General features: G+C 37.5%; 12 protein-coding genes and 1 long non-coding RNA gene across 18 annotated transcripts in view; 6 read left to right on the top strand and 7 right to left on the bottom strand.

Annotated features, from left to right (window-relative positions):
- Window positions 1-3,002: 3,002 nt before the first annotated feature.
- LOC137404967 (germ cell-less protein-like 1) lies at window positions 3,003-19,154 on the top strand. Its single transcript, XM_068091195.1, has 13 exons — window positions 3,003-3,235; window positions 3,484-3,607; window positions 4,517-4,613; window positions 5,857-6,001; window positions 6,152-6,283; window positions 6,411-6,495; window positions 7,096-7,192; window positions 7,673-7,819; window positions 7,982-8,051; window positions 11,672-11,753; window positions 14,749-14,810; window positions 15,877-16,042; window positions 18,593-19,154. The coding sequence occupies exons 1-13, from the start codon at window positions 3,078-3,080 to the stop codon at window positions 18,908-18,910; spliced, it is 1,683 nt and encodes a 560-aa protein (XP_067947296.1). The 5' UTR covers window positions 3,003-3,077; the 3' UTR covers window positions 18,911-19,154.
- Window positions 19,155-27,263: 8,109 nt separating this feature from the next.
- Window positions 27,264-34,687, top strand: LOC137385870 (sushi, von Willebrand factor type A, EGF and pentraxin domain-containing protein 1-like). Its single transcript, XM_068072449.1, has 5 exons — window positions 27,264-27,525; window positions 28,039-28,277; window positions 28,839-29,112; window positions 32,041-32,232; window positions 34,383-34,687. Exons 1-5 carry the CDS (start codon window positions 27,264-27,266, stop codon window positions 34,685-34,687), a joined length of 1,272 nt encoding a protein of 423 aa, XP_067928550.1.
- A 194-nt stretch (window positions 34,688-34,881) lies between these two features.
- LOC137385869 (sushi, von Willebrand factor type A, EGF and pentraxin domain-containing protein 1-like) lies at window positions 34,882-48,670 on the top strand. Its single transcript, XM_068072448.1, has 11 exons — window positions 34,882-35,026; window positions 35,657-35,815; window positions 36,396-36,491; window positions 38,108-38,269; window positions 38,411-38,538; window positions 39,190-39,491; window positions 39,586-39,743; window positions 40,370-40,565; window positions 42,168-42,340; window positions 47,934-48,173; window positions 48,627-48,670. Exons 1-11 carry the CDS (start codon window positions 34,882-34,884, stop codon window positions 48,668-48,670), a joined length of 1,803 nt encoding a protein of 600 aa, XP_067928549.1.
- A 50,371-nt stretch (window positions 48,671-99,041) lies between these two features.
- LOC137385419 (epidermal growth factor receptor-like) lies at window positions 99,042-135,763 on the bottom strand. The gene is made up of 24 exons (XM_068071873.1): window positions 135,634-135,763; window positions 132,809-132,926; window positions 121,928-122,299; window positions 120,268-120,414; window positions 118,697-118,896; window positions 118,414-118,555; window positions 118,023-118,257; window positions 117,636-117,647; window positions 116,977-117,144; window positions 116,064-116,257; window positions 115,586-115,812; window positions 115,314-115,453; window positions 114,822-115,020; window positions 114,406-114,672; window positions 113,681-113,790; window positions 112,186-112,355; window positions 111,945-112,069; window positions 110,316-110,600; window positions 106,805-106,960; window positions 105,890-106,112; window positions 105,194-105,388; window positions 103,968-104,153; window positions 102,363-102,500; window positions 99,042-99,895 (listed from the first exon to the last, which is right to left on the bottom strand). The coding sequence occupies exons 2-24, from the start codon at window positions 132,882-132,884 to the stop codon at window positions 99,633-99,635; spliced, it is 4,230 nt and encodes a 1,409-aa protein (XP_067927974.1). The 5' UTR covers window positions 132,885-132,926; window positions 135,634-135,763; the 3' UTR covers window positions 99,042-99,632.
- Window positions 135,764-138,197: 2,434 nt separating this feature from the next.
- On the top strand, window positions 138,198-140,012 carry LOC137404087 (uncharacterized). Its single transcript, XM_068090246.1, has 2 exons — window positions 138,198-138,292; window positions 138,995-140,012. The coding sequence occupies exon 2, from the start codon at window positions 139,011-139,013 to the stop codon at window positions 139,659-139,661; it is 651 nt and encodes a 216-aa protein (XP_067946347.1). The 5' UTR covers window positions 138,198-138,292; window positions 138,995-139,010; the 3' UTR covers window positions 139,662-140,012.
- A 1,737-nt stretch (window positions 140,013-141,749) lies between these two features.
- LOC137407648 (uncharacterized) lies at window positions 141,750-150,248 on the bottom strand. Of its 2 annotated transcripts, XM_068094086.1 has the most exons (10): window positions 150,123-150,248; window positions 149,496-149,631; window positions 147,536-147,631; window positions 146,551-146,694; window positions 146,053-146,209; window positions 145,743-145,948; window positions 144,565-144,722; window positions 144,197-144,374; window positions 143,925-144,032; window positions 141,750-142,515 (listed from the first exon to the last, which is right to left on the bottom strand). In XM_068094086.1, the coding sequence occupies exons 3-10, from the start codon at window positions 147,561-147,563 to the stop codon at window positions 141,863-141,865; spliced, it is 1,632 nt and encodes a 543-aa protein (XP_067950187.1). In that variant the 5' UTR covers window positions 147,564-147,631; window positions 149,496-149,631; window positions 150,123-150,248; the 3' UTR covers window positions 141,750-141,862. The 2 variants fall into 2 exon arrangements, with proteins under 2 accessions (XP_067950187.1, XP_067950188.1); XM_068094087.1 differs by lacking the exons at window positions 149,496-149,631; window positions 150,123-150,248 and adding an exon at window positions 148,812-148,891.
- A 4,613-nt stretch (window positions 150,249-154,861) lies between these two features.
- On the bottom strand, window positions 154,862-157,742 carry LOC137410607 (uncharacterized). The gene is made up of 4 exons (XR_010981229.1): window positions 157,714-157,742; window positions 157,018-157,214; window positions 155,457-155,616; window positions 154,862-155,286 (listed from the first exon to the last, which is right to left on the bottom strand). It is a non-coding gene; the product is annotated as an uncharacterized lncRNA (long non-coding RNA).
- A 3,356-nt stretch (window positions 157,743-161,098) lies between these two features.
- LOC137406262 (uncharacterized) lies at window positions 161,099-168,673 on the bottom strand. The gene is made up of 5 exons (XM_068092802.1): window positions 168,120-168,673; window positions 167,438-167,560; window positions 165,719-165,805; window positions 164,227-164,406; window positions 161,099-161,610 (listed from the first exon to the last, which is right to left on the bottom strand). The coding sequence occupies exons 1-5, from the start codon at window positions 168,211-168,213 to the stop codon at window positions 161,489-161,491; spliced, it is 606 nt and encodes a 201-aa protein (XP_067948903.1). The 5' UTR covers window positions 168,214-168,673; the 3' UTR covers window positions 161,099-161,488.
- A 798-nt stretch (window positions 168,674-169,471) lies between these two features.
- Window positions 169,472-182,131, top strand: LOC137393168 (coiled-coil domain-containing protein 112-like). Of its 2 annotated transcripts, none has more exons than XM_068079606.1 (13): window positions 169,472-169,503; window positions 171,549-171,632; window positions 172,254-172,366; window positions 173,190-173,279; window positions 173,676-173,751; window positions 173,856-174,036; window positions 176,235-176,321; window positions 176,406-176,555; window positions 177,473-177,601; window positions 177,729-177,842; window positions 178,091-178,318; window positions 178,467-178,588; window positions 182,009-182,131. In XM_068079606.1, the coding sequence occupies exons 2-13, from the start codon at window positions 171,562-171,564 to the stop codon at window positions 182,037-182,039; spliced, it is 1,392 nt and encodes a 463-aa protein (XP_067935707.1). In that variant the 5' UTR covers window positions 169,472-169,503; window positions 171,549-171,561; the 3' UTR covers window positions 182,040-182,131. The 2 variants fall into 2 exon arrangements, with proteins under 2 accessions (XP_067935707.1, XP_067935712.1); XM_068079611.1 differs by lacking the exon at window positions 169,472-169,503 and adding an exon at window positions 169,940-170,082.
- A 259-nt stretch (window positions 182,132-182,390) lies between these two features.
- LOC137393180 (LIM domain only protein 3-like) lies at window positions 182,391-186,497 on the bottom strand. Its single transcript, XM_068079622.1, has 5 exons — window positions 186,368-186,497; window positions 184,507-184,609; window positions 183,893-184,044; window positions 183,217-183,342; window positions 182,391-182,659 (listed from the first exon to the last, which is right to left on the bottom strand). Exons 2-5 carry the CDS (start codon window positions 184,585-184,587, stop codon window positions 182,398-182,400), a joined length of 621 nt encoding a protein of 206 aa, XP_067935723.1. The 5' UTR covers window positions 184,588-184,609; window positions 186,368-186,497; the 3' UTR covers window positions 182,391-182,397.
- A 1,769-nt stretch (window positions 186,498-188,266) lies between these two features.
- LOC137385860 (dynein beta chain, ciliary-like) lies at window positions 188,267-227,975 on the bottom strand. The gene is made up of 62 exons (XM_068072438.1): window positions 227,609-227,975; window positions 226,033-226,223; window positions 225,300-225,501; window positions 225,034-225,189; window positions 224,784-224,924; window positions 224,352-224,588; window positions 224,133-224,255; window positions 222,512-222,673; window positions 221,618-221,800; window positions 221,175-221,326; window positions 220,808-220,934; window positions 220,333-220,588; window positions 219,921-220,168; window positions 219,627-219,815; window positions 219,152-219,362; window positions 218,818-219,008; window positions 218,288-218,457; window positions 217,852-218,056; window positions 212,181-212,471; window positions 211,607-211,780; window positions 210,513-210,746; window positions 209,798-210,061; window positions 209,523-209,654; window positions 209,046-209,264; window positions 208,582-208,863; window positions 208,153-208,392; window positions 207,726-208,043; window positions 207,327-207,540; window positions 206,686-206,966; window positions 206,357-206,578; window positions 206,080-206,227; window positions 205,829-205,992; window positions 205,547-205,695; window positions 205,248-205,419; window positions 203,023-203,307; window positions 202,541-202,846; window positions 202,158-202,403; window positions 201,842-202,003; window positions 201,451-201,673; window positions 201,084-201,281; window positions 200,631-200,806; window positions 199,908-200,487; window positions 199,395-199,549; window positions 199,140-199,253; window positions 198,898-199,041; window positions 198,114-198,283; window positions 197,428-197,643; window positions 196,674-196,878; window positions 195,894-196,064; window positions 195,508-195,762; window positions 195,170-195,392; window positions 194,741-194,961; window positions 194,453-194,623; window positions 193,794-194,151; window positions 193,349-193,584; window positions 192,671-192,808; window positions 192,359-192,554; window positions 191,138-191,343; window positions 189,954-190,202; window positions 189,539-189,721; window positions 189,109-189,351; window positions 188,267-188,985 (listed from the first exon to the last, which is right to left on the bottom strand). The coding sequence occupies exons 1-62, from the start codon at window positions 227,963-227,965 to the stop codon at window positions 188,611-188,613; spliced, it is 13,410 nt and encodes a 4,469-aa protein (XP_067928539.1). The 5' UTR covers window positions 227,966-227,975; the 3' UTR covers window positions 188,267-188,610.
- A 202-nt stretch (window positions 227,976-228,177) lies between these two features.
- On the top strand, window positions 228,178-254,959 carry LOC137403788 (protein BANP-like). 4 transcript variants are annotated; one of them, XM_068089836.1, is made up of 10 exons: window positions 228,178-228,214; window positions 228,616-228,739; window positions 236,098-236,207; window positions 236,321-236,448; window positions 237,695-237,819; window positions 240,143-240,382; window positions 240,524-240,729; window positions 241,384-241,521; window positions 254,279-254,398; window positions 254,526-254,959. In XM_068089836.1, exons 2-10 carry the CDS (start codon window positions 228,634-228,636, stop codon window positions 254,580-254,582), a joined length of 1,230 nt encoding a protein of 409 aa, XP_067945937.1. In that variant the 5' UTR covers window positions 228,178-228,214; window positions 228,616-228,633; the 3' UTR covers window positions 254,583-254,959. The 4 variants fall into 4 exon arrangements, with proteins under 4 accessions (XP_067945937.1, XP_067945954.1, XP_067945964.1 ...); XM_068089853.1 differs by lacking the exon at window positions 228,178-228,214 and adding an exon at window positions 228,278-228,406; XM_068089863.1 differs by lacking the exon at window positions 228,178-228,214 and adding an exon at window positions 228,283-228,373.
- Window positions 254,960-261,593: 6,634 nt separating this feature from the next.
- LOC137386447 (NADH dehydrogenase [ubiquinone] 1 alpha subcomplex subunit 11-like) overlaps window positions 261,594-263,171 on the bottom strand; it is an 8,928-nt gene continuing 7,350 nt past the window's right edge. The window contains exon 4 of the mRNA XM_068072841.1: window positions 261,594-262,010. Coding sequence (XP_067928942.1) covers window positions 261,757-262,010 — 254 coding nt within the window. The 3' untranslated portion in view covers window positions 261,594-261,756. The remainder of the gene's footprint in view (window positions 262,011-263,171) is intronic.

The following is a 263,171-nucleotide window of genomic DNA, read 5'->3' as shown; positions in this document are numbered from 1 at the left end:
AACTTGTTTTGGGCGATTGTTATCAAACGCCCTTTCTATATTTTTTTTACTCAGTAAGATACTAAGCCTTTTTCCCCGAATTGATTTTTATGCTTTTATGTGAACAAAAGAACTTGCTATTGGTCTTTATTCGTTTTTCTATCCAATTAAATACTTTCTAATGTAAAAGAACATATGTGTGAACTTGAATAACTACATTTTAGACATGTATATTTGTATTTCAACTTGTTTTGGGCAATCGTTGTCGATGCCCTTTCTATGTGCCTTTTTTACTTAGTAAGATCCAAGCATTGATTTTTGTGAACACAAAAAAAACATTTTATAATCATGGCTTCGTCTTCCCAACGACCTGCTAGATCAACTCGAAAGGGCCCAGTTTGTTTTGGCAGATTCTATAGCTGATGACTCAGACAATGACTCAAATTTTTCTTATGTCAATCTAATGGACTTTGATATAAGTGATGAGTTTAGTGATGACGATGCTTCTGTTGTTGGGCCAAGGGATGGTGGAGGAGATGCAATCAATAATGATGGGGTGTGGACTGTAATTAGAAACCTTAGCAATGACAAATGCCCCAATGTCAATGATTTTACCAGTCCCATTGGGCCAGTATTTGCTCCACCAAAGTCAACTGCAGTGGATTACTTTGAGAGATTTTTTGCTCCAACTGAGCAGGGGGGTGTTTCTTTGTGGAAACATCTACTCATTGAAACCAACAAGTATAAAGAGTACTATACAAGAAAAAACCAGGTTCTCAAGCAGCACTCCAAGGTAGACAAGCGGAAAGATGTAACAGTAGAACAAATGAAAGCATTCATTGGCACTATCTTGAACATGGGTATAAATAGAAAGAAGACTATTGAATCCTACTGGGACAGCACCAACTGAAGTCAGAATGCCCCACCATTCAAAGAAACATTTACACAGGATACTTTCAAACTGATCTTGCGTTTCTTTCATGTCAGTGACAGTGACCAAGAGCCAGAGAAAGGAACACCGGAATATGATCAGCTCTACAAGTTCAGACCAGTACTAGAGCATCTAAACAAAGCTTGGCAAAAAGAGTTTAATCTGGGGCACGTTCTCTCAATCGACGAATCTATAGTAGGTTTTAAGGGGAGGCATCCTTTGGTGAATTACATACGCATCAAGAAACACCATCAATGGGGGCCGAAGGAATACAACTTGTGTGACTCTGTAACCGGCTACTGTTCACAGACTATGTATCATACCAGGGGAATGACAAAAGGTGTCTCTGGTCAGCCATTTTCTGTATGTGAAGCACTCATGGAGCCTCATATGAGCAATAACGACCATCTCATAGTAGATAACTACTGCACAAGTGTAGACCTTTGTGAGAAGTTTCTGACCAATGGCACATACGTCACAGGAACTGTAAGAGCAGGCCGTGTGAAACTTCCCAACGAGATGAAAGTGAAAATGAAGAACAAAGGAGAGATATTGGCTAGTAGAAAAGGCAATCTTCTTGCAGTCACTTGGGTGGACAGAAAGCAGGTCAGATTGTTGTCCACTTGCTCAACAGCAAACATGGTAGAGAAAGAGGTATACAATGCAACCAGATGTTCCACAGGTAGTAGTAGACTACAATTCTGAAATGGAGGGCGTAGATCAATCTGATCAGATGACAGATCAATATTCTGGGGAGTTTCGCATAGTAAAGCTGGGCAAAAAAGTAGTCCTACACCTCGTTGACAGAACTGCTACCAATGCTTATATCTGCTACACGGCTAATTCCAACATTGTAGGAAAGAAGATGGACCATCACCGCTTTCTTATTCAGTTAGTCGAAGGGTTGATTGGAGATTACCGTGAGCCTAGAGAACATGTAGGACGCCCTAGCTGCTCTCCAGCTGCAAGGAAAACTGCCAGGCATTTCTTTGAAGTCATTCCAGATGGTAATAGAAAAAAATGTACTGTATGTGCTAAACCAAGAGGCCAAGGTTACAAAGGTTCTATAATTGGTAGTTGGTGCCAAGATTGTGGAGTCAGATTGTGCAAAGGTGCTTGCTTCAACTCTTACCACAAATAGACAGTATGGACTATAGACCACAAATAGACTGTATGGACTATGGATATGTGCTATGGACTAAGTCTAAACAGTGGCTAATATGTATTACAAAGTGTGGTTCTACTTGTAAAATGCTTTATTTGTAATATAAATACAGAATATGTTTTATTCAACAATATAACATTATCGCAACAACAATCAAATTTTTCAATTTTTTTTTAATTTACATGTGTAAGGGTAGTTTAAATAGCTCAAACAGGCATAAAGGGTGTAAAACTGTTTGTAAAATGCCTTGTTATATGATACAAACCTATCATTACAACCATAGTGTAGCAAAAAATATTATTTCAATAAAATTTCAAAATTGTCATTTTTTTTTATTAATTCACCCAGCTTATCAAAAATAGGCTCAAAAACTTACCTGCAAAAGGGTTAACATGGGCTCTGGTTATTTACCAAAATTTGAGTTTTTAGGCTGAGTTATTTCGAAAAGACATTTTCATGCTACAACACTTAAGCATTGCTGCCACGAACAGCTTGCATTGTTTTTTCGTAGGTAAATCAGACACGCTAATTCCGATTTTGTACTCAAAATAAAGATTGGTCAACTAACTTTTCAAGTCATTTTTGTTTTTGAAGGCTTTTTTACGGCGATTTAATATCGGTGTCGCAATCGACACAACAAGCCCCACCCATAAATATGTGACGTAGCCTAGCTTTTTAGGGACGAAAGTTGAGGACGTTTAGTCCGATCTAGAATTATAGAGATGGGTGTCTTAAAACCCATTATTCTCTAAATTCAGCCTTCAAATTAATTTCAGTCCTTTCTGAAAGGTCGATAAGCTATTTAACATTGAATGTAGCTTGTTACCGGGTGTTTAATAGGCTGAACGCCGAGAAAAATGAACTTGAAAAAAGCGCGATTTTATCACAAGCTAGCGTTATCGCACTTTTTTTATTTCATTCAGCATACAAGCAGATATGTAAGATCAAAAATGGATATGGAAACAGATTTGATCGGCTTTCCCTGTTCACTGAGTTAGCTTCATGATGGGATCATATGTGAGCGCTATTTGGAGACAAAGGGATACAAAAGATGATTTAGGGAGTTCTGCACCAACAAGGTCAGAGGGAGGCAGGAAAAGAAGCCATGAGAATGAAGAGTTAATAAATGCAGAAAATGCCCTACTACACACACCTAAAAAGTAAAGCATTCAAATTATGATATTTTAGTTATTTTTATGTAGCTAATAAAATTTATCATTACTTTTCATATACGTATTGGGACTGCCTTTCAGGTCATTAGACTTGCTGCCTAGCAGCATTCCTCTCAGTCCTATAACATGACATTGCAGGTAAAGCAACCTCGAGCAGATAGTATTTGGATATTTTATTGCTCGTTAGCGCTTCATATCTTGGTGGTACCTTTTGCACTGCTTGTGACTGTACGTAGGAAGAAGCTCAGGTCTACTACTGACTACATCTATCAGGTCTTGTTTATTGACGGAGAGAACAGTGATGTCACTATCTCAGCTCTTAACCGCGAGTGGAAGTTGCATAAGCTATACTTGAAGCAGGTATGCATCCTGCCTATAGAGTTCCATTTCATTTCTTTAACTATTTTCACTTTATACTTTGGCATATTACAGTTTAGGCTTAAATGTAATTTTCAAATCATTCTGCTGGCTAATTGAAATATGAGTATATTGTTAGCTTGGAATCTAAAAAGTTACCTGAAGCGATTTTATAGTAATGTTTCACAGAGGAGGTGACATTAAAAGACTAATTAATGAGATGGTTTGGGAATAGAACCGGGTATGATGTTTTCTTTATGTAAACAATACTTGCTTTAGAGTTAAAACATTTGTGATACATTAGGCTGCCTCATTTTTCATGCACTGCTGCCTAGAATGTGATTGTTTTTTCAACTTTTGAGTTTGTCATTTTGTTTCTTTAACGATTATTTTCACAAAAAGTTTTCAGCTCATAAGAAACACTGAAACTTGAATGCAGGAAACCAATTGATGCCTCTATTATATGATTGGTACTATAATTATAGCTTACTATAGTTACCGGAATTTTCCATTGGCAATGTGCCAGATAATAGCAAGTGGCGGGCAATTTTCATTACTTTTCATTGTTTATAAGTTGTTTTGTAATACTATTTTCCATTGGCAATGTGCCAGGCTAATAGCAAGTGGGAGGCAACTCTCATCACTTCTCATTGTTTATAAGCTGATTTTTAATACCGTTTTCCGTTGACAATGTGCCAGGCTAATAGCGAGTGGTAGGCAACTCTCGTCACTTCTCACTTATTATAAGCTGATTTTTAATACCTGGGCAACGCTGGGAGGCACAGCTAGTTATACCTACTTATAGAATACTACTATCTACTTACTACTCACTACTCTGTCTTATTGAACTTTTTTTCTTAGTAAATTGTTGGTGAATAATCTTTAGTTAAGTATCTTGATATAAATTGGTAGTGTGGATACTTTGAGAGCATGTTTCGAGGGACGTGGAAGGAGTCGAAGGCAACTGCTATTACTCTTGATATTCCTGACAGAAATATTGATGCAGATGGTAAGTTGCCCTATTAGGTAATTGCGCTTCATCTCCCATTTTGTACTGGCACATGCAGCAAAGATCCCAGAGACAACCCGTACCAAGATAATGGCTCTTCTGGTAGCTTATTTAATCTTTAGGGTAGGTGGGAGAGTGTGAGTAGGTGTCATAATCGTGATAGCATAAAGTTCTGCTCCAACCTACCTTCTTTTTGCCAACTGTCACATAACATTTGGTGAGCAATTTATTGGTGGTTAAGGATTAAAAAGTAGACAGGTATAAAATGCTGCCCTCGTTCTTACAGTTAATGGTTGACTTGCAACAAAATTCACATTTCAGTTATTTGATATGAAAACATTCACCATGTCTTACTCTGTTGTGTTGTAGGTGCAAAATATGTGGGAATGTGATTACAAGCTCTTAAAAGCTCAAAAACGAACAGTTAATCGCAGCCACACGAGACCGCCGTAGTTTGGATTCTCTTTCCAAAATGGCTCAATTGTGACGTAGCTGTGTTAGATGGTTTCTGTTTACACTTTTATGCAACCTCATTCGTCGAAATGTTTCACAAATATACTTCACGCATTCAATAAAACCATGTCTATTGTTTTTACGCGTCTGTTTTATTGTCATTTTAATGCTGTCACTTTTAGCAGTGATATATCTTATAACTTACCGTAAAAACTCGTTTAATTTTTTAGCCTTAGCTTGAAGGAGTACATATCATTGTCTGATAATCATGACGAGTCTGTTGGTCACATGTGATAATCGAAAAGTGCTGCAGAAATTATTTGCGAAGTATTGGGTCACATGATCAGATTACGACTTGGCGACTAGACCAAACCGAAACAAAACTGTAAAGTAGCGAGCATCTATATTTGATACGGGGTTAAACCACTTCGGGATGAGACCCGAAGTGTTTGTCATAAACTAGTGCTACGATAAGTTTTATATTGAGCTTTTTATTGCCCTTTCAATTCACGGGAGAACATCACGTGACAAGACGATAACCAAATTTCATGACTACGTCAGAGAAATAAAGAGATTCCAATCTACGGCGGCTTTTCGTTTTTGAGCTTTTAAGAGCTTGTAATCACATTTCCACATATGTGGCACTAACAACATAACAGAGTAAGACATGGTGAATCTTTTGATACCAAATAACTCTAAAGTGAATTCTGTTGCAAGTCAACCTTTAAGAATTTTGACAAGTAAATTTTAGATAAAGTTCTTAATAGAGTTGTTCATTAACATTTTGTAGCGCTGGCCGTTGCGTTTGGCTGCCTGTACAGAGATGATCTGACCATCGAGCCGATACAAGTAGTGCCTGTTGTCGCTGCTGCCTGTCTCCTTCAGCTTGACGGTCTCATGCAGCAGTGTGCTGCCATTATGCGAGAAACCATTTCGTGAGTTCCATTTGCTGCATGCAAAAAAACTCTTACCCTAGCATTCTTCTCTGTTAACCAGATTATATACCACTTTTTTATCATGGTTGTTTACAAGTAGCATTGATTGTATCAAGTGCAGTAGTTTGCTATAAAGCCATATGCTCGCAGGTCTAAGACCGTGTGCGGCTACTATGACTGCTCTCTCTTGTACGGGCTCGGAGCTGTAAAGGATGCCTGCTTTGAGTGGCTTGAGAACAATATCATGGCCAAACAGTCTAAAGACCTTCTCAAGGATATCAAGTAAGTTTAGCCGTCAGCTTTGGGGCCTGCTGACTCATCCTTTTCCCTTCCTATTCGCTCTTCTTTTTTGTTGCAGCTCTACACTCTTGCATAACTTCATTGGGTTTGTCATTCAATTTGGTTGTAGGTCAACTCTCATGCAGGACCTCATCAAGTCACCAAACCTGTTTGTGATGCAGGTGGAGATGGATGTGTACAATTTGCTTAAGAGGGTATGCTTTTGGGCGTCATATTATTAACAAACTGATACATTAGTAGTGAAGTTAGTTCTTTGCTTTCTGCCAATTGTGCAATAAGACCTGATTTGATGACCTGTTTATGAAATATTCTTGAGATTACAATTTAATCATTAGAGGTGCTAAAAAGCATCGCAGTTTTATAGCTGTTAACTGAAATCAACAGGCTATTAACAGCATTGCCTGGTTCCAAGAGAGGTACCTTACGTTTCGTGGGATATTAGTAACTGCCAACGACACTCAGAGCATAGATACCCATGTAGGCCACCCACGCTTAGTGCGTTACTGATAGCTGCCGATAACACCTGAGGCATGGGCTCCCATGTAGGCCACATGTCCTGAGTGCTACTGACAGATGCCCATGGTCAGTGCAAAAGTTGAAAACTGTTCAACACTGACAAAGATTCACAAAACAACTTGCAGCACTTGCTGCGCAAAATTGCTGCGGAGGTTTCGCAGCCGGTATGAACATCCGGCTTTAACAAGAGCATTGTCTGGTCAAGCCGATCTAAAGCTATGACCTATAAACTATGATAAATATGTCAAGGAAGCCTTCACCTTAGCTGTTGGTTTCAGTGGCTCTTCATACAAGTGATGCCCTGGTGGACTGGCAGCTACAAGTCTGGTATCACCAAACAAGCTGAAATACATTTTAAAGATTTAACATCACAAGGTGTGTGATTCTTTTTTGTCATTTCTATTATCTATGATAAGCCTGACACTCAGCAAGCTCCCTATATCATGCTATTACAATGTCTCATCCTTGATATCTATCACTTGAATGTTTGCATCGCTCTTGTTTTAATACTCGAGACCTGCTATAAGAGTCATTTGTCGTACCTTCATTCCTCCAGTTGCAACCAGATATATTTTATTTGAATTTACTAAAGTTAAAAACAAATATTCAATTAAGAATATTTGTGTGAACTGCCAAATATTAATGTTAAACCATAGTTGTGTTGGACATAGGATTTAACTAGCATCGGTTTGTGACCTATGGCTGGATAGTTTCTGCATCACTGAAGGGGGACCTGAGCCATCCCGACTCAATTGGCTTAGACTTATGTACTCATTGGCCAGATCATTCAGTACGTGATGAAAGTGGTAAAGTACAAGGTTATCCTGGGGATTATGGTTGCTGGTATTCTTTTAGAATTTGGGACTGGCAGTCACGGCTCATTTCTGGAGACCTGCTTGGGAAAGATTTATAAGAAGGTGTTTGCAGAGCTTCGATTTCAGCATATTATCATTGATCTCTCCTCAACGAACCTCTTGTTCAAGGACAGAATAGTTCCTAGAGGTAATCGTGGACAGGCAAATAGCTAAAATTGTTTTATTGTCGTGAATAAATACAGTCGGCTCATCCTGCCTTTTAGATTGCATCACTATTACAATTACATGTGAATAGTGCTGGAGTAGTCTAGTCTATGTACTAACCTACTACCAACATATTATGTTTCAGAGTGGCTTATGCCGTTCTTCAGAATACAATGGCTGACAATGCTAAATATGGAGCAAGGTGAAGATTTGGGGTAAGTTTTTGTATTTTCTTATGTACAGCATGCAATATATTGTGTATTAGTTAACAATATATATTGAATAAGAGTTTATAGCTTCTGACATGGTATGACACTGTTGATGAATTACAGGTCATTTCTGGTAAGAATACTGTTTCTTCTTTACAATATTATCTGTACTTATTGCGTGATCAACAGGTCTTTAGTCTCTCCCTTATATACAGTGTATGTCTCTTCAGTCTCTCTCTTATATACAGTGTATGTCTCTTCAGTCTCTTCCTTATATACAGTGTATTTCTCTTCAGTCTCTCCCTTATATACAGTGTATTTCTCTTCAGTCTCTCCCTTATATACAGTGTATTTCTCTTCAGTCTCTCCCTTATATACAGTGTATTTCTCTTCAGTCTCTCCCTTATATACAGTGTATTTCTCTTCAGTCTCTCCCTTATATACAGTGTATTTCTCTTCAGTCTCTCCCTTATATACAGTGTATTTCTCTTCAGTCTCTCCCTTATATACAGTGTATTTCTCTTCAGTCTCTCCCTTATATACAGTGTATTTCTCTTCAGTCTCTTCCTTATATACAGTGTATTTCTTTTCAGTCTCTCCCTTATATACAGTGTATTTCTCTTCAGTCTCTCCCTTATATACAGTGTATTTCTTTTCAGTCTCTCCCTTATATACAGTGTATTTCTCTTCAGTCTCTCTCTTATATACAGTGTATTTCTCTTCAGTCTCTCCCTTATATAGAGTGTATTTCTCTTCAGTCTCTCCCTTATATACAGTGTATTTCTCTTCAGTCTCTCCCTTATATACAGTGTATTTCTCTTCAGTCTCTCCCTTATATACAGTGTATTTCTCTTCAGTCTCTCCCTTATATACAGTGTATTTCTCTTCAGTCTCTCCCTTATATACAGTGTATTTCTCTTCAGTCTCTTCCTTATATACAGTGTATTTCTTTTCAGTCTCTCCCTTATATACAGTGTATTTCTCTTCAGTCTCTCCCTTATATACAGTGTATTTCTTTTCAGTCTCTCCCTTATATACAGTGTATTTCTCTTCAGTCTCTCTCTTATATACAGTGTATTTCTCTTCAGTCTCTCCCTTATATAGAGTGTATTTCTCTTCAGTCTCTCCCTTATATACAGTGTATTTCTCTTCAGTCTCTCCCTTATATACAGTGTATTTCTCTTCAGTCTCTTCCTTATATACAGTGTATTTCTTTTCAGTCTCTCCCTTATATACAGTGTATTTCTCTTCAGTCTCTCCCTTATATACAGTGTATTTCTTTTCAGTCTCTCCCTTATATACAGTGTATTTCTCTTCAGTCTCTCTCTTATATACAGTGTATTTCTCTTCAGTCTCTCCCTTATATAGAGTGTATTTCTCTTCAGTCTCTCCCTTATATACAGTGTATTTCTCTTCAGTCTCTCCCTTATATACAGTGTATTTCTCTTCAGTCTCTCCCTTATATACAGTGTATTTCTCTTCAGTCTCTCCCTTATATACAGTGTATTTCTTTTCAGTCTCTCCCTTATATAGAGTGTATTTCTCTTCAGTCTCTCCTTATATACAGTGTATTTCTCTTCAGTCTCTCCCTTATATACAGTGTATTTCTCTTCAGTCTCTCCCTTATATACAGTGTATTTCTCTTCAGTCTCTCCCTTATATACAGTGTATTTCTCTTCAGTCTCTCCCTTATATACAGTGTATTTCTCTTCAGTCTCTCCCTTATATAGAGTGTATTTCTCTTCAGTCTCTTCCTTATATACAGTGTATTTCTCTTCAGTCTCTCCCTTATATACAGTGTATTTCTCTTCAGTCTCTCCCTTATATACAGTGTATTTCTCTTCAGTCTCTCCCTTATATACAGTGTATTTCTCTTCAGTCTCTCCCTTATATACAGTGTATTTCTCTTCAGTCTCTCCCTTATATACAGTGTATTTCTCTTCAGTCTCTCCCTTATATAGAGTGTATTTCTCTTCAGTCTCTCCCTTATATACAGTGTATTTCTCTTCAGTCTCTCCCTTATATACAGTGTATTTCTCTTCAGTCTCTCCCTTATATACAGTGTATTTCTCTTCAGTCTCTCCCTTATATACAGTGTATTTCTCTTCAGTCTCTCCCTTATATACAGTGTATTTCTCTTCAGTCTCTCCCTTATATACAGTGTATTTCTCTTCAGTCTCTCCCTTATATACAGTGTATTTCTCTTCAGTCTCTCCCTTATATACAGTGTATTTCTTTTCAGTCTCTCCCTTATATACAGTGTATTTCTCTTCAGTCTCTCTCTTATATACAGTGTATTTCTCTTCAGTCTCTCCCTTATATAGAGTGTATTTCTCTTCAGTCTCTCCCTTATATACAGTGTATTTCTCTTCAGTCTCTCCCTTATATACAGTGTATTTCTCTTCAGTCTCTCCCTTATATACAGTGTATTTCTCTTCAGTCTCTCCCTTATATACAGTGTATTTCTCTTCAGTCTCTCCCTTATATACAGTGTATTTCTCTTCAGTCTCTCCCTTATATACAGTGTATTTCTCTTCAGTCTCTCCCTTATATAGAGTGTATTTCTCTTCAGTCTCTTCCTTATATACAGTGTATTTCTCTTCAGTCTCTCCCTTATATACAGTGTATTTCTCTTCAGTCTCTCCCTTATATACAGTGTATTTCTCTTCAGTCTCTCCCTTATATACAGTGTATTTCTCTTCAGTCTCTCCCTTATATACAGTGTATTTCTCTTCAGTCTCTCCCTTATATACAGTGTATTTCTCTTCAGTCTCTCCCTTATATACAGTGTATTTCTCTTCAGTCTCTCCCTTATATACAGTGTATTTCTCTTCAGTCTCTCCCTTATATACAGTGTATTTCTCTTCAGTCTCTTCCTTATATACAGTGTATTTCTTTTCAGTCTCTCCCTTATATACAGTGTATTTCTCTTCAGTCTCTCCCTTATATACAGTGTATTTCTTTTCAGTCTCTCCCTTATATACAGTGTATTTCTCTTCAGTCTCTCTCTTATATACAGTGTATTTCTCTTCAGTCTCTCCCTTATATAGAGTGTATTTCTCTTCAGTCTCTCCCTTATATACAGTGTATTTCTCTTCAGTCTCTCCCTTATATACAGTGTATTTCTCTTCAGTCTCTCCCTTATATACAGTGTATTTCTCTTCAGTCTCTCCCTTATATACAGTGTATTTCTCTTCAGTCTCTCCCTTATATACAGTGTATTTCTCTTCAGTCTCTCCCTTATATACAGTGTATTTCTCTTCAGTCTCTCCCTTATATACAGTGTATTTCTCTTCAGTCTCTCCCTTATATACCGTGTATTTCTTTTCAGTCTCTCCCTTATATACAGTGTATTTCTCTTCAGTCTCTCTCTTATATACAGTGTATTTCTCTTCAGTCTCTCCCTTATATAGAGTGTATTTCTCTTCAGTCTCTCCCTTATATACAGTGTATTTCTCTTCAGTCTCTCCCTTATATACAGTGTATTTCTCTTCAGTCTCTCCCTTATATACAGTGTATTTCTCTTCAGTCTCTCCCTTATATACAGTGTATTTCTCTTCAGTCTCTCCCTTATATAGAGTGTATTTCTCTTCAGTCTCTCCCTTATATACAGTGTATTTCTTTAGGCCAAAACAAGGAGATGTCAATGAGGATGTATTTCTCAAATCTTCACTGCGATGCGCTAGAATCCTTCACAGGGATGTAGAGGTTTGTAGCTATTAGTTGACCTGGAACTTGTGATGGTATTAAAAAGTTTCTCTTTCAACTGCTGCATGTTTGATGAAATCAATGATATAAAACGCCCTCAGGATAAGCGAGGGCGATCATATGGGCGGGGTTTAACGATCGATCTCTGTTGGCATGAACCTGAGCATAAAATATGCTAAATAAAAAAACCTGGAAAATTTACAAAGATTAGGAACAATAGCGGTTATTTTACTGATTTGTTGGTTTCATTTTGTTTTCAAATAAATGTAGTTGCCCAATATTGTCACCGTTATGATCAGTCAGTTGCCATTCACAGGCATTCGTGATATTAATAGTCGCCATCGTGAAATGGCCCAAATTAGGTTTTAGATTTTGAGTATGAAAACTACATTGCACAGCTTGGCCTGCTGTCCCACCTTATAGGCCAGGTCCAACAATGTGACTATAATAAATTGTCATTTTATATTAGGGGTGGCAAAATATTAGTCAAAAACTAGCAAAAAAAGGACATTGTTTGGGTGATTTCAGGTAAATTATAGTTAACTTTAAGCATATATTACGACCCTTACCAATTTCAAAATTTTTAAAAATAAGTAATTTGAAATGTTTTATTTTCCATGGATCTATTTTTTGGTTAGGTATTACCCCTGCACTGTAGAAATTCAAGGTTGGCTATTGTGAACGGCAGCGGGGTTTACTGACGGAATGAGCTAATGACACAATAACAGCGAGTTGTGTTTTTCAAAACCAACAAGGCAACGCGACCGCCCCGCAAGATCTGTCTTAGCCCTAAAACCCAGACTAGGACAGTCCCAACAGAGCTCGATCATTAAACCCCGCCCATATGATAGCCGTCGCCTATTCTTGTGGGGGTTTTATATCATTGATGACACAATGTAACATAACAAGTATTTATCTGTGTTGCTGGATATATTAAGTCAGATGTTTTTTTGAGCTTACAATATTACATGCTTTCTATGACTAAAAGTTTATAAATCTAATAAGAGAGCTGCCTTAGTAAAATATAAAGTTGCGATATTTTTCAGTCATTACATATATTTGTACATCAATTTGCTTTTAATTCAACTGGCTATGTCTCTCATTCTATGTTGACGTTCTTTGAAGTAATAACTGTAGAGGCATTGCCTTGTCAAGGTTGCTTTTGTAAATGGTGTACTTTTTCATTTTTAAAATTTTTCATATGTTGAAACATTTTGTTATAGGAAATATTTTTTCTCTGATGTCCATATTTACTGCTTTACAGCGCTATGGCTGAGTTTTTACACAATCATGTCGATCTCTCATGGTCCACTTTCTTCCTGCAGCAAAACTTTTTTTAGCCTGTCTTTAGCCTGTCTTGTCAAACTGTTGTTTTTGTGGAGTTGTCCCCAATTGAGCGGAGTGAGCAAAACAACTGCTGTTTTGCTCGCCCAGCTCGCCGGAATTGTCGCAAAAACAACAGTTTGTCAAGACAGGCTAAACTAATCATTTATTCGATCAATCCTTCAAATTGGGAAAGGACATGACCACTGAGTGATCGCCAGTCAGCAATTACGCAACACAGTTTAATTGGCATTTTCCAGATGTTGCTAAGTTGTTTGCTTTTTCGTTTTAAAGCTTTTGCTTTGTAGTCTCTATAGCATTTGAGAAGTGCGCAAAGGTGGAGGCTTTCCCAAAATAAAGCTGAACTGGGTCTTCTTTCCCAGTTCAGCTTTAAGGTTCGTGTCAGTCTGAAGCCAGGGTTTGAGCTTACGATAAAAGATCGCTTTGTGCGAGTTTGGAACTCCTGAAATTCGGCTTAGCTTTCCAGCGCTCAAACATGTGTGCTCATCACACACCTTCTGAATATTTGTGGACATACTTATTCTCTGTACTTTATCGTTGCACCTGGTGATCTCTTATAGCACACTAGACTGCCAGGTTACTAGTTCATATAATTTATGGAAACAAATCATCTCAAAACATGATTACTTCCATGCTAGTAAGATTTGATTAAGTCTAAACCAACCACTCCGATGCGTAGTTTTTTTTGCAAAAGCTTATAAACTTACAGGCTATCCATGTTGAAACAAAATGCTGTTCACAGCAAGATGTGGACAGTTTATATTAGTTATGCTCCATTTGTAACAGTCCAGAATTTTATAGAAACTAGGCTATGCTAGAGGTTTGTCATTTAGTCTAATATTTATATTTAGGCAACTAGTGGAGCAAACAACTTCAATACTAGTAGCACGAGGAAATTCGCATTCTGAGATACTAAGTAGCTAGACTCAGTCACTCTTTCAGGTTCCAAAATACAAACTGATAAACTGTATAATGACGGTGTAACTTACTGTGTGACAGCCAAATTTGTGTTCATTTTACTCAATTTTACTGATGTCCATTGATAGAGGTAATCGATATAAAAAGTCTGTAAAGGTGCTTGCAAATGTTTTATAATGAGTTACTGGCTTTTGATCATTCCTTCCTTTTCATATCTGCGACAAAACCAGCTCTGAAAAGCTAATATGGCACCATGCAAACACCATGCAGACACCATGCAGGCACCATGCAGGCACCATGCAGACATGCTAAAGGCTGTTCACACTGTCTCGCTGTATGTCGGGGTTGTTCTCTCGCTGATTATCTGTCGATTATGTGCACCGTAGACCGATGACATTGCCGAGGCAATGTTTATATGTCGGAAAACATTGCAGCTGTTGAGCTGTTCCGATATTTTGCCGTGCATCCATGACAGTCGGTGCAATGTGCACCACTTAATTGCGCCGAATTTCTATTGATAAATCCTTCAAATTGATCAATAAAAAATTTTGATGTAATTTGTATCGATCTTTGCTGGTGTTATGCCGGTACAGGGCTACTTTTTACCAACTTTCTAATGTATCGACCTTTTGTCTATCATATTTTCCATTGACAATGGCTTACAGTATTTTGTGCACTGTTGATATTTGTAATTGCATTAAACTAAATTTGTATTACATATATTTAATTTTAGCACCAGTGGCGATGGATTGGATTCAACTATGGAATAGATCTGGTGATCATGTATATCGACAGGTATTTCTTTGTAGCCATAATTCCTTGTACCCAATTGTCACCTAGAACAATAAAGAACATGTTTACCCGATGGACTAGTACCATATCTAACCAAGTAGCTGTGAGAGGGTATTGCAATATCTCAAAAATGATGTAGCTGAGTATTGTACCATATAGATGTGTACAAAGACAGACTTGTAGCTGATTATTGTACCAGGTAGATGTGTACATATACAGACTCGTAGCTGAGTATTGTACCAGGTAGATGTGTACATATACAGACTCGTAGCTGAGTATTGTACCAGGTAGATGTGTACATAGACAGACTTGTAGCTGAGTATTGTACCATATAGATGTGTACATATACAGACTTGTAGCTGAGTATTGTACCAGGTAGATGTGTACATATACAGACTTGTAGCTGAATATTGTACCAGGTAGATGTGTACATAGACAGACTTGTAGCTGAGTATTGTACCAGGTAGATGTGTACATATACAGACTCGTAGCTGAGTATTGTACCAGGTAGATGTGTACATATACAGACTCGTAGCTGAGTATTGTACCACGTAGATGTGTACATATACAGACTTGTAGCTGAGTATTGTACCATATAGATGTGTACAAAGACAGACTTGTAGCTGATTATTGTACCAGGTAGATGTGTACATATACAGACTTGTAGCTGAGTATTGTACCAGGTAGATGTGTACATATACGGACTTGTAGCTGAGTATTGTACCAGGTAGATGTGTACATAGACAGACTTGTAGCTGAGTATTGTACCAGGTAGATGTGTACAAAGACAGACTTGTAGCTGAGTATTGTACCAGGTAGATATGTACATAGACAGCCTTTTAGCTGAGTATTGTACCAGGTAGAAGTGTACATGGACAGACTTTCTATTTGTCTGTCTTTAAAAAAGATTTTGTTCAGCAAAGGCTGCTGTCAATCAGTTATACAGAGAAAGTGTTCAGCTTATCCTAACACCAGCTACTATCTACTGTTGACCGCATACGCAGAAGATGAACACGTGCAACACAATTATTTCCTGTTCCATTTCTTGCAGTTTGTCTTACTGTTTTAGAACTATTATTATAAAGCGAAACTGTGGAAACCAAAGTCGTCTTCTATCTAATCAGAGTAGAAGGTATGTCATGGCGAGAGTGACTGTCAGCTCCCTTAATGACCTTGGACAAGTGACTTACACAAAGACAGGAGACATTGTCTCTCATGATTTGGTTAGAGATGGGGTAAGTCATCATGGTCAGGGCGTCAGTGTATTCTGTCGGCATGTTGGTGCTATGTTGGTGTCGTGCTATTGGCATGAAGAAACTGTGCTATCAGTATGAAGGAGTCGTGCTATTGGTATGAAGGAGCTGTGTTATTTGTATGAAGGAGCTGTGCTATTGGTATGAAGGAGCAGTGTTATTGGTATGAAGGAGCTGTGTTATTGGTATGAAGGAGCTGTGCTATTGGTATGAAGGAGCAGTGTTATTGGTATGAAGGAGCTGTGTTATTGGTATGAAGGAGCTGTGCTATTGGTATGAAGGAGCTGTGTTATTGGTATGAAGGAGCTGTGTTATTGGTATGAAGGAGCTGTGTTATTGGTATGAAGGAGTTGTGTTATTGGTATGAAGGAGTTGTGTTATTGGTATGAAGGAGCTGTGTTATTGGTATGAAGGAGTTGTGTTATTGGTATGAAGGAGCAGTGTTATTGGTATGAAGGAGCTGTGCTATTTGTATGAAGGAGCTGTGTTATTGGTATGAAGGAGCTGTGTTATTGGTATGAAGGAGTTGGGTTATTGGTATGAAGGAGCTGTGTTATTGGTATGAAGGAGCTGTGTTATTGGTATGAAGGAGCTGTGTTATTGGTATGAAGGAGTTGTGTTATTGGTATGAAGGAGTTGTGTTATTGGTATGTAGGAGTTGTGTTGTTAGTATGAAGGAGCTGTGTTATTTGTATGAAGGAGCTGTGCTATTGGTATGAAGGAGCAGTGCTATTGGTATGAAGGAGCTGTGTTATTGGTATAAAGGAGCTGTGCTATTGGTATGAAGGAGCTGTGTTATTTGTATGAAGGAGTTGTGCTATTGGTATGAAGGAGCAGTGTTATTGGTATGAAGGAGCAGTGTTATTGGTATGAAGGAGCTGTGTTATTGGTATGAAGGAGCTGTGCTATTGGTATGAAGGAGCTGTGTTATTGGTATGAAGGAGCTGTGTTATTGGTATGAAGGAGTTGTGTTATTGGTATGAAGGAGTTGTGTTATTGGTATGAAGGAGCTGTGTTATTGGTATGAAGGAGTTGTGTTATTGGTATGTAGGAGTTGTGTTGTTAGTATGAAGGAGCTGTGTTATTTGTATGAAGGAGCTGTGCTATTGGTATGAAGGAGTTGTGTTATTGGTATGAAGGAGCTGTGTTATTGGAATGAAGGAGTTGTGTTATTGGTATGAAGGAGCTGTGCTATTGGTATGAAGGAGCTGTGTTATTGGAATGAAGGAGTTGTGTTATTGGTATGAAGGAGCTGTGCTATTGGTATGAAGGAGCTGTGTTATTGGAATGAAGGAGCTGTGCTATTGGTATGAAGGAGTTGTGTTATTGGTATGAAGGAGTTGTGCTATTGGTATGAAGGAGTTGTGTTATTGGTATGAAGGAGTTGTGTTATTGGTATGAAGGAGCTGTGTTATTGGTATGAAGGAGCTGTGCTATTGGTATGAAGGAGCTGTGTTATTGGAATGAAGGAGCTGTGCTATTGGTATGAAGGAGCTGTGTTATTGGAATGAAGGAGCTGTGTTATTGGAATGAAGGAGCTGTGGTATTGGTATGAAGGAGCTGTGCTATTGGTATGAAGGAGCTGTGTTATTGGAATGAAGGAGCTGTGCTATTGGTATGAAGGAGCTGTGTTATTGGTATGTAGGAGTTGTGTTATTGGTATGAAGGAGATGTGTTATTTGTATGAAGGAGCAGTGCTATTGGTATGAAGGAGCTGTGTTATTGGTATGAATGAGCTGTGTTATTGGTGTGAAGGAGTTGTGTTTTTGGTATGAAGGAGCTGTGTTATCAGTATGATAGAGCTGTGCAGCCGGCTTGCAATTCTCAGCTATTAAGATATAGTTGGCAAGTATTTGTTTATAAACTAAAAGGAAAGCTTTTCTCTGAACAGGAAAACTTTTAGTCAATCCCAACATTCTAGACCGTATCTTGTTCGGTGTCTATATCTTGGATGAGCTTGCTTCCTGAGATGAGCTTGCTTCCTGAGATGAGTTCCCCTGTGAATTATGGTCATTCTACAGACAATTATGTAGCAGCTACACGTTATCTAGCTTTTTGTTTTCTGCATTTCTTCCATAATTTACAAGGTGGATATTTTGTTCCCCCCCCCCATTTCTTCTGTCAACAAGTTAAACAAATGAATGCAGTAACTCTTCTCTCACTTTCTTTCTGTACTCGGTCGGTTAGCTAGTGAAATACATCTGTACTCTATTGGTTAGCTAGTGAAATGCATCTGTACTTTGTCGGTTAGCTTGTCAAATGCATCCGTACTCTGTTGGTTAGCTAGTGAAATGCATTTGTACTCTGTTGGTTCGCATGTGAAATACATCTGTACTCTGTTGGTTAGCTTGTGAAATGCATCTGTACTCTGTTGGTTAGCTAGTGAAATGCATCTGTACTCTGTTGGTTAGCTAGTGAAATGCATCCGTACTCTGTTGGTTAGCTAGTGTAATGCATCCGTACTCTATCGGTTAGCTAGTGAAATGCATCCGTACCCTATCGGTTAGCTATTGAAATGCAACATTTTTGCAGGAAGTGCAGGGCATGTCAATAGACAGAACGGCTGAGCTGCCACTGAGAATAGCCCTCAATATCCTCTATTACACTCCCAGAGCTGATGTGCGACCGCCAAAACTTCTCCGAATCCCTTTACGACTAGACTCGTGTCGCTTCTGCAAAAAGAAGACGACTTCCACAGCCGTTGTACCTACATGTACAGTGAGCTCTGAGGGGTCCAACCCTGACCTCTGCCCCATGCAACATCATGCGGATAATACTGCAGATTCGTCTTCTCATTCCTCTGTAAATACAAGTAATCCTAGTGATGACAATCTATTTGAGGTGGAGTGAAATGGTGTTTTATGAATGGGAGAAATCTCTTACCATTGCAGCACTCAGTTCTACTTACTATATTTTCTTGTACAGTTATCGCGTATTTCTAGTTTTTATTTCTGTACACACCCTCCTGATCCATCTACATGTACATCATTGTAAATATGGATCTATTTATTATTAACGTTGATTGCAAAATTTTACCACGTGAGGTATTCAAGGGATAAATTTATCGCAGAAATAAACCAGGAAAGTATGCTCATATTTTTTGTATACCTTTATGAACACATTGAGATAATAGTGTAGATTTCTTCTTATTTCATCATCACAGTTGTGCTCATGGCAGTATCTTCCTTCCACAGTTAAATTCTCATCCATTTTTTTACCCTAGATAATGTTTTTGTTCATGTCTCTGCGTGTTGTACCTGTCTCTGCCTTTCACACTTGTCTCTCATCTAATCTCTTTCATGTGTGTATTATTTATGAGAAGATTAGATTAGTTGACACCTTAACATTTTTGCGTCACAAACTGCGGGTGACCGCGTACGAACAAGTGAGTTTGAAGCTTTGAATTCTAAGGCAACACATTTCTGATGTTGGCCAGCATGCATGTATGCGCATGGGCAAGCCCCTCATCGCGATGAAATGGAAGAAATGCAAGTTTACTGCACTCTTTAATATCTTTTGAAGTAGCCTCAACTGGGGCACCTTTTCTTCAAATTTACAAAATTACTGAATCTGTATGCCTGTTCCTTTGTGCAAATGAAAAATACATGAATATATACAATTATCTAGCAGTTGGTAGCCTGAGTGACTGCTTACTCCTGACTGATTGTCTCTTAGCCTTAGCACCTGATTGGTGTGGTTGTGACAGATTGGAATAGCCAAATTAGCTAATAAATTTAGTTCTGAATCAATATTATTTGTACATTAGCTTTGGAGATTTTTTATCTGCAGTTTATTATGTATATGTATATTCATATCTGTGTTGTCTCAAGTTCGTTCATTGAGTGTTGCAACAACTCTATGTACTGTTTAAAATATACTAAGATTGAACCTGTTGCACCTCCACGCTCGTGGTTCACACCAGAAGCTGCCTGCTGTGACTCTACTGCAGTGACATACCTTAAGCCTTTAAAATCTGATTCTCCAATATTTGTAGCATAGCGGAATGAACAATAGGTTGTGGTATGGGAAGGATTTCGGGGCGTCCCCATACCGTCCCGCAACTCAGCATAAGCAGAGTCTTTTTAAATAATAAGCTTTAGCTGCCACATTGATTCAGGCTGAACATTATTATGATTGGCTTGCTGTCTGTCTGAAATCGGTAATGATTTCATCTTAGCGATGCATGCTTAGGTTGAGCAGTATGTTAGAGAATAGGTGACCCAGTTCTCAGTATCTACCACTTCCGGAACTGTCAGATTAACCTGAAGGAATGCATTTTGCAACACATCCAGTCTTTCAGAGCCAAGTAGCCATTTCACTTGCCCAATGTGCGAAGGACAGAGGTGGATCTTTAACGTGCCCATGTTGTCAATGTGGTACACGGGCCTCCAAGTTATGGTCTAGATCCGAAAGACCCAGCAATGAAGGGTTGAAAGCTAGCTGAGAGCTTTTCGTCAGATCAGCATTAAGCAGGACACGCACCACCAACTCCATGGTTGACAGTCAAAGGTGCTACCGCTAGGCCTCCCTGACACCCAAATTATTATGTAACCTGATTATAAACAAAAGTTATTTTTGTGGTTACAAACTATCAGCTACATGTATTTATTAATTGCATGATTACATGTAGGTGCAGCAAACTTGGGCTAATTTTGGATGGGCAGTTTGTGTATGATAGAGGTGTTTACACAGACTTTATTTTAAGATATTTGGGGAGTATATTTGTTTTTATATAATCTTGATATACCATTGTCAACTGAATTATTATTCACATAAAACAAACAGTTATTATATTAATATATATTATTTATATTTATATATTTATTATATATATATTATAAATATAAATGATTTTGATGTCATGCAGCATTTTGGTGTCCTGTTTTTGGGTAGATTGTAGTAGTTATCATTTCTATGCAAAGTTTATTCATAAAATACAAAACAAGTATTAATCCTGTTAACCCGTATGTGATAGAACTAGGAAGGAAGCGTATGTAATTCGGAGATAAATGCCTACAATATTGGCAATATTGAATGTAAAATATGTTTCACATTGGTAGTTGTTCACTTGTGAAAGATGTGTGAAGCAAATGGAAATATTTGACGAAGCATTGGTCCTTTCTCTGTTAAGATCATGGCTAAACAGAATAATTGCTATTACCATGTGTTTGTGATATATGTAATGGTATCCTCACCAAAAGATGCTAAATACAGGTGTTCGACTATCCACGCATCAAGATAGACAGTGCAATGGCTGTGTGCTTTTGAAAGATGCTATGCTGTAGTAAAATCAGCCTCTTGTGTGCCTCTGATCAGCACTCTATTCTATATCATAACCAACAACATAAATCAATGGGCTATTCACCATGGTTATATATTTACCATGAATATATGTATAATAAGTTTGTAACATAAAACTGTGCAACCTCATGTCCTATGAGTTGGGTTTAACTTTAAAACAAAGTCGAAAATTCCATTTAGAGCCAAAATTAAATTTAATTAGAAGACAGCATGCATTCAACCTTTTGACCTTGTTTAAGGTGGCGAATAGTCTTACCTAATGTCACCTGTTTTGGATTTGGAGCCATTCAGTTGTAGTAAACTTATAGGCATTGAAGTTAGTCGTCTGTCTTACCGCTTTTCTTGTAACTGTGTCTCCGCTATTGCTTCATTTCTAACCACTGAATTTATTCAATAGCTAACCGACAGTTCTTATAAATCTTAGCATCTCTAGATATCCAAGCGTCTCTTTACTATGGAGCCAGGTTGAAGTTCAGCAATAAAAATGAGTGTGTCATCAATAGTTGTCCTCATCTTGCTGGTGAATGCGATGGCTGTTAACTCTCTTCAGTTCAACAACCTGCAGGAAGTGAATGAAATGAGTTACAGACTGAGGGAGCTCACCAGCGAGACAACAATACGTCGAGAGATAGCGATCCTACTGCTGCCATGCCCAGCGCTGCTCGCTGATAGGCATTTAGAAGAATTTTTAATAAAACTGTTGAAACATGCCAATGTGGATTATGAGTTGACAAGAGTATCCATGTGGTAAGAATGCTCTCTACATTTGGGTGGTTAGCTACACATATAATAGTTGGTTGTAATTAATAGCAACCGCTAGTATCTTCCTGTTTTTATCCAATATGCTTGGGTTTTCTAGATTTGATTACATCCTATAATGGGTAGACTCGCCTACTCTAGGTCAGCTCAGGAATTTATTCTTCACTCACTACGAGCATTTTAGTCTGTTCGACTATGAGGTGTATGTGAAGCAACACCTACTAGTATTTCAGTCTGTTCGACTATGAGGTGTATGTGAAGCAACACCTTCTAGTATTTTAGTCTGTTCGACTATGAGGTGTATGTGAAGCAACACCTTCTAGTATTTTAGTCTGTTCGACTATGAGGTGTATGTGAAGCAACACCTTCTAGTATTTTAGTCTGTTCGACTATGAGGTGTATGTGAAGCAACACTTCTAGTATTTTAGTCTGTTCGACTATGAGGTGTATGTGAAGCAACACTTCTAGTATTTTAGTCTGTTCGACTATGAGGTGTATGTGAAGCAACACCTGACCATGAACAAGAAGGTCACAAGAGAACTGTTGAGGTTTTAGTTACTGCTTCATTTCTGTACAATTGCTTGAAATTTTATAAAACTCACCTATTTTTACTAATGAATATGGATTTATTTTGCATGCAAGCCTTGCTTTCTAATCTGATGAAACATGTCTCTACATTGTGGTAACACATTTGATGACTTGATTGCGCAGGCATTAAAATGAATTGAATGTAACTGTGTAGTCATCAGCTATCATTGCTCTGATAGTAGGCTCATATCAGAGCAATGTCTCTCACCAACCTTATTCATATCATTGAAGGGTTGGTGAGCATTTAATAGAAGACCAGATAGAAATAGAAGACTCCTCCAAAACCTACTGCACTCTGGTAAAAAAACTGCAAGAGGCTCTCAAAAGAAATGTAAATGTGCCTTCCCGTTTTGATGCAGCAAACTTGCTTAATGTAATTCAGGTAAGTGCAATCACACACGCTGATGGTACAGGGTCATCTCGATATTCTCTGCCAGTTGAGACAAATGGTTAGTCTTCCATACCCGATGCCTTAGACGCTAGTTCAACTTAGGACTATCTAATTTGTATATATTTCCAGGTGCCGTATCTTTTATAATAAAGCTTCTGACAATTTGGGCTCCGATTATAGTAGATATAAAGTACAATTCAATAGGCATATCATATCTGTTTATCAGTCAACATAAACACTGGGCTCACTTTACAAACACTCATGTTAACACGATAACCTGGCAGAAAGCTGTCCATTATATTATGAAATATTAATATATGAAACTAATATTTGATACCTTTCTTTTGTCTAAAATAGAACGTCCTGATGAGGTATGGTCCGTATAACCCTTCTCATAAGTACCTCGTGCTTGTCGACTGCGGAGCTCCACTGAAATTGCCAGAAAGGCTGGCATTACTGGACAAACTAGGATCAGTGCTAACTATCAGCCTATCAGAATACTCTCATAAGTATTCTCCTCAGCCTCGTCAGCTGCTTCCCAACCGAAGAGCGCAGCCACGGCAACGATTTCCACCACAGTCGCCAAGGAGAACAAGAAACTATCGCAGAAGACCTCCTCTTCCTCCAGTTCAGTCATCTTCAGATATTGAGCCATCTAATGACAAACCTGGTCCTTTTATTCTCTCTCATGTCAGCCAGCTAACACAACTCTCAGCTAAAGCCTTCTACGCTGGTGGGTACTGCCAGTTCTGAGCATTCGATTATCATTATAGCTAAAAAGGCCAAAACAAAATTCAAAGTATGCATAATTTGTAAAGAATAAAACTTAAGAGATAAGTAAACATATCATCTGTTGCTACTTCATGAGGTTTAGCAACTAGGTTTCCATACAGCAATGGTGTAGCGACACCTGGGTACGCCAGTGCCGAACACTACGCTTGGCCGACAAACAGATCATATTTCCACAGGGCGCTATTATAGTGGAGCGATGGTTGTGCGACCCATATGTCTGCGTTTGAAGCAACGGGAATGCAATACCTACACATTTGTATGTGCACACACAAGTGCAACGCCTTTGGTCATTAGACCATTTCTATGGCGCAAGTATGGCACATAAAACAGGTGTGTCGCTTGCAAATACTGACATTGAATCATGAGAGAATGAGAGCGACACCACTGTTTCTATAATGGCATTGCAGTACCATATGGGAGTGTATCGCTACGCTATCGCTGTATGGAAACTCCGTAATAATCCAGGTGTCCGTTAATTGTGAAGTGCTTAGTCTGTGCCAATTTATTCTTGTACCATCTAACCAGTTTGGAGTCCATGACACATCTCTGTAGATTTATAAAAACTGGACTGTCTCATTATTCTGCTTCCACTAGCCAATACTATCAATCGATTTTATGTTAGATGTTTTTAATGATATTGCAGATTTACAAGGACCTCTATACTCAATAGCCGACTGTAGATGCATGAGGCAGTTTAGTCGGTGCATATGTGACAGGCAGACTGGTGTTCAGGGCTGCATGTGTCAGCCTGGATTTTACAAAGAACACCGCAGTCATCAGTGTCTACGTATGTTTCCTTTTTAATTTCCTGTATAAGGCTGGTGATCTGTGGAGTGATCAGTGTGGTGGTTGGTGTTGTAATCCGTGAAGTGATCCGTGTGGTGACCCGTGTGGTGATCTGTGTGGTGATCTGTGTGGTGATCTGTGGAGTTATCTATGGAGTCATCCGTGGAGTGATCCATGGAGTAATGCGTGGAGTGATCTATGGAGTGATCCGTGGAATGATCCCGTGGTGGTGCAAGTGGCTGCGCAGGTGGCGGATGCAAGTGGTCATACAGAAGGTTATACAGATAGTCATACAGATGGTCATACAGATGGTCATGCAGATAGTCATACAGGTTGTCATGCAGGTGGCCATGCAGATGGTCATGTAGGTGGTCATGTCACAAACAGGTTGAAATGGACATGGAGATTTACACAATAGTGATTATAATTTCTCTGATGTGAATGTTTCCAGAGTGTCCAGAAAACACCTATGGTAGCTGGTACAGTGATGAAGACAAAGAAAGCTCTTGCAGAGCCTGTCCTGATATGCATCATATATCTCCTGCTGGAAGTTCTTTGCTAAATCAGTGTGTCTGTAAGCCTGGTTATATTTCAACACCAGAAAACTCATGTAATCAGGTTTGTGTCAACACAAAGTCTCTCGCATGTGTATCCTGGAATCTCAAAGAGGCTAGCCATGTGGCAGTCAAAAACACGCTTTTGGAGAGCAAATAGTTTTACTGATGTCATCAAAGTTTGTTTAGTGGCTACACTTTACAGTTTACAGGATGCCAAAACAACCCTAGAAAATCAACATCAACAAGCTATTTTTATCCTACCATCATGTGATTCCATTTCTTGAATCATGATTGAATTAACTATTTCTGAATAAATTAAAGGTATGTCGCATTTGCTTAATAGCTCTACTAGGCAATCAGATTCGGTAGTTTGGTTGCGAATAACCAAATAAAATGGAGCATGAGGTAAGCTGTGTGGTTTGAAGTTTCAGAGTTTTGACTGCATCAGCTCAGCTCTAAAAGGATGTGTACTGCCATCAAACATTTCCGTTAGACTGCCATGTGGCCACCTCTTACTGTCTCAAATCACACAGTTTCTTATTCAAGTCGATCTAAAAATTCACTTCTGATTTACTACTTTTGTTTGTATTTCTCTGCACTACCTAAGATGAGTCTTTTGGCAGATCCAGCTTAATATGTGCAGTTGTTGGCACCTCACTGTCAACATGTCATGACTGCTGTTGCTAAGGTGTGCTATATGTGGGCATCAATATCATGGTTTAGTAAACAATCGCTCAGAAACTGTTTCAATTTATGTTTACAAATGTATAGTTGTTTATGTTCATATGTTTACAAATGTATAGTTGTTTATGTTCATATGTTTACAAATGTATAGTTGTTTATGTTCATAATTATGTTTACAAAAGTTGGATTGTTGGCTACATGTCTCGTTGAATATTGTAGGTAAATTGTCCGCAGCTGACAGCCCCTATAAACGGAAGCATTGTGGGTGGCTCATGCAGCACCACAGTAAATGCTGCTTGCGGTTTCAAGTGTGACACAGGCTATTCTAGATCAGGAAGTGGGGTGCGAATTTGTGGCAGTCGCGGAGATTGGAGTGGATTGGATGCTCAATGTCAATGTACGTTTACTGCCGGAAGAACATTAGTTAAACCTGTCCAAATCCTATGAAAGTGTTACTTATTATAATCCGGGTGGAGAACATTAGTTAAACCTGTCCAAGTCCTATGAAAGTCTTACTTATTATAATCTGGATGACCAAGAAAAACCATGACTAGCTTCAGTCGGTGCTTTCATGCATGCTCATGTATAGCTTATTGGTTGGTACTTTCAGTGCGCCTGTGTGAGAAATTATCTGCCCCTGCCCAAGGTTTCATGAGGTGTACCTCTGAAAGTTTTAGCTATGGAACAAGATGTGAATTTACTTGCAATCAAGGTAGAGTACACGGGATCACTGTTTACATTATATGTGTATATGATTTTCTACAACCAGTATTTGGCTGTTTTATCTTTCAAACTTTTTCAACAATCTGTAAGTTGTGATCATATACAAACTGCGTGTCATCAGCACTGCTGAAGTCTGGTTAGACAATAGTTTATCCGCGCTTGAAGATGTGAGCATCCCATCCGCAAAAACACAAAATATTGACAAAAGAAGTTACTGACTTCCTTATTACAAGTCTGTTTCCTTTGAGATATATCATTTGGTTGATGACTAGAATAGAGAAATAAGTCACAGGGCAATTACCTACCTAGACCACTTACCTACCATTACCTACCTAAACAATTTACCTACAATTACCTACCAAGACAACTTACCTACAATTCAAAGTTAGAGTCTTATTCAGCTAAACAACATGTCTTGCAGCATTAGCTTGTGTTCAGTAAAGGATTCCATAGACCCCTCAATACTTCGTATGTAGTTAGTTTGTTCAGAAGTTCTATCATCCACTGTCACTTCTTGGACAATTTTTGGTGTTTAGAACCATTTAAGTATTAGATTGGTCTTGGTCAGCTCTAATAATCTGATCTTTTTTATGACTGCATATGTATTACAGGTTATAATATCATGGGAACATCGACTAGGAGTTGTCTATCAGTTGGTCACTGGAGTGGAATTCAAGTTTACTGTCAAGACGTGACATGCCCAGCTTTATTACCGGTATTGAATGGTAACATGAAGCCCACAGCTTGTACTGGAGCAGAGCAAGAACATGGGACTATTTGTGAAATTACTTGCGATGATGGGTACGATCTGGAAGGACCCATCTTTAAACAGTGCTCCAATGCAGGAGTTTGGACTTCTGCTGAAGTCAAGTGGAGTTGTACTGGTGAGTATTTTAGTAATCAGTAATATTGGCTGCCTTTGCTCTACTACTCCTTTTGTACTACTCCACTCCATTACTCCTGCTTTAATACACTTATATACATAAAACTCAGAATCCGTCGATCGGTGTGTCCAACTATAGCTATTAAAATCTAGTAATGAAATACCTGCTTTTTGCTGGATTTGATCGTGAAACCTCCCGTCCACCAGGCGATAACCTAACCACATTAAGCTACATGAGATGCAATGAATTGAATAAAATACGCATAGCACTCTGTGTTACGCAACGTCACAAACGCTTGCTCTCACGACTCTTATTAGTAAGTTTAGCAATCCGGATACTAGCTTACTAAAATTAATCGTAGGCAACGTATCAGGCTAATGGCAAGTGGCAGACAACTACATTATCTGCCACTGCTTATAAGCTGTTTTTAATGCCCATGCAACGCTGGGCATTCGGCTAGTTTTAAGATATTCTGCCAAGTAGAGACACTAACAACATTCAGTTTATCCGCAGACAATACAGCACCCGAGCTGGAATGCCCTGATAACATCACACTCCAAGCCAACACCAAGAACTATATGACAGCTATTTCTACGCTCCGCTCTCCAAAGGTCCGAGACAGCTCACCCATATTGTCTGTAATACAGGTGCCTGGACAGCTAGTGCCTATGTTTCCTGTAGGAGAGCATCTTATCACATTCAGGGTGAAGGATGTTTGGGCCAATGAGGCTCAGTGCTCCTTTTATGTTCAAGTGAGTTCTCAGGCATTCTAGGTCCTCAGGCTAGGTAACACGCTAAGATATCTCAATCAAATTTTGTGGCTGAATATTTTTTGCATGGTTGTTTCTAGCAACAAAACTTGCAGATCTCCTACTACCTGTCATGCAAAACTCTACTCTCAAACATTAATTAAAAGTGGTTTCCGATAAAAAAAGAAGTTTTTTAATTAAGGATTGTTAAAAGCCTACAGTAGATGAGCAATGATTTTAAAAAGCTTTTTCATATTTTCATGACTTTTAGCTGACCAAAGTTTTCAGTTTTAAAAAGTTAATAACTAAAATGCGAGTCAGGTCTCCATGAGTAAGGGTTTTTGCTGAGTGTCATATTGCACACAAATGTAGATATGCTCTGGAGTGTTATCATGGCTAGCGCAACATCATGTCAGCCATACATGGTCTGTGGTAATTAATTGGTAGGATCAGTGTACTAATGACCTTGACCTAAATCGAAACTGTTAACCAATTATTTACTTGGAAGTATCAAGTAGCTTGTCATGTAGTACTGCACCCGACAATTGAAGTAATGACCTTTAGATAGTGGATCAGACCAGACCAGTTGTGGAAAGCTGTGTGCCTCCGCCTCCTGCCGTGTCCACACTTCTCGCGAAGGTCAACATAACAGAGCCTGAGTTTTCTGATAACTCTGTTGAGCAGTATGTCAATCGTCCCTCAAACCAAGCTGACCTGATCATATCTATAAGCCATACATTTAGTCACTCGTGGAGATATGGAGTTACTTCTGTCGAAGTGACAGCCAGCGATTTGGCCAATAACACTGCAAGCTGCGCATTCAATGTCACAGTATTGGGTGAGTAGTAATAACTGATATGGCATCAGGTGACAATTATACAACTTGACTAGACAGGGTAGGTACTTCCGCTAATGTTTACTGTAACTTTGACTAATTCAGTTTGTTTTGTGTGGAAATAACTGTTTGTTGGGCTATTAATACAAAATGAAAAAAAAACATATTTTTGTGGTGTCTTAGCTTTTTCTCTAACTTGGGCTCTGATTGTAGAGATTTTGCTCTCATCTGTCACAGTATACATATGTGTGTTTATAGTTGTGACTTGATCATCTCTCCTGGATTACCTAATGCATATGTTCATTTTGGTAATCAATTCTGGTGCTTCATATGGTGCCAAATAGTAGATAAACAACTACAGTAGCGATGGAGAGACGCTGCTAGCCAAACATCTTACAGTTTCATAGCAATGAGGTTTATATCTCAACTCAGTGATTATCACATCAAGTTCTGACTTTCTATAACAGGAAAGCAATGTTTTTTACAACTTTAGTAGTTCCTTTCTTTTATGTTTATGTGACTTTATTTTTGCTTTTGGGTTTATCACACTTACAAGAGTCAACCACTCACGGTTTTACGCTTAGCTCCAATATTGACCGTCTTTTCATGTCTCATGCAATAATTCTCAGCTGTACTTTTCTAATATGGACTCAATTGTTTTAGTTTCTCTGACTTTGTCAACCAGGTGAAGTACCCTTGTTTAAACATATCATATTCTAATGGAAAGGTTTTGGTATGATGATAAATATTGATTTTTTTTTAGATAATTTTCAGTTGGAGGTAATATATTAATAAATAAAAGTACTGCTACTATCATCATAGATTATAGACTTCAGTTTTCAGAGTTGGGCTATGTAATAGGTCTAATCAGGTTGCTCACCTGACAACTTGCCTCATCATGCTCTGACAACTTGTCTAGTCATGCCCTGACAACTTGCCTCGTCATATCCTGACAACTTGCCTAGTCATGCCCTGACAACTTGCCTCGTCATGCCCTGACAACTTGTCTAGCCATGCCTTGACAACTTGTTTAGTCATACCCTGACAACTTGCCTCGTCATATCCTGACAACTTGCCTAGTCATGCCCTGACAACTTGCCTCGTCATGCCCTGACAACTTGTCTAGCCATGCCTTGACAACTTGTTTAGTCATACCCTGACAACTTGTCTAGTCATGTGCTGACAACTTGTTTCGTCATGCCTTGACAACTTGTCTAGTCATACCCTGACAACCTGTCTAGTCATACCCTAACAACTTGCCTCTTCATGCCCTGACAACTTGTCTAGTCATGCCCTGACAACTTGCCTCGTCATATCCTGACAACTTGCCTAGTCATGCCCTGACAACTTGCCTCGTCATGCCCTGACAACTTGTCTAGCCATGCCTTGACAACTTGTTTAGTCATACCCTGACAACTTGCCTCGTCATATCCTGACAACTTGCCTAGTCATGCCCTGACAACTTGCCTCGTCATGCCCTGACAACTTGTCTAGCCATGCCTTGACAACTTGTTTAGTCATACCCTGACAACTTGTCTAGTCATGTGCTGACAACTTGTTTCGTCATGCATTGACAACTTGTCTAGTCATACCCTGACAACCTGTCTAGTCATACCCTAACAACTTGCCTCTTCATGCCCTGACAACTTGTCTAGTCATGCCCTGACAACTTGCCTCGTCATGCCCTGACAACCTGCTTAGTCATATCCTGACAACTTGCCTAGTCATGCCCTGACAACTTGTCTAGTCGTGCCTTGACAACTTGTTTAGTCATACCCTGACAACTTGTCTAGTCATGCCTTGACAACTTGTCTCGTCATACCCTGACAACTTGTGTAGTCATGTGCTGACAAATTCTTTAGTCATACTCTGACAACTTGTCTAGTCATGCCCTGACAACTTGCCTAGCCATACCCTGACAACTTGTCTATTCATGCCCTGACAACTTGTCTAGTCAAGTCGGGTGACTATTAGAGCATCTCTAGATGATGACTGTTTTTCCTATCAGTATATGTTAATAATTCTTTATTCATTTGCTTTAGTATCTCATTGAGTTTAGGATAAATAGACTTAATTCATGTGAAGGGTTAGTTGTTTTGTATAAACAGAGATGAAAGTTTTATGGAGCCTAAGACAAGTTGAGCTGATTGGAAAGATACACTACAAATCTATATATTTTACCAACACTACTACTGACCTGTCACATTGGAGCTGTTCTGTATAGGTAATACTGTGTATGTGTAGCTGTTTATTTACTAATGAGAACAGTTGTTAGTTCAGTATGTAAAGAAATCATACTGTATTTAGAGTAGAAATTACTTGTAAACAAATGGAAAAACTATTTCTGATAACCTATTATATATCCTTCATGATCAATGCTGATAAGTTGATAAATTGTTATATTTCCTTCATAATCAATAAACTACTATCTTGTTAGCATTCTTTAATAATCATTGTTGTCAGCATCTTTTAAGTAGATCATGTAAAATCTTTTAAGTAGATACTGACAACAATCCGTCAGTGTCTGAGATCTGTCAGTATCTCTTAAGTAGATGCTGACAACAATCTGTCAGTGTCTGAGATCTGTCAGTATCTCTTAAGTAGATGCTGACAACAATCTGTCAGTGTCTGAGATCTGTCAGTATCTCTTAAGTAGATGCTGACAACAATCTGTCAGTGTCTGAGATCTGTCAGTATCTCTTAAGTAGATGCTGACAACAATCTGTCAGTGTCTGAGATCTGTCAGTATCTCTTAAGTAGATGCTGATCAGCAGTAACTCATCGCTGTAGCTCATCGTTGTAGCTTACTACACAAAGAGTGTGCTGACGGTGCTTCAAGACCAACAGTTGTTTTGTAGGTTTTCATCGTTGCTCATAAAGTACTATGTGAGAATTCTAGAATGTGTTTTATCTAGAATGTGTTAATTGTAGAGTTGAAGGAGCTCTGCGATGCAGCAGCTAATCTGCAAGTTAGCAGGTTGTCTTGCGAAAAAACTAATGATACATGGGCTGAGTGCATGATTCAATGTGGGAAAGACCAACTGCTGGCATATGAGATGGAAAGTGAGCCGATCATCTGTGATAAAGGACAGATAACTCCACAATATATTCCCGAGTGCTCAGGTTGGTAATAAAACAACACGGAAACTGATGTTTTGTTGATTTTGCCTCTAAAAGCTAAAACAGATTAATTGCTAATGAGCCTATGGGTTATGTAAAAATTTTAATCAACAAATGGTTTTGAGTAGTACAATTAAAAAGTGATGCTGTCAAAATGTTACTTAGAAAAACATAAAATAATCGTTGATGAATAATGACAAAATAGTTTTTATCATGCTGAGTTTAGAGGTATAGTTTTTACTGTGTTCAGAATACATACCTCTTACTGAGCTTTGAACTATATTTTTACCATGCTTGTAAAAAGTTGCGCTACACTCTGAGGTGCACCTTCTACCTTGTTTACTATGTGAAACCTACTAGCAAGGAAAGTGAACTGAAGATTGAAAACGTTTTGCTGAGGGAAAAAATTGACCAAACTCTTCACTGATATGCAATGTTAGCTTTAAAGTATGGTACCTGAGTAGTTCTACTAGTACCTGAGTAGTTCTACTGATACCTGAGTAGTTCTATTAGTACCTGAGTAGTTCTACTAGTACCTGAGTAGTTCTACTAGTACCTGAGTAGTTCTACTAGTACCTGAGTAATTCTACCGGTACCTGAGTAGTTCTACTAGCACCTGAGTAGTTCTACTGGTACCTGAGTAGTTTTACTAGTACCTGAGTAGTTCTATTGGTACCTGAGTAGTTCTACTGGTACCTGAGTAGTTCTACTGGTACCTGAGCAGTTCTACAAGTACCTGAGTAGTTCTACTATTACCTGAGTAGTTCTACTATCACCTGAGTAGTTCTACTGATACCTGAGTAGTTCTATTAGTACCTGAGTAGTTCGACTAGTACCTGAGTAGTTCTACTAGTACCTGAGTAGTTCTACTAGTACCTGAGTAATTCTACTGGTACCTGAGTAGTTCTACTAGCACCTGAGTAGTTCTACTGGTACCTGAGTAGTTTTACTAGTACCTGAGTAGTTCTATTGGTACCTGAGTAGTTCTACTGGTACCTGAGTAGTTCTACTGGTACCTGAGCAGTTCTACAAGTACCCGAGTAGTTCTACTATTACCTGAGTAGTTCTACTATCACCTGAGTAGTTCTACTAGTACCTGAGTAGTTCTACTGGTACTTGAGTAGTTCTACTGGTACCTGAGCAGTTCTACTGGTACTTGAGTAGTTTTACTGGTACCTGAGTAGTTCTACTAGCACCCGAGTAGTTCTACTATTACCTGAGTAGTTCTACTGGTACTTGAGTAGTTCTACTAGTACCTGAGGAGTTCTATTAGCACCTGAGTAGTTTTACTAGTACCTGAGTAGTTCTACTAGTACCTGAGTAATTCTACTGGTGCCTGAGTAGTTCTACTGGTACCTGAGTAGTTCTACTGGTACTTGAGTAGTTCGACTAGTACCTGAGGAGTTCTATTAGCACCTGAGTAGTTTAGACTTAGTTCCACTCTCTTGATTTGTGTGGTTATGGTTAATTCTATAAATCTTTAAATTACATTTTACCCCAATAGTTTAAATCAGTTCTGCAGTTGGGCCAACACTTTATGGTATAAATATATATCAATAACTAGATAAATAGATACAGTAGGTAGATAAATATATAGATAGGTAGATAGATAGATACAGTAGATAGATAAATATATAGATAGGTAGATGGATAGATAAGTAGATAGATAAATATATAGATAGGTAGATGGATAAATAAGTAGATAGATAGGCAGATAAGTAGATAAATAAATAGATAGATGGATATATCGATGGTTTGTTCAATCGTTAGATCAATAGATAAATCAACTAATAGTTAAGTAAAAAGGAAAAAATATATAAAGAAAATAATTTTGAACCAAAACTCACTTGATCAGTGATGGTATGTCAGCTAATTTATATAGTTGTAGGCTCATGCATGTTATTGTTCGTCGCTGCCTCATGACAGCGTAGTCATTAAACACTCATCAAGGTTTTCTGTGAGCACTATCACAATACGCTTATGAGGAAATGTATGGTTGTGTTTGTGTTTACCGAAGTATGTCAGATATGTGAAGAATATAAAGGATATACTTCTAGTACTTGTGAAACACTGAGAGTGGACAATGCTGAATACATGGCCATATTGCAATCGAGGATCAAGTTTATGAGAGATTCTCATTGCTCTGCTTGCAGACAGCCTCTTTCCAGTGTACAAGTTGCTGCTTTCTGGTAACACATCGATAAGTGATTCATGTGAGGAGTATTCCCTCGTGACCTCATCTGTAGATGTAGTGGGTCTTCAACTGTCTCTGCATCTGCAGACACTCTGTAGTGAACTGCTCAATTGCAGCAGCGTGCTTACCCAGCAGTCTTGTGTCCCATATCGGAGTGGCAGTGCCATAATACTGATCTATCGTGTTTCTATTCAACTGATTGACTCTGACGGTGGCCAGGAGGCACAGTCCTTCCTTAAGGTAGACTTTACAAAAAATTGTTAAATTACTGTATTTCTTCTAAACTTGTGAACAGCAATTGGTGTTATCTTGTTACCTTTTGGACTATAATATAACTTATTGCTTAGCTTGCATGTGCAAAGGATTCTTACTATCTGTTGCTGACCTCTCATTCTATTGGTCAGCATATTTCACTTGAAAGCTTGAAGTAAATTGCAAATATCTTTTGGTAGGATGTGATGTCATTCTTTGAAGCATTCTTGCTGGATGGCTTGTTTGTCGGTTACTCACTTCCAGACGGTTTTTTGGCTGATTTGATATTTCGTGTCATTGAACGACAAGCAATCTGCGATGCGGGACAAGTCCTCATTGGTTCTATGTGCTGTAAGTCCTGCTTGAGTTATGTGTTCAGTAGACAACTAGATTCAACACATACTGTAAGGCATGTTCTACACTTGGAAATGATAGTGCGAAGCAAATGAACAGGCGATGAGTAAAATAGACTAGTACGTGTAACAAGGCTCATTAGGTGATCGTTCATGAGCTGAGAAAAATAGAATATATTGATATTGTGAGATTAACTATGTTAGCATTGATGCATGCATTTACATGTACATACATATATGCAGAGACCGGTATTTAATGTATATTAAATACATATAGACACACATCTGCGCATCTATGTAGCGCTACATGTTTATACATCCATCCTCTACTCTGCACTGACTTTAAAAAAAAACAAACACATGATGGTATATGATGTTAAATTCTTTATAATCCTGATGGAGCTAACGACACCGAAATCATAGAGGTATGCATAGATCTCACACACTCAATAGCATCACAGACTTAGATCTATGTTCTGCATTAATTATACAACTGCTCTTCTTCAACCCTCTTTGCAGTCAGTTTTTCTTTGTACTTCTAGTTTGATTCTCCAATAGTTAGAAAGGAACATCCCAAGAATTGATGAAATACCACATTAAGTGATAGCCTGTAGTCATATGTTTATAGTCATGTGTCCACGAGGAACATTTCTTAATGAGACCAAGAACTGCGAGTTGTGTCCAGTAGGCTATTACCAAGACATGCCTGGAAGAGAGACGTGTGTACGCTGCGCTGCAGGAAGCAATACTCACAGCACCGGGGCAAAGGATAGCCATGAGTGTTTCAGTGAGTTTCCTATATCTCACCAGCATATTAGTATTTAGTGTGTCATATTGAGAAGGTTGTGTGTTATACTGTAGGCAGCCCTTAAAGTTGTAGCATTCAAACTTGTTCAACTACATACTACCAACTCTTTCAATATCTTGCATCATCATTTTTTATGAAAGTCATTAACAGGCAACATATTCAAAACAATCTCCGAAAATTAATTTTTGCCATCTTTTCTGAGTCTATGGCCTCTATTTATGTCTATGAAAAATCATAGACTTTTTAAGTCTATGTTTTTTATAACTCTATAACATCTTATCTATTTATTGGTCTATTGATTTATTGATCTTGATTTATTGATTTATTGATTTACTGATTTACTGATATATTGATTTATTGATTTATTGATCTATGTATAATTTTGTTTTTTAAAAACCAATTTACTCTCTTCAAAGTCTGTGTTTGCTTGTCTGTGATCTCTTTTCATTCTAAGTGTATGTATGTTTTCTAAGTTTGTTCCCTACTTTTAATGTCTATGTTATTTCTACACTGCAAAGAGTTTTTCCTCTCACTATCCTGACAATCTGAATGTTTATAGAGTTGTGCGAGGCAGGAAGCTACTCACCGACAGGATTGGATGACCCTAGAAAACCATGTAGAAGTTGTGAGAGGGGTTACTATCAGCCGAGGAGAGGTAAAACTAAATGTAATCGATGCTACAGGAGATATACAACCCTCTATATGGCCACCACTGCAGCCTCTCATTGTACAGGTAACAGCAGCTCTCTACATATGCCCCAAGGCTATTCTGTAGCTATGGGGTCGACACCAGAGCCCACCAACAGACTAAACAGATCAAACAGATCTGCTACGAAAGCTGAGCTCCTATATCTTGATGACTTTTTGTATATTTAAAGCGATTCCATTTTCAATGCTTTCATATCAGTGAATTTAACTGCAGATTACAACTTTGCAGCTCTATGTATCAGTGGCTACGTGTCACGGACAGGCTTGGCTCCATGCGTACCTTGCCCAAGAGATTCATATCAGTCAGAAATGGGTAAAACATATTGTCTACCCTGCTCAAATTCTCTCACCACCCTTGAGTCTGGCGCCAATAATGTGAACCTATGTCAAAACATTGGTTAGTATACTATGAGTCTCTTTGTGTCTCGCCCACTATTCTGGTCCATTGTATATCACATTGACATAGCAAGCATATCTACTTGCAAACTAAAACTATGGGCCTGTTTGTTTATAATTTTATATACTTGGTTACAAGAAACACCAATAGATTTTTAAAATAACTAAAAGGGTTTTATACCTGCTGATTGATATTTACTTTTGTGAACACACAGCACATGACTCTTTATTTCATAAGATGTAATAAATAGCACAAAGCTGATTACACCAAGTTAGAGCTTGCAACTATTATTCCTATTCTTTAAATGTTTATTGTACACTCTGTCATCATATACACTCTGTCATCATATACACTCTGGTATCATATACACTCTGGTATCATATACACTCTGGTATCATATACACTCTGTCATCATATACACTCTGGTATCATATACACTCTGGTATCATATACACTCTGGTATCATATACACTCTGTCATCATATACACTCTGTCATCATATACACTCTGGTATCATATACACTCTGGTATCATATACACTCTGTCATCATATACACTCTGTCATCATATACACTCTGGTATCATATACACTCTGGTATCATATACACTCTGGTATCATATACACTCTGTCATCATATACACTCTGGTATCATATACACTCTGGTATCATATACACTCTGGTATCATATACACTCTGGTATCATACACACTCTGGTATCATATACACTCTGTCATCATATACACTCTGTCATCATATACACTTTGGTATCATATACACTCTGTCATCATATACACTCTGTCATCATATACACTCTGGTATCATATACACTCTGTCATCATATACACTCTGTCATCATATACACTTTGGTATCATATACACTCTGTCATCATATACACTCTGTCATCATACACACTCTGGTATCATATACACTCTGTCATCATATACACTCTGATATCATATACACTCTGTCATCATATACACTCTGGTATCATATACACTCTGTCATCATATACACTCTGTCATCATGTCTACTATGTTATCACATACACTCTGTCATCATGTCCACTATGTCATCACATAGAGTAGACTTTCATAAGGCTATAATATAAGGTAGATTTATATGTTTATGTCATATTCATTTATCAGCCATGCTTTCCTGTTGAAGAAAATGATCCACAACAAGAAGTAGCCTCTAACATAAAGTACTCATCACCCATCCATGATATCCTGCCGTACAGCGAATGCTTCCATCAGCCTTGTCTCCAATTGTCTACCTGCCATGACCTACCTCATGGATTTTTTTGCGAGTGTCAGCTTGGATTCACAGGTAGATTTTACTGGTCACATGAAAGTGCTGACACAACACAAACTGCAGCCAGTGTATTTAACTTTAGTCACATAGCTTTTGAGTTTGCTGTTGAAACAACTGTAGATAACCAGAGTAATGGGTCTTAAATAACTTTTACAGGTACATTCTGTGAGCAGGAGATCAATGAGTGTCACAGCTTTCCTTGTCGCAATAATGGACGGTGCTCAGATCAGATAGACAACTACATATGTATCTGTGCATTTGGCTGGACTGGGAGAAACTGCGAGGTAAACTTCCAAAGATACATAACTGTCGACTATTAACTCAGCACTACTGGCTGCTGTAAAAATTAGGGACTAGTTATATTTAACTGTGTACAACTTTCTTGACTAGCTCACATAGGCACAGCGCAGTGAAACTTTTTAAATAAACTAGTATCTATAACAATGAACAGTGTCTTCAGATTACAAGAAACAGTATAATAACTCCGAGACTGGAGGTAAAGCTATTCTGACAAACTGGTTCTGTAATGAGCCTACTAGTAAATACAGTGTTTTGTTCATGATGCTTTTTCATTACGTAAAGCAATGGCTGCACACTCTGACTGAACAAGTGACTAGCGAGGCAAAGGCTGTAGCGTCTCAACAGAAACGTTAAATGGCAAATATGTTACTTTACATGCCTTACTATGACTTCACCTGCGTTACTATGCACTGTGAATGCCTATAACAAGTCTTTATTCATAGAAGGCTGGCAACTGGTTTTATCTAATGTAGTCTGTCATTTCTTCTTCTTTTACAGAACTCTATAGTTTCTTTGCATTTTAAGTTTCTCCAAACTTACCTTCTCTTAGCTTGGTGAAGCGATAAACAGCACATGGGTGTTGATTATTAATGACTTTAATAGCAATCATGCTATAGTCAGTGCCTACTTTACAGATCGAGGTTGAAGAGTGCGTATCTCAACCGTGCCTCAACGGCGGCTCATGTTTAGATCATTTTGGAGGCTACGAATGTCAATGTCAGCCAGGCTACTCCGGTGTAAACTGTCAACTTGAAATAGATGAATGCTTTTTTTTGCCTTGTGCAAACAACTCTACATGTATAGATCTGGTAGGAGGATTCAGATGCGATTGCCTGCCCGGTTATCACGGTAGGCTGTGTGAGCTGGACATTGATGAATGTCGGAGTGCACCATGTCTGAATGGAGCCAGCTGCAGCAATTCTTGGGGATCATTTAGGTTGGTCTTCATGTTGACTCTTTTCCTGCAGTTAACATTTCTGCAGCAGTTGATATCTATGTCTATATTTAACATAAGTGACTATTTGATTTAGGTGTGAATGCTTGTCAGGGTTCAGGGGCTCACTCTGTGATGTTAACATTAACGATTGCCTCTCTAATCCATGTCAAAATGATGGGGTCTGCGAGGACCGGACTGAAGGCTATATCTGCATCTGCCAGAGCGGATATGGTGGTCAGAATTGTGACAAAGGTAGTTCACCATCTTTTCTTTTTATCCTTTATTGTCTTTTCCTAACATAAGATGCTAGCATATGTGAGTGGCAAGTCTTTGAATACATGGGAGTTGTCTACCCACCTAAACAAGTTACAGAAAGCGGGTAAAAGCCAAAGACTATGAACTGTAATGAATTGTAGATTGATTGTCCTCCTTCAGATTTGATCTGTGGTTGTTGTTGCTGAAGATAAGGTACCGAAGGAGGTGGGTTTTGCAGTGGCTCAAAATAGACTTCTGCATATTGACAAGTGACTAGGTGATTTGGCTGGCAGATGACACCAATTAGGGCAGCATGAGGAAAAACAAATGATTTAGGTGTTAGCTGACTCTCATGACAGGAGACAGATACCTCAAATAATGCGTGAATTTGGTGACAGGTGACAAGTGATAGGTGACAGCTGATGTTTGTTATTAGAAATGATTGAAAGTTTTTTACTGGTCACCAGCAAATGACTATCTTACGCTATATATTTTATCCTACACAAAAAAATATAATTTTAGCAAAATCATACTGAAAATAAAAATCTTATTTTTAAACAGCAAGTATGTTCATGTGGAAATTTAATACATCACTTTATCAATATATTTAAATCATTTTACAGTCTTGACATCGGATTATATTTTAACATTTGATGGAGAAGCCAACTCTTACTCTCGAGTCACAGTACCAAATAATGCTTACACATCCTTTTCTGTGTCATTTTGGCTGAAGTCTACGAGAAGCTCTAACTCAGACACACCGTTCTCCTATGCCAACTATGAGCATGCCAACGCCTTTACTCTCTCTGACTGCAGTCGGTAAAGTTGCTATATTGCACACTCCTAGTAGCTTTTATAGCACCAATTTTATAGCTAATCCTGTAGCTTGTGTTGATAGTAGTTGCTATAGCTTATATTCATAGTAGTTGCTATAGCTTATATCCTTTGGAGTTGCTATAGCTTATATTTCTAGTAGTTGTTATAGCTAATATTCATAGTAGTTGCTATAGCTTATATTTATAGCTGTTGCTGTAGCTTATGTTTATAGTTATTATCATAGTTTCTGTTTGTAATGCTGCTATATTATATTCTCACAATCTCTGTAATAGCGCACAAGATATATATCAATAAATTTCTGTGGAAGATTTTTCAAACCGTCAATAAAATGGAGCGCAGCCTATGAATTTATATACGAGTAAGTTAAGCTTGTCTAAATCTATATAAATCTTATTGTTTGTCTTTTTGTCAAACCGTGTGTCCAGTTATAGCAATTACAATCTAGCAATGAAAAATCCGCACAGCACTGAATGTGATTTTGGACCTACAGATCTAGCGGTGGCACACTTAACTGTTAAGCTACACGGAATACAATGGATTTATTAGGCGAATAGTCATTACATTGGTTAATATAGTCACACTTAGAGCGCTTGCTTGCAGTTAATAGCTAGCATTCTTAACCTTTACACGTAACGATTGTTAAGCTGGCCCAAAACACGAGTATTGTTTTAGTAAAGCTTTTCAGGTAAGTTACGCAAATTAATTAATTCGGGCATTTGACTAGTAATATATAAAATAATGTATATAATAAAATAATATGTATATGCATGTATATATATATATATATTACTAGTAGTATTATATAACAATATTTGATAATTACTGATTAGTGACTCAATTGTAGTAATTTCCATATAAAATAAACTATTTTTGTGCTGTTTTTTAACTCCAGACTTCTATAAACCAAGTAAACAGATCTAAACCTGTAATCTTTACTTTTAATTTTACTCGCATATAAAATCTTACATGATTTTCAATTGGTTGAATTCGTAGTCAGTTGAAAATGGTAACTAAAATGTTTGCTTACTTTTTTATTTTGTTTTTATTTTGTTTTCTCATTATTTCACTGTCTTCCCTCTCCCCGTCTCTTATTCTCTCTCATAGATATTCTGGTATCAGCTCACTGATTGGGTAACTGGTTCACTTAGCTAGTGCCAGACTCACTTATATGACACAAGAAGAATAAATCATTGAGAATATGCCAGTAATAATGATAAACCTGATAACATGTTGAATGTGATATCTAGGTCTGATTGTAGTTAAACTCAAGTTGCTAGAGCAAGAAAATGGATAACCAGACACTTATTCTAAAAATTAATAATTTCTTTTTTTTTAGGTAAACATTGTTTAGCCCGAGTATTTTAAAATTGTTTTGTAGTTGTATGCAGAACTGACATAAATATAGCGGCATTATAACATCAATGAATAAGCATTATATTTATTATAGCATTATATATATTATATATTATACAGGATAATGAAGAGGTCTATTGTGTTATAGGGGTTAAACTCAATCTCCAAGGAGCATAGTCTACCTAACAAGGGTTCGAGTATATGAATTCTGTATACTAGAATATTCCATAGGTTGCTTCTGTATGTCAACGATGACCTAGTGCCTACTGACATATCGCTAGATGACCAGCTCTGGCATCACACGGCTGTTACTTGGACTAACCAGCAGGGTATGTGGCAGGTGTTTGTTGATGGACTCTCAGTAAGAACAGGGTCATCTATCCAGGTAGACCAGAGCATATCAGGTAAGCGGGTTGTTACACTCGTCGAGCAGTTTTGTCTCACCCACCTGTAGTGTATTGTCAAGTACAAGCTGTAGTTGTCCAGATAAGAGTCGCCCGCTCAGAGTAAAGCAATTCTGTAAAGTAATTAATTAAAGGTTTACACACGATGATCTTTGCAAACACATTCTGCACTAGAACAAGCCTGGCAACATTTCTGCCATAAATTGATATCTGTAAAAGAACTTTGTCACAGCCTTTGTTCAACGTTTACCCACTACCTCTAAAGTATGCATGTTGCTCTCTATGTTACTCACTCGATCAGTATGATGCGACTCCCGTGAAATTGACTTTCATGAGAGTTGTTATCTCATGGCTAACATTTCATGAGCACAACTCCAACTCCCATCCAGAAGAGTAAACTATTTTAAAGGTTGACTTGCAACAAAATTCACATTACCGTTATTTGATATCAAAAGATTCACCATGTCTTACTCTGTTGTGTTGTAGGTGCAAAATATGTGGAAATGTGATTACAAGCTCTTAAAAGCTCAAAAACGAACAGAAAATCGCAGCCACACAAGACCGCCGTAGTTTGGATTCCCTTTCCAAAACCCTCAAATGTGATGTAGTTGTGAGAGATGGTTTCTGTTTACACTTTCTTGCAACCTTATTCGTCGAAATATTTTCACAAATATACTTCACGCATTCAATAAAACTATGTCTATTGTTCTTACGCGTCTGTTTTATCGTCATCGTAATGTTGTCACTTTTAGCACTGATATCTTATAACTTACCGTAAAAAATCATTAAACTTTTTAACCTTAGCTCGAAGGAGTACATATCATTGTCTGATAATCATGACAAGCCTGTTGGTCACCTGTGATAATCGAAAAGTGCTGCAGAAATTATTTGCAAAGTATTGGGTCACATGATCAGATTACGACTTGACGATTGAATAATACCGAAACAAAACTGTAAAGTAGCGAGCATCTATATTTGATATGAGGTCTTCGGTAAAACCCGAAGTGTTTGTCATAAACTAGTACTACGATAAGTTTTATATTGAGCTTTTTATTGGCCTTTCAATTCATGTGAGAACATACGTGACAAGACGATAACCAAATTTCGTGGTTACGTCATCGAAATAAAGAGATTCCAATCTACGGCGGCTGTTTGTTTTTGAGCTTTTAAGATCTTGTAATCACCTTTCCACATATTTTGCACCTACAACACAACAGAGTAAGACATGGTGAATCTTTTAATACCAAATAACTGTAAAGTGAATTTTGTTGCAAGTCAACCTTTAAACTACATGTATTCCACCTATCTTGAGTAAATACAAGTACAACAGTACTATTCTTCAGATTACATATAGTTCTGTCAAAAAGGAACTTGCTCTGAATGAATCAAGGGGTGCTTTAGCTCATAATTTATAGATAAGAAAACCTTGGTGTGAAAGCTTGACAAAAATGAATACTAGATGAACTAGAGTTGTCCTACCTCTGCACTTGTTTAACAGGATTAGGCAAACATTATTATATTTTCATACACATATTTAGATAGGAGCTAGTAATTCTTAGAACTCAGCATATAAATCTGTAAATGTTGATCAGTTAATGGCACAACCACCGACAGCAAGTCAGCATACCAATGTGAACTCAGTTCAGGCCCTCTGTAATCATCACACTTTGGTTTGTTTACCGCGGTTTACCGACAGAATGGTTTAAGATACCAGAAAGTTCAGAGCAGTTTCAGCTTTTCAAATGCAAGCTTAGACTTCTATGAGTGTAAGTCATCGGTATGCCGAGTGAGGCTAAAGGAGTTTCCATACATCTTAAGCACAGACAAATCACCAGCTTGTAATGCCCCGCTCACCATCAAGGAGTATTCAATGCTAATCTTCTTTACTATAATAAGAGTCGTATCATTTGGTAGCCCAGAACTACAATTGCAGGTCAAGAAAAAAATTTCTCCTAGTGGGATTCAAGCTCACGACTTTGAGCTTGGTGTACCAACAGCCTCACAGCTGCTCCAATCAACTACCCTTTCCATTTCCAAAATAATTATGCTTATTGACACACATGACAATCTTTCACAGCACAGTGAACTGCCAGGGTAATAATCATAATCAAAGATGTTTATAAGGCTTTAAAAATGACTCGATTCAATTCTCATCATAAAATAAACAATTCAATTCCCAACTCTTTTGCATCATAGGCAGTGTAAGAATCGATTGAGTTCACAATTTATTGCAAAACAAATTACAAAACAGCCCAATTCAATTCTCAATTCTTTAGCTATCTTAACTTTAATGAGTCGGCTCAATTAAATTCAATTCTTTCAAATAGACAAAAGCAATTCTCTAATAATTCTTACTTGAAATTGACCTATGGCAATATATCAAAATAACAATAGACCACAATTACTAACTTATCTATACGCATAAGCTCAGTTTCTTACTACTTACTCCTACTAAACATCAACTATCTCACTACAAATGAAATTTACATTGATTCATAGTAAATGCATTTCATTGCTCGTTTGATCAGCATTTTCACATAGGCACTTGTATAGGCACTAAGAGAGAGAGTGAGTTAAGACACTAAGGGAGAGAATGAGTTAAGGCACTAAGGGAGAGAGTGAGTTAAGGTACTAAGGGAGAGAGTGAGTTAAGGCATTAAGAGAGAGAGAGTGAGTTAAGGCACTAAGGGAGAGAATGAGTTAAGGCACTAAGGGAGAGAGTGAGTTAAGGCACTAAGGGAGAGAGTGAGTTAAGGCACTAAGGGAGAGAGTGAGTTAAGGCACTAAGGGAGAGAGTGAGTTAAGGTACTAAGGGAGAGAGGGAGTTAAGGCACTAAGGGAGAGAGTGAGTTAAGGCACTAAGGGAGAGAGTGAGTTAAGGCACTAAGGGAGAGAGTGAGTTAAGGCACTAAGGGAGAGAGTGAGTTAAGGTACTAAGGGAGAGAGTGAGTTAAGGCACTAAGGAAGAGAGTGAGTTAAGGCACTAAGGGAGAGAGTGAGTTAAGGCACTAAGGGAGAGAGTGAGTTAAGGCACTAAGGGAGAGAGTGAGTTAAGGCACTAAGGGAGAGAATGAGTTAAGGCACTAAGGGAGAGAGTGAGTTAAGGCACTAAGGGAGAGAGTGAGTTAAGGCACTAAGGGAGAGAGTGAGTTAAGGCACTAAGGGAGAGAGTGAGTTAAGGCACTAAGGGAGAGAGTGAGTTAAGGTACTAAGGGAGAGAGGGAGTTAAGGCACTAAGGGAGAGAATGAGTTAAGGCATTAAGAGAGAGAGAGTGAGTTAAGGCACTAAGGGAGAGAATGAGTTAAGGCACTAAGGGAGAGAGTGAGTTAAGGCACTAAGGGAGAGAGTGAGTTAAGGCACTAAGGGAGAGAGTGAGTTAAGGCACTAAGGGAGAGAGTGAGTTAAGGTACTAAGGGAGAGAGGGAGTTAAGGCACTAAGGGAGAGAGTGAGTTAAGGCACTAAGGGAGAGAGTGAGTTAAGGCACTAAGGGAGAGAGTGAGTTAAGGCACTAAGGGAGAGAGTGAGTTAAGGTACTAAGGGAGAGAGTGAGTTAAGGCACTAAGGAAGAGAGTGAGTTAAGGCACTAAGGGAGAGAGTGAGTTAAGGCACTAAGGGAGAGAGTGAGTTAAGGTACTAAGGGAGAGAATGAGTTAAGGCATTAAGAGAGAGAGAGTGAGTTAAGGTACTAAGGGAGAGAGTGAGTTAAGGCACTAAGGGAGAGAGTGAGTTAAGGCACTAAGGGAGAGAGTGAGTTAAGGCACTAAGGGAGAGAGTGAGTTAAGGCACTAAGGGAGAGAGTGAGTTAAGGTACTAAGGGAGAGAGGGAGTTAAGGCACTAAGGGAGAGAGTGAGTTAAGGCACTAAGGGAGAGAGTGAGTTAAGGCACTAAGGGAGAGAGTGAGTTAAGGCACTAAGGGAGAGAGTGAGTTAAGGTACTAAGGGAGAGAGTGAGTTAAGGCACTAAGGAAGAGAGTGAGTTAAGGCACTAAGGGAGAGAGTGAGTTAAGGCACTAAGGGAGAGAGTGAGTTAAGGCACTAAGGGAGAGAGTGAGTTAAGGCACTAAGGGAGAGAGTGAGTTAAGGCACTAAGGGAGAGAGGGAGTTAAGGCACTAAGGGAGAGAGTGAGTTAAGGTACTAAGGGAGAGAGTGAGTTAAGGCACTAAGGGAGAGAGTGAGTTAAGCCACTAAGGGAGAGAATGAGTTAAGGCACTAAGGGAGAGAGTGAGTTAAGGTACTAAGGGAGAGAATGAGTTAAGGCACTAAGGGAGAGAGTGAGTTAAGGCACTAAGGGAGAGAGTGAGTTAAGGTACTAAGGGAGAGAATGAGTTAAGGCATTAAGAGAGAGAGAGTGAGTTAAGGCACTAAGGGAAAGAGTGAGTGAAGGCACTAAGGGAGAGAGTGAGTTAAGGCACTAAGGGAGAGAGTGAGTTAAGGTACTAAGGGAGAGAATGAGTTAAGGCATTAAGGGAGAGAGTGAGTTAAGGCACTAAGGGAAAGAGTGAGTGAAGGCACTAAGGGAGAGAGTGAGTTAAGGTACTAAGGGAGAGAATGAGTTAAGGCACTAAGGGAGAGAATGAGTTAAGGCACTAAGGAAGAGAATGAGTTAAGGCGAGTATTCGATATTCATAAACACAAAACAATAAATATAAGCATGACAATATAAGCATAAAAAATAGACAGACATGTACTTTTCTGGATGACTAGCATGTATTTATACATAACAGAATTATTGCACCACAATAAAAACGCCAAAAATAAACTTATTGTCAGTGCGCAGGCAAACTATAGGGCTATAATATATTGCCGCGTAGTACATTTTATTAACCAATAAAATATATGCAGTGATATCAAGATCTTGTGGGAACATGTGTGGCTAGCAACATTGGACTGCGTTGAGATCTTCGTTTTGGCAACAAATACTAATACAAACCAGCAGCACTATGAACAATATGATAACAGACCTGTGATGCCATAGTATTCAGAGACAGCACTATGAACAATATGATAACAGACCTGTGATGCCGTAGTACTCAAGGAAAGCACTATGAACAATATGATAACAGATCTGTGATGTCATAGTATTCAGAGAAAGCACTATGAACAATATGATAACAGACCTGTGATGCCGTAAAATTAAAAAAAAGGACTATGAACAATATGATAACAGACCTGTGATGTCGTAGTATTCAAGGACAGCACTATCAACAATATGATAACAGACCTGTGATGCCATAGTATTCAGGAAAAGCACTATGAACAATACGATAACAGACCTGTGATGCCGTAGTATTCAAGGACAGCACTATGAACAATATAATAACAGACCTGTGATGCCGTAGTATTCAAGGAAAAGAAGCTTTGAACGTCTGAAGACTGGAGGTCTCCAAATTTAAACCCTCCAAACAATTAGTCAGAAATCTGTTAGTCAAAGTTTAAGGCAGTTGACAAATATTAAACAATCCCATTGTCAAGCCAGCTCATTCTTAGAGTAGACGCTTCTTATGTGTTATTGTTATGAGCAGCGGTGATTTCTAGTACTGTATAGTGTTGCCAAGTTTCTTACACGATATATTGCATTAACTCTTGTTAGGTGGAGGAATGTTTGTCATTGGTCAGGAGCAAGATGACTTGAGTGGCACGTACAGTTCTGCAGAATCCTTCATGGGGCAGATAACGCTCCTTTACGTCTGGGATCGAATCCTAGAGGCAGAAGAGGTATACGCGATGTACACAAGCTGTGAAAATGTCCCGGACAGCCTTGTGTTCTGGCCCAGCTTCCAATACGCTATAGTTGATACACTGATGGTGGAAAACTCAACCTTCTGTTCAGGTTAGAGTTTTGAGTCCTCCAAACTTTCTCTTATGTGATTTTCCTCTTTCTAAAGTTTTGAGTACACAGAGTCATTATTTACAGTGTACAGCTGTAGACAAGCAGTTTTGGAAGAGCCACTTTATTGCTGCTGACTTCTGAAAATCTACCTTCGGTTTGTGTTTGACAGTTTCTCTGCTACATATAGCCTGTGATCATTTTTTTTTCAATAACTCACAGTGTAATTGATTGCATGAGTTTTTCCATCATCGCTATGCCGTCATCAGACCATTTAAACTCGTATGTTGTTAGAGTAATATTATACAGTATATCTTGAGGTACATGATACTGTTAGCTTTCCAAAGACTTTCCTTGTCATCTGACTGCACCGCTCAATCAGTTTTCTGCCTCAAAAACACTTTCTTAGCTCCTGTTAGTGTATCTCAGTAACAAGTGCTGACTCGCTGTTTTTAGTCACCAGCTCGGCAGCAAAGAAGAGAGCTGTTGTTAATGAATGAGAGCTGTTGTGACTTGGTAACAGAAGTTCAGTCATGTTGGCAGTCAGTTGTAAGAAGGGTAGCATTAAGAGAAAATGTTTGATTTAAACAGCCTTGCTCCAAGATACATACATAATCATCCTCTACAGACCTGACTACTGTCAGCACCTTCGGATGACATTCTTGTATAGAATGGAATGCAGCTCTAAATGTCTGTAAGGTCTATCATGGAAAAGCACTAAGTCTTGATTATTTGACATGAGCTGGAACCAATAAATGGCATATTCTTGAAAATGAACCTAGTCAAGTAGTGAAAATCCCAGAGCCATGATACAGCTTAACAATTTGAGTGTTTAAAAGTTAAGTGTTAAAACTCGCTCTAAAGGAATTTGGCAGCGTGCCTTTATGCTGAAGCAAGTTCTCATCTTTTGTTTAATGTAGCAGTTTTAGGTTTGCATATAATGTAATATTCCTTATATACATAAGTTACATCTGCCTGCAGTTTTATTAGACTAGCCTGTACTTTACACTGCTTTATGTTAATATTGATCCCTTTTATACAAGAGACCGTAAATACTGCATCTATTGTACATGTATGTATATATATATATAAAAAAAAAATGGTTTACTCACCCCGGATACTCCGTATGGGTGGTAAATTCTGCTCTAACTCGGGTCTTCTACCAGAGACCTGGGAGTTTGAGCACTCGCCTCAAGATCTTAGCTGTTCCCAATAGCGCACTTTTCTGCAACTCACCTGAGCTGATTGTTGTTGGTAGTTGGGCAAGCCACATTTTATGCGCCGGTGTTATTGCGCCCAGTGCCCCAATGACTACTGGGATTACAGTTGTTCTTACATTCCAGCATTTATCAATCTCTTCTCAAAGAGGGAGATATTTCTCTACCTTTTCTTCACATATATATATATATATAAATTGTTTCTTCACCCCGGATACTCCGTATGGGTGGTAATTTCTGCTCTAACTCGGGTCTCCTACCAGAGACCTGGGAGTTGAGCACTCGCCTCAAGATCTTAGCTGTTCCCAATAGCGCACTTTTCTGCAACTCACCTGAGTTGATTGCTGTTGGTATTTGGGCAAGCCACATTTTATGCGCCGGTGTTATTGCGCCCAGTGCCCCAATGACTACTGGGATTACAGTTGTTCTTACATTCCAGCATTTATCAATCTCTTCTCAAAGAGGGAGATATTTCTCTACCTTTTCTTTTTCTTTGCTGGCTATATTGTAGTCATTGGGTATTGCTATATCTATAATAGTAGCCCTCTTGTTCTCCCTGTCCACCACTACTATATCTGGTTGGTTTGCTAGGACATGCTTGTCAGTCCGGATGTAGAAGTCCCAGAGGATCTTAGCGCGGTCATTTTCATTGACCATACCAGAAGCTTCCCACCAGTGTTGTGGTTTATTAAGGCCATACTCGTCACATAGACTTCTATACACAACCCCTGCGATATGATTATGCCGCTCAGTGTATGCGTTTCCTGCTAGCTGCTTGCATCCACTGATGATGTGTTGGATGGTCTCAGATGCATCTTTGCACAGTCTGCATCTAGGATCGTCTCTAGTGTGATAGATTTTTGTTTGGAGTTGCTTTGTTGGGAGCACTTGCTCCTGGGCTGCCATGATTAGCGACTCTGTATTGGTTGTTAGGTTTCCATTGTTCAGCCACATATATGTCTAGTGAAGATCGCCAACCTTAGATATTTGTCGGTGGCAAGCACCATAAAGTGGTTTTGTGTGCCAGTCAATTTCCTCTTCATCAGGGCGTAGGTCCATTGTAAGAGCAGCCGATTGAAATTCAGCTAGCAACTTATCTGAAGTGGCCATGGAGGCTGCATATGCTTTGATGCTTTGTTCCTCCTCTTTCACTGTCTGCTGTACACTTTTGAGTCCCCTACCGCCATCTTTCCTATCGAGATACAATCTAGTAGTATCAGATTTTGGGTGGAGTGCTCCATGCATGGTCAGCAGTTTACAAGTTGCTATATCTGTTTCCTTGATGGCTTCCTCAGTCCACTTTATTATGCCTGCTCGATATCTTATTACTGGCAGTGCGTAGGTATATATTGCCATGACTTGGTTCTTGGCATTGAGCTGGCTCCATAGGACCTGCCGAAGGCGTTTCTTGTATTCAGTAATGGTTTGGTGTCGTACCTCGGTTTTGTGGTTGATGTTGCTTTGCATAATCCCTAAGTACTTGTACCCTTCTTCTATATCTTTGATGGTACCATTTGGCATTCTTAGGCCATCTGTGAGCATAGAATGGTCTTTCTTAAGAATTAGCCTTCCACATTTCTCAATACCGAAGGTCATTCCGATGTCCTTGCTGTATACCTGAGTGAGGTGGATTAGCGAATCAATATCCCTTTCTTTGTTAGCATTCTCTACTAATTTATACAGTTGGCCACAGTTCCATTTTATGTTGATCACTGTGGTTTTAGTTCTACTTACGATTAAAAAAATATACATGTATATATACGCAGTATATATATATATATACACTATATCCTATATACACAGTATATATACACTATATATACACTGTATATATAGTGTATATATACACAGTATATATACACTATATATACACTGTATATATAAACTATATATACATTGTATATATATGCGCAGTATATATATATACATGTATATATATATACATGTATATATGTGTATATATGTATGTATATATACACATATATATATATATATATATGTGTATATACATGTATATATGCACTATATATACACTGTATATATAGTGCATATATACACAGTATATATACACTATATATACACTGTATATATAAATTATATATACATTGTATATATATACACCATATATGCACTGTATATATACACTATATATACATTGTATATATACACACTATATACACACACTGTATATACACACTATATATATACACACTGTATATATATACACTGTATGTATATACACACTGTATATATTCACTGTATATGTAGACATAAAAACCACGGTGCTCAACATAGAATGTAACAGTATAAATTAGTAGAGAATTAGATAGAATACTTATCTTGATTAGCTACTGGCAGTTTTTGTGCTTGCGCAGTCATCAGGCTAAAGATCTCAACTCTAGATCTCAACTCAACTCTGTAAATCTCAAGATTGGTTATGACTCTACTGGCGACAGACTCCTCCATTGATAACGTGCAATAACTCTGGTGCTAAAAACTTTATATTTATATACTGTATATATGTCTGTATATGTATTATCATATATCAGTCTGTCTGTAAGGTGTGTATGTATTGTCATATATCAGGCTGTTTGTAAGGTGTATATGTATTGTCATATATCAGTCTGTCTGCAAGGTGTGTATGTATTGTCATATATCAGTCTGTCTGTAAGGTGTGTATGTATTGTCATATATCAGTCTGTCTGTAAGGTGTATATGTATTGTCATATATCAGTCTGTCTGTAAGGAGTGTATGTATTGTCATATATCAGTCTGTCTGTAAGGTGTATATGTATTGTCATATATCAGTCTGTCTGCAAGGTGTATATGTATTGTCATATATCAGTTTGTCTGTAAGGTGTGTATGTATTGTCATATATCAGTCTGTCTGTAAGGTGTATATGTATTGTCATATATCAGTCTGTCTGCAAGGTGTATATGTATTGTCATATATCAGTCTGTCTGTAAGTTGTGCATGTATTATTATAATTAATATTATTATTAACCGAGCAGGTGGTTGTTACAAGCACCTGCTCAACAACGCTAACTATCTCTCTTTATGACTCATAGCCTGCCCTCAATTGGAGGAGATCGCTCATGGTCAGGTGAGATGGTCAGATCTAGAGACAGCAGGAGTAGCTATATACAACTGTGACCTAGGCTACAACCTTGAGGGAACGAGTACTAGGTCCTGCTTAGTAACTGGGGAGTGGTCAGACAAACAGCCCTCGTGTATAGGTGTGTGTTTGTAATTGCAGAACCGGTGCTATACTGTAGCCTTGTATTTCCTTTTCTGGTTCGGCCTAATGAATAATGTTGGAGTGAAACAGAGTATCAATATTGCAGCATTATATGGGTTGAATGTACCTAAATATTTTATTGAACAACTTGAATTTTGTTCCTTTTCTTCGATTTTCTTACATATATATATATATATATATATATATATATATATATATATATATAAACTACTGTAGAAGAATGCCTGGCGTTGTCCGGGTAATAATAGTTTTTGCAGAAAAACTTATTTTTAATTTACATATAACAACGTTTACCATTCTAACTTTCAAACTGCATATCATTAGAAAAGTGTTTTGTGCAGGTGAAATAAATTAAGAGAAAAAATAAAACAACTGTAAAGGTTTTCAAACTTTGTCAAACAACTGTAACTTTCAAACTTCATATCATGAGGAAAATGTTTTGTGCAGGTTTTGTGCATAAATTAAAAAAAAATAAAACAACTATAAAAGTGTTTAAATGTAAATGTGAAATAATTAGCAAGTAATAGCTAAATTAAGTCTGTTTTGCTACGATTACAATAAAAGATGATTCGGTAATGATACAATTAATACGAACTGAGAAAACAAAATAGAAATTCTGAATATGTAGAATTAATAATAAAAATTCTTGCATAGAAGTGTGCGTATAAAAAAGGTTACTGGTCCACCAGAAGCTATCCATCAAAACTTTGAATACGACAATACTGGTACCTCTTGACACTTGTACAAATGTAAAAATGAGAATTCGTACCCTCTTTGTCTGACCAAACGGTGAGAGAATGACGAGGCTCTTCCTACTTTGATAATACAATTGTCCGTGTGAAAAGAATTGGCCTTGATGGCGGATATAGCAATTGTACCTTACGAAAAACCAAAAATAGAAGTTCAAGGAAACACGAAAAAGCATTGTGTTTTGTAGAAGTAATAGAATTCTTAGCTTTCAAATACGACGATACTGGTACCTCTCGATACTGGTACAAATGTAAAAATGAGATATCGTACTATCTCTGTCTTACTAAATGGTGCGAGAATGTCGATGCTCTTCCTACGGAAATAATACAATTGTCTGTGTAAAATGAATGGGCCTTGACTGCAGATATAGCAGTTGTCTGCAGTCAAACAAGGCCTTTCAAAAAAACCGAAAATAGAAGTTAAAGAAAACACAAAAAAGCATCATGTTTTATAGAATTAATAAATTTCATAGAATTTTAAATAATGTCATTTAGCGGTTGCATATGGTATACCGTATATGATAGTTCTTTTTATCAATAGGCAAAGGCTACCTTGTGTGGCTTTACCAATTGTTGAGAACCTCCAACACATTAACACATTGACCGGTAGTTACGACACTGCCCAGTACAAGCGATCTTACTACTGCTTTGTGTAAAAGTGTAAAAGCTATAATTCTGAGAACACCAAGTTATTATTTGTTTAAGATCACTTATGCCTTCGCACAGAAAGTAGCTGTAGACACGGAAGATGCAGGATTTAAATTAATCTATCAATGTGTTTAATTGATCAATATGGTGTGCAATGAAGCTTTTGAAGTCTGTAATAGTGAGCTATTGCATATTTCAGCTGTATAAAGACATATTTCTTTCTATTAACCTAATGCTACACAATATCTCCTCACTTACACAGACTCATAGCTCTTTCATGACAATGACCCTCTTATGTTTTATTTACTAGTGATAGACTGTGGTCCTCCTCCGCGATTTGATGATCAACTTACTGTCAGCAATGAAGGTAGCTTCTATAATAATCGCACAATATATAGCTGTGTTCCAGGCTACACCGGATATGAAGAGTTTGCCTGCGCTGTTGATGGCCACTGGCTAGGAACTAGTCCAACATGCATAAGTAAGAGAATTGGTTTAATCACACCTCAATTAATAAACAAAACCTATCTAGTAGATGTTAACCTTTTGCTGTTCTAACAACAAAATAACTATTTTAGAAGTTGTCTGTCCACTGTCCAACATTAGCTTTCCGCTAATTATATCAACTGATGGGATGGATAGCACAAGTTTGAGCGCATCACTTTTAGAAGGAAACACTACAGAAATGTCACAGGACTCTTTGGGATACGGTGATACATTGACACTTACCTGTGCAAAGGGGTACGTCATCAAATGCAAGCGCTGCAAGACTTTGAAACTCTTTATATTCTTATCAAGAATGCGAGCTGTACCATTATGAGTTATAAGTTTGAATCAGCAGAAGGTTTAATAGACATACACATAACTGCTAGATAGCCTACATGTAAGTGCTCTGCTATTCTATTATAAACTGTTTTAGATTTGGCCTTCTTTTAAAACTCAAGCTAAGACTAAGGCTAAGCGCAAGAGTCATCTAGACTTAAACTAATGTTTTTTCTCTTCATGTAATATTGTTGTTAATAAACTGTTGTTGGTGCTGATGTGTGATATCAGTGTCGTATTTCCATCTCATCATATCTTTGTTGAAGGTGGTCATGGGTTTGACATCTCTCTGTAGGTACTTGCTTGTGGGAACAAGTGAGCTGATTTGTACCGGAACTGGCATCTGGCACACATCTATTCCTCTTTGTGAAAAGATCAGCCAGTGCAAAAAGAACCCTCCTAGAATTCATGGTGCCACAGTTACCACGAGCAATGTAAGTCTCTTCACAGTCACTTTTGTATTATAAACTGGTCTCCATTGTCAATGACAATAATAATCAGACATATGCTGACTCTAAAAACAAAAAAGCTAGTTGAAACAAATTTGTTTTGTAACTTACTCATGTTATCTTGCTTGTGTGAAATGTTTGCAGATACTAAATATAGTAGGATAAGTGGACACATACAGACAGGCTGATACAATCGAATAGAGCTCAATAGATTTGACTTACTAAGTGTGAACTAGTTATGATCATGTACTCATGTGGTTTATCCACTGAGATGCTTTATATGCTGTGAAGACAATAGTCTAACTCACCAGTCTAAAATAGAAGATTAGTTAATATTCAAAGCAACACTAACTTCTAGTTTTAGAAGATAAGGTAGTTTTAGTCAACAATTACGCAAGACCAGTTTGTGCATGCTGATTCATAGAGCAGAGCATAAACTGACTTACTGCCCCACATTATTTGCTCTAGCATAGATATTAGTTATTAGGAGTCGTTCTCACTCGATTGAAACATCAGGTATTGATTTGTTAATAGTTCAAGACTAATTCATGATTTCCAACTCAAGCATGAAAAATAACAAAGTAACAAAAGTATATGCAATAACAATATAGTAACTAACTTATTAGCATCAGTGTATTTATTGTGTTTCATCATCATTTTCTTTATTAGGCAGCTTAATACTCTAGCATGTTATTAGTTCATATACTAGTAGATACACTAGCATGTTACTAGTTCGTATACTAGTAGATACACTAGCATGTTACCAGTTCATATACTAGTAGATACACTAGCATGTTACTAGTTCATATACTAGGAGATACACTAGCATATTACTAGTTCATATACTAGTATATACACTAGCATGTCACTAGTTCATATACTGGTAGATACCTTAGCATGTTACTAGTTCATATACTAGTAGATACACTAGCATGTTACTAGTTCATATACTGGTAGATACACTAGCATATTACTAGTTCATATACTAGTAGATACACTAGCATGTTACTAGTTCATATACTGGTAGATACACTAGCATATTACTAGTTCATATACTAGTATATACACTAGCATGTTACTAGTTCATATACTGGTAGATACCTTAGCATGTTACTAGTTCGTATACTAGTAGATACACTAGCATGTTACTAGTTCGTATACTAGTAGATACACTAGCATGTTACTAGTTCATATACTAGTAGATACACTAGCATGTTACTAGTTCATATACTAGTAGATACACTAGCATGTTAGTAGTTCATATACTAGTAGATACACCAACTTATACGCTAGTCAATTTTACTACTAGTGTTCCATTTCCTTGAATCTCTGGTATCTCCTTTTCAGAACACCGGTATACTAGTAGCTGAATACACTTGCTCACTTGGTTGGTCTGCAACTGGTAACTCAACTTTAGTCTGTCTTGGTAATGACTGGCTTGATGTAGACTTCATCTGCATCAAAAAGCTGTGTCCAATGCTCACCATCCCACACAGCATCATAGTCTCTAGTTCTCAAGCACTCGGAGCCCACGAATATGGAGATGTGGCTAACGTCTCGTGCCAACTAGGTTAGCTGGATTAACAAATCTTTATAATATGCATGGGAAATTTTTTACGAATTTAGGCTTAAACACGTATGATCAGCACCTAGTCTGACCATACAGATACTTAGTCTAAGTTTAAGTCAGTTAGCTAGACTGGAGGATGGTTCCGTTCCATTTGGAGATTTGTTCTTAGCAATCCACAACTCAGAATTCTATGAATAAAATGTGTAAATAGAATGAGAAATGAACTAAAGTTATCATTATTTGTAAGTTCAGTCAGTCATGTGCAGTGTACAGCTGCATCTAAAAACTCTCTCATTCTTTTGGAGTCAGTTGTTTTATCAATGATTGTCTTGTGGTTTGGTTTTGTTGCTAACTTCTATACAATTTTGTTCTCAGTAGATTCATGCTATGTATCTAGATCTACCTTTTACAAGTTGTTCGCTGCGCTATTGTGTTGCAGTCTGGGTCTACTTTGGTTCCTGTTGTCATTGCAAAGCTGCGAAGATAGTAGCTGTCTCAATATTATGATCAACCTTGTGCTCATGTCCTAACCGTCTTAGACCTTTCTCTATTTGAATATCAGTCATAGATCAGATCCTTACTCATCTTAAGATTTCCGTGTCCTTGACCATATCTTTCCAAGTGAGATTTATGATGCTGCGGAGTTGCCTTCTCATGAAAGTATGGAGTCACTTCATTTGAGTGGAGTACATGTCCAGTTCACAGCACCATACAGCAAGGGTTGTCAAGACAATAGCTCACTAGACATTACATACTTATTGAATGGAAACATGCTGAGTTTTTTGCAGAAGATTTTGCAGCTTCCAATAGAAGCACTTGTCTTTCCATGTTTATCAATCTTAGCACTGCTAGATACAGTACTACCCAGGTATCTGAAATCTGTACAGTGAAAAAGTTGCTTGTTAGCTATAAGAATGACTGTAGGTTCTGAGGATAGATGGGGAGGTTTTATATTTATCTTTACTGTGCATTGTAATGCTGCCTGCTCTGTCAAAACAGTCTATAAGCAGTTGAGGAGTCTCCAGTGTATAATCAGTCTTTAGCTGAGGGGCCAGTCAGAGTACCGGCATTCTTGGCCAACATTTCTCTGACAAAAAATTTAGTTCTACAGGATTTAGCTCTGTGGTCAGACAATTAAAAAAGTGAACATTGTGTATTGTATGGATGTAGGCTTTCATTGATATCTTTAAAAGCGATCTCCAGCACGACATCAAACGATAGCGAGACAGAGCACTGTCACTGCAAATCTATTCGAAGTCTAATTTGCCTGAACTACTGGAGTATGCATTCTGTTATGTAAAGATTTCACGAGGTTTATCTTTTGTTGATACTATCAAACTTTTGGACATTCTAGACATTGTCCCATAACTGATGAAGGCTGAACACTATATCTATTGTAGCACACCCCTCACAAAAATCTCACTCTAGCTCAGGCATTACATATAGGGATACCACATTACCGACCATGTAGAGTAGTATACTAGACATGATCTCTCCAGTAATAGATATTAGAGTTCCACCTCAAAGTTTTCATTCTTTAAGATCACCTTTTTTAAAATATAAGTGTGATGATGGTACCTGTCTAATCCTGTCACATTTTTTTTTCAATATGTTCCTAATCAGTTTACATGGTATCTCTTATAGCTTCTGACCGCCATATTTCTATTTTGCTAAAAGCTTACTTTGTTTTTTTTTGTCATGTTGAGTGCAGCAGGGAATTCAGTTTTATTAAGTAGTTTATCCAGGCAGCCCATAACTAGCCCCTACTTAAAGGGTATAAATGCTCAGTTCTGCTAGGATGTGCAGGAGGCCTTGAAGTACTCAACAAATTGCTCCAGAATCTGGTTCTTGTTCAGCAGGAATGTCTCTTTTTTAATTGTTGATACCTGAAATGTTCCTCGCTTCAGGGAGCTAAATGTTTTTTTAAGACTCTGGTAAACTTTTTTCATATCGAAGCAATCAGCAGCAGACTTGTAATATTCTTGTTTTTTCTCTTAGCACTTCTTGCAATATTTCTCTCTTTTCAAGCAGTGGGTTCTGCGTCCCACGATCCTCTGTACAATAATATTGGCGAGTCCTGGAAAGTTTTCCTTACAGCTCATACGCTGTATCAAATGTCCAACTCTTTAAAGTCTCCTCATCAATTCGCTTTCTTACCTCATTTTCATATACCTTTTTATTTATCTTCTCCTTAAACTCTTTTTTTGGAGTTTTATAGTTTTTCTGTTCAGCAACACTTAGTTTCTTTAGTTTTTTTGTCTGGTTTTTTCATAATTTTGTTAGACTATGGTTAAGATTGCTGAACGAACCATGTTATTGTCTGTAAAGCCCTAAGAACTGCCCTCCAAAACATCTCTTCAGCTCACCTGTTTTGCTAGTACATAGTCAAGTAAATGCCTAAACCTTGAATGCATCTATGAATGCATCTATGGTGTTTTATAATGATCTCCGTGTTTGAAGATAGTTCCAATGATGATAAGATTGTGCTCTGAGCAGAATGTGAGTAAAAATCACCTTTGAAGTTAAGCTCTCCTACTCTTCGATATCCAATCTTTCTTTGCCAACTCTTGTGATCACATCCAACTTGGGCATTAAAGTCACTTGCAATGACCAACTTATCTGTACTAGAAATGGTTTTCATCACGTATCTCAACTAGTTGTAGAAGCTCTCTTTGATTTGTTCAGAATTTATCATAGTAGACGCAAAGGTACTTATGGTTGACATGTAGAACGATTGACATTGAGTCATATCCTACTGCTCGCTATGCCAAGCTATGTCATTTCTGATGGCAAAGTCAATTCCATCCTCGCTTCATTCACGAAACCTTCGCAACTCCTAAAGAATGTGTAGCTGCTGTCCGCTAAGCTTTCTAAAAGCACTAGGCAGGCCTCACATAGAGCAGCAGCATTGGTCTCATACCTGACATAGAGCAGCAACATTGGTCTCATACCTCACATAGAGCAACAGCATTGGTCTCATACCTCACATAGAGCAGCAGCATTGGTCTCATACCTCACACAGAGCAGCAGCATTGGTCTCATACCTGACATAGAGCAGCAGCATTGGTCTCATACCTCACACAGAGCAGCAGCATTGGTCTCATACCTCACATAGAGCATCAGCATTGGTCTCATACCTCACATAGAGCATCAGCATTGGTCTCATACCTAACATAGAGCATCAGCATTGGTCTCATACCTGACATAGAGCATCAGCATTGGTCTCATACCTCACATAGAGCAGCAGCATTGGTCTCATACCTCACATAGAGCAGCGAAATTGGTCTCATACCTGACATAGAGCATCAGCATTGGTCTCATACCTGACATAGAGCAGCAGCATTGGTCTCATACCTCACATAGAGCAGCAGCATTGGTCTCATACCTCACATAGAGCATCAGCATTAGTCTCATACCTCACATAGAGCAGCAATATTGGTCTCATACCTCACATAGAGCAGCAATATTGGTCTCATACCTCACATAGAGCAGCAGCATTGGTCTCATACCTCTCATAGAGCAGCAGCATTGGTCTCATACCACACATAGAGCAGCAGCATTGGTCTCATACCTCACATAGAGCAGCAATATTGGTCTCATACCTCACATAGAGCAGCAATATTGGTCTCATACCTCACATAGAGCAGCAGCATTGGTCTCATACCTCTCATAGAGCAGCAGCATTGGTCTCATACCACACATAGAGCAGCAGCATTGGTCTCATACCACACATAGAGCAGCAGCATTGGTCTCATACCTCACATAGAGCAGCAGCATTGGTCTCATACCACACATAGAGCAGCAATATTGGTCTCATACCACACATAGAGCAGCAATATTGGTCTCATACCTCACATAGAGCAGCAATATTGGTCTTATACCTCATATAGAGCAGCAGCATTGGTCTCATACCTCTCATAGAGCAGCAGCATTGGTCTCATACCACACATAGAGCAGCAATATTGGTCTCATACCTCACATAGAGCAGCAATATTGGTCTCATACCTCACATAGAGCAGCAATATTGGTCTCATACCACACATAGAGCAGCAATATTGGTCTCATACCACACATAGAGCAGCAACATAACTCTTAGTTCTTTCATAACTCTCATAATCGTCTAGTTCTGTTGCTGCCAGCGCAGTTTGTTGCTCAGGTTGATTTGAGCATTCTCTGTCTAGAAGTGTTTTCGAATTTTATTCTGCAATTTTTAAGGTGATCTTGCTCCTAAATTACTTTTTACTGGGTTCCAGAGCATCCCAGCTTAAACTTTTTTAAGCCTGATGATGTTCCCCCTAGGGGTGGGTGATGTTTCAGCTGATATAAAGTACTTATCTAAGCCATTTCCATAAAACTACATGCAAAATGGTTTGAAAAACTCCAACTTTTGCATTACCAGAATTCCTCTCTCAGTAGTACAGAGATGTACTCCAATTATAGGCAGAGAGAGATTCAGACAAAGTGGCATCTTTGTTTTTCAACGAGTAGGCAAGTAGTTTTCCTTGAGGCTGAGGATATGCCTCTCTCACTCTTTTATGTTATATTAGGTTGTCTTCTGCTTGTTATCAGGCTGAAAACTTATGGATGTCTGCAGTATCCTTCCTCGTCTTGCTTTAGCTAGTATAAAACTCTAATCATGCAGCAGTCTAGCAGTTGAAAACTGGAGCTCGCACATACTGATACACTCAGCAGTCCAAGATAAACTACGGTTACCAGTTTAGTCAAGATTCTTCTCATTCAGAGCACCTTTTCGTCTAAGCTGTTTGTGTGTTGCTATGCATAAGAAGGTCATATCAAGTTGGTTGCTTGTGTCTGTCGGCTACATTGAGTTTACTTTTGGGAAGCATTGCATTAGGCTGCTACAGGCAAACATCTCAGAAGAGGTGCAGGCTTATTCCTTTCTCCTGCCAACCTCACAGATATGTCGGTAAAATTTTAGACAAAGAGGAAGTACTAGATATCTTTAGGCGAGTCAAGAGTGTATGTTCATATACTTTCTAGACAGACATTAGTCAATATACATAATTAAAATATAACAGCTTATAGCTTTTATGTCTAGCGAAGTGAGCTATGAATATTTTGTGTGTTTTAATGAAATAACTACCAACACTTTGATACTTTAACTATCTCTTCAAACTTGTTCACAGTAATATGTTTATTATTAATTAATTTTTGTTGTGGAATATGTAGAGTGTATATTTATCAACTCAATGTATTAGTTGCTTCAGTCAGGAGTATCTAACAGTACCATATAAGGCAGCCTCTAAACAAAGGTTGCATAATAGGCACTAGTGGTAAGTAATTAAACAAATGCAGCCTATGTGTACATCTAAGTTGGCTATTCATCTACAATGTAGCTGTGTTATGATGATATAACTTATTTTGGGAGATTAAATGACATATCTTATTACAGGCCATGAACTTCGAGGAGCCTCTTTTCTTCGCTGTACTGCAAGTGGACTATGGAATGATTCCATTCCGAGGTGTGATCCTGTAGTTTGTGATCTTCCATCAAGTGTGCAATTCAGGTCTGCCAACTATAGTAATGATCAATTAGTCTATGGAACTAAGGCCAATTTCTCATGTGACACAGGCTATGAAGTTATAGGTAGGCATCACAATTCTGATGTGGCTCTCTTTTTCTCTGTATGCTACTTTTATTCTTTTTTGTTGTTGTCTTCTCTCTCTCACCGTCCTCTCGTCCACCTTTCTTATCATCTTTCTCTATTACTATAGTGGCTCCTATTTTGGCTAAGATCAGACTAACTGTATATGGTTACATGACATTGCATCTATCGGGTTAGTCATGATGCAATAGACTAACCCAATAGATGTAACCTGATAGATGTAACCTAATAGGTATAACCTAATAGATGTAACCTGATAGATGTAACCTGATACATGTAACCTAATTGATATTTTGTTTCATGGCCAAAATTTAAAACATGCACTAACTGGACACCCGTTTCATTTTTATAAAGTATGAAAAATTCCACTAGGACTTCATAAAGGTATGTATGAAGTTATATTCTAGGCCTCTTACATTTTGCCATCTCATAGAAATTCCCATGCCTTTACAGCGGTTTATGTTTAAACACACTGAATTACAGGAGAACGGCATTTGTTATGCTTGAAAACTGGTCTCTGGAGCAGCGCATTTCCTCTTTGTCATATAGTCAAATGCCCGAGACCTCCTGATATTGTAAACTCGACTGTGAATATTTCATCAGTCTTCTACAAAGGCCAAGCTACATACTTCTGTGATGAAGGTATGTATTTTTTACATTGCGGTGTATGCCTACTAATTCTTTTAAAGGGGTTTCAGAAAACAAATGACTGACAGTAGTAACGGCTAATTTTCTAGGAAGAAGGTTTCCCAAGTTTCCAGGATTCCAGCCATATTAAATGTTTGGTCCAAAATTAGCCAATGAAGATGCTTGTGGCAAAATAGTAGCAGAGATTTAAAGGACAGGCGATTGTTTCTGGTATATCTTCCAAATTACTAATAACAGTAGCATAGATATAAACATCACTAGACATGATGCTGGTAGTACAGTACTAGCATAGAGTAATGACGAGATCACTCTATGTATATATGATGCTGTGCCATTCAGTGAAAGAATATGCTTCATTCCTTTCTTATGACACATTTCAATAACCTTTCCTGCACAATGCCAGGCAAGGTGACTCCAATGAAACCTCCTCTACAAGTGATTAATGACACATGAAAGTAAGTTAACAATTTTAACCATAAGATTGTTTCATTGTTTTCAGCAGCTATCTTCAGCTTGCTTTGAGGATAATTGTATCACAAGAACATAACAAGAGCATATCAAGGATATAACAAAAACATAACAAGAACATAACAAGAACATAACAAAAACATAACAAGAACATAACAAGAACATAGCAAAAACATAACAAGAACATATCAAAAACATAACAAGAACATATCAAAAACATAACAAGAACATATCAAAAACAACAAAAACATAACAAGAACATATCAAAAACATAACAAGAACATATCAAAAACATAACAAGAACATAACAAGAACATATCAAAAACATAACAAGAACATATCAAAAACATAACAAGAACATAACAAAAACATAACAAGAACATAACGAGAACGTAACAAAAACATAACAAGAACATAATTATTTTTGCAGTCTTAAAAGTGTTCAATGAAGCAGACACGTTTCAGCCAAATGGAATTTTTCAACCTCACCATACCTTTACTCTTTTTTATCAATTATATACCTATTTTTCATGTTATTCTAACACCTAACAAATCAACCTCTCATAATATTCAATTGACCTCTAGAAGAAGTTTACCTAATCCAAGACTTCGCCATTAGCTCAGTTTTCTTCCTAAATGTTGATAGGTTTGAACTCAAATTAGATGCTCACTACCTGTAGTTATCTGCACTCTAGCCAAGAGATGCAACAATAAAAAGTCATTAGAAATTATGTGATCATTTTTTAGGCTTCATTATGTCTGGTGAAGGCAGCATACGCTGTGAAGGCAATGGTGAGTGGACTGAGAGTGAGTTCTCTTGTTCCATGGTCAGCTGTGGCCAGCCTCCACTCATACCGAATGCTCACATAAATGGTAAGTATAACTATTTAAGCAGGACTTACATTTTTTTATAAAAAGCCTTACAACATGTAACCTTTGGATTTGTCTTCTCAACCTCTCTTCAATAAATTCATTATGCGTGTTTTCGCTTGATTTTTTAGCTCCTTGACAAATTATTTTGCACCTTACTCTACTTTTAATAAATTTCTAATTTATTTGACTGTTTTTTATGGCATTAATGTTGAATTAATGTTGAATTAACATTCAATTTCTAAGTTCATTATTATTATTATATTGGTTTTCCTGGCATTTTAGCGTTAGAAAAAACATATGGCAGTACAGCAAACTACACGTGTCACCCAGGCTATGTGTTGCTTAACATCAGCAAAATCTACCAACAAGCACGGTGCATTCAAAATGGTACTTGGTTCCCATCTAACCTAGAATCCTGTACAAAGCTGCAGTGTTCACCACGATTCACCATTGCCAATGGTTAGTGCAGATTGCCCGATGCTAACATATATATTTTGTCATCACATGGTGAATGACGGCTCAACTACCTTTCCAGTTTTTGCATTTTATTTTTATGTTGTTACACAAAACTGGTGTTTTGGGTACATGCAACCTTTGACCTTTGCAACCTTTGGCCTTCCACTTACAACTTGTTTGTTGAACTAGAGTATTGTTATCTCTATAGTTTATTATTACCTTATTACTTGCAGGTTACGTCTCTAGCAACAGCTCAAGCTATGGAAATGTTCAGCACTATTACTGTAGCACAGGCTACTATATATCAGGCTCTAATGTTTCTGAATGTCTTGCTGATGGTATGTGGAGCTCAGAGATACCTGTGTGTAAACAGATTACATGCAACGTGCCAAGCGCTATAGAAAATGGTCATGTTATATATTCTGGTGTCGAGTATGATGCTCTTGCTGTATATTCTTGTGACATAGGATATAAGCTTGTTGGAGCCGCTAATGTGACATGCATTTCAAATGTGACCTGGAGTTATCCACCTCCAGTATGCCAAATTTTAAACTGCTCCGAGCTAGTTGTTCCAGAACATGGCAAAATAAAAAGTGAAGGGCTAAAATATGGCTCAAGGGCAACCTTTTCTTGCATGACTGGCTTTAGACTGCTTGGAGAGTCGACTGTGTATTGCGCCACTAATGGATCATGGAGCTCTGCACCACCAGTTTGTCAGCAAACAGAATGTGATACGCCGAGTACTGCCATAAACCACGGTCAAGTCAATATGAGTAGCAATGTTTATGGTTCGGTGGCATCTATTATCTGTGAGACGGGCTATCATGCAGACAACACAGAATTGTTCTGTGGAGAGGAAGGTTATTGGACATGTCAAAACAGCAGTCATCACTTTAAATGCGGTGAAATTAACTGCTTGCTAATAGATTGTGGTTCTCCGATGGTGGATGAGCATATGGTAGCATTGATAGCTAATGGTACATTGTATGGCTCTGTGGTTCACTACAGCTGCAAACATGGCTACAGATTGAATGGGACAAGCCTGACCAGGTGTCTCAAAAATGGCAGCTGGTCAAAAGCGACTCCAACTTGTCATATTATCATTTGTCCAAATCTAAAATCTGTGGATAACAATTTGCAAATAGCAAAGAAATCAAGCTCATTTCTACATGATGTCACAAATTTTTCGTGTTCAAAAGGATTTCAGCTAATTGGAGCAAATCAGTCTCGATGCTTGGAGAACTCTAGCTGGAGTCATCCTGTGCCAAGCTGCTATCCCATATTTTGCAAAGAGCCTGAGGAAATCGATTATGGTTTAGTTAGCTATACAGGTCTATATTATCTCTCCAGTAGCATATACAGCTGCCAAACTGGGTAAGTTTAGAAATTATGATAATGTAAAATGTGGTCATAAATATTTACAAGCAGTGCGCTAGTTCTCTTAAATGATGACATGTATTTCAAAATCAAAAGTTTTACTTTCCTAATTGACTCAGACAACCTCCTTCAGCAATAAAATGTAGGTGACTGTCGAGTCAAATAGAAAGAATAAATTTAAAAAGTTTGAGGGAGTTACCTGATTTTGCTATTAGAAATTTTGATACACCATTGAAGCGTCAAAATATTACAATTATACAAAGAAAGCTATGTGCATGTATATTTGCTAAAACTTGATCGTACTAGATGTTTACAGACTGTTAAAAAGAATTATACATTGATGAGCATGAAATCATAGTTTTAAAAAGGCTCTGTAGGGATTACAAGAAAACACAACTTCACACTTGGGCTTGTTATGTATAACAAACTAACAATATATGCACAAAATGTAGGTAGATACGTGTGTGTGGGTGGGTGTGTGTGGATGGGTGTGGGTGGGTGTGTGCAAGTGTGCGCGTTTGTGCGCGTGCGTGCGTGTGTGTGTGCATGTGGGTGTAAATGTGTGTGGGTGTGGTTATAAGAATTTTGAAGTTTGTGTTGAGTTTACAAATGCTTGTGGAATACAAAAATTTGTGTCAGATTTTTAGATTTGGGCTGTGTAAAAGACAAAGTTTTATTACAGACACAAACTTTGTTAAAAAGACTTAAATATGATGCATAGATTTGTATTGAATGCATAGATATCTAAACTGATCAGGTGCACAAGTTCCTATTAGATATGTGGGTCTGTGATAGACATTTGTTAAATACATGAACATATACTGAATTATAGCCCTATAAACATACTATTGTTACAGAAACACAAATGATATATATATATATATATAATTTAATTATTTATCTTTCATATCACATATCTATAAAAATTATTTAATATCTGTTACAGCATTGCTGGGAAAATAGCCAAAATTATTAATTATTAAAATAGGTACAAACTGGTAGGTCCTTCTACACAGAGATGCAATGAAAATGGAGAATGGTCAGGATACACCCCTTCATGTCAGCTTGTCTACTGCTCAACACCCGAATCTAATGTCAATGGCAGAGTGGAGTTTGATAGTTTATCATATCGATCTACTATTAAGTTTTCCTGTATACTTGGGTAAATATAGAATTATATTAAAAACACACAATCTATTTTTATCATGATAAATAGTCAATAAAATACATTTTTTTAAATGTATTCATGGGAAACTAACATGCCATAATACAATGACAGTGTAATGTTTTATCCTCAGGTACACTCTGATCGGACCTTCTACACAGAGATGTAATGGCGATGGAGAATGGTCTGAATACACTCCTTCATGTCAGCCTGTCAACTGTTCAACACCTGAATCTATTGTTAATGGAAGAGTGCAATTTGATAGTCTATCATATCGATCTACTATTAAGTTTTTCTGTATACCTGGGTAAATAAATAATTTTATTATAAAGCACCCAAAGTATCTTTTATCAGATTAAATAACCATTGAAATAAATATTACCAAAATATAATCATGGTTAACCAACACACCACATATCGACCATACAAAAATGTAATATGATTCTACATATTAAGGTACTATTTGATCGGACCTTCTACACAAAGATGTGATGAAAATGGAGAATGGTCAGGATCTGCACCTTCATGTCAGCCTGTCAACTGTTCAACGCCTAAATCCATTGTCAATGGCAGAGTGGAATTTGATAGTCTATTATATCAATCTACCATAAAGTTTTCCTGTATACCTGGGTAAATAAAGAATTTTATTATAAAGCACACAATATACTTTTATTGTAATAAATAATTATTAAAATAAATTTTATCAAAATAGATTCATTGGCAGCTAACATGCCATAATATGATGACTGTTTAATGTTATATCCTCAGGTACACTCTGATTGGTCATTCTACACAAAGATGTGATGAAAATGGAGAATGGTCAGGATCTGCACCTTCATGTCAGCCTGTCAACTGTTCAACACCTGAATCTATTGTCAATGGAAGAGTGGAGTTTGATAGTCTATTATATCAATCTACTATAAAGTTTTCATGTATACCTGGGTATGTAAAGAGTTTTATTATAAAGCACACAATATATTTTTATTGTAATAAATAATTATTAAAATAAATTTTATCAAAATAGATTCATTGGCAACTAACATGCCATAATATGATGACTGTTTAATGTTATATCCTCAGGTACACTCTGATTGGTCCTTCTACACAGAGATGTGATGAAAATGGAGAATGGTCAGAAGCTGCACCTTCATGTCAGCCTGTCAACTGTTCAACACCTGAATCTATTGCTAATGGAAAAGTGGAATTTGATAGTCTATCATATCAATCCACTGTAAAGTTTTCCTGTATACCTGGGTACGTAGAGGACTATATTAAAAAGCACATGATCTATCTTTTACTCTGATAAATAATTGTTATTGTAAATTTTTCCATAATATAATCATGAGCAATTAATACCCTATAATATAATGGCAATATAACGTTATATCCTCAGGTACTATTTGATCGGACCTTCTACACAGAGATGCAAAGAAAATGGAGAATGGTCAGAATCTGCACCTTCATGTCAGCCTGTCAACTGTTCAACACCTCAATCTATTGTCAATGGAAGAGTGAAATTTGATAGTCTATTATATCAATCTATTATAAACTTTTCCTGTATTCCTGGGTACGTAGAGGACTATATTACCAAACACACAATGCATCTTTTACCATAATAAACAATTGTTATTGTAAATTTTTCTATAACATAATTATGAGCGATTAATACTCTATAATATAATGACAATATAACGTTATATCCTCAGGTAATTACCCTAGGACACTTATGTATTTGCCTCATCTAACTTTCGCGTTTTCGCGGAGTCATCCTCTCACGAAAATTTCATGTGCGAAACTAAACTATCATAACAAACGAGCAAAAACGCGAAATTAAATAGTTTTGTTCATTAATAGTCAGGCCTGTATTCCCTGGTTGCAAGTTGGGGTGGCTAATGTTATGAACACCTAGGGTGTGAAGGGGGGCGGTGTAAGCCACCAACAGGAATCTCTCATGTAGGGCCTCAACCGGGCCTCTCGTGTGAAGTTTTAAAAAATTTTATCGGAAAGTACCAACATTTTTCTATTTTTTGAGATTTGTTTTGTTTTAGGTGATGTGACTGACAAGACGTTTTTAAATTAAAATAGGCAAAAATTGACCACAGTTAAAACGCTCAGAAAAAAGACATACTTTTCTTTTAAGCGTTTTAACAAAGATCAATTTTACGGATTTTATTTTAAGTTCATTTGGAGGTTTTTACGCTTTCGAAGGGACATGGCCAAGCGGGTGTTTGGTAAAACTTGATCTTTTGCAAACCTTTATAAAAGTCGTTAACAAAAATATTTTGCCGCTGATGATGATGATAATAATGACGCCTAAAAAGTACTTAAAGTTGATGTTTGTCTCTATGGCTTGGAATGAAGTGATATTCTACAGCGACAAAAACTGTGTCTATGGCCGTTGGGCAAATAACTTTTTGAATAAATGATGTTGAGGTTGAGTTATCTGAAGCAATTTATCATTGCGTTGGAACTGACCAAAACAAGTCCACTCGAGTTAACCTTGTATTTGAGATGAAATGTTACATTTTATCCGAGGGCGAGTTATCTGAGTTGAACTGTACTTAGCCGTGAAAAATTCCCGAAAAGTTGGGGCGGCTCAGCCGGCCAGCCGCCCCAGAGAATACGGGTCTGTTGATAGTCCAAGAAACAAATAGCAGCAAGCGATCAAATTGCATTATTGACCTTGCTCACACCATTCTACCTGCGGTTCACAATTACAAACTAGTCGCAAATTGAAACTTTTTTTTATCGGTGAACTGAACCTGAGCAATCTAATTATGTTTGTTCCGCTGCATTTATTTTCACATCACTATATTTTCGCACTCATCAGAGCTGCGAAATTAAGTTGCTCCAAAAATTTACTCTGTATACTACTCACGAAGCTGAATACTAGTAAAATATAAGTGTCCTAAGGTATCTGATTGGACCTTCTACAAATGGATGTAATGAGAATGGAGAATGGTCAAGATATGCTCCTTCATGTCAGCCTGTCAACTGTTCAACACCTGAATCTATTGTCAATGGAAGATTGAAATTTGATAGTCTATCTTACCAATCTACTATAAAGTGTTTCTGTATACCTGAGTGAATAAAGAATTATATTAAAAACACACAATGCAGCTTTTACCACAATAAATAGTTATTAAACAATTGGTGTCAAATTATAGTCATGAGCAACTAACACGCCACATACCATTAATATACCGATCTGTGATATGATGGTACTTCTTCAGGTACTATCTGATTGGACTTTCTACACAGAGATGCAACGAAAATGTAGAATGGTCAGGATCTGCACCTTCATGTCAGCCTATCAACTGTTCAACACCTGAATCTATTGTTAATGGCCGAGTGGAATTTGATAGTCTATTATATCAATCTACTATAAAGTTTTCCTGTATACCTGGGTGTGTAAAGAGTTTTATTATAAAGCACACAATACATTTCTCTTGTAATAAATAATTGTTAGAACAAAATTTTATCAAAATAGATTCATTGGCAGCTAACATGCCATAATATGATGACTGTTTAATGTTATATCCTCAGGTACACTCTGATTGGCCCTTCTACACAGAGATGTAATGAAAATGGAGAATGGTCAGGATCTGCACCTTCATGTCAGCCTGTCAACTGTTCAACACCTGAATCTATTGTTAATGGAAGAGTGGAATTTGATAGTCTATCATATCAATCTACTATAAAGTTTTCCTGTATACCTGGGTATGTAAAGAGTTTTATTATAAAGCACACATTATATTTCTATTGTAATAAATAATTGTTAGAATGAAATTAATCAAAACAGATTCATTGGCAACTAACATGCCATAATATGATGACAATCAAATGTTATATCCTCAGGTACGCTCTGATTGGACCGTCTACGCAGAAATGTAATGAATATGGAGATTGGTCTGAATACACTCCTTCGTGTCAGCCTGTCAACTGCTCAACACCTGAATCTATTGTTAATGGAAAAGTGGAATTTGTTAGTCTATCATATCAATCTACTGTAAAGTTTTCCTGTATATCTGGGTACGTAGAGGACTATATTAAAAAGCGCACAATATATCTTTTACTCTGATAAATAATTGCTATTGTAAATTTTTCCATAACGTAATCATAAGAAATTAATAGCTTATAATATAATGACAATATAATGTTATATCTTCAGGTACTATCTGATCGGACCTTCTACACAGAGATGTAATGAAAATGGAGAATGGTCAGAATCTGCACCTTCATGTCAGCCTGTCAACTGTTCAACACCTGAATCTATTGCTAATGGAAAAGTGGAGTTTGATAGTCTATTATATCAATCTACTATAAAGTTTTCCTGTATACCTGGGTATGTAAAGAGTTTTATTATAAAGCACACAATTTTATTTCTTTTGTAATAAATAATTATTAGAATAAATTTTATCAAAATAGATTCATTGGCAACTAACATGCCATAATATGATGACTGTTTAATGTTATATCCTCAGGTACACTCTGATTGGTCCTTCTACACAGAGATGTGATGAAAATGGAGAATGGTCAGGATCTGCACCTTCATGTCAGCCTGTCAACTGTTCAACACCTGAATCTATTGTTAATGGAAGAGTGGAGTTTGATAGTCTATTATATCAATCTACTATAAAGTTTTCATGTATACCTGGGTATGTAAAGAGTTTTATTATAAAGCACACAATATGTTTCTATTGTAATAAATAATTGTTAGAATAAATTTTATCAAAATAGATTCATTGGCAGCTAACATGCCATAATATGATGACAATCTAATGTTATATCCTCAGGTACACTCTGATTGGACCGTCTACACAGAGATGTGATGAAAATGGAGAATGGTCAGAATCTGCACCTTCATGTCAGCCTGTCAACTGTTCAACACCTGAATCTATTGCTAATGGAAAAGTGGAGTTTGATAGTCTATTATATCAATCTACTATAAAGTTTTCCTGTATACCTGGGTATGTAAAGAGTTTTATTATAAAGCACACAATATATTTTTATTGTAATAAATAATTATTAAAATAAATTTTATCAAAATAGATTCATTGGCAACTAACATGCCATAATATGATGACTGTTTAATGTTATATCCTCAGGTACACTCTGATTGGTCCTTCTACACAGAGATGTGATGAAAATGGAGAATGGTCAGGATCTGCACCTTCATGTCAGCCTGTCAACTGTTCAACACCTGAATCTATTGTTAATGGAAGAGTGGAATTTGATAGTCTATCATATCAATCTACTATAAAGTTTTCATGTACACCTGGGTATGTAAAGAGTTTTATTATAAAGCACACATTATATTTCTATTGTAATAAATAATTGTTAGAATGAAATTAATCAAAACAGATTCATTGACAACTAACATGCCATAATATGATGACAATCAAATGTTATATCCTAAGGTACGCTCTGATTGGACCGTCTACGCAGAAATGTAATAAATATGGAGATTGGTCTGAATACACTCCTTCATGTCAGCCTGTCAACTGCTCAACACCTGAATCTATTGTTAATGGAAAAGTGGAATTTGATAGTCTATCATATCAATCCACTGTAAAATTTTTCCTGTATACCTGGGTACATAGAGGACTATATTAAAAAGCGCACAATCTATCTTTTACTCTGATAAATAATTGCTATTGTAAATTTTTCCATAACATAATCATAAGCAATTAATAGCTTATAATATAATGACAATATAATGTTATATCTTCAGGTACTATCTGATCGGACCTTCTACACAGAGATGTAATGAAAATGGAGAATGGTCAGGATCTGCACCTTTGTGTCAGCCTGTCAACTGTTCAACACCTGAATCTATTGCTAATGGAAGAGTGGAGTTTGATAGTATATCATATCAATCTACTATAAAGTTTTCCTGTATACCTGGGTATGTAAAGAGTTTTATTATAAAGCACACAATATGTTTCTATTGTAATAAATAATTGTTAGAATAAATTTTATCAAAATAGATTCATTGGCAGCTAACATGCCATAATATGATGACTGTTTAATGTTATATCCTCAGGTACACTCTGATTGATCCTTCTACACAAAGATGTGATGAAAATGGAGAATGGTCAGGATCTGCACCTTCATGTCAGCCTGTCAACTGTTCAACACCTGAATCTATTGCTAATGGAAGAGTGGAGTTTGATAGTCTATCATATCAATCCACTGTAAAGTTTTCCTGTATACCTGGGTACATAGAGGACTATATTAAAAAGCGCACAATCTATCTTTTACTCTGATAAATAATTGCTATTGTAAATTTTTCCATAACGTAATCATAAGCAATTAATAGCTTATAATATAATGACAATATAATGTTATATCTTCAGGTACTATCTGATCGGACCTTCTACACAGAGATGTAATGAAAATGGAGAATGGTCAGGATCTGCACCTTTGTGTCAGCCTGTCAACTGTTCAACACCTGAATCTATTGCTAATGGAAAAGTGGAGTTTGATAGTCTGTCATATCAATCTACTATAAAGTTTTCCTGTATACCTGGGTATGTAAAGAGTTTTATTATAAAGCACACAATATATTTTTATTGTAATAAATAATTATTAAAATAAATTTTATCAAAATAGATTCATTGGCAGCTAACATGCCATAATATGATGACTGTTTAATGTTATATCCTCAGGTACACTCTGATTGGTCCTTCTACGCAGAGGTGTAAAGATAGTGGAGAATGGTCAAGATCTGCACCTTCATGTCAGCCTGTCAACTGTTCAACACCTGAATCTATTGCTAATGGAAGAGTGGAGTTTGATAGTCTGTCATATCAATCTACTATAAAGTTTTCCTGTATACCTGGGTATGTAAAGAGTTTTATTATAAAGCACACAATATATTTTTATTGTAATAAATAATTATTAAAATAAATTTTATCAAAATAGATTCATTGGCAGCTAACATGGTATAATATGATGACTATTTAATGTTATATCCTCAGGTACACTCTGATTGGACCTTCTACACAGAGATGTGATGAAAATGGAGAATGGTCAGGATCTGCACCTTCATGTCAGCCTGTCAACTGTTCAACACCTGAATCTATTGTTAATGGAAGAGTGGAATTTGATAGTCTATCATATCAATCTACTATAAAGATTTCCTGTATACCTGGGTATGTAAAGAGTTTTATTATAAAGCACACATTATATTTCTATTGTAATAAATAATTGTTAGAATGAAATTAATCAAAACAGATTCATTGGCAACTAGCATGCCATAATATGATGACAATCAAATGTTATATCCTCAGGTACGCTCTGATTGGACCGTCTACGCAGAAATGTAATGAATATGGAGATTGGTCTGAATACACTCCTTCATGTCAGCCTGTCAACTGCTCAACACCTGAATCTATTGTTAATGGAAAAGTGGAATTTGTTAGTCTATCATATCAATCCACTGTAAAGTTTTCCTGTATATCTGGGTACGTAGAGGACTATATTAAAAAGCGCACAATATATCTTTTACTCTGATAAATAATTGCTATTGTAAACTTTTCCATAACGTAATCATAAGCAATTAACAGCTTATAATATAATGACAATATAATGTTATATCTTCAGGTACTATCTTATCGGACCTTCCACACAGAGATGTAATGAAAATGGAGAATGGTCAGGATCTGCACCTTTGTGTCAGCCTGTCAACTGTTCAACACCTGAATCTATTGTTAATGGAAGAGTGGAGTTTGATAGTATATCATATCAATCTACTATAAAGATTTCCTGTATACCTGGGTATGTAAAGAGTTTTATTATAAAGCACACAATATGTTTCTATTGTAATAAATAATTGTTAGAATAAATTTTATCAAAATAGATTCATTGGCAGCTAACATGCCATAATATGATGACTGTTTAATGTTATATCCTCAGGTACACTCTGATTGGACCTTCCACACAGAGATGTAATAAAAATGGAGAATGGTCAGGATCTGCACCTTTGTGTCAGCCTGTCAACTGTTCAACACCTGAATCTATTGCTAATGGAAAAGTGGAGTTTGATAGTCTATTATATCAATCTACTATAAAGATTTCCTGTATACCTGGGTATGTAAAGAGTTTTATTATAAAGCACACAATATGTTTCTATTGTAATAAATAATTGTTAGAATAAATTTTATCAAAATAGATTCATTGGCAGCTAACATGCCATAATATGATGACAATCAAATGTTATATCCTCAGGTACGCTCTGATTGGTCATTCTACACAGAGATGTGATGAAAATGGAGAATGGTCAGGATCTGCACCTTCATGTCAGCCTGTCAACTGTTCAACACCTGAATCTATTGCTAATGGAAGAGTGGAGTTTGATAGTATATCATATCAATCTACTATAAAGTTTTCCTGTATACCTGGGTACGTAGAGGACTATATTAAAAAGCGCACAATCTATCTTTTACTCTGATAAATAATTGCTATTGTAAATTTTTCCATAACGTAATCATAAGCAATTAATAGCTTATAATATAATCACAATATAATGTTATATCTTCAGGTACTATCTGATCGGACCTTCTACACAGAGATGTAATGAAAATGGAGAATGGTCAGAATCTGCACCTTCATGTCAGCCTGTCAACTGTTCAACACCTGAATCTATTGCTAATGGAAAAGTGGAGTTTGATAGTCTATTATATCAATCTACTATAAAGTTTTCATGTATACCTGGGTATGAAAAGAGTTTTATTATAAAGCACACATTATTTTTCTATTGTAATAAATAATTGTTGGAATGAAATTAATCAAAACAGATTCATCGGCAACTAACATGCCATAATATGATGACAATCAAATGTTATATCCTCAGGTACGCTCTGATTGGACCGTCTACGCAGAAATGTAGTGAATATGGAGATTGGTCTGAATACACTCCTTCATGTCAGCCTGTCAACTGCTCAACACCTGAATCTATTGTTAATGGCAGAGTGGAATTTGATAGTCTATCATATCAATCCACTGTAAAGTTTTCCTGTATACCTGGGTACGTAGAGGACTATATTAAAAAGCGCACAATCTATCTTTTACTCTGATAAATAATTGCTATTGTAAATTTTTCCATAACGTAATCATAAGAAATTAATAGCTTATAATATAATGACAATATAATGTTATATCTTCAGGTACTATCTGATCGGACCTTCTACACAGAGATGTAATGAAAATGGAGAATGGTCAGGGTCTGCACCTTCATGTCAGCCTGTCAACTGTTCAACACCTGAATCTATTGCTAATGGAAAAGTGGAGTTTGATAGTCTATTATATCAATCTACTATAAAGTTTTCATGTATACCTGGGTATGTAAAGAGTTTTATTAAAAAGCACACAATTTATTTCTTTTGTAATAAATAATTATTAGAATAAATTTTATCAAAATAGATTCATTGGCAACTAACATGCCATAATATGATGACTGTTTAATGTTATATCCTCAGGTACACTCTGATTGGTCCTTCTACACAAAGATGTGATGAAAATGGAGAATGGTCAGGATCTGCACCTTCATGTCAGCCTGTCAACTGTTCAATACCTGAATCTATTGCTAATGGCAGAGTGGAGTTTGATAGTATATCATATCAATCTACTATAAAGTTTTCATGTATACCTGGGTATGTGAAGAGTTTTATTATAAAGCACACAATATATTTTTATTGTAATAAATAATTATTAAAATAAATTTTATCAAAATAGATTCATTGGCAGCTAACATGCCATAATATGATGATTGTTTAATGTTATATCCTCAGGTACGCTCTGATTGGTCCTTCTACACAAAGATGTAATGAAAATGGAGAATGGTCAGGGTCTACACCTTCGTGTCAGCCTGTCAACTGTTCAACACCTGAATCTATTGCTAATGGCAGAGTGGAGTTTGATAGTATATCATATCAATCTACTATAAAGTTTTCCTGTATACCTGGGTATGTAAAGAGTATTATTATAAAGCAAACATTATATTTCTATTGTAATAAATAATTGTTAGAATGAAATTAATCAAAAAAGATTCATTGGCAACTAACATGCCATAATATGATGACAACCAAATGTTATATCCTCAGGTACGCTCTGATTGGACCGTCTACGCAGAAATGTAATGAATATGGAGATTGGTCTGAATACATTCCTTCATGTAAGCCTGTCAACTGTTCAACACCTGAATCTATTGCTAATGGCAGAGTGGAGTTTGATAGTATATCATATCAATCTACTATAAAGTTTTCCTGTATACCTGGGTATGTAAAGAGTATTATTATAAAGCAAACATTATATTTCTATTGTAATAAATAATTGTTAGAATGAAATTAATCAAAAAAGATTCATTGGCAACTAACATGCCATAATATGATGACAATCAAATGTTATATCCTCAGGTACGCTCTGATTGGACCGTCTACGCAGAAATGTAATGAATATGGAGATTGGTCTGAATACATTCCTTCATGTCAGCCTGTCAACTGTTCAACACCTGAATCTATTGCTAATGGAAAAGTGGAGTTTGATAGTCTATTATATCAATCTACTATAAAGTTTTCATGTATACCTGGGTATGTAAAGAGTTTTATTATAAAGCACACAATATGTTTCTATTGTAATAAATAATTATTAAAATAAATTTTATCAAAATAGATTCATTGGCAGCTAATATGCCATAATATGATGACTGTTTAATGTTATATCCTCAGGTACACTCTGATTGGTCCTTCTACACAAAGATGTGATGAAAATGGAGAATGGTCAGGATCTGCACCTTCATGTCAGCCTGTCAACTGTTCAACACCTGAATCTATTGTTAATGGAAGAGTGGAGTTTGATAGTCTATCATATCAATCTACTATAAAGTTTTCCTGTATACCTGGGTATGTAAAGAGTTTTATTATAAAGCACACAATATATTTCTATTAAAATAAATAATTGTTAGAATAAATTTAATCACAACAGATTCATTGGCAACTAACATGCCATAATATGATGACAATCTAATGTTATATCCTCAGGTACACTCTGATTGGACCGTCTACGCAGAAATGTTATGAATATGGAGATTGGTCTGAATACACTCCTTCATGTCAGCCTGTCAACTGCTCAACACCTGAATCTATTGTTAATGGAAAAGTGGAATTTGATAGTCTATCATATCAATCCACTGTAAAGTTTTCCTGTATACCTGGGTATGTAAAAAGTTTTATTATAATGTACACAATATATTTCCCTTGTAATAAATAATTGTTAGAATAAATTTGATCAAAACAGACTCATTGGCAACTAACATGCCATAATACGATGACAATCTAATTTTATATCCTCAGGTACACTCTGATTGGACCTTCTACGCAGAAATGTAATGAATATGGAGATTGGTCTGAATACACTCCTTCATGTCAGCCTGTCAACTGTTCAACACCTGAATCTATTGTTAATGGAAGAGTGGAATTTGATAGTCTATCATACCAATCTACTATCAAGTTTTTCTGTGGATCCGGGTAGGCTATGATAAGGTACATGTAATTGTAGATTCATTATTATGTTCCCGTACAACTGTTCAGGTGTAGACAATCTAATGAGGGTTAATTTCTTTACACATCATTTCACACTAGTAGACTGGTAGCTACGAACATTCCTACTTAAAACTACGATTTACATGCAAGCGCATCTAGCTTGTTTTATTTTAGTATTCTTTGATTTTATTTCACAATTAATGGCTCCACTTTCTTCATTCACATTTCAACTATAGCCACCAAAAATCTCATATGCTTTGCAGAATTATTTCTGAGACCAATAAAAGTTAGCCAATTATATTCTTATAGTGATTATTATCGGCTTTCATTCTATTCATACAATCTTTAATGTAGTTTTTTAATCTTTAATCTCTAGTAAAAATTTCACTATAACTGTGTAACTATAATTGCTATAACACTTTGATAAAGGTCGTCTTCTGTAAAAAGAAAAGATCATTACTTCATTACTACTTCTCTCTATTCCCTCAACTCTAATACTTCTCTCTGTTCCCTCAACTCTAACACTTCTCTCTATTCCCTCAACTCTAATACTTCTCTCTATTTCCTCAACTCTAATACTTGTCTCTATTCCCTCAACTCTAATACTTGTCTCTATTCCCTCAACTCTAATACTTCTCTCCATTTCCTCAACTCTAATACTTCTCTCTATTCCCTCAACTCTAATACTTCTCTCTAGTTCCTCAACTCTAATACTTCTCTCTATTCCCTCAACTCTAATACTTCTCTCTATTCCCTCAACTCTAATACTTCTCTCTATTCCCTCAACTCTAATACTTCTCTCTATTCCCTCAACTTGAATACTTCTCTCTATTTCCTCAACTCTAATACTTCTCTCTATTTTCTCAACTCTAATATTTTTCTCTATTCCCTCAACTCTAATACTTCTCTCTATTTCCTCAACTCTAATACTTCTCTCTATTCCCTCAACTCTAATACTTCTCTCTATTTCCTCAACTCTAATACTTCTCTCTATTTCCTCAACTCTAATACTTCTCTCTATTCCCTCAACTCTAATACTTCTCTCTATTCCCTCAACTCTAATACTTCTCTCTATTTCCTCAACTCTAATACTTCTCTCTATCCCCTCAACTCTAATACTTCTCTCTATTTCCTCAACTCTAATACTTCTCTCTATTTCCTCCACTCTAATATTTCTCTCTATTCCTTCAACTCTAATACTTTTTTCTATTTCCTCAACTCTAATACTTCTCTCTATTCCCTCAACTCTAATACTTCTCTCTATTCCCTCAACTCCAATACTTCTCTCTATCCCTTCAACTCTAATACTTCTCTCTATTCCCTCAACTCTAATACTTCTTTCTATTTCCTCAACTCTAATACTTCTCTCTATTCCCTCAACTCTAATACTTCTCTCTATTTCCTCAACTCTAATATTTCTCTCTATTCCCTCAACTCTAATACTTCTCTCTATTCCCTCAACTCTAATACTTCTCTCTATTTCCTCAACTCTAATACTCTCTATTTCCTCCACTCTAATATTTCTCTCTATTCCTTCAACTCTAATACTTCTTTCTATTTTCTCAACTCTAATACTTCTCTCTATTCCCTCAACTCTAATACTCTCTATTTCCTCAACTCTAATACTTCTTTCTATTTCCTCAACTCCAATACTTCTCTTTATCCCCTCAACTCTAATATTTCTCTCTATTTCCTCAACTCTAATACTTCTCTCTATTTCCTCAACTCTAATACTTCTCTCTATTCCCTCAACTCTAATCTCTCAAACTATTATATTAGAAGATTGAAATTTATTGGTGAAGATCTTTTATTTAACTAATAAACTTTTAAACTTATAAACATGAGAGCATTTCAAGATGGGAGAAATACAATAGGCCTACTCTAACAAATTTGTGAGCAGTTCTCTTTATTCGTATCAAACATTACATACATCATATACTCGTATCAAACATTACATACATCATATACTCGTATCAAACATTACATACATCATATACTCGTATCAAACATTACATACATCATATACTCGTATCAAACATTATATACATCATATACTCGTATCAAACATTACATACATCATATACTCGTATCAAACATTACATACATCATATACTCGTATCAAACTCACTAAGCCAAATGTGCAAATGGTTTGCTTTTATTCTGAAAAAATCCTTCTACATTAATTGCTCATTTCTCTCACCCTCTGCTTTTTTTCAAAAAAATCTAAAAAATTCTGTTAAATTCATCAGTCATTTTAATCGAGCTATTTTTGGACTGCCTATTCCTTTGAAGTTGTGCTCCCTATTTTTCTTTTATTACTCAGCCATAACCCATAACTCCTACAAAAACAAGTTGCAGTCAATAAGAGGGTTTTTGCCGAGTTTCTGCAATAGTGTTCTTACTGACTAAATGCATAACTGAGATTTGCTTTATTTTTGTTTTATAAGTAAGCAAGAGAAACAGCCCTTATACACCTGCTTTACTTAATTAAGAAGTAAATTAAGTTAGTAGAAAAAAATAACAAACACTTTATTAATAGTCTTACTCACTAATAGGCTTGACTTTTCAGATATAATTTGGAGGGAGGCAACCAATCATTTTGTACTGCAAATGGAAGCTGGACTTTACCTTGGCCACATTGCATTCCTGTAACTTGTCCACGATTGGGTCCAATTGTTCATGGACAGATATCTGGCAGCAACAGCTACAATAGCCAAATCACTTACATATGTGATGAAGGTTAGTTGATTAAGGTACTCATGCGGTAGAGCTATACATAGCGTGTGAGCCATAACTGGTAATCACGTCTCACTCATGATCTTAGGCTACTATTGAACCACTACCAACTTTGTTAATGATCTGGTATAGAGAGAATAAATATTGAGATTGCAGTCACCATGCTAACCATATACTGTAACACCATGCTTGCTCTACAGGTTATGAATTGTCTTGGTATAATTGTAGAACTACTTACTAGCAAGGCTGTTAAGTAAATTGAAGTCAGGTGAATGTGGATATAACAACATGCTTTCTCTACAGGATATGAATTGTCGGGTTCCTTGAACAACTACTGTCAAGCAGATGGCACCTGGAAAGTTGCCAAGATTTCTACTTGCAAGGCGAGAAACTGCTCTCCACCCCCTTCCTTACAGAAAGGTGTTTGGATAACAATAGAGGGTACCTTCAGCGCTTCCGCATATAGCTTGGGTGCTAAACTAAGACCCGTTTGCGATGATGGCTTTTTTCTTACAGAACAAATAGACTATATATCATGTACCTCTCAGCTAATATGGAACATTCCTCCAACATTGCTCTGCGTCAAAATCTCTTGTCCACGTGTCTCTGTAGTCAACGCCCAGGTTGACAGCAACTCAACCAGTTATAACAGTATAGTTGAAGTGCGGTGCTCTCCCGGCTACTTTATCTCGTCAACTAACTCTAGCAGCCTCGCTCTTCATTGCCTGTCATCTGCCGAGTGGAACCAGTCAATTCCCGAGTGCCTCACCGTTGACTGTGGTGATCCTTATTCTATTGAAAATGGCCACTATCAAGTTATAAACACTTCATACAACAGCACAGCTGAGTGTGTTTGCGACAGTGGCTTTATGCTAGATGGTGAGAAATATATAGCTTGTGGTACTGATGGGCTATGGACACCCAATCAATCGACATCATGTGTCCGCGCTCAATGCAAGCATCCTGGGTTTTTAGAAAATGGCCATATATTTGCAAATTCAGTGCAGGTGAGTGCATACTTACTTCTTGTTATGGTAGATGGGAAAAAGGCAGGTTGTTATTTGACATAACGGAATTTCTGTCTTATTCATGCTCCTCGCCTCTTATCTTTGCCTTCTCACTTTCTGCTTTTGACTCTCTTCCTTTCACCCTTACTAGCTCCCTTCCTCTCACTCCTTACTACTAGCTCACTTCCTCTCACTTCCTGCTACTAGCTCCCTCCCTCTCACTTCCTGCTACTAGCTCCCTTCCTCTCACTCCCTTCTACTACTCGATTCTTTGCACTCCCTACTACTAGCTCCCTTCCTCTCACTGCCTGCTAGCTCCCTTCATCTCACTCCCTGCTACTAGCTCCCTTCCTCTCACTTCCTGCTACTAGCTCTCTTCCTCTCATTCCCCGCTACTAGCTCCCTTCCTCTCACTCCCTACTACTAGCTCCCTACCTCTCACTTCCTGCTACTAGCTCCCTTCCTCTCACTCTCTTCTACTACTCGATTCTTTGCACTCCCTACTACTAGCTCCCTTCCTCTCACTCCCTGCTAGCTCCCTTCATCTCACTCCCTGCTACTAGCTCCCTTCCTCTCACTTCCTGCTACTAGCTCTCTTCCTCCCATTCCCTGCTACTAGCTCCCTTCCTCTCACTCCCTTCTACTCGCTCCCTTCCTCTCACTCCCTGCTACTAGTTTCATTTTCCTCACTCCCTGCTACTAGCTTCTTTCCTCTCACTCCCTGCTACTAGCTCCCTTCCTCTCACTTCCTGCTAATAGCTCCCTTCCTCTCACTCTCTGCTACTAGCTCCCTTCCTCTCACTCCCTTCTACTACTCGATTCTTTGCACTCCCTACTACTAGCTCCCTTCCTCTCACTCCCTGCTAGCTCCCTTCATCTCACTCCCTGCTACTAGCTCCCTTCCTCTCACTTCCTGCTACTAGCTCTCTTCCTCTCATTCCCTGCTACTAGCTCCCTTCCTCTCACTCCCTTCTACTCGCTCCCTTCTTCTCACTCCCTGCTACTAGTTTCATTTTTCTCACTCCCTGCTACTAGCTTCTTTCCTCTCACTCTCTGCTACTAGCTCCCTTCCTCTCACTTCCTGCTAATAGCTTCCTTCCTCTCACTCTCTGCTACTAGCTCCCTTCCTCTTATTCTCTGCCTGTCATCTCTGCCTCTCACTTACTGCCCTTAACTACCTACTCCCACTCCTTCTTCCTCTCTCTTTACCTCTCCTTGTCTCTTTCCTTCCCTCCACTCTCTGCCTCTTGCTTTCTGTGTCTCACTGCTTGCTCTCTCTTACTTCCTTTCTTTTGCTCTCTGCCTTATTTCCTACCATTTTTATCCTGCTTTCTGCTTCTTACTGGTCGACACCCACCTCTTGCTCATAAAGAAGCCTAAAAAACATTTACAAAAAATAACTTTATGATATTTTACCAAAACTATAATTATTCTTCTGAACGGAAGTTGCTTGAATAAAGCAATAAAATACTTATGCATTTGAAATTACAAATAAACGTTTTTGGTTTTGATTAAATGCAGCAAACCAAAAGGGACCCGAGAACCCTTCACATCTCATAGCTGTAGACACCTTCACATCTCATAGCTATAGACACTTTCACATCTCATAGCTGTAGACACCTTCACATCTCATAGCTATAGACACCTTCACATCTCATAGCTATAGACACCTTCACAGCTCATAGCTATAGACACCTTCACATCTCATAGTCGTAGACCCCTTCACATCTCATAGTTGTAGACCTCTTCACATCTCATAGCTATAGACACCTTCACATCTCATAGCTATAGACACCTTCACATCTCATAGCTATAGACACCTTCGCATCTCATAGCTGTAGGCACCTTCACATCTCATAGCCGTAGACCCCTTCACATCTCATAGCTGTAGACCCCTTCACATCTCATAGCTATAGACACCTTCGCATCTCATAGCTGTAGACACCTTCACATCTCATAGCTGTAGGCACCTTCACATCTCATAGCTATAGACCCCTTCACATCTCATAGCTAGAGGCCCCTTCACATCTCATAGCTGTAGACACCTTCACATCTCATAGCTGTAGACCCCTTCACATCTCATAGCTGTAGGCACCTTCACATCTCATAGCTGTAGACACCATCACAGCTCATAGCTATAGACCCCTTCACATCTCATAGCTGTAGACACCTTCACATCTCATAGCTGTAGACACCTTCACATCCCATAGCTGTAGACACCTTAACATCTCATAGCTGTAGACACCTTCACATCTCATAGCTATAGACCCCTTCACATCTCATAGCTATAAACACCTTCACATCTCATAGCTATAGACACCTTCACATCTCATAGCTATAGACACCTTTGCATTTTACCGCTGTAGGTGGTACTTTAATAATTTCAATGGTAAATAATTTCACATTTCATTGTTCAGAATTCTTTCATCTTTTATAATTAAGAAAACTGAACTTTTTTTGTAATTCGGTACATAACTTAGAAACTCCTTTGACAGACTGAACATAGCTGTGTCAGCTCTCTCTTTTAAGACCAGTGTTTGTTTTCTATTACTATTCATATTCATGTTTTATTTGCGACCATAATAATAATTACCGGTGCCTTCTTTCCGATATTGGTTCACCATGGGCACATAATTCCATATAAGAAAGTATAAGTAGCTAGCACCAAGTCATCTGCTCCTACCATTCATTGAGAAAGTTAGAGATAGTGCTTTCTGTGTGTAGCAATATGTAGTGTGTCCATGAGAACATATAAACATGGAAATAATAAGTTTCCCTTTACCTGTATTGCCTACGTAGACATTTGATGTTGGGAAGAGTATCATCGCTCTCTGTCAGCGAGGCTACAAACTGAATGGAATGATGGTCAACTGGTGCCAGAAAGACGGTAGCTGGAGTCAAGGTCTACCCAAATGTGAATACGTCCACTGCCCTCAATTACATAACATCTCTTATGGACAAGTTATTATGAACAGCACCCGTTACATGTCTGTGGCACAATATGTATGTCATCCAGGTTTCACTCTACAAGGTATCCTTCACTATCTAGCTCTTTTTTTTTATTGTTTAAAATGTGAGTCAAGGAAGAAAAAAAAAAACACAATAAGTGCTTTAATTAAGTGTTCTACAGTTCTAAGTGTTTTACAGAACATTACAGAAGATTTTTCATCTGATAACAAAATTCTATTGCAGAATTTTCAATATTTATTAAATAAAGTTATAACTGTATCAAACGCGTTTACATCATGCTTAACATGGTGAGTACTGCTAGTTTGTGAGCCTGAGGCTATGGTATGCATTCCTAAAGCTACTTGTAGGTCGGGCTCAGCGAGTATGTTTGGTGAGTGAAAAGTGGAGCGGTGAAGAACCGGTATGTAGAGCTGAACCCTGTGCTCCTCCACCAGATATACCGGATGCAATTACCCAGTCCTTTGATACCGAGGTCTATCCTGGAAGTTACGTTGAATACAGGTATTTTATAACGACTCACCGATGGCTATATCTATATATGTAGACCTGTTTATACTCCCAGGAGAAAATCGTTTTATAATACATGCAACTGAAATCATATTTTTCCTACAAAAATAATGATGCGAATTCAAGCAAAGTTATAAACCCTGTTTGTCATAGTAGCTCTCTTTTGAGCTTATATGCCTTGTAGACTTGAATATATTTCATAATTGTAGCTGCAATATTGGATTTGAGTTGTTAGGAAACTCGAGAGTGTATTGTGATGAGAACCGAGAGTACACGAGCGCTCTTCCTACTTGTGCCAGAGTCTGTTTGGCTCCATTTCTCCCTTGGAACAATGTGTTTACAAAGCCTGAAAGAAAGACATATGTTGTTGGGGATGTAGTTACATTAGTGTGTCAGGAAGGTTTTGAGCCTGTAAACAGAGAAGAACAACTAGTATGTCAATCTGAAGGCTATTGGTCAGATCTACCAAACCCTCCATACTGCACAGAACAAGACTGTAAAGTTCCTCTTAGAAGTAACTTAGTCATTTTTGGTTTAGCTCGATTCAACTCTACATTAACATTTGAATGCCCAGAAGGGTATTACCTAGTTGGTGATACTCGCTCTACATGCTTGGAAGGGCGAGTATGGAGTGCCCCTATTCCTACGTGTCAAATGATTGATTGCGGACAACCCCAACAAATACTAAATGGAAGCCTGAATTACAATCTCACAGTTTTTGGATCAGAGGCAGTTTACGAGTGCAACATGGGCTATCAGCTCAATGGACACTCTAAAATAATCTGTGGTGACAACTCCACATGGCTTCCAGATGTACCATCTTGTGCTGTTATAATGTGCTCTATTGACTTTCCTCAAATAGCCCGTGGTCGGATGTACATCAACACCTCTACTACAGTCAACAGTACCGCATACCTGATTTGTGACACTGGATACAGAAATGAAGGGCTTCAGACTTCCGTGTGCACTGAGCAAGGCAAATGGAAACCAGCAGAGGTGATAAATTTATGGTATATTATAAGTTTCAAATCTCTCGCTGGTTGGTGCGCCATAAGGAAACCTTTGACAGTTTAAAGTGCAAATACTCTCCGCCTTCAACAGCTCATTAGAAACTAGAAAAGCCGTTCAATCAAATAACTCACTTGCGCTGCGTTATTAGTTTCCTTCAAAGTCTCCAGATGAGAATGCAATGTATCTTATGCCCTTACTTTCACTTGCCGCTATTTTTCAGCTAAGTCCGTGTCTGCCAGTCTTGTGTTCTCAACCAGTTGCTCTTGCTAATGCAGCCCCCTTATTACCCACTTCTGCTGAGTACTGGCATGGAGATGTAGTAAGCTACAGATGCTATGAAGGTCGCTCTGAAGAACACCTGCTGTTCAATGTCACTTGTGATGCTGGAAAGTGGTAAGAATACATTATTAGTGTATATTCAATATTCCTATAAGCCTCGTTACAGATTGGTAAAAGGTGGCTCATTACCACAAAAAGACATCATAGTTAGTAGTGCTTTTGTGTCATGATACTAGTGACTTCTTGTATATGATTCTGTGAAACAGTTTTGAAGATTTTTCAGTATGTTTGAAATAACATATTACATTAAAGGAAAGGTACGGGTGATACAGTTTGTCCTAAGGAGTTGTGCTCACTACCAGACAATTTGCCCCACATGGAGATGCATGTCACAACAACAAACTCTGGTTTCTCAATTATATTTGAATGTGTAACAGGATATGTATTGCGAGGTGAGCTTATCTATGTTATTATACAGTGGCACTATGGCATGACAAATACTTTCACAGCTTAGTAAATCAGTGACTCATACAATATTGAACAAAGTAATGCATATGTAATTTTATAGAGTGATAAATAATACAGAAGTAAGTGACAGTAGTAGTAGTGGTGAAGGAGTCAGAGTCAAGTAGTAGTAGTGAACTGGTGGTAGAGTAGTAGTAGCAGTAGTAGTATTAGTAGTCTTATCAGTAGTAGTAGTATCAGTAGTAGTATAGATAGTATTGTTGCTGATAATAAAATACTAACTAAAGCTAAAAATACTTTTAAATACTGCAATGGATACATCACATGAACCTTTGGTGGTTTTTCAACTGTTTGCATCTTAATCTATAATGATACATGTTTTATGAAATACAAATCAAGCATATTATTTATTATGTACGGTATCCATGCAACCTAAATTGACATCTTAGATAGCAATACACTAACTCAACCAGTTATTTGAAATTAGTCAGAGCTGAGGAAAGTAGCAGGTGATGAGGTGTCAGATATAGTATGGTGTATTGTGTATTGCTGTATGTCGCAAGTGATGAGGTGTCAGATACAGTATGGTGTATTGTATATTGTTGTAATGTATGTCGCAAGTGATGAGGTGTCAGATACAGTATGGTGTATTGTGTATTGTTGTAATGTATGTCGCAGGTGATGAGGCGTCAGATACAGTATGGTGTATTGCGTATTGTTGTAATGTATGCCGCAGGTTATGAGGTGGCACACTGTGAGGGAGGTAGCTGGAGCAAAGAGATACCGAGCTGTTATGCAAGTTTCTGTACATTGACGCAGCCACCAGTTGTGCATGCCAGCGCATTCACAATTAGACGACTCAGCCCCGAGCTATATACAGCTGACTACGTCTGTAATGAAGGTTGAAAAGTTGTCTCCTCGTTGTTAAGGGTGTACAACTCCCGTGATAAGATTTTTTCTCATACAGAATAAATAATAGCATCTTGCAATCAGAATTAAACGGATTGCTTTTTACAGTATATATCGCTGTTTTCTTCAATAGTATTAATGCATATATTTTATTGTTGCATCTTTAGATTGTTTATTCATGCAGGATATAAGTTAATGGGCAGCGGTGTAATACAGTGCAGTCCAACTGCTGGCTGGCAGCATGCTGACTTTACCTGTCAGTTGCACTCATGTGATCCTCTAGCACTCTCTGAGGGAATGATCATATCAGCAAATGAAGAACAATTACTGACCAGTAAGCCTCTACACAGGTTATTGTTATCAAGTAGATGGGTGAGAACAATTACTGACCAGTAAGCCTCTACACAGGTTATTGTTATCAAGTAGATGAGTGAGAACAATTACTGACCAGTAAGCCTCTACACAGGTTATTGTTATCAAGTAGATGGGTGAGAACAATTACTGACCAGTAAGCCTCTACACAGGTTATTGTTATCAAGTAGATGGGTGAGAACAATTACTGGCCAGTAAGCCTCTACACAGGTTATTGTTATCAAGTAGATGGGTGAGAACAATTACTGACCAGTAAGCCTCTACACAGGTTATTGTTATCAAGTAGATGGGTGAGAACAATTACTGACCAGTAAGTCTCTACACAGGTTATTGTTATCAAGTGGATGGGTGAGAACAATTACTGACCAGTAAGCCTCTACACAGGTTATTGTTATCAAGTAGATGGGTGGAACTTAAAATAACAAGCGAAGGGTGCAGAGGTTTTTTTATAAAACCTTTTTACTTTTAACTAATCATTGCAATTAGTTCACTAGCATCTGATGAAATTGATTAGTGAAGTAGAGTCTTTTCTTTTTTAAGTACATGAATCACTGTGTGAGTCAAATTACAACTGTCTTACGAGGAAAGTCTCTCGTACATCTCTCCTTGACTGTTGTACATTTATGCATACTTCTAAATGTTAGGTCCATCATCTTATCTCTCTCTCTTTCTCTCTCTCTTTCTCTCTCTCTCTTTCTCTCTCTCTGTCGATGTTTGGCAGGCTGCCTATCTAAATAACTAAACATATAATTACTGACCGGCTTCTGGCACGCAGTCAACTAGTTCTCATTTGTATCAATTTTCTTCATATAGAGATGCCTAAGTATGATTCAATGTCTCATCATACAATATTAATCGCTTGATGATAGTGTTATGCTTGCAATCATTTTGTAAAAAACAAGTGTCATCTTTGTGTTTTTTATTTATTTGCAGTTGCTGTTGTTTTTATATATTTTTTGCAAATGTCATGCCTTCAACAGCAACGATACGTTACCTGCCTGACAAATGTCAACACGCGCGGCAACTGTGCCTCAAGATTACCTTCTAGGAGTAATCTATTACTCTGCACCAGAGGCTCAGCGCAAGATGTTGAAATAGTGATCTAACTTCAAAGATATGCTTTAGTATTGCGTGCAAAAGTAGCAATAAATCATCTGGAACCTCTCGCCAGTGGACACCCCTAGTCATCTCCTTATTTAGTTTTCACTAGTTTTAGGATGTGAGTCTAGATTCTTACAGCTTCCTGACTTCATTGACTATCTAATAATAATTTGATCAAAATGACGTATGATAAAATATTCATCCACCTACTCGCTTGATTGAGTGTGGACTGACGCCTGTTTCCTTCGCAGCATAATAATTCATATGGGTGTTTGGATTGAATTTCAGGAAGCATAGCTAAACATGCCTTTTATGTCGCTGTCCTAAAATATTTATCAGATCAGTTACCTTGATACAATATGGCAGCCATTGAAATGAGAGTTGATCTGACTTTGGACTGCAAACCAAATAATGCGTCAATGTCTTGTCTGGACACTTGAAAACTTTAAACATTTATTTAGGAGAGAAAGAGTTCTCCGTTGGTGATATCATCAAATTCGAATGTCTATCCGATTATTGGCTGGTTGGAGTCAAAGAGCTAGTATGTAAAAAGAATGGTGACTGGTCAGATGTGAAACCCTTTTGCAAACTCAAGCACTGCGCAGATGAACTGCTTTCTGTCTCGAATGGGTATGTCTGACATCATAAACATCCTTCTCCATGTCATCAAAAATTTGAGTAGAAAGCCACCGATGATAATGCCATAGATGTAATTTGGTTTAGGTATATCCACTACCTTGGATTTGACGTGAATTCTGTTGGCCACCTGGTCTGCTTTAGAGGCTTTGAGACATTGGGTCTAGGTGATGTTATATGCCAACAGAATGGAAGCTGGAGTAAGATTGAAACAGACTGCACAGGTAATTGCAATTGTAACCTGGTATATTCTGTTAGAGCTTTATGCAGAATTGACCCAGCAGTTACGCACACACTTGTAGATCCCTGCCTTAATAGGTGATGGTGAGAATAAATGGTTCTACATGTATCAACTGGTTGTTGGTCATTTCCTCTCCATGAGTGAATCATATCCACACAGTGCATGGTTTTAATATTCAGTGGGGGCCAGCGCTTCCAGGCAATTCTATTCTCAGGTGTTTTTTTTTAAAACTGATTTACCCAAAATTATGTACATACCAAGTTTAGAAGGAATCTGTTGTCTGGTTCCAGACAACTGGTCTGGAACCAGTTGTCTTATATAAACTTGTTATAACAAGTTTATAACAAGGTAAACTTGTAATCTTAAGTACAAGGTACGTAAGTTAACTTGTTTACCTTAGGTACCTTGTAACTTTGAGGTAAACTTGTTATAACAAGAAATATCAAGGATGCGTTTCGTATACTGAAAGAAAAGAACTAGGTTGATTTAAGCAACCTTGAATAAGAATTACACCCAAATGCTTATGTTAGAAGTGGACCTTGAATTTTACTTCCATTTTCATTTGCATAAACACTGGTTGTGCCTTAGTGTAAGCTTTCCTACTAGACAGACATATATCTATACATTCATAGCCAAAAGTAGAAAGGTAGGTAGAAAGTGTATTTTCATAGGGTAGAAAGTGTATTTTAGCAATCCTCATGCACAGCTTAAGATCTCACGGCAAGTCTAATGCTAGGTCAAAGGTCACAAACAATCACTCTATGCAGATATGAGTTACAGGAAACATCGACAGGAAAACCCAGTTCACCTTAATAACAGTTTCTTACTTATCTAAATAAAAATAGCTTTGTCAGTTACTACACCTCGGAGTGTTGAGTTATATCACACCTGCTGGTTGCTCTCAGTTACTCCGCCTTGGAGTGTTGAGTTATATCACACTTGCCGGTTGCTGTCAGTTACTACGCCTTGGAGTGTTGAGTTGTATCACACTTGCTGGTTGCTGTCAGTTACTACACCTGGGAGTGTTGAGTTATATCATACTTGCTGGTTGCTGTCAGTTATGACACCTTGGAGTGTTGAGTTGTATCACACTTGCTGGTTGCTGCCACAGTTTCCTACTTCATTCAAATGATAGCTTTCTACAAGTGAATAATTATGGTTGTATATTTTAAGCATCACACTCTTTCCCTTCCCTCCTTATTCTCATATGTCACTTATTCTTTTCATTTCTTTCCTTTTCGCATTCTGACTACGCAATTGTTTTCATGCAAGCACCTGGATGTGTAACAGGTGCTTGCGATAGTGAGCATACCATAATTGTATGTGTTGTTATCATAGTGTGCAGGTTTACATATAGGTTGTTCAACCTGAAAGGAATGTAGGTACCTGCATAGCTTAGTAGGTCACTTAGGTATCGTCATAAATTTCTAAGTCACCTAAGTGCCTGTACAGTTTTGTCCGTCACATCGGTGCATGTAGCATGCTTCCTTCAGCCAAACTTTCATTTGATGTTTTTGTCAGAGCTCATTCTTTTTTGCATGTGTTATTGAGTTAACTCGCTGTTACTGCTGTGGCCTTGAGTTTAGCCAATGAGAATGTGGTAGAGATACTTGTCCAGTTAGAACCTCAAGGCTTAGTGAAAATGCTCTGTTCACAAGCAATTGTTTTGCGTTAAAGAAGTGTGCGTAATAAGTTAATGCGATAATATAATAAATGAAGAAATAATTAAATAAGAGTAAGATTCAACAAGATGAATCTATGATTACTAGGCCGGCAGCGGTTCAGCTGCTTTAACTTTACAGTTGTCATGGCAATGTTGATCATCGCACGAAAACATCATGCGACTTGAAATTTTTTTATTTTTGTAATATTGAAATTGTTTATATTGTATTTAATGTTCTCTGCCTTTTTCTAAAAGTATAAAATAAACTTGGCACATTTAATTTCAAGCCATACTGAGCCACCATATGTAACGATGAGCTCAAACCTTACATACATGTATCGACATTGTTGCTTAAAGGTTGACTTGCAACAAAATTCACATTACAGTTATTTGGTATCAAAAGATTCACCATGTCTTACTCTGTTGTATTGTAGGTGCAAAATATGTAGAAAGGTGATTACAAGCTCTTAAAAGCTCAAAAGCGAACAGAAAATCGCAGCCACACGAGACCGCCGTAGTTTGGATTCCCTTTCCAAAACGGCTCAAATGTGATGTAGTTGTGAGAGATGGTTTCTGTTTACACTTTCTCGCAACCTTATTCGTCGAAATATTTTCACAAATATACTTCACGCATTCAATAAAACTATGTCTATTGTTCTTAAGCGTGTTTTATCGTCATCGTAATGCTGTCACTTTTAGCAGTGATATCTTATAACTTACCGTAAAAATTCATTTAATTTTTTAGCCTTAGCTTGAAGGAGTACATATCATTGTCTGATAATCATGACGAGCCTGTTGGTCACCTGTGATAATCGAAAGGTGCTGCAGAAATTATTTGCGAAGTATTGGGTCACATGATCAGATTACGACTTGCCGATTAGACCAGGCCGAAACAAAACTGTAAAGTAGCGAGCATTTATATTTGATATGGGGTCTTCGGTAAAACCCGAAGTGTTTGTCATAAACTAGTACTCCGATAAGTTTTATATTGAGCTTTGTATTGGCCTTTCAATTCACGTGAGAACATACGTGACAAGACGATAACTAAATTTCGTGGCCACATCATCAAAATAAAGAGATTCCAATCTACGGTGGCTTTTCGTTTTTGAGCTTTTAAGAGCTTGTAATCACATTTCCACATATTTGGCACTTACAACACAACAGAGTAAGACATGGTGAATCTTTTAATACCAAATAACTGTAATGTGAATTTTGTTGCAAGTCAACCTTTAATTCTACGAGTAGCCTCATCGTTATCTATTGTTCCTCATCAACTACAAAAGTCCTGTGCTCTGACAGATGTAGACTGAAGGTCAACTGAATTTAGGTCAAATAAACAGAGGTTGACTCATTCCTTTCCATTGACGTAAACTGACAGATGATTCGTGTTTATTTGCTTGCAGCGAAGAGGTGCGATCCATTGGTACTAGAGAACCACATGTTTATTGTGAAAGGCGAGCAGGATAGTGGAGTATACACGGTTAATGCCACAGTTGAGGTGGCTTGTGAGAGGGGCTATGAGCTAGAGCCTGTTCGTCCTATCATGGAATGTGTGGAGTCGGGTGCGTGGAGCCCTAGTTCTCCTGCATGCGCGGGTAATCAATCTCTAATTGTCCTATCTTCGTAGACTTACCAACATGATTAGGCTCTCTAAATACTCCTCAACTGTTGATACGTGCAAATTAATTGACAAATACGTAGGATGCCCCTTGATACTGTGGCTTTTTCATCTCACTAATTGCTATGATAAAGCTGACAGGACATAAATAGCTATAAGCCGTTTGGCATGGTCAGTTCATAGGTCGCTGTCAGCATAGTCCTTTGCTGCCTGATAACTCGGAGGAATCAACCAGCTTCCTATGAATGCCGTACAATTGCTTCAGTGACCCTTTCTTTCAAGCAAAAAAGGACGCGCAGATGAATAAAGCAATGAATGATATCTATTAACAGATTTTGAATGACCTGGATGTTGCTATAGAATCAATAAGGTGGCCGGAATTGGCCGGTCGCCTGGTAAATGAGAATTCAATTTAGCTCAGGAAGCACCAGCCAGTGCCCGAGTTAGTCTATTCCAGACGTTTTTCATCCGTGTAGGCTAGCTGCCACCGTGACAGGCTGTCACTCAATATGCGTGCATGTAATAACGGTAGCAGCGAAGCCACGGCAGCATCTAATCAGCTGCCAAGAACTGATAAATGAGCAGCTGCAATGGTTTGAGAATGCTTTTTAAAGGTACAAATAAAATGAGACAGCGTGAGATAATCCTTTATACCATTGCGAAAGCCACTTGCTGCGCTTGACAAAGAAAACTTACAGTCAAATTATGCTGTTATTAGGAGCATCTCCTGTGTCTTCATATCAAAATTATTTAGTTTGTGTCCAATATTAAATAGTTAGATGGTTTGTAACTAAAAAATTTATAGCCAGGAATAGTGAGCCGCTCAATGCCTTTACTATTGCTTCAGCAAGTGCATTGAGTAGGTGCATACTCAATGCACTTATTATTGCTTCTGTAAGTGTATTGATTAGGTGCATACTCAATACACTTACTATTGCTTCGGTAAGTGCATTGAGTAGGTGCATACTCAATGCACTTACTATTGCTTCGTTAAGTGCATTGAGTAGGTGCATACTCAATGCACTTACTATTGCTTCGGTAAGTGCATTGAGTAGGGGCATACTCAATGCACTTACTATTGCTTCGGTAAGTGCATTGAGTAGGTGCCTACTCATCAATATCGAAATACTCATCAATAGCTATCAAAAGTAAACTTTTTTAGAGTTAATTGCTAATAGCTAAAACGTTAAAAGCATTTGTAGAATATTCTAAGCTTCAACATTTTATGTGGGCGGGCGTGAGACCCCCATCCGCAACCGTTAGAGAGAACCCATGCCTTTGTTTTTATTATCAGCTATGTTCTTAGCAAAAATTATTTGTCTCATTTACCTGGAAAATGGGCCGAGACAGTAACATAATTAATAATCCTTCTGCTTTACTCAGTATAGGACATATGACTTGAAAATCTATTCTACTTTAACATCGTATTACGTTGCATTATTTCATAACATAATATACATTATATTTAACTATTTGTGAACACTGTGAGTCCTTCATAGTTAATATTTGATCTTTTCATTTAACAGATTTCCCCACCTGTGGCAGACCATTTGTAAATGTTGGTTCAACTCTGTCTATTTTGATAAGGATCAATAATAATAATAATAGTAATAATAATAGTAATAATAGTAATAATAATAGTAATAATAATAGTAATAATAATAGTAATAATAATAGTAATAATAATAATAATTATCTTCACAGTCGTGTGGTGGTAGGTGACTGGTTGTAGTCCATGTTGAGTCCGGGCCTTAACAAAAGGCCAAAGGATCCAACATCTTCCTTAATTCTACTAAGAGAGGACCTTCCTCAAAATGTGAGCTGTTCCTAAGATGGCCGTCTTCTGTATAGTCTTTTGAGGCTATACAGAAAACGGCCATCTTAGGAACAGCTCACATTTTGAGGAAGGTCCTTCTCTTAGTGGAATTAAGGAAGATGTTGGATCCTTTGGTCTTTTGTTAAGACCCGGACTCAACATGGACTACAACCAGTCACCTACCACCACACGACTGTGAAGAAAAACTTTTATAACAATAATAATAATAGTAATAATAATAGTAGTAATATTAGTAATAATAATAATATAGCACCGAAGGCTCTTTCCATTTTCTACCATGCATTAGACTTGCACCAAACACTATTATTAGTGTTTCTGTTTCTGTTTGAACAGTCTTTATAAAGTTATTTAAAACAGATGAGTATCATTTATAAGTTATTTGAAGTAATATAGTAATATGATTGTAAATTAAATACTAAATACATATTATAGTAATATAAATATAACTATGTTGAATGCTAAATATATATTATAGTAATACAAATATAACTATGTTGAATGCTAAATATATATTATAGTAATACAAATATAGCTATGTTGAATACTAAATACATATTATAGTAATATAAATATAACTATGTTGAATGCTAAATATATATTATAGTAATACAAATATAGCTATGTTGAATACTAAATACATATTATAGTAATATAAATATAACTATGTTGAATACTAAATATATATTATAGTAATATAAATATAACTATGTTGAATACTAAATACATATTATAGTAATATAAATATAACTATGTTGAATACTAAATATATATTATAGTAATATAAATATAACTATGTTGAATGCTAAATACATATTATAGTAATACAAATATAACTATGTTGAATACTAAATATATATTATAGTAATATAAATATAACTATGTTGAATACTAAATATATATTATAGTAATATAAATATAACTATGTTGAATGCTAAATATATATTATAGTAATATAAATATAACTATGTTGAATGCTAAATATATATTATAGTAATATAAATATAACTATGTTGAATACTAAATATATATTATAGTATTATAAATATAACTATGTTGAATGCTAAATATATATTATAGTAATATTAAGTATAAATATGTTGAATGCTAAATACTTATTATAATAATATTAAATGTAAACATAAGTTGAATACTAAATACATATTAAAAAATATAAGTTATACCAATTTCTTAGTTCAAACTTTCTGGCCCTAATGACATCCTTTGCTCCTGTTTATGCATATATACTCAAGTAAGTGTTAATGATCTGTTTCAAGCATTGCAGTTGCTTGAGCTAGCCTGGTATACCGGACTGATCTCTCAAATGTTGGTAGATATCATTATCAAATTATTACTCGAGGGACATCTGGTCACGCTTTATCTTTGGCTACAGCCATCTTAAAAAATAGCATAATGGAGCCGCCATTTTTTTAAAAGAAACTTTTCCGTAGTGCACCAAGCTATAGTGAGCCACATTATCTTCCTGATATTTTATCATTTTCAAACCTCAATTAACCTCTAAAGAGGCTTCTATAAATGTTAAGCTGACCGAATGGGATGTCAGAAATGTTGGCAAGTAGCCTAACAGGAATTCATAGTTCTATGCATCATAGAGTTGCCCATTTTATGCACCATAGAGTTGACCATTCTATGCATCATAGAGTTGCCCATTCTATGCACCATAGAGTTCACCATTCTATGCATCATAGAGTTCCCCATCAGGAAGACTCTAAATCTTTACCCATGATCATAAGATCAACCTTACTGCTGTTGTGAATCTTTAGCGCTTGGCAGATGTGCTGACCTACCTAGCTCAGCAAGCTATGCAGAACACACTCTCCTTCATGGTGCTGTCCACTACACCGGTGATGTGGTGAATATAAAGTGTGGACCAGGCTATGTCGGCTCCGCATCACTCGAATGCCTCAACGACGGCTCATGGACTGAATTAGCTCCTTGTACTGGTGAGAGGACTTAGTTTGGCTGATGCCAAGATAGTGGTAGAGAAATAAACACCTGTATATGTTCATCAGTGTTCTCTTGGTTTACCCTCCTACTCTCTTGTATACCACCCTTGTTTGTCTGTATGTATAACTTCAATATGTGTATATGCATATTGTTTCAAGGTATTTCCTGTGGAAAACCAGAAAGGAAAGGTCCTGCAACCTTACACGGCACTAGATATCGTTACAAGAGCTATGTGGCTGTGACCTGCCCACTAGGGTACAAGCGAAGAGGCCCTGGCTTTCTCATTTGCTTACAAAATGGAGAATGGAGCTCGGCTGCTGACTGTTACAATGCTTTCAAATAATTGGTTTGAAACACCTCAAAACATTTTGCATCTGTTTTGGTTACAGGAAAAACCTCTACAGATTGTTTGGCGTAATTGCTGTACGTATATTCTATTGCAAATCAAGCGTAGAGACTGCATTTGGTCTCAGATGTACATATAATAAGCAGTGAGGAATGAGTGGATTTATTTTTATCTTGTCAGCTCACGTAATACGAAAGATCTAATCTGTAATGCCATTGATTTCTCTAGCTAAATTGCCAGTAAGATTTCATGTAAATCTCTAAGGATGAAAGAAGCAAATAATTGGGTGGATGAGTGTACTGTCGAGCAGTGTACTGAGTGTACTGTGGATGAGTGTACTGTCGAGCATATACATGTATTATATTCTCACAATAGTGCACGCAAATACTAGCTGATATGCAAACATTATCATACTCGGTGTCAGTACACTAATGCTTATAAAAATATAGTTTAACAGTATGTAGTCATGCAATGAAAAGTGCGCCTGTACGCTCTGACAGTACTATAATATATGTCTTTATGTAGATGCGATTATTGCAAAGTATGAATATCAGAAATAAAAAATACTTGTGTCTGCGTATAGCTTTGGGAAGTAGAATAATATGACTTTTGCATGCCATATTTTGTACATTTAATAGAAAATATTCAACTATTTTTCAACTTATTTCAATTGACTTGCAAGAAGAAAAATATAAAGATAAATATATGATCAAGAAATGTTGCGAGCACATAAAATCACATAATATTCGGAAGGGAGATTATAATAGACTCACAGACACTAGATACTGATGATTATAATAGACTCACAGACACTAGATACTGATACACAATTGAAAGTGTTTAAGACTCACAGATGCCAATATGTACAACTTTGTGAAAAAAATACAAAAAATAGATTACAGAAAGTATGGCAGAGTTTTGATTGTTTCAAACCACGTTCACGATGTCTTGATTAATGTATTCAGAAGATGGTTGCTTTTGGCCTGGCGAGGCATTGTTATTGGACATGTAGATGGGATTAGTGCCATTAATATCAATAGGCTGTTCAGGAGCTGATAGGATAGGGTTCGAGTCGGCCAAATGTGTCGGGCGCGCACGAAGCTCTTCATCTTTGCTTGATAGATAGATGGAGTTGTCTGCTCCCAATAGTGGCTGTTGAAGATCATCCTCACTCAATGATGAATCATTTGCTGTAATTTTGTAAAATATTGATCATAAAGAGGCTCATTCCAGCACAGAATCAGTAAAAATCTGCTTGCGTTTATAGCCAGACAAAACCAGCACAACATAAGCTGGCTAGGTGAATGACAGCAGTGCTAGCTGATCTACTTACAACATACACTCGGACAGAGTAAACACAACGCAAGAGTTCACATGAAATGGATACATGAAATGCCAACACGGTTTAATACTTGTATACTGTGCACCTAAATCACTCCCATATATCTGACTTGGCAAGGTGTAGTTGTTAAGTGTCAGCCGCTACAGAGAGGTTATCTGAATGCTGCTGACAGAGGGATTCCCTGCGATACATGTCAATAGATATTAGAAGAGAAAAGAGTTAGTTAAGCGCAAGGGAATGAATGGAAGGAAAGACCTGCCCAAACAGCCACAACAGTAGGAGTTTAGCTTAGAGTTCATTTAATCTAGGTTAAACTTCTGACCAGAGACCGGAGTTGAATATACAGCTCCAGAGCCCATATACTTTCCATGTTTGAGGTAACAGGTTGCGGTAAAGAACAGTACCTTGATTAACCCAAGCTACCTGGCCGCGGAGCAGCTAACATATACACGTGTATATATAATATACTTTTTACACTATATTCAAAGCTGACAGGTCTCACAGTTCAGTGACCAATATTGTTTTGCTCCTCTCTCCTCTCTAAAGGAATGAAGAAAGAAATTAATCGCAAATGACAAAACAATATTCTATGTAAGAACTAGCAGTGACCACAACCGAGGAAGTACATGCTTTACCCTATGAGGGTTGAGTTACGAGTGAAGAAATGAAGAGCAAAGGCTATAATGAAATGGGTTTGCAGGCTAACGACAGCCACTGATAAATTTATGCACTGTACGAGCTGTTCCATTCTGCTTCGTAATTAGATTTGATTGTGAGGACGGCTGTTATTCAAGGATCAACTGTTGTGAGAACATTTTTCTATCAACCAGCGCACTTGAGCTTGAAGACGAACCTACATAAAATTTTTGTAGATTTTATAAGAAAGTATTGGTATTTTTCTATCATTTACATTTGTTTTTGATGTTTGAGGTGAATTGACTGTCAGGATGTTTCAAGATTAAAATCGACAAAACTTGATCACGATTAAAACGCTTGGAAAAATAGATACATCTCCAAAAATGACATGAGCTGTAGTCGTGTTTCCTGTTTGTCCCTGTTTTCCATTGCATTAAAATCGCAGCGCTACACTTCCCTATTGACGTATATTTTATATTGTATTTGCTCTTAACTGAACTGAAGTTCAAATATAGCTTCAGACACATTTCTATAGATGTATTTCTATAGACGTTTCAAATAATTTAAAGATAGGTTCGGTAGGTTAGAAATTGTCCGACTTTTCTTTCTAAATACTGTGTAAACATATAAGTAGCTGGTGCCAATGAGACCGTATATTTATAAACTGCTGACATCATTTTTGGAGAAATCTGGGCACGTCTTGTTCTTCTGAGCATTTTAACGACGATCAAGTTTTATCAATTTTAATCTCGAAACATTATGGCCTCCAGATCACCTCAAACATCAAAAACAATCGCAAATGATAAAAAATACCGATACTTTCTGATAAAATCTACTAAAATCTTATACAAGTTCATATTTAATGAGCCTCTCTGCAATTGAGAGAAGTTATGATTGTCACCCCACTAACATTGAGAGAAGTTATGATTGTCACCCCACTAACATTGAGAGTAGTTATGATTGTCACCCCACTAACATTTTACTGAGAGATATGAGAATTGTGCAGGCAAGGCAGAAGTGTAAAGAGCTAGGGCCACGCGCAGGCTGAACAGAAGTGTAAATAGCTAGGGCCATGTGCAAGCGAGTCAGATCAGTGAGTCAGTGTTTAAGATGTAAACAGCAATCATATATTGTACAGCAACGCATTGTATAATGTGTGAGAGATTGCTTCTAGTTATTCACCTTCGACTGTATCATTCAAAGATCAACTAAGATCTGTGATTAGCATAGAAATACTTTAGGAATAACATGATAATAAAATAAGGATAACATGGAAATAACATATAAATAGCCTACAAATGACACAGGATTAACATAAGAATAACATACAGAATACATGAGAATATCATACAAATAACATCATAATAATTTTTAACTGAGGTAGGAATTATGGGAATGTATTTTCCTATGTTAGCATCATGCATAAAATGAAGCTAGCATATGAATAACACATAAATAACGTAGGAGTAACATAGAGGTAACATAAGAATAACATAGGAGTAACATAGAGGTAACATAAGAATAACATAGGAGTAACATAAGAATAACATACGAATAAAATGGGACTAACATAAAAATAATATAAGAATAACATAGAGATAACATATGAATATCTAAGAATGTTTGCCAGAAATTGGATGAATTGTTACAAGTATAGTGGCCATAGCCTATGTGCTTACTGTGTTCATCCCCTAATACATCTATATAGACCGAGGTCATAGCCTGTGGCTGTAAGTACTCTTCGTCATCCGCTGCAGGACGTTCCAACGTGCCTCCCCGACTAGGAACAGGCTGCAGGTAGTCTGAGGTGTCTACCACTGTATGATGTAAGCAGGTGATAAACAGTGAGCTGTAGTTAGATATGCATTAGTAGGCATGTTACCCTCATATATTGGAGGCTACCAGTGATGCAAGCACAACCAAGCCTTGACATTTGAAGTTGATCTGTAGCAATATTTTCTTTACACGTTGAAACCATCGCGTGTTGGAGCAAGTATTTTTTCAACAACACATTGTCTTTTGTAAGGTTTGTTTTAATGCCCAGACAATACTAAATATTTTTTCAAATAAACACATATATCATTAAAATGAGTAATTTACATAAAACTATACAAAAACCATATATATAAACTAAATAGCATGTCAAAACTAAATTCGTAAAGAAGCAATCAGTAAAAGGAGGTTTTTATTCTTGCTTAATCTCAGAGACACAAGAGTTAAGGTCAAGAATGAGCAACGCGTACGTACATGATATAACTTATTTTTACTTATACTAGCCATGGGCGAACTAATTTACTTCATTTATATTTTTATTTTCACTTGTTTTTATATGTTAACTTACGTCATTGTAAGTGTAATGTTTTTAGAAATATCAGGTGTTGAAAATTATTCCTCCAATTTTATGTTGCATCACAACAAATTCGTAGGTGAACGCAGTTTTATCATACAAGTTGGGTTGCCCACAATTCCACAAAATTACAAAAACCGACCCAGCTACTCGATGCTTGTTTTATTAATAGTAGCAGTAATGAATCTGCTCTACACCGGGTTGTCTCAATCATGCCGTGTCCTCACATAGAATACAATAGCAAAAACTAATGTTATCAACTAAAAGTATTTTCAACGGAAAACGTTGTAGAAGATTATTGTCTTATGTTCAACTTAGATTCTAACTAGAGCGTCGCGGTGTGGCGATTTAATTGTTTGACGGTGATCTTGAAGGTAAACCATTTAAAAATCGCCACCATTTAAGAGATATCGTCAATTGTATAAACGATATAATCATGTTATGGCAATTTATCTCACACCTGACGATTTTCAGAGTGAGCGATGGTGGAACTAAAATGCATGGGCCTTCTAGTCTTATTATAAGCTCATTACAAGGCCTTCCACGCACACGGGCATTCATGAAATAAATGTTTTTGATTATCGTGAACCCAAAATAGCTTCTCTTTAAATCAAAATATACAAATAAATCTTAACAAAAATTTACAAGTCTTTTTCACGATATATCACAATATATTGTAAAAAAACTTGTATTGCGATATATCACGAATCATCTACAAATAGATGATTCGTGATATGTATCGATTCATTACTGCAAATTTGTAACATCGAATTGTCCGGTGATTTTTAAAAATCGCGAAGCTGTAATTCTAACAAGCCCAAATTAGTCATTCTTCTCTTCACCTACGATGGTACTGTCACTTCATCAAAGTCTTAAGGTATAACGAGTCACAAATGAGCACCGCTACCTGCGCAGTGAAGCCTTAAATTATACTTACTCAGTCTAGCATCGTCTGAGGGTGGGTGTAACAGCGTTGGTGAGGATGTGTATCTTAGTGGGGAATGTAAATTGTCGTCTCCTTGTTCTGAATGTAAAGTTTTTTCGAAAGGCGGAGGCATTGCATCCTCATTCTCATACTGTGGATAGTTGGATGCTATTGATGGAGAGAGGTAGTCATCGGCAGCTATAGGAATATAGACAGGTAGTCATCGGCAGCTATAGTAATATAGACAGGATGTGAAAATATAAAAGTACAGTATAATAGAATAATACATAGGTTCAATAATGCTGTACTTCCTTGAAGAGCACAGTTAACGCAATTCCCCAAAACTGTCTTATAAATGGTGCCAAGACTGAGTAATGCTCATCATGGCCTCTCCTAGGGGAAGCAGTAATAACATGTACATGTACTGGTTTCTTCAACACCTTGTTTTTAAATATTTTACTCAAACTATAGTTAATGAACAACAGTTTGTCATGAGTAGGAAGGATGGAGGGTGTGTACGAACAACCACTTACTCACAATGGTTAACTTGAGGAACTGCCTCTCACATAGTATCAGTATTAATATAGGGAGAGCGCTCTATGTAGAATTGGGACCGAGAAGAAAAAGGCTAATACGCATGCAATGATTAGGTATTATAATGATTTACTCATCTATGCATAATTCAAGCACTTTACATGTTTGAACAATTTGCATGGCTATGTGTTATTATCTGGTGTTGGCTTCAATGTAAAACTATGCGCTACCTCCTGTCAGCATGTTGGTTACTAACAACAGTTACTAGTTGAGGCATTTAGTTAGTACACAAAAATAAGTAGTGAAGGCAGGTAGGTCATATATAGGGTGGTTGTATGTTGGCAGCTAGTATACAGTATGGGCTGGGAACATGCAGAACACGTTTATTAATACATATTTGTTTGTATGTTGAGGATACACGAACGAACGGGTAGGTAAAAAGGGAGGCTAGATTTTCATCTTCCACGTAAGCGTGTGCAGCGATTAAGTGCATTTAATAACTACAGTAGAGCTCAGGCTACGCGTTTAAAGTTAACTGGCTATAAGGATGCTTCCTTGATCAATGACAAATCATTCTAATTACTTCTCAATTCTGTCTACTTTTTTAAAACGTATCTTTGTTGATAATAAAGTTGTAAGGCGAGTGAACTGTCAGCCAATCAGAGAGGACGAGACAACAGCAAGGCTATAAAAGTCAAACTTACAGACTAATTCTCTGTCAGGATATTCGTCCTCTGGCATGTCATCCAAGTTCCAAGTATTATTCATTTTGAGAGTTGGATTTCTTTTGAGTTGATCGCCATCTATGACCAAATATCGGCCAGGATCCCGAGCCATTTTTGTGAATTCTTTCATTAAATCCTCAAAAGTTGGTCGAGTGTTTGCATCGAGTAACCAACCTAAAATTAATAGGGATGCAAGTTGAGATTTGTTTATAAATGGTAATTATAAAAACTCTCATTCATATCACACTGTTACTATTGGTTATATCTAAAGCTATTGCACCTGTACTGCTGTGCCATTCGAGCAAGGTAGTATGCCACTATAATAGTATATGACAGGGATTGCTGGTGCGTATAGCATATCCAATAATTGTGTGATAATAAAAGATACTCAATTAGTCATGGTATTGCTGTCACACACCGTAGTCACACACTGTCATCACTTGATCAAAGTTTTACTAATTATTTGAGCCTTTCTAGAGGTCATTGTCCATTAGATATAAAACATATTATTTCCTCTGATCCTTTAATTGGAAATTAAACTAACCATGTTGATGGTGAAGTATTTGATCATAATCATATATACGTCTATGGTACTGACATCTACTGATAATCACTTACATTTGATCATAATCATATATACGTCTATGGTGCTGACATATACTGATAATCACTTACATTTGATCATAATCATATATACGTCTATGGTGCTAATAGTTGGCTGATGCAAGCGCTCGCCACGCTCTAGCAGAATTGCTATATCTCGTGCTTTCACACCATCGTATGGCTTCTGTCCAAAAGTAAGCAACTCCCAGATTGTGACACCGTAAGACCAGACATCTGTCTGATGGTTGAATATCCTGTGCTGGATTGACTCGAGAGCCATCCATTTAACTGGCATCTGAAATACCAGCAGCTTGTATATGTGTTGTATCTTTTGCCCCTTGAGCAACAATATAAACCTCGGCGGATGTGAATAACTATCCAATTAAACAACTCATAGCAAATATATAGCTCGTGATTAATGTTTGGGAGAGGGCATCATGACAACAATTGTGGAATGTTTCAGTTCATGCAATTGCGCAAAAGGTTTTGACATGCCCTGATAGTCTCACATGCAATGGTAACACCCTCTAATGCTTTAACATCCAAAACCCTGCTTGATAATAGCCTATGCCTTTCCTCTATCTGTCTGATAATAGCCTATGCCTTTCCTCTATCTGTCTGATAATAGCCTATACCTTGCTACAGTTGGTCTAACAATAGCTTATACATTTCTTCTATCTGTCTAATAATAGCTTATACCTTTCCGCTATCTGTCTGATAATAACTTACACCTTTCCGCTATCTGTCTGATAAAAGCCTATACCTTTCCGCTATCTGTCTGATAATAGCCTATACCTTGCTGCTATCGGTCTAACAATAGCTTATACCTTTCCTCTATCTGTCTAATAATAACTTACACCTTTCCGCTATCTGTCTGATAAAAGCCTATACCTTTCCGCTATCTGTCTGATAATAGCCTATACCTTTCCGCTATCTGTCTGATAATAGCCTATACCTTGCCGCTATCTGTCTGATAATAGCCTATACCTTGCCGCTATCTGTCTGATAATAGTCTTCTCCAACATCCAAAAGCTTGGCCAGACCAAAGTCTGTGATTTTGACTTGGGTTTCATTCTGTACTAGAACATTCCGTGCCGCGAGGTCACGGTGAACTATCCCACACTTTTGCAGATGCTCCATACCCTGTGAACAGAGTGTTCAGGTGACTAACACATTGTCCAGGTGTTCAGGTGACTATAATATGTGACTAATACATTCCATTGGTCAGCTTGGGTTTGGCACAATAGAACAACATGAGAAGTTCTGAAACAGTTCTGGAAAGCTCTGGTTACCAGGATGAGCTACTTGTAATAAAAAGTTGCCTGTGCCATTACTCCTTGGTTTATATAGATGTTTTGTCAATGACTGCCTGTCAAGGATGGTGAGAATAGTGATGGCTATGTGGCATCGATGGAACACAAGCTATGACCCACAATTTCTAACCTTTATAACATAAGTAGTTTATGTCATTAACACTGCTCTCGTAGAACTTAATAGTACGGTTCTCCTAATTAGCCACAGAAATCTGTTCATTGGCTTGTTGAGCCCTGATCAGTTTTGACTAATGGAGTGGTGCAAGAGACGGGTGTGTTAATGATAGATCTAGGCAAGCCCACTACAAAATCACTTTAACAGAGGACAGCTCAGAAGAGAAAAGTTGGGGATGGGCGTCAAAGTGACAGCCAGGAAGTGAGTAATTGATTAGTTATTTCGCAAGCGGATAAGTAATCTTTATATTGGCTTTAAGCAATGATATACAGCCCCCCAATGAGGGGGATATACAGCCCCTCCAAGGATAGGCAACGGGTATCATATGGGCGGGGCTTAATGATCGAGCTCAAATATGCTGAAATACAAATATTATGAACTATAGTGGTTATTTTACTGATCTGTTGAATTCATTTTGTTGTCAAATAAATATAGTTGCCCAATATTGTCACTGTTATGATCAGTCAGTTGCCATTCACAAGCACTCGTGATATTAATAGTCGCCATCGTAAATCATTTAGATTTTGAGTATGAAAACTACACTGCACAGCTTTGCCTGCTGTCCCATCTTATTGGCCAGGTAAAACAATGTGACAACGATAAAAGACTTTGTCATTTTGTATTAGGGGTGGCAAAATATTAATCAAAAATTAGGAAAAAAAGGCTGTTGTTCGGGTAATTTCGGGTAAATTATATTCAACTTAACTTATACTACGACCCCTACCAATTTCAAAATTAGTAAAAGTAGGTAATTTGAAATGTTTTATTTTCCATGGATCCATTATTTTTGTTAGGTGTTACCCCTACATTGTAGAAGTTCAAGGTTTGCTATTGTGAACCGCGAGGTCTACTGACTGAAGAGCTAATGAAACGATAACAGCGAGTCGTGTTTTCCAAAACCAAAAAAGGCAACGCGACCGCCCCGCGAGAGTTGTGTTAGCTCCGAAACCCAGGCTAGCACAATCCCAACAAAGCTCGATATTATATTAAACCCCGCCCATATGATAGCCGGTGCCTATCCTTGGTATATCATTGCTTTAAGGCTGGCGATAAATAAATGCTCAAATTCGAAGACAAACTTATAAAGCAGTTGCTACAGTAGCTCACAAGAAGGTAGTGGACAGAAAATAGCTCTATTTGCTTAACAATATAAGAGCTGGCTGAGCGGGCTCAAAAAGGTTCCTGTTTTGCTAGCAAGCGGTGCGAGTAGAAGGGGCATAGGAAGGGGCGTGGAAGGGTTTGCTTAGAATATAACTAGCTAATTTAATTCTGGTTTAGCAGGCCACTGTTGATCTTCTTCATTAAGTTTCAAACTTCTCTATGGAGTTGCTTCTATGGTATTGCCTCTATGGTAATCTCTATGGAGTCGCTTCTATGGTATTGCCTCTGTGGTAATCTCTATGGAGTTGCTTCTATGGTATTGCCTCTGTGGTAATACCTCTATGAAGTTGCTTCTATTGTATTGTCTCTATGGTAATATCTCTATGGAGTTGCCTCTCCAGTATTGCCTCTGTGGTAATACCCTTACAGAGTTACTCTGTGGTATTGCCAAAACAGCTCAAATTGACAGCTTAATTGACAGCTCAAAAATTAATATAATATTAATATTATATTAATATAATATTAGTAGCGCATAAAATTACATATTGAATCTTCCCTAATATTTATGTGCATTTTTTTAAATCAAATTTTAGGTTTTATCGACATTTTAAAATCACCAAATGAACAGAAATGTCTGTGATATCTGCAAATTTTATCTGGAAACAGGGGCTAGATATTTATAGTCAAGTTTTATCATCGTGATTGTCTGAAGATTGTCTGTTTCAACTCTGTATTCATGAAAGAAGAACATGTGTTGATGGGTTTTTAAAAGATGATTTCTCAGAATAGCTAATTTTTACAAATAGTTTCAGGTTTCTAGTAATTAGCAACTAAGGAATTCATTACTAACGCAATCCACAAGATGAGACAAGCAAGCCGAATGCTTTAATCCACTTGAAAACAAATGCAGGACATATAAATATGATAGTCTCTCTTCGGTAGCTATGGAATCTGCTTCAAATCTGTTCCCTATGTGCAGAGGTTGATGTCACAAGGCTAGTAAACCAATCGCTAGCCCTTATTACAGACTGACACCATACAAATGTGCTTGGTATGGGTTGCTATCATATTTTACAGCATAAGCTGGTTTGTCTAGTAATGGTTTGTCTCACACATTGATTAGTCGTCTGTAATTCATATTAAAGTTTTGCCTACAAACATTGTCTTCTTATGGCACAACTGAGAGCTTACATTGCCAGTGTTTTTATCTACAAAACTGGTCTTTTGTTCTAATAACATCAAAATCATTAAAAAAAACAAAAAATTAAAATTCTACTGTTATAAATTGCAAGTTATAATTCTAAAATGCTATTAATTAACTTTTAAGCAAGCTATTATAATATTAAAGTTATAAGTCGCATTCATAACATGTTAGTTGGAATTCCATACACTTATTAGGTAATCTATATACAGGTATACATATTTCTCAATGTTGGTATCTGTGTTGGTCCAGCTATAGCTATTAAAATCTTGGAATAAAGAATCCGTAGTGCAGAAGATTTGATCTCAGACCTTCCCATTTTCCAGTCCATTGCCTTACTAATTCAGCCACACAAGCTTGATAGAATCTTTAGGCGATATATGTCGGTATATGGGAGCAATTACGCTACCGCTCTCTGTTACGACTCAGCCTGACGGCATAACGTCATGGAGAGGGATAGCTCTTATTAGTAAGCTTACTCAAATTATCCATTAGCAGTACGTATACCAGGCTGATAGCTAGTGAGTGGCAGGCAACTACATTACCCCTCATTGTTTATATGCTTATTTTTAATACACGGGCAACGACGGGTAGCACAGCTTGTATTGTATGAGTATAGACTAGAGAGAGGGGGAGTCCTTAGAGTCCCCGGAGTCCTTAGAGCTTTGTTGAGCATGTAATGATCTACTAGCAGAGCAAGGAACTTACCCTAGCAATCTGTGCGCACCAGTTGATGAGGACCTTTGAACCTAGTTGGCCAGCGTGGGCTTTTACATAATTGAGGAGACAGCCAGATGACATGAGCGGAGTTACAAGCATCATCTGGGCGGTCATACAGACAGCGATGATTTTTATGCAACAAGGGTGAATAACCGATGCCATCACTCTCGCCTCATCAAGGAGCTCGACGTTTTGCGTAGGAGTTGTACCCTCTATGAGTACTTTTATAGCTACCGGTAGCTTTATCTTTTCCGTTTCCGGTATGAGATATCCCTGCAAAGATGTGCAAGATTAATATATGAGTGCTTTTAGTTGTCATCTACGGTCTCTATAGACGCCAGAATTATAAAAGATGCTGTATGACTAGGGTTTATACAGTTATTGTTACTGAATTTCCATAGAGCGATAGCGTAGCACCCCCTAGGTACGCAAGTGCCGAAGCGCTATGCAGGTCTGACAAGCAGATCATGTTTCCGTAAGGCACTATAGTACAGCGATGGTTGAGCGTTTTAGCAGCAAAAAATTCTGCACATGAAGCAGCGGAAAGCAAGACCTATGCGCACGCATAAGTGCAACGCCGGCGGTCGCTAAGGCCACTTCCATGGTACAAGGATAGCGCCATTGATTTGTTTCACTTCTAAACAGCGACACTGAATCATGCCAGAATGAGAGCAACATGGATGTTTCCATGATGGTATTGCAGCGCCATATGAGGGTATGGCACCACGGTATCGCTGTATACAAACTTAGTATGTGCCACCAACCCGAGCCAATTGTAATCTATTGGTTTTAGTCACATACATTAGACCCTCGCCATATGATATTAATTCGTTCCAGTGTTGGTATTGTAAGGCGGAAATGTCGTATAGAGGGGTATCAAAACCCATAGTAATTATCTAATGTAAACACCCCCTTGTAAAAAAACATCAAAATTTTATATACATTTGTACATATTAAAAATTAGTAACAAAATAGTATATTAACCTCAGTAACCATAGTTACCTACAGTAACTTTAATGTATTTAGTGGTTATGATCTACAAGATAATATAACATTACAATGTAGCCTACTATGTGTAGTACATACCGTTGGAGTTCTTACCTTCAAGACAGACGTTTAACATAAACTTTGAATTTAAAGTAAATGAATTTAGCTTAATAAACACACACTTAAAGCTCAGTTTTAGTTTGTATTTTGTCAAACTAAAGTTTAACTTTGACATCGGCTAAAGTTTTATCACCTATCTGCTTCTGGAAAGAATTTTTACTATTACCTATAACAAACAAAGTTGAACTGAGGGAGAGTAAGTACCGTATCTCTCGCAGGCGTTATGAGAGAGATCTCGACGAGTTGCATATCGGCATCGTCGTTATTCCGACATATTCGGCGCACTGACAGCCAAATTTAAATTTCGGGAAAAACTTCTTGATGTCATTTGTTAAACAAAATGTCTGGGACAAAAAAAACATTGTGTTCCACTTCGTAAGATGAAAAAATTGTACAACAGGGACATCATAACCCGGTGCACTGTACATTCTACTCCTGTTGTTCAGTCAATAGACAGTGAGTGATTAAGAAGAGGAGAGGAAATGAGGCAATACTGTATGACAATCATACCTTAAATACTGTGCCAAAGGCTCCTGAGCCAATAATAACTGTCTTCTTCAGCTCAGATTCTTTGATGAGCCGAAGCTGTGACAGATCAGGGTCTGCGTTAGTAGGCTCTATAGGCTCAATGTTTCCTGCAAACAACACCGTTGCTCAATTAGACACCTACAGTTAATTGTTGAATAAGTCTTATTATTTTAACAATATTTCATGATAGAGATGCAAATAATGTCTCCCTAAAGTGACACACCATTTCCTGCTAGCCTCAATTCATATGCTTTTGTTTTGGCAATATGCTTGCTCTTCTGTCTGCATACGCATGTTACAACTATTGCTGTCACAGCGACGATGATAACGGCAGCAATAGATCCTCCAATAACACTAGCCTTAGTTCCTTCAGAGCCAGTAACGGCTCCAGATCTATAAAGTAAACAATTATTTTGCACACAACAGCCGAGAGTCAGCGCAAAGAATCAGCACAACGACTGTCAATAAACAAAAGGTCTTGAGAGCAATCTGAAGGCAAGCTACAGTTCAATATGCTTGGTTCAATATCCTCAACCAGTGCAGTGCAAATGAGGTAGGTAGGCAGGTGGGTAGGTAGGTAGGTAATACGAATACAGAGGTTTAATACAAGTGCTCATTGTAATTAAGACAGACAACTTTGCAATAAAATCAAAAACTAGGTTAAATATAGTTGACCTGGTAATTGGGTGTTTATTCTCTTTCTTAACAAATTCAAATGACCTATGAAAAATGTATAATAATTTATTAAAAAATTGAAGAACTTCTGGAAAGTAACAACTCAAAACACCTCAGTAAACAGTCAAGACAGGATCGAGTTTGCAATCATTAAAATACTGATGCTTTGATGTTTGTTAGAATAGCATCTTATATAAGATATCAAATACTAAAGTCCTGCAAGATATTATCAAATATATTTTGTTATCCGTGGCAGCTGACTGTCAAAACATTTCTCAGATAAAAGAATTTTATGAGTAGATCTCACTAAAGCAAAACAAGGTAAAGTCTCAGGAAACCAAAGAATAAGGGGCAGAGAATGGACAATGCACAACATGCTTTGCTACCCCCTATACTCTGCCATATGTATACACAACATGCTTAGCTACCCCCTATACTTTGCCATATGTACACACAACATGCTTTGCTACCCCCTACAACTCTGTCTGCCATATGTACACACAACATGCTTTGCTACCCCCTATACTCTGCCATATGTACACACAATATGCTGTACTACCCCCTATACTCTGTCTGCCATATGTACACACAACATGCTTTGCTACCCTCTATACTCTGCCATATGTACACACAACATGCTTTGCTTCCCCCATAATCTGTCTGCCATATGTACACACAACATGCTTTGCTACCTCCTATACTCTGCCATATGTATACACAACATGCTTTGCTTCCCTCATAATCTGTCTGCCATATGTACACACAGCATGCTTTGCTACCTCCTATACTCTGCCATATGTATACACAACATGCTTTGCTACCCCCTATACACTGCTATATGTACACACAACATGCTTTGCTACCCCCTATACTCTGCCATATGAACACACAACATGCTTTGCTACCCCCTATACTCTGGCATATGTATACACAACACGCTTTGCTACCCCCTATAATCTGCTATATGCCCTAATCGCTGCACCTTTCAGTGATGCAGAGACAGTGCTGATGCAAACCCATTCTCGTACTGAAGTAGTACTTACGTAGGTGGAGCAGCATCATGACATTCTCTATCCTTGGTTTCTTCAATATACCAGGTGTAATTCAGGTGGGCCGGGCATTCATCAACGCACCGAAAGCCTTCAGTGCCATTCTAAAAACAGACAATGATTCTGTGTAACCTCATGTTAAGGTTGGGAAGAGAACTGAGATGATAATTGCATAGGTGGAAGAGCTTTCTGTAACCACTATTCGATAGTTTCTGCTGCCTCAAGGCCAATCTGTCGTAGGAAACTTCTGATTGGCTGATTGTATAGGCACTCTTGCACAAAACTTTGGTATATTTTATTAGAATGTATCGGGATTTTTTTATCATTTATGATTGTTTTTTATGTTTGAGGTGATCTGACTGCCAGAATGTTTTAAGGTTAAAACTGACAGAACCTGATCAAGCGGCTAAGCGAATGTGCGATTATGATGTCTATAGTTGCAAAGAGACCAACAGAATAGAGACGTGTAATGATACAGCTTAAATGCAGCCGATATCAACTATAGCAATGATAACAACTAGTGACGTCGTTTTACCACCAATTTTTTCTTCTGAGATCAAGTTTTGTCGATGTTAATCTTAAAACATCTTGGCAGTTAGATAACTTCAAATATCAACAACAATCGCGAATGATAGAAAAATGCTGATACTTTCTATTAAAATCTACAAGTTTGGTGCAGGTTCATCTTTAATAAGAATAGGTTTCATTGCTAAGCTTACGTGATAAACTTTGAAGCCCGTGCACTTTATGCACTCGGTATCGGTTGGCCCGGTGCACATATGGCACACGCTGTCACACTCTATGCACTGTTTTTTCTCCTTATCCACAAAGTTTTTCTTCTCATCGCACTCCTCTCTGATGATACAGTTGAACGAGTAGTAACGACTGTTCTGCTTCTTCCATTCATAGGCCTTGTCGCTGCACTTGGTACACGCATTTGGCAGACTCTTGCATTCTGCGCAAGCGCTGTCACATTTCAAGCACGCCTGTAAAGGATCATTGTCTTTATTATTTGTTACTCTGTCATGTTGAAGGTGTCTCAAGTAATCAATGATGACATGTGAAAGGACAACTGCTCTCTGCCATGTTTTGACAGAAAAGTATTTGTATATAAAACCTTATAAAGGCCACACACCTCTTTGAAGCCTTCTTTAGATAAGTGCTTCTGAACATTAGGTGAAAGGGTCGACCATTGGTTAGTGGTAAGGTATCCAGATGGACATGTTTGAGAGGCATTGAGGCAGCGCTCTATTTCCTCTCCCGAGTCAGATAGCAGCAAGAGGTCACAGGCATCGCAACCACCATCTCCGATTTGAGCACTCGGGCCTTTGCATCTAAAAAAAGTCTAGAACTTAGCACTTTTCTAGTCGTAGCCCGTAACTTTCTAATTAAGTAAATGTTCGAGTGACGCTAGTAGGAGCCCCGACTTTAGTATAGTGAATCTTGTGCATTCTATATTTATTCTTATGAAAATGCAGGCACGGTCTTGGCATTTACAATATCAACTATGAAAACCAGAGTTGCCCATAGCACTTGCCAGAGGCTGCCAAGCTGTCAGTATTTGGAGTTATGTTTACTGAAAGCATCAGGTGCAATAAAAACAGCCATAAGCCCAAGTCGAACTTACCCAAACTCCTGATCGTTTGAGCAGAATTCATTACAGGGTTGACAATGCATGTTTCCATCCGCATATGTCGGTTGGGGACAGGAGGGTACACATCTGTTTCCATTCTTGAAATGTCGGCAATCGATGCAGTCTGTGTCACTCTAGATAGAGACAGGGCAATGAGAGCTATACATCATTCATCAAGTTTACCTCCATAGAAACCAGTTTAAAATGGCTGATATCAGGGAGATGTACTTTAGCAATTTCTTACTTATTAAGTTCGACAAACTTACTGAACCAGTACAAGATGAGCTGCATTCTTGATGGCACTGGAGACACTGAGTTCCATTGATGTAGAAACCTTGACTGCTGCACTCAGCAATGCATTCTCCTTTAAACTCATAGTTCTTGCATTTTGGTGTACAGGACTGGGCCGGAGGGCATAGCTCAACGCAATCAGTAGCCTCAGGCCCTACACAGGCTGAGTAACATTCGTCACTACAAACCATTCCTCTCTGAGCTGCAAACACGTTAATGAAGTAGTCATGCATGGTACACCGCTACCAAACAGTGCTTATTAACTAGTCAGGGAAAACTGCAAAATGCTAGCAAAACACTTGTTATTTTTAGGAGTTGGGTGCACTTTCACCAGTTTATATAGCAAACTAATTAGCAATGTTCTAGAAATGGCACCTATAAATTTTATATTCTTAGCACTTATTTAGTGCGCTAATAGGTGTTGAGTTGTTAGTTAATTTTTTATCTACTTACCACAAACGCTCGGATCAGGTAGGTTTCGGAACCTAAATATATTTTGGTTCAGAGCCAGCATTCCAGGGAGAGTTGTCGCAACATCATAGCATAGCCTCTCCGCCTTAACGTAGCCATTGCCATTTGAAAGCTCTTGAAAGTTTGACATAGACAGAGACGTTAGATGAGTGCTTGTTATTGCAAAGGACTCGGCCCTGAAGCATATAACAGCTTAGAAGTTGAATACGCTGCCTGCCAAATAAGGCTTTCTTGTGCATTTTATGTTTTAATATTTGAAGATAAACTTGTATCGATATTTTTCTATCAATTGCGATTGTTTTTGATGTTTGAGGTGATCTGACTGCCAGGATGTTTTATGATTAAAATTAACAAAACTTCATCACAATTAAAACATTTGGATGAAAAATACTTGTGAAATGGCGTCACTAGTTGTTATAGTACGACAGTTGGTATTGGCTAGGCATTATAGTACGACAGTTGGTATTGGCTAGGCGTTATAGTACGACAGTTGGTATTGGCTAGGCGTTATAGTACGACAGTTGGTATTGGCTAGGCGTTATAGTACGACAGTTGGTATTGGCTAGGCGTTATAGTATGACAGTTGATATCGTCTATTGCGTTCAAGTTGCAGTGTTACGCATCTCTATTCCATCGGTTTCTTTGCAACTATAGATGTCATAATAGCACTTTCAGTTGATCTATGTGTGTTAACCTCGATCTTGAAACATCTATTTTTGATATTTTAATCTTGAAACATCCTGGCAATCAGACCACCTCAAACATCAAAAACAATCACAAATGATAGAAAAATACTGACACTTTTTAATAAAATCAACTAAAATGTTGTTCAAGTCCATCTTTAATGCAAGTATTCTGTTGGGGTAGATCAGGTAATTTGAGTAAGTATACATACATGGCCCCACTTCCTCCAACTTTGCGCAGATTTCTGAAGATGCTCAATGAAGTTACCTCTGGAAGCTTATCTTCCGGTTCAAAGGCAAAAACGCCAGATATTTCTTCTACGTATTCAAAGACCTTTAGATCATCAGGAGCAATAGGATCAATATCAGCATAGTCATCCCTGAGGAGAGAATTAATATGATAGATCAGTATGATTACATATAGTCTAAGAGAAAAACCTCAATCTGTGGTCTAGGAATGAGGGAGGTTTCTACAGGAAATGTAGGATGAGTGAGACTGGGAACTGATGGAAAGGGATGGAGTATTCCATAATCGTAGACCAATCAAACCCTTACCACCAACGGTGCAAACATACAGAAAACTGGCAAATGCTAATCAAGAAAAAGCATTTAGTTATCTATGCCATAGCAGAAATGAAGAAGAAATTTCAAGGGCACACAGCGACAAGCCACTATAGAGTAAAACAATATCGGCAGCGACTGGGTGCTACGCTGTCTCTAGAGTAAAACCACCGATTTCACTATCACCCCAAACATTCTCGCCAAACCAGTTTATGCAGTCACAAAAACCGATGAGAGAAATGAAATTTGGAAAGTTAAGAGCAAGAAATTATTGTAATATAAACACAAAACCAAAAGCGATTATACTTACCGCATATCTGGGCTAAAACAGCAGGGAGACAGAGTGATTAAACGTAACTGTAAGAGCAACTGAAGGGGTAAGGCATGCTCCACTCACAGTTTTAACAGTATAAGGTTTTATATAGCAAAATGTATTAAGTTTTGTACCTAAAATTGAATAAAAGATAAATGTTCATGCAATTGGGTAGCAACACCTCTCTCTCTCTCTCTCTCTCTCTCCCAGCCCTCTCCGGCCTTGGCCATCACAACAGCAGTGATGCATTTATAGTGAATGTTTGCTTTTATCAACCCATCTGCATGTATCAACAGTCCTTTGCAAGTATAAAATGTGTCCTGCGTGCTTGCTAAAACTATAGAAATTTATTGACTCGCAACTGATCACAGCTCGGTCAAGTACCTGAGAAAAGCTCCAGAGATCATGTTTACGTCACCAGTTATTCTTGTACAGTTTTTGTCAGCATAACTTCTGAGAAACGTTGATGTGGGCCAGCTACCTGTCGCCTTAAGTACAGTCCAGTCACAATCTTTTGGACATGCTCCGGCACACAACACGCATTTATTATCCCCGTTGCTCTTGTAGCCTGCTGGACAGCCATAGAGAAGACAACCCTGCTGGTGCTCGTAATATCCCGCTACAAGTCAGATCGGGAACATACATTTGAGAAAGCAACCAGTCTCATCAAGTTACTATCCTTGCATAGCAACGTGCCCGGGCTAGTGCACCTATTGGCAACCAGGTTTACTTGATGGTAGGTATTGGTGTCTATTGCTCCTATAACTCTACTTACGGGGGCATTGCTTTAAGCAGAGCTTGCCAAAGGCTACCTTGGCATCAGGATTCCGATCAAAATTGTATGTGGTCTTGTTGTAAACTGTCTCTTGTGGACACTGATGCGTGCATGTACCGTTGTTGTAAAAGTTACGACAGCCCTGTAGATAGACGAACACACCGTTACTTATTCCCAAAATATGGAAAAACAAAAACCATACTTTTGAGCATATTTATAGATTTTAATTAGAAACGTATAAAACGTTATAACAAAGATTTGGAAAATATGTAAGAATGGTTACCCAACAGTCTGTGTCACGCGGGCCTGAGCAACCTGCCAGGCACTGTCGGTGGCAGCAATGCTTAGGCTCGTTACCAAAGCATCTGTAGTCGCACTGCTCAGCACAATTGACAAAATTCACTATCTGACAGTCTTTCTCATCTGGACCCCAGCAGTGACTAGCGTCATTTGTTAAATCTCCGCAGCTTGAGTGACACCGTTCTGTAAAGAGGTAATGCATATAAAAATGCGGAGCTATATTCACAGATATCACTGTCCTGTCAACGATAACATCACAGATATATATTTATATATATTTACTAGCATCTATATATATTATTACTAGAAGCACCAGTTTCATAAAAATAGTAAAGAAAAATCACTCACTACACTATATCCAGAGTGAATTATAGTATAATACATATATATAAAGAGTACATAGCGGTTGGTTAATCCCTACAGATCCTGAAACAGATCTGTAACGACTAACTAACGGCTAAGTACTCTTTATATATATACTAGGGGAATGCCAGGCATTGTCCGTGTCATAAAAGTGTTGGCACCTAGTATTTGTTTGTATTTAACATATAACAACAGCTACCATTTTAACTTTCAAACTTCATATCATGAAGAAAATGTTTTGCACAAGTCAAAAAAATAAAGAAACAAAGTAAAACAACTATAAAAGTGTTTAAATGTAAATATGAAATAATTAACAAGTAATAGCTAAATTAAGCCTGTTTTGCTACAATTACAATAAAAGATGATTTGATAATGATACAATTAATATGAACTGGGAAAACAAAATAAAATTCTTGAATATGTTAAATTAATAATAACAATTCGTGCATAGAAGTGTGTGTGTATAAAAAAGGTTACTGTTCAGCAGAAGCTATCCACCAAAACTTTGAATATGACGATACTGGTACCTCTTGAGTCTCGATACTGGTACAAATTTAAAGCTGAGATATATCAAACTGTCTTTGTCTAGTACATTGTCTGACCGAACGGAGAGAAAATGTAGAGGCTATTCCTACTCGAGATAAGACAATCGTCCGCATGAAAAGTATTAGCCTTTACCAATTTAGCAATCGAACCTTAAGCAAAACCGAAAATAGAAGTGTAATAAAGGTGTAATAGAAGTGTAATAAAGGTGTAATGGCACATTTAAAAATTAAAGATTAAAAAAATAGGTAATGGCAGCAAACAATTAGTTTTCAAACAATTTCCAAAAATAACAAATGCAAAAAGTAATATTAATTAATAATCGAAAGTGCACATTGAGCGTGTGCATACGGTATACACTATACAGTGTGCGCATACGGTATACACTATACAGTGTGCGCATACGGTATACACTATACAGTGTGCGCATACGGTATACACTATACAGCGTGTGATAAGAGCGGTAGAATGCTAAGGACTGTATAGCTCAGAAGTTAAATGTGTGGTTTGAAACTTGCGGTGGCAATCTCTGAGTTCAAACAGAAATATTTTCCAAATTAAGCCTTACAAGAATAAAAAGAGCATATATTATATATATATATATATATAATATACATATATATTAAGGAATTGCGAGGAAAAACCCACCAGCTAGAGGAGGGCAGTTCTCACTTGGATGGCTAACAAGAACAGCCTTCTGCTCTTCTCGCTCTGCAAAGAGGTCTTTCCATTCAACCGTCTCACCGTAGCAATTGTTGGCATTGTAACCGATGTAAACGTTACCCCTAGAGATCTCTGCAAGATCAGAGTGAGACAGTAATCTAACTATTGTTTCTGTGCCAACGTATACAAGCTTAACTCGCTGAGTACTGGTTATTATAGGCTAAGGGATGTCTTCTCATGTCTTCTATGTCAAAACGAGTGAACTTACGGAGACACCTTAGGCATCAAGGTCATTGGTGGGGTTTAGCCCCACCACAAGTGTGGAAGGCATTGTAGAGTGTGTCATCGAAGTATATCTCATACAACCAGCGGCCAGCTTGAAAATACTACATTTCTGAACTGACTCCAACAGTGATTTCATTGGTTAAAGTAAAGAATACTTATTAGGCAAGTGAAGGCAGCGCATTTACAGCATTGCAGCTGTCATTGCACATGCTATTGCTGCTGAGCCCCAATCGGACATTCTTGCCAATGAACCCTTATCTATGTCATGCGATAGGTCGGAGCCCGACATAGCCATATAGCTAGTAGTGTATGCCTTATCAACTCAGCTGTAACTAAACAAACTTGGAGTGTAAAGCAAACAATCGTAGGATGAAAAGACATACATTGTTATGAATGACGAAAGTAAACTATGTAAGCCTTTTTAATGAAATCAATTTGCTCAAGATCGATAGTCATAGAGGAAGTGCGTGTGATGGAGTTTTAAAGATTTCAAAAACTAGCTGCTAATTATGAGGCTGAAACTATAGCTATATAGCTTACCATTTAGCCAATGAAACTGCAGCTATATAGCTTACCATTTAGCCAATTAAATCCTCGTATTGATAACACAAACTAAACATTTCAATAGCTGAAAACAACATTTTAATAGCTGAAATATTTCTTACAAAACTGTATTAAGGAAACATTAAAAATGGCTCCATTTTTACATTTCGGGGCAAACAAGAAACAGAACAAATAAGAACAGAAATTGCTATACTCCACTTTTGGCACCAGTTTGCTTTCTTTGAAATCAATTTCATCACCGAGGGAGAAATGTTGGATTAACCTTTTTTAGTCTGCTATTACAAGAGAAGAGTAAAGTTGTTTCTGCGGCACCACAAACATTGGTGTGCCTTTAAAGAGCACCTTGTTCAGCGTGTCAAAAAATAACACAAGTTTGTGTATTCTTATAAGTATACACGCTCCAGCATAAGACAACTTAAACAGACCAATCATATCTCAGAACACAATAACTTTCTACGCAGAAGTTTGACTGTAGAGCAGGAAGGGAACTATTAAGGGAACTGGGGCACAGTCACTGGGGCAGCGCAGTCACCGCGGCAGCACAGTGTCTGCGCTACCACAGTGACTGTGCTTACATGAATTTAAATAATATAAACTATTTGTTCGATAAAGATGGGATAATAATATTTAACTTGGGTTAACTGACCGGTTCTTCCTGGTAGCCATTTTGTGAGAAAACATACAACTCGAGTATCTAACAAAAACTGTTCTACCTAAAAGGCCACCTTGTATTGAAAAGCGGTTCTGAACAGAATGGACTACTAAGAACTATACCAATAATGTAGTGGATTCTCACCCCTCAACTGAGTCAAGCCGAGAGACTTGAGGTTTGCTATCTGGTAGATAAAGAGACTAAACTCTTTCTCTGACGCATCACTGTATGGAGTCAATTGGTCTCCTCGAATTATACGCAGGTTACGGAATGGCAGCTCAGTCACACCGACCGGCAGTGATCCGTGCACTCTTACATATCCGTTCACCTCAGTAATGTTACTGAAGAAGTCGAGGTTCAGCCCAGTAAGACTGCCCATTCCATATATTTCAATATTTTGTAGAACATAATTACAGCCCTCGTACATGCTCTTCAGCTGATTATAATGGCTGATCTCGTCGACAGGCAGCCCTTCATCATTGGCAGCGCCTCTGCAAACTTTAGCATCAGTTTGATCTGTAAGGAAGTATATTACATAAATGATGGTAGGTTTGGTAAGTGGCGCAATGAGATATCTGCATCATCTCGATATATCTGGGTTAAAACTCTTTCAGCAAATGACTGAAGAACAATGCGATCTTTGGCATACTAGACAGGTGCTCACCGGGATGCAATGAAGAGCGTTTTACTAGACAACAGAATGGAAAGAGAATGAAGGAAACAAGCTGTTCACAGGAAGACAGTCAGGCCAGGAGGTCAGCGTTGCTCAATGTGTATCAAAGTAGAAAAATATAGCCAGAGGTTGACTAGGACAGACTGTGTTGTAAAAAGGGTGAGATCTCACTGTCGCTTCTGTTTGCACAGAAAGATTATCTCTCTTTTGTGCTATATATGTGTGTGTGTGTGACTATATTGCTAGAGATCAAGGTGCTAAACATTATAAACATGTGGCTATATTGCTAGAGATCAAGGTGCTATACATTATAAATATATACCTATAGCGCTAGTGATCAAGGTGGTATTTATCCATTACCAAGCTTAGCGACCATTTCAGCGGATTAACATTTTTGTTTTGTGACCGGTAAGAATTTTTTATGGGAACAAGGAATGCAGACGCAGTAGTTCGATGCGAAGGAAAGACTTGGGTTCCCAACAAGATTAAGACAAAGACAATACAATATATAAAACCTATTGCTGAGCAGTTATTAAGCCTGTCTGTTTTAACATAAACTATCTTGATAGGAATCAAGCAAGCTTAACCATAAGTAACTATTGATTAGTAGATTGACAAGTATAAAGCTTTTCTAGTTATAAATATGTAATTAATGTATTAAAATGTATTGTTTAGAATATAAGTTGAAGCTCACAAGGTATGGTTTCGCATGAGAGAGGTGAGTAAAGACAGCTGAGCAAAGCATGTCCTCTTAAAAGGGATGAGAATAAGTGAGAATTTTGTTGAAGTAATTTTAAGACCGACAGACAATAAGTGAGGAACTAATGACTGGCTGTGTTTATTCCTGTGTCATTCAGACCCGAGTTATTATCAGAATGAGTCATCTTGGACACAGTTATGGACAACAACATTTCATGCGAACTCACACCCTATAGGCCAGTTCAGCCCCTATTCACTGACCTACCCACTTTGATAGCTGTTTGACAAAAGATTTTGTGCTAAGTTGCTAAAAACAGTAAACAAGTTGCAACATGCACTTTGAAATTAGAAATTTGCAGTGATAATCATAACAGCTTTCTAAAGATATGAAGCTTTCTAAGAATATTTTGCCGATTATATGGAATTTTTATTTTTAGTGTTTATTGGGACATTTTTCTTGCACATTCTGTTTAATTAAACAGTCTGTTACAACTCTCAGTTCTATTGAGACATACAGACAGCGCTATAGTGTACTGACATTGTATGGTTGTCTTATACCGGATATGTTAGGGAGATATGATAGGGAGACGTGATAGGGAGATATGTGCCACTATTAGCAAGTAACATCAAGATGCTTGAAAAATCTGATACACCGTTGCAGAGCGTGTCATGAAGGCTATTGAATGATATTTAAAACTTGTGTATAAGTAGCAGCAATCATGCGCTTTCAAGTTGAAAATTTGACTCATCTTTGCGTTTTCAATTTACTTTATGACTTCATAGTCTGAGTAATTAGCCAGCACATGATGAGGTTACAGCCTCCTATTGTTCAGCCTCCTATTGTTACTCTCCAGTATATAACGCGGATATCAGTTAGTAATACAAGCTTGAAATACTATTGGTCTTTAACTCACTATGAACTTTTTAATTCTAGTCGCAGTTTTCTTACCTTTATTAATCGCTCTCAAGTGTTAAATGGAAAAGTTAAGTGAAGAGATGGGCATCTTCAAGAATAAGTAACACCAAAGTGCTGCTAGACAATGTATAGCAATTGGCTAAGTGTTGGCCATACAGCTTCTCTTTTTCATCTTTATTCTAGCTTTTTTAACGTTTTTATTCCAATGCTGCTGTGATATATGCTGCTGTGATATACGCTGTTGTGATATGTGCCGTTGTGATATGTGCTGTTGTGATATATGCTGCTGTGATATATATGCTGTTGTGATATATGCTGCTGTGATATATGCTGCTGTGATATATGGTGTTGTGATATATGCTGTTGTGATATATGGTGTTGTGATATATGCTGTTGTGATATATGCTGCTGTGATATATGCTGTTGTGATATATGCTGTTGTGATATATGCTGCTGTGATATATGCTGTTGTGATATATGCTGTTGTGATATATGCTGTTGTGATATATGCTGCTGTGATATATGCTGTTGTGATATATGCTGTTGTGATATATGCTGTTGTGATATATGCTGCTGTGATATATGCTGTTGTGATATATGCTGTTGTGATATATGCTGCTGTGATATATGCTGTTGTGATATATGCTGTTGTGATATATGCTGTTGTGATATATGCTGCTGTGATATATGCTGCTGTGATATATGCTGTTGTGATATATGCTGCTGTGATATATGCTGCTGTGATATATGCTGTTGTGATATATGCTGTTGTGATATTTGCTGTTATGATATATGCTGCTGTGATATATGCTGTTGTGATATATGCTGCTGTGATATATGCTGTTGTGATATATGCTGTTGTGATATATGCTGCTGTGATATATGCTGCTGTGATATATGCTGTTGTGATATTTGCTGTTGTGATATATGCTGCTGTGATATATGCTGTTGTGATATATGCTGCTGTGATATATGCTGTTGTGATATATGCTGTTGTGATATATGCTGTTGTGATATATGCTGTTGTGATATATATGCTGCTGTGATATATGCTGTTGTGATATATGCCGTTGTGATATATGCTGCGTAGCCAAGACAGTATTGGCTCTTAAGGCGCATTGTTGCGCAGCCTCGGCGGGTAAGCGAAAGTAGTGCCTCACTTAAACATTCCTAGCTGTTAGATTCAGCAATTTACTTTGCTATACACATAGTAATGTGTACATCTTTACTCACTGTCCAAGTCTATCAGCTGTCCTCAAGAGACAGCAAACAAGTCAATTTTAACCACAGGGTTGTGATTTCACCAAGCCTTGTCCTCATTTTATGTGTGTTTCAATACTATTTCAACATTTGTGTATTTGGTTTATAATCGGAAGTATGATTCATTAGCAATTGGCAGCAACACTTTTCAATTTTTTTGACCACCTGAGGCATTTATCTTGTGCACCTCAAGCAGGTAACTTGTGTTTTACACTTATCATATTCGTCAATATTCCTAAAGTAAACTAAGTCATCAGAAAGCACGATCAAGAATATTTATCACGTTATACGACAACCAGGACAATTCTTATTGCATTTCCTGAGAGGATGTAACAAGGTAATACTTTTTACTTTAATATCATTATTATACAGAGTGCCTTTTTTATTTGTTATTATTCATATAGTTAATGCTTTGTTTTCAGCTGCTTTTTCAGGTATATGCGCATTTCTGCTTTATATATGTTATATACTCATTCATATCAAATCATAAATTATTAGTAATGTTTTATCTGCTACATATTATTGCGAGTTTTTATACATCTTTTATGCTACTTTCACTTGCTATCAAACTTGCTATCGCCTCTTTTATTATTATTTACTCTTCATTTAATTTCATTTTAGATTCACGATATATCGGTATATGCATATATATCAAATAAACATACTATTCACATACAACTAACAACCGATAATCCGTTGGATCTCAGATCTATTGGGAAGTGCAATACACTAGCAATAACAGCAATAAGCATTAACAGCAATAACAATAAACTAATGCCCACAATAGTCAGTTGAGAACCTCTGATGAAATTCTCTGAGTATTTATAGTAAGATTTATGGGTCTTTTTTTCCAACTCATAAACAAACAGCAAAGTATTAAAAATTTTGATAGTGACTTAATGTTTGTGTTGGAAATGGCACATGTATCTATAACGCAGGCAAAGTTAAAGCCTGGTGCAAATGTAGTGCTGACGGGACTTGAGTGTAGACGCTGCCGTGTAATAAATTTACATCTGCCACAAAATGGAAATGGAAATACTTGGCTGGGTCAAACTTTCCTAACCATTTGACCTCTAAGTGACCTCCAAGTGTCAAAAAGCATTTGATAAGTTAATCGCAATGCATTAGCAAATTGCAAATTAATTTTTAAAAAATTATAAACAATTCAAATGCTTCAAAATTTATTTATAAATAGTTCTCCACCTTTGATCTTTTCCCCATACTTTATGGTTTAGCCAAACTCAACAGATGATGCTAAATGGCTGAGTTCTAAGAAATAAAGGAGAGCACATTATTATAAGTGTCACAAATGTACTATAATATATTGCTGTTAAATCTCATACCTGCATGTATTGAATAATACTGCTATTGCAACCGCCTACTTGCATTAAAGTCTGCACCCACCATCTATGCACGATAAATGCAAGTTCATTTGTGAGAAAACTATTGATTGCAAATGGCTGTTGATCGTTACTACTTGACCATTCCCTCAACCATTAATCACATACCTAGGCTAAATTAGTGCGAAGGCTAGGCAGTTGGCGAATATGTCATATGTGTGCACAAAAACTTTCCGCAGAAAATATATTATACTAAAATGAAAGCAGAGTTTGAACAGAGTCCAGCGAGAATCAGGATTTGCTAACTGTCTATAGGTCTGCCTCTAAAGTAGTGCCTTGTTAGTGCCTGGTTAGTGCCTTGTTTGCTCTGGGTAGGCTGTGCTCTGCATACTAACGAAACTTGCTTGTTTTGGTAGATTGTGTTATACAGTAGGCCTACTATATAGCTGTTGCTGGACACAACCCTCTTACAATAGGGATATACTTTCTATACACAACACTCTTACAATAGGGATATACTTTCTATACACAACCTTCTTACAATAGGGATATTCTTTCTATACACAACCCTCTTACAATAGGGATATACTTTCTATACACAACCCTCTTACAATAGGGATATTCTTTCTATACACAACCCTCTTACAATAGGGATATTCTTTCTATACACAACCCTCTTGCAATAGGGATATACTTTCTATACACAACCCTCTTACAATAGGGATATACTTTCTATACACAACCCTCTTACAATAGGGATATACTTTCTATACACAACCCTCTTACAATAGGGATATTCTTTCTATACAAAACCCTCTTACAATAGGGATATTCTTTCTATACACAACCCTCTTACAATAGGGATATTCTTTCTATACACAAACCTCCTACACTAGGGATATGCTTTCTAAACAGCACCCTCTTTCACTAGGGATATACTTTCTATACACAACCCTCTTACATGTATACCGTAAGTCCTCATGCTCAAGCCGCGCGGCATGTGCTCAAAACCAGATGACTCACGAAAGAAAAAATAATCCTCAAACAAGCCGCGTATGCCCACGGACTGCGGCTAATGACTGAGGTTTTGTCGTCCTTGACCCCTTCAGGAGCGAGAATGTTGAGAAGGGTTTCGCTATACCCCCGTCCTCTTTAATTAGAAAACAGGCTACATCAGTACATGTGAAAAGAATTTTCTTTTACTTCCAAGTTCGAATTAAAATTCCTAAACCCTTGCATCAAGAACTTACTTGCCATGTCTCAGCTAGATTTTTATTGCGCTGTTAGAGAGCTTCTCTATTATGGAAAGATGCCGGTCAAGAATGAAACAGTGACTGTGGTGAGTTGAACATTAGCGATAAATTCTTCTTTAGTCTAAAGTATTCCATAAACATGACCTTGAAAATAAACAAGTTGGTCGCCAAAATCCTGTACATAAAAGTGTATCATGACTGCGATTCTATGGTTATAGCGCGGAACTGAGCAGAGACCGCATTTATTGAGAAGCCGCCCTAAGCCTCGCGTAAGTTTTAAAAACTTGGCTTTAGCCGCGGCCTATGACCTTGAACCAGAAGCCGCGCCCAACGACAAGCCGCGCAGCTTGAGCATAAGGACTTACGATGCTAGGAATGTACTTTTTAAACACAACCCTCTTACTCTAGAGACATACTTTCTATATGCAACCCTCTTACACTAAGGATATGCTGTCTATACACAACCCTTTGGCGCTAGGGATATACCATAAAACCTCTGAATAAACGCCATGGCGCTCCCTTTTTCCACCCTTCCTCTATAGTGGCGGTCAATTGGAGGCGGCGTTCAAATAGAGGCTGGCGGTGTATTTTTCAAATGGCTCATCAGAATTTTCGAAAAATAAATTTAGCCATATTGCGGGCGAAGCGAATGTCGCCTATATTTTGCTCTCTTTTTCCGATGGAGCGATATCGAACCTTTCGGATGCAATAAATCTGCTAACTTACCTTAAACTTGTCATAGATATCCTAATAAATATGTATCGAGTAATTGAGAAATACCTCTATCATTGGATATCTATTGCTTGCAATTGACCCGCGATAATATTATAGCCTGTGTCCTTCTTTGCAAACTGTTGGCATTTTCAATTTTTATTTCATTCTAAATTTGAAGACATATTTTTATTTTATATCTGTACTTAATAATCTTGCATAAAAATTCATTGCATCCATTGATATGTTTGCTACAGTTTGCAGCCAAAACTAGTTTTTTATGGGCAATATAAGAGGAGTTATGAGCATCGATCCATTGTAAGCCGTGTTAAGGTAACCGCAAGAATGCTATTAAATAGCATGCTACAAATCAGCATGTTGTTAAGTTATATAATGATAATCTATCAAATGATACAAATGTATATTCATGAACAAGTGATACAAACTAACCATAATTATATTACATGTACATATAAAAAAAAATTATTGTTTTTACACAAAAATATTTCCATCGTTTGCTCGGATCACTGCGTTCTGATTGTTGCTTTCGATGGAACGAACATCTTGTAGTTGCCCAATACTTTCCACAATATCTTCTGGCCTCAACTCTTTTTCTGCACTGCTGAACTAGTCGATATTAGCGTATAAACAATTTTTGGCAGAGCAAAACTTAACGCGATGCTTTTAATGCAACTGCAATGCGTAAAAATTTGCTCGCTAAACCTTTGGCCCAAGACTTGCAAACCAGTTTTTATATGCATGTTCTTCAAAGTATTAAGACCACGTTAAACAAAAAACTACTAATAGCCTGAGACAGATATTAATTATTTCTGTGGTGTTGCTTTTAAAGTTTTAACGAAAAAAAGCGAAAACCTTTGGAGTTGGACAACGAGAGAATTGATCGTTATCAATGTAAACAACTCATTATTAATACGATTTTGTGGACACTTTTCTACTGATCAATTGATATTATGGGTTTATAAAGATTAAAGGTTGTCAAAGTGGCGGTCAAATTGAGGTGGCATTCAAATAGAGGTGGCGTTCAAATAGAGGTGGCGTTCAAATAGAGGTTTTACAGTACATTCTAAACACAACCCTTTCACACTAGAGATATACTTTCTTAACACAACCTTCTTACACTAGAGACATACTTTCTATATGTAACCCTCTTACACTAAGGTACATACTCTTTATACACAACTCTCTTACACTAAGGGATATACTTTTTAAAAACAACCATTTACATTTGCGACATACCTTCTATACACAACCCTCTTACATTAAGGGATATACTTAACTGTATTTAATACCCAGAGCCTATTATTTCTTTTATTATTATCAATCTTTCTGCTGTCTGCTAAGCGTGTGGGCATCTCATTTAATGGAAGTATTGCTTATATGAGCAGCGGCAATGAGCATCTCTTAATAAATTACATTAAGTCTGTACTAGGAGTATAGTGTTTGGTTGAGATAGAGTGCTAGTACATGTTCTACTACAGCCTGCTGTAAGTTTAGCATCAGCTGCTAGCCTAAAACATTCAGCAACAACTCTGCTCTTCCTACACTCTAAGATAATTGCAGGTAATTACAGTACAAGTATCGCTAAGGGATATATGAAATAAACACTCAGAAGTCTACTGTAACAGTTGTCTAAAAAACCCGATCCGATCCGTTATATTAGCTGAACTTGCGAAGATAACGACTAGAGGGCTAATCAAGATTAGATAAAGTAACCAGCAGTTTTGATAAAATTGGAGTCACGATTGTGTAGGGCAGAGGATTTTATGATGAGGAACCATGTATAGAGGTTCTTCGACTAGCCTGGTACTATCATGGAGGTTCTCAGACTAGCCTTTGATTATCATAGAGGCGCTCAGACTAGCCTGTTACTATCACATCATTTTATTTTGCTTTTACCCGGCACTCGACTAACATTGTTGAACGATGGTTAAGTTTGACGAATTGTGAATATACTTAATTATCAAACAGGCCATCAACGCATACAATCTGATAAATTTAGAAATGTAATACTGACCTACATTTTCGATGACTGATGAATTGGAAAGAGATGATGAGACAAAAATCGTTAAAGAAATAGATGAGGGGAAGCTAGAAGACAGACTATGAGGACTCTAATTCAACTAATTTGATTTGGCCATAGCGAACTGAGTGATGAAACTTGATACACCGTTAACTGTTTGTGCTCATGTGGAACCAATCTGCAGGAATTTATGTCTAACTATCCCACAGTTGACACCGGAGCAGAAATGAGTAGAGGACGGCCAGGTGGAGCGTCGTGGAGGAATGATAGGCAGGAGCTAGCATTACATGACATGAGACTTTTACTATATAATCTCCATTGAAAAAAAGCATTTGTGTTTGTCAACTATAACAACTGAGCATAATTAATATGATTTATCGATGAATAGAGAATCTGAAAAGGTGTCTAAAATGGCCATAGAAAAGCATACTCAGCTGTATTGTGATTAGGAGACTGATTTACAGAAACTCACGCTTGACTTCTGAATCTCTACATCCTGGCTCTACGTGTACCTAACTAATACACACTCAAATACCCTATTAGTAATCATAAAGGACTAGCGTTGTGTCGGCGCATATATCTGTTGAAAGGACTAGCGTTGTGTCGAGGCATATCTTTATGTTAAAAGTGACTTCAAACATTTACGAATCCAGAGGGCTGCTACCTCATCGACAGCTTTGCCATTGACTTCAACCCTAACTGTTTGGATGAGTAATATGCAAATGAAAACGGTGGATATGAGAAGATGCCTAGCACCGATCAGCATGAATGGCATTGAAAATATGTTATAACACATATATGACACATTCTAAGCATTTATACATGCGGACACATACATAAATGTACAGTTAGGGTAGACTATGGACGAGAGACAGGATCCACTCGTGTTACCGATATATCCTTTGAACAGGATAGCCAGAGAGCAAGTGAGTAGGAGCTGCATTAGGGGACGATATTAGCTAATCTACAACAATTGAACAGTTACTATCACCTATTCTCTTCCTAATTGTCTATACCACATTGACTGTCCCTGACAGAGTCACATAATAAGGGGATGTCTGTTTCTGTCATGTGTCAGACATGTTCATCGTCACGTCTTATATTACAATTGCAATAACATCAACCATGGTTTGTTTGTGTCACTAAGTTAGTCGTCCTTTACTAGTTTTGCACCTTCAAACCATCATTTAAGACTTCACATTTTTTCAGCGATCACACCTAGTATTCTCAAAACATTTTAGCCTAGTATTCTTAAAACAGTTTGGCCTAAGGTTCTTAAAACAGTTTGGCCTAAGGTTCTTAAAACAGTCTAGCCTAGTGTTCTTAAAACAGTCTAGTCTAGGGTTCTCAAAACAGTTTAGCCCAAGGTTCTCAAAACACGTTGATCTAGTGTTTTTGAAATAGTTTAGCCATTGTTCTCAAAACAGTTTAGCTTGGAGTTCTTAAAAAAACGTATCTTAGCGATCTTAACAGCGCATTCTACGATTTTAAGACATCTGGTTGATTTATTCTCTATCCTAAGAAACCTTAGATGTAGGAAATTAGTTACTTGATTGCAAAGGAAGGAAAGTGTCAACCAGAAGTTTGTGGCTGAATTGCGTTGAAGTGCGGTTGGGTGGAGGCCCTGAGGACAGACCAAAACCAGAATTATGTCTGTAACAACTCATTAAGCTAATAGCCAGCCACCTAACAGTCAGGTGTACTTAATTTATGAATGCCAGAATTAGTTAGCTGTCTGATTCTTCCATAGAAGAACTGAATATTTTACACGCTGCAAGCTAACATCAGAATAACAAGGTTCCTGACTGTGCAGCTGGTAGTGAGCCTAGAACTAAAATGGTTTCCGAAGTATAAAGATGATAGAATAAAATGTAGGAAGAATAGACGAGAGGTTCATGGATTATTGAGAGGTCATTAATAGCTCTCGCCGAGTGGCCTGTTGATTAGTGATGCTCTTGACTGCGAGTATAGTAAGGCCGGCTACTGGCATCACAAGCAGCCACGACTATTTGGAAACTTCAAAAACCTCCTATACCCCTGCAGCTGGCATTAATTTGACAAAACACAAGGGGAGTAATGCTGCTGCGCGTTTTCAGCTCAGAACTGAGTGAGGTAAGGAGTTAGTGACGTACCGTCTACGATTAAGGAGGCAAGGCTAGTCGCTGTCAGACAAGCAACGTAGAACACAATAAATGCTGACTTGACCATCTCCGATGCGGCTTAGCCTCGTCAGCTCCTGAAAGATAGTCGCTAAAAGGGTTAGAAAGGAGAATATAGACATACTACGGGTAGACAAGTACAAGTTAGAGCTTCACACGATTAAAATGTATAACAAAGATACATGTGGCTAGAGCTATGCTCTACGTTTATATCACACACTGAACAGCACTTTTTCAAGATTTTTAAAATGAGAATCTGACATGGCGAGTAAAGGCTATTTTAGAAAAGAAAATAAGGTGCTTATAGACTTATTATTTGTACTTCTCCCAGACCACATGACAAGATAGCTATCATTAAACAAAAGTACAGTATGAACACTAGAACTCTGTTATTTATGATAAGAGATCAGCACCCTAACTATGCCATCAATTAGAGGAAGGCCTGCCCATGAATCCAAATACATCATATTTAACTGAATTCACTGAACAAGCTTAACATATCACAAACAATCAGTAATTATAGCCTATAAGAATTAGCTGTTTGTTAAAATCTCAGACTATGATTTTTACTACTATGATTTTAGACTATGATCCCGAGGCATATACATACCCACGACCAATATGGTTTGATTATTACACACCATCGTGTACCCCAATAACTGCTAAATTTATCATAATTTCTTATAATTATGGGCGATGACAATTAGAATCTGAACATCAAGTGAGTAGGCTACTCATAAGCATACCACCATGAGTGCTCACAATCATACCCCATGAGTGCTCGTAATCATACCCCATGAGTGCTTATAAGCATACCATCATGAGTACTCGTAAGCATACCCCATGAGTGCTTATAAGCATACCATCATGAGTGCTCGTAATCATACCCCATATGAGTATTTGTGAGCATACCTAACAAAAGTATGCTAACGAATTCCTCAAATGCATAGGGAATCTATCAAAATCCTTTGTCTAATACTATTTTAACATTATGCTCTTTCATAAAAAGTTGTCTCTGTAGGGTCTGAGGAAAAGAGATTATCTCACAGCAAGCACCTGGCATTGAGCAACCAAGGAGCTTACATTTATAGGAAGCCATGAGCTAACCTCGCTAGAACCATGTTAAATATTAGGAAACATGCCCAGCTATGAGTCACCCCTTACCTTATAATAAAGTTCTTTCATAAGAGCTTTGTCACTCATTTAAGAGATGCTCAGTTGAGCTGCTGAGGTACTGTATATACGGTGCGCCCTCATATTATGATGACACTGTTATATGATTTTTTGGCCTTGCGAATTAGAACACGCTGGTCTTTTACCTTCTCCACCCGAATTATTTTTTGCCACACTAATAACAAATATGTCAATATGCTATTCACCGAAATCCCCCTAACAATGAATGAAAGAAATATGATGCTCGATCTCACTCAGTTCGGTATTATTAGTTATTAGTTATTGTGAAAACGAAACCGGAAACAGACAGGTGATAAAATTTTAGCTCATGAAAAAGTTCAAGTTTAGTAAAATAGTTAAAAAGACATACTAAAACTTAGCCTCAAGTATGTGTTTAATAAGCTGAATTCGTTGAAGTTAAATTCAACGTTTATGTTATACGCCTGCCTCGAAAGTAAGAACTCCCTACGGTACGTATTGCACATAGTACATAGTAGCGTTACATTTTATTGCAGATCATAACCACTAAATACACTAAGTACACTAAAGTTACTGTAGGTAACTATAGTTACTAAGGTTAACATATTATTTTGTTACTAAATTTTAATATGTACAGTACAGTACGTATATAAAATTTTGATGATTTTTACCGGGATGAGTTTGCATTAGATATTTACTATGGGTTTCTATACTTCTTTATACGAAATTTTTGCTTTACGATGCAAACACTTGAACGAATTGAAATCGTATGGCGAGGGTCCACTCTAGCCTCCAGCAATGTAGACTGTGGTCATCAGAGCCATTATTCAAATGATATTTATCTGCTTGCCATATCATTTACATTTATGAATAATGCAGTCGAAACATTTGAAACAGGGTATAAAGCTAATAGCTTGGTATATGTGACAAAGGCTGTCACCAAAAGTGAGTCAGAACAAGCGAAGATACTCTGTAGAAGGTGTCCACTATAGCAGACCTGTAGATGAATCACTCACTATATGAATGTTGTTAAAGTTTGGAAGATGAGAGACAACGGCAGACGACCAACATACCCTAGTATTGTTTCTACAGCAGCTTCAGTGGCCTACTTACTGAGCGTGATGGAAAGGAAATAAAATTTCTTAATGTCGTTATCTGTCTATCAAAGTTTTAAAGCACCTGAACAGTGTATGTCTTACCTATTCTTATCTCTCACTAGTAAATAGCAGAGATGCGGCAATAATTAGGATCAGGCTTTTCTCAGCTAGATTAAAAGTGGTAAAAATCTCTAGCATCTCATTGATAGATTGAAAAGCGCCCACAAGCGTTCTAGACTTCAGTCAGTCAAAGGGTGAAAGCTTAAATATCCGAGGTCACAAGTTGTCGCATGACTAGCCACGCATTATCCTCACTAATACGATTGACCTGAGAGTACTAGCTAAGAAGTGAAAAGAAATGAGTGTGTGACACGCGCTGCTTTTAGCACTGTACATGAAATATCAACTCTTAAGGGCCCCTCATGGGATATACAGCGCGAGTGAAGTCATGACCCAAGAATATATTGTCAACAGGGTAAAACTCACTACATTAGAGATAAATAATGGCAAAATATTATGCTAGACATTGATTATTGAGGCAATATTCACCTGATGGTTGACAAGGCTGGGTAGGCTATGGCCTCTTAGTACTCACTCCAATTATCCTTTGTAGAAGAATAAGTGCTTGTAAATTATAAGAGAGAGTCTACAGCAAATCCTTCTTAGTTTCTCAGCAATTGAATAACAACTGACTGACAAGTCCTAAGAGTAGCTTATGGACAATTATGAACATGAGCGTGTAGCAATTAGCTCGAGATCTTTCGTAAATTTGTTTGCCTCTAACACTCCATTTGATTCACTATATGAAGGATCGTTCAATACGTTCACCAGTTATGGTAGTTGACCTCCGCGTGATTGGACATTCATAAATTAGATGATTGGATCAACAACGACTTGATTATTCATGATTGGATGATTCTGCATTATTGTAGCTCACTGATGCGTGTTATTAGCGCTGTTCAACCTAAGGCAGCGCTGCTTAAGAGCTGATGCGAATAATTTGCCTCAACTTGTATCGCAGTCATACGACCGTACATGTACCACAACTGTACACACACCACCTCTGCCTGTAATACAGTTGTACACACACTAATCTCTGCTTGTAGTACAGTTGTACACACACTACCCCCTGCTTGTAGTACAGTTGTACATAATCAGATTATCAAATTCCTAATGTATAGCATAATTTTGAATATAAAAGAGTTGTCTGCTTTCGGCAATTAGTAGATAACTCCAAATCAGTTATACAGAACATCTTATTAAAGAGACTAGGTGAGTACCCTTGCGCTGCACGGGTAACAAAAAACAGTTACATAAACATTACATTACATTACATACATTACCTTACCTACAACATTACCTTTACACTGCACTACCTGCAACTGTTTATAAGCTGTTTTTATTGCCGGTGCAACGCCGGGCATTCAGCTGTGAGGCTGGCTAGTAATTGCTAGGTGCGACACAACGTTTTGTGCATATTTTAATCTATGTAATGAACATCTTTAGTATTGTTAATCCCTAAGCTCAGTTGGACACATAGTTAAATGGGTAAGCTTGATGTCTCCAGAACTAGAGGTTCTGAGATATAATCCTCTGCGAAGCAGAATTTCAACAGATGAAAAACAGAATTTGTGAAACAGATGAACATCAGATAATTTTAGTAACATTTTAGTAATTTTAATAACATCAGACAATCAGATTAGTTCAGTTATAGCAATAAAGTTTTAGGAATGAAAAATCAGCTTCGCAGAGGATTATATCTCAGAACCTCTAGTTCTGGAGACATCAAGCTTACCCATTTAACTATGTGTCCAACTGAGCTTAGGGATTAACAATACTAAAGATGTTCATTACATAAATATATATATATATTTATATATATATATATAATAAAGTATAGGCTAAAAGTCAGCATAAAGTGCTCGATGCTAAAGTAGAGCTTACTATAAATTTGGTAAGAAATTTATTAAAATTTGACTAAGCAAAAAATTACTAAAAGTTTCATATTACACAAAAGGTGTGTAACACTCATCAGATAAAATGCTTAGTCTTTTATCTGACTAAGCTTTTTAGGACTGTCTTTTAGGACTAAGCATTTTATCTGATGAGTGTTACACACCTTTTGTGTAATATCTTACCAAATTTATATATATATATATATATATATATATATATATATATATATATATATATATATATATATATATATGCCATGTTTATGAGTTATCTAGATGAGTGGGTTATCAAATAAAGTTGCGAAAACTAGAGTCGATATTATTATATGCCATTAATATTATATGTCAAAAACTTTGAATGAAAGCTTTGTTTTAATTAAACATTTTTAAAATTGGCACATACATAATTAGTTTGCAAAAACCTATAAGGTAACAAATGAGACTTTTGGTTAGCCTGACCAGATGTGGATACAAAATATATTATTGTGAAACCTGCAATAATGTTTTGTTGTAGTATGCAATAGTTTTGACACATTAGAAGAATGATTCAGAATTGAGTTTAATTAAGTATTTTTATCTTTCTACCACACGTCTTTTCAAACCCCTTATCAATTTTATAAAAACCTTTCAGTTAGGACTTGATTGCTTTATAGTGTATAATCAGTTCTTAAATAACTTATACCTGCATTTATGCAAAATATTGCGAAGGTCAAACAAGCAAACTAAAAAATCTTTCAAATTTAAAAGAGCTAACCCAGCAAAGTGTTGTTTTGAGCAAGTAACCCTTTTGCTAGGTTTCCAAGATTCAAACTAAATTGAGTCATACATCAATAAATAGCCCGATGAAATTTTACTATTAGTTATATTAAAACTTTGGTCTGTAAAAAGGTAAAACAAGAATATTTAAAACTGTTGTTGACCATATCAGAATAAAACGACGAAAGCAAGCCTACAGTGCAACTGACAATTTATTTGAGAACGCTTTAGTGTAAGCCTAAAAAACCCTATCTTGATGCTGTAGTTTGTAAAGTTATCCCCTCGTGGGCATACTCACGTGACTTGTCGGTTTTAAATAATTATATTTGTTTCGTGACTGTCATATTATTTACGATGCTATTAAGGTCGTCTAATATACATAGCTTTTAGTATATATATTCAGCAAGTTCAGAGCGCTTGCGTTGTTGCTACCCAGCCCGCCTACCGCAAGGAAGGTGATAGAGCCTACGCGTCCAAACCATTCAGTGGAAATATCTGTAAGTGAAGTGTGTATTAGCTTAAAACACCATACGCTTCTTTGAGAGATAGAAAGCTTTTCAAGTTTGTATTACCACTGATGTTGTTGTAAATAATTGGTTGACAATTTGTTATTAGTCGCGTTAGTAAAGCGCAGGTAGAGTACGCGCTCATAGACGTCGCGTTAGTTATGGATCTACTATAATTAACCCTGCACACGTCAACGTACACAGCCATTACGTCATGATGACTAATAATGTTTTTAGCGGACAACCTACCAAAACCAGAGTCACAGACTCTATACGTTATTTATTACCACATATCCCCTTTATAGTTACATAAATAAATACTAACATGATATCGTGTTAGTTTGTTTGTTTACACGCTGCTTGTTTATGATATATTCGGATGTGCAAGGTATCGTTTTCCGTTAATATACGTGATTGTTTTCACTTTTTGGCTTGCCAGTGTACTACCTTTCTCTTTGTATACACTCGGAACAGGTTATGTACATATATATCACGAAATAATTCGATCTGCTCTTGTAAAATATACGACTTGCTAAAAATACTTTGTTACACCATTTATAAACTAGTTATGTATTTCAAACACTATAATTTTTGTGCTGAGAATATTGTGACAGTTCTTGACTCCACTGTTGTATAAAGCTTAAAACTATTTTATTCAACTTCGGCATATTATTTTAATATACATCATTTTAGATGGTAGGCCAAAGCTATGCCTCCTCCGCCCCCAACAAGCATCAAGGCGAGAGGCTGGGGAGTTGATGACGATCTGTTGTTTCCGGAGTTAGAATTACATGATGGGCTTTTCTATAATGATTTGTTGACATCTGACGAGAAACCGCCAATAATAGATGGCGCGCTGCATGGAACCTTTGCTGATGATCTGTTGGACATGGAAAACTTTCAGCTGGCAGATGAGCAGGAGCACTTGAACAATATTCAGGAAGTCGATCCAGTTTCATGTATTCCCAAGCAGGCTAGGAAGCTTTCTGTCAGCAGTACTGATGACTTTCTTGTTACCAGCAATGGTAGCCCAGCAGACCTTGTAGGTCAATATGGAATCGATGATGCCCAACTAAGTGACATATCTTTAAAGAAGCTAAGAAGTCTATGCAAGAATGATAAAGATTATGATGATTTGAAAGCTTATCGACGCACGTGTCAAAACCGATACTATGCAAGATTAAGCAGAAACAAGCAGCAAACGAAGGCTACCGGTCTAGCCAGAAAGTTGAGTGAATCGGAGCAGGAGATTGTCCGGCTGCAACGAGAAAATGAGATGAAAGATGTGACTATTAAATGTTTGCAGCTTGAGTTGCAGATATTACGTTCTGGAACACCTGAAGGAACAATCTCACATTAGCTTGACTCAATGACCCGTTGGTTTACTTATATTAACCATAACTGAAAACAAACAAAAAATACAAAGATGAAGAAACCCAAGAAAAAGTACAACAAGAAATACTTCAAAAAAAATTTAAAACATAAAATTGCAACATTTTTTGTTGCAATATAAAAAAATTGAAAAACTATAAAATAATTCAAAAAAAGCTAGACAGATATGCGCATCGCAGTTATCTGAACGCGTTCTATATCTCAAGTTAATTTGTATATTGTACTATGTGTACTGCTACATAATACTGGGACATGTAATGATTGCTAGAAAGTTTTTGTACGAGTTTATTACAAATAAATTTACTTTTTACCAATCAAATTGCATCGATTTAATTTGTAAGCTGTTTTGTGCATAAACTGCTTGTACCAGTAATTATTTCCTGTGAGGCTTATGCTGTGAAGGGTTGTTACATTATTTTTTTCTTGGCACTGTTGTACCCGAGTTCTGTTGTAGCCGAGTTCTGTAACTACATATATTTTAGAATTTCTTGGATGCTTGTTTGTATATTGCTTTTTTTACAGGAAGTGAGATAGTAGGTACACTCCAAGGCCAGTTGTGTGCTGCTGAAGGTTGGCCAAGAGCGATCAAATCGTGTGATGGGTGAGCAAGCGGCTCAGTCTGTGTTGTGTTGTTTCAATAAAGGTGCTGGGCTGAAAGTTTAGTCTTCACATCACTAAAAGTAGCTATAATTCGTAGATTTTTTTCCTATAATATTTTCTAGAGTTGTAGCAAAAGTGTTTGTGTAGAACAGCAGGCAAGAGTGGGTGTAGAACAGCAGACAAAAGCGTGTGTGGAACAGCAGGCAACTGTGTGTGTGTGTAGAACAGCAGGCGACTGTGTGTGTAGAACAGCAGGAAACTGTGTGTGTAGAACAGCAGGCAACTGTGTGTGTGTGTAGAACAGCAGGCGACTGTGTGTGTGTAGAACAGCAGGCAACTGTGTGTGTAGAATAGCAGGCAACTGTGTGTGTAGAATAGCAGGCAACTATGTGTGTGTGCAGAACAGCAGGCCACTGTGTGTGTAGAACAGCAGGCAACTGTGCGTGTAGAACAGCAGGCAAGAGTGTGTTCAGAATGGCAGACGAGATTGTGTGTAGAACAGGGGACAAGAGTGTGTGTAGAACATCAGACAAGAGGGTGTGTAGAATAGCAGACTAGAGGGTGTGTAGAATAGCAGACTAGAGGGTGTGCAGAACAGCAGACAAGAGGGTGTGTAGAACAGGTTAACTTCAAGTTAGGAAAAAATTGGTATTGCGGCACACAAGTGCAGAGTACATTGTTGAATGACGTCATTTGCTGGCAATTGCTGCTATTCTATTGTGTTTATATCATATGCAAAAGATTTGGTTATGTAAGAAAGGGTTTTATGTACTAGCCAAGCAAACTGAGCAACCAGTAGTTTTTTGTAGTTGACAATGCTTTCACAATGCCTCACCCTACATGTATATTCATAGCCAAGCTTCTGGTTGTTTACAAAGATGAGGCATCATTAAAATGAAATTTATTCTAGCAATACATCCAAAATAACTTTGACTTAAAGTTTTTCATAAAAGCATTTATTACATAGGGTACATTGTTACTGCTAAGTGTTGATATTCCAATAAAACCTCACGGTAGTTGCATCAATTGCTTTTACGCATCAACAATATGACAATTAGTTTTGGAGTTGCGCACTCATATGCAGAGAAGACTATTTCTAACACAAAGCATTTGTAAGTTGAGAAATCTACAAAAAGAATTTTTAATGTCAACGAGTTTTTATCATTAATCTCTCTTTATTACAGTGGTGTATTGTGATTTGCCTCATTACCTGATACATTGCCATAAGCTACATCGCAATACAATGTAACAAGTGATGAGGTGTCACAGTACGCACTGAGGTATTGTAATGCGTCTGATTGCATGTTGCTATGTATTGTGACTTTCCTAATTGGATTGCAGGGTTATTTACATTATTATAGAACCTCATTATGTGTTGTCTGCTAGTGCTGGACATATTCATTCACTTTCATATTTACCGACCTATCATAATGCTTTTGGAAGTTCATGGCTATTATGTATATTTAACTTTGGCTAAATGATCACATGTTGATGTAAGTACAGTGCATTATTGTAAAAATTATAATACATTAACATATTTCACAGGTAAGAGCATTGTGCAGTAAATCTCTATAACTCAGTTGAGTACTGATGCTGATGATACGCCGCAGCGACAAATTTTCGATTGTGGCTGCGCATCCCACTTGAATGTCCATGAGGGTTCCCCACCAGTTGGTTAGTAGACTGAGTTCTGGTAGTGTTCTGTTGTTTCACACTCGCACTATCTTTAAAGGGTGTCATTAAATTCCCAGCATTGTGATGAGCTTGAGACAAAGCTGGGGAGGGTATAACACAGTCTTGTAAAAGGACTTCATAGTCACCGTATGAAGGCTGCTGTGTGGCCAAAGCACTACCATTGCCTTCTTGAAATTCAGGTGGCGGTAAAACAATATCACTCAATACTTGACTCATTGTAAAGTTTGTTGATGAGTAGTCTTTCCTCTGGTTTGATGGATCTGATCCCATCGGAGGAGGGTAGCCTGTTTTATATGTTGGGAGGCTTCTATGTTCTACCTCAATTGTCTGCTCATTGAACACGTGGCGGAAGTCTGAAGGGCGCTTAAATGTGTCTGAACTGTTCGCTACAGGCTTTTTAGTTCTGTGTGGAACTGGAGGTTTGCTAGCTAGTACCTTTGACTGTGTATTGGTTTCATTCCTTTCTGGCTGTATCTTTTTCAAATGGGTCGAATCGTTGTTCTGCTTAGCAGTAGAAGTTGTATGCCCTGTAAGTGAAGTATTGGCGATTTGAAGTTGTTTACTTAAAGCCAGTACTTTGCTATTTATTTGTAACACTAGCAGTTGTACTTCCTTATCTATATCTCAAGCCAAGGTTCGTAAAAAAATAACAAATACGTCAACCATCCGTGATCGCTTTGTCGCTTTATTTTTAAAAAAAGTTTTAAGAATTTTCATCAAATCTAAGTAAAGATGTCTTTAGCTTAGCATGAAAATTTTTCACACTAAAGGCTATTCAAATCTAGGTTGCTGTTTATTCCGCCAAATCATTATGTTCACACGCACTAGTGTGGCAGTACAGTTACTGTACTGTAGTGGTCTGATGTGACTTCATAGTCTCAGCACTTAGTCTCCACCTATAGCTGCAGGCTCAGCTAATTTCTATCTATAATGCTAAGTTCTGGCACACAGTTTCCTGAACCAATATCATCATGACTCACTTTCACAAATATAATTTTTCTTCTCAATCAGAACTTATATCTGTCTTCTGTAGATCGTGGATACAGTTTTTGTAAAGGGCAGACAGCTGTCTATAAAACATTATTTAACCTATCCTTCGCTATGACAATTAACAACAAAGAAATGCTTCAAGGTACATCTGTGTTCTCAACACGCAGACTAATTTGTCACGCGCCTCCTTCAAAGATAGTTCTGGCTATTAAACTGTTTGCATAATCTGTTGAATTTTATTAGACGATAAAAGATAGAAAAGATCTAAAACATCCGCAACTTTTTATAGATCTATTTTCAAATGTTTAAAACGCTTCAAAGTGACTTTTAGTTTTAAATCATCAATATGTTCACATAGGTCTAATGCTACAGAAAGGATTGATGGAGCTGAACATTCTGATTTGTATCGTATGAGTGTCCAGTGTAAATGATGTTTCAGGTATGCCACTGTCACAGCTAATCACAACCCAGCGTATACCGTATACTGTGTACTGTACACATTGTACTGTACACCGTATACTGTGTACAATATACTGTGTACTATACACCGTATACTGTACACCGTATACTGTACAATGTGTACTGTATACTGTACACCATATACCATACGCCGTATACTGTGTACTGCATACTGTGTACGGTACACCGTATACTGTACACCGTATACTGTACACTGTGTACTGTACACCGTATACTATACACCGTATACTGTATACATGTACACTGTATACTGTACACTGTGTACCGTATACTGTACACCGTATACTGTACACCGTATACTGTACACTGTGTACAGTATACTGTACACTGTATACTGTACACTGTATACTGTACACCGTATACTGTACACCATATATCGTACACTGTATACTGTACACCGTATACTGTACACCGTATACTGTACACTGTATGGAACAAAGTTTCTGCTGCAACGAGCAAAGCTAACCTGACATAAACTGATTGATGTCCTGAGCTGATGGTGGAGGTGGAAATTCCAATTCTGTTTCACTTGAATTCTCTTTTGTATGTCGGTTATATAATCCCACGTCTATAACTAAAAAAGGGCTATATTAATTAAAATCCATGAGATACAAACCCTAATAGAACACAAATGAACGTGACCGATATTGGACGTTCTAACATGATAATAACAAAATATTTTGCAGCACCAGTTTTGGTATTGCCAGTCGATGGGAAGGTCCTTTGCCTAGTAAATACCTTGGCCAGGCTCGACAACACCAAGTACTTTTGCTGTGCTGCCTGCTGCACTGTTATTGGTTTTGTACTCCCAGGGTTTCTGTTGCTGAGTATTATAAGTAGCTGGGAAGGATGTGAGACCAGGCTGAGACTTGTATAATTGCATGGGGGCTGGTCCCGCTGGCATTCTGCTTTTAGCCTGCAATTGTCGTATGTTACAAATATTCGCATTAGCAAATAACAGTAATAAGATGAGGTTTTCAGATGAAATGATTGCTAGTTAGAGTTTTGGTTTTCATGTGACTGGGAATAGTAAGCTAAAATTATTATATGCTACATATAATAATATTCAAGGTAGAAAAAAAGATTCCATCGTAGAAAATACTCACAGCTCGTTGCTGCTCCATAATTCTCTGCACTGTGTTACGTTTGATATATCCTGTCGTGTCACCCTTTTTGTCAATAGCTTCTATTTTGTTTTTCAATATGCCTTGAGGCTTTTTGTTACCAATTGAACTCGCACTCTTTGATCTATTGATTGATTCACCTGCAAGATGGACTGTCAATGAACCTGAATGAGCCAATTATTAAACGTGATTCAATCTACATTTCTCAGGACTAGATTCGTAGATTGGATAGATCCGCTATTTCCCAAGGTATGTAGTATATGTATAGGTTTCGTATCTACAGAAAAATCTACATCCATTTGCCTAATGGGGAATGTGGGCTCTGTTGAAACCTTGAACTTTGATGAAGTACACCTTATGAGTTATCCTGCTTGTCTTCTAGCAAGTACCATCTAATAGGTCACTCATCAAGGTTATTAGATATGGTAACATAGGGCAATACGATTAAAATAACAATAGTACCTAAAATGCTTCTTGGCATCAGCGTAGACCTATCTCAGTCTCAAACACACTAATAAAACTATTTTTTGTCTCAAACTATGTCATGATCAAGTTTCAGAATACCGAATAATCACACTTCTATTCCGTGCCCAAAGCTTAGCATTGTCACTGCTCAACATTAGGTCCAGTTCATGAGCGCGTTTCAATCTACCCAAGCTGATTATAATGTTTGTTTCTTTCTCAGCTGACTGCGAGGATGTGAAAAACATAGCTTTCTGGTTTCAGGGAATAGAAATACTGAAATGAAGTCTTAAATTTACACTCAGTCGTTCATTTAAAATTTGTGCAGTCACTCAAATATTGAGAGTCAAGCGCAGAATTGTAGAATATATATGTATATCTTGAAAGTTTGTAAAGTCAATCATGTATAGTAGATTAAAATACTATGAAATAAGCATTATGGTCAGCGTGGTAGAAGCTCGTTAGATGTAGTGGACCTTCAGTTACTAAAGCATAACATCAGGGCCTTTGCTAAGTTGTCCGCTTGCCCTCAAGTTTTTGTGTTTGGGCAACTCCTAGTTGACAAGGGTTTGGCAACTCCTAATTAGCAAGCGCAGGTAGAGCCATATTTTATATTTTCATATTTCATTGCCAGCGCCAATACTTGTACAAGTATCTTAAGGATAACTAGTGTGACAACTTGCTATGATTTGTCCTACCTTTTTGTGCAACTTCCTTCATCCAGGTGACTTGCGGAGCGACGGGAGCTCTGTCACCATTACTACTTCCGGCTTGTTTTTTCTTCCTCGGCAGTGTAGCAAATGAGGGCACCTCGTTTCCAGATTCTGTTCTCGCACTATGGTGTTCTTTATGTAGCGAAGAATCATCAAAGCTAATCTTTTTTTCTTTCGTTGTTTCGAAGATCCTGCAAAGCCGAATGTTTTACATCGTACTACATGTACATTACTATCTTCAGGATGTGACTAATCAGCTCTTGAAATATTCCCCTGGTTTACATGCTAATCTGACCTGGATTGATTTTTTGACAGTACTGTGCTTGTCATGCGCGGAGGTGGGAGGGGTTTATCGCGCCTCCTCTCAGTGCTAGTGAGCTGGGGAGGAGGCATATCATAGACAATTGTAGAGGAGCTGCTCAAGGCCTCCTCACAATCCGCCAGATTGCTATCTGTCAACAGAATGCATCAGTGAATCATCAAAACTGAAGAAAGAAGCCAATGTGTACAATTGATTTTCTGTTGTATGTTTAGATAAGGACACAATCTAGAAAGTAAACACTGGTTCTTGTGTAATTATTAACCAGTGCTACAAGTTTCGCTGTAGCTTCCTCAATCTCCTTACTATAAAATGTGGATTGGCCAGAATTGATGAGCAACCATCTTCCTTTATAACGAGGTGTTCGGCTACCTATTGCATATACTACTTCAGTTATGACAGGGATAGACTACCACTGCCAAGGTTCTCGCTAGAAATGACGATGTGCGCGTACAGATAGTCATGTATACATACAGGTGGTACCGGAATGGTTAGACTCCTGAGAGCTGTAGGATCCGTAATCCGATGTGTAGACAAAGTTTTCGTGTGGTGGTGTTTTGTAGGTAGGGTGTTCTGACCACCCAGTTAGTTGAGCATAATCATCATTTCCATAATCATCTACAATGATGTTCAATCTATAGTTTTGGCAAACTCGATCGATTGGGCAAGGTTTGTACTCTAGAACAATATACAGAAAGAAGAGGGGGAATGGAAGGGTGCTCAGTTGATTTTGCAATAGCTGAGTTGACTAAATATATAGACCAAGCTACTGAGCATCGTTATGGTTATAAGAATAAAAGAGATGATTGTTATGCGAATGACTCATAAGTGCCCCCCATCCCTCCATACAAAATAGACTGTGTTTATGATTAGTTTCAGGTATTTAAAAAAAATTAGTCATCGCTTAAAATGTTTTGATGGTTAATCATCCCCAGCTGATATTATTATTAAAAACTCTTCTTCTCGAGTTTCTGATTAAACAAACAGCCACAGAGAATGGTTCAAACCCTCTATACTTGCACAGAGAATGGTTCAAACCCTCTATACTTGCACAGAGAATGGTTCAAACCTTCTATACTTGCACAGAGAATGGTTCAAACCCTCTATACTTGCACAGAGAATGGTTCAAACCCTCTATACTTGCACAGAGAATGGTTCAAACCCTCTATACTTGCACAGAGAATGGTTCAAACCCTCTATACTTGCACAGAGAATGGTTCAACCCCTCTATACTTGCACAGAGAATGGTTCAAACCCTCTATACTTGCACAGAGAATGGTTCAAACCCTCTATACTTGCACAGAGAATGGTTCAAACCCTCTATACTTGCACAGAGAATGGTTCAAACCCTCTATACTTGCACAGAGAATGGTTCAAACCCTCTATACTTGCACAGAGAATGGTTCAAACCCTCTATACTTGCGCAGAATCATGTGCTCACGTGAAAGTATCAACTTACTATGATTGTAGCGCAGAGAGTGTTCCATGGTTAAGTAAAGACAACCAGAGGATCCGTGAGTGTTTTAGGGGAGACAGCAGGAAGGCATCCGACTAGCTACCATTAAAAAAACCAAATGAGATGTGCAGTAGAATTCAGTTGTTTTTTTACAGAATGAGGTTCGCTTAAACATCTCTGTGTATAATCAATATGATAAACAATGGCCATCGTAATCAAATATTCACTATATTGGTAGACTGTTCATCTCACAATGCTGTGCTGCTCGTGTAAATTGTTCTATCAATAAACAGGTTTGTTCTAGATAACTGTTAGTTTGAAGAAGGCCACCTCGAGGCTGTCAGACAACAGTCGCTCAACAATACCCTTATTAGAATCAATAAAATGAAACTGGATGAGGTACGATGGAGGTAAAATGAAGACAACTTATTCATTTCCAACAATGCCAGCTAATTATGATGATTCTGTGAACTGTGATGATCCAGCGACTTCCTGTCCGTGGCTACGGACTCGGACCCAAATAAGATGCCGAAAGTGCAATGAATGTTCATTAAGTAGACATAGGCTAAAGTGCTATTGCATGAAACCACTTGTCCTCTTTTTAATTAATAATTATTTCAACATGAATACTTTAGTTCCAAATCTTAATACAATTTAGGGTTGTGCAGCACCAAAATGTTTCCTTAAAGTTTCTCAAGAGTTTTACCACTAGCGCATCATAGCTCTTGAGCCATGTAACATTATATTAAACCTTGACCTTCAAACATCTTTCGAACTTGTAATAAGCATTAACTCTCAGAACAGCACTTTCTCGGCATAATCCCTAAATATCAAGATAGAGCTTGCTCTTCCTTAACCTTTAACTCTCTTGGTAGACTTTGGCCTTCATAACCCTAAAACCTCAGCGTGTGTGTAGATTTTACTTCCTTGAACTCCCGTGGTGCCAATAACCTAGGACTCTCGCAAAATACTACAGATTTGTACACCAAACCTAAGTATGCTAATATTGTACACTACTCGAACAAAAAACAGTTATCTTAGTAAATATGGCGAATACTCCATCTAAACACTTGAAAGCCACATCTGATCATTTTACACTAGAAATACCATTCATCAGTCTTAACCAGCTTCTTTTAAGATTCATTCATGGTGGTAATTCTGTGCTGATTTAAATCTTAGCAAAAATATTATTATTTAAAATCAAAACCAAGGATCTAGATGTGTACTATTGAAAAAAATCAAGGAAGAGCCACAAGTGTTGAGCAAGACAAACACTTACCCCTTCACTTTCCCATGTTCCAACACAGACTAACACTAGGCAATTGCGCATAAGACAGTATAGATAGCATCTGAGGTGAGATGATGAATACAACTAAATCCTTGTAAACAAATATAAAAGATGCACGAGACTGGTAACACCAGCTAACACAATAGCCCACTAAGCCTATCACAAGATGAATATTTTGTCTAATTTAGAAATTTACTTATCACGCAATGATATGACAGGTGAAGCAGGTGCTTCTCCTACCTTTCAACTGCCAAATATAATAAACTTTCGATTGTCAATCTAGAGCTGGTGTCAACAATGTCAGTCCACCACACATTCCAAGCAATCAGTATGGCAGCAAAGGTGTTCTTCAACAGTCAGCTGTGACAGCAATAGCGATTCAGTCTTCGTTAGTCCATGTAATCTCTAGGGTCATCCAGATGGTAATTAATTGAATGTATCAGTTTCAAGTGTTTATACTTGAGTCAGAGTCAAGTCTCTCTATACAGGTTACTAGGCAGGCCTCAGTTGTACCACACCAATAAAATCTATAAAAAAAAAACTGCTGAGCAAATGAAGCGTTACTAGTATATGAAGCAGCAAGCAGCGCTGTCGTTAGGATGACCATGAAGACTAGAAGTATGACAAGCCTGTAATGAGTAAGATTAGCTATCAGCCACAAAAGGGCAGGCTTACCTCGTCTTATCTACTGCGCTCTAATGTAAAACATGCAAATCTCCAGTTGTGATACGAGGGGCGTCAATCGAAGGTCGATGCTGGAGCGACTACGTCGTGTCAACCCTGTCAGCTAACGGCAGGTAGATTATGGTTGCTGCAAGATATCAACGAGTCTTCAACACTAATCATACAATTGCCTTGCATTCACCACCTGCTTATTCACTGTTCAATAATAGAAGCATAGAAATGAGCGTCGCTAGAAGCTTATATTAGAATGCGTAAGGCAAGAAACAAACACAGGTGGCAATTACAAAGTAAGCCAGCATTCAGGCATGTAAAGCGCACTTCTTTTATGTCTAACACAAAATAAGCAGTAATATTTTGGAGGCGGAGATGCCCACCATACAAATAGTTCTCCTATGTTTAATAACACTCAAATTAAGTGCACTGGCCCATTGTCTAACAAAAATCATTGTATTTTTCAAAAAACAGCAAAACAATATTGTTTTATAAATACACATAATTATCTTCATACCAAACCATGTTTAGCTTTGGATACAAATCTGTAAGTTATTCAAGACGTTAAAATAATAGTAAGTCAAAACTAGAACAGCAAGAGAGAGAGAGAGAGTGTGTTACACTTACCAGCGGGTAAACATGCTCGAGTAACAGACTCAGATATTGTTTGATTAGCAGTGAGTCGTTAATAAGCTGTCCCAAACAATTGCCGACTGTTTCATCTCAAGCTCCAGACGTTGCCTTGTACATTCTTCATACTAGTGACGCACCTCTGCATGCACTAAATACTACAGTCTACTCATAGGACACACGTGTAACTAGAAAAATCTATGGTCTATACGTCTGCTGCCTATTATGCATTTATCCGCTGTATTGCACAAACATTCTATTTTGAGCTGAGTCATGTGACCAACTATCAATGCTTTTCCTGATCAACATGAGGCTGATATGGAAAACTAGGCAGATGTCTCAAAACAGAAGTCATACTGGAGTATCATAACATGCCTCCTTCACTCATTGTTTATACTTATTCAAGTAGGAACAGAGGCAAGGAGGTGGTTTTGCACGAAATCAGAAATCAAGGTTCAGATAAGTTTAAAGTCCTAGCTTTGGATTTTTAGAGTGTATCCAATAGAAGTATTGAGGTGTCATATACAAGCGTACATTTGCCTGGCCCACAGTAAACTAGTGAAACATGCTACAATGAAATATTGAAAACCATTTTAGCGGAACATGCCAATTATTGTGACAACTGCACGTGATTCATATAGTTAAGTGTCCACAGCTATGAAACACTTCATATTTTCAAAAGTTCCAGCTATGCAAGTTATTAGCCCGCATGGAAACCTGGCTCAAGAAAGTATATGTAAAAGGATAAGAATGCTCTGTCCCTATAATACCTTGTCTATTCGATTCTCAATAAACACGTTGCTCTTATCAAACTTTTTTTAGACAAAGCAAATCTTTATTTGCTCTTCTTCATTTCCTTTTCTGCGTTTTCTATTCAAAGGAATTTTTGATTTAGAGGCAAATAGAAATCAAAAAGGTCAGTCTGTAAATAACTTACTAGTTAGATAAAAAGTAGTAGACCAAACAACCTCTACTCATATTTTATTCAGAAGCAGGTAAACCCCAAAATAGCAATCTTTGATGCAATTCTTTGTTTGAACTTGGGACAGGATTACTGTAAAACTTCTAATTATGCACCCCTTCTATTTGACTGCCACTTCTATTTGACCGCCACTTCTATTTGACCGCTACTTCTATTTGACCGCTACTTTTATTTGACCGCCACTTCTATTTGACCGCTACTTCTATTTGACCGCTACTTCTATTTGACCGCCACTTCTATTTGACCGCTACTTCTATTTGACCGCTACTTCTATTTGACCGCCACCTCTATTTGACTGCTACTTCTATTTGACCGCCACCTCTATTTGACCGCCACTATGGGAGAAGGGTTGAAAAAGAGAGCAACACCCTTTAATTGAACGCCCCTCCATTTGACTGCCACTTGACATTGTTTGATCTTCATGAACCCCTAAAGCATGTGATCAGTAAAAAGTATCCACAAGATCGTACTAATATAACTCGGTTACATCAATAACCGCATGCAATATATATGCACTATTACAAGAGTTCAGTTTTGTTCCTGCCTGGACATGCGCAGCTAGTGCTCTATAAATAGCTTAGGATGAGTCATCCCTATATTTCGCTCTATTTCGTATCTTATGGCTTATTTACCAGTTGGTCAGCTGGCCTTGTTCAGTGTTGAGTTGGCTAGTGTTAACTCTGGTTTAGTTGCTAATAAAGCCATCAAATTGAAATGTTACAATTGTTTATTGCTTCTTATTACAAGATGTAACATGTTCGTATCGAAGTCAGTTTTTCAACTTCAAAGCTTTCTGGTTCTTTTGTTAAAACTTTATTTTTAATTATTTCTATTTCGTTAAAACTTTAGTTTTAATGAAATAGAAATAATTAACAACTGTACCAGGCAAATAGTAGTTCTGTTTCTTTTTCACTTGTCATTTGCGGTCTTGATACTTGGACGTATGTGAAAAACAGTTTACATTTACGATGGTATATGGACGACTAGTTTTAGGCAAAAGATTTTGCTTGCACGCATGTGGCTAAAAGTTTATCATTATTTGTGCAAAATGTAATGCGTAAAAGAAGAGTTGTAGTAGAAAGATATTATGAAAGCTATTGAACAGCCAGAAGATAAAATCGCTCCAAACAAAAGCAACAATCAGAACACAACTGTCCGAGCAAACGATGCAAATATTTTTGTTTCAAAAATGATCATTTTTGTTTCTGTATGTATTATAAGTATAGTTTGATTATGTCACTTGTTCTTGAATACGTATTCGCAGCATTTGATAGATTATTAGCATATAACTTATAAATTTGCAGATTTATAACATATTACTATATTTAATAGCATCATCGTGGTTATATAAAGCTTAGGATGGATAAATGTTCATAACTGCAGAAAACATATTAATGATTGCAATGAGATTTAACGTGATATTGCTAATGAGTAGTTACAAAATAAAACTATGCCTTCAAATTTAGAGCGAAATAAAGAATTAAAAGCCTAAACAAATTTCTAACCAGGGTGCAGGCTATAATATCATCACAGGTTAATAATTGTAAGCAATAGATATTAACTAGTAGAGATATTTCTGTTTCCTAATGCATATTTATTTGGAGATCTATGACAAGTTAGAGGTAAATTAGCAGATGTTTTGTATCTGAAAGGGTTAGTTGCTCAGCCCGAAGGAGCGTGCAAAATATAGGTGATATTTGCTTCACCACGCAAGGGTTAATCTTATTTTCCTAAAATTCTGATAATTTATTTGAAAAATACCACCCTAGCCTCTATTTGAACGCCATTAAAAAAGAAGGGTAGAAAAATAGAGCTTCATGGCGTTCAAATAAAGGTTTTTACGGTATTTGTTGAAATGTTCAAATTCCAGTGTTATCATCACTAGATTGAGTGACATAGAATAAAGGATTCATTAAAGTAAATCATGTAATACAATAAACAGCATTTATTATTTCTACTTCACGCCATCTGTCCTTTCAGTCTGTAGACTCAGCAGACAGTGTGATTCCCACACACGCCTCGTCAGTGCCTTATTAGCTAATTTTTATCCTCTATTGCTTGCCTGTGTATTTATTTATCCAACCAGCTTATGAAATATACCTATGCATGTTAACGTGCGTGCGTGCGTAAACGTGTATGCAGACCAGCAGAAATGTTTCTCCAAATATGAATGTTTTATAGAAGCACTCATCGATATTTGTCGTAATCGCTATAACCAACAAGTAAACACAGGCAGGCCGTATGCAAATAATGTAGCAAAAGCACAGGCTGTTAGTTTTTTCTGGATTTACATGGATTTTTAACAAAATCTGTATGTAATAGGTTGAGAATTGTAAACAAGAAGTTCAATTTGACAAACCATAAATCACTAAAGTGACTAGACCCATCTCTGTCACCTGAGCCATCTTGTCAAACTTATCATCCCTCTGCATTGCAGTTTGAAGCGCTAGAGACTTGTTAAATTTGCTTACCTTACGATTAGTAAATTGTGCAAGGCTAAACTTTGAAAGAAAGGGCTATCAGGCCACCAAATCTTCGACAGACCAAGTTTAAACGTTGTGACTTGAACTAAGAGGAGTGCTCTAAACTAAACACACTGGATAGCCTACTTGAAAGGATGGATGGGACACAGGCTCAATTTACTGGAGTGGCTCATTGAATGGTCTGCAATGTAGACAAATGTGAAAGAGAATGGTAGGCCTACATGGTTTAGAAATGATGTTAAATATGTGACACTGTCTAAAGTGAGGGGAGATGGTGTGACCAGCCCAGCTAATAGCATAATTCTTTGGCTATAAAGTCAAAACAAGTTAATGTTTGATAACAAAACTTTATATTTGCGTCTCGTGCATAAAACGCAAGTGATAATGTCTATGTATGTTTAGTAAGTTAGATTATAGCAAACACATTTGAGATACAAATATTTATGCTTACAACTCAGAATACATAGAAAAATTATCACAATATACAATTATTTTCCTCAAAATATGTATGTTTGAAGCAACATTCACTATGAGCTGTTCATAGATGGCTATAAAGTACGACCTAATATAGTGCAGCCAACAAGATAAGACAAATCTATAGTAAGTCCAAACAATAACGCCCCAAATAAGCATTAATACGCTGAGACCTGAAAATTCAAGTAATATTGTTAAGTTCTAACAAATAAAACTAAAAATCAATCAGATGTTCTACAGCGCAGCATCTGAGTATAAAGAGGCATTTTGTGCTGAAGTTATGTTATTGGGTGCAGTCACATTTATTTGAACAAGTTGTTCAGTGTACTCTGTTATCATTATATCTGCAATAAATAGTAGTAGTAAGAGCGACTAGGCAAACATCACTAGATGAGATAATAATATGCACCATCTCACGTATGCACATTTACATGCCAGCAGTTGAGCAGACAATTCCCTCGTATGTCTCATCATAGAGGTCCTGATAGCTGGTAACAAAATATACGGTATTTCATAAACAAGGGGCCAAAGATTATATAAATCAAGCAAATGTGTTTGCTGCCATTAACTTGACCAACAACAACAGCACATTAAATATTTTACGGATTATAAAAAGAAACAACTCTGATAACAACTTGGAGTTATCCTATCCATCCCACCATCTCAAATCAATGATTGGACTAAATTGTAGCTATAAGGTTTTGAGCAGTCAAATGAGTAACAGCATTTTATTTCAATCAGATAAGTAAAATATATAGATCCTTACAACTTGATTCAACATTACAACATTTCCCTTCTTCATAATGACATATACAAATATTCATTGAATTTTGTTAAACTAGGATAGTCATCAAGATGAACAATAATACCTGTCCCAAAAACTCAGCAGACACTTAATTTAAGAAAGTGTTAAATAACTGCATATTACAAAACAGTAAATTTGAAGGTACACATGATAATAACAGCATGTCTGCGAGACAATAAACAATGAACTTAGACTAGCTACTTTACTTTAGTAATAGAACAATTAGAAACAAGGCTAAGGTGAACTGTATGCTGACCAATAAACCGACGGTTAAACTTTCCAATTAAAATAGGATACCGAATAGTTCTAAAATACCCTCATTACATCATGCATTGTGTCCACATGTTTGGTTCGCCTGCAGTGTAGTGATATACGTTGAGTAATGCAAGGAAGACTCCGGACTGCAGCGGTGACTCTCTACAATAGTCTTTTTGAAATGTAGTCAGAAGAGCGAGTATGCAGGTATGAGTGACTAGAATATCTGATTAGATATATTTGTGTGCGCAATGCTAGAAGTCTAGACAAGCCAGCACATCGAAGCATCACTCCTCCAAAAGTAACTACGGTAGCAAACATCTACTACTTACAGTTGGAGAACATTAAACTTAGCAGTTTCCATGTCATGTAGCTTGAGGACCTGAGTATGAGAGAGCTTAGAGACTGCGAGTGCAATCAGTGAGTATATGACTGATACAGCTAGTGCAATCAGTGAGTATATGACTGATACAGCTAGTGGCTGGCATCAATCTGCAAGAATAAACTAGCATGCATGAACAATAGGCTGAAGCCAGACAACCGTGTGAATAGCTAACTAGCTAATCAAGATGTTGGTTATAATTTAAATGTGCTACTGGTATCATACAAAAGAAAATTGTCTCTTGAGACTTAAGTATGCTGTCTTGTTGATAAACTAAGAATCACCGCCATACGATAAAAAAATCATTCCTACACTAAGATTATAGGTAGGTTTGCAATGACACTAATTTTTTTTGCAGATTTGACATTTACTTAAGGGTGCTACAAATATGAACCATATCATTCAACTTTACAATTTTAATGCGTCAACGTATGAGACTCCAATACTGGTGAACATCAACACCCATTACATCACGGAAAACAACTAATTATTCAGCAATAGCTGCAAAACCTATAATGGCAGCATGTAGTTCCATATTGGTGATATAAGTGAAAATCGCACTAAAATGGCGGCTTCTGTTTTTAAATTAATTAGATAAGCAGGGTGTAGTTATTAATCACATTAAAGTTCAAAAAGGCAGGCGCTGGAATTACTGAGAGGTTATCCTTGAGAGTGCATAGCTCCTAAATGAATCTAACAACTATTTACATGTGTGTATACACAAAAAGGTGTCTAACATTATGTAACAGTGTAAAAACGACTAGATTGGGTAACTCTGAGCATGAACATGTAGGATGTCACATCATTGCCGATCTAAATTCATGATACAAAGTATGACAGCAGAGATTAGTAAAATGAAACATTTGAACAATTACATACGACTCAATAACAAGACAAATCTCTGCTAAACTACAAGGAGATTCCTCCTTGATCCATACATGATAAGTACTACGAGGCAATGAACATGCAGGATATAGCCAGTTTTGGATCAGCAACTGCGATATAACTCTGACAATGGAAGCTTTCTAAACTTATCTTGCTTCCACGCCACTTGCTTATGTAATCATCATGCTGTTGTCTTCTATTTATAATAGGCAAACCAAATTTCATGCGAAAACGTTCAAATTATAGAATGGATACTGTAGCAAATAAAAATGAGCAAATGTGCCAATCACTTTATAATTTGCCTCTATGATTAGACTGCTAGATAAGTTTGATTGCCAGGCAGACGTGATTGCTGAATATTTCAGATAGAAGCTTAAAAAGCCTATGCTAACACAGCCAGACTAAGGTAAAACCAATGATGGCAAGCAACGGGGCAGCCATTCTTAAGTTCAGGTAACAATCATATATGACATAGACACTGAAAAGCAGCACATGTATCAAGGCTGAAACATGTGAGTTCAGATACTAAACAACAGACAAATATCATACTGTATAAACGGCAAGAGTTGAGAAAGAAATGCTGATCTAGTGGCAAACAGCGAAAGCAAACAAAAAAAAATTCTCACTTTTTATATGGTGGTTGTGCTGATACAGGTCTCTGTTACAAGAATATTGGAAGTGATTAAACCTATGTGGTGCAGGTCTCATCATATTTACTTGAAGTCTCATTCTTGTTAGTTTCATCTATAAAAATGCCCCATGACTTGAGCAGGAGTATTCATGTAAGTCCTAGTAACCGCAGTTGTACTGTTGAATGGAGATACTGCAAAAACAAGATACCAACAGGGAATGCAGCCATACCACAGGATAAGCATTTAATACCTACAAGCAGCAAGACGCCTAAAAGACATCAAAAGATTTGATAATTGGAAACGCCAAAAGAAAATTATGAACTTCAGAATTGGAAGATATCAATGATAGAAACTGCGTCAACACCAGATATAGAACATGCCGAAGAGAAGTCGAAGCAAATAAACCTACCAACCACCATCACCAAAAAACCACCAGAGAAACATTAGAAACGAATCAAATGAGTCACATACAGATCTGCCACTCCTGTCAAACATGACCTAGATACCAAGAGTAAGTCACGAGCTCCACCCTACATGTCAACATCTCTTGCACCAGCTGAAAACTTATGCAAACAAGATATTTTCACACGCCTGACAAAGAGCATTGAATATTAACACTCAACTTACACCCACAGGCTAGCCACCCTACATGCCAGACATCTATGAAAAAAAACAGCTCCAATGACTTACTAGCTCTAGCTCTCTCTCTCCCCTCCTGGAATGATGAAGATTTCCCTCTGAAAACAATGACAACCATGCTACACAAACTAGGTTTTTTCAACAACACCTTTGGCGAGAACTCAATACTTCAAATGAGTTATGATATGACAGGTATTTTGGAGGTCTTGAGACAGGCATATGATAGGCATGTGTGGTGTTATAGCAGAAACTGCTACTACTATAAAACAGAGTAAAACTTTCTAATTTATTCGTTGGTTAAAACTAACAAAAAAAACTCACCTTCATCCTTGCTTGTTGGAGACGCGAATGGAATACTTTCGAGCCACCATGTTGGCTGTTGCCCCTCCACACCCCATGTTGACTGTGGTCTCTTTCCACTTGTTGTAAAATGTCATCCAACTAAACTGACAAGGCAAACTCTGACCAAAATAAATGTACAAGTTGTGATTGATGTAAAAGAAAACTCTCTGTTAATAACTAAGTAATTTTGAAGATGTGAATGTTTCAAAACAGTAATTATTTTTTAGATATAAACACTGTCTAACTTACTAAGCACAAGCTTTCTCACGAGAGCTTTCTTTTCACCAAGTGTGATGCTCTCTAGAGTGTCTTTGCATACACTTAGGTACTGCGCAACATCTGGAAGTCAATATTTGATTCACATACATGATTTCACAGCTATGACTGATATAAGCAAGCCTAAGAAACATAGGCTATATATATTACTAGCTGCATTACCCGCCTACGAGAACAGATTTACATGCAGCTTCAGGTTTATTGAGAGTTGTCTTTTATACTGTAAAACAACTCCAAATCAGAGTATGCATACACATATTATACTTGTCAACAATGTTGGGGAGAACAATGGAAATCTACAATGTGTTTTACAGCTAGATGCGTGTAAAATTGAGTAAATATTCTAGATTCATGCATCTAGATTCATGCATCCGTTCATACCCGTCTATATTTGCAGTTGACGATTGTGCACTTTTGCCGCTGAGCCCCCGCCTCGGCCGACCAGTCTTAACTCGCCTCGCAATTGACAATTGCGCTCTTGCACGTGCCTCCCAATCAATCGCTTTGCACTCGCAATCAATCGCCATGCAATCAATCGGCCCGCACTTGCCTCGCCATCAATCGCCTTGCACTCGCCTCACGCTGGCCTTACAATCACCTCGCACCCAATCGCCTCGCAATCAACCGCTTCGCACTCGCCTTGCAATCAATCGCCTCACACTCGCAACCAATCACCTCGCACTCGCAATCAATCGCCTCGCAATCAATCACCTCGCAATCAATCGCCTAGCAGTCAATCGCTTCGCAATCAATCGCCTCGCATTCGCCAACTCATTCATCTGGAGCGCCACGCCCGGAGACTCTCACTGCACTCGGGGGCGAAAAGGTCTCACTCACATCCCCGAGTGACGTCACTGCCCCAAACCTGAACCGCTAGCTGCATTACCCGTCCATGGGAACAGATTCACGTACAAGAGGTTTATTGAGAGTTGTCTTTCATACTGTAAAACAACACCAAATATGCAGTCTACTGAAATTTTTTGCCCTAATCAGACTATGCATACACATATGCAGTCATACATGTGAATAATGTTGGGGAGAACAATGGAAATCTGCAATATGTTTCAGGCCGGTATTCCCTGGGGCGGCTGGGCCGCCCCAACTTCTTAGTAATTTTCGACGGCTGCGTACTAAGAATTGCGATCTAAGCTCATCCACTTGGAATTTCCAAGTTGGAAATTCCAAGAACGGTTGGAAATTCCAACAACTAATCTATTAGCTACTAGCGTTCTATATTGTCTCCGTGGTGATCTCGCCAAATGAGTGAGTGAGTCTTTGTTAAGACTTGCAAACTGAACTTAATTGCTTATAGTGGGAGTGAAAAGAAGACCCCCAAACTTGCATGTTCACTAATTTTCAGGCTCACTAATCTAGTAATGGTTTTCCCTGCCACTAATGCAATGAGTGAGTGATTCTTTTCTGTATTGAAGCGAATCAATACATCGACGAAGAGCACTATGGAGCAGGCTCGGTTAAATAATCTTCTAATATTACACATATAGAAAGATGTTGAAACAGATACAGAATCAGTTGTGAAAGATTTCTGTCATGGACACATTGACAGAACTAGGGCTATTGCAATAAAGAAGTAATAGCTCTTGTTCTGTCAATGACCTTCACAGGAATCTGTAGTGTCACGAGTTTTGTACTTTTCGTTGAATAAAGAAAAAGTTTTGCCTACTATGAACCATAAAGAATATATTTATGTAGATTTTGATGCTTATAATTGATTGCACTTAGGCACACCTTGAGGGTTGTTGATGCTTAAAGGTTGACTTTCAACAAAATTCACATTACAGTTATTTGGTATCAAAAGATTCACCATGTCTTACTCTGTTGTGTTGTAGGTGCAAAATATGTGGAAATGTGATTACAAGCTCTTAAAAACTCAAAAACGAACAGTTAATTGCAGCCACATGAGACAGCCGTAGTTTGGATTCTCTTTCCAAAACGGCTCAAATGTGACATAGTTGTGAGGGATGGTTTCTGTTTACACTTTCATGCAACCTTATTCGTCGAAATATTTTCACAAATATACTTCACGCATTCAATAAAACCATGTCTATTGTTCTTACGCGTCTGTTTTATCGTCATTGTAATGCTGTCACTTCTAGCAGTGATATCTTATAACTTACCGTAAAAATTCATTTAATTTTTTAACCTTACCTCGAAGGAGTTCATATTATTGTCTGATAATCATGACGAGCCTGTTGGTCACCTGTGATAATCAAAAAGTGCTGCACAAATTATTTGCGAAGTATTGGGTCACATGATCAGATTACGACTTGCTGATTAGCCTAGGCCGAAACAAAACTGTAAAGTAGTGAGCATCTATATTTGATACGGGGTCTTCGGTAAAACCCGAAGTGTTTGTCATAAACTAGTGCTACGATAAGTTTTATATTGAGCTTTTTATTGGCCTTTCAATTCACTTGAGAACATACGTGACAAGATAATAACCAAATTTCATGGCTACGTCATCGAAATAAAGAGATTCCAATCTATGGCGGCTTTTCGTTTTTGAGCTTTTAAGAGCTTGTAATCACATTTCCACATATTTGGCACTTACAACACAACAGAGTAAGACATGGTGAATCTTCTGATACCAAATAACTGTAATGTGAATTTTGTTGCAAGTCAACCTTTAAAAGGTCCAGAGCTTTATCTTTTAAGAAATTATACAAAATATTTTGCTATCGCTAGCATTTATTGAATGGAGATTTCTACATGCTTAAAACACTAATCATGGCTCACCAGTTCTTTGCCTATAGCCTGTGTTTTGACATGGTATAATTATACAAACAGTAATAAGGTTGTGTCAATAAAATTTATATGTATAACAGCACAGACAGTATGATGTCAAGGCAGATACAGCATTAGCACCTAACCATAATAAAACATAACGCCAACATGATAGCCTTTTTATGAGATACAATAAGGAAAAAGGATGCATGAAAATATATATATACTGAAAAGTATGTTATAAAATGCTGCATGTGGATAATATGTAGGTATAGCAGAACATGGAGAACATAGCATGACATAACAAAAACATAATGTTAATTCAATGCAAGCATGACATAACAATAACACAATGTGGGACAACACTTGCGGAAATACAACATTTTGTGTTTTTCTGTCGGGTGTATGAACAAACAGTTTTCGGCTTGTGCCTACTTTTGAGCAGGCGACGTACAGCTGGTCATGGCTAAAGCAGGGTGACAGTAAGTCGATACCAGCTGCTCTCTTTCTTCTCACCATTGTCTATCGCAACCCTCAGAGTACTCGGGCAAGTTCTGTAGTAGTAAATTACAGCAGGCCTACTCGTAGCTGGAAATAAATTAGTATGTATGTATTTATTTTCATTATTTTAATATACAACATATAAAAGGTAAGAAATTTGTAGAAAATGAGGGTCCATATGCGCAAAAGCAGAGCTAATCATGGCGCCGAACCCAAGTCAGCAGACAAAACAGCTAAAAGTCAATAGACTAAGCTATCCCAGTAATCCAAGCAGATGTTGTTTCAAAGTCACTTTAAATTTGTGAGCATTGGCAATCAAGCGTAGACTGCCAGGCAATAGGTTCCAAGCTCGTGCCATCTGATAAGAGACCTGCCTATGTCCACATGTAGTAGAACAAGACGGGAGTGGAAGAGATAGTAATGAATGTCTAGTAGGGTAAGCTGGATGTGATAAAGGACGGTTGTAGAATTTATTATGTGCTAGAATACAAATGCGTAAAGTCTAAAGTAGATGAATAGGTAAGATGTTACTAAGTTTAAACAGTGAAGCAGAAGAATATGTGGGAGGTTTATGATAAATGATTCTAAGCAATCTTTTCTGTATGGTAAGTGTTTTATTTAGGTATGTAACAGGTGCATTCCACCATGCCTCAATACAGTATATTATTTGACTGTTTATCAAGCTGTTGTATAGTAATATGAAGGTAGTAGTAGGAAGATAGCTAGAAGCTAGGTAAATTAAACCTAAGCTTTTGTGAAGTTGTTGTCGTAAATTAGCTATATGAGCGGACCAATTTAGTGTTTGATCTATAATTATACCAAGGAATTTTATGTTGTTTGTCTCAGAAATAGATAAATGATTCATTTTTAAATTTCCAGCTAGCGAAAATTTGTTTTGTGGGTTTCTTATTACAATATAATTTGTTTTATCAATATTTAATGTAAGTTTATTTTGATTATACCAGCTTTTTATTTTGCTTAGTCCAGAGTTTATTGTATCAATCTCATCATTTACTTTATTTGAAGAATAGAACAAGTTTGTGTCATCAGCAAAGAGGATCGTTTTAAAGTTTCTAGAAAAATCAATTAAATCATTTATATATAACAGGAACAAAGTGGGTCCTAAGATGGAGCCCTGAGGAACACCACATGAAATATTGAGAGGCAAGGAAGTATGCTTGTTTACAAAAACACATTGAGTTCGATTTGACAAATAACTTTCAAAGAGTTTCACAGCTTTATTTGAAAAATTTAAGCTTTTAAGTTTGTCAAGCAGAATACGATGATCAATTGTATCAAAAGCCTTTAAAAAATCTATAAATATGCCCAAAATAACCTTGCTCTCGTTTAAGGCAGCAAATGTGTTATTAGCAAATTCAATAAGAGCCTCTCTAGTTCCTTTTTTCTTTTGAAATCCATATTAATTTTTGCAAATAATGTTTTCTGAATCAATATGATTGTGAATAGGAGAATTTATTATTTTTTCAAATATTTTTTAAAAAACTGGTAAAACAGATATGGGACGGTAGTTATTACAAAAAAATGAACTTCCTCTATTTTTGTATATGAGTAAAACTTTTGCACCTTTCATAGCATCAGGAAAACTTCCTGAACTAATACATCTATTTATTATATCAACAAGTGGTGATACAATATAATCTGAACATATTTTTACTAATTTGGCAGGCACTCGATCAATTCCTTCTGCTTTTTTATCATTCATTTTTTTTATTTCATCTAAGATATTTTGTTCATCAACTGGTTGAATATAAAAAGCTTAATAGGAAGCACTTTGATTTATTACCATATGAGTTTCTGTAGGTATGGCATTTGCTAATAGAGGTCCTATTTAAGTAAAATGCTTGTTAAAACATGAGGCAATTTGAATCGGATCACAGAGTTCAGTACTAGTTTCAGGATCGAGCAGCATTTTTATTTGTGTGGATTTTGGCATTTTTAATCCGCAAGCATTATTTATACTATTCCAAAGCTTTCTAGGGTCAGATTCTTCTGAAATAATTTTATTAAAATAGCTTGCCTTTGCTTGTTTAATCATAGTGGAAATTTCATTTCGTAGCTTAATGTATTAATCACGTAATCGAGGGCTAAAAGGAAAAGCTTTGAATTCTTTGTATAATTTGTCTTTGGATCTAATTTTAGATTTAAGTTTCCTCGTTAACCAAGGACATGATTGTTTCTTTTGATTCACCATTATTTCTTTCATAGGTGCCAAAATATCAAAAGTTTTAACAATTTTATGAAGAAAATTTTCGTAGGCTTGGTTTACATTTTTTACATTGTATACAGCTTCATTCCAGTTTATATCACCAAATAAAATCTTGATGCCATTAGTTTTAATGTTATTAAAACATCTTTTTGTTATTTTTTCAGGCATGCTAGTATTCAAATTTTCAAAGCAAGCAAATATCGGAAAATGATCGGATGTGTCTTTTTTAATTGTTCCGCAGACTATTTCATGGTTTTCAAAGTTAATAAACATATTATCAATGCATGTTTCAGTTAGAAGGGTTGTATGAGTAGGAATGGAAATTAAACTTTTAAAATTGTACTGATTCATAATATCCACATACTTTTCTGATTCAGGTTTAAGAAGGTCAATGTTAAAATCTCCAGTGATGATATGATGTTTACATCCTACCCTAGGCGTGGACAAAAACAGGTCTAAATCATATAGAAACCTACCAGAGTCAGAGGATGGAGCCCTATAAATTGAAGTGATGCTCAGTGACTCACCACCAACACCAGCCAGTTCCACTGAGACAGCCTCCGCTCCCAAAAGCATAACTGGTCCAGACGCCATGACCACCAAACTAGTGCGCACATAGATCCCTGAGCCAACATATCTAGATTTTCGGCTGTCACCTATAAACACATAATTAGGAATCGGAAAGCAAGAGTGTTGATACTCGTAAAGAAAAGTTTCACTAACACAAATAACATCAAATTGAAAATTAAAGTTAGACAATAATTCTGTAAGCCTGTCAAAATTTTTCCGTAAACTGCAAATGTTACAATGTATAATACTAAATCCATTTTGTTTTATATTAGCAAGATTTTCTATAGAAAAATGTAGACAATTATATCCTATTTCCATTATTAATGCAATATATAACAAATACACTACTTAGTTACAAGAAAAGAAACATTACTTTTAGTGATATCAATCACTGTCAGTTAAAGATTTTAAATCACTTACATGTTTAATATGAATAGCCAAAGAATCTTGCGTTTTCTTAATACAAACCGATTGATTACTAGTCCATGCATATTTATAGTCATGATCAGCTTTGTGTTTTCGTACTTTATAAAAAAGTTGTCGCACATTGAATGGCAATAGGTCGTTTGCATATATTCTGCTTTTCGTTTCATATCCTATATCGGTTCTGTGAAGCACTTCAGCATCTTTAGATTTAAATGATTTCAGAAACTGTTTCTAGTATGGGTTTGAGCAAATCTAACAATCAGTGATTTCTTGCTCTTATTTCAATAAGTTGTGTCTATATTGTTGCTCTCTAAGTCAACATTCTTTTTATCAGCGATAGCAAGTCCAATATGCATGGCAATTTCTTCACTATTGAAGGGAACTTCCCGAATCTCCACGCACTTATTCTTTTCAAAGCGTTCTTGTTCTGAAACCTTTTGCTCCATTTCTGGTAATTGAGACTTAATAGAAGAAACATCTTCCTGTAGCTCCTACACAACTTTAGAGTGGCAATCAAAACTATGTTCAATGTTTGCCACATTCTCTTCTAAATTTGACATTCTTGAGTTCATTATTTTTAGCTGCTGTAAAATCTGTTTGAGAGTGTCAGTGTTCTCCGACTCTCATTTTCCCGACTCACATTTTCCACGAGTTCCTGGCATGTTGTAAGTTATGTATTGAAAACTTAGCCAATTTGGGGATGGCTTATATAAATTACACCACCCCCTGCATAATTCCTTGCCTAGCAGCTGTTTCTTGAGATGAAATATAATCTCCTTAAAGCTTTAACTTAGCTATAATTAGCGTAGCTTGCAGAGCACACAACCTGCCTGAACAACTGCCAACTCAGTGACTCAGCTGCTGAAGGAAATGAACATGTTTACTACGGCAAACAGTGGCAAATCCAACGTTATTAAGTAGTGTAGGTGTGGCAATTCATAGACAATACAACATAGAATGAGAAATACTTACCTTTTTGAAGTAGAAATTTAGTAGGTAAAATGTAGTAGCAGTACCCGTGCAAGTTCTGTAGTAGCTGTAGTTCTGTAGTAATTGTAGCTGGAAAAAAGTAAAAGTATCTCGGCTGCGGAAGGAAATGAACATGTTTACTATCACAAACAGTGGCAAATCCAACATTTTTAATCCTTTCACTGAAGTAGACTCATTTATGCATTTTGTATGGTCGACCGCCGTACACGCATTTTTGCGACTTTCCCAGCACTTGCTAGTAACTGAATTTTATTATTCGTTGATAACATAACCATCGATCTTTAGGACTTTTATGGTAGTGACAGTGTTGTCCTAAGATTTCTCTATAAAATTAGCTTAAAATTTAATTTTAAATCTTTGTTTGGGAATTTCCAACCTAAAAACGAACATTTTTGTGTAAGTTCTGTAAACGCCTCCGAGTTAGAAAACAAATAACTACTTAGGTTGATGACATTATAGCCGATTAAGATTTTTGTGATATCACACATAATTAAAATAGCAATAGCAGCACTGACTCTGATGGTGGTGAAAGTAATGGTTTTGTAAGAATAAGGAACATTCTAGAGGATCGTTTAAGCTTCGTAGCTTCACATCGCTTTATCAATGCACAAAGTATAGAACAATGAATTTTTTGCATCGCAGTGTTTATTAACATGTTGGCAAAATAAAATATATAACCAAAACAAACGTTCTAGATGGAGTCTGAAATTGAAAAAATATTGCATACATATCATGAAGCAATATCGGCAAAATGGCTAGCAGATAGATAAATTTGTAAGTGGACGCAAGTGAAAGGGTTATGTAGTAGAGGTGTGGCAATTCATAGACAATAAGAAGTACTTACCTTTTTGATGTATAAATTTAGTAGGTGAAAACAGCGTTTTTTCTAGTGGCCACAAGAAACAAACGTTCACGTGACCTTTTCGGTACACGTTGGCAGTAAATATTAATTACATGTAAATTACTACTCATTAATTTATTTTATTTAATGAGTAGTACAATTGTATAGCTGAATAGGCACCTTTGCATAGGCTGCAGAACTCAGGACGGTGCTTTTTGACACGGCAGCAACTTTGCTGTTTAAAACGGAACAGCGCAGTTGGGCACTGTAAAGAGGCGCGCTAACTTATAGATTTCAGTTAATGCGCCCTAGCGGTGAAAAAAAACCACATAATCGCCACCCCTTTATATAAGTCGCTTGGCTCAAATCATCAGAAAAAAGTAGCGGCTAATAGTCCGAAAGTACAGTATTTACTACTCATATTAATTCAGTTGGCTTCGTGCGACCAAATGGGAAAAAGGAAAGACTGCTCTATAAGGTGGACAAACATCTACACACACATATTGTCGTTTATATAATAGATTAGTATACACCTGACACATAGCATAAAAGCAAAAAGAGGCTTGTTGTTAGATATTGCGCTTCCATATCTTATATCAAGATAACTACAAGCCACTGTCCATGAGACCGATAGGTCTGACACTTTATCAGACCAGCCTGTTAGTTCTGGCACACCACTTTGCATAATGATTGGCAAATCAACGAGCTCAACATTGCTTCATGCACAACAGCATCATAGCTGACAGGCTTAACTCATGATGTGTCAGACCAATTAGTCCTGGCCCCTTGTCATGAACCATGGCTCTACATGTACTTAGACATTTAGCATATTCAAAGCTTGTAGTCTAATAGAAATTTACCTTCATCATTACCAACAGTGTCTGCTTTTAGAGACTTTGATGACACGACTTCTGGTATCACCTGTACCGATTGTTGGAATACCTCCAAAAAATTTTCTTGTTCTGCTAACATGCAGCTACTTCCTATAACAAACCGTTTTCAAATTGACCTGGCTGTTGGATTAGTCAGACACATGCACCATTTTCCTTCAACAACAACTATGATATCCATGTCAATTTCAAAACATATGAATAGTTATTGCAATTCAAATTTGCATGTACTGTATGATACAAAATGTGAAACTGGACTATTCTATGCATCCATGCATAAAACTTAGAAGTGAATTTGTTTAAGGCTCAAATTTTGTAACGGTCACAGCCTCTGATGCCAGCAATTCTCTGTCACTAGGCAAATCAGATGTTTTTTTTTTCCGCAGTGTCCGAGATCACTGACATTTCATAATGATAAGGAAATCAGACCCCGGTCACCCACATACTGGGTCTAAACAGAACAACCACTGCGCTTTGTTGGCTGACAAAAAGTACCATGCCTTACTACAAAAAGTACCATGCCTTACTACAAACAGTACCATGCCTTACTACAACAATGTATCCCAAACTTCTTACCAAATTTGAGTTATGTGTGTATATCTAACTGTCAAGGCAAACATGGCCTAAACATTACACAGCAGAAAGAACTAACCTCTGATGATGATATCACCACCTGTGGTTACAGTAAGCATAACTGTCGGCTGCTGGGTGGACAGGTAGTCTAGCTTCTTCAGAAAACTGCCCATGAAGCGTTTATAGTGTACATTGAAATTTGATCTCGGCCGAACCTATAAATAGAACAAACCCTACTTTCAAGTGATTGAAACAAAATCGAAATTAATGTTTAGCTATCATGATTGAAAACTGACAGTAATATTATACAAGTTATCAATAGGATCAGTATTTTTAATCCTTAACCAAGTTCTGCATAAGCTGACTAACCTTTGGTACCCCTATTGTTCTACACCTTTTCTGATTGCAATAGATCAAGACTGCATACAGCTCACCAAGAATCAAGAATAACAGACTTTATACACTTCACCAATAATGGAGAATAACAGACTTTATACACTTCACCAAGAATGGAGAATAACAGATTTATACACTTCACCAATAATGGAGAATAACAGACTTCATACAGCTCACCAAGAATGGAAAGTAACAGACTTCCTACAGCTAACCAATAATGGAGAATAACAGATTTCATAAAGCTCACCAAGAATGTAGAATAACAGACTTCACACACCTACCAAGAATGAAGAATCACCAACACCTCACCAACAATGGAGATGAACTGACACAGCTAAATAATAATGGAGATTAACAGACTGCCTACAGCTCACCAAGAATGGAAAATAACAGACTGCACACACCTCACCAAAAAGAATGGAGAATAACAGACTTCATACACCTCACTAAATATTGAGAATAACAGGACTTCATAGTCCCCATCAATGGAGTTTATGAAGTCTGGAGAATAGATATAGTTAGTTAGTTGTCTTACTAAAGACACTTCAGCAATAATGAAGAATGACACAATTCACGCACCCAACAGCCCACACATACGCACTAACATACATTAAAAACAATCGACGGTGACTCTCAATAGAGACTTCACGCGTCTCACCAAGAAAGAATAGATAGAATGAAATAATGGCGAAAGCATGCATAACTTAACTATGATGATACATACACCCAAGAAATTCAAATATTACAAGAAGATTTACATGTACAAATAGTTACCGTGTTTTGATGTGCATGGTTTTTATATATGGAGATCCAGTGTCGTCTTTAGTCGAATCACCCATAACCATGAAATTCACTTACTATTGCAACATGTCAATTTAAGTCTGTAGAAAGAAGAAGCATCGAACAACATTCAGCATTGCCCAACTCCCAAGCACTCAGTAAAGAGATGTGCAGTTTCTCATTTTAGCTAAACCAATCGAATAGGAATTCGATTGGTGAAATCGTGAATCGAATTCACTAAAAGGATTCCCAGGGGTTTTGTATAGCGTTCCGGTGGTTTTGACTAGGTGAGATCCTGATCAGAAAACAACCAAAAACTTCATTATTTTACAATAAATACCTATCTCAGCTATTCACAATTGACTTATCTAACCATTGAATATTGAAAAGTAGCAAAATATACTAATATAAATAAAGATCATAAAGAAGTCTGTTAAAAAGTCTGTAAACCAATTTTGGTGCGGAAACATACTCTGCACACAGTAGTTAAAATATAGCCTAAGCGTTAGGTGACAGCAAATCATCAAATCTTTGAGTAGCTAAGCTTCCCTGTCCGTTTAGTCACTCATAACCTTTGATTTGGTTAAAAACAAAAAAAATGGACACGTTAGTATTGTTGTACTGTTTTGATAAAAAATCCCAAACACTATATGTCACATGCCAGATACAAACTGAAAATATTTCTATGTTGTGGCGCGTCAGCTGAGTATTTACTGCAATCTTCGGAAAATTTATTTCAATCACATTAAGTTCATAAAACGGAAATACTGTACGCTAATCTGTGTGTCCGCCAAGAATTGGAGTGTATATGTAATTCATTTCAAAGACGCCTCATGGTCAATACGCATCCATTTGACACGTAGATGGTACCTTATTTTAATACTTATGTTCTTTAACGATGCTACATTCAAAATTTTTTGCACGAAAGTTTTAAATCATGATCCAATACATGTACAAGTTTGATCATGGACTTCTAGAATGTTTAGTAAGACCTGCATAGGCTATTCAGAATCATTTTCAAATTCACGAGTAAGAGCGCGAACCACTTAAAAAATCTTTGACCACTTTTCAGTTGTACTTCTCGCATGTCTGCAGTGTAACTTTATATGATTTTTTGGGTCAAACCTTTTTCCGATTTGGGTGTACATACAAAGGTATTCTTTATAGGTTTCCAAGAAAATCCTTGACTATTGTGTCAGAGCATTAAAAAGCTAGGTTAGTCACTTTTTTGTATGTTTGCAAAAGGTTGTGTAATGTGTAATCATTAAAGTTGGCAGTGAACGTTTTGCAGATGACAAGGTAAAGTTTTCAAACGCTTAACAATATTGCTAGACAGTTTCAGTTAGTAACCAAGGTGGCAAAAGGCATCGACCATGCCTATGCAAAATGTTTCTTTAAAAACACTACTACTCAACATACCTTAGTTGACAAAAAAGACTATGCTGTTTTTATTGTTTCATAACCAGTTTAAACGAAACACTGCATGACATGTTCAATGTTTGTCATGAGTAAATCAGACAATGATGTGAAAGCAGGCGTAGATCCCTAGTTGATACACTTGTGGAGTAGTTTTAATTTCAAGAGGGTGCAACTGTATGGAACTAATAAGATATTCATTGAGAGTAGTCTTAATAAAGACATAATAGTGAGGTTGAACTCGCCATTCGTTGCTTAAAATGAATGTTCGATAATTATCATGAGGTTAACTGACAAAACTATGTGACAGAACATACATCTATGAATTAGGAATATGCAGGCCAAAGAGATTAGTTCTTTTCTAGGCCGATCTCGAAGCATTTTTGTGCTCTAGTAGCTACAAATAAGTCGCCTATTTCAAGCTAAATCAACTGATCAACCAAAGTTGAACTGTAAAATATCCATGTTGCTCTCAAACTGACGTCAAAGGTTTTTCACATTTATGTTGCATACATTGGTGGATCAATTGTTTAGATACACGCATAAGACTTGTCTGAAATGGTGAAGGGAGTGGCTAAGAGGAAGCACAGAAACTGACTTATTTTTGTCATGTGAATGTTGCTCCAGTATTTCATAAACATGGTTATTCAGGGCCGCAAAGACATGGGCTGCACACAAAAAGAAAGCCTGTGGCTATTTTGCTAAAGGCATTGCGCTAATTGCTCAGCCTATCTTAAAGTTTTAGCAAGAATAGTCTTGTAAGATCACTTGTGGCTTATATGTGCAACTATAGGTTTGTGTTGAAACATTCCTGTCTGCGTTGGAAGTCAACACAAGACATTCTTAGTATAAACTCATCTGAAATAACATCTGCTGTCAAATAATTGTCAATAAGTCATTATATATTCACTGCCAGAATTAATTCAAGAATGAGCCAAGCAAGGCAACATAAGAAGAACATTAAGGAGATACTAACAGAGCTCAAGCATTTGGAGACGAGGTAGACATCATATTAATAGACCACTAAAGCTAACGATCTGACTGTTCTACTTTATCTTGTTTTGCTTGTGTTTTTGGACATCATTTTCGTTGTGTAAAACAGAGTTCAACTCTAACTTTGGGGTGTAAATAAAATGTCAGCTTATCACATGTACCTTGGTCATGCCTATCTATAGTATTTACTGTAGTATTATAATAGATGTGGATCAGGCAACTAGCTTACTCAGCCATTGCCCAGCCATTCGTGTCATGATTCTAAATCAAAACTCAGATTATTCAGTAATCATGAGCGAATAAAGTCGAACAAAGGGTTTAATCTTCCTATTTAGACTTGCTAATGATGTTAATGTGGTCAGCTGAACTGGTAGAATCTAAACATACTGGTCGTCTGATAAAATAAAATATTTTCGCGTGCAAGCGGTTAGGTGAAATGGTTTTGAATAAGCATGAGGTTGGATAAGATGGTTTCAGATTGCAATTGGTTAGCTAAAGTGATTGAAGTGTACTGATAGATAAATAACTTATTTGAGGGAATAGTTGGTTAGATGAAAGGATTTGAAGGCCCGAGTGACCTTTTGACCTGTCATTTATTATCTGCTCAGTTGATGCTAAACATTTACAGAGCTCAGGGCATAAACAAAGAAAAGGAGACGCAGCTGTATAAAAAGAGCCCATCTCTTGCTGGTGAGCTATCGGCTATGGACAGTAAACAGTCTAGTGAATACAGCCGGGACAGTAAGTCTGATATAACACATTATCAAAGTTATGATGTTTTTGTAAATCTTTACTATAATAGGAGCGTTTTTGTCCGCCTGTTCTCAGCCACGCTGAAAACGATGAAAAAAAAAAGATTGCACTGCACGAGAATCAAACCCGAGCATCAGAATCAAAGGCAAGCAGGCTACCATTACACCACTCAGAAGCCCTAACTATTCCCTGGATAGGGATTCCCTCTATAGACTTTTTACTCATGACGATCTCTCCTGCTGCCCGGACTGCCAAGCGTACTAGTTATTATAACTACCAAAATTAGCACACTTTTAACGGCATTAAAGGCTGAAAGGTGCTTGTTTAATAAGTGATAAGTCACTGTTTCAGTTGTCTGAATGAGCTTGTTGGTAGTGAGAAGCACGACATAGTTGAAACATTATGCTCTATACTTTCTGGCTATTCTAGTGACACATTAGCATCCCGGAATGCATAAAATCTGCTTAATTTTTATATTGTCTGATTATCATATTTGCCCAAAACAAACATGAGTTTAAAAAACGCAAACAAAGTAACGGCAATACATATGCAAAGGATTATCAGAATCAAAAAAATGAGTTCCCTCACATTACTAGAAGAAATTACACATTACACTACAGAAATTGGATTGTTGAAAAATAAAGCTTATAGCTGTGTTACACGGCATTACAGCAGCACATTTTTGGAACAAATTGAGAGTTTTGAGGTAAATCAGAAAAAGTAATCATTTACATCTAGTAGTTTTCTATCGGTGTTTAAACTCTCAACTGAGCATCTAGAAACCTATCTCAATGTTTTAATATGATTCTAGGATTAAAAACAAAGAAAGAAATCTACCAGCTCCGAGGAATGGTCCATCAATTTCATGAAGAAATAAGAAATGTTTTACCTACACCGGAGTGTGAGTTACCCTTGTGAGACATTTATCTTGATAAAATCCATTTGAGCGTGTTTATTTCTGTCACATTTATATCTGTCATGCCTTATACATGCTGTCCTACATACACACTTATATTCTTTTGTGTATAACATTAGTGTCTACTATAATACTCATATTCCTTATATCTCTGTATCCTCTTATGTATAACATTAGTGTCTACTATAATATTCATATTCCTTATATCTCTGTATTCTCTTATGTATAATATTAGTGTCTACTATAATACTCATATTCCTTATATCTCTGTATTCTCTTATGTATAATATTAGTGTCTACTATAATACTCATATTCCTTATATCTCTGTATTCTCTTATGTATAACATTAGTGTCTACTATAATATTCATTCAAATACTAGTTTTAGAGAAGCTAAAAGTTATCATGGAAGACATAGAGAATGGCATCAGTCTGTTCAAGCAGTCCCAAAGAGAAAAGTAAGTATCCTTCCATAGTACATTCGATTGCTTTTGTTGGTCAGCTGAGTTACACCGCTGTCAGACCTGACCAGCTGAATGTGAAAGAATTACGCTGCCTTTAGATATGACCAACTGATGATGAATGAGTTACAATACTCTCATGAAATCAATGCATTGGAGAAGCGGTTTGACTCTTGGACTGACAGTGACAGTACTCAACGTGTCACCGCCGCTCCACTCACCAAACTACCCAGTGCCAAAGATGTTGGGAAGAATTTACCTGTCGAAGTAGCGCAGTTCTCAGTAGGTATTTTTCTTAGGCATAAGTCCATGAGACAGTGTACTCTCACTCCGGTTGTAGCTTTTGGTGAGAATTGGCAGACAGCTATTCGCTTCCCATGTTCTCTTCATTTGTAGTTTGCACTACATTCACGGGTATAGCAGAGAAGCTATGACAGTCACCTTTGTGTTGGCATTGTACTTTGATACATCTACAGTTGCTCCAGTCAATATAACATTTGCTTCTTTTATCAACTCCGCTATGAACTTGTGTCTCAGCTGTCTTCATATTGCTTGACTGCGAATGAACACTTGCGATTCATAACTTATAATTCTTATAAATGTTGGCATGGCTACAATTTACTAGCAACTCTATGTAAACAAACTACACTCAGCCTCTCTACAGCGAATACTGTTTGGATATGTTTCCTTCATGATAGTCCTTGTTAGTGACTGGGTTCGTAGCTGTGAAATTGACCATCTCTTTCAGGTGAGCGCATTTGTGTCTTTTGATCGGATGAGTATTGGTGCAAAACTCTGAATTTCGACCTGGAGAACAACATATTATCTTCTCCATTTCAGATCTGGTTTTTATGTAATGCCTGACATCAGTTTTGGTAAAATATTATTTTATTAGGCAGTGAAGTACATGTCACAATACTTTCCGTTATCGGAGTCTCTATTCATATGCAATTTGATAAAGCATGGCTTTTGGTAGGCAAGATACGGCAACAAGTTTCACCTCGTCTGCTCTCAAATATCGAGCAAGCATTGCATGACTAGCCATTCTACTGTTTGTTGCCATGAGGTCTGCAGTGTATACTTTATTGAGGATGCAAAATCTGACTAGTAGATAGCATGTGATTAGGTTGTGCATGTAGAACATGCTGTGGGATTTATCCATCCACCGTCTCTGCTGTTTTACATTACTGCTATTATGAACCACGCTTGTACATGGTCATGGTTGTCTTGAGTGCAAAGAGATTGGTCATCGCAGCTCAAAGTAGGATTTATCTGCTGATGGAAAGGTCAGACAACTGCAGTCATACATCAGACAGTTGTGAATAACAGTGCATGAGGATAGTAAATTTAGTACATAGCTGTATTTGAAGTTGTCAGTCTTTTTAGATAGACCAGGATACATCTAGTACGACACAGGGCAGTTTATGTGTAGTCCACTGCTCGCTAACAAGGGAAAGTTATCTAAATGTTCACTTTTTGTGAAGCCTGTTTGAACGTCTGGATGCATTGTGGTAGTTGCCTGAAGCTCATCTCACCAATAATTTTTGTCCGTATACATTAAAGTTGTAGGCCTTGCTTATCAAAGATTAAGTAAACATTTCATATGAAGCATGAAAATTACGAGAACGTAGCTATGGTCACTTGAGATGGTCAAAAAAGTGCTAAAAAAACATTTACATTCAGCCCTTGCCTAGTTACCATAGTTTATACCAAGTACCAATATCTGTTTATTCTTGTAAAAGATTTTAGTATAGATGCAAGTGTGTAGAGGTCATCTTAAAAAAGTCAAGCGAGTTAATGGAGCCACAAAATGAATAAATAAAATTTGTAATCTAGTGATTTAAAAAATAAGTTTCCTCTTTAGTATACTCAGCTACTGATGTTATTGTCATGCTTATCATGTCTGCACAAGTTGTAAGTAACTATGACGCCATTTTTGTCAGCGTTATTGTTGTCATGGTCAGCCAACAACTCAACTCCATTCCATCATCCAACTTACCGATCATACTCACGTGTAAAGATATCATTATACATGTGTATATCAATTTATTCTTTACTAGCTATGGTTATGGGGCTTCAACTAATATCATAAAATAGTAATTCAATATTATCACTTTGTTTACTTACATTCATATTACATACATACTTACATATTACATTCAAAGTTTCTAACTAGGTTACTATTTAGCTCTCACTTTAGGGTAGATGTCTTCACTGGGGTGGGTGTCTTCACTTCCAACAATGTCTGATATATTAGTCACGTTAGTCTTGAGACTACAATTCATTTTGTTTTAGCTACTTTGCTGACAAAAACTGGCAGGTAGACTTGGACTACCGGTTTATATTTATATGTCAACACTGATCAATTATAATTGATTTCATCAGCAATCGCTGAAAGTGAGTCCTTATAGGACCTTCTCCGAATGTACCTGGCGTGCCTATTTCAGTATTCATCAATTTAATGTCTGCGTTATTTGTAGAAGTTTTTAGAAGAAACTGGAGGGCCAAGAGGAGGCTGGGATGAGTATGACCACAATACATTTCTCAAGTGGAGAGTGAGATACCATGTAAGTTTTTGCTACTAGTTGACATTAGTCTCATCGCTATCACGCGCTAAAATAGATTATTAGCATTGCTCACCCATTCTGTAGGGCCGGGGACAGTTTGTGGCTGAGGCAATATCTCATTTGCCCAGCAAAACCGAAGAAGAGGTGAGGGAGCATGAGAAGTGGTACAAAGAATTCTTGAGTCATCAAGAACAGAAGCGACTCGCCATCAGCGATTGGAAGCGTAAGAAAAATGTATGCTTAAATTTTAATATATTCCGTGTCTGTTTGTGTTCACATGTTCATATATAACTATCTTATTCACGATCTTTCCCAACCTCTTGTGTTCACATGTTCATATATAACTATCTTATTCATGTTCTTTCCTAATCTCTTAATTCACAAGTACTGTCATGATATATCTGTATGTCCATATGTCTGTATATATGCGTATGGATGCTCAATGTTTCAGGATCTCTTGGAGGAACCTTGCAGCCCTCTATCTTTTATATTTGACATGGTTTTTTTGAGTTAATATGCATGTGGTAGGTCTCTGTCCCTCCAAGCGTATTACATAGTCTGTGAGCTATCATGTGTATTACATGGTCTGTGGGCTATCATGTATATGGTTAATGCGTTGTATGCATACGCGTTGTATGCGGTGTTAATGCGTACATGTATATGCGTTATCATGCATATGATAGGATGATTGTGTGTTGTCCTCTATACGACAAACGCTGTCTTCACTGAGATGTATGTGGCAGTATATGTGTATGTTACCATATGTTAGTAGCTCTCTGTGTGTCATCACATATTTGTTAATCTATATGGGTGACCAATTATATAGGTGTCCACTGTCTCTATATGGGTGGCTACTATGTCTCCATATGGGTGGCTACTATGACTCTATATGGATGGCCACTATGTCTCTATATGGGTGTCCACTATGTCTCTATATGGGTGGCCACTATCTCTCTAAATGGGTGGTTACTATGTCTCTATATGAGTGGCCACTATGTCTCTATAATATGAGTGGCCACTATGTTTCTATATGGGCGGCTACTATGTCTCTATATGGGTGGCCACTATGTCTTTATATGGGTGGCCACTATTTCTTTATGCGTGGCCACTATGTCTCTATATGGGTGGCCACTATGCCTTTTCATCTGCAGGAAGAAAAGAATGAGAAGCAGGAGCAGTCATCTGAGGCTTCTGATGAGGAGGAAGAGAAACGCCTGGAGAAAGAGCGAATTATGGAAAGGGAGAGGCTTGATAGACAGAACAAACTCAGCTCATGGAAAGTTTGTATTTTAATGTTTTGTTTCTTGTCTAAAAAGCATGTGTGACACGGGGCTCAGCAGCTTCTAATGAGGCCATCGATCGTAGCAGTGTATAGGCTAGGAAACCAAGACATGTTATTCATTGAAGCTTGAAAAAGAACTGGAACGGGCTGAAGCTGAGGAAAGACAACTGAGAGAAGAAAGTGCAAAAGCTGAAAAGGAAAGAGTAGAGAGATTACGGCAGCAGGAACTACGTGAGAAGGTCAGGAATCTATTCAAATTTAAGGTAGCGAGTGAGAAGGGCAACATAGTGAGGTAAAACACACCTGAATTTATTTTTTAACATTCAAGAGCACAACATGGCTAGTTATTTGAGCGCGTTGTACAGGCGTAGATTGTAGATTACAAACTGCATTCAGTGCTGATCGTAATATTAGTTGCAGTTGTATATAACCATGATTCTACTATGTGTATCGGCTCTTAGGCCCTTAGACTCTGCCCCGCTTGCAGGTTGCGGAGTACAAGCGCACAAAGCTCGAGACAGAGGAATTTCTAAGGCTTGAAGCTGAGGCGCAGGAACTGCAAGAACTAGAGAAAGATAGAGAAAGACGACAGTTAGACAAAAGCAGAGTGGAGTTGAGGAACCAATTTGCTTTTGAGCAGAAGATGAGACACATGAGGGATGGAGAGAAGAAGAAGGAAGAGAGTCTTAAGAAGGAACAAAGGCTCAAGTCACAGGTTTGAGTTGCTTTAGTGAATTGCAGATGCTGCCAGTAGTTATTCTGCAACTGTATACATTTGCTTGTTTTAATTCGTTGAGGTTAATGATTTTCCATCTCACTAGACACCTTATGGTAGTCTGTTCCTGTTTGATATTTTCACATAGTATGAAGTGAATGTGGTCAGAGATCCAAGTCGGTTATTAAGGCCAACGGAGGGTTGGAAGTCACGTACCAAGCAAGTGGGTGCTAGCGCGGAGTCTGGTAGAATCTACACCATGGCTCACAGGTATGATCTATATTTCTATGTTTACCTTGATCTTCAGTTATCTTGGACAATGCGTGTACGTTCAAACTGTCATTGTTGGGAAAATAGTGTGCACTTTGTAGATGAAAGGCCACAGGCGTTGGAGTGAAAGAGTTTAGACTTTGTAGGTGAAAAGCTGCCGGTATTGTAGGTGAAAGGTAATGGGTGTTGTAGCCGAAAGGTTGTGGACTTTATGGGTAAAAGGCAGCAGGCATTGTAGGTGAAAGGTTATAGGGATTGTAAGTAAAAGGCTGTATTTAACAAGCTAAGTTGGGTAGAGTATTTAGCTAGTAGCAAATGATTATGACTACTTGTAAAGCTGAGGAAATGAGGCAGGGGGTAACAATGCTTTTTAGTGGGTGGATCATAGTTATTAATAAAAATAAGTTAATATTGGTGTCAAGGTCAGTTGTAGTGAGTACTTGCTCTACTCTTTCAGCCCGACCAAACAGCATCTTTCCATGTTGAAGTTGCTAGCTAATTTAGTGAACAAACGCTTCATTATTTTTCTCAACTCCGTGCTGAGCAGATGACTCATGTTACATTATTAGGCATATTTTTAGGCAGGCAAGATTTTACAGAGTGAATGTAGCTTATCAAAGCAAATAGGTTACAAGTCATCAAGTGTACCGACTCGGATGTTTCAAGACGAGATAATATTGCATGAACTCAACCAATAATAGAAGAGTCTTTGTATCATTAGAAAACATGTTGCCTTGGCTAGTGTATTGGGTATTAGTTAGGTCACTATTTGTATGCAAAGGACCATACAGTTAGAGTTGTCTCATTACGCCTATGTTAGAATGACTTCTGTTTCAACCATCGTGTACTTCCTCGGCAGTGTTGAACTATGCGAAGTATAGGTATATCATAATGCAGTAAATGAGGAAGAATGTTTCTACAGCTTGGCCATACTGCCTCAGACTGACAATGAATTATGGCTGACTTGTGGAAAAATGGAAAAATTTTCATCTAATTGAATACGTAAATATTGTTGTTTAGGTCGATTCCTTGGTGTCTCCAAATACTCACTTAGAGCATTGCAGAATTTGTTGTCTATCTGCGTGTCACTTCAATATTTAATACATCTTGCTTTATCCATTCCTACAGTTAACATACTGTTAACATAATCCTACTGTTAACAGTTAGCGTACTGTTAACATATAGTTCTACTGTTAGCAGTTAACATACTATTAACATATACTCCTACTGTTAACAGTTACCATACTGTTAACACAGTCCTACTGTTAACGGTTAACATAATGTTAACATAATTATAGTCCTATTGTTAACAGTTAACGCACTGTTAACCTATTGTCCTACTGTTAACATACTGTTAACATATTGTTTTACTGTTAACATACTGTTAACATATAGTAATAATGTTAACAGTTAAGATAATGTTAACATATAATCCCACAGTTAAAATACTGTTAATATATAGTCCTACTGTTTACAATTAACATACTGTTAACATATAGTCCTACAGTTAACATACTGTTAACATATAGTCCTACAGTTAACATACTGTTAACATATAGTCCTACAGTTAACATACTGTTAACATATAGTCCCACAATTAACATACTGTCAACATATAGTCCTACTGTTAACAATTAACATACTTTTAACATATAGTCCTACTGTTAACAGTTAACATACTGTTAACATATATTCCTACTATTAACAGTTAACATACTGTTTACATATAGTCCTACTGTTAACATATGGTCCTACTGTTAACAGTTAACATATGGGCTATAAATAATCCTTTGATATTTGTTTCAAAGAACAGTACTATGAATTGGTCTGAACACAAGATATATGTATTTTACAAATAAATAATTTAATGTGGTGTCATGACTATTTTCTCTTCCTGTGTGTTTTAGCATGCTGAAGTATACAGAGGCACATGCTTGTACCCTAGGACACTTATATTTCGTTAGTATTTAGTTTCGTGAGTAGCTCACAGAGTAAAATTTCGAAGCAACTTAATTTCGCAGCTCTGATGAGTGCGAAAATATAGTGATGTGAAAATAAATGCAGTGGAACAAACATAATTATATTCCTCAGGTTCGGTTCACCGATAAAAAAAATTCAATTTGCGACTAGTTTGTAATTGTGAACCGCAGGTAGAATGGTGTGGGTAAGGTCGATAATGCAATTTGATCGCTTGCTGCCATTTGTTTCTTGGACTATCAACAGGCCAGTTTTCACTGGGGCAGCTGGCCGGCTGAGCCGCCCCAACTTTTTGGGAATTTTTTACGGTAAGTACAGTCCAACTCAAAAAACTCACCCTCAGATAAAATGTAACATTTCATCTCAAACACAAGGTCAACTCAAACGGATTTGTTTGGTCAGTTCCAACGCAATGATAAATTCCTTCAGATAACTCGACCTCAACATACTTTATTCGAAAAGTTACTTGCCCAACGGCCATGGACGCGGTTTTTATCGCTGTAGAATGTCACTTCATTCCAAGCCATAGAGACAAACATCAACTTCTAGTAGTTCTTAGGCATCATTATTATCGTCATCAGAGGCAAAATATTTTTGTTAACGACTTTTATAAAGGTTTGCAAAAGATTCAGTTTTATCAATCACCCGCTTGGCCGTGTCCCATCGAAAGCGTAAAAGCCTCCGAATGAACTTAAAATAAAATCCGCAAAATTGATCTTTGTTAAAACGCTCAAAAGGAAAAGATGTTTTTTTTCTGAGCGTATTAACTGCGGTCATGTTATGCCTATTTTAATTTAAAAACGTCTCGTCAGTCACATCACTTAAAACAAAACAAATCTAAAAAAATTACAAGTTATTGAAGAGGTGTCAGTGGTGAATCCAAACCTTTCCAGAGCCATGCTGCTTGTGTAGTACTGCGAGTGTCAGTGCATGTGTCTTATTTTCTTTCAACACACGGTGCTCACTGCATTGATTGATGTCCCCAGCAAACGATAACGCTAACTAATGCATGTGCATTGACATCAAATTCCTATCATTATATATCATTCCTAATGGGAAAATAATCCTAAATAATTGCAAAATAATAACATAATAAATTTTGACAGTCAAATTATTTTGTCGGTTTATATTTTAACGATGCTATAGTGGTCGTTAAAATCGTTGAAATAAATGTCGTTATAAAATTCAATTATGCAGTATCAATGAACAAAGCTATTTAGTTTCGCTTTTTCGCTCGTTTGTTATGATAGTTTAGTTTCGCACACGAAACTTTCGCGAGAGGATGACACCGCGAAAACGCGAAAGTTAGATGCCGCGAATACATAAGTGTCCTAGGGTAAATAATATTGTGTGATGTCATACGGTATTCCGTAGTAGCACATGTAGGTAGCTTCCCTTTGACTACTTCTGCATTTCAGTTCATCTAGTGTGTGTCTATTGCAGGGGTGTTCCGTCTTGGAGACGAGGTCTTTGACGCACCTGCTCTTCATACTTCCATCAGTGTTTTTATCACCTCCGACTTCATGAATTTTATATTTAATTAAATATATGCATACATATATATTATGTTAAATGATTCTACTTGTGACAAATTGAAAGTTGTCCATTACTGCAATGTCTGTAATCAACATACAATGTACATACAACAATTTTAGTGCTAGCTACCGCAAAATGGAAGTTGTGCTCACATGCCAGAAGGTAAATGCATTTGTTGCTATCACAGATAGATGGAGGCAAAAAGATATGACAGCTATGTCAAAACTCATCTGTTCTGTACTCTAGCTTATAAAAATAGTGAATCTAAGATGTATTACCAAACATTAATCAAATGGTTAAGATGAAAATGATGATGTTCTGGTGTTCACCGTGTCTACCATTTCCTCTACCCTCCGCTGTTCACTGCACTGCTCTTCGGCAGCAGTTCTGTCAGAGTTTTTGCATATCTGCAGCTGTTCCAATTGTGCATGACTACGAACTGTTTTGTCATGGAGTTGTAAAGACTCTTCAAGGTTGTCTTTTCCTTCCACAACTTCGTAGTGATCTTCACAAACTATCTTGCTTCCAAATAAATAAAATTTGTCTCCTACGCAGAACCTGAAAAACAACTTTGTTGCTGCAACAAGCCAGGCGTTCATATTTCTAGACAGATTTTGTGAATTCCCTTAGCATTAACTTAAATTGCACCACAGCGAGCTTACCATAGCATCTGACCATAACATACAAACATGTTGTTAATATAGTCATATCATACAAACATGTTGTTAATGTAGTCATAACAAACAAATGTGTTGTTAATGTAGTCATAACATACAAACGTGTTGTTAACGTAGTCATAACATACAAACGTGTTGTTAATGTAGTCATAACATACAAACGTGTTGTTAATGTTGTCATAACATACAAACGTGTTGTTAATGTAGTCATAACATACAAACGTGTTGTTAATGTTGTCATAACATACCAACGTGTTGTTAATGTAACCATAACATACAAACGTGCTGTTAATGTAGTCATAACATACAAACGTGTTGTTAATGTAGTCACAACATACAAACGTGTTGTTAATGTAGTCTATAATACTGATATGGTACTACCTTGACTATCACCACTAAAAATTATTTTTGATTGTATATTTTGGATACGATTATTACCTTAGCCTGCATTTATAGCACGCAAAGCATTCTATGTGGTAAACATGTTCTTTTGCTCTCATCACCATTTCAAAAGATGGTATTGGCAGCAGACAAGCTGAACAATGACCTGGCATGCCAAACAATCTGCAAATGAATTGGATAAGGCGATCAGAAAGGCAACATCTCTGAAAACATCCAATGTTGAGATGCCCAACAAGTCTGAGCTATAGCTGTGTTGATTAGATTGCAAGCGTATCAATATTTATAGAATAAAGCAGCATATGCGCTCCTAGAGTTTTTGATTAGAGCATGCTGTGAAGTTGCCTCATGTCTTGATTGCTTGCCATTTCCAATTGCAATTATTGCTGATGCGGCACGTTGCTTTGCTTGTGACACATCTATGTAATTACTCTCGTGTCAGATCATACAAAGCCCGCATTGTTTTCTGCCACGCATACATTAGTTGCCTACCTTCCTGTATTAATCATCAAGATAAAATGAAAGAATAATTAAATATTTATTAATCAACAGTGTATGGATTTGATTAGTTCTCCGCTGCAGTTACGCAATCAGCTCTTCCTACATAGTTCTAAGTAAAAACCTGTTTGAACTTCTGCAAACCATTTCTGTGCTGATGTATTGCCGATCTTAGACTGTTTAGTAAAAGCCAGTGAAATAGAATTTGATTTCTTACCTGAAATAGTCTCGTTTGCATAACAGCAAATTGGCTTTTACAAACAGAGAAGATCCGACTTCACCCAATCTGCACCCACAGCATGAGCATTTCAAACAATCTTCATGCCAGACTTGCTCGATGGCCTTTAGTAGGTACTTGTCTTTTATAGCCTGTGAACAAGTGGGCAAAGCAAGTTATAGGACAGAAATTACATGTACTTACAGCTTCACTAATGTTTTATAAACCTTTCTTTCGCAGCAAGAAACTTTTCAATTGGACTGCATGCTTGTGTGATTGAGCATAACACACATGTATGGTTATAGAGAAGGTTTGATACGCTTCTTAGAAACTTTAGCGTTTAGAAAACCGAGATGTTTGGTAGAAGGTACGAGTGCTAGAAAATGTTTCTGCATCTAAGTTGATTGCTCATAAATATATTTCAGGTGGAAATCTCTCACCTCATAGTGTGATAGTTAATTAGAAGAAAATACTGAAGGCAAGTCTTTAGTCAGCAAATATACTGCAAAAGTAAGGAAGAGCAATACATGGCTCATGTCTGCTTTCATTGTATGCACTGTAAGGTGTAAGCTTGTGTATTTATTTAGCTAGTCTAAAAGGAAAGAACTTTATACCTGGTTGCACCCGATACAGATGTTGACTTCCGCTGCCGCTGAGGTCATGTCATCACGCGTGGATTGAACGTTCAACTGCATCACTCCTCTTGTTTTGCTTCTTCTAAAGTATTAATATTTAAACATTCAAATATTAGATTATTCCTTGGCTTTGGTACATGCCATTGGATTTGTGTCCCTGTGGGTAAGATATAGATGGGTTTTAACTGTGATTAGCTATGTTACTAGAATCAGTTCAGGTGCAATGTATTGTAAAGTAAAACAGCCCCCATGGGAGCTTTTATCATGGTTTGTAATACTCTGTCCGCACCTGATGCATGCCTCCAGATACACTATGAGTGAACAAGGATGTTATTGTGTAGTTGAGTACAATCTACCAGTGTCTAACAGTCCCTTTCCTCTTTGTCTTCCAACCTTTACTCCGAGTATAAATCAAGTGAACAACTGACTGCTTCTTTTTTGGTTTGTTGTTCAATATCGCTGTAAATCGGTTAGTAGATAGCGAAGATCTTTTTAATGTGGTCCATTTCTGGAAATACTTTTTGTTTGCTCAACAAACACTTACATTCACCAGCAGAATAGATTATCAGCAACAATCTTTTCAAGATGTGATCAGATTGTCTCAGTTATGTTAGTCAGGCTCTATCTTGACTGTCAGCCCTTATTGTTTAGTCAGTTGTGCGAGTCAACAGAAGGACTTCCCTGCCGTACAACTGTTCAAGTTCAACAAACTTGGTGTGATATAACAAGTGTGTCCAGCTGACGACATCTTCAACACTTTTTGCTTGTTCTGCTCTCATTCTGACCGAGCTCCTAGTTACTTTCAAACACTTTGTACCATAATAACTGTTGCTGCTTTGAGGATGAGGTTTCAAATGCAGACAGGAAATTACATGTGATTCTATGAAAACCAAGTCGCTACTTTTAATAACCATAAGCATTGAGCACGTTTTTTTGTTGTAGCCTACAGTCACACCAGAGCTGAGATACATACTCTTGGCTATAGAAACACTTTCATCCGTTATAACATCTCATTTCATGAAGTAACTATTATATGGATATATTACAGCCTTTATATTATATTACTATTATTTACATCATATTATAACATTGGTTTGTACGAACACAGTGCATTTCTTCATGCAATTCATTTGCGGCCAAGAAATGTCTGGCAGATCAGTTGAGCCGTCTTAAGCTTCTTCTTTGACATTGTAGAATATTCTGTACATATATATTACTGAAAGATCCTAGTAAATCACAATACACTGGACATGTACAAGCTGATAGTCTGCAGTGCGTTACAGTATACTGTGTATTACTGAAAGATCATAGTAAATCACAGTATACTCTATGTGTACAAGTTGATAGTCTGCAGTGCATTACAGTATACTGTGTATTACAGAAAGATCATAGTAAAACACAGTAAATCACAGTATACTGTACATGTACAAGCTGATAGTCTGCAGTGCGTTACAGTATACTGTGTATTACTGAAAGAGCCTAGTAAATCACAGTACACTGGACATGTACAAGCTGATAGTCTGCAGTGCGTTACAGTATACTTTCTATTATTGAAAGATCACAGTAAATCACAGTATACTGTTCGTGTACAGGCTGATAGTCTGCAGTGCATTACAGTATACCATGTATTACTGAAAGATCACAGTAAGACACAGTATACTGTACGTGTACAAGCTGGTAGTCTGCAGTGCGTTACAGTATACTGTGTATTACTAAAAGATCACAGTAAATCACAGTTGACTGTATTTTACTGTATTGCTAAAAGATCACAATAAAATCATAGCTTACTGTATATTATCACTGTATGCTAACAGAAGTCGAAAAGGCCTAAAGGGTCTACCTGTTTGTCGTAGCTGCTTTACTATAGCTGATGATCTGATGTCCTCGAGACGTGCTGAGAATCAGAAATGTACTCCAATTGTCTCTGCACACTTCACGGCTCGCCTTGCATCTAATCACTGCACACGATATTCGGAAAATATAGGCGCACAGCTTGCTTTGAGCGCGCGGGCTCTCTTTGTATAATGAATGTTGTTATCTCTATATAATGCAGCGCCTGCTTACTCTCTGTGTTATGAATATATTCATATACAATATACAATATCAGATATAATGGGCAAGAAAATAGTGATTGCTAGCCATTAGCGATCATAGCAAGGCAACTAATCTCCTCTGGATTATTTCCTCTCCGGAGCCTGTTTACTGAATGAAATAATGTGTGCTTCCTCTACCAGCACTATATTAGCATTGAGATGATTAGTTAGGGAGACATAGGATAAAAATAGCTCTAGACTGATGCCTTTTCAAAGGTCTCATAAAGAGTTTAATACCTATAACATATATTTCATCAAGATATGGTATGGTTGCACTTATATTTAAAAGAAAGTAATGCTAAATTTAGCTATTATGAATATTCATTATTGAGACCTGCATGGCTATTTGAACAACAAGTAACTGTTATAGTCCTTAAGACAATATTTATAAATTTATATAGTTTGTTCATGGTTTTTATGGTGTTCATAATGAACCTTTGAGTATTATGTATGCATATATGTTGTAAATGTATAACAATCTATTAGCAGGCTAATGCGTATAACGAGGAGAGTCTGGATCGACCAATTAGCCATTTCACACACAATTAGGCATGATGATAGAATATGAAAACTTTCCGACCAATCATCAGACACTGAATGCTAATAACATGACCTGGTCAGCCCATGCCTGCAACCCTTTGCAATAAATTTGGAATTGTCTTACTATTGTCTTATGGCAGGCCAGCTAGACATGGCTATTGAGTACAGCAGAAAACTTGAATTCTATAAAGTCTTAGCTCAGCTGTAGCAGTGGTGGTTTTAATTAGCTAACAAAACCAGCATAGACTAAATGACTTAATTCGTGCAAGTCTCAACTTGTCATAGATAGAAATGGCTAACAGGCACCAACACAGTCATCGCTCGTCATGCCAGTTTATGCATTACCAAAAGTGAACCTTCGTGTTGTTTATTGCATCAGCATGACAATCTAGACATCTGACCAAAAAAATATTCAACATCAGACAGGAGCATTAAAAACAGCTAGCTAACAGTGTACAAGGAGGCAGGCGGCATAGGAAGAGATAACCGTAACCTAACTTACAGTGCACAAGGAGGCAGGCAGCATAGGAAGGGATCACCGTGACCTAGCTAACAGCGCACAAGGAGGCAGGCAACATAGGAAGGGAGCACCGTGACCTAGCTAACAGTGTACAAGAAGGCAGACAGCATAGGAAGGGAGCATCATGACCTAGCTAACACTGCACAAGGAGGCAGGCAGCATAGGAAGGGAGCACCATGAACTAGCTAACAGTGCACAAGGAGGCAGGCAGCATAGGAAGGGATCACCATGACACGATGGGTTGACAGCTGGCAAGAGGCAGCATGGGAAGAAAGTATCCTGACAATGCTAGCTGACATTAAGAGAAAACACGTGGAAGGACGAGAGTACCTTGACAGAGTTTGCTGACAGTGTGAAAACAAAGTTTATGAGAGGTCAGAAATACTGCCGAAGGGTAGATTGAATAAAATAGTATAACTCAGGGAGAGAGAGCATAGAGAGACTCCACCTAGTTTATGCATAAAGATGGAGTATTTTATCGCTCGTGCGTAGTGATGAAGGTTGTCATATTAGAAGGCAACAGGAAAGCACCAGACCTTTTTATGGTAATAACGATAAAAGATGTTTCTATGTTGTGTAAGATATTTATATATGAATATGGATATCCAGTAGTAATTGATATGATTGTCTTGCAGCAAGAGAAATAGAAACACAATCTTCTTCTTTGGATGCACCAAAAAGATAGCGCTGGACGGGTGTAATTGATAATATACACTGTTGTGAGCAAACCATGCCAATCGGTAAAATTAATACTATGATAGTTTGTTTTCCTTAGTATGACAACAGAGTAATGAACACAGGCTTATTTACCTGATGGCAGCATAATATAGGTAAATAAAATAAAATAGAAAGAATCAAAACTTTTAAGAGATCCCAAAAAGTCAGTCAAAAACGGCAAGCAATGAATGCATTCTCTAAAATGTCAACAGCTTAGACTTGTAATAACAGCGCAACTCCTCCAAGAATCCATTTAGCTGCCTTCTCCTTCGTCTTCAAGTTGAATGTCCATACAAAGGTCGGACCCCGCTGCTTTGTTTTATACACAGGACACTCATAGATGTTACGAGTCTCCATGCGGTCGACAGGAATAGCCTTGATGAACATGACAGGCATTGCCGGTGCTAGCTCCTTGAGGCGCGCCTCACCAATCATACCCGTCTGCGTATCCCACCTCGCGCCTTCCATAAAAAGGCCATGAACGTAAGCGCCCTCTCTGGGTGGTCCACTCATATCTTCTCTCGACTTTTTAGTCACGTCACACTGCAGGGCCATCTTGTCAAGCGGCCACTCATTCTTACGTGCCATCTAAAATGGTACATATAAAATGTTGGAAGACAGTAGAAACAAGATTTGAGAGATTCAGAGATGATATAGCTTGCTTATGGTGCCAACACTCTTTTCGAAAATATTACATAAAGTGGCCCTGACCTGTTGCATGATAGCTGTGAGGAAAGATTGAGGGTTGAAAAAGCCCGCCAACCAGACTGCAGCGGGCAGTTGGAAGTCGCTGACCCAAGTCTCGAGCTCCTTGACTCGCAGCAGTAAGTCAGCATACCATTGAGCGAGTCCAAAGAGTGATGGATACGCTCTCTTTGCCCATGATTCAGGCATAGAGTCGAGGAAGAGAGCGTTGCCTAAGTCTTCCATATCACTTGTGATTGTCAATTCACCCTTAAAAAAGAATATAACAATCGGTCATACACTGAAGCTTATAGATACACGCATACATACTTGCCTGCAATGAGTACCCATAGTCTAGCATTTAAAAAAAAGTGAAAATACATGACTGTAAATCGTATCACTTTTCAGTCGCTAAAGTGAGAAAAAGAGCAGGCGTATAGACTGAGAAAAGATATACCTTTAAGCCAAGGTCAAGCTCCTTAAGTGACCTCTTTATCTCATTGGTCAGCGTATTCATTCGTTCACACTCCTGGAAAGCGACGATCACGTAGGGAGTTCTCTCCTCCGGTGGTACCTTGTTCATTATCTCCATCATGTTGAACTCATCAGGCAGTTTTTCAACAATTTCATCCAAAATGGTCTACAAGTTAGCATATTGTGTGCCAAATGACTTCATGTCACGATTACTAATCAATTATGAGTAAAAGTTTCAGAGCACAAACTTTGAGTAGACTACTGTACTAGTACTATAGTTTGCCTAACGCTGTAAATAAAGCTTTATGTAATACTGTGACATTGCTGACACACTGAACCCATAAAGCAAATACACACATTTTCTTCTAGGCTAGCTTTATTGCTGCTCGCTGACTGACCTTTATTCGCTCATCTTTGGTAGCTCCTCCTCCGCTGCCAGCACCGCTGTCTCTCGGTTGCATCTCAAACACTGTTCTAAACAAGTTGTCGGAATTGGTTGTTAGGAACTCAATTTCAGCATTGGGATGAAGGCCATAAAGGTAGGGACTCTCTGGAGGAAGGCATTCATCTATATACGAGTGATAGCCTTTGTAGTCCGAGTTGGGTGGCAATGGGAAGCCTGGTGCCAGGTACAGCTCTCCTTCCAGCTGTAATAAGTACACACAATTACATGCAACAAGCGCATCTGCCAGAAGAAGCTAGATTTTATTTTATATAATAAAAATCGTGTTATTGTAGTTTACAGAGTTATAAGACTGATAATGTGTGAGGGCAATCGCTAGGTAGGTAAACATCGTAGTACCGATAACTCCAGTGAGAGTAAAATTAAAGTGTTACACAGTACGTAATACCAATTATTATTAATAGTAATTAGAAGCCTGCTTGCAGCATGTTTCCAGCTCAACTCATGCTCCTAATCAAAATGATAATATGTTAGCAAGAGCCCAGGTTACAAGCCAGAGCTGCCAATGCTGCTGCCAATACCGCTGCCAATGCTACGAGGATAGGCGAGCTGAGAACACAATAAGCTCATTAGAGTTAAATAATTGGCAAGCAATTTAACAGATCTTATGAAATAGCTCAATTATCTATCTCAAGAGTTGCCCTCTTACGACACCAATGACCTGAAATCCATTTAATGGACATTGTAAACCCTCTAAATTTAAAAAACAGATGCGACATATATGAAGAGTAGCAAGTGCTTCCTCAAAAAAACCATTAATTGCTTAGGCAGGAAAAGGGCAAGACGTAGGGTCTAAGGAAATCGACTAATCATCTTTAACAAGCCGACTTTTGGAAGGCAATTAGGGAGATACATTTATCTGTTGATAAGGTGTGTGCTTGTTGCACGGATTCACTGATATCATCTCCTTATAGCAGTCAGGTTGCTGGAGATATAGATCCAGCATCAATCAGCCTAATCATATCAACTACACATGTAGCATATCATAGTGATATAGCTAGTATAGCTATGCATAATATGTAACGAGTGAATGCTATATAACGGTTTAATTTGTATTTTTAGCAACAGTCGGTCATCTCGCATTATTACATGTAGAGACTTGCATAGGATAAAGCATACCATGTCAGGGTGCATGTACTCCTCTAAGTATGTCCTGCATAGCTTCCTGTCCCAGTCATCAGTAATGTGTCCGCCGTACATGATCTCACCAAACAAGTACCGCAAGTCCTCCCATGGAACCTTGGCATTAGCTTCCAGGTAGTTGTAGAGCACCATGGCACTGATAGTCAAATCGCCGGTGTTGTATGGGTATACACGGTTCCAGCCTGTACAGATCAACAGCAGAATATGCGTACACAAATAATACTATTAGTGAAAGAGGAAAGGTGACGAGTGCAATGAGGTAGAATTTTACAAGGTATCAATGGATGACCTGGTAGGGTGGAGTGGGGAGCTACACAGCAGTGACTGTTGACTAATCTACTAGGACTGGCTAATTCTGATGGTTGCTTCTGAACCATAAAAGCATAAAATGAAGCATTACTAAAAGTAAGTACAGTCAAACATCAACATATCGAGTTAATACTTTTTCATGTTTTTTTGTACATCGAAACAAACATTTTCATAAAAACGCATATGCTTTGCTTAATTCGTTCCAGAGCTTATAAAACAATAATAGATAGTTCAAGTAGAATCATGTACTACTACGATAAATGTGCTATATAAAACTATACAAAAAACAAATATATACATCTAAATTATTTGTAAAAATGAGTTAATAAAGTAATAGTTGGTAAAAAGAAGATTCTATCATTACATTCCCTTAAAGACACATTAATGGAGAGGCACTATGTGTATTTGGTGATACAGTGATTAATGGAAATATGTAGCATAGCTTACTTTAACCTACACTATTTATGGTTTAAATTAACAGAGTTTATACAGTATTATTATTTGTATGTTTTGCTTTTGATCGTTACCAAATCTGTTGTTTTTACTTACAAAACTGATCTTTCAAAATTTGTTAGATATAGTATGTTTGAAATTAATTAGTATGTAAAGACAAATACTTGCAAAAAGATTTTTATGATAACCTTAGTTACGATTTGACTTAAGAAATTGCAGCCGACGGGTACATAAGTTAAGTTTGGATGAAGGTGTCGGCACTATGTAATTGTCCCCTTCATTATTGCATAGTAAAGATAACTCCAAGGTTAATTAGTTGTATAATCACTTATAATAATAGGTTGTATAATTACACACAATAGTTTGATGTGAATTAGTATTAAAGGGCATGCTTGCTAGTTGTTGCCCCTTGCACTTCAACAAAAGTGTATGTACCTTGAGGTCCAAACTTTCTTCTCTCACACACTACTGCATGGAAGTAGCAGAGACTGAAGAGAATGCTTCTGAACTCGTTTTCTCTTGCACACATCTCGAGAGTGTCCTGATTGAAATTGTCCAGGGCCTTGTGCAAGTTTGCCTGCATTCCTGTTGGAGGCTCATTTGTAATCTTAATGGCCGACTCCAATATGCCCTATGAATTTCAAGAACCGAATAAGCCAAATAGAGCGCAGCTGTGGAGAACTCCTCAACTACTTGAGGAAACTAGAGAGTAAAACTACAAAGAGACTGATGAATAGAAGGCATTACCTGAGGAATTATGTGCATATCAGGGGTGCCAGCTGGCTCAGCAGAGATGTAGACTCGGTAGGCTTCATTAGCTGTTAGACTGTGTTCCTCCAGTTTTCTTTCAAGAGTCGCCAACCACTTGGCTACCAGATGTACATTCTAGAAAAGAAAAAATATCGAGATTTTATGGCTTTAATTTGAACTGTAATTAAGCAAATAAAACAAATTTTTTGATTAGGCCTAAAAACAAATTAATATTTTCTTTTGCTCATTTATTTGCTTTGACCGGCACCCAACCATTTCATGTAGTCGACTTGAGAAGAGTCGGGTATCTGAGCTGTGGTAGCTGAGTCTAAGTGTAAAGACTGAATTACCTGTCATTCTAATTTATCAATGAATATTGAACAAAATAAAACATTTACTATTATAAGAGTTGTGTCCACTTGTCCAAAGCCACGCTAAGACCGTTAGGAATATTGTATGACATTCAACTAAGATACTAAGGCGCGCTTTGCAGCCAAGCACGTTACCATCTGCACTACTCAGTCACCTTGCAGCACCATAGAATAATTGTGCACATAGTTATTATGCATGACGGTCTTTCATGCCACACGGGACTACCAGGGTACTCACATACTCAGGATATAACGGGATACTCAGCATATTAGTATTGATGATAATAGAAAAGTCACTGCGTACCTGCAGAACAACCCAGTGACCTTCCTTGGCCGCGAGGTCCATCGCTTGTTCGGCGACTACCTCTTGACCCTGACCAAGAGAGATGTTGTGGAAGTTTAGAGCATCAAAGGTGAAACCGAGCTTCTTTCCGAGAGCCTCTACATCCTTGAGAGGGTCAACACCAGGTGATAAGATAAAGAAGACTGGGGTTCCAGGGCCCGTCTCTTCATAGGATTTTGCGAACTCAATAGATCTACCTGCAAGTAAATATCGCTGATGCTAAGACTGCCGCCGATGCTAACAAATGTATTAACTTAAGGCTACTAGCTGCATTCTCTCTTGCACAAAGAACAATCTCAATAGAGACGTGTCAAAATTTCCTCATCACCCCTCGTAACATTAGCAATATTTGTATATTCATATATGAGAATCTATTTGAAGCAGCAAAACTAAAGTTGGTTCTTACCCTCGGTGTATTTGGTACCAAGCATCTCCGTGACAAAGTCGATGATTGCGTATGACATTCGGTCAGGCCTTAGCGCTCTCATCATGCAGAGCTTCTGAAGCGACGTCTTGTTCTTCCACTCTTGTGGAAACTTCTCCTTCTCCGGACATTCTGATTCAACAAACTTCTTCCATCTCTTTGCTGAACCCTCGATGTCACGGTCCAAGTTTCTAAATTCCTCCATGCTCGAGAGAGCCTTAATGCCACCCCAACTGTTGTGAGAAAGGAAATCAACCGGAGAGTTGACATTCTGCTGTGCAGGAAACCTGAGCAAGAAGTCCAACTCTACAGGGTTGATAGTCTTTGCTGCTGTCAGGATCTAAAAAGTTTTGAAAGTGCTATAGCGGTGCAGCAGCAGCAGCAGGTAAATATAGTTTTAATTTCATCGCATAGCAGGTTGCTATTAAAGCAATAAAATAAAAGCCTACAGGAAAGGTGGCTAAGAAAGACAACAAAACTATTCAAAAAAGCTATTCAAAGATGCAATCTACTTTGATTAAATAATAAAAAGCCAATAATAATACGAAATAGAACCTATGTTTCACACTGAAATAGAACCTATTTCTCACACTGAAAGATAAATTAGTGGCATAAGGATGATAGAGTAGAGCTTTACTTACTGTGAAACACATCTGAGCGACGAAAATGAGTTTGTCCTTCTCAAAAAGACCTCTGCTGGTGTAATTAAAAACAGAGAAAGTGATGAAATCGATGAGATTCAGCACTCTAGCCTTGACCTCATCAGCTGGCTCCGCCTTTTCAATAGCTTTCTTGAAGACAATGCTGAAAGCCTAAACGAAAAGGATTTTTGGTATTAACAGGAAGAAAGACAGAGTTTTCTCTATTCACTGAACAGGAATCTTGCCGCTTATTTAATGTAATCTCTGAGGCAGTCTAAGAGTTTCTACCTTAAGAGAGAACTGGTACATCGGGTTGATTTTAAAGAGCTCATTGAGAATGAAGTAGAGGAGTGAAGCCTGCGCTGCAGCTGGTCGATAATGTTCTCTTGCCTCATTGATCTTAACTTCCGTTATTTTTGCCTGCTCTACCTTCTCCGCAATTTCTGTTGCTGTCAACTTTGTTGTCTCCAAATTTTCTACTAGAGCAGTGTCTCCCAAGAAGTCACCCTCTATTAAAAGAATGCATGCTTTAGCAATACCTAGTTATGTGACGGTATGGCCCTAACAAACCAGTATATTAGTTGACCAAGTGAACAAAAGTGGAATGCATTTACCAAGCTCTTAACATGTGTAATTATGTGCTGACTGAATGTGGCATATCCCTAGTGCACGAGCTACATATGTGTGTAAGGCTAGGCCTTCTAACACAATGTTTACCTGCAGCTGAAAGACGAGCCAACAGGTCATCCTCCAGCTTCTTGAGTACAATTTTAAACTCATTCTGTTGGCGTGTTAGCTCAGATTTGAGCTGTTCAAGGTCGGGTCGCTCCACCGCCACTACCTGCGCGAGTAGTTGATCTTCGAGGCCATCCTTTGTTACTGTGAAGTTGATGAGAGTCGTCTGCGCTTGCATCTCAGGCTTGTAATGAGGATTTGCGAGCTGAAAGAATGTGAACACATGAGATCAGTTATAACGTGCTGAGAATTAGATATAGCAGCAATCATCTAGCTTTAGGAAAAACCTGAAATTACTGTTTGGGTTTTTAAAGACTTACTTTTGTTTGTAGAATGAGTCGGAAAGCTTTATTGTATTCTACCTCTTTATCACCCATCTTGATGTACCGACCCTTTTTGATGAGGTTGCGACCGAGAAGTGGATCAAGAATGGGGTCGATGCTCTCTTCAATGTTTTCAAGGAGCACGACATCACCTGCCATGATGGCGTGTTCGATTCTATCTAAATAGCCCTTTTGTCCAAGACGAACCACTATCAGTCCATCGCCATAGCGATTCTTCACCCATTTAATCCCCTGACATAGAACAAATGAGGATACAGTTTCTATTAAAATGCTTAATCAGCTGCATTATCAGCTAGTTGTAGTCGCTAGTTGTAGCAGCGGTCAAGAGAGGATAAAAGCTACAGGATGTGTATATGACCTACCTGGAGCTGTGGATCAATCATAAGAGGCCATCTCTCACAGTTACACAGAATTGTAGCATTTTCAGTCGACATCCTGTCTGAGGGGAGGCCTTCGTTGTTCCATGATGCTATTTGGGCATCGTCGGTTAACATGGAGAGTGGATCTAGCCCGGGTGTAGAGGGAATGGGAGTCTGTCGACAGACATGCAGATATACAGACATACAGATATACAGCAAGGCAGAGATATAAGACAATTTACCACTACACCGTCGCTTGTGCGGAGTCAGGGCTTATGCAGAGGGCATTGCACATAATACATAAGAGAGCACTATTAGAGGAAACTTAGAAAGAGTAATTCAGTCACTTGTATTCCATTTTAGCCTAGAAAGAAAAATTGCTGATTGGATTTATGCTCGTAAGAATAGCTGGCTTCTCTCACATAAGACAAAGTTTTTTGTCTTAGTTGCACTATAAGTTACATTGTTATTATTATAAGTTCATTCACAGGCTGCCTCAACGATATGATTAGGATAGTTGCGGTCAGCTAATTGAAAGACAGAAAGATTGGCTAGCAAAGCAGAAGTTGATTTGCAAGAGCAATAACTTGCTGGGTATATCCAACAGTCAAAATAGAACAGAAAAGAAAGAATATACGATAAAATAATACTGTACCGCTGATTTCTCCTGTTGTGCAAAAATAAAGGTGATAAAATATTAGTACAATTTCAAGAAAACAAACTAACATCCGACTATAATTTGATAGAATACAAGGAAAGAACGAGCTCAGAGTACGGGCTTACCGAGAGCTTGTGGAGGAATGGTAGCCACTGGCTCTCCATAAGGTCAACTCGATAGGCCTTTGTAAAGCAGCCGACATATGAGATGAACGCAGTTGTAAGCAGCACATCTCCTGGCAGCGTCTGTGCTGCCGCTCGAAATCCTTCTACAGACTCAGCCCACCGCACATTCTCTGATGCCAGCCCACCAACGAGACGATTCGCCAAACTGTCAAATATGTGTGAAGAGAAGATAGAGAAGAGAGATCCAGAGTGTAGGAGTGAAGGGGTGAAACTGTGAATATGTGTGAAGAGAAGATAGAGAAGAGAGAGATCCAGAGTGTAGGAGTGAAGGGGTGAAACTGTGAATATGTGTGAAGAGAAGATAGAGAAGAGAGAGATCCAGAGTGTAGGAGTGAAGAAGTGAAACTGTGAATATGTGTGAAGAGAAGAGAGAGAGAGATCCAGAGTGTAGGAGTGAAGGGGTGAAACTGTGAATATGTGTGAAGAGAAGATAGAGAAGAGAGAGATCCAGAGTGTAGGAGTGAAGGAGTGAAACTGTGAATATGTGTGAAAAAAAAGAGAGAGAGAGATCCAGAGTGTAGGAGTGAAGGGGTGAAACTGCGAATATGTGTGAAGAGAAGATAGAGAAGAGAGAGATCCAGCGTGTAGAAATGAAGGGGTGAAACTGGGAATTGCCTTTCCACACTGTCATAGTTCTTTCATAGTTCATCCTTTCTTAAAGAAGGAAAAATTAGACCTGCTTCCTGTCACTTACTTGATAGTCATGTTTGTAGCATCCGCTTGCTCCTGGCATCTGATCTTTTCTGCTGTAGCTCTCTCGAAGTCAGCTGTCAGCTTACCTAACACCTCCTCAAGAGATTTGATCTTATTCTGGATGCCTTTCAGCTTCTCAACAGCAGCTGCTAACTCCGCGTTGGCTGCTGCCAGAGCGAGTCTTTTCGGTTCCACATCACAATAAACACGGTAGAATCTGCCACACAGAAGACGTACAGTCAGCTGACTTGCTAACTACCATAGTCTTTGTGCAGGTTTTTTGTGTTGACACCAACATCAACACCACAAACATCCATTTTGTATCCAAGCAGGAATTTAGCTAGCTGAATTGGTTTTATAACAAATAAAATTAATTCATTTGTCACATATCATTTTTTTGTTTTACATTTTAGGCTTTTGAACTAGCTTTAAGAAGCTGTGGCACATTGGCTGTTGCCAGCTTGCAAAAACAAAAATGCATTGTTTCTAACAGACAATGCGTGGGAGCCAACTCATATAGCTATCACCTCAGCTAGCAAATGTGACAGAAATAGCGGAGATGAACAGATAGGAAGCTGAAGGCCACACAATAACTACTCGATTTATTTACTGTTCTACAACCATCACAACAACATGTTGCCAATTCAAGGTGTCTACAATTGCCAGGGGTCTTTGCGCAAGACTTACGTGACAATGTTGATAGCCCAAGCGCATAGACCACCCGCAGCGAGAGACTTTCCCTTAATAAACTCAGCATCAAACTCGGAATCCTGAAGGTACGGATCGACTGCCTTAAGGCAGGCGTCTGGAATGTTTTCCTTGTCGTAATTTATCAAGGCATCAAGGAAGGAGTCAACCTAACAGCAGTGAATTAGCAAAGAACACAATAACGTGCGAAGCGATAAACAGAGGAAAGAGGTTGAGAAGAAGCTAAACATATAAAGTAACACTAGCAACTATAGAGAGAGCTTCAGTCCGACTCCCTGCTAGCAGCTCTGAAGCGCCCTCTCGAGCGTGCCTAACAACCGTCTACTTACGCTACAATGTTTATAGCCCAAGCGCATAGGCCTGCAGCTGCTATCGACTTTGAGCGTATATTTTCTGGATCGAACTCAGAATTAGCCAAGTATGGATCAATAGCTTTTAGACAGCTATCTGGAATGTTCTCTTTGTCATAATTGATCAAGGCATCAAGGAAACCATCCACCTGTTTAACATCGCATGCACAAAACATCTAGTTGAAAAGTTTATTGTATACTTCAAAAAGCTAAAATCTTATTGGTTGACACATATACGAGAGAGCCTAGTTGAATACACTTATTGGTTGACACATATACGAGAGAGCATGGTTGAATACATTTATTGGTTGACACATATACGAGAGAGCATAGTTGAATATGCATATTATGATGCAGCATGATTTTAACAAAGAAAAATGTGGAAAATCAACTAGTATCTCAAGAGAGCATACCTTAGCCATCATGCCTTTAGCTGCTTTCCAAGACCTGTCCTTGGGCACCTTTCCATTTGGTGCCATCAGGCACATCACAGCGGCAGTAACACTCACTACAGCAGCTGGTGGAGAGCCAAAGGACTTCAGCTCTGTTAGGTTGCCCTAAAGAAAATAATCAAAGTGTGTTTCAAGAGTCTTATATACAAATGTGAATTGAATATATGACTCTTTGTATCTATATGCACCATCTAGAAAAGCACCTTGTTGAGTGTGTTCAACGCTTCCTGGGCAGCAATCAGAGCTGGCTCTGCCTTAGCTAAATCTGTTTCACAAGATATCTGTTTCTTTGTCACCTCCTCTTTGATGACAGCAACCTACATCACAAGTTTACAAAGTTTACATTTTGCAAGGTAAAAAATTGGTTATAGCGATGAAAAACAGTGCGGGCTCTGAACATCCCCTTTTAACACAAGATGAGATAGTTTTATATATCTCCTAGCTGGGATTACTGTTACCTTCTGTTCCTCTTCATCAGCAATTGCCTTCTCTTTGGACACCTTCTCAGTCTCAGCTCCTACGATCTGGATCAACTTATTGGCATCCTCATTCTTCTGCGTCAGCTCAATTTCCTGAGCAGCAAGCTTGGCCTTCAGATCATCCACTTGAGCGGCTAAGTGAACAACAGCAGTAATACATAAGTGGGGTGGGGTCTCTGTCGCATAAGCTGAGTGAATGATGCAGTATAGTACAATTGATGTGCGTATCTCATGCTATGTGCAGCTGCGTACACAATGACAGTACTGTACAGGCGGTGTATGTATCACATGCAATGTGCAGCTGTGTACAGGTAGTGTACATACTACATGCTGGGTACACATGCTGTATTATCACGGTACCATGGATATGCAATGACAAGAATGTACAAATAATACCCACATACTAACCAGTCTATTATGTGTCGACCATTTATTGATCACATGACAGATACTGAACGATGTCTTGCTTTTATAATACATGAATTATCTTACCTGTAGACCTAAGCTTTTCCAAGCCATTTTCGAGACGTTGCATCTTTCCTTGCAGCTCAACGTTCTTAGTAGCCAGCGTATTAAGATACAAGGCTATCTGCTCTAAGAAACTTTTTGGAGTTGTATAGTTGTATCGTTTCTCATTTGTGAGGTATTGCATTGAGGCTTCGTTAACAGACGTATGCACATAGGACATGAACTCTGCAACAGAGTCCTTCAGCTCTTCGGGCAGATACTCACTGTCTTGAATGAACCTGCGGCTTACAGAGACCAAAGCCTCCTGAGGCCATTCATGGAACCAATCTATACTTGTGCAATTCACAACGCCAGGGAACTTTCTGCCTCTCACTCTTAGAGTGCTACCCACTGGAGAGAAGCAGAGAACAACCTTCAGCATTCTACGCACTCTGTCTATAAAAAACTTCCAGCAGTTCTCCCGCGTATCCTCTAACCCTATTCCTTTCACTTCATTCCTCACACCGCTAATACAGTTCTCTACTTCATCATCTGGCAGTAGATCAGCTATCTCACCGGTAGACAGCAAGTCATTCACCAGAACAAGGAACTTCTCATCAGTCACCTGAAGAGAGAAAAAAGACGATGATGTAAAATGGGCAAAAAGGGGTGATCGCTAGTAATCAAAAGTTATAGAGGTATTGACAACAGAGTGAAAGAGGAAAAGCAAAGGAGCCGAGATAAACAGCCACACAATACTCTACGAACCTGCGCATCTGTCATGAGGAACATGCAGCCAATGTTTTTGACTCCAGCCTTGATGTAGAGGCCCCCGAGGTCAAGCTTAAGGTCAGCAGTTGAATACCCTTTCCTTATGGTGATTTGGAATGGCTCGAGGCCTGTGATAAAACCTGCCAGCCTGGCTAGCGACTGCTTGCCAGAACCTGCAAGTAGATACGCAATGCTATACGATATGCAATATTGATTTCGCCCACAATCCTTCAAACTTTTGTATTTTACCCACAATCCCTCAAACTTTTGTATTTCACCCATAATCTCTCACACCTCTGTATTTCACCCATAATCCCTCACACCTTTATATTTCATCCATAATCCCTCACACCTCTGTATTTCATCCATAATCCCTCATACCTCTGTATTTTATCCAATATCTTGCGTACATATTATAGCTAACAAGACAACAGCAACCTCCTTTCTTACCTCCAACTCCAACAAGCAAAGCATTTCCTCTGGGTGACTCAAGAATTCTGTTGATTCTACAAATGTGCTCCATGGCATCCTCAAACAAAACAAGGTTCATGGCAGCATTCAGCTCGTTGTAGTTATCAAGGGCTTCAATAAGCAGCTTGTTCAGGGACTGCCAATCAGCTACTGGCAAGTACTTGGGCTCACCAATGCCTGTGTAGATTAGAATCTATCATGTACTTCTCAATCCCGCTGAGGGGAGTACAAACAGAGCTAAGAAAAAGCAAGTATTAAGCTACTAAATGCTACGCAAAACCTTGAATATTAAATTGACTTTAATAAAAGCATTTTTATAACACCGGCGTATGATGAATGGAAGAACCTGTTGCAAAGTGGCAGTAAATCAGCGGCTTCTTTGAGAATATTTCATCTGGCTCAATGTCTTCAAATGACTTTTTGAAAACATCTTTCTGAGTCTTGATGAAGAGCTCCATGTCAGCAGTCTCTACCATCTTATCTCCATAAACTCTCGATGCCTCGTGCACCCACAGGCTCAAGAGGTCATTGGTCGACTTCACACACTCAGGTGTGCTGAAGAGGACACCCTGTAGGTTATCACAGTTATTACAATTTGATGCACACCTGACAGGAAGGACTCTAAAGCCAAAACACTAGAAAAGGATACATTTTATTCACAACAACCTAACAGCGTATGAATGCAGCATATGAGTGCAACATATGAGTGGGGCTATAACCGGGCACAAGGTACAAACCTGGAAGATGTTGGACAAGTCTCTCAAGTTGAAGATGTAGTGGAACTTAATGGCAGTAGGCAGGAAGGTTGAGGTAACCTTCGCATGCAAGTCCAAAGCACCATTGATGAGGTTAGGAGCAAATTTGATCACTTGCGCGGTCATTCCAGCGACTGTCAAGTGCTAAACAAACAGACAAAGTTCTTTTTGTATCTATGAAAAGGCTTAAAGTTGAGAGTTGAGTTGAGACTGAGAGTTTTCTGTGAGCTTCAGAACCTGTGAAAGAAGCAGCAAAAATCGAAGATGCTTATGGAAAAAATAAACATTTTGAACATACCTGCGAAAGAATACTTGTATAGATAGTGGCCAGGGCATCTCGACCAGGGAAGGACAAAGCAAAGACGCTGAAATGCCTCTGTAGACGAGGGTTGATGGTGAAAGAGCCAGCGGTTGGATTCATGCAAGCTACATACTGAGTGTTATGCACATCCTTGAGTGACAGTTTGGTCCTGTCATACCAATGGCTGTAGTCGAGGTGCTGGCGAATGAGGGTGTGAGGCTGCACGGTGAAGTACTTGTCAACCTATAAGAAAACGCTGTATATAGAAGAAGAATAGAGAGGTAGGTGAAGTCATGTTCACGTCTATTTCTAGCGCCTGATTAAATATCATGCTCGAAGCTGACATTTTCCAAGAAGAATAAGCTGAGATATTGACCAACCTCCGGCATGTTCATGTCATCGATGAAGTATATGAGCCTCTTGTTACCGGGTGGACCGTAGTTACGTCCGGCTTTCTTCTCCAGCGGCTTTTCAAGAACATTTTGCAACATGGCGGATGTCGTATAGAAGTTGAATGGCACATTAGATATGTTGAAGTTTTCAGGCAATGAATTGAGTTTCTCTCCCATGAGTACCGACTTTCCTGTGCCAGCATTACCGACCAGCATGATAGGTCGCCTATTCTCTATAAGAAGGTCCATGAAAAACTTGGTCCGCGTAGTCTCAGCCGTATGCACCAGTGCTGACTATAAAATAATAACACTAATAATTTAGTCGACATATTGGCAATCTGTCTATACACAACATCACTGAGGTAAGGGCTACAGTTGCTCGCAATATTTTTTTAACTATGAGATGAACTTCACTTGTATAGCTAGCAAAAGTTTATATTGTGATCTACCAGAACAGGAAATATATATACCTGCAATGGAATTTCTGGATCGAGCTCAAATTTAGAAACAAGTTTTGTCCAAGGCTCAAATTTATGAGTGGTGTTGTCAATGTAGTAATCAAAGACGGTTCCAGCAGATGGGAACTTGATTGTCTTGAACTCATTTGTCCACCACTTGGTAAAGTCTATTCTGTGGTCAGTCAGCTGGTCCTGGAATAGGCAAGCGCCAAAAGCCCAGACACAGCAGAAAACAAAGTAGAGTTCATAGAGCTCCTTTGGACAGTCTGGTGGTGTATTCTCTGGTACAAGTGAAATCTGTGAAGAGAAAAAATAGTTCGTAACAAGAGGAAACAACTCTAAGTGAGTATGTGCACCCCTTACAATTCCTTCACATTTATGATCCTTATTACAATGACTAATAATAATAGTGATCTAACTAGATCTGTGATCTACCCGTGTAACAAATCTCATACACTCTGTGAGATATTAAACACCAAAGTCTACAACTATTTGCATAGTGTCTTTAGGTAGTTAGTTATATATCTATAGCCATAATCTATACAGTATATATACCAGGAGAATGCGCGGCATCGCAGAGTAATAAAAGTCTTTGGACAGTAAACTGATTTTTATTTAACGTATGCAACATTTACTATTCTAATTTTCAAACTTAAAATCATGAGAAAAGTTTACTGTGTAGTTCAAATCAATTAAGAAAAAATTAAAACAACTGTAAAGATGTTCAAGTGTGAAATAAATACCGTAGCAAGCAACGGCTAGACAGTCTGTTTTGCTATGATGTTTACAATAAAAAATGATTTGATACAATTATTACAAACTGAGGAAAAAAACTAAAAATCATGGATATGTTGAATCAATGTCATGGACATAGAAGTGTGTATATAAAAAAGTTACTGTGGTAACAGAAACTATCCATCAAATCCTTGAATACGACAATACTGATGCTACTCGATACCGGGTATCTCGAAAATGAGATATCGGACTGTTTTGTCCAATACTTTGTCTGACCAAACAGAGAGGAAATGTAGATGCAATTACTACTTGAGATAATACAATAATCCTCGTGTGAAAATTTAAATTTCATTATTTATAGCGATAGCCATAAGGAAGAACTGGAAATTGAAGCACGTCCTAGGACATTTGAAATTGAAACGTCACATTTAAAAATTACAAATTAAAAAAATAGGTAATGATTTTTTAAATAATTTTTAAATAATTTTAAAAATAAATACAAACGCAAAAGGCGATATAAATTAATAATAAAAAGTGACTCCTTATATAGCTTGTAACCTGCAATTGCAATAAGGATATCATAGATAAAATAGATGAAACTAATAAGAATGGCTTAGGGTTTGCAGATTTGCAATTGTCGCGAATTTAAATCCGGTATAAATTCAGATACGGATTTTTTATTGCTAGATTTTAATTGCTGTAGCCGAACGTAAAAACAAAAAATCATTTAGAAAAACAAACATTAAGTTGTATATATATAGAGAGAAATCTCAGTATTTGTCATTTTTGTCTCGAGAAAGCGATAAAGTTTTAGCAATGGAAAATGCACTTCGCACTGAATTTGAACTCCGAACCTCAAGGTCTGCAGACAGGAGTGCTAAACCACTAAGCCAAGTGGCTACATTGCAATAAAATGGAATAATTGTGGCCATACTCATTACATCGGTTTAAGTGCTTGGTAAAATACTATTGGTTATTGCTAGCATGTTTGAAAAACATGATTGCATGAAAGATCATTACGTGTAACGTAACGATTAATAAGCAGGCTTCAGACACAGATCTTACTATAGTAAAGATTTAAACCAGTTTAAGCTACTAGCTTAAGTTACTCAAATTCATTGGGTCAATATTTTATTAGCCATGCAACGCCTGCATTTGGTAGTATACACACATATGCAATGTACAGTTCTTTGTGCATCAACAATGATGGCTCAAGGTTTGAGTTTGACCTCAGAGACCTTTGCTCTTCATCTTACATGTATATGCGTGGCTATGCACACAATGCCATAAATTTGCAACATTTCAAACATGTAATGAAGAAACCGTACCTGATTTTGTAGGTCACAAGAACTTTTGAGTTATATTTAGTAACTTTAAACTACTCAAAACAGCAGTTAAAATTAATCAACATGGATTTAGTACTGATAGAACGCATTTGTAAACCTTCAAAAAACGATTTCACCAGAACGTGGGCTAGTCTTGGTACGTATATGAGAACAAACCTCTAGCAGGTAGCAGAGCATCTGTATGTGAGCAATCTCTGCTATGGGGGTGATCTTCTTGAAGCGCACTTTCATGATGTCGAGACATGGCGGCACATACTTTTCAAACAGTATTGTCAGGTTGGCCTTCTCAGACTGAACTTCTCTTGTGTCGATCCATGAGTTCACATAGCTAAGATTAATGAGAAGATTGTTGTTAGAGACTTCTTGAGAGAACTAAGTAAACCAAAAGTCTGCGAGATGATCCCACGCTTTATCGCCCAGGGCTACTCATAAAAACAGTTTTTATAAAAACTTACGGATTCCAGCCAAGATCTTGAGGGTTGATGTAGAGGATTCCAGCTCTGGATACGGTGGCAGGAGTGGCGGTTTTGAGGTGAGAAATCTCAAACAAGAGTCTCATAGATGGTGTGAGTGGAATTCGTTCATTGGAAGCTAATGTCAGCACCTTAAAAAGTTTAGGTTGATATATAACTACTTAACTACTTAACTAGGTTAACTACTTAACTTATACAAATTGGTCGACACGGCTGTCCTACATCTCAGTTACTTATATAAACATTAGAAGAGTCTAGTCTCACCTTGTTGTCATCCATGACTGTGTTGAGTGACTCTATCCACATAGGATCAATATCTCCATCCAGTACAATCCACTTGGGCCCATCATGCGTGATGTTGGCAAGATCTCTCATGATTACCGAGAATAGTCCATCTTTCCACTCACGTGTAGAAGGATTAATAACTCCTACAACATTAAAAAACAACGTATCCCTCATATTACATTAGATATTTAATCAGATTACACAAAGCAGAGTCTAAGGGTGGTACGTACCAAACAACTCATCATTTGTGACAGCTTTGGGGTTCAAATCTTGGGCTATAGGCTTTTTCTTTTGCATCTGGTAGGTCTTGATCAAAGTCTTCCAGACCATCGACTTTCCGGTACCAGCATTGCCGATAATAAACACAGAATGACGCACCTAAACCAATGTAGTCAAATCCTTCATTGATTTAACAGAATTTTGTTTCTTCAGCACCACTGATATATCATAGCCTATGAAAGCCAGCAAGTAATCATTCATTTTATTCCAGCTGACAACAAGACTCACCTCAAAGAGCTCTTGAAGCTGCACAACCTTCAGAATGAAACCTTCCTCAGGCTGTAGTTTCAATGCCAAAGCTCCATTTCTCAGCTCCTTTTCAAAGTCCAGATCTCTTTTACGTGGCACATCAAGAGCAGGGAAGAGATCAGTGATGAGTCCCATGAATATAGGCACATCATCCGTCACAATCTTTGGTGTGTTAAAGTCACGCAATGCTCTCATTAGCACCTGTAGAGGTGTACACTCACGCGGTTAAACCTTTTGCTATAAGCCATATAATAATAGTGACTACCAGCATTCCTCATCATTGATTTTATTAAATAAAAACTGTTTACCTGATCTTCTGGCCTGTCAGGGTCACTTCTCTTGAGAGCACCTGCCACCACCAGCACAGATTTAATAGCTCTCAGACCCCAATCATAGTGGTCTTGTTTAGAGAGTAGCTCTCGGCAGAGTGTGTAAAGTGTGATGAATTTTCTAGCCAGTAAACGAGCATCGAGGAAGCCTTCAGCCACCAACATGATCTCACAAATGAGTTCAAAGTCTGGCACAACCATAGCGCAGGGTCGAAACAATGCCTTCAGATTCTCTGGTAGCTCAGCACGGCCAGCATATCCTGTAGGCAAGAAAAAGGCAATGCTTGTGTACTACTAGCTAATGTTACGTATATACAAAGATATATAGAGTAAATAGAGCTAAAGAAGGCAATGTTTGTGTACTACTAGCTAATGTTAGGTATATACAAAGATATATAGAGTAAATAGAGGCAATGCTTGCGTACTACTAGCTAATGTTAGATATATACAAAGATATATAGAGTAAATAGAGCTAAAGAAGGTGGCACTCATAAAGTATAGCAGCATGTTATAAAACAGTGAGGAAAGATATCTCTCTGACAGGGAATAGCAAAGACAATAGTCTGGCAGGTAACATTAAAAATAAAAAAGGCATTTGTTTGAGTGCATAGCCTGTGTACCTGGATTCATGGTGATGAAGATGCCAACAGTGGGAATCAGCTTAATATCTTCACCAAGGAAAGCGAAAATCTTCTTCTTGTCTCTGATGGCATCCTGAATACACTTGACTTGCACTGCCACAACGGAAAGCACTTCTACTGAGATTCTGTTGAACTCATCAAAACATCCCCAGGCGCCTGACTGGGCAAGTCCTTTGTAGATATTTCCAATCGACTAAAAACAATCCAAATTGGCAAGTAACTAACTTTTTGACAAGTACAAGAGTAATGAAAAATTTCTGAGCTTTAAGCAACTGATTATTAATAAAGATACCCAGTCACTTCACAGTCGACTGCGTATGCTGCTCTACTTATGGCCAATTATTGACAGTTAATGAGCAACACTTCAGCAAAGCATACCTTGTAGTCCATCTGCTCAGAGCAATTGAACACATACACCATGATGCCCAGAGCTCTGCCAAGATCCTTGGTAGTCTCAGTTTTGCCTGTGCCGGCAGGTCCTGCAGGTGCTCCACTCATAGTAAGATGGAGTGACTGAGTCAGAGTGATGTAGCAGCGGTCAGTGAGAGGAGTGATGACAAGTCGGGCGGTGTTACCAAGGTACTCGTATGAGTACTTGAACTGGGCATCACAGATGTTAGCATAGCAGTGCCTATTGGCCTCATCCCAACGATGACGAAGCTGTGACAGCCACATGAAATGCAGTGCCGAGTCAACCTGAAAAAATACAACTAAATTATAACAAGAACACAAAACTATTAGAGATCACTGATGGTACATTATTGGTAAAAAGTAATGATAGATGATTACCAAAGAATAAACTTACTTTGTTGGTGATCATCTTAGCTACTACATCTCTGGCGTGCACGTCAATAGTACATATCGTCATGATCTTTTGTCGGTCACCTTTGGACAGTTTGTCCAGGAGCATTACAATCAACTGATTTAGCTGAGAGATTTGTTTTCTGTTGTAGTCCTTGAGGGCATTCTCATACCCCTCCTCTAGCCTTGCAAAGGCTATGTTGACCTCGGTTGTCCACCAAATCTGCGTTCCACAAAGCGCCACCTGCAAACAGAATGATTGCAGGTGTACATATTATATATTATATGCTACTCTAGAATGGGTGCAACTCTTAAAAGGATGGAACTCTCAAGAGGGAGCGAGTTAATGACTCGCATAAAATACCATCAACTGCTCGTCTCTTCAAACATGTCTCACAAGGGTCATTCTTGAGGATATGATAGCAGCTCTAACCTGAGCGGGGAAGTCAAAAAGCCACTGATCTCTTGGCTTCTCCTCATAGGCGACAACAGCCTCTGTGAACTCTTTCCTTACAGACTCGACCATATCATCAAGGACCCTGTTAAGCCAGACCTCTACTTGTCCATCGCAGTCGCACACATAGGCTAGCTGCACCTTCTCTCCATCTTTACTAAACATATGTAGCGCATTCTTGCTGCATACCTCACCCTTGTCATCAGTCTCAAACTCTAGCGATGCCAGGCAGTCAAATAGCTTAGTGAGATGCCGGGCGACCTACAATCAAGGTCATGAGTAGAACCTGTGAGCAACAAAACACTCGAAACTTTTTTTTTACAAGGTCATAGAAGTGAGCGAACATCTTGAAGTCATATACTAACTTGAGGGACAAGTTGAAAACTGGCAAGGAAGTACTCTTATTACCATTAAAGCTAACCTGTATGAGAGACAAAACTTACCACGACAGGGTTGTTTCCATTTGACAGGATGTCAAGAAGATCAGCTGATGACACAAAGTAGAATCTTGGAAAGGCGAGTCGCTTTGTCTCCAAGTACTCCGCTAAGGCCTTCTCACAGAGGCTCAGCTCTCCTTGCAAACTCTCTAGACGCTCAAACAACTTTGGCCTGTTGGTAGCTTCTACCACATTCTTTGTCACCTCTACTTCTGATACCAGACCCTAAACAGAAGATGTCCATCGGTGAACAACTGGATGTTAGCAGTCATAATGGTGCTGCTCTTTGTTGCCGGTTCAGGTGTCCAATGATTAGAAACTCTGATTACCTACTGAGCTTTCATAAAGTGAGGAAATACAACAGTGCCAAGTCAGTATAGTCAGTATATGCAGGCACGAATCATAAATGCCATTGCAATTTGCAGGCCTAGTGCAGATAGATGGGAACTTATACGGCTGAAGGAAGTATTTAGATAGAGCTACCTTGAAGTCTGTGTCGATCTGATCGAATCTAGCCGAGTCTTGAGGCAACTGTTTTCTGATGTCCTCTGAACCAATAAAGATGCTCTCTAAGTGAGACCAAGTTCTCTGCACTTCAAACCAGATCTGAATAACCTATATCAAGAGCAAAACCCAAAATGTAAGAAGGTGCCTTGGCTAGTCACAGCAAGCACACTATCTGTAGGTCATAAACTAATGAACAATGCTGTTGTTGGGCAGATCACCTCGCTTTATAAACATGACCTAAGGAAACGAACCTGGTCCGCGTTGCTGAGCTTCTTTTGCCAGCTGGAGACTTGCTCTTGGAAGAAGGCGATGTATTTGGATGTAAGCATGTTTTGCAGCTGCACCTGGTTGTCTTCAAGGGTCTCGATCAGCTCCTCAGAGGCTCCTAGCAAAGTTATTTTTGTTCGAGGATGTGGATTATGTTCAAACTCCATGGTTGCCCATGTAACATCCAACTCACGCAGTACCTTCTCCATTCCCATCTCTTTAACAGCCTTGTCGACGATACCACGCACCTGATGGCAAGAATATGGGTTACTCATGAGCAGCTTCCAGATGCCAACAAGAGTCAAATAAAAACTAAGGTAGGTCAACTTCCATAATAGCGAAAACTTTAAAATTCTTAATTGATGTTGTCATGTTTAGACACCTGTTGTCATGTTTAGACACCTGTAGCCATGTTTAGACACCTGTAGCCATGTTTAGACACCAGTTGCCATGTTTAGACACCTGTTGCCATGTTTAGACAGGTCATAAAACATCAAGATATGTTAGTTTTAGTCTACATCACTTGATACCCTGGAGGTATTTTGATGGAGTTAATTAAAAAGAAGAAAATTAAAAAAGATAGTGCGTGAAGCGAATAAAAGACATTCACAAAAGTGTGTATGACAACAAAGTGTTTAAAAATTAAACTAAAAAAAAGAGAATTCAGGAATAAGAGAATTAGATCATCGAACAAGTTACCTCATCTTCATAGTTGTGAAGGTTAAGAGAGAGCAGGTCACTTAGAGTAGTCGTTTCATCCATAGTAAACTTGACTCCAGTTGCTTGCATGAGCTGCTGCCAGTGACGGTCTCTGATGGCTGGATTCTGGAGTTCGGCCACAGCCCTGAGTGAAGTGATCATGTTCTTCACCACATTCTCTACGCCTGTGTACGTATCCCAAGCTCTCATCTCCTTGTCCAATGATCTGATCTCCTGCAAGAAAAATTAAATGACTATATTAGAATATTCTATATACACTGGCTCTTGTGATTGCAATAGCAAACAGTGTACACTAGTTCACATTATAGTGAAGTCTAGCAGGCTGTCTTCCTGTTGCCTCCCCTGCCTATCCGCTCCTATTTCGCTGGGCATATGGCCTTCATTTAATTGTTTGGTAGCAATTTTCAAGGTAGACGAATTGATTATCGCCATTATTTATAGAGATATTGCAATCGTATAAATGATATAATCATATAATGGTGATTTATTTCACGCCTGACAATTCTCCGAATAGGTGTTACTGGAACTAAAACTCACGGGCCTTCTAGTCTTATAATAAGCATATTCCATGACCTTCCACTCACACAAGTATTCATGTAATAAATGCTTTTAATTATCACGAACATAAAACAGTTTCTTTCAAAATTAAAATATACAAAAAATATTAACAAAAATCTACAAGTTTTTTTTACATAATAATAACAATATTACGATATATCGTGAATCATCTATTTGCAATATTGAATTGTCTATCTATTTATCATTTACATCACCTTTGGCCTTAGACTTAGACAATCGGACTGATGATACATAAATACTCATATATATAGTTTTTACCACTTTATTACCCTCATTTTATGCCAACAACTATACTATGATTCACTTTACTTAGAGCTCAGTTAATACACGGTGATACAGGTTAATATACCCTATATGCCTTGAACTGGCGCTTAGGATCAATTGGAAAGTAAAGTAAAGTCTGGTGATTTTTGAAAATCGTTAAACTCTACTCCGTAGTCTGTCCCCTAGTTCAGACAGACCACAAAAGTAGCTACGGCTGCCTATAAGTTTACCTTAGCAAATTTCTTGCAGTCCATGTCCATCTGCTCTACATCTATGGACTCCCACTTGGTAGTCTTCCAGTCATCAATAGAAGTCCTCACAAGGTAGACATAATCCCATAACACCTTCAGCATCTTGACCTCCTTGCGACACGCTTTGAGCTGTTTGAAGTCTGGTACATTGACCTTATAACAAGACAAACATTCCATGCAGTGTGGTCGTATCTTCATTTACTCTGTGTACACAACAGAAAACTTATATCGTAGCCAAGAAACTATATTCTCACTCATCAGGACTGGCAAAACTGAAGAGAAGCGAAAAACAGGCAAAAACAAGGAAGTAATCCTGAATGAAAGCCTGCATTAGCCTTCAGATGCGAAGTGTGCAAGAAATAATTAACAGTAGAGAACTGCGAGCAAGAGTGCAATATGTAACAGTTAGTAACAGTTGGACACCTCTTACCTCAACCTATAGGACACAAAATAACAAATTGATAAGAAGAGGGTTTGAAAGAAAATCTCAATTAGAAATACTAAAGCTTTAATACAACATCAAATATACAAAAAATAAAAGCAACTTTTGTACCTCAAACAATGATGCGCTCTCATTCAGGGCTACCATATCTTTTTCCATGTCATGAATGGTCATATGCTGTGTGTCCAGCTCCTCATAGGCGGTAGGACAAGTGTAGAAGAAAGGTCCAATGCTTCGGAACTTCTCCCTGAATGTATGCTGTGACACATCAAAACTGGCTGTCTTACGTCGAATGTTGGCGACCTCATTTGTTTGCAGAGGCGCGACCTGCTGTTTGACTGTGATCGCTATCTTTTTGGTGTTGTTCCATTGCTCCGGCAACTCTTGTAGCTGCTGGTGAACCTACATATAACCAAACTTTCTAAAGAAGTCCACAATAATTCAAAATGAACAAATTTCGATTTTAGTAAATGCACTTTGGTCTTGCATGTTCAAATCTACTGTATGATCAAATCTACTGTATGATCAAATCTACTGTATGATCAAATCTACTGTATGATCAAATCTACTGTATGATCAAATCTACTGTATGATCAAATCTACTGTATGATCAAATCTACTGTATGATCAAATCTACTGTATGATCAAATCTACTGTATGTTCAAATCTACTGTATGATCAAATCTACTGTATGATCAAATCTACTGTATGATCAAATCTACTGTATGATCAAATCTACTGTATGATCAAATCTACTGTATAATCAAATCTACTGTATGATCAAATCTACTGTATGATCAAATCTACTGTATGATCAAATCTACTGTATGATCAAATCTACTGTATGATCAAATCTACTGTATGATCAAATCTACTGTATGATCAAATCTACTGTATAATCAAATCTACTGTATAATCAAATCTACTGTATGATCAAATCTACTGTATGATCAAATCTACTGTATGATCAAATCTACTGTATGATCAAATCTACTGTATGATCAAATCTACTGTATGATCAAATCTACTGTATGATCAAATCTACTGTATGATCAAATCTACTGTATGATCAAATCTACTGTATGATCAAATCTACTGTATGATCAAATCTACTGTATAATCAAATCTACTGTATGATCAAATCTACTGTATGATCAAATCTACTGTATGATCAAATCTACTGTATGATCAAATCTACTGTATGATCAAATCTACTGTATGATCAAATCTACTGTATGATCAAATCTACTGTATAATCAAATCTACTGTATGATCAAATCTACTGTATAATCAAATCTACTGTATGATCAAATCTACTGTATGATCAAATCTACTGTATGATCAAATCTACTGTATGATCAAATCCACTGTATGATCAAATCTACTGTATGTTCAAATCTACTGTATGATCAAATCTACTGTATGATCAAATCTACTGCATGTTCAAATCTACTGTATGATCAAATCTACTGTATGATCAAATCTACTGTATGATCAAATCTACTGTATGATCAAATCTACTGCATGTTCAAATCTACTGTATGATCAAATCTACTGTATGATCAAATCTACTGTATGATCAAATCTACTGTATGATCAAATCTACTGTATGATCAAATCTACTGTATGATCAAATCTACTGTATGATCAAATCTACTGTATGTTCAAATCTACTGTATGATCAAATCTACTGTATGATCAAATCTACTGTATGATCAAATCTACTGTATAATCAAATCTACTGTATGATCAAATCTACTGTATGATCAAATCTACTGTATGATCAAATCTACTGTATGATCAAATCTACTGTATGATCAAATCTACTGTATGATCAAATCTACTGTATGATCAAATCTACTGTATAATCAAATCTACTGTATGATCAAATCTACTGTATAATCAAATCTACTGTATGATCAAATCTACTGTATGATCAAATCTACTGTATGATCAAATCTACTGTATGATCAAATCCACTGTATGATCAAATCTACTGTATGTTCAAATCTACTGTATGATCAAATCTACTGTATGATCAAATCTACTGCATGTTCAAATCTACTGTATGATCAAATCTACTGTATGATCAAATCTACTGTATGATCAAATCTACTGTATGATCAAATCTACTGCATGTTCAAATCTACTGTATGATCAAATCTACTGTATGATCAAATCTACTGTATGATCAAATCTACTGTATGATCAAATCTACTGTATGATCAAATCTACTGTATGATCAAATCTACTGTATGATCAAATCTACTGTATGTTCAAATCTACTGTATGATCAAATCTACTGTATGATCAAATCTACTGTATGATCAAATCTACTGTATGATCAAATCTACTGTATGATCAAATCTACTGTATAATCAAATCTACTGTATGATCAAATCTACTGTATGATCAAATCTACTGTATGATCAAATCTACTGTATGATCAAATCTACTGTATGATCAAATCTACTGTATGATCAAATCTACTGTATGATCAAATCTACTGTATAATCAAATCTACTGTATAATCAAATCTACTGTATGATCAAATCTACTGTATGATCAAATCTACTGTATGATCAAATCTACTGTATGATCAAATCTACTGTATGATCAAATCTACTGTATGATCAAATCTACTGTATGATCAAATCTACTGTATGATCAAATCTACTGTATGATCAAATCTACTGTATGATCAAATCTACTGTATGATCAAATCTACTGTATAATCAAATCTACTGTATAATCAAATCTACTGTATGATCAAATCTACTGTATGATCAAATCTACTGTATGATCAAATCTACTGTATGATCAAATCTACTGTATAATCAAATCTACTGTATGATCAAATCTACTGTATGATCAAATCTACTGTATGATCAAATCTACTGCATGTTCAAATCTACTGTATGATCAAATCTACTGTATGATCAAATCTACTGTATGATCAAATCTACTGTATGATCAAATCTACTGTATGATCAAATCTACTGTATGATCAAATCTACTGTATGATCAAATCTACTGTATGATCAAATCCACTGTATGATCAAATCTACTGTATGTTCAAATCTACTGTATGATCAAATCTACTGTATGATCAAATCTACTGCATGTTCAAATCTACTGTATGATCAAATCTACTGTATGATCAAATCTACTGTATGATCAAATCTACTGTATGATCAAATCTACTGCATGTTCAAATCTACTGTATGATCAAATCTACTGTATGATCAAATCTACTGTATGATCAAATCTACTGTATGATCAAATCTACTGTATGTTCAAATCTACTGTATGATCAAATCTACTGTATAATCAAATCTACTGTATGATCAAATCTACTGTATGATCAAATCTACTGTATGATCAAATCTACTGTATGATCAAATCTACTGTATGATCAAATCTACTGTATGATCAAATCTACTGTATGATCAAATCTACTGTATGATCAAATCTACTGTATGATCAAATCTACTGTATGATCAAATCTACTGTATGATCAAATCTACTGTATGATCAAATCTACTGTATAATCAAATCTACTGTATGATCAAATCTACTGTATGATCAAATCTACTGCATGTTCAAATCTACTGTATGATCAAATCTACTGTATGATCAAATCTACTGTATGATCAAATCTACTGTATGATCAAATCTACTGTATGATCAAATCTACTGTATGATCAAATCTACTGTATGATCAAATCTACTGTATGATCAAATCTACTGTATAATCAAATCTACTGTATGATCAAATCTACTGTATGATCAAATCTACTGTATGATCAAATCTACTGTATGATCAAATCTACTGTATGATCAAATCTACTGTATGATCAAATCTACTGTATGATCAAATCTACTGTATAATCAAATCTACTGTATAATCAAATCTACTGTATGATCAAATCTACTGTATGATCAAATCTACTGTATGATCAAATCTACTGTATGATCAAATCTACTGTATGATCAAATCTACTGTATGATCAAATCTACTGTATGATCAAATCTACTGTATGATCAAATCTACTGTATGATCAAATCTACTGTATGATCAAATCTACTGTATGTTCAAATCTACTGTATGATCAAATCTACTGTATGATCAAATCTACTGCATGTTCAAATCTACTGTATGATCAAATCTACTGTATGATCAAATCTACTGTATGATCAAATCTACTGTATGATCAAATCTACTGTATGATCAAATCTACTGTATGATCAAATCTACTGTATGATCAAATCTACTGTATGATCAAATCTACTGTATGATCAAATCTACTGCATGTTCAAATCTACTGTATGATCAAATCTACTGTATGATCAAATCTACTGTATGATCAAATCTACTGTATGATCAAATCTACTGTATGATCAAATCTACTGCATGTTCAAATCTACTGTATGATCAAATCTACTGTATGATCAAATCTACTGTATGATCAAATCTACTGTATGATCAAATCTACTGTATGATCAAATCTACTGTATGATCAAATCTACTGTATGATCAAATCTACTGTATGATCAAATCTACTGTATGATCAAATCTACTGTATGATCAAATCTACTGTATGATCAAATCTACTGTATGATCAAATCTACTGTATGATCAAATCTACTGTATGTTCAAATCTACTGTATGATCAAATCTACTGTATGATCAAATCTACTGTATGATCAAATCTACTGTATGATCAAATCTACTGTATGATCAAATCTACTGTATGATCAAATCTACTGTATGATCAAATCTACTGTATGATCAAATCTACTGTATGATCAAATCTACTGCATGTTCAAATCTACTGTATGATCAAATCTACTGTATGATCAAATCTACTGTATGATCAAATCTACTGTATGATCAAATCTACTGTATGATCAAATCTACTGTATGATCAAATCTACTGTATGATCAAATCTACTGTATGATCAAATCTACTGTATGTTCAAATCTACTGTATGATCAAATCTACTGTATGATCAAATCTACTGTATGATCAAATCTACTGTATGATCAAATCTACTGTATGATCAAATCTACTGTATGATCAAATCTACTGTATGATCAAATCTACTGTATGATCAAATCTACTGTATGATCAAATCTACTGCATGTTCAAATCTACTGTATGATCAAATCTACTGTATGATCAAATCTACTGTATGATCAAATCTACTGTATGATCAAATCTACTGTATGATCAAATCTACTGTATGATCAAATCTACTGTATGATCAAATCTACTGTATGATCAAATCTACTGTATGATCAAATCTACTGCATGTTCAAATCTACTGTATGATCAAATCTACTGTATGATCAAATCTACTGTATGATCAAATCTACTGTATGATCAAATCTACTGTATGATCAAATCTACTGCATGTTCAAATCTACTGTATAATCAAATCTACTGTATGTTCAAATCTACTGTATGATCAAATCTACTGTATGATCAAATCTACTGTATGATCAAATCTACTGTATGATCAAATCTACTGTATGATCAAATCTACTGTATGATCAAATCTACTGTATGATCAAATCTACTGTATGATCAAATCTACTGTATGATCAAATCTACTGTATGATCAAATCTACTGTATGATCAAATCTACTGTATGATCAAATCTACTGTATGATCAAATCTACTGTATGATCAAATCTACTGTATGATCAAATCTACTGTATGATCAGTGTGACAAAAAATTAAATAGAAGAAGCTAAGATGAATGCGTGTAAACAAACTTCTTCAGGCATTTCCTGGTTGTAGGTTTTGAGCAGCTCAATGGTTTCTTTCAAGGGTTCAAACATCTCATCAGTAGCTGGCTGGCGATCTCTCACAGCAATCAGATGTCCCATACAGCCGGTGAGACCATTGTAATCTCCTTCCACTACATCCTCTTGCAGTCCCTTGTCAGTGGTGACGATGAAAGCGCTTAGCTCCTTCAGGCTATAAAAATAGTCGGCGTATAAGCGCGTGTATTATTTATAGTGAATAGTTAACACCTGACACTACCTCTACATTCATTTCCAAAACTATCAAATGAAGAAATAACGAAGCGGAGTTAGTAAAAATCAATAAAATAGAAGCATTGCTTTATCTCTCATAGTAACAACGATGGCGAATATAAAAATATCCGGCAACCACTGAAATATAGTTGACCCAAAAGAGACTTCCCACCTGTTAGTCACATGATCAATCAGGTGCTGCTTGAACATGAAACTCCATCTTTTGATGATGTTAAGAAGAGCTTGCTTGAAAGGGTTAGCGTCAACCCTGAACCAGTTTTCAAATATGTGGACTCCTTGAATGTCCTCCACCTCATCATATATTTTCTCATACGTGTCAACCTGTCATACATAAATCTAAATAGTGAAGTGCGCTGTAAAGTGTAGTTACAAAAAATAAAATTGTACAATTTTATTTAATCTTTTAGTTATCTCTTAGCTCATACACACATGTGATACACTCTATCATAAACCTAGCAAGGTATTTCACCCTCATACACGCATATAATACACTCTATCATAAACCTAGCAAGGTATTTCACCAAAGATGAACATATGATACACTCTATCATAAACCTAGCAAGGTATTTCACCAAAGATGAACACAACTCCTTATTTTCCAAAGTCTATGCTAGCACTGTTCCTTATTGTCGATAGTGTCATGGACTAAAAATATAATTTTGAACCAGTGTGGGATCGTACCTGCTCTTTGAACTGCTCGAGTGTGGGTGGGCATTCCGGTACCCCGTCCTCAGCATGCGCCTCTATTTCTTCTGCAGTCAGCACGTGGTTGTAGAGCAAGAACTGTCTCATAAACTCATTCCTATCATCGACCCACAGGTATGCATACGAGTCAAATGAGTTTCTATAGTCACACGCCTTGTTCATTATTCCTACAAGCATATTATTTATATTCTAACTGGATGTTGGGCAAAAGCGGGTCAACGAAAATATAAACTAGTGTAATGTAATAGTGTTATGCTATAGACAGTTAAGACGTATCAAATATATTGGTGTTTGACAAGAGTCTATCTACCTGTCACTCTTTCCATCAGGTCAGTTCTCATCTCGCTCAGCTCATCCATCTCTTCGAGGTCTTCTTGGTAATGGGCAACGCCTGTGTGCCCTGCCAGCCGAGGTATTAGTGAGGCTTGCTTGTACACGTCCCCTACCAGCCCATCAACTAGGTCATAATATCCATCAGCTATACCGTAGTCGAGAGACGGATGAAATATCATATCTGGAACCTAAACGAAAAAATGTCATATGATAAAATGATTTACATGTATCTATCGTAGATTGCTTTACCAATCACAGCGACAAGTGTCAACAGATACAATTGACACTGTAGAGAAGCACTCATCTAAACCTTAAACAAACTATAAGCAGGTAGAAGTACGTGTAGGTAACAACACACACTCTCTACACTCAGCTTTTGTCTAGGCTACTGGATTATCACTGACAGTACACTAACCCCTTTCATTCGATTAATTATATTATATTATATGTACCTGCAGCTCTAGTTTGGCTTCAAAGAGCACATCCTGGTTAGGTCGAGACACATCAGTGTTCTCAAGCATATACTGAAGACTGCAATGAATGATGTTGAAAAATCCATCAACAGTGATCTCATCGACGTAGTCCACATAAGCCTTCCAAATGTCTGAGTTCTCATCAGCTTGAAACAACTGCAAGTTCTCCTACAGTCATGAACATGTATGGTGTGAGCGAGTTAGATGCCATCCAGCCTCTTATTTGGCATGTATACTGATGTCACAGGTAGAGCTCTCAGCTAAGACGCTTACCTTGAGCAGCGCATGGACCTTCAGCCCGACTTCCTTTATTTCGTTGTATCGCTTGTTGATGCGATCAGCTCTGTCGTCAAGGCTGAGCATGTGGTCAGTTTTTCCTTCCTTTTTCCTCTCGAAAAGAGGCAGCTTATTCCAAGTCTGCATTAGCTTGGCAATTGTCTCCACATTGTCCTTTGCTTGCTGAACTCTCTTCTCCAGATCATGGACCATTTCCCTGGTCTGCTCGATATAGCCGCTTGCAGCTGTAACAAATTGTGAAGCCGAATACAAACCAGTAATATATTATAAAGTGAAGAGCTCTACAGAAATGGACAGTCATCTGGAGTCTACTTCAAGGAAGCTTTTCTGTAGGTAATTCATATCAAAGTGAAGCCTTGCTCAAAAATATATTGCACTCAGAACTCACAGTCATCAGTCCAATTGAGGCTAGTTTCAGCCTGCTGCAGCTGAGAGTCGATGTCTGCCAACTGTTGTTCTATTAAAGGAAATTCCACCTCCAGCACTGTTTTGCGAACCTTGTTGTACCAGGCTACAGTGAGGTCAAGGTTTGCTCTGAATCTTCGAAATACGACATTTCTGGCAAAAAGGGCTCCAGCCTCAGCAGGAATCTCTTCCATATTTCTCTTCTCCAAGTAATGTACTTCTCTCAGTACAGCCACCAGCTAAAATACCATACAATCATTCCCTCAATTGATAAATCAAACAATTCATCGCAGAATATGATAAAGATAAGTTCACAGACTGTTGTAGAAAATATAAAAATGTGACTTTCATTGTATTTGTTATCTTGCTACTATTTTATTGTAATATAAAATATTTGGCAAGTTTGCATTCAGTGTATCTACTGAGAAAAGGCAAATTAAAAAGGATGGATGCTCAACCTGTGGGTCAAAGTTGACCGCAATCAGCTTCGTCTCAGGATTTCTGGTGAGGAGTGCCTGCTTGAGATTGAAGGCACATGCTTCTGCCACTCCGGCTGCCCACTCTTTAAATATCTGAGACTCATATCTGTAGTAGAAACCAATGACAGCATAAAGTAAGACTAAAGGAGTCTTATAAAATATGTAGCTTGGAGTGCAACTAAAATAATGCAATCATCACTGAAAGAATGTTCTAGATCAGTATAGAATACAACTCAAAGAACATTTTGAAAATGCTTGGAGAGTGGCTAAATGAATTTTCAGGAGCGGTACAGTGCATAATTGAAGAAAATTTCTAGAGCAATGCGAAAAGTGACTGTAGACTTACTCTTGTAAAAGTTTCAACATCTCCTCATACTTCTGAAACATTTTCTTGGCTTCAAGAGAACGCATACACGGATGCTCAACGTGCTTGAAGTTGGAAATGGGCGTATCTAACCTTTCTCGAAGCTCTTGTGACCACTTTAGCCCTCCAAAGACCTGAAACACCAAACAATCTTCATGTCTACAACCATAGACAGAATACCCCTATAAACTCTATGTGATTATTTAGCTGTAAGTAGAGTATGCAGTGAGTTATATGTTATAGATATTAAACAAACAGACATTTAGAACAGCATGTAAGATCTTTAGATCTATGAACATAGGTATTCATATATTTTTAACAGACTTATCAGCTCAGGTTAACTCTATGTAAGCATTGATCACAGGCTGATGTATTAGACCCATTACTGTGGACATTGGAAAGTGGCAAGTAGAGACTATACTAGCCTTGGGCAGGTTTCTGTGGACAGGCGTAGACCCCTGCCCTCTGACGACCTCCATCTGGTTGTCGTATATGACCTTGCTTGAATTGAGCTCCTCATCCATCATTGTAATGAGTTGCGGGTAGTAGGGATCGAATATCTCCTTGATTATCGGTCGCTCTAGCAAGTTGCCAAAAATATCGACGAGCTAAAAGAACGAGCAATCAAATTATTATAGACAGATTTGACAAATGTATAACTACATGTATAACTACTGACAATGTATAACTATAACTACTGACAATGTATACCTATAACTACTGACAATGTATACCTATAACTACTGTCAATGTATACCTATAGTTACTGACAATGTATAACTATAACTATTAACAATGTATACCTATAACTACTGTCAATGTATAACTATAACTATTGCCAATGTATAACTATAACTACTGACAATGTATAACTATAACTACTGTCAATGTGTACCTATAACTACTGACAATGTATACCTATAACTACTGACAATGTATACCTGTAACTACTGCCAATGTATACCTATAACTACTGTCAATGTACAACTATAATTACTGACAATGTATACCTATAACTACTGCCAATGTATAACTATAACTACTGTCAATGTGTACTTATAACTACTGTCAATGTATATCTATAACTACTGACAATGTATACCTATAACTACTGCCAATGTATAACTATAACTACTGTCAATGTATACTTATAACTACTGACAATGTATACCTATAACTAATGTCAATGTATACCTATAGCTACTGACAGTGTACAACCATAACTACTAGATGTACAATCATAACTACTGACATATTAGAACTAAGTTACTAATTTTTTGAACAGCATAAGGATATCTAGCCAAAAGACCACGCAGTACCCTGAAGGAGCTTTCTAGCCCGGAGCAGTCCTCAAAGCCTTGACATATAATGGAGGCAAGGCGCCGGTCAAGGTCGCTGATGTGGTCAGTAAATCTCTCATAGTCTTCTATGAAATCTTTCTCATTCAAATCCAAAGCATCGTATGACTTCTCTCCAAAGACCTGCCAGCAGACATCAGTGAACACATGCTATGGCGCTGTCTCTTATATAATGTGAGTTTATTTTTGCTTATCGTGTGCACTCAAAAGTTCCTGATAACACCTTGACATTTACTATCCAGTCTCACCTACATAGCCACTTTTTAATTACGGCCTCTTTTTTAGACACACTTTTTTTCTAGAGGCTTTTGGTTGCAGATGTTTTATACTTAAAATTTTAAGAATATTAATAATGACATGGGATTAGATGTCTATGACTGATCTGAGACACCTTGACATCTTTATCCTCCGTCAGCTTCAGCTCTATCGGTTAGTTGAAGACAATTTTACTCTGTCTACCGCCACTAAGTGCATAAATTTTATCTGTCTTACTGCATGAACATTGATATATATGTCAGTTAGGTTTATCTTTTACACAACAGAGACAGTATTTAGTTAAACACATATTTCATAATGTATTGACTCATTATTGACTATTGACTCATTATCGATTTTTTTTCGGCAGTTGCTAGGATTAACTAGAGTATATCCACAGAGCCACATCATTCAATATACTACAGTTTTAGAGTCACATATGGTTAGTGTCATCTAACTCTAAGCTATATATATTCAGTTACTTGCAGTTAGCACTATTTTATACATTCAAAAAGTGATGTCAAGTCGTGCTAACAATGCCAAAAGTCTTCGCTATGGTAAATTACAACTAAGCACTTGCTGCCGACTTATTGAAGAGAGTACGATAGCTGCTATCAAGGTAAATGTTGATCATGTGCGGAGGGCTTTAGCAGTCTTGAAAATCAGCGAACTCATTTATTGTTGAAGTGATAGATGAGCACAGAGAGAAGTGACAATGGAGTAATAACTGCCATAACAGACTACTAGTTAAGGTAAGACTACAATATATCTATCTGAAGCTTAGCAATCAAAAGAAAAACCATGTGTTTATCGATGACAAACCAGATGAGTAGAAGGGAGATAACAAGGCATACCTATTCATTAAACTACATTTGTATTACAGTTAGAACTGTAATCAGAAGGTGTGAGATAATAATTTTTGGAAGTAGTCAAGAGTTATAGATGGCAAAGTATTTCTGCCAAGTGATGAGAAGGAAGCTAAAATTTAAGCAATGATATTGAGAGACAAATCTGTATGAATAGAATAGATAGCCTTCTAACTAGTTCACTGTACCATGTTACTTCTTGGAAATATCTGCACAACAATACAGCGCTTAATATATGTCACTTGGCATGTTGTATGTAATCAGCCTAGGCTCACAGTATAGTTCTCAATCGACAAAGGAAATTAACTGAGCCACCACAATGTAAACCATTGACAGGCTCGAGCTGATACACTGTGAAATAAAAAATGAGCTACTTGTGAAGCTGTGTCAGTTTATGATTCAGTGTATCATGAAGGAATCACATAAAACACAGAATCTTCAGCAATTCAGATGCATCCTACCTTGTAAAGCCCCTGAAACTCCACAAACATGGCTTCAACCTGGGTAGAAAGTTGCTTTCCTTTGATTCCACCAAATTCAATCTTCTCCAACTTCATGAACTCATTGGCAGTGTCCAACAAAGTCTACCAAGTAACGAAAAGCATAGATTAAAGATTTTGAGTTGTAATTTTGAGAAGTACCTAGTGTCGCCTGTCCACAAATGTCTAATAAAAACTCACCTGCAGCGTGCTGACTCTTTCCACAAACTTGTCGAACCTGGCAAAAACAAGAGGAGCAGCAAAGGCCCACTCATTCACTTTTTCACCCTCTTTGAAATAAGAAGGAAGTTTTTGCTTGTGTTCCTCATAGCTGCTCCGGAAAGCACGGAGTGTCTTAAGACAGCCAGAGACTTTTGTAACAACCTCCTCGAGCTCTCCGGTGAAGAGGTCATTAGTTGCACCGAGAAAGGCATATGCCTGTAAGTATGGCAAGTCGAAAAGATCAATGACAATAATTACTGTTGAGTAACACACTAATGCTTCTGACAGTTACAAACAAGCACTACGCAAATGACAACTGCAGACAAGTAAACAAGGCTTTTCTTTGGACAACCTTGATCTTTGAAGAAAGCCTTATTTGCAAAGATAAACTTCACAGAACCATGAACTAACCTGTTGAATGAATAGATTGCAGAGTTCTTGAAGGAGAACAATGATTCGAGCAGGGGAGCTATAGAATTTGCTGTTCACCCAAGCTAGACATATGCAGTGTAGCATTGGTGCTATTGTTGGAATGGCCTCATCAAACTCAGTCTAAAAGAGAATAACACCATTTATCCATAGTAAACACGAATCATGTTAAGTGATGTAACAAAGAAAAAAGAAAAAAACCAAAATTCTGAACTAGAAATATTTGACAAACCTGTTCAAAATCTTCAAAGTGAGTCATGAGGGGTTTGAGGTAAAGGTTGATGTCTTGCGCTTCAGCTAGGGCTTGTACAACATCTTGGAATAGCGTTTTGAATGAAGGATAATAAGAACTGTTTGTTCTTTCCAACAGCTCGGCCATCTTTCTTACCTGTATACAAAAGCTATCACACTCATCTATGAACAAAAACAATTTTAGCATAATTTTAAAGACCAGAAGGTCATGCAAAGGTCATACAAACTTGATTGTGTTAATAATACCTTCGTGTTTTTCAGCTGGTCATATATGCATTCGAGATTGTCAGATCTGGCTTTCCAAAATTCAACTTCGACTCTCGGTGTCGGATTGTCTCCCTCGAGAAGAGGCTGAGCTGAGTCTCGTTTGAGCACATCCCTAATTTGGTGAGACCAATCGATGATGACAGACTCAATTGCGTGGATCAGTTGCCTGTCATAGCCACCACTAAAACAGGTACAAATCAAGGAGCTAGTTAAACTAAATTACGGCGAGAGTTCATGCTAGACATTGAAAAGGGGCCTTAGTGATTAGTATAGTCTGTGGAGTTCTATAAATATAATGACCCAAACAATAAACAATCGCTTACAATGCATCTAGCCATTTAAGAGTCTTAGCTGAACGCTCAACGCTGCTCACTGCAAGTACATGTAATTCACGTAAATACCTAGTTGCTTAGCAATCCTCCAAGTAAACCATTTGCAGCCAATCATGTATGAGTGTGCGCATAACAAAAACTCTGTAACACATGAATAGAGACGCTGGACTTTATGTATTCATGGCCTAATCATCTATATAAGCCTTTCTTTTGATGCGATGGTTGCTAAGCCCCTAAGCGCAGAATCTTATGTCCAGACAAATGTTGTGGCTTACTCTGACCAGGCAAGCTTAAAGCTTCTACCTTCAAAAGGCAATTCTCAAAATTATAAAGAACTAACCAGAGTTGTGAAAGTAAACAATTAATACACTGTTGGTTACCTTTTTCTTTCTTCAAAATCGGCAGCTTTCTCAGTGCCAACAGGCAATGGAAGCAGAGTTTTGCCATTTACTTGGCCTGACACAACGTAAACATTGCTCTTTAATGTATGCACATGTCGACGGACATCTTGTGAAACTACTGCAGGCCACTGCTCATGATTTTTCTCATTGGTCAGCAATGGAACAAGCACCTACAAACATGAAGTCAGTTAATCAGCAAAAAAAATAAGTCTTGTCTGAATCACTTATGCAAATTCAGTTAATCTCTTTTCGTTTATAATGGAATCAACAGAGATTCAGTAAATCTCTCACGATTCCATTATAAACTAAACTAACCACTACCGAAATGTAAGCTATTCAATTATCTTTCTATACCTCGAAAAATTCATATCTAGACTAAAAACATAGCAAAAGTTATTATCGAACATAAAAAAAAAGGTTTTTAAACTTTTGAATCATTAAAATAAAACATGCTCGTCTTGCAGTTGAAAGCTTCTAGAATTGCAACTATTAATGCAAATGTACCTACTGCATTTAACACTGAAAAATGCTCACTAGCAACATCCCCTGCAATAAGCAATAAGCACTGCTGCAGTAGGTAATATAGCCACTGCATTAATACTATTTAATGCTCATTAGAAAATAGTTGTACTGCATGTATACTGCATAGTGCAAAGTACTAGAATACAATTATACTACTATATAATTATATGCATTTATACAGTTATAATGCAATTATAATGCAATTATACTGCAATTACGCCACATGGCTGTGACATGCTTACTTCTGCCACTGCACTGCTAAGCGACTACAAAGATATCCGGGCAAAGATTTACTGCAATTTTCTGGGCATCAGTGAGTACTTAACAATGTGCAGATATGATTTTTTGGTCACAGTATTGGTCACAACCCTGTGGTAAGCCATCGCATTGTTTGTGCAAAAATGTTTTTATTAACACTGTTTCATATAGCAATCATGAAATAGGACATAATTCAGACTATAAATCTTTATGCAAATGGAAATATTCTGTTGCCAAATAAAGGAAGTATCCAAGTAAAAAACTAAGTAAATAAATAATTATATCACATTAAAAAAACATTCTCTAGCTACATGTATAAGCACGTATACAGAATGCCAAGAAAAAAACTGCTTAACCAGTTGTACTGTGAAAAATGCTATTTTTAAGAAGACTTTCATATCAAAACATATACTAAAAACTGATCAATAAATTTGGAATTATACATTATTAGATGTGCCTGGCTTGACTTACCAAAGAGATAAATTCGACAAAAGTCCGAAAGATGGTTTGTATGTTTGAAAAATTACAAAAACTGCATACCTGAAAAATTTATCAAAAACCGAGTGTGAATATAATGAGGGTTATCTGACTAAAACAACAACCAGAAAGTAAATTTTTATATGAGTATTGATTGTCAGTGTTTTTTGAAACTTACAAAATTGTTATACTGTTGTAGTCATATGGCTAAAATATTATAGCTAGTAAAAATTGTACAATTAATAACAAAATAACAAATTGTTGCATTTATTGCTAAGTTTGCTCATACTCTACTTACCTCGTCGACGAAAGCTGATAGCTGTTCCAGAGGCGCGTATGACAGGTCACCATAGTAAAGAACATTTCGAAGATCGACGTCTTTTGTTATGAGGTCTTTTACTTTTCTAACAAAGTAGCAAGCTTTGTTTCGCAGATTTGTTGGCCAATCGTAAGAAACTGACAATGCTCCTCCACTAGCGGCTTGAATAATCATAACCATGTTATCAGCCTTTTCAAAAAAGTCCATGAACATTAACTTGTTTTCCTCCAAGCTCCACATTTTTGACCATTTATCACCTTTCAATCTAAGTGCCTTAAGCACATAGTCTGCCATAAACTCCACACGGGCATCTTCTAAGCCCAATTCGGCTGCCATATCGCAATACCAAGTAGACGTTTAGCTCTCGTATCTGTCAGAAGAAATGAAATTGAAAAGTTGCAGCACTGCGCAGAGTGGTGCCCAAAGCGTCTACTGGTTGTTACGGCGACGAAGTCTCGCGAGAACAACTTTGCGATATGATTCGCTAATATTTGACTGACGCTTCTTCTTTTCCGGTTGTCTTTCTCGTCAAGCGCGCCATTATCGCCATTGTACGCAGCTGTCGAGAGGACTTCGAGAAAAACGGTAAATCTCCAGCATTCTCGAAGATACGAACACGCGTGTTACGATTTTTGGGTATTTCCCGCATTGCATATCATTGGTTATTTCTTCAGAGCTTTTACTGAAGTTTTATTGATTCTGCGATGTTCATGGCAAATTTCTGTGACGAAACCAGAAATACAAGTGAATCTTCTTTACAAATCAATATGGGTACTGGTGGGAATTGTTCAATACTCTATGTTATATGGCCCATGGACCAGTTGCTAGAGGCGTTGCTAGGGTTTGCTTAAAGTCTCTGCTGCAGCAAACAAAATTCCATGAAAGGCAGCCTAGTTTTGTACATGCATTGCTCTACACGTGGATTATCTATGTTACTTTATATTGTATGTAAATTTTATATACACAAGCAATAATTCTTGTTTCAGCGACAGTCAGTTTCCAAGATGACCGATACTCACTTAGAAAGCCCATCGGATTGCGTGACAGCATTGTTTGCGGATCATCATGATGGCTTGCATCAACATCCGGTGGAAGCCCAAGTTGCCGTTGGTAAGCTTCTCGATGTCGCTGTTAAAATAAGTTTATTGGTGTCAGGTAGACGGGATAGTATGATCAAGATGGAATAGATGCTCCTGTGATAGATCATATCAGGTAACTGCCTTTTGAGAAACAGTGCCCAACTTACGCTCCTTATTACCTGGCTGGTTTATCATGCTTCCTACAGAGGTGGTAACCCAATTACTTCAACTTATTCCAAATCAGATGTAATGTTTAGACTGTGACATGTGCATAGTGGTTGAGCAAGTTAGACAAGATAACGGTAGAAAAATCCAGGGCTTCTGTTTTTACGTTGGTCACGCAGCTTCGCTCATAAAAATAAACCAGCATGAGTCGATCATTGACATCTTAAACTCTTGTAGCATCACTTCAACGAAATGGTATTTTAGAGTATTGCCATAGACCTATTAACTATACTAGACTGGGCAATGTGAAGCCACGGTGTCCTACATAAATAGCCACATTCCTTGTGGCGTCAACGCTTTGTTCACTTGCAGCTGGTCAGGCAAGTGAGTCATCATTGTTTACATTGAAATAATGAAGAGACATTTTTGTTGCTACATGTAATTTGACATAATCACTAAAGTACACAAGATATTGGTTTAAAATTTTAGATGCAAGGTGTACACTATGCATTTCCTATCCTGCAAATTTGTAAACATAAAGTTGAATATTTCATATGTAAAGTGCCAGTAAAAATGTATATTGATCTATTCAAAAAAAAATTGCAAACTTATCAATGTTGCCCTATGCTATGGGCTAACATGTCAGGTAGCTAGGTGTACAAACTGATTTCAAATGCATACACACTGGTAAATAGTACACTGATTGCAGTCTGTCATTAATATAACTGTTGGTCCTTAAGTGTTCTGGTGCAAACAGCATCAGAAAAATTGTAGAAAACAAACGACAAATGGTACACTTTTCTAGACATATTGTGACAGGCTACACATGACTAAAGACGACCAGTCAGCTGAGCCTTGATCTGAGATTACTCTTGTTAGCTGCTACCTTTGTAGCCTCATGGTGAATTCTAATTCTGACATATCTGGATGGGATAGTTTCAACTAGTGCTGCCTGCGCTGTGGATTGCGTATGAAAATTCCTGATGCGAATTGCTTCGTAAAACCAATGAAAGTGACCACTAGCTTGTGTATGTCTGCAGTGATTCCTTGTTAGTCAACACACTCGGAAATCATCGTCACTTTTTACATGACTTTTTCTTCATTTAGATGAGAGAAGTAGGGAGCAGGAGCCATCTGAGCCATCAAAATCAAGACAGTTATCACTCGAGCTAGGTGTGATGTCTGTTTTCACTAGTAGAGCATTCAGTGCTGATTTGAAGCTACGGACATCTGGATTATTGTTGGAACCTCCATTGGCCCGAATCTTTGAGAACAGTGTTTCTATATGATCTTGTCCAAGCTTGTACGGAAGTAGATACTTGGCCTCGCGGAATGTTTGAAAAATGTAATTCCCTATTCCAAGGTACGAGGTACGCTTATGTAGAGGATCGGGAATGGTCTCTACAGATTGCTTGGCGGCTGTTGGCTCTTCATAACAAAGTGAAGGTTCCAGGACTGGCTCATCTCGGTCTGGTGGAGGTGATGTAGATGGTGTTGGTCGGCATAACAGTCGTCTATGTTTTGGTTGACTCGGTTGTAAATATTTTGGCAGAGATTCAAACACCCTTGGTACAGCAGTAGGCTTTAGCATGGCAGCCATCTTCATACCAGGAGGTCTACGATAGGAGTCCATTGTGAAATGATCACTGCAGAGCACAGAGTATTTGGAAGGCATCCAGTACTTAAGTTTCACAGCGTCTATCCACTTGTTACGTCCGTCTAGGTGTTTGTCTTCCGATGGAAAGGTGTGGAAACTGAATTTACTGTCTTTTTCTGGAGTATTAGAACATCCAAATGCACAGCAAAAAATTTCTGCTCCTCTTGCCCTGCAAAATAATTAGTAAATGATTGCATTCTTATGAGACCATCATAAAGTAAAAATCTTTTCGGTTGGGTTTAGCTACACTTCTAAATATAGCACAGCCATCACCATACTCATTTACTAGCCACCTTTATGTCCACCTGCCATGGTGATGAAAAACTTCATGAAATGGGCAATACTTCGTCTACTTCGCGCTTGGCACCTCTTTGTGCATAACAACTTTTCAAAGATTAGTGCCAGCAATGAACTTTAGGAAAACATTTTGGAAAAACTATTATTTGTGCGCATATCTCGGAAATATCCGTAAGATTCCTTGCTCTTTGTATCTAGATACCTCTCACAACCACACTTGAAAACAATTGTTGTAAAATTTACCTTCAAAGCATTTCCAGTGCTGGTATTTGCTCCACTCTCCATGGCTTCCTACTTAAAACTATGGCCTGGACTAGGCGAAGCGAACAAAGCAATGACGTTACATCGCGAAGAATGTGGCTATTTAAGTAGGACACAATGCTGAGCCGTGATGCATTAGATTGCCCAGTCTAATATAGTTGATAGGTCTATGAGTATTGCAATGACTGTATTCGAGGAGTTGAATGTGAATACAGGTTTCCATCAAGTTTAAAATCAGGTTTACGTCCATTTTTACAATTTGATTTTATACTTAATTTTAAAACAAAGCAGATCAGGTGATCGTAGAGAAACAATGTTTTGTTTTCCAAGTCGTTTAAAGCACATAAATTACATAATTTTTTTATTGTATATTTCAATACATCAGAGTCTTGGCTTTCGAATGAGCTATTGTTTGCCATGGTGAGACAGACATTGGTTGGTGTTTATAGTATTTCCCCAGAGCTCTACCGCGAAAAAGTTTACTGGCATAGTCTCGAAAATTGTGACGTCACAATTCTCATATTCGTTGTTGTGTGCTCTTACAGCTTATTTATCAACTACGAAAGTGACGATAATGACGCTAGTGGCAGACAAAGGTAGGACAACTCCAGAGAACGAATGAGGATGACAAAGGAATCAGTGTCATTAGTTCTCCATGTACATATTATTTCTATGATAAGTACCTCAGACTCCAAGAACCATACTATATTTTCCCGTTGATATTATGCACTAGCTCTTTATTTTAAATGCGATGTTAAGGGTGACGACTGAGACTAATTAATTTCAAGCATTGCATGATCTCGCGAAAGTGCGATTGACATTTAGTCCTAGGGCCATGCAACCGCAAGTCATAATTTAATCGATGTAATTTCTTTTCTTTTTTTATCAGCGACGGTACATTTATTGAAGCATAATTAATTAACCCAGAACATGTGTTTGCATTGGTCGGGTGCTGAGGTTGTTAGTTTGATCGCGGGCATTGTTGATTATCTAGAATCCTAGTTTATTATTAGCGCTCTCCGGGTTTAACAACAACGATTGTCACAGAAAAACGCAGCCGCAATGGGAGCGAAAGGGATCGACGACATAAGGCTAAATGAGAATTATGACGCCACATTTTGAGTACCTGAACCAAGTGTTTTTTTTTGCAGGATGTACTTTTGACACCCCGTTTTTCATAGTTCTATTAGTCTTTGTGTATTAAATATAGGCTCATTCGAAAGCCAAGACTCTGATGTATTGAAATATATAATAAAAAAATAATGTAATTTATGTGCTTTAACACTGTTGGGTTTCCGTATTTAACAGATAATTCTCTCTCGCTCTTCTCTCAAGCTAGCGTTATTATCGCGCTTTTTTGAGCTTGTTTTTCTCGGCTTTCAACCTGTTAAACATCCTGTAACAAAGCTACAAGCAATGTTAAATAGCTTATCTGCCGTCCAGAAAAGACATTATTTTTAAGGCTGGATTTAGAGAATAATGGGTTTTAAGACACCCATCTCTATAATTATAGATTGGACTAAACATCCCCAACTTCCGTCCCTAAAAAGCTAGGCTACGTCGCATATTTATGGGCCGGGTTTGTTGTGTTGATTGCGACACCGATATTGAATCGCTACACAAAAGCCTTTTAAAACAAACTTGACTTTGAACGTTAGTGGACCAATCTTTATCTTGAGTACAAAATCGGAATCAGCGTGTCTGATTTACCTATGAACAAACAATGAAAGCTGTTTGTGGTAGTTATAGTCTAAAGGTCTGGTTACACACCGGTGAAACTCGTCATTTGCGTAGCCAATGTGTTCGTGAACAAAGATGGCAACACGTAGATGCAACTCTGAAACAAGCATGTTGGTCTACATGAGCATCAGCAACGATAAAACTAGCATGTCTGTCTGTGGTTGGTCGAAATACTTCATCTCTGTCATCTCGATTCTATTTTATTCATTTCCAATGCATGACAATTGCGTCAAAGTTAAATTTTCAAATGACGACGACCCCAGGGCTTGATACAAACGAATATTTAGATGTTGACTAAGATATTCTCATTTGTAACATATATATACAAGGCCTGATTCATAAATTCCAGGAATGGAGCTAAACTCCATAAGTGTTGCTTTGACTTATCTAGCTAGAACCTTTCAAAGTACCCTTGAGTATCGATACACTTGTCCCATCTCTTCTGTTGTGATGCCATGCAGTGCTAAAAGCTATCTTACCGGTACTGTCTAGCTCTCTGGTTGAACGTTGAATCGATTTTACATCGTCAAATTTTGTCCCTTTCATAGTAAGTTTCAATTTATGAATTAGCCGAAAGTCATAGGGAGATAGATTTAGTAGATATGGATGATGAGGCAGCACGGCCATATTGTTTTTAGCACAATACTACTTCGCAGAAAACGGCAAGTGCAAACGTCGACATGGCACAAACTCTGCTGAGACTCTGATCATGTTCAAATCAGTAGTTCCTAACCCATCTCCAGTCTCTTCAGATATCTTTTTAACGGTTGAACAATGATCTGCAATGACTAGTGACCTCACACTATCAATTGATGAACAAGTTCCTGCTGAGGCTGGTCTGCCAGACCATGAGTCATTTTCAGTGCTGTCTCTACTTTCACCAAAACGTTTGTGCCGCTCATAGACTCGTATTTTCTTTAGAGCACCAACTCCAAAGGCAATGTTTAACATTTCAACTTTCTGAGTACCAGCTTTCCCTTATTTCGCACAAATTTCGATGTTTCGGTAAATTCAACATTTTGATAAATTTATTAAAAAATAGCTGGAATCAACTGACTTACCTTGATAAGACGTTGGCTCACGCGACAACCCATTGTCATCACAACCTGAAATTTTGTCACAATACTCACAAGATGTTTGCCGGTAATTGCTGCAATAGAATTTATCATCGTACTTATAGGCAAAAGTATACAACTCCATTACTGAAACTTGGATCAAACATCGTCTATATGAAACTCACTAGTATAAATTTAAACTTTATCAAACATTTCAGATAATTGTTCAGATTGTTTTGGTCATTAATGTCGGCTAAGATCCTGTTGTCTGTAGTTTGATTTGTTATGAACTTACTGTATTTTGTACTCTGCTTGTTTTCATAGTAACTAATACCTTTTTTTAGCAAAATATAGCACTGCAAGTGTCTGCACAAAAAACTAATGCTATCGTAAATTGTTGGTTTTACTCGTTATAACGAAAATATCCTGACGATATTTGAAGGTTGACTTGCAACAAAATTCACATTACAGTTATTTGGTATCATAAGATTCACCATGTCTTACTCTGTTGTGTTGTAGGTGCCAAATATATGGGAATGTGATTACAAGCTCTTAAAAGCTAAAAAAAAACAAACAGTTAATCGCAGCCACACGAGACCGCCGTAGTTTGGATTCGCTTTCCAAAACGGCTCAAATGAGATGTAGTTGTTACATGATGGTTTCTGTTTACACTTTCATGCAACCTCATTCGTCGAAATATTTCACAAATATACTTCACGCATTCAATAAACCCATGTCTATTGTTCTTACGCATCTGTTTCATCGTCATTGTAATGCTGTTACTTTTAGCACTGATATCTTGTAATTTACCGTAAAAAATCGTTAAACTTTTTAACCTTACCTCGAATGAGTACATATCATTGTCTGATAATCATGACGAACCTGTTGCCCACCTGTGATAATCGAAAAGTGCTGCAAAAATTATTTGCGAAGTATTGGGTCACGTGATCAGATTACGACTTGAGGTTTGAATAATGCCGAAACAAAACTGTAAATTAGCGAGCATCTATATTTGATACGGGATCTTCGGTAAAACCCGAAGTGTTTGTCATAAACTAGTGCTAAGATAAGTTTGATATTGAGCTTTTTATTGGCCTTTCAATTCACGTGAGAACATCACGTGACAAGACAACCAAATTTCATGGCTATGCCTGAGAAATAAAGAGATTCCAATCTACGGCGGCTTTTCGTTTTTGAGCTTTTAAGAGCTTGTAATCACATTTCCACGTATTTGGCACCTACAACACAACAGGGTAAGACATGGCGAATCTTTTGATACCAAATAACTGTAATGTGAATTTTGTTGCAAGTCAACCTTTAACTAATGCTGCTTGAAAATCCAGCAAAAATCGGCCTTCGCACGATTGAAGCCAATGTCATCGGTCAATCTATTTGCCAACCTGATGTATGATTTATTATCATTGATGTTTGTAACTACAACAACTATCTTTGTTATGCCTCAGCGATGCATTTCACCAGTCTGCGTAGTCAGGCCTTCAAAGTAATTCATCCATCATAATGACCTGTTTAGAATACTATATTGAGAATTTGTATTGGTTACCTGTTACTCTGCATTCTGTCGCCTTAATACTTCAAAGAAAGCACACTCTGAGCTTCAATTTGACACCAAGAAAAAGCATTTTGGTGTAGCAGTTGATTCGCACAATCGAAATTTGTGAAGCTTTTTAAATTTTTTATTAAAGGCCATATCTAAAAAACTTGCATCAAACACCATGATTTTTTGTGACTATTATGTACCCATCTTCCAAACATGATGCAAGATTTTATCTTTCCATGTCCTTTTTCTCCATGTCCTTCCGAAATCGTTTTAGACATATAAGACTAAAAAGTCAACGTCCATCGCCGGCTTGGTGTTCACTTGAATCTCGAAGCATTCTTGATCGCCCAGTACTGCATATAAATCCAGTGTCGCTAGACTTTCTTACAATGTCAAACAACTCTTTAGTATAACAGCAGAGATAGAGTGTAGAGCATCATCGACTGGGTTGCCAATGAGGCAAAAACTTTGTGCACCACTTTTGTGTTTATTACATGGCGTTGTGACTTATGTGAGAACCCATTTTAATATGTGTATGGCCTGTTATTAATTTGTTTGGATTAAACTCATTATTGTAGACTTTTCACACTAATTTCTGGTAAATGTAGCATTACTTATGTGCTGCTATAACTGTCACTTTCATTTCTTTGATCCAGATTTGGCTCAATCCGATATGGAGGCAGAACCGCCTGTTAAACGGTTACGATCTGCTGACGATGTTTTCACTGAGACTATTACTATAGACTGGAACGATGATAATGTTAAGGTGTGTACTGCGTCGTCATAGTTCATAGTCATACTTCTATACAGACAATATCATTGTCTATAGTATACACACCAAATAAAAGTTTTTGTAACTTGGTAAAATTGTACTTGTAGCAAACTCTATATAATGTGAACAGGGCATTAACTCTACGGCTAGATGATTTAGAGCGCAAGTATGATACACTCTTGAAGACTGTTCAAACACTGAATAAAAAACTTCAACTCAAAGATAATGAAAAGTCGTAAGTTTTCTTTAGTTTGGTGTTCGTTCCTACCAACAGGAAGCTTCTGCAATTTATCCACATACGTTATTTTTTATCTGGGAACTATTTGTGTACATATTCTTATGTCTCCAACAATAATTACTCTATATTACTGTATATTATAGTGTATTTTAGATTTTTAGTCTAATGAATTTCATTAAGTTTTAAAGTCTGGTTCTAGGTTTCAAAATCTATTTTTGAAACTTTTTAAATGATTTGAAATCCCATTATAAATTCCCTCTAAGGTTGTAAAGAATCATTTTTGGTAAATATGTTTATTAGATTCCTTAACTCATTCGCAATCGACTAACTCATGCGGTTTACCTTGAATACCGGTAATTTTTCAGAAAATTGCCATAAAATAAGTTACTACCACAAGAGACAGAATTGAGATGAATTACCTGTTCTATTTTCACAAGAACCAGTCAAATCTCTCTCTTTCAGATGATATTAAATTCAGTTAGAAAACTCATAATACTTACATGTTGCCCTGTCTCAAAGAAGGTAGTTTTAGAAAATTTTCTATTTTCAGAAACCTTTTGCTGAAACAAAGTTCCACAATAAAAATGGTAAAATATAACCAATTGACCTAAAATCATTGTTTTATTACATGTATACAATACCAAGCTATAAATAATATTTAAATATATAATAGTTAGTCATGAGTATGAAAATTAGGGAACTCTAATCTTGAACTTTTTCTCGTGAGTATCATCCTTCAAATCGAAACAGCAAATCTACATGCCAGTTTATCTCCAATAAACTAATAAACATGTTTAAATTAGTAGAAATATGTCCAATAATTCTGCTCTTCACTTTTCCGACTTTGTAGACAGCTCTAAGAATCGATATGATCCTAGTAAAGGTGAATGATAACTTTAGTCTGACTCTGGCTTACTACCTAAAAATGCATTTTTATTCCAGCGTAACATTTCAAATCGGCAGAATTAAAAGATGGTAGTAACTTTGAAACATTAGAAATATTTTTTTCATTTGATTTATGCGGTCTTTCGCTGTCTTACCACTTGAATCTGCATATTTGCTTCTAGAGTTAATTGATTGTTATCGCTAACATTTTAATTCGTTTGCATAATATTGTCAAGATATTAGGTTGCGTGTCTATCATTATTCTTCATTTATTTTATTATATTCATTTTTTTGTCAAACTCAACTTCAAATGCTGTTTTAGTAGTAAAAATATGTGTATTTACTGAGTGGTTTTTAGAGAGAGTAATAGGGGTCGCGGTAATGCAGTTGTTGTTGGATTGCCACAAAATGGTACAACACCTGTGAGAAATGCATACACAGCGCCAGGGGGCAATGTCACTCTCATCACTCTCAACAATGAAAGTAAGTCACACATGGATCTCTCAATTTTACAGGTTTCTAATCCACTGTCTTGGTGCGGAAGCTATTGAGCACTTTAACTCACAAGTTCTACAGCCTACAATGCAATGATGCTTTTGTGTAAGAATTAGAAATATGTGAAATACCGTACTTCTCGGACTATAAACTGCACCCTTATATAAGCCGCATCTGCTTTATTTTCCAAAATCTGATAATAAAACAATACATAGGCTGCACCTTTGTATAGGCCGCAGAACTCAGGACGGTGCTTTTTAACGCGGCGGCAACTTTGCTGTTTAAAACAACACTTTTTAACCTAGTGTCTAACGGAACAGTACCGTTAGGTATTGTTTCGTATTTTCTCTCACCGCTAGAGGCGCACTAACCAGAGATTCTGGTTAATGCGCCCTAGCGGTAAAAGAAGAAGCCACAGAATAGCTGAACCCTTATATAAGCCGCATGGCTCAAAACTTCAGAAAAAAGTAGCAGCTAATAGTCTTAAAAAGTACAGTATGTTATACTCTGGTAAAATTGGAACGCAACCTACTTGAAATAAGCTCCTTACTAAATTTTGTTGACACCGATTGTGAGATAAGATTGGTATCGCGAGGTGGGAAAATCATCATGTTCCACTTTGTAAGGCGAAAAAATCGTATAACATGGTAATCATATTCTGAGGGTGCACTGTACATGTCAAATTTCTTGTATCTCAAATCAGGTTTTTCTGTATCAAATAACTAAATACAAATTAGTCTGTTCACATTCTCTGAAAAACCACCCAAAACAGGATATTACAATGGACTAACGTGTTTTTAATTGCTCTAATTCACCACCTGCGCTCACAAAGTAACAGATACCTATCTACCCTAGGACACTTATGTATTCGCCTCATCTAACTTTCGCGTTTTCGCGGAGTCATCCTTTCGCGAAAATTTCATGAGCGAAACTAAACTATCATAACGAACGAGCGAAAACGCGAAATTAAATAGCTTTGGTTAATAATATTCATAATAAAATCGTCATACGTATTAGAAATGCAGGCATTTTTCGTGTGTGGTTGGCTCATTGGGTAATTTCTGCTAAACTCATTATAGCTAATACACCAATTGAGCAGCATGGCAAAGCAAATTACGATAACAGGTTTTTTTGGAAAAGCCAAGACAAATGAGGAAGATGATGATATTAGTTTAGTCACTGCATTTGTAACTGATGAGGATGAAAATCTGGTAGAGAAAGTCATAAAATTGAATAATAATTGTTGTAGTGATGAATTTTATTACCAACTAAAAACAATAACAACCCCGGAGCCATGGCCACCGCATGCTATAAATACTTGAGATCTCATATTGGTACCGCATCAGTCACGGCGGGAGGGACCTTGCCGTCATTGATAGTCCAAGAAACAAATGGCAACAAGCGATCAAATTGCATTATCGATCTCATCAACACATTTCTACCTGCGGTTTACAAATACAAACTAGTCGCAAATTGAAAACAATTTCGTAACAGTGAACTGGACCTGATGAATCTAATTATGTTGGTTCCACTGCATTTATTTTTACATCACTATATTTTCGCACTCATCAGAGCTGCGAAATTAAGTTGCAGCGAAGTTTTACTCTGTATGCCACTCACGAAACTAAATATTAGCGAAATATAAGTGTCCTAGGGTAGTGGTTATCGGGAATAAAATGTAACATAATATACTGTAACAGTACTGTGTAGAGTATTACTTTCTAGACAGATGGTAGTGGCTAACTGCAGTGGGAGAGAGCTCGATATATAGCTATAGAGTATTACTTTCCAGACAGATGGTAGTGGCTAACTGCAGTGGGAGAGAGCTCGATATGCTACACTTTTGTGATGCTAGCATAACATGAACTTTAAATTTAACATAAACGAACTTAGCGTATTATACACACATGTAAAAATTAGTTTTAATTTTACATTATGCTATTACAATTACATTACAATTCTAATTTCATTTTTTCCTCCAGCAAGGCTCTTCTTATCTCGCTTTTACCTTCACTTTTGCTCGGCCTTTTAAAACTTCATACTGATCCGACGAGCAATAATGAGTGATGCTGTTGTCGTAAGCAGCAGTCGCATGCTCAGCCAGTTAGCGGCTGCATCGAAAACCGTCTCTAAGCTTGTATCTCAAATTTGTCTCACACCTCACGGTAATTATTTGCTTGGGATTTTTCTCATATCTCAAATTTCTCGCTTGCTGAAACACAATTATGTTGAGGTATGACTGTATAACTGTATTACACATTTGATTGTTCCATTCTCAAGTTCCTTTTTGAGTATTTGTTCTTGCTTACAGATGACTATCCAAATGGGGTCTGGCTTGGAAATGAGACAGATCCTGAGATGAGAGTGCGAGTGCCCATCTCTCCCAGTGACCTCCTACATATCCACTCAAACTGCCGAACGCCTGAAAAAATGGCTCTCACGTTGCTTGACTACCTCTTTGACAGGGACATTCAAGCAACATCCAATCTCTCAGGCACCGGCAAACATGGCAAGATGCAACTAGACCCTTTAAAAATTTATGGCATAAGATGTAAGTCTTACTAGGATTGTTATTGGTTGCTAAGATACCAAGGATTGTTATTGGTTGCTAAGATACCAATTAACCCGTCAAAACGTGACTGTTGTGTGTCATAAATTATACTATTTTGGGCACGGTGTCGGTTTCCTGCAGGCCATTTAATACACAAATTTGGAGTGAAAGAACGAGAGTGGCACAGAATACGCTTGAATATTGACAGCAAGTGTCGAACTGCTTATCGGCGTAAAATGAGAGGACAGCCAATGGTTGTGAAGGGTTTCAGGGATCAAAAAGACCATGAGTTTGTTGCTTATACAACGAGCAACCTACATGATGACAGTCAGTTGCAGATACAAGAGGTAGTTTTCTCAAAATTCCACCATAGAATACCACTGACTATATAACCGCTGACTATATTACCACTGACTTTCTAACCGCTGACTTTATAACCGCTGACTATATTACCGCTGACTATATAACCACTGATTATATTACCACTGATTTTATTACCGCTGGTTATATTACCGCTGATTATATTACCGCTAACTATATTACCGCTAATTGTATTACCGCTGACTATATTACCGCTGACTATATTACCGCTGACTATATTACCACTGACTATATTACCGCTGACTCTATTACCGCTGATTATATTACCGCTGACTATATTACCGCTGACTATATAACCGCTGACTATATTACCGCTGACTATTTAGGCATCTCAAGTGGTAGAAAAATCTCTACTTTGTGATAAAAAAATTTTAAACTTTACATTAGAAGCATTCAATTTATATTATATTTTGTATACGTACATGTATCTACTAATAAATACATGGACTTATGACACTGCTCTAATAACTTGAACGCTCTGATAACTCGAACACTTTCACTCGGTCCGTGAAGTTTGAGTTATCCATGTTTGACTGCATTTCTTCATTATCTTAGCAAAATAGAGAGAAAACAGATTGCTTGTGGGTTTAGACTTACAATATGGATGGTGCCTTGCGTAGGGACTGAGTTTGGATGGTAGTGGAGAGTTGCAAATAATACACGCCACAGAGGAGCAACTCGTACAATTACAGCAGACTCATCAAATACAAATTCTTGACGATAATCAAGTATCAGCTGAACTCCTCCAGCAGCTACATGTGAGTACAGGTGATTGGTGTGTAAACCAGTTTTATACAGATATAAATATATACAGTAGGTGCTCCTATAACGTAAATAATCTGTTCCAGGTACGTTTACATTAGGGAATTTAGGTCATAAGAACAGTAAAATACATGTAAATTGCCTAATTCATTCCAAGATCTTTTCAAACTCACCCCTTTGTCCATGCAAAAATAAAAAAACTTGAATTAACTCTTCTAATTTGTGGGTTGTACCGTACTTGCAGTATTATTGGTTTGCATCGACAACTTTTCCTTTTTCTGATCAATCTTGCAGGTTTTATAGACCATGATCGCAGTAATTTCTACAATAAGTTGATGGGGAGAGCACATTTTCGACGTTCATTTATAACGATTTGCTTATTTTTTTTCTAAACAGCGAAGTCTATTGTAAAAAATAAAAGTGTTAAGTAAAACTAATAATAAATACTTTAAACGTTTACAATAAAGCAAAACAATGAAAGATTTTTACAATAAAAACGCGGTATTACCTGTTCATTGTCTTTATGTATTCTGGGGTCAAGGTTAGGATAAAAGATAACTTTCCACAATACTCCAACTCGTCACATTCAGATTGGTAGACCGACGTTGTAACACCTGCACCAATCGCTTTTGTATTCATGAACAATGGCACAGCAACTGCTCTGTTCTGTCGACGCATCTGACCATCTATCATGACGAACTCGAATGTCGCAAAAGTTGTATACATAATAGATATAGCTTAATATGCATGTCAAATTTGAGAACTCGTCTGACTCGATGTTTTACGTTATGTAGACTTTTTACGTAGTAGGAAGCAAAAACTTCACATAGATTCTTTACGTTATCTGAAATTTACGCTGTAGGAGGTATACATTATAGGAGCATCTACTGTACTGGTCTTTATGTCTTGCCAGCATTACAGAACATGCAAATGCGAAGCTTTACTGGTCATTCTATATTGTTATACAGTGCACCCTCAGAATACGATTACCCTGATATACGATCTTTTCATCTTACGAGGAGAAACATGATTTTTTTACCTCACCATACGAATCCAACTGTTATGTTTCTGCACAGAAGCAATTAAATAGAGTATTAAATTAGAGGAATGGTTTATTGCACACCCCAGAGACAACTGATTTGATAACAGAAAACCCAAGTATTTATGTTTGGTCATAGAAAAGCTTTGTAAAAAGCTACAAGCATTATTAATAGCTATAATGAGACAGTACTATATAATATTAGCTTGTATAAAGCTTTAGCTAAAAAGCATAATGTTTGTTGGCAAAGTACCAGTAATACTTGGCACTTGCATGACACCTCCTCACTAAGCTAAAGGTTCTTTCTGGTTCTCTTAGACCTTCGGGGTTTGTCTCTGCTATACTCATCTCCATCAGGTAGACGAGGGTTGCGTGGTCTTCTTCTAGACGGAGGTTGCTCTGTTACAGTTGTAGGGGCTGGTAGTTGCAGTTTTGTCTCCTCTGTTATATCAGGTTTATCTCCAGGGTCTTGATCTTCTTCTGTTGAGTATCTTGGTCTGAGTTGTTCAACATGTCTTCTCCAAGTAGGTCCCTTTGGTACCACTTTGACATTGAGACTACGAGTTCCATATATCTTAGTAACAATGGCTGGAACCCATCTAGGTTGTCTGTTGCGTCTAGGTCTATGATACAAGGCATAGCATGGTGCTCCAAGATTGTAGCTGTGTATCTTGCTAACTGTCTTTTCTGCCGATCGGTTGACTTCTCTGGATTGATGAAACTGTGCTATGTGTGCGGGTGATGGCAATAGGGTGTCAATCTTGCATCTCATCTGTCTTCCATTCAGCAGCTGACTGGGAGAGTATCCTGTAGGAAGTGGTGTCCTTCTATAGTGCATCAGGAACTGTTGTAGTGCAGATTTAGGTGAGAGTGACGATTTCTTCATGGCTTGTTTGAAGGATTGTACTAGTCTTTCAGCTGCGCCATTTGTAGCTGGATGGTAGAGTGCTCCAGTGAGGTGAACAATGCTTCTCTCTTGACACCACTGCTGAAACTCTCCTGAGGCGAAGCTGGTAGCATTGTCAGTGACTATGGAGAGCAGGGTATCCAAAGTGTGCGAATATCTCCTCTAAGATGTCTGTGGTAGCTCTGGTAGAAGTAGATGACGTCCTGTGTATGCATGGATACTTTGAGTAGGCATCTATCATCACTAGCCATTGGCTGCCCATGAAGTTCACTGCATGATCTAAGTGAAGACGACTCCATGGCTTCTCAGGTAGCATCCAGGGATGTATAGGATACTTCTGTGGAAGCTTCTGGTGTTCAGCACAGGCAGTGCACTGTCGGCTTGTCTCCTCTATATCAGAGTCAATGCGAGGCCAATAGACAGCCGTTCGAGCTAGCTTCTTCATTCTTTCCCTTCCAAAGTGTCCAAGGTGAAGGATCTTTAATACTTCCTGTTGTAACTTGACAGGAATGACTACTCTGTTGCCATATAGAAGACAACCTTCAGTGATAGAAAGTGAATCTGAGATCTTGTGGAAGAGTGACAGCTGAGTCTCCTTCATCTCTTTGTTACCAGGCCATCCTTCTGCTGTGTAGCGCATTACTGTGGCTAGTGTTGGGTCTTTCTTTGTCTCCTTTGCTAGAACATTGTAGTCTGTAGAGTTGAGCTGTTGTCCAATAGTGTGAATAGTGCATACTGTATCAACATCATCCTCATCTTCTCTTGCATCAAACTCTTTATCAGGTCCAACTGGCAGTCTTGAGAGGACATCTGCATTTTGATGATGCTGGGTAGATCTGTATTCTATGGTGTAGTCATACTGATTTAGTACCAGTGCCCATCTTGCTAGTCTGTTGGCTGCTAGAGCTGGAACTCCTTTGGTAGGTCCTAGAAGTGTGAGAAGAGGTCTGTGGTCAGTTACCAAGATAAACCGTCGACCATACAGGTACTGGTGATACTTCTTTAGAGCAAATATGATTGAGAGAGCTTCTTTTTGTATTTGTCCATATTTCCTCTGTGTGCTGGTCAGTGTTTTTGAAACATTGGCTATTGGTCTCTCACTTCCATCAGGATAACGATGAAATAGTACAGCTCCCAGTCCAGTTTCTGAAGCATCACATGAGATTCCAATGTCAAGATCTGGGTTGAAGTGTGCTAAGACACTATCAGTTGATAGCATATCTTTCAGTTTGTTGAAGCTCTTTTCTTGTTCAGTGCCCCACTTCCAGGTCTCTCCTTTGCGTGTCAGTTTGTGCAATGGTCCTGTGAGTTGTGACAGATTGGGTATGAACTTGCTGTAGAATTGTGTAGCTCCTAAGAAAGATCTTAGCTGAGTTAAGTCTGTTGGGACTGGCATCTGTTGTACTGCATCTGCCTTTTTTCCTTTAGTGATTCCCTTTGAAGTGAGTTTGTGTCCCAGATACTCTACTGTAGGTTGAGCAAAACAGCACTTGTCTTTTCTACATCTGAGCCCTCTTTCTTCTAATCTTTGAAGAAGTCGACGTAAGTTTTGTAGATGGCTCTCTGCATTGGCTCCACTCACTAGTATATCATCTAGGTATACTGCTACTCCTGGGAGGTCTTGTGTCAGTTGCTCCATAATTTCTTGAAAATACCCTGGTGCTGAGCTTATGCCAAAGGGCAACCTCTTCTGTAGTAGTACTCCTCGGTGTGTTGATAGTGCTAGTCGTCGTTGACTTTCTGGTGCCAACAATATTTGATTGTAGGCATCTGCTAAATCAATCTTTGTGTAGCAATAGCCTCCACCTAGTTTTCTGATTAGATCCTCTGGTAGTGGGATAGGTTTCCTATGTGTTTCTAGCTGATTATTGATAGTCTTGGAGTAGTCTCCACATACTCTGATCTTCCCTGCAGCTTGACCTGTTGTAGATTTGCGTACAGGTACAACTGGTGTTCCATACTGGTTGAATTGAGTTGGTTCCCATATGCCTTTAGCTACACCTGCTTCGTATGCTTGGTTGAGCTCTTCTGTCAAGGCAATAGGAACTGGTCTGGGTCGGCAGAAGACTGGCTTTGTTGAAGGTTTGAAGTTTATCTCTAGTTCAAAGTTCTTGAGACATCCTAGCTCGTCTTTGAATATTTCTGGAAATTTTTTGCACATCTCCTTACACTTGATTTGTAACCTCCCATCTGGCTGGTTCTCTGTGATTGTTGATACAAGGTTCTTTTGTAGCTTGTCATCAATAGAGATGCCTAGTTGCTGTATAGCAGTTCTTCCTAGTAGGTTGAGATCTTGTACAGCACTAATCACAAATGGTAGTCTGACTTCTTTCTGTGCATCCAATTGGGCAGTTAGCTCACATCTGCCAAGCGTCTCTATGAGATGTCCTGAGGCTGATTTGTAGTTAACTGTAGTAGGTTTTAGGTTTGGCTTTCCTAGCTTCTCCCATATTGATTTACAGATGAAGTTGTCACATGCTCCAGTGTCCAGTTCAAGTGTGAAGTTGTCTCCCTCCAGTTTGATGTTTTCAGCAAGTTTCACCATCTTGGTTGATGTGCATTCTATCATCTTTACTGGTTTTTCTGCTGCAGATGATTTCTTTTTCTTGCATGCTCTTTCTATGTGACCTTGTTTTGAACAAAAGTTGCAGGTGGCTGCTTTGAATCTGCAGTCATCCGCTGTATGGTTAGTTCGGTCACATCTGTAGCATAGCTTTCCTTCCTTCTGCTTGTCAGGTGTAGAGTTGTTTTTCTGGATTGGTTTGTATCTTGATTTCTGTTGAGCAACCTTGTTGACTTTAGACGAGTTTCCATAAACTGTCTCTTTGGCAACTTTAGCTGCTTCTTCTGTTTCCTGTGCTACCTGTATAGCTTTGTTGAAGTTGAGTTCATTGTCCTTGACCTTGAAGAGAGATTTTAGAACTGCTTCATTGTTTACAGAGCAGATAAATCTTGTTCTGAGAGCCTCATCTAATGGATCTGTAATGTCTATGAAGGCACATGTAGTTGCATCCTGACGAATTCTGGCCGCTAACTCTTGAATAGTTTCTCCAGGTTTCCTCTGCATGTCACTCCAATACTTGTAACGCTCTCTAACAATGAAGCGCTTAGGGTCATACTGGTCTTTGAGAAATTCCAGTATTTCATCCATGTTGAGGTCGTTGATCTGCTTGGGTGTTGAAAGCTGAGCTGCCATATTACTAAGCTGCTTGTAGAGTGTAGGCTGTTGGTTGGTGAGAAAAGTGCCAGCAATCTTGTCTTGATGAATAGAATTTGCTGCAATGAATGTGTTGAATCTGTCTATGTAATCTGTTAGTAGCTCTGCTGTTGGGTCAAAACCTGGGAAGGCTGGAACAGCGGTTGCAGCTGTTTCTTGTTTCCGTTGTAGGTTTTGTAGTAGTAGCTCCATCAGTTTCTTATTCTCCTCCATTCTTTCATCTTGCTGACGTCTGTATTCCTCTTGTTGCTGCTTGAACTCCTCATGCTGCTGTTGTCTATGCTCTTCTTGCTGCTTTCTCTGCTCCTCTTGCTGCTGTCTCTGGTCCTCCTGCTGCTTCTGCATTAGCTTGATCAGGTCTGCTACTTCTGCCATTGTAGTGGTGCAATTTTGAACAGTTACTCTTGTAATAAACTAGAACTCTTTGTATCGATTTTATCAATGATAAAATCTGAACAAAACTCTTTGTAACTGTTCAAAAGAGAAATCCTTGTCGCCAATTAGCTTCTGTTATGTTTCTGCACAGAAGCAATTAAATAGAGTATTAAATTAGAGGAATGGTTTATTGCACACCCCAGAGACAACTGATTTGATAACAGAAAACCCAAGTATTTATATGTTTGGTCATAGAAAAGCTTTGTAAAAAGCTACAAGCATTATTAATAGCTATAATGAGACAGTACTATATAATATTAGCTTGTATAAAGCTTTAGCTAAAAAGCATAATGTTTGTTGGCAAAGTACCAGTAATACTTGGCACTTGCATGACACCAACAAAATCTTCGCCCGAGTTCAGTTTTGGCCGCCGGTTTGCTTATTACGTACATCAAGCTAACAAAGACGCCAGAATGCTGTTTACCAAGAATATTTTCACAACGCCTGAAAGAGAGATATGATTACCGATTTCTCTCAGTTCAGCAATTTTTGTGTGTAAAATGGTAATGCTATCTCTAAACCAAAAGCAAGGATGGAGTTGCAATCTCTTCAATCAGAAGGTCAGATAACTTTTCTTAACCTGCTAACAAAAATGCACTTCATTACAAAAACGGCATCGTTTAAGCTTTCTTGCCGAATTGAGTTAAAAAAACTTTTAAACAAGTTCGCTAAACGTTACAGTGAAAGCGAAGACCGAAACTGTTAAGTGATGAGATTTTAGTGATAAAAAGTTGAAATTTAGTAAAATAGTTGTTATGTCTTATTCCCCAAGGTCAGCCAGCTAGCAGAAATGACCTACTTACGCATTTGTTGTTTTTTGCTTAGAGTGTCTGATTTTCCTAATATGGCATGGCTTGCTATCTTCTTGTATGCTGTCAGTTTATTAAATAGATTGTAAGAGACAAGTCAACCTCTCGTTTCTACACAACCTAAGGATTTATCACTGGTGTTAGAAGTGGGATATGTCTATCAAAAAAACTCTTGATTAAATAAACGCTCAAGTGGACAATGGAGGATACGGTTAACGCAATGATGGATGCTATGCAGCAGCAGCAGGTTCTGTTCCAGAAACATGCTAGAGCTAATAGAGAAATCGGAAACAAGAACATGGCAAGGTACGAATTCCACTCCAACTATTCCGAAGTTTGACACGTTTGACAAGGAGACTGAGAAATGGCAAATTTATTTAGAACGTTTTAACCAACACTTTGCTGTTTACAATGTTACTGATGCTAAACAAAAGCGAGCCTGCTTGCTGTCTTGGGTAGGCGCGCCAACGTATGACCTAATGATGAACCTGTTCGGCTCAGAAGATATAACGACAAAATCTTTTACTGAGCTAACACAGAAACTAACCAACCACTATAAGGATAATGTTCATATACAAGCAGCACGGTATGAGTTCTATCAGTGTAAAATGAAAAAGAATCAAACGTATGCTGATTGGGCTGCAGAGTTACAGGGCTTAGCAAGCCACTGTAATTTTGCTTGCAAAAATAATGGCTGTGGTCAGAGCTATGTAGATGATCAGATTAGAGACGTCATAATCAAAGAAACACCCCACGCTGATGTCAGACGCCAGTGCTTACTGGACAGCAACCCCACCCTTGATGATGTGCTTGCTAAAGCCGTAACATACATCAAAACTACGGAAACGGATAGAGTGCTGAAAGGTGAGTTCAATGAACCACCTCCAGATTCGGTTAACAGAATGTCTGACACATATGAACAGAGAACCAGACGAGCTCAAAGTAGTAACCAAAGAAACTAATTCTAACTCGCTAAAATCCTGTCCGAGTTGTTTTATCAACCACGATCGCAAAGATTGCCCTTGTAGAGAACTCGTTTGTAGAATCTGCAACAAAAAAGGGCATATCTCGTCTGTTTGCAAATCGAAGGGTGGGCAATCCACAAAGGCTGATGTCCAAAACTCAAACCTAGCTGAAGAGTCAGTGTGCACAGTTAGGCATAGCCGTGACACTACAAGACATGCCCAGCAGAAAACAAAGGTAGACATAATTGAACGAGTTGGAAAACAAATCTGGGTAAATCTAAAGGTCAATGGAATCGACGCCAAGTTTCAGTGGGACACTGGAGCTACATGTTCCATGATAGGCTTGGAAGGATATAAACAACTCGGCTCACCGCAACTAGCGGAAACAAAAACTTGTATCAGTGGGTATGGGGCCCGCAGACTTCAAGTCAAAGGAGAATGCTATGTAGATGTTGGAGTTGGAGACCAGGTAAAACAAAACCTGCGTTTGTTAGTAGTCGATACACCTGCAGGATCTAACCTATTTGGCTTAGACTGGAGTGATCTTTTCGGCTTGTCACAGATGGGCTTGTCAGCGGTGTTAGAAAATGTAAACACAATTCAAAGCGACCCGGTTGAGGGTTTGGCAGGTAAAGTCGGGTGCACTGTTAACAAAATATCCAGAAGTGTTCAACAAAAGATTCAATACACCTCAAAGAAAAATCACGGCCTGTTTTTTTCAAGCCAAGAGAAGTACAGTGCCGTCAGAAATTATGAGACCACCTCACATTTTAAGAGACAATTGGTGGTAGCAATGATTTAAAGACTTAGTTTTACAAAAAACTATCATAAACCATATACCATTAGATGCGAAATTTTCTACTGATTAATATGAAGCAAAGTTTCATCACATAACAATCCATACTTATTTTTTTATCTCAATCGAAAGGCATATGCAACTGATATGAATAAAAAAACGAAAAGATATTTTCGTTTTTTTATTCATTTTTTATTTTCTTATGCCAAACTATTTAACTTTGTGAGATTACAGAATGCACAACACATAGTGATGACATCACGTTTTACCACTAACAAGCTATGTGGTCGGACACTGAAGAAATAACTTGATGACACTAATTCTATCACCAATGCTGTAAAAGAAGAATGAAAGACTCCTGATTTACTTTACTAGAACAAGGAGAAATTTCTGCATCTTATGATGTACAATATGTGGCAAATGAATGAATTAATATGGTGCCAGCAGAGGTGCAAAATTGAACAAAGGCGAGAATTATTGGGTGGTCTCATAATTTCTGACAGCACTGTACCATTTTCCCGACGGGAAGCTGTGAAAGTAGAAATTGAGTGTTTAGTCAAAGCAGGAGTGTTGGAACATATTGATTTCAGCGACTATGCAGCACCAATTGTGGCCGTATCAAAACCTAATGGAAAAGTGAGAATTTGTGGGGACTTCAAAATTCTAAACAAACAGATATCTGTTGACCAGCACCCTTTGCCAAAATTAGATGAGCTTATGGAAAAACTTCAAGGCGGCCAACGTTTTACCAAAATCGATCTTGCCGATGCCTATTTACAGATAGAGTTAGACGAACAAGCTAAGCAACTTTGCGTCATCAATACACCTTTGGGGCTTTTTCGTTATAATAAAATGTGCTTTGGGGTTGCATGCAGTCCCGCCCAGTTTCAAAGATGCATGGACACAATGACTAAAGATTTACCAGGTGTTGCTGCATACCTGGATGACCTCATAGTAACTGGCAGCACCAGTGAAGAACACTGGAGCAATCTAGACAAACTGCTAAAAAGACTCCAAGAGTATGGCTTCTGTATCCAGCAGTCAAAATGTCAGTTCTTCAAAACCTCTGTGGACTATCTGGGCCACCACATTGACAAAAATGGTAAAACACCATCCAATGAAGCCATAGCTGCTCTCGAGCGTCTACCAAGACCTCAGAATGTCCATGAAGTTAAGGCTTTCCTGGGAAAAATCAACTACTATGGCAGGTTCATAGGAAACCTCGCAGACAAAGCAGCTCCACACAATAGACTGCTTTGCAAAAATGTTACTTTTCAGTGGACACCACAGTGTGAGAAATCATTTCAACAGCTAAAGCAAGATGTTATTCACACTACCTAGCTGACTCATTTTGACTCTAACAAACCCGTAATTTTATCCACAGATGCATCACAGTATGGCATCGGTGCAGTACTGCTACAGGAAGAAAATGGCGTAGAAAGGCCAATAGCTCATGCTTCAAAAACGTTAAACGCACCACAATGCAATTACTCACAGATTGAAAAAGAAGGGCTGAGCATTATCTATGGTGTGAGCAAATTCAGACAATACTTATTTGGTCATAAATTCACCCTTGTCACAGACCATGAGCCTTTAGTTGCCATATTTTCCCCTGACAAACACATCCCATTGCTCACCGCTCAAAGACTCCAGAGATGGGCACTGACTCTCATGGCCTACCAATATGATATTCGATATAAACCAACTCAACAACCCGGCAATGCCGACGGCCTTTCTCGCTTACTCCAAGGCCCAGACATTGTTTTTGATTCACAAGAAGCTCGTGATAGCGAGGAAATATCACATATGATTCAAGAGGATTTGGTGGCTTCACCACTAGATGCTTCCTTAATCCTGCACAAAACGACAAAAGATGCTGGCCTTGAATTAGTCAGAGGCTGGATCACGCAGGGTAACTGGCCAAAGAAACTGCCAAGAGACCTTTTGCATCTACTCCCCTATCTGAGAATGAAAGATTCTTTATTTATGCATAAAGGAATACTGTTGGTACAACGAGATGCACACACCAGAGTAGTTTTTCCCAGAAATACCATTCCTCAGGTCCTTGATACACTGCACACATCCCATTGGGGAATCGTTAGAATGAAGCAGCTCGCTCGTCGCTATGTGTGGTGACCTTCTATTGGCAAGGACATTGAGCACATGGTTAGAACCTGTGAACCATGCCGACTCTCAGCTAATGAACCACAACAAACATACTCTGCATGGCCAGTATCTCAGAAACCATGGGAAAGAATTCACCTTGATTTTGCTGGACCCTTCAAAGACAAAATGTGGTTACTGTGTGTTGACTCATACTCTAAATATCCATATGTAGCTATTATGGATGTAGGAAGCACGACATCGTCCCACACTATTGCTATGCTGCGCCATATTTTTATAACAGAAGGACTTCCCGAATCTATAGTAACGGACAATGGCAGACAGTTCGTATCAGATGAGTTTGAGGAGTTTTGTATTAGTTAGATTTATATATATATTATTATGGTTTTTCTACTCCATACGATTTTTTCACCATAATCCTGGAACAGATCAAAATCGTATCCTGAGGGTGCACTGTATAGGGATTTGTCATCAATCCTGGTTTGGTCTTGTTGTAAACCACTCAAATGATTGTATGTTGAGATCACTTCAAAATATGTGATCAATTTGGCTGGTTAAATTGCACTTGCAGTTGTGGAACAAACTAAATCTTGCTCAACCTTGTTAAAAATATAGCAAGAAAAAGCTATGGCCTAGCATGAAGTTTTGAAGTCATTCACAACGTAAGGAGTGAGTAGCATGTCTGAGGGAACTAAACAAATTGAAGGCAGTTAGACCAATTTTGATGCTGCTAATTTGTGCTGGGAACTTAGGCTTGTCTACACTATATATATATATATATATATCTTTTGCTGTCACTATATCCTGTTGTCTTTTCAACATTCATCGTCAACTATGGTAAACCGTAAACCATGGTAAACTACCATAAACCGATGGTATTGACGAAGAAACTTGGAGACGTCGGGAAAGTTTGCAGCTGTCAAACTTGTAGTTAGCCGTGCATCTACGACAGCCTGTACAATTTGTATTATTTCGGTGATGGAAATTCGCTGTCGCGGATAGCGTTATCTATTTATTTTTATTTATGGTAGTTGCTGCAGAGACTAGTATTTGATTCAGGCACGCGGCAACAAAGAGGTTTTTTTGAGAAAAATTGAAACGAAAAATGAAAACACCACATATTCGCTGATGCAAACGCAAATGGGTTTGTAATATTTTGAAGATTGTTATCACCGACATGGATCACCAAAATATTGTGGCATCAATGTCCAGCGAGATACAGCGATATGGTGTGAACTAGTGCTTGGCACGAGTACTTCGTGGCCAACGGGTTTTTCGGGTGTCAGGTTTATTGATACGGGTTTTATGTCTAAAATTTCCAAACATCAGACATATTTTAAAATTTTCAATGCGATTATAATTCTATTCAATTTATTTATTGTTTTTTACTTTTTTCTCACAACCGATATTCGTGCTCACAGCCTTAACCATTTGAAGTTTGAACCCCAACTGTCAGTTTTCAGGCATGGCGTAGGATGTGTCAGGCATTCCGGCATTCACATGGCTTTGTTTACAAGAGCCGTTTCTAAATAACAGTGTAAGTCAATCAAATTAATTTTTACACAAGATATTAGAACAGAAATTTTACTCCCGTTTGTAACAGTTTTCAAATATCTTTACCTACTTCCTTCGTTTTAATAGCAAACTTTATTTGAACGACATCGCAAAAAAATTGACACAACTCGTTTGTTGGTAGGTGTGATGCAAATACGATGCGAAAGATTGTGATGCAAATAAAGAACGTTATAATACTACTTTTCCAATATATTTCAGTCATAAAATAATGATGAACATGTGCTCAATGGATATGATGCTATTGTAAATGTTTTTATGAGTTTATTAAAATCGCACAAACTTTTATAGTTTTAGCCCTAATAATGATCAAGTACTTTTTTTTGTGATGACATTTGCTGTGGGTTGCCCAACTTTTTTTACTGGTGTTTTACCAAATATCATTGTATTATGAGCACATTCAGATATACCTAACAAAAGTATACAAACTTCGGATCGTTGGACAGATTGCCCAGAGTAACTGACATGCAATGACAAAAAAGGCCAGTGTTCAAAGGGTTGATAGGCGGGTTATTAAACAGTGTTTAGAGAGCAGGGCGCAATAGACCGAGTTTTTTTCCAGTCTACTCGACGGATCCGTGTAACAAAACTCAAACTCGCAAGTCAAAACCCGAACGCACAAGACCGAAAGGCTCAAAATCTCTATTACCCGAGACTCGAGAGAAGATAAACCCACGAGTCCAACGAGTTTTATTACCCGTGCCCAGCACTAGTGTGAACTAGCTTTTAGTGTGAACATCCATGAAGTTATTAAATTAATACTCTACATTACATAAGAACTGAGAGAGCTAAGGGACTAGGAGAAAGGGCTTCCTGCCAATGCAGTGTCGAATGCACCTGAGGCACTACTGTTGGGCTGTTTTTTAAAATGGTTGCGTTGTAATTTTAGAATCAGTCTGGTGTACATGGTCAAGGAATATCTGTGACAGACACACCTGTTGATCTATGTCCAAATGAACAGACTGATCACACACCTGTTGATTATGGAGATGCTTCCGCACAACTTAGAGTATGTTTTATTCATCTAGTTTATATTCTCTTTTGAGGTCAATTTAATTCTATTTTTAAGAGTCAACTGAAATCTATGTACATGCACTTCATGTGTCTCAAGCGTAGCTTGTCTTTTATTGTTTCAGGTGAACGAGTCTGAAATAAATGAAGAGGAACCTGGGTCTCACAACAGTTTGCAATAGTTTGTGTTGGTCAGAGATCACGAGCTTTAAAGACAGACCATTCTACAATACATACAGGGGTACCCTGCAATAGAGCGCACATCTATATACTTGTGCTCCAGTGTCATTGTATCTATCAAGATGGTTACCGTTTATCCATGTATCGAATTAGACTCGTAATTTGTAAATCTGTGCTACTTGGTAGCTCGACTAAGTCAATTTCAAGCATCACTCTGGCGGTGTAGTAACACATTGTCAGAGTCCATGTTCTTAAACCTGAAATTCTGTTTTTTAATGTAAATATGTATATACATGTAAATGATATCTAACAAATATATCTGACCGACAAGGTATCTAAATCCTTAAAAGGGTGTATTATAATAAAATATATGACAGTACTAGTTCCTATTTATATCAATAGATAGTCATCTGCATCAATGAGATTATGAAGATGTATAAAGCTTGAGAAAAGAATGTGCTAAGTTAGCCCAATATCTGGCATTTGTGAATGGACCAATTTTACAATAAGACTACAGATTACAGTAAGATACAGCGGTTCAAATTATCTAATATAAAGAGTAATTTAGTAATTATTGGAGCAGCCAATCAAAACTATGTAATAGCCAGAAAGTCGAGGCAATTTAAATTGTTCAAAATTTTTTCAAACTTGAGTATGCATTGCGATCATCAGTAGAAAGGTGTACCATTAGCATTATAAATGCTTTTCCTTTGTACTATTTGAAACAACATTCACTTGTTAGTAAATGTAGTAGTCAAAACATGCATGTGTCTCTATAATCATAGATTATAAAGCTGTGCTAGTGTATTGTTTTCCCCGATATTAGAACATGAAAATGACAAATTGTATTCTTGACTTTAGTAAAACCAGTAGTAAACCCTCAAAATCAACCAGAAAAATTAAATTTTGAAATTTGCATGTGGTATTAGCAATGTATTATGCTATTTCAATCAAATATTTTGCAGATAAATTTTATTTCCCTCTATGGTTGTTACATATGGTATTTCTCTCTAAGGCTATATTTAGATCATGATGTGATTACACCTGTGTAAAGTAGATCTAGCCATTCTGTATATATCTACCGCTGTGTGATACTTGTTCCTGCTAAGTTTTGTGGTATCTGACCGCCTATCAGAGCACAAGTTATCAATCTAATAACTGATGCTATATACAGTAGTCCTTGAAACACATTGAGTTGTCAGAGCAGAGAGCAAATGGCCATAGTAATGCATTAGGGACTTGCATGCGCTTGTGGGGTATCAAATTGGCGCTGCAGATTGTGCAGACAGAGAATGAACTAACATGAAAATAGACTGAACAATTTGAAATAAAAACATTTATTGATAGAATAATGGAGTTGTCACACCTTTATTTATAACCTCGTACTAACAAACAATATTATAATACTACTAGCGAAATGCATGGGTGTTAAAAATCAGCTTACCAATAATGACAGGTAATATAGTTGCCTGCCATTAGCCTGGCACATTGCCAAAGACTAATTTGATTACGCTACTATTCGTTACTATACTAATATGAGCCGTGAGAGCAAGCTTCATTCACGTTGCACAGTGTTTTTACCCACATATCGCCCAATCAATCCATCAAACTCATGTAGCTTAATTGATAAGATACTTGCCTAGTAAATGAGAGGTTCCAAGATCAAATCCAGCATGAAATGAAAATTTCTTTCCTAGATTTTAATAGCTGTAGCTGAACAAGCCGAAGTATGCACAAACTTTGAGATTTATATACACTAAATAAGTTTAGTTTAGCAATTGATGAGCAATTTACAAATACATGTAATAGCGGGTGACTATTTTTTACTGTTTGCAAAATCTGATACAAAATAATGTAGCCGTAGTGAAATTGGTAACTAATACAAACCTTCAGATTTCATTGCAGATCTTTTAATTGCTGCCTGCCGAGTGATTTGATTCAGGTTAAATCTCATTACAATTTCAAGCATCACAGAGATTCTAAATCTGAAAGCCCACATCCCGTAAGCTGCAAACATAAATACATGACTGGAGGCTTCTTTCTTTTTTGACGAACTCAATATCTGTATAAATATCCGCTTTCCATGACAAATTTCATAACACTAAATTAAAAAGCTTTATTAAAAGTAATTCCTTTATCTAGATGAATGCGCAGCCCACAGTGTGTATGTGGAGCTAGTTAATTATACCAGTCCATAGTGTGTATGTGGAGCTAGTTAACTGTACCGATGTGTAGAGCTGTGCTTAAAGATTTAAAAGCTACGGCTGTAGCAGCTTACTGTAGAGCTGCACTTTTATAATTTGAGGCTATGACTATAACAGCCTTGTGTAGAGCTACACTTCTAGAGTTAAGGGGATGACTGTAACAGTCTTGTGTAAGGCTGAATTTCTAGAATTAAGGGGTATGACTCTAACAGTCTTGAGTGGAGCAACACTTTTAGAATTAAGGGGTATGACTGTAACAGACTTGTGTAGAGCTGAATTTATAGAAATAAAAGTTACATAGATAAAATGATCTTGGGTAACGCTGAAATCTAAGAAAGAAGTGAAGATGAATTGCAGACATAGAATGTGGATCACGCCATAGAGTGAGGCACCTATAAATGAAAAAAATAGTAAGCGGCAGCCTCAATAAGCACTTTAGATAATTATTTGCCCTCATACTAGTTTGTCATGCAGTTATCCATTTTAAGCTTATGTCTATTTATACAGGAGTTAGTGATGTTATGCCATTGGTGTCTGCTATCGAACTGGTGATATTGTGTCATTAGTGTCAGCAGCCAAACTGGTATTGTTGTGTCATTGGTGTCAGCTGTCAAACTGGTAATGTTGTGTCATTGGTGTCTGCTGTCAAAATAGTGTTGCTGTGTCATTGATATCGGCTTGACTCCCCATAGGGTTCACTCTCTTTTATTCATCTCCAAGGGCTAGTCTGAGATGTTATAAAGTGCACCATTCCACTGACTTACACATTAATAAAAAACTACCCCTTATCTATGGAGTGCCATTTGTAAAATTTTGTGATATCCACACTATACAAACATGTTTAGTATTTCAGTTGACATGTTTAATATGTCAAGAATCATGTTGACATGAAGAGTCATCACTTCATCACCACAGACTAATGGCACTTTTTTGCTCATGAATACGCTTTTCCACTGTGTGGAAAGGGGCGTTCATGTACCAAGCTAGAAAACATACCCTTTTTATGAAAACACTCTAGAGTGTCAGGCCACCAAAAAACACCCCTAAGCCGTGCTTTTTACATTGAGCCCTTGGGGATGAAAGTTGAGAGTGAACCCCCTGAGCTTGACTCCTATATTTTAAAGACTTAATCATTTTGCTATTGATTGCATAACCAACCTTCTATAACGGTATATAAAATTACTCTAACGCTGAACAACAAGATTTCATTATAATTATCAACACTATCCACTTGAACATTACCTATAATACACTCTATACAAAACTGGGCTGACGTATCAGGAGAAGTACAACTTAATGTTACTGCTACGACAATGCAGCTTGACAACACCTGCTGTACAAACAACCTAGGGATGACGGAAGGTAGTTGATGTAGTCTCCTGCTGAATAGTGTTGGCAGCAAAGTCTCGGAGTAGCTTGAGTAAGACCATCTGCCATACAGAACTTAAGCACGACTTTAGAAAATGATGATGTCAAAGATGTTTTTGGGGTATTGAATATTTATTTACTTTATATTTCAATGTATTAATATTACTCTCATATATCAACTCAGTGGCAAAATAAGCATCGCTAAAATTAATCCAATATAAAGTGAATTGAAAGATAGGCCTACGGTAAAAAACACTCTAATATCAAAACACAATTTTTGCAAGTCCCAATTGAACATCATACGGTTGGCTCAATAGAACGAATGAATAACAAATAACATTAAAATATTTTACAAGATACATGTAGTTAGCTACAAGAAATGAATAAAAACCTGCTGGTGAAATGTTAGTTTTTTATGTTCAAAAAAGCGACTTGAGCGATGATTCCTTACAGATCATCACATTAGTGCAAAACCCTTTTTGTAGTTATAGTAATGCTTTATAAAAATGATTAGATGTTGGAGTTGCAGTGTAAACAAGCGTTCCATAGCGAAACTATTACATGTAAGGACATACTAACATTATTAGTGATAATGAATTTAGCAGTAGAGCATGCAACCCAAGTTCTACTACAAGAAGATTGGAGATACACTCTTAGTAGGCACGCGTGTATAATTACACACTCTGAACTTCCGATCATGACTAGCGATTACAGGGTTTACCATGGACAGGCTAGTTGGTGCCATACTATATAAGCTATGTATTATTTGCGAAGTATTACTCTGTCGTTTACATGTGACATATTAGCTGCGCGATCGAGTATTGCCTTGTTAAATGATGTGCAACCAGTTTAAACCTACCAGCCCCAGACTCATCCCACACCTTTGCATACCACAAAAAACTTTTCACCCAACATGTACTATAACTGTCACAATCTGATTGTCAGTTACTGTAGTCATACAGCCCCAAAGGTCCCATTATTATTATAATGAGAATATACAAATACATATTGTATTACATAGACAAAAGGAAGAGACATAAAGTAATAGTACCAGACCATCTTGTAAACATTTCATGTTACTACCGCTATACTTTATAAGGATATTGTATGAAACATTCAACTTGCAATGCCGCTGAGTATGGATGATAAATTTTTACTTACGTGTTTTGGACCGCTACAACAATCTATTACGATATGTCTACTAATGCGCACCAATCTAACAGCTCGGAAGACATGTTATTCTTAGACACACTACTATATGATGAGTGGTTTCGAAGGAAAATATTTATTGTAGGATATTTTCAACATATAAAAATAATTTACTAGTATGCTTCACGCTGAAACTAGAAACTGCAGCTTCAAGTTCACTGAACCGGTACACAACAATATGCAGTAGTTGGATATGAGTTCTACTCGTGTAAACAGGGTGCAAGTGTTCTCAAATCATCTTACGAGTGTTTGAGCAACCCGTCCGAGAAGAAGTGTGATGTTTGCTTAGCTTACTGTAAGCAGAGGTTGCGCATGTTTTTAAGAGTATTATTGCACAAAAATTGGTGTTGTGGTTTTTGTTAGACATGTTTGAGTTCAGTGGCAAGGAAACCTTGATGACTGCGATATGCTCAGTTACAAAGAGCAATTTAAGGTCGGAAGCAATTTCCGTCACTACAGGCGACTTTTTGGGAATTGAACGTAAAAGCCCAACCTGACAATCTAGACCACTAGGATACGGCTGACTTCATTTTGATGTCATAAACAGTCAACTCCATAACTGCATCCAATTGTACTTGTCACCAGATGAACTTACCCTGTGAAGTCTATTTGATTTGCTATAAATAAAAAATGAGGCAGCAAATATTATCTCTTTCATACTCTCATAGTAAATATTTATAGAATTTCTTGTTGACATGTAGATACATTACATACATGTATATAGTAATGAATGCATAAAAGTTGCATGTTACATCGAGGTGGTCAGGAATTCCACAAGTTTAGTTTTCCTGTATCAATAGATGTACTCGAATAGCAAAGATGGAAGGTCTTGCTTGAAGTTAATCATTGTACTAAATGATTTATGTTGTTACTTGAGCTACGCTGGTAATGCTTACAATAAATGTGTCACTTTATCCCACCACACTTTAAGAAGCTCATCGCAGTGATAACACTAAACTGCCTAATTTTGATGTGAAATAGCGCTACCATTTGCGCTTGCGGTCAGCCAAATCTCTTGTAGATTGAGTTTATATGTCCAATGTGAAACTTTTTTTGTACTGCAGTATTTAGAAATAAGTATTTTATCATATATAAGTACCTTGTATAGTTGTATATCTCAACACTTACTTTTATCTTACCTAGTGAAGACAACGCAACCTCAATTAGCTATGATATTGTTATATCAGTAGTGTTGTGATTATTCTCTTTCCTTTAGACATTTATGAGGTACAAATAACGCTAAAACTCATAAAACTAAAATAGACACATCAGCGCTTCCTTGCACTCACAAATACGATTGCTTTTATAATAACTTTTTTTACAATGTTTAAAACTTAGGGTCAGAGGAGAGCTTGCAGCCCTATCTATTGCCGAGGGTGGGCTCATAATTTGCTGAAGCCGTGTAGCAATGGTTCTACTACAACCTGGAGCATTCCCATTGGCCTTGCATGTTTGTATGACAGTTTTGCTAGTATCCGTGTTTCGCAGTACCTTTACTTCCGCAGTCACATTGGAAGTCCTCTACTACTAAAATCATGTAACAGTACCTTTATTTTCATAGTCACATAGCACTACCCCTACTTCCATAGTTACATGGCAGTAGCTCTGTTCTTGTAGTTATGTAGCAGTACTTCTATTTCTGTAGTGATGTAGCAATCCTGCTATTTGTGTGATTGTGCAGCAATGCCACTATTCCCTGAGATCTTGCAGCAATATATTCACTGTTGTATGTTCAATAACACTAAGAACAACTATACAGTGCACACAAGTGTCACGCCCAAAAGAAAATATGGCTCACAGCAATATGCATATACATGTAAATTGAATCCTGATCTTTCTATACAGATGATAGCATGTTATTCTCAGAGTAGGTCTTGGAATCAGGTATTTCACTGTTACGTCTACCTGAAATCCCTTTAGCATACGGTCAGAAAAAAGTTTTGGTAAACCTATTTTCTGACAAGATTCTAATTTTAAAACCGTGTTTGTACCAACCACTACGCATCGAATTATTTGGGAAGTAAAATATGCTCAAAATGGTTGCAGTTCTTACTTGTTTAGGCACAGTGATAGATAATTAGCAGCTGGTAGCGTGCTTTTGAAAGTAAGTCATCAAAAACCTCAGAAATTTGGTTATTGCAAGCCTAACAGGCACTCTTTTGGTAATGTATTTGCGTCAATATCCATCTCGTTGCCATCCATCACAGCCACACAAAAATACTTCCGGAGTGGTCAACCACCAAATTATTTTTTATTTTCAAAAATTACCTACCACACACAGCATTAATATAACATCAAAAAGATCTGCATGAAAAAGAACATGCAGTTGAAAACAAATTGTCATCCAGTGAAGAAGTCTTGCCAACAGGTGAGAACATTCATTAAACCCAACTAGCTACACCTCTGATGCTTGCTTAGTTTTCAACTGCCTGTAGTATTCTTCGTTCTTCTCCTCGTACATTTGCCTTAATGTGACGTCCCTTTTTCCAAATTCAAAGAGTGTAAAGGAAAGTGGCGATTGACGCCTGGCCTTTTTTAAATCATTTTCCAAATGCCAAAGGTCTCTGCCTTCCATATTTGCCTCCTTGTTGGCGTAGAGCAGAAAAGCACTTACACCAGCCAATGAGAAAAATGCTGTTGGGCTTGATGCTAGAAACAATATCATGTATTATAGTGACAAAGTAATTGTAAGAAGCAGGTGTTTGAATTACAAGAAAATCATATGGGAAGTGCTTAGTACAGAAGCATACCAAGATGGGACTTAGGTTTAATAGGTGACTAGTGATATGGTAAGACCATATATGAAAAGTGAGGACAAGCACCTATGACAAACAGATCATGCCATTTCTTTTGGTATTACTAAAATGCATAGCATGATAGGTCTGCGACACCCATCGGTCTGCGATGTCTCCAGAGACAAATGTTTTGCTGTTTCATAGTGCCTTAGATTATTACTGTTCCAAGCCTTGGCAAGATATTGGAAAACCAATATCTTTTTCAAAGTTTTTCTTTATTCATTCAAAGTGTATTTGCATCCCTCGTGTCTCATTGGTAAACTCTGTTAGCTAAGTCCACACACGGTGAGTTTTGTAACATAACAGGAAGTGATAAGCCTGCCACTGCAATAACTTCTACTATACAACTAATAGTAATGAAAAGGTATGATTAACATATAGCTGAACACAACCCAATTGGCCAATGTACAACCAGTGGGTTATTAAAATAAAAATTTGTATAGAAACAAGGTGAAGAGGATATTGGCATGCACGCTCCATCTGTAGAGGCAGTAATGCGCTGACTCATTGTTCTTTAATAGACATTGATGTCCTACAATATTGGCCTTGGTAGACGTTATTGTCCCAAATGTATCCTAAATGCATCATTATCGTAAAATAAATTTATGTCGATTACAGTAATACTTCAACTTACGAGTGCTCCAACGTACGAGAAACTTGAGATACGAGCCAGCTTTTAAGCATGTTGTAGCACTAACATACGAGCAATGTTCGAGATACGAGCACGTGAGTCAGTTGCAAAGTACGCCGGATGTGTTTTATGAGAACAGCATCACTCTGTATTTTTCAACTACTCAGGTTATACTTTTGTACCGTTTTTTCTGTGCGCAATTTTCAGTGCAGAATTATGTGAATTAAAAGTATGGTGCGTAGACCGAAAGTTTGCCAGTAAAATGAAAGATAATGCAAAGAAAAAGCAAGTGATAACAATTGATATTAAACGGAAAATTATTGTAAAATATGCAAAATGTGTATGCGTGATTGATCTAGCTCAGCAATATGACAGAAATACATC

The sequence above is a fragment of the Watersipora subatra genome, chromosome 1 (assembly GCF_963576615.1).
Source record: "Watersipora subatra chromosome 1, tzWatSuba1.1, whole genome shotgun sequence".
Classification (NCBI taxonomy): Eukaryota; Metazoa; Bryozoa; class Gymnolaemata; order Cheilostomatida; family Watersiporidae; genus Watersipora; species Watersipora subatra.
Note: the sequence above shows the minus strand (reverse complement) of the source record. Positions and strands in the feature narration are given on the sequence as shown.

Excerpts from the sequence above, each read along its gene's own strand:
- LOC137404967 (XM_068091195.1), top strand. The coding sequence starts at position 3,078 with ATGATGGGATCATATGTGAGCGCTATTTGGAGACAAAGGGATACAAAA. Across the intron at positions 6,496-7,095 it reads TGTACAATTTGCTTAAGAGG|TGGCTCTTCATACAAGTGAT; the intron begins GTATGCTTTTGG and ends TGTTGGTTTCAG. Across the intron at positions 7,820-7,981 it reads GGACAGAATAGTTCCTAGAG|AGTGGCTTATGCCGTTCTTC; the intron begins GTAATCGTGGAC and ends ATTATGTTTCAG.
- LOC137385870 (XM_068072449.1), top strand. The coding sequence starts at position 27,264 with ATGGGAACATCGACTAGGAGTTGTCTATCAGTTGGTCACTGGAGTGGA. Across the intron at positions 27,526-28,038 it reads AGTCAAGTGGAGTTGTACTG|ACAATACAGCACCCGAGCTG; the intron begins GTGAGTATTTTA and ends GTTTATCCGCAG. Across the intron at positions 32,233-34,382 it reads ATATATTCCCGAGTGCTCAG|ACAGCCTCTTTCCAGTGTAC; the intron begins GTTGGTAATAAA and ends CTCTGCTTGCAG.
- LOC137385869 (XM_068072448.1), top strand. The coding sequence starts at position 34,882 with ATGTCATTCTTTGAAGCATTCTTGCTGGATGGCTTGTTTGTCGGTTAC. Across the intron at positions 35,816-36,395 it reads GGATAGCCATGAGTGTTTCA|AGTTGTGCGAGGCAGGAAGC; the intron begins GTGAGTTTCCTA and ends GAATGTTTATAG. Across the intron at positions 42,341-47,933 it reads GGTAGACCAGAGCATATCAG|GTGGAGGAATGTTTGTCATT; the intron begins GTAAGCGGGTTG and ends AACTCTTGTTAG.
- LOC137385419 (XM_068071873.1), bottom strand. The coding sequence starts at position 132,884 with ATGGTCAAGTCAGCATTTATTGTGTTCTACGTTGCTTGTCTGACAGCG. Across the intron at positions 122,300-132,808 it reads TGCCTCCTTAATCGTAGACG|ATCAAACTGATGCTAAAGTT; the intron begins GTACGTCACTAA and ends ACTTCCTTACAG. Across the intron at positions 102,501-103,967 it reads CTCAGACGATGCTAGACTGA|TGGTAGACACCTCAGACTAC; the intron begins GTAAGTATAATT and ends TACATCATACAG.
- LOC137404087 (XM_068090246.1), top strand. The coding sequence starts at position 139,011 with ATGCCTCCTCCGCCCCCAACAAGCATCAAGGCGAGAGGCTGGGGAGTT.
- LOC137407648 (XM_068094086.1), bottom strand. The coding sequence starts at position 147,563 with ATGGAACACTCTCTGCGCTACAATCATA. Across the intron at positions 145,949-146,052 it reads CTGTCAAAAAATCAATCCAG|GATCTTCGAAACAACGAAAG; the intron begins GTCAGATTAGCA and ends TCGGCTTTGCAG. Across the intron at positions 144,375-144,564 it reads TTATGGAGCAGCAACGAGCT|GCTAAAAGCAGAATGCCAGC; the intron begins GTGAGTATTTTC and ends CGACAATTGCAG.
- LOC137406262 (XM_068092802.1), bottom strand. The coding sequence starts at position 168,213 with ATGGGCAGTTTTCTGAAGAAGCTAGACTACCTGTCCACCCAGCAGCCG. Across the intron at positions 167,561-168,119 it reads TGGTGATATCATCATCAGAG|GAAGTAGCTGCATGTTAGCA; the intron begins GTTAGTTCTTTC and ends GGTTTGTTATAG. Across the intron at positions 165,806-167,437 it reads CACTGTTGGTAATGATGAAG|CTACAATTACTACAGAACTA; the intron begins GTAAATTTCTAT and ends ACTTTTTTCCAG.
- LOC137393168 (XM_068079606.1), top strand. The coding sequence starts at position 171,562 with ATGAGCCAAGCAAGGCAACATAAGAAGAACATTAAGGAGATACTAACA. Across the intron at positions 172,367-173,189 it reads TAGTGAATACAGCCGGGACA|GATTAAAAACAAAGAAAGAA; the intron begins GTAAGTCTGATA and ends ATATGATTCTAG. Across the intron at positions 176,322-176,405 it reads AGTGGAGAGTGAGATACCAT|GGCCGGGGACAGTTTGTGGC; the intron begins GTAAGTTTTTGC and ends CCCATTCTGTAG.
- LOC137393180 (XM_068079622.1), bottom strand. The coding sequence starts at position 184,587 with ATGCAGTTGAACGTTCAATCCACGCGTGATGACATGACCTCAGCGGCA. Across the intron at positions 183,343-183,892 it reads TGCAAACGAGACTATTTCAG|ATTGTTTGGCATGCCAGGTC; the intron begins GTAAGAAATCAA and ends ATTCATTTGCAG. Across the intron at positions 182,660-183,216 it reads TGCTATAAATGCAGGCTAAG|GTTCTGCGTAGGAGACAAAT; the intron begins GTAATAATCGTA and ends GTTGTTTTTCAG.
- LOC137385860 (XM_068072438.1), bottom strand. The coding sequence starts at position 227,965 with ATGGCAGCCGAATTGGGCTTAGAAGATGCCCGTGTGGAGTTTATGGCA. Across the intron at positions 194,624-194,740 it reads TGTACCAGTTCTCTCTTAAG|GCTTTCAGCATTGTCTTCAA; the intron begins GTAGAAACTCTT and ends CTTTTCGTTTAG. Across the intron at positions 191,344-192,358 it reads AAGAAAGTTTGGACCTCAAG|GCTGGAACCGTGTATACCCA; the intron begins GTACATACACTT and ends TGATCTGTACAG.
- LOC137403788 (XM_068089836.1), top strand. The coding sequence starts at position 228,634 with ATGACCGATACTCACTTAGAAAGCCCATCGGATTGCGTGACAGCATTG. Across the intron at positions 236,449-237,694 it reads CTCAAAGATAATGAAAAGTC|AGAGAGTAATAGGGGTCGCG; the intron begins GTAAGTTTTCTT and ends AGTGGTTTTTAG. Across the intron at positions 240,383-240,523 it reads AAAAATTTATGGCATAAGAT|GCCATTTAATACACAAATTT; the intron begins GTAAGTCTTACT and ends GGTTTCCTGCAG.